General features: G+C 44.7%; 12 protein-coding genes and 1 long non-coding RNA gene across 22 annotated transcripts in view; 7 read left to right on the forward strand and 6 right to left on the reverse strand.

Moving 5' to 3' along the window:
• The first annotated feature begins 10,364 nt into the window (after positions 1 to 10,364).
• On the forward strand, positions 10,365 to 22,278 carry LOC133116846 (short stature homeobox protein-like). Its single transcript, XM_061226840.1, has 6 exons — positions 10,365 to 10,716; positions 12,573 to 12,781; positions 16,037 to 16,094; positions 16,417 to 16,505; positions 20,017 to 20,229; positions 20,561 to 22,278. Exons 1-6 carry the CDS (start codon positions 10,470 to 10,472, stop codon positions 20,663 to 20,665), a joined length of 921 nt encoding a protein of 306 aa, XP_061082824.1. The 5' UTR covers positions 10,365 to 10,469; the 3' UTR covers positions 20,666 to 22,278.
• Positions 22,279 to 24,431: 2,153 nt separating this feature from the next.
• On the reverse strand, positions 24,432 to 119,175 carry LOC133116183 (uncharacterized). The gene is made up of 3 exons (XR_009705842.1): positions 119,041 to 119,175; positions 115,700 to 115,811; positions 24,432 to 24,598 (listed from the first exon to the last, which is right to left on the reverse strand). It is a non-coding gene; the product is annotated as an uncharacterized LOC133116183 (long non-coding RNA).
• Positions 119,176 to 132,024: 12,849 nt separating this feature from the next.
• crlf2 (cytokine receptor like factor 2) lies at positions 132,025 to 140,436 on the reverse strand. Its single transcript, XM_061226859.1, has 6 exons — positions 140,316 to 140,436; positions 136,657 to 136,802; positions 135,627 to 135,783; positions 134,474 to 134,564; positions 133,238 to 133,316; positions 132,025 to 132,864 (listed from the first exon to the last, which is right to left on the reverse strand). Exons 1-6 carry the CDS (start codon positions 140,413 to 140,415, stop codon positions 132,025 to 132,027), a joined length of 1,413 nt encoding a protein of 470 aa, XP_061082843.1. The 5' UTR covers positions 140,416 to 140,436.
• Positions 140,437 to 154,808: 14,372 nt separating this feature from the next.
• Positions 154,809 to 163,586, reverse strand: LOC133117120 (interleukin-5 receptor subunit alpha-like). 4 transcript variants are annotated; one of them, XM_061227256.1, is made up of 11 exons: positions 163,344 to 163,586; positions 161,460 to 161,542; positions 161,174 to 161,265; positions 160,645 to 160,741; positions 160,206 to 160,326; positions 159,951 to 160,111; positions 159,711 to 159,844; positions 158,273 to 158,408; positions 156,959 to 157,073; positions 156,128 to 156,206; positions 154,809 to 155,315 (listed from the first exon to the last, which is right to left on the reverse strand). In XM_061227256.1, the coding sequence occupies exons 2-11, from the start codon at positions 161,533 to 161,535 to the stop codon at positions 155,259 to 155,261; spliced, it is 1,068 nt and encodes a 355-aa protein (XP_061083240.1). In that variant the 5' UTR covers positions 161,536 to 161,542; positions 163,344 to 163,586; the 3' UTR covers positions 154,809 to 155,258. The 4 variants fall into 4 exon arrangements, with proteins under 4 accessions (XP_061083240.1, XP_061083239.1, XP_061083242.1 ...); XM_061227255.1 differs by having other exon boundaries at positions 163,216 to 163,350; XM_061227258.1 differs by lacking the exons at positions 159,951 to 160,111; positions 160,206 to 160,326 and having other exon boundaries at positions 163,216 to 163,350.
• Positions 163,587 to 168,852: 5,266 nt separating this feature from the next.
• On the forward strand, positions 168,853 to 182,174 carry senp2 (SUMO specific peptidase 2). The gene is made up of 18 exons (XM_061226356.1): positions 168,853 to 169,175; positions 169,541 to 169,596; positions 169,992 to 170,107; positions 170,244 to 170,325; positions 170,589 to 170,655; positions 170,750 to 170,921; positions 171,128 to 171,234; positions 172,943 to 173,028; positions 173,268 to 173,325; positions 173,454 to 173,529; positions 176,931 to 177,038; positions 177,555 to 177,740; positions 178,519 to 178,650; positions 179,060 to 179,263; positions 179,549 to 179,628; positions 179,772 to 179,856; positions 179,957 to 180,052; positions 180,862 to 182,174. The coding sequence occupies exons 1-18, from the start codon at positions 169,009 to 169,011 to the stop codon at positions 180,922 to 180,924; spliced, it is 1,941 nt and encodes a 646-aa protein (XP_061082340.1). The 5' UTR covers positions 168,853 to 169,008; the 3' UTR covers positions 180,925 to 182,174.
• A 554-nt stretch (positions 182,175 to 182,728) lies between these two features.
• Positions 182,729 to 192,805, forward strand: LOC133116631 (transformer-2 protein homolog alpha-like). Its single transcript, XM_061226425.1, has 8 exons — positions 182,729 to 182,924; positions 186,941 to 187,086; positions 188,020 to 188,185; positions 189,027 to 189,215; positions 189,796 to 189,911; positions 190,428 to 190,589; positions 192,019 to 192,092; positions 192,717 to 192,805. Exons 1-8 carry the CDS (start codon positions 182,892 to 182,894, stop codon positions 192,725 to 192,727), a joined length of 897 nt encoding a protein of 298 aa, XP_061082409.1. The 5' UTR covers positions 182,729 to 182,891; the 3' UTR covers positions 192,728 to 192,805.
• A 4,014-nt stretch (positions 192,806 to 196,819) lies between these two features.
• Positions 196,820 to 210,818, forward strand: LOC133117107 (zinc finger protein 654-like). The gene is made up of 9 exons (XM_061227235.1): positions 196,820 to 196,970; positions 199,051 to 199,196; positions 199,930 to 200,011; positions 200,932 to 201,067; positions 203,615 to 203,817; positions 204,350 to 204,486; positions 205,159 to 205,300; positions 205,952 to 210,035; positions 210,255 to 210,818. Exons 1-9 carry the CDS (start codon positions 196,845 to 196,847, stop codon positions 210,263 to 210,265), a joined length of 5,067 nt encoding a protein of 1,688 aa, XP_061083219.1. The 5' UTR covers positions 196,820 to 196,844; the 3' UTR covers positions 210,266 to 210,818.
• A 2,651-nt stretch (positions 210,819 to 213,469) lies between these two features.
• zgc:152951 (uncharacterized protein LOC569013 homolog) lies at positions 213,470 to 230,281 on the reverse strand. Of its 3 annotated transcripts, none has more exons than XM_061225917.1 (11): positions 230,125 to 230,281; positions 228,426 to 228,673; positions 227,972 to 228,092; positions 226,421 to 226,573; positions 225,410 to 225,580; positions 221,666 to 221,739; positions 220,639 to 220,836; positions 220,193 to 220,330; positions 219,852 to 219,941; positions 219,341 to 219,484; positions 213,470 to 217,781 (listed from the first exon to the last, which is right to left on the reverse strand). In XM_061225917.1, exons 1-11 carry the CDS (start codon positions 230,141 to 230,143, stop codon positions 217,653 to 217,655), a joined length of 1,485 nt encoding a protein of 494 aa, XP_061081901.1. In that variant the 5' UTR covers positions 230,144 to 230,281; the 3' UTR covers positions 213,470 to 217,652. The 3 variants fall into 3 exon arrangements, with proteins under 3 accessions (XP_061081901.1, XP_061081902.1, XP_061081903.1); XM_061225918.1 differs by lacking the exon at positions 230,125 to 230,281 and adding an exon at positions 229,108 to 229,271; XM_061225919.1 differs by lacking the exons at positions 225,410 to 225,580; positions 226,421 to 226,573.
• A 2,349-nt stretch (positions 230,282 to 232,630) lies between these two features.
• c17h3orf38 (chromosome 17 C3orf38 homolog) lies at positions 232,631 to 234,812 on the forward strand. The gene is made up of 3 exons (XM_061225920.1): positions 232,631 to 233,004; positions 233,091 to 233,269; positions 233,838 to 234,812. The coding sequence occupies exons 1-3, from the start codon at positions 232,878 to 232,880 to the stop codon at positions 234,405 to 234,407; spliced, it is 876 nt and encodes a 291-aa protein (XP_061081904.1). The 5' UTR covers positions 232,631 to 232,877; the 3' UTR covers positions 234,408 to 234,812.
• A 1,969-nt stretch (positions 234,813 to 236,781) lies between these two features.
• Positions 236,782 to 242,501, forward strand: LOC133116646 (AP-1 complex subunit sigma-2-like). Of its 2 annotated transcripts, none has more exons than XM_061226464.1 (5): positions 236,782 to 236,904; positions 239,155 to 239,334; positions 240,005 to 240,113; positions 240,439 to 240,579; positions 241,670 to 242,501. In XM_061226464.1, the coding sequence occupies exons 2-5, from the start codon at positions 239,156 to 239,158 to the stop codon at positions 241,703 to 241,705; spliced, it is 465 nt and encodes a 154-aa protein (XP_061082448.1). In that variant the 5' UTR covers positions 236,782 to 236,904; position 239,155; the 3' UTR covers positions 241,706 to 242,501. The 2 variants fall into 2 exon arrangements, with proteins under 2 accessions (XP_061082448.1, XP_061082449.1); XM_061226465.1 differs by having other exon boundaries at positions 240,442 to 240,579.
• Positions 242,502 to 247,604: 5,103 nt separating this feature from the next.
• zrsr2 (zinc finger (CCCH type), RNA-binding motif and serine/arginine rich 2) lies at positions 247,605 to 254,876 on the reverse strand. Of its 2 annotated transcripts, XM_061226430.1 has the most exons (11): positions 254,076 to 254,876; positions 253,773 to 253,852; positions 253,357 to 253,444; positions 253,020 to 253,128; positions 252,484 to 252,570; positions 251,540 to 251,578; positions 250,972 to 251,087; positions 249,855 to 250,068; positions 249,672 to 249,727; positions 249,265 to 249,374; positions 247,605 to 249,010 (listed from the first exon to the last, which is right to left on the reverse strand). In XM_061226430.1, the coding sequence occupies exons 1-11, from the start codon at positions 254,129 to 254,131 to the stop codon at positions 247,665 to 247,667; spliced, it is 2,301 nt and encodes a 766-aa protein (XP_061082414.1). In that variant the 5' UTR covers positions 254,132 to 254,876; the 3' UTR covers positions 247,605 to 247,664. The 2 variants fall into 2 exon arrangements, with proteins under 2 accessions (XP_061082414.1, XP_061082415.1); XM_061226431.1 differs by lacking the exons at positions 253,357 to 253,444; positions 253,773 to 253,852; positions 254,076 to 254,876 and having other exon boundaries at positions 251,540 to 251,634; positions 251,870 to 252,570; positions 253,020 to 253,081.
• Positions 254,877 to 255,315: 439 nt separating this feature from the next.
• On the forward strand, positions 255,316 to 283,703 carry phka2 (phosphorylase kinase, alpha 2 (liver)). Of its 3 annotated transcripts, XM_061226134.1 has the most exons (33): positions 255,316 to 255,493; positions 255,877 to 255,970; positions 256,828 to 256,986; positions 257,095 to 257,142; positions 259,241 to 259,409; positions 260,006 to 260,088; positions 260,705 to 260,785; positions 261,577 to 261,675; positions 262,222 to 262,368; positions 263,117 to 263,170; positions 263,873 to 263,995; positions 265,237 to 265,332; positions 265,416 to 265,523; positions 265,756 to 265,834; positions 266,636 to 266,770; positions 266,853 to 266,962; positions 267,136 to 267,280; positions 267,560 to 267,638; positions 268,341 to 268,495; positions 269,441 to 269,611; positions 270,418 to 270,533; positions 270,907 to 271,040; positions 271,952 to 272,108; positions 272,653 to 272,732; positions 274,880 to 274,958; positions 275,482 to 275,611; positions 276,847 to 276,948; positions 277,334 to 277,452; positions 277,849 to 277,872; positions 278,970 to 279,023; positions 280,238 to 280,465; positions 281,621 to 281,821; positions 282,302 to 283,703. In XM_061226134.1, the coding sequence occupies exons 2-33, from the start codon at positions 255,893 to 255,895 to the stop codon at positions 282,473 to 282,475; spliced, it is 3,717 nt and encodes a 1,238-aa protein (XP_061082118.1). In that variant the 5' UTR covers positions 255,316 to 255,493; positions 255,877 to 255,892; the 3' UTR covers positions 282,476 to 283,703. The 3 variants fall into 3 exon arrangements, with proteins under 3 accessions (XP_061082118.1, XP_061082120.1, XP_061082119.1); XM_061226136.1 differs by lacking the exon at positions 278,970 to 279,023; XM_061226135.1 differs by lacking the exon at positions 277,849 to 277,872.
• Positions 283,704 to 286,083: 2,380 nt separating this feature from the next.
• ppef1 (protein phosphatase, EF-hand calcium binding domain 1) overlaps positions 286,084 to 288,358 on the reverse strand; it is a 17,310-nt gene continuing 15,035 nt past the window's right edge. The window contains exons 14-18 of the mRNA XM_061226846.1: positions 288,338 to 288,358; positions 287,505 to 287,611; positions 286,895 to 287,058; positions 286,613 to 286,697; positions 286,084 to 286,351 (exon numbers count right to left, since the gene is read on the reverse strand). The exon at positions 288,338 to 288,358 is cut by the window's right edge and continues 122 nt beyond it. Of these exons, the coding sequence (XP_061082830.1) occupies positions 286,155 to 286,351; positions 286,613 to 286,697; positions 286,895 to 287,058; positions 287,505 to 287,611; positions 288,338 to 288,358 (574 nt within the window). The 3' untranslated portion in view covers positions 286,084 to 286,154. The remainder of the gene's footprint in view (positions 286,352 to 286,612; positions 286,698 to 286,894; positions 287,059 to 287,504; positions 287,612 to 288,337) is intronic.

Genomic DNA, 288,358 nt, shown 5'->3' on the forward strand with positions numbered 1-288,358 from the left:
ATTCTCCCATGTGCAGACTTCTAATTCATTACTGCGATCCCTATTGGCCGAGCTTACGCATGCGTGTCACGTGACTATATTACTGAACGCAGAAATCCGCAATGAGCCTGACGGAAAGGGTGTGGTAATGAAGGACTGGACTGCCATCGCTAAGCATTACATTCACTATTAGTCTCATCTGACAATACTTTGGGTATTTTTACATTGAGTACTCACCTACAGATTGAGCTTATGAATTGAGCAGATATGAAATTTAAGTCACTATTGCTTATGGCCTCAAACACCAAAGTTGAATTTCTTTACCTGGAATGGATCCATTTGGCATGAGAGCCACTGAAATTCACACAATAAGCATGACCAGCGAATCGCACGCTGTGGCAGCCGGTTTGAGAGCAGAGCGACAGACAGCGTATCCCGACATCGTCTGGTCCTCTGCAGTTTTAGTTTTTTTTAAATATTGGTATTTTGGTAAGAGACAGGATGGGGGTGGGGGTGGTGGAAGGCTCCCGGCGCAGGATGCCCACTGACAGGGCAGAGCAGGCGTGTTACCGGCTCAGAGCAACAAAGAAAACGGCAGGAGAGACTTCGCAAACTGTTCCACGTTTAGGGTTTTAATGACGTGGAAACGTGTGTATTTCAAACCGATCTCAAACGCAAAAGACGAAGCAAAGCTCCCGCCGCGTCTCCGGAAGGCCAGGCCCACTTTGTGTCCTCGGCTGGGACACGCCCCCCGCGCGCTGGCACATCCCATCCAGGAACACACAGGACCTGGCCTACAAGACACCAGAACAGAGATAAGCAACATAATGCAGAATAAGGCTGAGAGGCCCAAGTGGCTGTAACAGGGCGTCTCCGGGAACAGACGGGGGGGACGTGGGAGAAGTGAGGAGGATGTTAACCCCACCTGGGACAGGCCTCTCCAGCAGCTGCACCCCCGGGCACTCTCTAATTGTTCCTTGAGTGACGAGGCGACTCGGCGCACACACACAGAGAGAGAGAGAGAGATCGCTGGCTCTGACCTCTGACCCCCGGGCAGGAGACAGGGCTGTCCCTCGCTGCGGCTGACTGGTCCTACAGAACACACCTCTGAGGTTTAAACAGGAGGTATCGCTGCGCTGGAGTGGTACATGACCTCAGCCCGTTTATGACAGAACCACCCTGACTAAAAGTTTCACAGCTGGGCATTTAAGGCAACCGGACCGGTTTACCCTGTTTCTGTCAATCTGTGAAGATTTCTGAGATGATTAAACGTGCGCTTATCGCAGGTGCTTACTCAGGTGTGTACATAAACACATGCATGCATATGCATATACACACACACACACACACACACACACACATATATATATATATATATATGAACATACGCATATGCACATATGTGCACACAAGGACACAAAACACATATGCACACACACGCAAAAACACATATGCACACGCGCACACATAAGCACACATATGCGCACACACACACACACACACACACACACACACACACAAGCACAAACATACATCCACACATGATAAATACACACACACACACACCCTTTCGGCACAGACAGGTTGTTCAGGAGGCAGGTCCTGACCGGTGTCCTGCAGCAGGGCGTATCCTCCAGGCCCGGGGGTGGGGGGGTGGGGGGGACACAGGACACAGTGTGGCAGATGGAGCAGACAGGAGAGCCTGCCTTAAAATTCACCCACAGATGGTCGCGCACCCCTCCCCACCCCTCCCCACCCCCCTACCCCCTCCCCACTGCCCACTGCCCTGACCGCGGCCCCGAAACGGCCCGAGGAGACGGTCACCTCCTCTTGCAAAGCCCCCCCCACCCCCCCCACGCACCATCCCCAGCGCCTCTTAATTAGCTGCGCCACTCCGCATCCCGCCGCTAATTAATCTTAACGAGCGCGTTGCGATTCGGCCACTTCTCCTTCTTAAGACCAGCGCATAAATCACACCCCGGCTGCACACGGCCGGAGCGGGGAAGGGAGAGGCCTGCACCCGTGTGTGTGTTTTTAAACGCCGGTTTAATTGCACGATTGAGCCGGTAAAAGGGGCCGGCCGGCCGCGCCTCATGTCAAATGGCTCTGCGGTCTCGGGGTGACACAGGAGACCTCCGGTCCTGTAACCGGACCGCAGATAGCACTCACTCAGACGGACACTTAAGCAGAGCGCCCCGGTTCCCCCCGGTCTCCCCGGGCGTCGTTAGCATATTGCGGGGAGACCTCGTCCCGGGATAAACCCGATACATCACAGCATTAGCTAAATTAATTTATGCTGAAAGCGACAACCGACAGTTTCTATTCTCTCCGGGCTTTCGCCTACCAGATATCACGGCATCTTAAAGCTGTTTTAATCATGATTTATATTGCACTATGCTAACATTTACAGTGTGGGGGAAAAAAAAAAGCCTCTTTACAGCCAATAGGATTCACGACATGAATCTTTTTTTTTTTTTCTCCTGTCAATTGTATGTGAATATAAATGGTATGTGTCAAACTGCACTTAATCATACACCTTTTTTATTTTTCTCATGCTTCTATCCAAAGTGACTTACAGTTGATTAGACCAAGCGGGGGGACAATCCCCTCTGGAGCAATGTAGGGTTAAGGGCCTTGCTCAAGGGCCCAATAGCAGCACTCTTATTGCAGCTACTCCAGGGCTTGAACCACCATCTCCCGGGTCCCTGTCATGTACCTTAGCCACTATGCTACAGGCTAGCCTAGATGTGATTGCTTAGTAATATTATTACAAATAAGATAATTAGTCCAGCTGAACGCCAAAGTCCATCACATTTAGTAAAAGTATTTCACACGTTTAATGCATTTTGTTTCCTGTACCTTAATTGACATGCCGTTTGTTTGATAATTACCAGGAAGAGGTGGACTGTATCGCTACAAGGAAAGCCCTAACCTCAGTGAACAGGCAGACTGAAAGCTTCAGAGGGGGGGAACGGCAGCCAGCGGAGAAGATAACCCGCGCACTTATCTGTGAAAGATGAAGTGCCGTGCGTTATAAATGATTCCAAAGTGTATTGATTTGCACTTAATGCCGCGCGTATCCACCGCAGGCCCGCGACTCCCGTATCGTCAGGAGAACTCCGCGCCAAATTCCTCCAGCCACATGTCCACCTCCAGTCGGCATGGAAACCCGAGCACGAAGACAGAAGCTTATTTTTAAAATCATGGAAGCTGACGTTGAGCGCGACCCCGTGATGGCAGACCTTTGATACAGCGCAACATTTACAGTTCTGAAGCAGAGGCTCATGGGTTTAAATCCCCCGGGTGGAGAGGGGGGGGGGGGGGGGGGATACAGGCCTCTAACTCAATCATTAAATTACTTATGTTGTGGACAGAGAGCAATCAATCAGTGAGAAGGTGCACGAATGCAGGATAGTGTACCAGTTGTGCTGGTCTTTACTTATGACCACATCTGCTTCACTCCAGAGACGGCAACTAGAAACTAATTGAGACCGTTTTTTAGTAGAGTTGTGGAATTAACCTTTTGCTTTGCAATAGCCTCTCTTCCTACACGGTACCTATCTGACATATTTAACGGTACAATAGGTAATTTTGGGACTTCAAACGGTCAAGAGAGGAATTGCAGACGTTGAATTGCCATTGGCTGTAGCAATTAGCACCAATTCTCAACCAATGAGCTTGATTTATTGTACAGCCATATCATGTTTTGGCACAGAGTGCCGGCCCGTCAACTGCATATTTTGAAACCCGAATTTAAGGACTATAAACACAGGCAGAGGGTGAGTCAACATGTAAGTGAGTCTATTTCAATGATAGGAAGGGATTTACAATGGTCTTGTAACAATGTTTTACACACATGAAACTTTAACGCACATGAAAAAATTGTTGCTGGAGAACCTCTTCCCCTCCTGATTTTTAATGAGATATCCAAACTGGAACCCTGAAACTGGGGCTGAGAATTGCAGTCGTACACGCGGACTTTATTAAGTTCAGCATCAACCAGGGAGGGGGGTTCCACTGAGAGGAGGGACACTGGGACGACTGCCCAAAACTCTGGGTGAGGGTTAGGGTACGATCACATCGAGTGCTAAAAATGTGCAGTCTTCAAAACTGTGTTTATACCTACAGGAGTCCTTTAAAACGCTGTTTAAAATGCTGCTGTTTACAAATTGCCCATGCAAAAATGCTGGTTGTGTGTGTGTGTATGCACCTGTGTGTGTGTGTGTGTGCTTGTACACACATGTGTGTGTGTGTGTGTGTGTGCTTGTACACACACGTGTGTGTGTGTGTGTGTGTGTGTGCTTGTACACACGTGTGTGTGTGTGTGTGTGTGTGTGTGTGTGTGTGTGTGTGTGTGTGACGAGTACACTTGTGTGGATCTGAGACTCGTGTTGTCTTTCCCTTTACAAATCGTCGCTGGATTACAGCGTTTCTGCAGAAAATCCACCCGGCGTTTCAGGATATCATGCTGATTTCATGCCTCCTTTGAGTCGGAAGTCCTTCTAGCCTGAGGGGCTCGTGGCAGATGGGAAAAAAGAAAGAGGGAAAGCAAACTGCCCCCCCCATCCCCCTCCTCCACCCCCCCCCCCCCCACCTCCACTACAGCCTCCCGACTCCACAAGGTTTTTCAAGTCTACTGAGGTTCCAGAGAATGTGTTCTCTTGCCATGTACAATTTTATTGAATGAAAATGTTTTGTTTGGTGACTTGCCTTTAAGCCAGGAAAGCCCTGACTGAGATGGCTATCGGCTTACAGTGCAGTACTAACTCAGTACATTGCTGGCTGTGGCTAATGGCCACGGCACAGGTATCAGACAGGATAAACACAGAGGGTGGAGGGGAACGGTATCCCCTGAGAAAGTTTACATTTCCTTCAGCGTGTCTGACACGAACCTGCCTTTAAAATGGCCGCCCTCTCGGTCAGTTGAGGTGATGAAAAGATCAATGCTACGGTGACGCTCTTTGCATCATTCTAGAAAAGTAACAGGCCAATAAAATTATTAGAACACATTCATATAAAGCGCCCCAAACACAGCAGAAATGTCTGGGATATTTGGCTCTTCGCGGGAAATTTGACACAGTAAAGTTAGTAATATATCGCTGATTGTCATTAAAGAGAGCCGACTTTATGTACTTGGAGTTTTCTTCTTGTTTTTGGCAGGTACTGGGGTAAGCTCTGTGCTGACTTTATTTCTGGCTCATTTTTACAGATTCATTTTTACAACAGACATTTATAAAGAAAACAGAATTTGATTCTGTACCATGGAAAATTAATCGTTCATTTTTAGTCCTTCAATGGTGCCAAACACTACAGTCTCTACAAAAGAAAACTGCATTTAAAGAAATTCAGAGGCCAGCAAAATTATGTGCAGTCACTTCTGATGAACAGTCAACACTTATAAAAGGATACTGACAGTTGAAAATAAACTAAACCAAAATAGCTTTTGGAAAAATATTTAATGAAAATGTATATGGACAGAAAACAGGAGCATGGCATTCAACACCTCAGCAAATTGTGGTAATTATATAGCTTAATATAAGTGGAACATTATATTGCCTTACATTGTATTGCATAAATAAATAAATAAATAAATAAATCAGGAATCAGGAATCAGGAAAATGTGCCCCAGCAACAAATTTTTTTCAAATATGTATCCTTGCAGCACAGACCAAATATAACGGAAAAATACGCATTTTAAATCTGCCCACATACTGTACAGTAAATCTCTGAAAGTGATCTGCTTTAAAATTATATTCAAATGTGTTATATTCACCTAGCCGTGGTTGCTAATATACGCGTTTCGACATTCGATATATTTACTCGACCACACGTCAAGATATATTTCCTTTGAGAATGGAAAATTGAATCAAAGTCAAGTAATCTTCAATTCCCACGCACATTATTGAGCGTCAGACTTGTTCGAATAACGTGGCAAATATTAACGGATTTAAATATACATTTCGAATCAGCCAGCCCAGTCCGTCAGGGATTAATCTGCGCGAGTAAGCCAATTCAAATGTAGCTCTGGTATTTTTCGGTTATACTGCGAGAGTCGAGTTTCTCCGTCACTTTACTAACAAGCTCCCTTCTGGGCTGCACTAAGTGCTACTGCGCAATGATCTCGCAATCATCTCTGCGGCAACGGAAAGTTCCTCAGTGATGGTGTGCATTCTGCGAGATATATCACCCGTTTCCCAATGAAGATCCCAAGACCACACACACACACACTCAAAAAGCCTGTATAACACAAAATACAGCTTGCTGACCAACAATTTGGCAAAAAGTAGATCTATCATGAAAGCAAGATAGACGTTGCCTAATTACCATATGCCTAAATGTATAATAATAGGACTCGAACTATGTATTCAGAGCAAAGGGCAGTCTATAAGCAAATTGAAATCATTCTGTAAAATAAGTGACAGTGATCCACGTATTGGCATAAATTAATTCCGTGTTAAACACAATGGACGTTATCGAAATGCAGCCTACATACAGTACCGTGGGTATAATTTCAGATGGGCATGGTCCGATGTCTAAACTACTCACGGTAGAGTGGCTTTGCAGTCTGTCAGACCTGTTAAGAACGAATACCTGCTTCGGGTTTAAAAAAATAAATAAAAATAAATCTCTAAATATTGTCAGGAGAGCGTTTATATGTATTTATCGTCGAAATCTGTTAATGGCAGCTCGCCATTTGAGTAGGCCTGGTATCTCCATGGATATGGATTCCTTAAATTGTTCTTAAATAGCATCCTATACATTATTCGATGTGGCTATAATCTGTCAATAGATTAACAATAATGTTGAAGTGTTGTTTCATAACGCTTCACTTTTTGCTGTGACTGAATAAGGCCCATCGTGACAGACTGCGTTGGTGTTATTCCTCGACACATACACAATACACTACGCTATCTTTATCTTTCGTTACTGACAGTTTTGCTTTTCTGAAATTATGGTGCAAAATGAAATATCCATATTGCACGGCTCACAGAATAGAATCCGTAGAGGTGTATCTGAACAGCCATCCCCTGAAACACCTCATCTTATTTGCGTAGCTTGTACAATCATATTTACAGTACACTCTCGTAACATTTAATTTTTACCGAAAATAAACAAACCTGAATAAATCGATATTAACTCAATAGCCTGCCGTGTGCTGAGAACTGATAGTTCCTGGAGGAAAAATAAAAAATAACACAATTACTTTGATGCTTTGTTTAGGGAATACGGGAGGAGTATATGGCCCTGTAGGCCTGTATGTGTGCGTGGCTCTCCTGTATACCCAGGGGACAATCCAGGACACCACACTACGCACATTATAACCTTTGGATCTCAATCCTCAGTCCCTGCTGCACGGAAATATGAATGTCCTTCAAGATAAATATAATGAAATATTGATAATCAATGTAGGCTGTATAAACATATGTATAGACAGATCTATGTAACATATAGGCCTATGTTTATTTATAATTGTCGCATGCATCCATCTCACTCCCACACACACACACACACACACACACACAATGCTGTTATTTTCCTACACTGGAAAAATGAATGCATCAATGTTGAGTTGGAACGGGAATGTCACACTGTTTTAAACTGAGAAATAATACGTTTACATGTAAGTGAGCTGAGTGACTGCCAAAATCTCATCGGCGGACCCGTTAATTTTGAAGCGAGGTGTGGTCAAACACGTTTGGTTAAGGAACTTACCACCAATCATGTCAGCTGCGGAGCTTTCAACAGAGGCATGTGACTCCCTGTTTCAAAAGCCATCATGCTGCGATCCTGATTTAAAATACTTGTCTGTGGAGAGTCGAAGCACACCGAGCTAACAGTGTGGGAGGGAGGGTTTTTTGTCGCAGCTGAACACGCCGGAGCAAGCGCAAATATGCCTCCTGCGCCTTTAAGGAGGTTTCGCCACGAGGAAGCGGTGACTGTTGCGCGGCTGTGTAAGATCTTCCACTGATGGTCGATTTGCGCTGGAGTATTCCTACACCCTCGAGGATGTTGTTAGATTGGGAACCACATGTAGATAATCTCCGTCAATCGGCCTGCATTCAGTAATGTTCAAACACTTATTAGGGGCACTTTGAAGTATTGGGAGTTATTAAAAGTGCATCCGAATCAAGAAGCTGCACGAGCTAACGCGAACCAGCGGGGAGAGGCCTGCACTTTTACGTTAGTACAATTTGTATCAAACGTTTTTGCTCGTGGTTTTTACATAATGAAAGTATATATTATCTATGTAAAATATTTAAAATAACATTTAAAAAAAAAATGTTATTACTGGTAATACGTTTGCATAGCATCGGTTGAATTACAATTCTAAGACAAAGCAGATTTTCAGACATAGCAGGAATATTTATTGAACAAATTTACATATATTTAATATTTATTTTTTGGTCGTATGGCACCATAGAAGCGTCTATTTGGCATAGTCACCTGTAACAACTAGGCTACACCTGTAGCCTAGGATTATTATCTGATAGGCTATATTTTGAATTCCTATTTATAAAGATATTCTACTGGCTGTCAGATATTGTGTTTAATTGTCATGCCTAAATTATTAAGACCTCACAACGAGGCAGAAAGCAAGCTATTTTTCATTCAAGGGAAATGCATCAGGAACCGGGGTTATCGTTGGAGCTTTAACTGCAACTCGTAGCCAATAGGTCTAGTACACAATGCAGCACACCATAACAGGTCAGGAAAGAAAATAATATGTCAAAAAATCTCGAGTGGAATATTTCATGCAGTGATCAGGGAATCCATTTAACAAAAGATAACTGGGACAGGCTCGACATAAATTCCAACCTTCTTCCAACTCAGGGATGCAAACTGTTTTTATTTAAGCAGAACGACGTCCCAGTTCAATTCACATCGTGCAACAAATATGTCGCCTTGCAAAATTAATATCTTAATATTTCGTTTTGGGCCAAATGCAGAGACACAAAAGTCTGGCCTTGGTGTTTTTTTTTTTTTTTTTTTTGTTGACAGAAAACAGTGAATGAATTTCACTCAAGCATCATTCTGAGGTCCATTATTCGAAACGCAAAAATCTCCTACAGTTTTGGGTGCTTTTTAATTTACACAGTCAGTAACTCACTCACTCAGTAACATTCTAAATCTGATGATTTCTGTTCATGCCTACACTTTCGTTTATTAAAATAGTTATTTTATTTTATGTCATGAAATGTGCGTAAAATAGGCGTTGTATGAAAAGATTGTTACAATTTACAGAAATGCCAGAATTCACACCATAACCCTCTGTTCAACCGAATGGTCAAACGGCGTAGCCTACATCAGAACATATTTTACCATCTGCGCGTAATTCTGGAAAAATATATACATGCAGATTAAAGAGTTTGTATTCTTAAATTAGAACTAATTTCTTAAAAGCAAAATAGCAACACGAAATTATACGCTCAGCTTGTAATTTATTCAGTAGTTTACTTACAATATATTATCATGAGAAGTCGCATTGACTGTTTTCGAAATATAGTTAGTTTAGCTGCGCGCATACACTGGATACAGGAATGTGATCAAACACCATGCTACAAAAATAAAATTTGATTGGTTTTAAGAGGCCCATACCTTAAAAACTGCAGTACAAGTCAAAGTTGACATGATCCAAGCCTTAAAAATAGACAAGCAGGCCAAATAACCATAAATAGGTCGGGTTAAATATTTTGAAACATGTCACCCATGTTGTGTTTTTTAATCGACTGTTGCTGAAACTAGGTTAGCGCCAATCCCGTGTCTCTCCTGGAAAATGGGAATTAATTAACTACACGGACAATGTGGCTAATAAGAGGGAAATGTCAATACGAGGGCGAACAATCTTTTTTCACCACTGAAAATATATTTGAGGAGCGGCAGTCAATAAATCAATTTCTTACATTACATTAATTAGATGCGTATTGTCACCTTCGCAGGTATCATCCCTGCACTGGTGGGCTACAGGTTTTGACAAGTGAGTGACACCACTTGCTTGAGGAAAGTATGTACGTAGGCCTACTCCAAGAAACGCCACGTTTTTAAATCATATACACAAGGATATAAATAAGCACTTCCGATTCTTCGCCGTCTATATAGCATTTCTTAATTTAGCTGATTGAATTATCTGCGAAATGAAAAATGTGTACATATATTGCGTGCGCTTCGTCTTACGCCGCTAGGTATATGCTATATTAATGAATTATAATTAAATTATCCGGCTCTGTCGCTGCATTGATTTCAGGAAAAAAGCCGCTGAAAGTTGGATTCAGACGGTAGAGCCGTCAGTAATTGCTCGAGACACGGAGATGGGGGCTGGGCTGAGGTAGCCATGTATAAATAGTGTGATCTCAAAAACACAGACACAACAGCAGGAGTGATCTAACCTTCTACACCCCCGATATCACTGCTTTCGTGAAAGAACAGAGAGGATCGACACCGTTAGCAAATTTAAAGTGGATTTCTGTGATCAGGACCACTCGAGGAGAGACATGGAAGAACTTACGGCGTTCGTTTCCAAATCATTCGACCAGAAAACGAAGGAGAGCAGCAAAGAGAGTATAACGTACAGGGAAGTTTTGGAGAGCGGCTTAGCGCGAGCCAGGGAGCTGGGAAACTCCGAGACAAACCTTCAGGACATTACTGAAACGAGCAACCATTGTCCGGTACATCTATTCAAAGAACACGAGCTGGATAAAGACAAACTGAAGGAGTTTAACGTTTCAAGGGCCTCCGAAGGTAAGTTCATTTCTGCTAGCAGTTAACGTTATCCTGTGTCCTTGTCATGGCTTATTCGAAATGCTCTGGCGGAAAAAAACAAAAAAACAAAAACCCCGTAAACAATTGAATTAAACAATTGTAGCCTACTTCCTGTATTTCTTCAACCGCCATCGAATTCACGAGTAAATACATTCCGTTGCAATACCCTTTCACGAAACGATAATCTCGTCAAAATGATAACGAATTCTCAGCTGCAATGTTATGGGGCAAATATTATGGTATTTTCAGACATGCGTATTGTACAGTTTTCCCAAACATTCAAATACTAGAGATCTGTGTTACTGAGTGAAAGATGTCATAATTACATTGTCGGAAACGTTCGTTCTATTCAATATTTCGCAGCCGCTTACAATAGGCTATTGTATTATTGTATTGTATTGTATTAATGAAGTACAATAGCTTGATATCTGAAGTAGCCAACAGGGTAACTTAAGTATTAAGTGGTAATACAGCGTTTACAAACAATAGGCCGCAATTAAAAACTCCGACAAATGTAATATAAACACAATGCAAGCGAATCATTAATATCCGATTATGCATTTTTTTTAGGAAATACCTGTAGCATTTACTTCTTTCTGGATTTCGATAAAATTATGCATTTGTTACCAAAGGAAATACTGCCAAAACACGAAACGTTTTATAACTGATTGCTTGTATTGGACAATTCAAAAGGCTTTAGATATTAAACAGAAAACTTGGTCAATGGCATAGGGTATTGGACAATAATCCATAGATTTCAATGATATTAGTGGCGTGTTTATGTGACATTCGGCCACATAGCTATTATTATTATTATTATTATTATTATTATTATTATTATTATTATTATCATCATCATTATTATTATGATATTCGCATGTTTAAATTAACCATAGCTATATTCGCAGAAGGAGATGTATTCTCGGTATGTTGTAGGCTACGACAAAGGATGAAATATATAACAATATCTACAGGAGACAACTTCATGCCGAATTGTGGCCAGGGAAAATGTCACACTCCTAGTCATATGTGGGTGAACACTGTCCTTTGAAACGTCGGTTTTTTTCAGAATATGATTATATTATATGAGAATATGAGATATGTATTTTTGAGAACATTGCTTACTCCAGGTTTAAAGGTAGGCAACAAGTGAAATGGCATCATTCTGCTTTGCATTAATGGTTATTCCGTCTTGAATAATACCCTACCAATATCTCATTCTCCTTCACTGACATTCTCATTTCTAAATATATTGATCATGTGTCATGTGGTATTGGAATACTGTGGTACTGAGTGCAAGTACAATATTTTATTCGGATAAAAAGTGACGAATGTATGTCAATATGCATTTCGTTTCAGTGTATTGGGCCTTTGCGAAAGTGCGCAGAATGCGCTTGAAATGTCCTGAAAATTGAATTGTTTGAATTGTAGCCTACATCAGGCATTACTGTGACCGGTTTATCGCTTGTTTCGGAATCACTTTTAAATGGCTATTAATACATTTGTATCAAACAAATCGTTACATATTATAAGCTGTGAAAATCAATGTAGGTCTTCCCCTTTCGGGACCTTGACGTTGGTAGGCCTTGTCCTGGACAGATAAGTCGACAAGTAGTCCCATTAGTGGAAAAGTGTACTACAACTGTAGCAAATCGTGGCATACATGCGTTTTCCCGAACCAACAAAAGCGTTTGCCCAAAAGAAAGTCAAAATCATAGTTACGCGTGCCTTGTAATGTAGGCCTACTCCCATTTCATTTGAGAGCGGGCCTTCTCGTCTTGTAAGGTAGCGAATGCAGTGGAGTTTTTTTAAATAAACGTGGTCTACTCACGCAGGGATATACGAGTGCAAGGAGAAAAAAGAAGACGTTAAATCCGAGGACGAAGACGCGCAAAGCAAACTGAAACAGAGACGGAGTAGGACAAATTTTACTCTGGAGCAGTTGAATGAACTGGAAAGACTGTTTGACGAGACGCATTATCCGGATGCCTTCATGAGAGAGGAGCTAAGCCAGCGGCTAGGGCTGTCGGAGGCAAGGGTCCAGGTAAGCCTCTCATTTCCCAAATGCAAGATTTGCAAGCACTGATTTCGGGGTCAAAGTGTGACACCGTACACTACATAATTTAACCAATCTTTGAAGCGAAAAACATAAACAAGCGATTTAGTATACTGTCACACGCTTAAAACCCGTGTGTTTTTTTTTTACACTAGCACCCATGTTTTTTCACCGAAACAATGTTTAATGCGTTCCACAGCTCATCATACATGTTTGAAACAGCGGGCTTTATTTACAAGTTCAATGTTATTGCATTGGGTTGTAATCTGCCTCGTTTTGACGTTTGTTTAATGAAGTAACGCCAAGTGTGTGCAGAAAAGGGAATGCCAAAGGGAGCATACCCATGTTAATGGGTACTAATTTTAACAAAATGTCAGGCGGAACCCTAAGCTGTGCACACACACACATAGGCTACACCACGCGCAGAAAAGCAACTGACTACACTGTTAAATTGCTGACGGTAACTTACAACGGAAACAATTCTAAAAGAACAAATAATATAATTAAATATTCTGTAAATAAATCACTTAAAATAATATCTTACATATGACTGTCGCTCTTCAAACCTACCTACACTGTATGTGCACTGCATGAATTGTGTGTTTGTGTGTGTGTGTGTGTGTGTGTGTGAGAGAGAGTGAGAGAGAGAATAACCGTAAACCGTAAACTCACCTGGTATGTTTTCAAATCTGATATTGTACCGAATTGATTGCGTTAAGCACACCTGATATATAAATCCTCGTTTACGCTGCTAAGTAATGTGTCCATCTTTTATCACATTTAATTTGTTTACGCATTTAGGAACGCGTGTATTGCCAAAAGAGGTTAACAGCAGGTGGGGTTTGGCCTGATATCACTTCCTATATCGAAAATAAGAATTAGGCAACTTGTTCATATGTTCCATTTTCAAAAATAAAATGCGGAACAACGAAATGCAACATGTGTATCATATTGTAATTACACACAGGGCATACAGATAAATTACTCACCAATTTAACGTTCCCAAAGTTAATTGTGCTATATGGAGGGTTCCTGTTTTTTTGTGTAAAACATCAAGCGAACAAGCACATTATAACTTCTATAAAATGTCATAACCGAAAGACATTACTATTTTTCCTCATTAACATTTTTTAATTGTTAGGCATATGAGATGACGTGATTAAATAGCTAATAAAGAAAAAGAACAAATATGCTATATAGCAATTCATTAATTCGTACACATTTTTTTCAATATTACACGCGCATACATATTCTTACTAAAGCAGACTCGTGTGTTGCGGGAAAACGCGTGGCACACGGTGGTGGACAGAAAAAAACGTTCTTAAAAGTTAGCTTTTTATATTTTATTGCAGGTAAATTCACGTGAAATGTGTTGCGGAATATAAGTCTACAGCAGCACACATTTTAAACGGCTGAAGACAATAAAGTAGTGCAGCAGGGGCGACAGTCTGGTGTCACTCGTCCCGTCCCGTCCCGTCCCGTTTCATCAGACGCAGCGTTTGTAATATGTGCCAGTGACACGGTTCCCAAATTGCGTTTAAAAATAGGTTTAATTCCGCCCTAATATTTCTTAAGAACGTGGCATCACTCTCAAGTTAAAATTCTTGGAATCTACTTTCACAGACAGAGATGCGAGTGAATAGCGTGTTACATCGAGCGATGGGAAAATTGTAAACTTCATGGCGGAAAATGTATTTCCCATCTGAAATAACTCACTTTACGTCCATAGGAAGCTTGAAAGGGTTTGCCACACACGTGTAACACTGCGATTTTTCACGCGTCAGTTGCAAGAGTATATATATATATTTTTTTTCAATTTAAACCAAAAATCCATTGTAAGTACATTTTATGTCGCCCGGTAGATGGCTGATATTGACCTATATTTTCGTGTACAGCAACTCCGCACCGACCAGCTGTCAGGCATCTAATTGAAAGTTATGAGACCTTAGTGAGAAGCAGGCAGTAATTCAATTACAACTAATATCGTTGGGTTTCTGGTGCACAGCTAAATTAAATGTCATTATTCACTGTCTCTAATAAAAATCAAAAGGAAATCACATTAGTGTATTTGTGAAGCGCATCATTGAGTGGTCCTTAATGAAGAAATAACTGTCTAAAGCAGTGTAGTTGAGTTTGCTTAGCATATTTGTGGATAATTGGTATTGGTTCTGAGCTGTAAAACATTTGATTTATTAGGGTTTTAAGCCAGATATGTTAAAAAATAAAGAGATGCTTGTATACGTGTGTTATAATATATAATACAATATAATACTTACACTATTACTACTAAAATAATAATAATAATAATATATTATTTTTTTAAATAATTTTATTTTCTTCATTGTTAATACAACTGGAAATACTGGAAATGTGTGTTTAGACTCCAATATGTTGTTTTAATTGATTTTGTATCAAATATTATCTCCATAGTTTCGTCACTCGCCACACCTCTCAAAGCCAAACAAATTTAAAATAGATTTGGCGGACCGCAACCTAATTATATGACTGTTTGTGCTGTTTGTGTTCTGTAATTATGTGGAGCAGTCTGGACGATCAAATAATCAACCGTTCCGTACTAAACTGCCAATTCTGCATATTTTATTGACAAACGCATTATACGCATTATCAGTGACCGGCCCCGTTATAAAATTCAAACAGTGTCAAATGGTTTCGGCAGCTTGTTTAATTAAACAATGGCCTTTGAAGTTCTTCTTGTCAGTAATTATGCTTTTGCAATTGACCAGCATTAAAGGTCCTGGAACTACGATACTGCAATTTTATAAAGATTGGGGATAGTTTATATTCATTATCACGGTCAAACAGTGACGCATCAAGAGCCAGTTGTACGGCAACCTATATATTAAAAGAAGATCGAACTGATGTAAAATACAATTTTAGGTTTAGTGTTGGTAGGCCTTAAGATTATAATTTCCTACGTTGCGCTAGAGATGCGTGATAGATAGAAATACAACCATCCCACCACCACAAATAATGATAATAATAATAATAATAATAATAATAATAATAATGATAATGTCAAAATTTTATTCACAAATTAACTGTGCATCTTTTCATCTGTTGTGAAGGACAGCTTTTCTTCAATCGTATTAGGCATTATTTGTTGATGGTATTTGTGTTAGACGCGCTTTCTTGCTGAAATGCGGCGGGGGCCACATTCATGTCATGTCCACTCAGTTCCACTACACTTTTTAAAAAAAATGGTTCTTTCATTTTTTTTTTTAGGTTTGGTTTCAGAACAGAAGAGCTAAATGTCGAAAACAAGAAAATCAAATGCATAAAGGTAGGCTCATTAGACTTTTAATCTGCATTCATTTAAAGTGATCAAGCAATGTGACAAGCCCGGTGGCACACCAGAATGTCTTTCCTGAGACTTTTGAATTTTGAGAACTGATACAATGAAAAGTGTTAAGCTACGAAGTACTACTTCTTGAGCGTGTGAAGCACGGACGTTGTCATAAAGAACAGTCCAGGCTGTGCAATGAGTTCTGCTGTAATCGTAGAGCGTGTAGTGGGGTAAAATATCAGCAGTCGATAAGACGGTTGTACATTCTGTACGAGCTACAGCTCACAGTGTTGATTGTGATTTTCGTGTCTTGTCCTAGGTGTGATTCTGGGGACGGCGAGTCACTTGGACGCATGTAGAGTCGCTCCGTATGTGAACATGGGCGCCCTCAGAATGCCCTTTCAACAGGTACGTCCTCACAGCATGCAAATACCTCTGTGTACGTATGTGCACATCAGTTGTTTCTGAAATATAAGGGTGACCGCAGTAGAATAAACATGTGATACACAAAGCGCTATGTAGGCTACAATTCAACAATGCTGACGGTCTCACGGCAGGTAGTGGTGTCGTTTACTGACACGACTTCAGATGCAAAACCAAAATAACAGCAGTGACCTCAGGAACTGCACGTGACGCTCTGTTCACCTGGGGTACGAGTGGATTCGGGTCGTCTTTCAAAGCTGGATGTGAACGTACTCGAGAATAACTGTGCTAAACATACAAAAGTACTACAACTCGTGTCAGGTTCTGCAATAATCTGGGTCGTTTGTGAGTGCCGATTAATGCCGGACGAAGTTGGAGCAATTAGCGACCACTTAACAAACGTGTACCAAGAGAGAAAAGCTGTTACATTACAGAAATATATAAACAACATGAATACATTTAAAATGGCATTTTTTTTTGCGCACGCCGTTGTGGGAACGGTGAAAGGTGTGGTCTGTGAACGGGGCTTCCACCCCAGGCTTACCTTTGACCTCAGCGGCTCGTGTACGGGCCAGTGACACCAGAGAGACAGGCCAGACGTCAGATCTGGAGTCTGTGTCGGAGGCACCGGTGAGAGAGTGTCTGCGTCAGCCCCGTTCCCTAATTAAGCGGGCAGAGCGGGGAGCGCGGGGGGGATGAAAGGGATCACGAAAGGCGAGAAACGGAACGGTGACGGGCCCCCGGCAGGGGCGAGGCGTCAGGACCGGCCCGCTACGCCCCGTTACCGCCGGGGAGAGAGGGGGGGCCGCGAGGGCGTGGCGGAACGCGCCGCTGTCCGCCACCTGTTGCCCTGACGACGGACGAGTCCCGGCGCCCGTCGACTCGGAGCGGGTCCAGCGACCCGGGGGCTCAAACTCTGGAACGCGTAACCAGAAGCCTGCGCGTTTCAGTCCCCAGGACGCCCGCAGATTATGTACTCCAGAACAACGTGCTGAATTTCTTAGGTAAATACGCTGACATAAATGGATAGCAAGCGGTAATGTGAGCCATCCTGGACACCAGCAGCCTCAGCTCAGCCAATACCCCGTCGCAGTGCCTTTAACGCACGGGCGTTCTCCAGTGCGCGTGGATTCTGCCCTCGGAGTAACTCAAATCCATTTACAAGGAGATGTGTTAACTGTGAGTGTCACACAAACACAATATGAGACAGAAGTTTCCCAAAATATAACTATGTACAGAGGGCCATGCCTTTCCAAAGATTAAGTGCCTTGAATTGAAATTCTGGTGAAGTTTAAAAAAAAATCTTGATAAAATCTTTTCCAGATCGAAAAAAAATTGTGGCTACATTTCTTGTAGTCTATAACCACTTCTTAGCTTTTACATTTCCATGGTTGCATGTACAAACCATAAACACAGTCATTTACTTAGTTACTACCCATTTTAATCATTGTGTTAAAAATGCTAAGTATACATATGGAATCGATAGATAAGAAACTGTAGCATTTTGTAAAGTAGTGTTAAAAGTTCTGAGTTAAAATGCAGTGCACTTCTTTTTCTGTAGCCAAGGGACTATTTTACCGGCTCTTTAGAAAATAATTGCCAGGAATGTGCTTCCTGAAGTACTGAACTTTTAAAACCCCCATCACAAAAAGCTGTTTCTTCATTCCAAAATAATTCCGGAGAAATATGTCCATCTTTACAAATCAGAACTTTCCATTGTGTATAGATATCTATCATTTTCACATTTCACATCATCTGGTTGGAACATAACAACATTTGTATGGAATCTTCCTGGAGGATAAAATATATCGGCCCAGGTGCTGAACTGACACACACACACACTGATTTCACACCGTGGAGTTTTTAATGTATCTGCCCATGTACTGAACTGACACACACACTGATTTCACACCGTCAAGTTTAATATATCAGCCCATGTACTGAACTGACAAACACACTGATTTCAGACTGCCGTGTTTTAAATATATCTGTCCATGTACTGAACTGACACACACTGATTTCAGACTGTAGAGTTTTAAATGTATCTGCCCATGTACTGAACTGACAAACACACTGATTTCAGACTGTCGAGTTTTAAATATATCTGCCCATGTACTGAACTGACACACACACTGATTTCACACCGTCATGTTTAATATATCTGTTCATATGCTGAACTGACACACACTGATTTCAGACTGTCGAGTTTTAAATGTATCTGCCCATGTTCTGAACTGACACACACACTGATTTCACACCAAGGGTTTTAAATGCATCTGCCCATGTTCTGAACTGACACACACACTGATTTCACACCAGGGGTTTTAAATGCATCTGCCCATGTACTGAACTGACACACACACTGATTTCACACCAGGGGTTTTAAATGCATCTGCCCATGTACTGAACTGACACACACACTGATTTCACACCAAGGGTTTTAAATGTATCTGCCCATGTACTGAACTGATACACACACTGATTTCACACCGTCAAGTTTAATATATCTGTCCATGTACTGAACTGACACACACTGATTTCAGACTGTCGAGTTTTAAATATATCTGCCCATGTACTGAACTGACACACACACTGATTTCACACCGTCAATTTTAATATATCTGTTCATGTGCTGAACTGACACACACTGATTTCAGACTGTCGAGTTTTAAATGTATCTGCCCATGTTCTGAACTGACACACTGATTTCAGACGGTGGAGTTTTAATGTTTTTAGCATACTGTGCAGTCTCATATCTGAACGGGAACCTGAGAGAAGCAGGCGTAAAAAACACTGTCAGTTTTAGCCGTTTTCAGATAAGATATGATTGTGAAAAGCTTATCTTCCGTTTGGCAGCATTACACTCCAAATCGTGACTGCCTGCACTCTCCACACACACACACACACACACACACACACACACACACACACACACACACACACACACACACACACACACACACAAACATTCAATTCAAATGCAGTGAGCTTTGTGCTAAACTGAGTTGCTGATTGAGGCAATTGGTCAGTATTTAACATTTTTCAAAGATACTCTTGGATGTGATATGTGATATTATATTTTTATTTCAAGGCCATTAGCCTTGAAATAAATCTACAATACAATAAGTAGTTAACTCTTGCCGGTTTTCTGTCAGTCCCCCCCTTCTTCCCTCCCCCCCCTCTCTCTCTCTCTCTCTCTATTTGTTCTTGGTTGTATTTTTGTTGGGGGTTTTTTTTTTAGCTGTAGTTTGTTTTGCGTTAACAGTGAGTGTCTCTGCCGTTCCCGCCACTAGCCTTGAAATAAAATCATAATAAAACGAGTAGCTAACTCCCGCCGGATTAGTCATTGGAGTGCGGGCCGCGGGCCTCACAGATACCGGTCCCTACACTCAGCGGGCACTCTGTAAGCGCAGGAAGGGGCGTGTGTAACGTGCAGGGCGGCCGCTCCGCGGTGGGACCGAGTGTGAATAACCTCCGTCTTGCGTTGGCTCCCCAGGTCCAGGCCCAGCTGCAGCTGGAGGGCGTGGCCCACTCCCACCCGCACCTGCACCCCCACCTGGCGGCGCACGCGCCCTACCTGATGTTCCCGCCGCCGCCGTTCGGCCTGCCCATCGCCTCGCTGGCCGACTCCGCCTCGGCCGCCGCCGCGGTGGCCGCCGCCGCCAAGAGCAACAGCAAGAACTCCAGCATCGCCGACCTCAGACTTAAGGCAAGGAAACACGCAGAGGCACTGGGCCTCTGACCTCTGACCTCTGACCCCACGGACTCTCACACAGGACTGAGCCTGCGAGAACGGCAGAGACACTCACAGTTTTAACGCAAAACAAGCTACAACTTAAAAAAAAAAAAAAAAAAAAAAAAAAAACAACAACACAACCGAGAACAAATATAGAGCAACCGGGAGAGAGAGAGAGGGGGAAAGAGAAGGAGGGGGAGGGTTGGTTGGGGGGACTGACACAAAACCAGCTGCCAAAACAACCACTCATAGGGACGGTAATTAAACACCAATGAAATCACCTTTTTTACTTTTCGCCCAACAGGCAGGAGTACTTGGAGGCCTGTGGTTCAGTCCGTTCCAGGCCCAGATCACAGCCCCTGGACTGTACAAACCCTGTCCGGATGTCTGTCTGAAAACCTGCCTTTAACACCAGAAGACTTTAAAAAAAAAAAAAAAAAAGAAAAAAAAAAAACGAAAAGAGAAATGGGCAAAACGAACTCAGACGTCAGGAAAAAAAAAAACAAACAAAAAAAAACACTAGTGTTTCTGCGGACCCTGAGACGTTTGGATACCCAGCCTGGCGAAAGGCGGCCATCTTGGCCTCATACCACTGTGCTTCTGCCTCTCCCCGCTGCATGCGTTCGTCAGGAAGGGGAAAAAAAAAAAAAAACAACTCCTTTTTCTGGGGCTGGTCTCCGTCCGTTTTGACTGACACACATATGACTATGTTAATCACTGCCATGAAAAGATTCCACTATATTCAACTTCCGCAAAGAGACTGTTGTTTTTCCATTTCCATCTTCCGACTGATGGAGGCTGTGTGCGTGCGCATAGGACGCAGTAAAAGCCGAGGGGTTTTTTTTTGTTTTTTTTTGTTTTTTCAGCATACCTGTGTGGGAAGGGGTTTTGCGTGGCTGTGTCTCCGATGGGTGTGTGTGTGTCTGCAGGCTCGTTGCCATCTCTCCCGTGTCGTGCTCACCTGGTTTTTTATTTTAATTGTGCCGTGCCCAGGGCACGGAGGTGAAAATAGCCTTTGCACTTCAGGTCTTGTATCAAGTTGTTTACAAAACTCATGCTACAAGCAGATACTACTTTGAAACGAGAGGGTAGATGATAAGAGAAGAGAGAAGAGGGGTCTGATGTCACCAAAAAGGCATTTACGTCACATGACAAGGGTCTAAAGGTATTAATTCAGCATCAGTCAAACTGAAATGCCATTGTGTGCAGTTAAGTGCAATACTGTAAATATATACGAGTCAAAATAGCGGGAAATTGTTAATGGGGGGGGGAAAAACAGTGATTTTCCATCGCTTTTATCCGATCTCTTTGCCAAACAGAATTTTTTGAAAGATGTAGTAAATGGTATGAATTCATCTGCAGTTTCATGCCATAACTCCCAGGGTTGGAAGGTCCTTAGTTTAGCACACGCGCAGAAACGATGATAACTTGTTGAGGTAGATGAGAGCGCTTTTATTCGATGCTGTTCATTGACAATGGATGGACTAGGATCTGAAAGAGTTCTTTGACATCTGGTCTAAAGTATTGACACAAACGCAACAACGTTTTTAGCCACCAGAAGCCAACAAGTCTCACATCTGATATTTGATCCCAGATGGTACTGCTGTTTTTATATGCCAAAAGAAATACATAATGTGATTACCAATAAAACTTTTTTTCCCATATCCTAAGAATACACTAAAGCTCGCAAATCACTTCATATCACTACCCAATAAACACAATTTTTCTTCAGTTGCATTCGTAGAAACTCCATATATTAAAAAAATATATATTTTAAAAACATTAACATCGAATTAGTTATTGTTGGGAAACATGTTGTCAATACTTTTGAACTCAAAATGATCCTAGTAAGGTCTACCTCTAACAATATATTATTCATTGCAAATCCTTTTTTTTTTTTTTCTTTTCTGGATCACACACCACCCTGACAAGTGTTAAGCAATGTTTCCATGTTAAATAATTTCATGGTTGCTTTTATTTATTATTTCGTTTGAAAGATTATAAATGAAAGATTATGTCTAATTGCGTGTGTACATTTTACATGGCTTTGCATTTATTTTTATATATTTTTAAAAAATTTCATTTTGCAACAGAACGGTTGGATGGTTCAATTTGTTTTCCATAAAATGTAGCGTGTCTGAGTTTACAAACATTTCAGGGATGGTTAAAAAAAAAAGAAAAAGAAAAAAAGAATGAAACCAGTCACATTTTACTTTATACTCCATGGTTCATAGCTCACCGTGAAGTCACAGAATCTCCCTGTGACTTATGCAAGCATGCTTTCACCACCAGTCACCGTGCAGTTCTGTTCCCATGTCCTTTCTGTTCAGTCACACCATATGAATGTACATGTTGTACAATTAAACTATTAATAAAGCTATAAATATTTGTAATGCAGTTTTACAATATTTCATAACATATAAAAAAAAAAAAAAAAAGATAATTACTTTTGCACAAAGTTTTCTTTTCCTGGAGCAACATATTCAAATAATTGGTTTAGACAAATCTATTGGTTTTATTATGCTAGGCACGGTGGGCATAATTGAGTATGTACTGATGATAGAGTCTCTAAAATCTTTTTTCTTTTTTTTTTCTAGTTAAAGAGAAATCACCACGTGAGACCCAATAACTATTTTATGTCAATATGTAAATATATGAGGAGTATTAGAATGAGTAAACGTTTTGTTGGAACATTATGACAGTTTTCTGGCTGTCCCACCAGCCGGACAGTATCAGTGTTTTAAACTCAGTCTTTCCCCCTATCTGCGTCTCCTGGCAGCCATCAGAACGCATCAGAACCCCTCCATCTCCTGGCAGCCATGAGAATCGAGCCACTATGGAGTCCAGATGTGCAGACACTGTTCCTCCAGGCAAACCAATAGCACAAAGAGAAATGAGAACAAGGACCAGGAAAACTGCAAAAATTCAAATGGAAAAAGCCTTTTGAACCGTTCTGAAAATAACCAGGGGTAAAATTTTTGCCTAGTGTATCAAACTGTGATACAAAAAAAACAACTTTCCCCACTACAAGTCCGTTAAGGCCTGTGTTCACCTTTGCATGCGTACCCTTGAAAAGCTGCTTGGATAATTAGCACACAGATTAAAGTTATTTTGCACATTTAAAAAAAGAAAAACGTGGACTTTTAATATATATTAGCTGCCTGGAGAATACTTCATTCCAGATGTGTGTGCACAAGGTAATTACGGCACACAATGCATCACTCTTTTTTGTGTGCGTCTGAACTGCAGACAGAAATCAGCACAAATGGCATTCTGGTGCGCCAGAACACCCCACCGCCCCTCGAAAAACAGGGCCGGTGTTTAATTTGCACCCCTGCGCCCATACATCAAGCCTGAGTGATACAGGTCCAGGCCGATGGCTTCATATTCATTCTGTGACCCTTATAGCGGGCCCTGCAGAGCCGGCCGCAGACTAACTACATCCTCTCACCGACACTAATAATGTGCAATACACAGCAGCCATCAATCAAAACCAAAACCGAGAAAAAAAAAAAAAACCCTACACCCAGCTGCTGGTTCCGGCGTGCAAAGACGGTTACGTCGGGCCGTAAGAAACAAATAACGAAAGCTGTCTCCTGAGGGAGGAGCTGAGCGGGCCTGGTTAAAGACGGAGGTGTACACGGCAGCCCCGTGTCTCAGTAAACAGGGTATTTAGCCTCTGGCGCCGGGATGGATGTGCATAAATTTGAACAATGGGGTTTCTTCCTTCGTCACAACGAGCTGGGCATTCTGCGAGCGGAGAGCTGGACGAACGCGACGGGTCTCAGCTTACTCTCAAACGTGCGATTTCCTCGCCGAGGTTAAGGCAAGGCCAACGACTATAATCTACCACTGTAATGCAACACCAGCCATTCTTAGGATGGGCCACAGTCTTGAGTTTACCGACCGCTATATATTTATATTTATATATCTAAAAAAAAACTATTAGATATTTTTCTAAACCAGGGCTGGGTATTCTAATTATACGTTTAGTTTTTTACAAAATAAAGTAATATTTAAAGATGCTTATAATTTTTGAGTAAATACAAGCATGATATTCATACGTAAAGCATCTAAGGAATGATTTAAATCGGTAAACAGCGTGTGTAAGAGGAGGGTTTTCCATCTTGTTTGTCGTTAACGGTGAGATGAATTCCTTTACAAAAAACAGTCAGTTTGGATGTTACCACACAGTGTTTAAAAAAGATAATAAGTGATTATGAGTATCATTTCTGTGGTCAGGTCTGTGTCACAAGCAGGACTGGAGGACTGCGGGAGTCTCATCCTCCTCAGGCACCGGTGCGGTGTGTGTGGGAGGAAGCCGTCTGCAGCCCAGACTGGTCTGTGGAGTGAGAAGGAGAACGCTAATATTTCGGCGGAGAGCGCTCTCCGGAAACTGACAGAGGGCTTGCAGTGACGAGTGCAAAAATACACAAGTTAAAATAGGGGCACAAAAAAAAAAAAAAAAAAAGAAAAGATAACGTTTTTTTTAAAATAGGAACTGAATAGAACCAAATGAAATGTTAGTGCTTTCATAGGGCTTCTACAAATGCCGTTTTACGAGCGGATATCGCGTGCATCCTCACGGACTTTCCTCACGGACCTCCTGCGTCAAATCTGGTCTTTTCTACGGCGGTTCTGTCCCGCACGGAACGAAGGTGCAAAATAGAAGCATGAAAATACGCAGCAAAAAGATAATATATGCGGTAAACTATAGCAGCAATTCAGACACACACACACACACACACACACACACACACACACACACACAGAATCATGTCGGCACAAAGAGTGCATGCATATTCATGCCTGCTCTCACACACACACACACACACACACAGACACACACACACGCAGGTCTTTGAGCGTGGTGTATGTGTAAAAATAATAATTTTATGTGGGATAAGACAAAGATTGTTTGACAGAGAGCAGAACTGACTCTCGCAGAGAGCCGCAGGATCACAGCGTTTAGAAACGAAGCACTGCTCTCTCTCTGCGGAGGTTAAATACACACGGGCCACGTGAAAACAGGTCCCGTGACGACTTCACACTCCATTTTCCTAACCCCGTGTGTTTGTGTATCCTCGGTCTTGGGCTACCATGTAATTACTGTGGCGTACACAGTCGGAGAACACACCCAACATCTCAAGGTTGCACCCAGAGAAAATGCATTTTTTGAGCTTGAAAATATGTTTTTTGGGGGGGAAAGGCAAGTTGCTCTTACTGTATAAGCAGTCGATCGTTACACAGTACAAGCAAAGCCTTTGTTCCATTTTAAAGCAGTTTTATAGCAAGCCTTTTCATAAGAAGTCTGATTTTGTTTCTGGGAAAAAAAAAAAAAATCTTTAAACACCATCTACCATCACCATCTCCAGAAAGCAAGTTTGCAGGTTTTGGCAACGATATAAAATGTCATTTAGGGCCCTTGCATGGGGCAGGGGTGGACACAGTGGGGTCTATTGTCTCCAGAAAAAGGCAGCTTCAGCAGCAACCATCCCACTGGAACTTCAGGGAAAATAACAGACTGAAAGTGTTGAAGTCACTGTGACCACCGGCAGATCAAAGGCAGTCTCTCTGACTGGAGTTTATTTTGATTTGGCTTAGGTTTGCTTTGTTGGCTAATACCTTCAAATGTGCGCAGAGTCAACCACAGTGCAAAACTATATTAAAACTAACACTCTAATACATCAGAAACATTTTTCACCTCACGGCACGAAAACTTTCCAAGATCTTCCGACGCCACAGACTCTTCTGATAAAGATAATGACATCAGCGGAACGGGATGGGAAGGTCTCCACGGCCTGTCGCCCGCTCAACACTGCCTTTACAGGGAGAGAGTCAGACGCGTGAATTCACCGCCTTCACCGAACACTCTCAGAAACAACCCTGACACAACAGCGGCGGTACATTTCTGTTCTTTAAGGAACGCATTTGTTCCCAAATGTACCCTGAAAGGTGCAATTACAGTTCCTTTGGGTAGAAATAAGTACCTTTTACAAGCAGAAAAAAGGTACAAATTAATTATTAACCCAATGGCAAAGGTGATACTTTTCTGGCACTTTTCATACACCTTTTTTTTTTTTCCCCACTGAGAGCGAATATAGAAATCTGTATTGTGATCATGCAACATTCTTGCTTATTGGCGTTTCAATACTTGTCACAATTTTAACAGCAATTTGTAAACCAATTACATATTTTTCATTCTTCTCCTAATTTCCCAACTGTTATCAAAAAGGGGGGGGGGGGCATCTCTGCCAGTCCTCCAAATAATTGTGAGAAATCACCCAAACAATGCAGCGATCATTTCATAAAGCCAATATAATGCTGCATATCAGAGCGTGGAAAACGTGGAGGGTGCTACCTATTTGCTTCTGCTAAAATAACACACAAGGGCATCATGCAGGCAATAACGCACAAGCGCACCAATAAGGTCATTGCGAGTGTCCAAGTATGTAGACAAAGACTCGAAACTCCAAGTTCCCTCATGAACATTCCTCCTCATTCTCATCCAAGGCCTACAGAGCCGCAGTGACAGACCACGGAGCGTAAAGACAGAACAGAGTGGGGAAGGGCTGGGAGGTAAAGTGTAGGTCCTCTCTCACTCTCAGCGTGCCGTTTGTTCTGTGGCCTGACTCCCACTGATCCGAGAGGTCAGACCCACAGAGTTCAGGGGACAGGGACTTTGTTCCTGATTTCCCATGAGCCAACAGAACATCCTCTCCGGCTGTAACCGGTGACGCTCATCATATTTACGTTGATGTGTTTTTTTTTTTAACTTGAAATAATATCTGAACGCCAGTGTTAACCCTTAACCTCCCGTGTACAGTGCACGTAAATGTGAGCAATAAATCTGAGCACCAATGTTTGGTGTCTTGGGGGCATATTTGCACAACAAGCCCGCGATAACACGGGCGTACGTCCATCGGTCGATTTATTTGCCTGACGAGAGCCATACCATCCGCAGGAGCTGCGATCACCCTGAGACGCCACGGGTCAGATCAAAGAAAAATGAAACGCATCATCAGCCGAAAGAGCCAGTGAAGGGGCCATGAACTGCAGAACCGCGGCGGGCGTTTGGCCGGGCTGATGCTGAGGCAAGCAGGTCTCTCCTCCTGTGGATGTGACCGCGCTCTGAAGCACTGAAACAAGCAGGCTGGCTGTGGGCGTTACTGCGATTGCACGTACATCTCACACCATTTCACACCACATTTGTTTTCGATTCGAATACTTTTCTGTGCACTATTGATCTTGCCTGGTGCAATGGGGGCAGCCTATAGCCTAGTGGCGAAGGTACATGACTGGGACCCGGAAGGTCGGTGGTTCAAGCCCCGGTGTAGCCACGATAAGATCCGCACAGCTGTTGGGCCCTTGAGCAAGGCCCTTAACCCCACATTGCCGCCATGGGAATGTCCCCTATGATCAGCCTAATCAACTGTAAGTCGCTTTGGATAAATACATCAGCTCGCCATGCAGTCGTCATGGTGATGCCATGTCACCACGCCCTGGATCTGAGACGGCCCCTCCCACTTCACACAGATCTGCTTCCAGGTCACGACCTTCGATTCCGAGTGATTGCATTGCATGAATGGGAGCATCCCATACTGGAGCCCTGCATACAGAAATAACCAGTGCTTTATTACAGCGCAGAATAACACAGACAATACACAACTCTTGACGGTCTGTTAGTTTATGTTGATGATATACAGTACTGTGCAGAAGTCTTAGGCACCCGAAACTTTATTATATATATGTTAATTTTTTTGTGTGTGTTATTTCATCATTTTACAGACATTTTTGTATTTAATTAAAAAAGTAATATTACTGTAAGCAATTTACTACTTTTTACATAAAAACTTGATCAAGGCTGTCTGAGATCAGAAGCAAGGAGCCGCCCAAATTCTGCAGAAGAACTGTGGCAAGTCCTCCAACATGCTTGGAACAACCTCCCTGCTGATTGTCTTATAGAACTGCAGGACAGCGTTGGCTATCTCAGAGAAGCGATGCAGTTTTAACACCAAAGCGTGGTCACAAAAAATATTGATTTGATTCAGTTTTTAACCGTTCTGGCAAAATTCCTGAAATGTAATGTAAAATGTATAGTACGTTTATTTAGGACCATTCATTGAATTATTTTTGAAAGAATCTTATCTGTACATGCATTCAGCACATCCAGAGAAGCCTGTACAGTTTATATGTTCACATGCAAAGCACTTCTACATGTGGATATTTCAGTGAGGCACCTCAGGTTCAGCAGCTGACTCAAGGGGGCGGCCTGTAGCGTAGTGGTTAAGGTAAATGACTGGGAGACACAAGGTCGGTGGTTCTAATCCCGGTGTAGCCACAATACGATCCGCACAGCCGTTGGGCCCTTGAGCAAGGCCCTTAACCCTGCATTGCTCCAGGGGAGGATCGCCTCCTGCTTAGTCAAATCAACTGTACATCGCTCTAGATAAGAAAATGCCATTAATGTAATGATGTAATGTAATGTAGAAGGGTACAGCCGCAGCGGCCCTCCTGGGAGTCAAACACACCCTGAACTACAAGCCCATGTCCCTCTGCACTGTGCCACACAGCTGCCACATACACTCTTCCAGCGCTTCCAAGTTTTCCCGTTTTATGGAAAATGGGAATACCGGAACTTCTCCCCTCCGCCCCCATTTTCTTTTCCATCTTCGCTGTAGGCTACAGTTCGTTTGGAAACTAGCATTGCAAAACACAGCGGAAAATATAAAGATAAATAAAATAAAATCAAGAGCTAAATTGTACATCATCTTTTTTTCAAGCATGTATTCCACTGAAATGTATTTTATTAGACTTACATTTTTAACGGACAATCCGACCACTGAATCACCACTCTGGACTGGCAGCTGAGCGTGGGCACTCCAGGGCTTTCTGTGCGTGCGTTGTGCCACACTGCCCCCTCCTCTATTGTCCAATAGAGACGAGGACCAGCGCCGTGGGGTGTTTACTGCACGTTGCTGATATTCACCCAGCTCAGGGAGGTCACGCTGTCAGTCTCCAGAGCTAGCCTCCACGTGGGAAACGACCGGAGACAAGAGATGACAGATTTCACTTCACCGCTAACGTTCAGTAATTTACAATCAGTCTCGGATAAGTGAACTGGCTGCTTTGCCATAGCACGGTGGAGTACAGAACGCTGCCCGTGAACGTTTCACGAAAACGTGTTTGTCTACGCGTGCAGCTCGTCATCTGACTCTTTAATGTGAAACTCTCCCCTTGGTGATTAAAAGATCACTTCAGAGGTGCGCAGTGTTAAATGAAACTCAAATCGTTTTATAAAAATATGCACACACCCAAACACACACACACATATATATACTGACACAGAAAAACTGACACACGTGATTCACATGATTATCTCGGCTGGGGAGAGAGTTATGGAGAAAGTTGCAGGAATCACATTTAATGTGTGTGTTTCTCAGGGGCAAAGTGAAGGAAATCACAAGTTTCTACACACACATGCACATATACACACACACACACGCACACACACACACACACACTATACATACACACACGCATACACACACAAACACAAATATATCTGTACTGTATAACAGAGCATCTGCATCTGTCAAATGCCTTGACTTGTAAAATTATAATTACTGATACAACTTGATAGGCAAAGAAGATCATTAAGAGTCAAGAGCAGAACGACACTTGTCGTGTATCTCTGTCTACACAAATGATTGGCTTATCAGAAGCTACACACTACGAACGCACATGTGTACTGGCTACTTCCTGTTTCGTAATCGAAGTGATTTGTCACAAAATCAAAAAAAAAAAGGTACAGCTGTTGCTTTTCTTTGTGATTCCACTGCTCCAGATGTAAAAATAATTTTACCCCACATTATTTGACAAATGAGCATATTACGGTATGTAGAAAAATGTAACCTGACCTATAATGAAACAAATTCCCTTACACTACAATATAACAACCAAGTGATTAAAATAACAATCCCGGTGCATCTCCACAGCCGAGCTATTAAAATGATTCCCAGCCATCTCATTATGAATACAGTGTGGTCGCTGGTTCCCGCCACTTCAAAACACTCATTTCAGCAGACTGGACACGGTGTGTTTATGCAGGCCTACTGAGACTAAACACGCTAATTCTGCTCAAAATAGAAGCGCATTCTTTACATAACAAATACATTTAAAAGCTCATACCTAAACTTTTGGCAGAACTTAAACTTCCGTCTGCCACATACGCGTTGGGAAATAAATACATCCATATCCAGGAGGTGGTTATTTAGTCTAAACAAACCCTGTGTATTTTTCCCAGACAGTGATTGACAATTTATTTATCATCTCACCACACAAAATGCATGGGGGCTGTGCTGTTGTTTGCATTCATTTGCATTAAATATAAATAAGAAATGCATAGATTATATTCTCTGGTGTACAATAATAGAAGACAGACGTGGAACAGAAATCAGTAGACCAATGTCTGTTATAAGAGATGAGGAATGCAGATGTTGCGTGTTTTTCTGCCAGTTTTGTTGGAATGTGACTGAACATGGAATGAGATGGATGTGGTTGAGGCTGTCAGCACGTTTTCGAGGTGCTGACAGAGATGGGGTTTGGGTTTGGACACTCAGTGGGTGCAAGTTATATGCCTGCATACTATCCCATTAAAGTGCTGTCCAATGACTGTCCAGCATTTGTGCAGACGGCCAATCACTGCCTCACAGTCAATTCTGCAACCAATGACTACGCCACCATTTTGAAATGTAACATCAATCAACCTGACTAATTTGTGCAGTCATACATATAAGTAATTTCACATTCTTTAATTTGGCGGAAGCAAAGTTAATGTGGGTGTGAAATCTTTGAAAATGCAGTAGGACTTTGGAAAGATCTCTCAGCGAGTTACCCAATAACAACATGTCACTCAGTGGCATAATTCGATGTCTCAAGAAGAGCAGAAGGCTCTCGTCAGTTAAGCTTGCTCATTACTTATTTCATATTATGTCTCATGCACACGTGACTGCCGTCTGCAACCATGCAAACCCCTCAACAGGCACTCCAAGTCCTGTTGAGGGGTTTCTCTCTCTCTCTCTCTCTCTCTGTCATTACACAAACCAAATATCAGTGCCAATAATATGGCAAACTAACTACCGTAGTCTTAAAGTAGCACCATGCCTCAAGAAACCTGACCTGTCAAACATAGCAGCTACATACCATACCATACTAATACCATCCACTTCTAACACTTCTATATCTTCTGCAGAGTCAAAGCTCACGAGCAGTGAGGAAGGAGTCCAGACCTGATAACTGCAAACCATGATAGATTGATTTTATTCACATTTAAGCTCCAGGTGTGATTGCAGGGACTGGGAGATTAATCCACTTACTATACGTTTACTTTTCCGAAGCTTCACTTCATGATATGAAATGTGGGGGCCACATTGGCTCAGGCGGTAAGAGCAGTCGGAGGGTTGCTGGTTCGATCCCGCCCTGGGTGTGTCGAAGCGTCCCGGAGCAAGACACCTAACCCCCAATTGCTCCTCAGGAGCTGGTTGGTGCCTTGCATGGCAGCCAATCGTCGTTGGTGTGTGAGTGTGAGTGTGTGTGTGTGTGAATGGGTGAATGAGAACATCAATTGTACAGCGCTTTGGATAAAGGCGCTATATAAATCCCAACCATTTACCATTTACCGAATACTTTTCCGAAGCCGAGGACAGTGAAGCCCAATCGGACCTGAACTTGCGCGCCAACGTTCTTATGAAAACTCCACGGTCTACAGGTCAATAGTGGAGTTAATCACAGCCAATAAAGACGACTCTCCCCTCATGCCCACGTCCTGCTCCACAGGATGTCCCCGCCAAGCCTTCAGCCATTGGCTAACAACATCAAACTGCGAGGACATCAAACGACACCTCTCCCCGATCTCTGGTGTCTACAGACGCTCACCGCGGGGGGGGGGGGGGGTGTAAGCTCCCCCCCGATCCCTCGTCTCCTCCGTAGGGTTACCGACGTTCGGGGGGAAGAGGGGGTCACAAACGCAGGGCAATCAGACAGAGCGCGAATGCTAATGAGCAACAACCCGACATGCCCGTTAATTACAGCACAGGGCTGCGAGCCGTGGCGGAGCAATTCAGGAAAAATAATCTCAAGGTAAGACGCGCGTATAAGCACAAATGCACATGACCTCCTGGGTTTATTTGTGCACACATACTCAGTGTATCAAAATGCTAATTTCATATAAAAAGGAAAATCTTCCTCCTCATGAAACCAAAAAAGAAAAAAAAAAGGATGTGATTGCCTGGGCACTGTAAATACATCATGCTGTGCACACTCACTGTATTTGGACTCATTTCTGAATGCAAATTGCACCAAAGACTAATAATCTACATTCAGAAAAAGCCAAAAGATGTATTTTTAAAGGGATTTCAGCAGGGATACCGGGTTAAGTGCTAACAGCTCAGGTCTAAATAAGGCCTTGAGTAGCGCGCAATTAAAACTTCTTACTGGGGGCAAGAGGTCACAATTAAGCAAAAATATTCGACATGTTCCTGGGGGTACCGGGGTCCCCAGTAATACAACGCTCCATTTGCATAAACTGTGGCTGGTGTGGTTCAGTGTGCAGAAACACTCCAATCGTTTTTCAGAGCATATTGTACTTTTCTGCCTGGATTTTCATTCATGTGGCTATTGAATATGATACGTAAAACACAATTTCTATGTAACCGATATCGGGCAGCTTGTAGCTTGTAGCTGAAGGTCACGTCACAACTAAACATCTTTGAATTTGGGGGGGAAATGGTCTGTGCCTTACATGTGGCTGAAAATGTCTGAACCAATTAAATTCTTGAAGACCATTAACAAAGTCGGCACGGTTCTGATTTTCACATCACCAGACTAATTAAAGCCGCATACTAAGGAACAGGGTTTTTATTTGGAATTAAGCAGGAAGAGATTTATCAAACCAAGTGCAGACTAAATCTGCAGACTGAACAGCAGCATCAAAAAAGGCAAGATAAAAAACAACAGATGCAATGGAATAATATGGAAGATATTTGGCCAAAATGCCGAAAATTCTTCATCAGTGTAAGTAAATTGACTAAATATCAATAATAGCAATTTTTACCAGTGAAAACTCTCAACGCAGACATTCCTTGAAATTGAATAAGAAGTGGTCAGTAATTTCCCCAATGTTGGGCCTATGTATTTATGAAGGAGTTACTGGGATAGGATTTTGCGCCTCTGAAGTATTTAAAAAGTTTTAAGATACAAGCATCTTGGGTGGCAAAAACAAGCTGCAGGAAAAAGGTTCATTTTATTTTATTTTTTTAATGTCCCTTGTAGTGTAGGCTTCAGCATAGTTGAATACGGTTCTTGAAGTTAAGAACAGAGACTCCCCTACAGGAGTCAACAATGAATTGCTAGGTCTGGGGAGAATATACAGTTTTATGTAAATTATGCCATTCCAAAACAGGAGCTGACATGACACATTCGCGATGGAGACTCGCTTCCAATTCGCTTACGACTGGCAACCAACTAAAGGGCCGCAGGTTTAATTAGTTGAAACGTTGTATTTACGGAAAACCACTCACGCGATGAACACGGTCTCCAAAGGATTAATACCGAATCCTCCTGTCACGACGATGGGTCAAACAACTCAGGAGACATCTTCCATTCACTCCCTTTCCCACAATGCACCAGGACAGGAAAACGATCACGATCGAGACACAGAGCTACAAAGTGTCACAGCCCAAACTGGCCTTCAGCAGAAAACAAACAAACTGTACAAAACAGACATTTTCACAGGCTGAACTGACCCTTAGCAGAGAACAAACAGTACAAAACAGACATTTTTACTGGCCCGACTCACCCTCACCAGAGAACAAACTATCATTACAGAATAATACAAGACTGACTGATTGTCTATGCAGAAGCGATACAGACTAACAAAAGAACCTTCGACTTTAACCCTCGTCTGAATCTGGAGGAGGCAGAGTCAGACTTATTGAGCATTCCTTGAGCTAATTATTCCACCATCTCAGGGATGAGAGGTTATTAGTCTATAAAGTGCCTGAGGGAACGTAACCTACCCTGATCATCTCCCATCTCTCAATTTCCCCTCTCCTTTAAGTTTTCTGACTGTTAATCAATATTTATGCATTTCACAAGTATTTCACACGTCCACAGCACACAAAGGCAGTTCGCAGAGCTCTTAGGTTGACGTGATCACCCCGAAAGCAGCCATGATTACAATTTTGGAATATTTTGGGAAAATACCGAGGGAACGGTCGGTTAATTAGGTTAGCCTCTTTCAGCTTCTTTCTTCCTGGGGCCCCACCATCGATTCTGTTTTCAGGTTTATTATTCAATTGTCAAAGTGCACAGAAAACACGAAAGCTTTGGGGTGAAATATCCAACATTTCTTTATTTAGCAGACGCTTTAGCAGACGCTTTTATTCCGAAGTGACTTACAGTTGATTAGACTAAGCGAACACCCCCGGAGCAATGTGCAGTTTATGGCCTTGCTCAAGGGCACAGCCACAGAGATCTTATTTGTTGCTACACTGGGGTTTGAACAACCAACCTTCTGCGACCCAGTCAAGCCACTAGGCTACAGGCAGAATTCTGAACTCGATAGCTTAAAAAAATTATAACATTAAAAAGACAGTAATGTTATAATAGTTGTCACCTAATTAACAAAATGAAAAGAAAGAAAACAAGTATTACACAAAGGCATGTTCCATTTCCTTATCCTGTGTTTATACAAAGAATGTCTTTTGAAGACATAACATTAATGTTAAAGGGTCCAATCCATGAAATAATATGGTTCTTGAAACAGGTGTGGATCAGGAGTAACTCAAAGTGGGAAAACGATGATTCAAAATAAATAAAAACCGTCCTTCGGAATGTAGATTTAATTTACTTCACTGATATGCGTATACACTGCAGCCATTTAAACTTAGGCCCAGCTCAATATCCATTAGCACCAAATTGCTGTTTCTAACGTGGCTGGCTAACAGAGGAAATAAACAGACATTTTGCAGTCAGGATGTGTTGAGGTGATTGCGAGCTGGAAATGCAGTACATGGATTGAAAGAATATTGATGCACAGAATCCCACAGGGCTGAGATAAATAGCTAACCCTAGGTACATAATAAACATGTTTTCTTAGTGCAGTTTGTTCAATTTAGTGACTCCCTCTTTTAAGAGATTGCATGTTAAGCCAATAACTGTCATTTGCACATAATCTGTTACAAGAGGAACAAGGTTATGAGAGCCATCTTCCTTGGTAAGTTATTTTACCGTCTGTCCCCCAGGGCTGGCCCTTCCATATTGACGAACACATTAAGAAGAGATGATTTGACTGTAGTAATGGCTGTATTAAATGAAGCCATGAAAAATGAATTCAATTCCCATTTCAATAGCCCGGATAGTGCCAGATTACTGGAAAAACGGAGGCAGAGAATATTCCGTTTGGGAATCGAGTTATGCGCACGTGCTGGAAGTGAAATTTTCATTATCTGAAATGGCCCTGTTGATCATGCCCAATGCTAATGTGAAAGCTAGTGAACGGACCAAACATTTGTACATTTGTAAGTTTTGAAAATGCTGAAATCCTGTAAATACAGTAGTTTTACAGGTCAAATATGATTTGTTATTTGTCAAGAAATGACACATCAAAAAATTGCATTGATGAATTCAAACAATGCTACAATACCAGGGCTAACATTCAGACTAAGGCTTTAAGTCCACGCTGTAATTTACTATGAAAAACAGGGATCCTGAATGCAAAACAAATGCCAGTGCATACACTTCGCAACTGAACACTGTCTGCATTGCCTTGACAAGAAAACACCCATCCACCCACCCACCCACCCACCCATCCATCCATCCATCCATCCATCCATCCATCCATCCATCCATCCATCCATCCATTTTCTTAAACTGCTTATTTCAGGGGTCAGAGGGGGGCTGGAGCTTGTAGGGGGGGAGGGGGGGGATCCCAGTATGCAGTGGGAGAGATGGGGACATACACCCTGGACAGGTCGCCAATCCACTGCAGGACTTCCACACCACTCATACACTCATACCTGCAGGATATTTAGAGTCTCCAATTAGCCCACTGCATGTTCGTGGACTGTGGGAGGAAACCGGAGTAACCCAGCAGAAACACACTCGGACACGGGGAGAACATGCTAAGCCCACACAGAAATTCCCTGGCTGGGATTGGAACTTGGTACCTCCTTGCTGTGAGGGTAGTGTGGTTAGCTCAGCCTGGTCACTAGTAAACATGGTGAAGTGCAGTGAAAGTGAAGGCTGGTAGCAGGTTACCTCGACAACACTCCCTGATGACGTAACCCTCGAATTCAAAAGAACGTCCTTGCCCTCGGCTAGAGGCGAGTTCATCTTCAGCTGACTGGTTACGCGTTTGTCCGGCAAAATATTTGGACGAGTGAGAGGCCGGGGGTCAAAATACCCACCATGGACTCACGCAATTTCTCTGTTGTTACAGAGGCAACAGTGTTATTCACTGCCCCACTGTGGCAAGGTAACTATTCTTTCTAATAATCGTGTGTTACATTTGCATACCCGTATCACATTCGCACAACAGATCCATTAACAGAATGTTTCATTCCATTTCATTGTCTCCTTTCCATGCATTACTTATAAAAATAAAGTTCTATATTATACTGTAGTTCACTACCAAATTCCTATACCTTTACATACATGTAGTGCAGCCTGTGGTGTCGTGGTTAAGCTACATAACAGGGACCCGCAAGGTCGATGGTTCTAATCCCGATGTAGCCACAATAAAATCCGCACAGCCGTTGACCCCTTGAGCAAGGCCCTTAACCCTGCATTGCTCCAGGGGAGGATTGTCTCCTGCTTAGTCTAATCAACTGTACGTCGCTCTGGATAAGAGCGTCTGCCAAAATGCCAATAATGCAATGTAATACACCAAATATGGAATGTATTACATAATACATTCCTAAATTAATTACAGGCTACTATCTTTTCTCTGTTCGTAGGTAACTGAGGCCTTATGAGAACAATGCAGATAGTTATGACCGTAAGGCTGATTTTATTGAATCAGGTCATTGACTGCATTTTATGACATCAAGGCATAAAAAATTCTGAGAATGGTAATGGTAATATTGGTATTGAAAGAGAATGGACTGAGATCTTGTTTGTTTTAATTGATTTCATCAAACAGGTTAATAAGCTAAGACATACACTCTGAATGGAAACGTTTGAACCTAATGACAGCAAACTTAAAAATCAATGCTCAATCTCATCTCATCAATCTCCTGCTTAAAAGCAAAATGTTTCCATCTTAAACATTCTTGGCAGACTAATATTAAAGGAGCAGGAAGAGCCTTCATCATGAATGATTGGCAATGATTTACAGAAAACATGAAAGTTTTTTTTCCAAGGGAGAATGTTCTGTTCCAAGGGCATCAGGAAGTTTGAGAAATGGCGATTGAACTTGCTGCATGGCGCTTTTCCTTTGACCCCCCCCCGCTTAATAAAAACACAACCCCATACATCTGCTCACCCGCACTATTCTCAGTCCATAGGATGACAATCTTTAAGGTCTATAGCAAGGCTAGTAATTGTTTATTGTTTGGCCGATGGACATTTTCTACATCGTCACCAACATTCGATTACCGCTAGACTTCGATTGTGAACGCTGTGCTCAAAAAAAAGTAAAAACACATAGTCATTTGCGAGCCGAAGACGTGGAAGCTAGTCGATGACACTTAGCTGAAGACGATTGCAGAGGAGAACGTCTCATAATAAGGTTGCCATGACAACTGAGTCAGCGATGGGGTCAAAGTTCAATACAATTTGTGTCTCGGAGACGGGCACAACAATGACAGCGATGACATCAACTAAAATAAACTAAAAGTTATTGCGACCGACCATCAAATTTAATAATCGTCGGTGGCGAAGATCATACACTGCCTTGCTATAAACTGCCTTTAACACTCGGTATACAATTATGGAAGAAACCTTGCACAAACCAGCATAGGGACAAAAAACAAAGCAAATCAATTTCAACACATTTCAATACGCGTCCAGGTATGGAACAGACAACGTTTGGAAAAGATCTGAGGAACGGCATGCAATGGCTGCTTAATCTTTCATGAACCACGTTTGAAATTAGTGATCGCCTTAAAGAATGTCTTGGAGGGAAGAGAAAGAACAGAGGATAAAAATCACAACCAAAATGCACTGTTTGCTACAAGGCCTGGCCCTTTTTTGAAATTGTTTGTGTGGGAATAGATCCCTGTGGCCAGATAATAGCAAGGGTTTGCAGGTCCCTCTGGAGCGAGGCTTTGTGAAGCTTCCCTTGCTTGCGATAGCCCCTGTGATATTGCCTAACAGGCTTGAGAACAGAGGGGTAATTTTCTGGATGGATGGTGCTATGAAAGCGGGCAATTATCAGGCAGTCAGCAAGGTCTCTCAGGGTTATGGTTCTAGTCAGATTATTTGCTTTATATAGTTTAAGAAGCATAAGCTTTAAAGTTAAACAGCCCGAGGGTTTTTTCATTCCTCTGTATGTTGCAGGCAACTTTTTTGGGGATAATTTAATTGGCTACCATTGTTGGTGAATGTTTGCAGGCAAACACAAACACACACACACACACACACACACACACACACGTACACATACACAAAACCCCACACACACACACACACACACACACACACAAAACCACACACCCAAGCAGATACACAAGCCCTGCTCAAGGTATGTCCAATTTTACAAATGCTTTTATCTTGAATTAAGCAACATCATTTGCCTGGCATCATTTTCACAGACGTACAGGAGTAATCGTCGTGTGCTTTGACCTCCCCCCCGGAGTGGCAGCTGCCACCAAGACGGAAAACGCCAAACAGAGGCTGAAAGGATGGAGCTGTAACTTGACACAGAGCCTAATGACTAAGCACTGAAGGGCAAAGCACTCTGGGATTGGAGATGGTTTCAGACATACTGATAGGGGAGGACGAAGGCCCAGGCTTGAGCAGAGACCTCAGAAAGCACGGTCGCACAGACCAGGGACCAGAACCTCCAGTCCTCTCTTCATCACCCGAGTCCCTGCAGCACAGAGCACCTGCTTTCATTTAGCCCGCCGGCAAAATCAATTGCCCCGGTTTATGAAAAGCTTATGATTTACAGAAAACCTGTTCCTGTTGGAGGGAATAAAAACGGTGACTGAATTTCAGCGGAATAGAAATGTTCTGAAATTGATCATAAAAAAAATAAAAAAAAATACAATTTCATCCGGTTTTCCACCTCATCCACATAAAACAGCGAAACATTTTTTTTTTTTAAATCCACTCTGGGACATCGTGTACGAATACAATACTGGGGCGAAATTTCATTTCGAAATAATTCTCCAGCGCTCACATAATGCACCGCCGTACATTGATTCATTTAAAAGCACGATGTTAAAATAACGCAGATGCGCATGTGCAGGTGTTTAACAGCGCCAGGAACACGGCCCACGGCAGGCTGCAGGCCAGGGGGTTTGTGGGACAGCGAGACGGGGCAGGACGGAGCGGGCGTTCCCATGGGAACACGCACTCTCATTTCCTCCTCACCACCTGGGCTTCTGTTCATGAGCCAGAAGAATTTTTCCATAATCTTCTTGATGGGATGCTCTCTCGTTCCGACGTTCCTCAGGAATGTTTTTCGGGCAGGTATAACCTGGCCTTAACCTGCGTCTGATTTTTGATGCGCTTTGTTTCGTACATCGACGAGCCGAAGCACATAAACAAAGCCAGGAGATCATTGTCATTAGTGAACATAATTACTTACTTATTGTTCATATAAATGTTCAAGCAGGGGTCCTTCGGGCAAAAGCTGGCTTTTTGTCATAGCGCGTGGATGATAATGAAAATAAATTAGAAAATATTGGTTGTAATACTTCATAAAACAGGAAAATACAATGTTATTAACACTGATATTTGTTTTCCATCAGTGTTTTTGAATATTGGAAATGAATATTAAAAGGCTGTAGACATGGAACATGCTCTATACATATATAAAATGCTCTATCCATTTCTTAATATATATATATAAAGATAAATGCATAAAATCAGATTTAAAATGCGTAGCTAATAAGGAGCAATGCACCTTTCATTTGTTTTCACAGATTCTAGAAACGATTTCTAAAATATCCATCAGTATATCCATTATTCATATAAATTCTGCCTCCAGAATCCGCCTGTCGTGTCAGGACTTCAGCCACAGGAGGCCCATTGAGCCGACTAAAATGTATATAAGCCGTTTGGTGATTGACGGCGTGCGCCATTCCCGTTTTGGTAAAAACACGCCGTTACACACGTGCTTGGGTGAGCATGGCGTAAGTAATGCAGGCTAATGAAAGCCCAGTTTCTCACACCCCGCTGTGTAGCCGTTTAGCCACAGCCCATTTCTCATAAATCAATTTTTAAACGAATTCCATCGTGTAGCAGAGCACCAGCTACCCATATAACCAGCGCACTGCCGCGTGGCTTACAGCGTTAACAAACCTGCAAGCCTGTGGGGATAATTGTGTCAAATGTCTCATGCGTAAGTACAGTTTTCCCTGGAACGCAATAAGAAAAAAACCAAACTGTGTGTGCACGGTAAATGAGCCACAGCGAAAAAAACAATCTTCCCCCGGCGCGCTGTGTGAAAAGTACGCGCCACAGAAATAAGCAAATCAATTTCCCCCGAAAAGCAAAAAAAATAATAAAAGAAATAACAAGACACCAAGGCGGGAAAAAAAAAAAAAAAAAAAAAAAAACATTTAGCCATGCGGCTTGTGACGGACATTTTGTAAGTACGCAAGCAAACAGCCTTCCCAGTGTACTCCTGCACACTTTGTTCTGCACACTGATCTTGTCCCCCGCACTACATAATTACAGCTTGTTAGCGCAGCGGAGGAGACTAATACATGCTAACACAGAAAGCCCCTCTCGCACTCATCCCTGCCCGTCACGGGACATCACAGCGCCGAGGCAGACAGGAACACAGGAGAAACTACAAGAGGGAAAGTGATAATTACTCCACCACCTTCTGCGTGTCCATCAAACCCCGGTGTCTAATGAATGAAATGCAGAGGTGTGTTTTCCCCCACAACGACCCCAACATTGTGTAATGTAAATTTTCTCTCACTTTTTTTTTCATCATCCAACACACCATGTTAAAAAAAACAAAAAAAACAACAACATACTGTTAAGATATCACGCAGGGATATTGTATTCAACAAAGGGAACGTCGAACGAGCCGTTGTATGTGAGGATGTCAAAGCAAATGGAGTTAAAATGCAATTTTTAATGTAAACTGTAATGCATTTTAAGACAAAAAATGTTTACACCCACATCCCACGGATACAGGCACACAAACACCACCCTGTCTTCATTTGCCCACATGTGTAGAGAGAGGTAGAGAGAGAAAGAAAGAAAGAGAGAGAGAGAGAGATCATCTACACAAATGCATTCGTATACACATGGACACACACACAGACACAATAACATTTTCTTTCTGAATTTGAAATTATGGGTGATATTCAGATTGCTGACAGCAGATCTGAGTGCGCTCCCGCGGAAGAGAGAGCCGAAGGCCTCACGTGTCTTTGATAGTCTACTTATGGTAATAATGAGGGCTCATGATAAATTCATGAAGTGTACCTACTATTGCAGATGATGATTGTTAGTAATTGTTCTGCAGGCACTCAAGCAAGAAAAGAGTTAAAAAAAATAAAAAATAAAAAATAAAAAATACAGCCGAAATTGTACACACGTTTTGACGTTTTTTTTGGGTTTTTTTCAACGTCTTAACACTAATTACTTACGGACAGTTAAGTGCATCAAAATGACTTTCATGTGTTCCTGCATACGCAGACAGAGATTGGAATCTTACCTTTCTCAACAGCTGTTTGGCAAGGGAACGCAGAACCGCTCGCTGTTACTAATTACAGAGCGCCATTTCCTGGCAATTACACCTGCGAGATTAGACCCTTTTCATTTTCATACGCGCTTAAGCGAGAGGGTACTTATGGCTGGTACCGTTATCAACCTTCGAAATGAAGAATGTGACCCCTCGAAGGAAACAAGCCAACTTTACTGTTTCCGTTTGCACCACCAGATTCTTACCCTTAATTTTGTGCTCGTACAGTCTAAAGCGCTCAGATTCTCCCCTGATTAGGGCAGCCATCAGCCAAATAAAATAAACAAATAAATAAATAAATAACCTATCAGTCAGGGACGGTCTACAAAAGGAAACGCGAGCCCCACTTCCGCAGAAGAAGAGCGTCTCAAACGCGGGCTGACAGTTATGTGTTCGGACTTTCCCTGTGATACTGTTATTGTGCGTTGGCGAGACCGGAGTCTGTCTCCGGTTAGATCAGTGAGGAGCCCCCCCGTCTCAAACAAATTATTGGTAGCACTCATCAGGACTGAGATGATGAAGAAGAAGATTCGAAATGGCGCTGAGGAGCCCGGCCCAGGCTGTCAGGATTTTCGGGGATGTTTTGATTTCTCCTGAAAACCGGGCTCAGTTCATATTAACCTATACAGCTTAACAATTTCTGCCTTTTTTTTTTTTTTTTTTTTTAAGAAGCAGTCGGCTACTTAGAGAAGAAATGGACCCACATGCTGAGGCAGTGCAGAGACTACGGCCTCCGTTCCAGACTCTAATGCTTTAATTTGATGCGTAACTCGCACCAGATGAGCTACTCAGCACCACAGCCGATGTACCACTACGACAATAAAGTATTAATTGACTCTGTAAATGCAGAGTTAAATAGTCAAACCAGATGTACAACTCCCCGCACTGTATGCCGTTCCAAATGCGGAATAAGTTGAGTGGGAATGAAGTTTACTTTCTGCGTGTCTTTGTTCATGCCAGTATTCCTTACGAGTGAGCGTGTCTAATAAGATAAAATTAAGCCAGAGTAAGGGTATGTACGGTTTTCTGTATTTACACGAAACGGCAACCTTATCGAGAGAGGAGGTGCATTAAATTGCAGGATTTTCACTGAATTAGGACAGTGAGGTGCATAAGTATTTGGACAGTGACACACTTTTAAAGGGCAATATAATTTATACACGATTCATGAATCGAGGAATTACAGCACCCCCCCCCCCCCCCTTCAGAGTCACAGTCCGAATACTTACGGACCTCGCTGTACATGTATGGAAATGGCGTGAAACTTTCTTTTCTTTTTTCTGGATAGTCCTCCAAAACAGTCGCTGAATCTCTGCCGTCTCCTCCAGTTGGAGGGCTGGCATGGTAAATGGTAAATGGTAAACGGTAAATGGTAAATGGTAAACGGTTGGCATTTATATAGCGCCTTCATCCAAAGCGCAAGTACAACTGATGCTTCTCACTCACCCATTCATACATACACTCTGTAGGTCTGCCGCGCCAGGCACCAACCAGTTCGTCAGGAGCATTTGGGGGTTAGGTGTCTTGCTCAGGGACACTTCGACACACCCAGGGCGGCAACCCTCCGACTGGTCTTACCGCCTGAGCCAATGTCGCCCCCAATGGTGACGATCTGACGACCACCAGCCCCCCCTGGCCCTCCGCGCTTAGGGGACGCACTCGACCCACCGCCGCCGATCTGCCGAACTGCCCTCCCTCACACCTGTCAGCCATTTCCCCACCCCGGTCCGGGGGCCAGCAGAGCTCCTCCGACAGAGAGCCGCACTTCAAAGATCCCCATCGCCTCCAATGGTCCTCCCAGCCACTGTCAGCTATAGACACACAGGGTGGGGTGGGGAGGGTGGGGGGGAAACGCACGGAGTCCATTTTGGATGATTGGTCTTGAAACAGAAAGTGTTCCTTCAAACCCGGGCGGCGTAATGTAAGACTATACTCTCAGTATTTGCCTTATGTCAAGCGCGGTGATTTTGCAGAAACCGTTAATAATCGTCTAAGTGCTCCAGACTGCCAGAGCTGTCCGTCAGTTGCTTTTCCCTCTCCGCCTCTTATTTCTTTACGCTAAATAATATTTTCACTGAAACGGCAGTCGAAAAACTGACTTAATTGCTGGAGATGTCACTCCCGGTGCCTTCCGAACTATTTTAGTGCCGAAAAATATGTGCATTAGACAGACTGCTGCTCTCGCTACAGAAGAAAAGTTTGCTAAGAACAATATTATGGTTCACCTTCATCAAAAAAATTATTGTCAGAAGAGCGCATTGTTCTTGTAAATTTTGTTAGGTTTTTTTATCGAGACACGGTATTTTGTGCCTGTTTATTGGGCCGTATCGCAGCTAGGCTATTTTACTCCATCTGCCTCACTTCGCTTATTCTGTCATAAACCGCCTACTGTCAGCGCGGTGCTGTCATTTCTACGCAAGGATATTGTGGCACATATAAAATAAAAAAAACAAACAAACAAACAAACAACAAAGTCAACAAAAAGACAGCCGCACTTCAAAACGATGACAGCGTTTGAGCCAGCCAATGACTGAATGGCGTGCAGCAAGTGACGTGGAAACGCTCGGAGAGTCGAGAGGAAAAATAGTATTTCTCTGAGATCTGCTTCCGACAAAACAAAAGCGATGGTGCGGTAGGTGTCGGTACCATGAGGGTAGATCTGCCAATTTCTGCAGGACTGCTCCGCGAAAAGGTCACGTAATGTTATGAGGAAATACATGAAACACTGGGAATTGCCATCACGGCAAGGATTATCGTGAGTGTAACAACATGAGACCGCATAATGACAGGAATAGACCATCCGACCCATTCAGGCCCGTGGTTCACGTACATTGTGGAGAGTGTGGGCTGGACTTGAATACCCCTGAGATCTCCATCTACTTCATGACCAGGCAAGCGGTTCCAGGCTTCAACATCTGTGCGAAAAAAAACACTTACTGATCTCATTCCGCACATAATCTTTCCTTCAGAACTTAGCGTTTTCAAACAATTTCACCCTCCGTTTCCTCAAATATGCATCTATTGTAAAATGAGAATATATAATCAAAAGAATTATGTCCAAACTTTGGACATCTGAAGGCAGTAATAACTTAACTCTTGCAGCTTTGTCACCCTAGATTCCTTCACGAATCACAAAAGCCGGTCTTTAAATCAGAGATGACCTCCTCTGATATTATTTATTCAAGAGCGCGGAGATAAAAAGCTTTCAAGAAACTGAGTACATGCCGCAGTACTGCGTTAAGTGTAAAGAAAAATCTTTTATTTTCTCAGAAAAACCGAACATGGTCATGTCCACACAGAAATTGATTTACTCACTTCAAACGGGCCTGTCAACTAGCTCTTGAAATAAACAGTAAAAGACCAACGCCAACACTGCAAATAAACCTACTTTTCTTTTCCAAATTTCTTGGAGCCGTATAATATGTTCCTAATAATGTAAAAACCTGTGTTAAATTGCAACAGCAGGGTAGACCGCTACGCTGTTTTCCGAGATACGGCGCGGCATCGCCAATGGAGTTCTCTCTTTCCTTCCCAAAGGGAATATTAATGTACCTGGGAGAAGCCATTTTAAAACCATGTAATTGGGGCAGGTTGTAGAATCAGTGGGTTTGCTGGAACAGAAAAACTGCAGTCGTGCTGCTCTCTGCTTGCAGCCGAAGAGCTGAGGCTGGAGGAAACCCTTCAGCGGCTTGCAGGCCAGGGCAGGGATAGACGTGAGCGCAGAGAACAGGGGCGGGCGTGTGGGGGGGGGGGGGGTAGTGAAGCGAAGCGAGACTTGATTTAATTTCTCCGCCGGAGAGAGACATCACTCCTCCCCCGCGTTACAGATGGGCGTCCCCCTCGCCCGTCCCGCTGAGCGCCGGGCGCATGCATCACCTCCATCCCCGCCGTTATCATCAGGGCCCTGTCCGCTGCCGCAGACGTGTCGGCGTGATCCCGGTGCGATTGCTGCAGGTGCCCCGCCGCCTCCCGCCTCGTCCCGGCGCCCGACGCGTAATAAACGCGCTCGCGCTCCCGCACAATGGATGGTCAGCTCTGCCGATACGTCTGAGCGAAGAGGAACGCCAGGCGAAGAGCCTCTTTATCGTCCCCCCTCCACCCTTACCCCCCCCCCCTCAGCACCCCACCACCACCACCTCAGAGAGGATTTCATCGGGTACACGTAGCACATCAAATCATGTGCAGGGTCAAAGGTCACGAGGAAGAATGATGTACGAAGGAAAGGTTGCACGTTCGGGTGTTGTTTAAGAATGGAATTGTGAACGGCGTGCATATCAGATGTTGTTCGAGAGTGCAATTGTAAATAGTGCGTATATCAGATGTTGTTCAAGAGTGCAATTGGAAATAGTGTGCATATCAGATGTTGTTCAAGAGTGCAATTGTAAATAGTGTGTATATCAGATGTTGTTCAAGAGTGCAATTGTAAATAGTGTGCATATCAGATGTTGTTTAAGAGTGCGATTATTAAGAGTGCTAATATAGTCATTCTTAGAAAAACATGAAGTCAAAAGCACATCTATTCACTCGCAGTCGCTAAGTATGTGCATACCTTAGTCCGCAAACCTGGATAATATCTCTATAAGCAGCTCACAGGGATTACAGTACACAATTACACCATGTTAACCTTTTGCACTTTTTTAAATTTCACAGTTACTATCATGCCTTTCACAATCTCACTAATCATTGGCAGCAATTTGTCGTGTAATTTTTGAGGTGGACTTTTTTTATTTATTTATTTTTAACGGTCATAGTACCACAGCATGGGCAATATGAATGGTTCCCCCCTGAATGAATAGCTTCTTTCAGTTCTCTGGAGGAGGAGAAAATGCATTTGTTTTCTTTAATGGGTGTCAAATTTGCTTTCCCAATCAACAAAAGGGTGACTGTTATTACTGTACATGTGGGTAAGCGCTTATATCAGTATGAACTCTCTTACTGCTGTGATTTACTGCCTCTCCCCCATAAACAGGGTACAGGAGGTTAATACCAGCGTTTTAAAGCTGATGGGCAGGGCTTGTGTGCCCAAAAAAAAAAAAAAACACATTAGAGGAACTTGACAAATGTATAAATAACTTTGTTCTTTCCAATTAACGTGTCAAATGCTGCTTGTTTAATGTACTGCTTGTCTAAGGCCGTTTGAGAGAATGTTGTGGTTAAAATGTGACACGTCATTCTCAGGTCATTCCTCAGTGATTTGTTATTGCTGTCGCGACCAGAGACCTAAACGAGCCAATTCACCCAGTCATCGTACAACCCACAAAACCGTACTTTCCCAGAACGAGTATATGGTTCCTCTTAAACTAATGTACTTCAGTCAAAGTCTACAATATACTCGTAATACAAACACCATGAAGTGTGTGAAATATTAACCCATACTTTTGAGGTGGGCATATGTATTTTAAACTTTCATATCAATATCAATATCAATTATGGGTCTTTTTTACTTTTGTAAGTTGCTTCGGAAAAGAGCTGCCGTTTAGTGATTGTAATCTCATGTGTTCTATTTAACGTAAGTCCTATTACGTTAAAAGCAAATCTTTATGTGAAATAATGAATGCCACATCCTTAATGAGATAAATTTACTTTAGTGAAGACAGTTAACTTGTATTTTCCTGTGGAAGGAATTGCTTTATTTTTGTAAAAAAAAAAAAAGAAAGAAAATCTTTCCAAATGGACACATGAATATACTGGCAGGGTTTAGTCACAGGTAAGATTTGCATGTGTCATTAATTAGGAATGAATACTTAATTGCTTTAGAGAGGTCACAAAAAAAAAAAAAAAAAAAAAAAAAAAAAGCCAAAGGTACAAGATTCATCACACAGAAACCAATATCGTCCTGTGAAGGACGAGTGGGCTTTTAATACAATTCCACTGATAGAGAGCTCCTCATCTCAACACCAGCAGCAATTAGCCACAATATCGTGCTCATAACGCTGAGCCTCCTATCTCTTAATATCCATGAGCATTAAGACTTCCACTCAATATTGTGCCGGCGTAATTCATTAGATCTCCTGCAATTACCCCCGTTGGCAGGCTAACAGATAACACCAAGCCTGCCCACGTCTCCCGCCTCTCGCCTCTCGCCGGGCCTGCATCCATTTTGTGAAGACGGGGGCAAGCGGAATACCAAAACCGCTAACTTTAGCGAACTCTCTCCGCTCTCGTTAATTAGCGGCCATGATGAAGAAGCGTCCTCCTCCTTCCCTCCCGATGCTACAAAAAAAAAATCTCACATTATCCTGCTGGTTTTTTTTTTGTTTTTTTTTAGGTAGGGTGGGGGGGGGGGGGCAGATCACCTCCCAGGGACAGGGGGACAGATGGGATTGATGCTCCTAATAGGCAGCTGTACGCGTGGGGGCCTTCAGCCCGGCCCCCCCCCCCCCACCCCCAGTATTGGATTTCTCGCAAGCCGATATCAGCACAGACACGCGGAGGTACAGGGCCCAGCATCTGAAGGCAGGGATTAAATCAATACGGCCCCCCTCTTAACGAGGCTCCGATTACGGCAGCAAGAGAGAGGGGCCCATCTGGCCTGCTCTCCAGAGCTTTCCCCTGGTCTCATGTAGATCTCGCCCGCTAATGTCATTTTTATTCGGTTAACACTAATAAACTGCAGCAAACACGGAGAATCCTGTACCAGAAAGACATAACTCGATTTTTTTTTTTTTTTTTCCTCCCCCTCCTCTCTCCGCAGACTCGGAAACATCTGTCCCTCTCTGAAGGGGCAACGCGGCGGAAGGGCCCGGAGCGGGTTTAAGGGCCGACCCGACGCTGAGGAGGGCCGACGGGCCGAGTGTGCGCAGCGCGGTCGACAACCGCGAACGGCAACTAACGACAAACGCCAAACTGTGACTAACGGCAAACTGTGACAAACGCCAACTAACGCCAAACGCCAAACTGTGACAAACGCCAAACTGTGACAAACGACAAACTGTGACAAACGACAAACTGTGACAAACGCCAAACTGTGACAAACGACAAACTGTGACAAACGACAAACTGTGACTAACGACAAAATGCGACAAACGACAAACTGTGACAAACGACAAACTGTGACTAACAACAAACTGCGACAAAGGACAAACTGTGACAAACGCCAAACTGTGACAAACGCCAAACTGTGACAAACGCCAAACTGTGACAAACGACAAACTGTGACAAACGACAAACTGTGACTAACGACAAACTGCGACAAACGACAAACTGTGACTAACGACAAACTGTGACAAACGCCAAACTGTGACAAACGCCAAACTGTGACAAACGACAAACTGTGACTAACGACAAACTGCGACAAACGACAAACTGTGACTAACGACAAACTGTGACAAACGCCAAACTGTGACAAACGCCAAACTGTGACAAACGCCAAACTGTGACTAACGACAAATGCAAAACGCCGACTAACGACAAACAGCAACTAACTTGAGAGCCTCGATTGCACTTCAGACGATACTCAGGGATTCGTGTAACGGGTGAGAAATCGCCTGAGTCCGAGGTGGGAGTTGAACCTCGGCCTCTCACCCGTCCAAATATTTGTTGAAGAAACGCATTACCAGTCAGCTAAAGACGAACTCGCCTCTAGCCAAGGGCAACAACGTTCTTTTGAATTTGAGGGTTACGTCATCAGGAGGTGTTGTCGAGGTAACCTGTTACAAGCCTTCGCTTTCACTGCACTTCACCATGTTTACTAGTGAACTAGCTGAGCTAACCACGCTACATTTGCAGGGAGTTTGAAGAAAAGGTTGTAAGGGAGGGTTGGAGAGTGTTGTAGCTGAAGACAGATCTTTGTCTGGATCTTTTTTAGTGAGGACTACAAAAAGGAATTAAAGGAAGTCACACAACAAAAAAGAATAACATTTTCTTACATTAGGTATTATGATATTGAAAGAGACGCTGTGTGGTACATTGCAATAGAGCAGTTCTAATTCAACAAGGAAGTCATAGTTTTATTACTTATATTTATTTATTTAACATTTCTACTTGTTTTGCAGCATGCAGTCATTTACCGAGAAATTTATTTTAAAAAATGGCCGTTTGGTGACCTATATCAACAGCCATGGTATTAATCAGACATAGCGGTAACACTTCCAATAGTAGTACGTCGATTACCATTTCTTATGCAGTTACGAGTTTATTGCCAATTCACTCAGAGTGTTATTATGAAACATTATGTAACAGGGTTTGAATTGTTATTTTATGAGCTATTGGTCTTAATTTTTATTGTCTTCGTTTTGTTTTTCCAACACTTGATTGGGTAGCTCCATTTGGCCCAGACGCATATTATGTTGGGATGAATGTTCTTATCCTGGCTGTATGAAACAGAGTGATGACCAGATGAAATATGAAACGGATTAGTGTTAATTTCCTGTTTGACAGCAGCAGGGTAATTTGTTCACAGAAGCAGAGTGAATCTCCTTGCTTTATCTAGTACACCATATGAGTTCACATCTACATCCCTCTGTAGCTTGGACACATTCAACTTTAACCTCCAGAATAATTGGAAAAACGCATGTCCAATATATTATATAACATGTATTATGTGAACCCAATCCAACCAATATTGAGAAATGAAGCACCCCTGTATAATTTTATATTTTTTCCACAGTGTGCTAAAATGATGACACATTACATTTATTTACAAAATGAAATGTATTTCACAAAAATGTATTAGAATGAATACATGTGAAAAGTATTGACAGAATATGGGGGAGTGTTTGTGAAGTGTAACTGTTGGATGTAATGTGAAGGTTGTTGGCCCAGGTCCCAGAGAGGACTCTGCAGCTGGATGGATACTCCTGTACGCAGTGTAGAACGCAGAAACTGTGTGAGGGATTCTGGGGGAGAGCGTCTGCGGAAATACCTACGATGTGATATTTTTACACGCAAAGTATAGCTCTTGGAAAGCACAATGCAAAAAAAAAAAACTGCAGCATAAACAAATTTTACAAATTTACAAACGACTAATTTAATAATAATTTTAAAAAAAGATGAATTGTGTTTACATATTCCATCCAGTTATGTACCTAGTCATCATGGCTGATGTGTATGGGGCCATTTAATTCCCAATGGAAGGTGTTTCCACCCAATGAAATTATGAAAATATTTGGCGAAAAAAAAATGACACGCTTGCTTAACCTACTTTAGCATGTTGCTCATTGCTTGCATTGCGTTGACAGAACAGATGCCTTTGACTCTAATTTTTCTGCAACACCATAACTTCACATCTTCTTCACTTCCATTTCCTGTTACAGTACCTTTCCATATCCAGCCTTTGCTGGAAACCACAACAATTAAATATGATGTCGCCTCTTTATTCGAAAAAACGAAGGGGAGAAAAGTCCAAAATAAGTCCAAACTTATACTTAGCCGAGCATCGACGTTAGCGTTTGACACACAGCACGTCGAGAAAACCGCATCTTCTCACAGCGGAGGGAAGCGGAGTCTGATGAAGGCTGCCTGTGAACCCGACTTATTAAGCCTACAAAGGGCCTTTTTTTTTTTTTTTTACATGTCTCACAAAGAAATAACCCTTACCATCTAAACAAACAAACAAACAACTGGCAGCAAAAAGGAAAAGAGGAAAAAAAAAAAAAAAAATTAAACAGCATAACTTAACAAAAAGTGTGAAAGCTCGGCGAGTTGTCTGATTGGCAACGGGGGCCGGCGCTCTTTAAAGCAGAGCACGGGGGGGGGGGGGGGGGGGGACGTGTCTGTTTTTCGGGGGGCTGATTAAAGTGTGATGGCTCGGTGTCCGATCCGCTTTATTTCAGGGGAGCACTTGACAGCGCGGCGCGTTTCTACCCGGTGCCTCTACACCGTGTTAGGTGATTTACAACTGACTCCCCCGGTTTACGCGGTGCCATATTTTCGTTTCTACCCTGCTGAGTGCCAGGTTTAGAACTCTTGAAGAAATATTACGCTTTGCTGACAAAATACAGTGACAGCCATCCCCGGCGCTAAAAAGCATGCCACGGTGTTTAACAGTAAGAAAGCAACGAGGCAAGTCAGGGTTGGAGGCATCTGTAGAGGCCCAGTAGTATTTGATCTAAACCAGCACTGATTGAGCGGAATGATGCTCATAGCTGGGTAAGAATCTACTTTCAATTAAAAAAAAAAAGAAAAGGAACAGGCAGGGGGAAGGAAAGGTCTGTAAAACAGACGGTAAAATTTATTGAACAACTTTTACGGGGGTCTAGTCGAGAGAAACATGTGGCTCGAATGAAAGGTTTCGTTTCGACGGGTTCACCTGGGGAAGAGCAGGCAGGACTAGAGCGTTGGACTACTTTCATTTACCCTCGATTTTAGAATTGACTGAGGTGAGTTTCCACGTCAAGGCACAATCCGATAAACAAGCTTTGCTGAAATTAATTTAAAGAAAACAGAATCCTCTGTGAAAGTAGCTACAGTAACATTAAATACAATACCTGCTACATGATTCAAAGCTGCAACACCACCAATTCTCATATACATAGACAAACATCTAAGCACATTCACACATCTACGCTTTTCCTTTGACGCAAATACAACCTCATGCTAAACAAAAACTTGAAAGAAAATATATGAAGCAAATGAGCGCAAAGCTACTTAACGGCTGAATGGAACGGCCATTACTGTGTAGAGTAATTACCCTCTAGGTAAATGAACGACTGGTTGTTTTTCGTCTGGTTTTCAGGTCGCAAAACAAACAAAAGTTGATTTGAATTTGCCACTACAAAAGCTCCCCCTTACATCTAAGGCCGACTATAAATACAGACTGTCACTGCAACCTAATCAAATTAGGGGAGATATTTTGGTTTGCCTGTCAGTCGTTGAGTTCTCCGCGCTTCGAATCCCCAGAGATCCCCTCGTCTCAGCTCAGGAGCTGCCGGGTTGATTTTCTTTATAACAAACCCAGATGAATTAGGCATAAATGGCTCTCACGTGATTTCAATACGTCCCGAAAGACAGGACCAGTCTTTCAGCACATTAAGCTTTTGTTGTGTGAAAACAGGAAGCGTAAAAAAAATAAAATAATAAAACATGAGGATAGCAATAGTAGGCTAGGGTAATGATGCTAGAGGAAATATTAGTCCTTAAAGGTACAATAGGTAAGAATATTGTTGTTAGACCATTGTAAATCCCTTCCTATCGTTGAAAAAGACTCACTGACATGTTGACTCACCCTCTGCCTGTGTTTATAGTCCTTAACTGTTTCAAAATATACAGTTGACACACTGTCACTCTGTAGCATAACATTGTACAGCTGTACAAGAATTCAAGCTCATTGGTTGAAAATTGGTTCTAACTGCCACAGCCAATGGCATGGTGGGGGTTGCAACGTCAGCGCGTTCCCAGAGAAGGGGGAGGGATGAACAGTGCGATGGTTTGAGGGTGTTTGTCGCTGCAATTCCTCTCTTGACCGTTAAAAGTGTACTGTTTCACTGGATGTAAGAGCTGAGGTCATCAATGAGTGCCCTGATTCTGTTAGGCAGGAACTGAAGGTGATATGATATGTGAGGAAGGGGGGTTCAATGTTTTTGCAAATGTACAAAAAATGTACAGTTATATAAATCAAGAATGGAGAAGCCCATTTACTATCTGATCCATATTATTCTATGAACAATTATGTTACTTTTGCAAGTAGTATGATCTTTATGCTGAGAGTAATATACAGTGAGGTACGCAAGTATTTGGACAGTGGTACAATTTCTGTTCTTTTGGCTCTGTACTCCAGCACATTGGCTTTTAAATGAAGCAATGAATATGAGTTTACAAGACAAGTGCAGACTTATCACCTTTAATTTGACGGTATTTTTACGACCATATTGGGTGACCTGTGTCTGAATTACATCCATGTTTATACTTAGTTCCCACATTGTAGGGGACCAAAAGCAGCTGCTTTTGATGCATTGTATTTGTCAGTCACTTCACAAGTGCAGGTATAAGAACATTTTTAGTATCTAGTCTTGATTCTCGGCTTTTGATTGCCTTCGGATTCAGTGATTATTACGTACTACATAGAAAACTGTAGCCTGACCACCCTATTTCTGCAGCAAACTAGCGATCTGCATCTTGTATTTTGCCCTCCGTAGATCTGTTTGTGAAGTCTTCTGCTAGTCACCGACACGTCCACAACTTCCTCCTGAAGAGCGTTTCTAATCTTTCAAGCAGGTGTCTGACGGTTTCTCTTATTACGGCAAGAATTCTTTGGTCATCAACTTTGGAGGTCTTCCTAGGCCAACCAGCCCCTTTGCCATTACAGAGTTCACCAGTGCTCTATTTTGGTCAGCCTATTGTGTTTGGCCTATGTCTCTGACTGTTTTTTTGTCTTCTTTCCTCGTCTCATAGCAACTTCCTTTACTGTCGGTCCTCATGTTGACAATTGCCAACGATTGAATCCAAAGGCAATCAAAAGCCTAGAATGAAAACTAGATGCTGAAAACTTTCTTATACCTGCACTAAGGAAGCAATTGAATATACATGAGAAATTCAGAAAACAGCTGATAAGCAACCTGTCCAATTACTTTTGTTCCCCACAAAGGGGGGGGGGGTCGGGGGGCAATGTATATGAATGAATATGAATATAAAGTGTTATATGTAAAAGTAAAATGTTATAGTCATAGTCATAGTTTCATTTCAAATCATTCAAATATGTGCTGGAGTCCAGAGCTGAAAAGAACAGCAATTGTAATACAGTAAATGTTCTTTATTCTCTTTATTTTTATCCAATGATTAGTGATTGTATTGTCCTCAAATAAGGTACGTATTCTAATGGACTTCATGTATTATGTCTTGAATGGATTCACAAGCAACAATGTGCAAGAATGTCTGGGGGCAAGGCCACAGCTCCCGGGTGCAGTCAGTGCGAGTATTACTGTACATCTGCCCCCTCCTTCTCCCCCACGCTTACAAACAACCACCTGAAAAGGGCTGAGCCCCCAGCGAGTGACAAGAACACCCCAAGAGGGCCACGAGGCCAAGAGCCCCCCATTCAGGGGAGATCCCCCCCCCCCTCCCCCCTGCCCCCCCTCCCAGTCAGCCTCTTAGCCTGACCAATCGCCCACCCCCGACGCAAGCAGCACAATAACAGGCCCCCCGTTTCCCTCTCCCCGGCCCCGGTGATTTTTCATCGCCCTTGTAGGGCCATTTTATTCATTGTTTCCCTGATGTAGTGATGGATGTTGTGCGCTCTTAATCTCTGTGAATGATAACCAGCGGAGTGTGAAGTCCCCGCGTCTCTGACACGGGCGGGGGGGGAACGAGCAGGGGGGGGGGGGGGCACGGTCAGGGCGGCCGCAGACTGCTCCTTCTCCCACAGGCTGATTTACATTTCAATCTCAGCCTCATGAATGCAAAGTTTTCCGGGGTGAAAATTAATAACGCGGCGGAAACTGGGGGTTTGGGGGGGGGGGGGGGGGGGGGGGGGAAGAGAGCCGGGGAGGCAGGACAGGGGGAGCTGCACCGGGGCTGTTCACCCCCTTTTGTGCGACCAAAAGCACCCCTTCATTTTATCTCCTCCATCCCCCCCCCTTTTTTTTTTTTTTTTTTCCAGGTCTCCAATGAATGGCATTACAGACAATGCCAGATCTGGAGCGACACAAATTTATTTCGGGTTGGGCCCCGCCCGCCCGCCCGCCCCAGCCACCACCGCACCGTGTTCCAGCAGAACCAGAGGGCGATTTGTCTGGGGACAATTTAGTTTCCATAAAGGATTTAAATGGTTTCTGTGGAGATAGTGGGGAGAAATTTAATTTGTTTCTCATTTACTATAGCAGGTATGAAAAGGAGGAAAAATTGGATGGCTGATGGGCTAAAAATTGGTGCTGTCCCTCCCGAGTACCCCCCAAAGGGTTGAGGCCCTGCATCTTATAGATTGAGTGCGAACCCCCCCCAGCCGCCCCCCCACCCCCCCCCCAGAGCCACAGCAGGCTCACACAGCCCGCCTGTCCCCCCTCTGCAGCCCGCTGAGAGCGGTAACCTTAAACCAACTTAAAAATAACCTTCGGGGAGCCTGCCGGCCACTCCGCGAAACCACGTTTCCCATCGATCGGCCTGTCGGCGTGATTTATGACTTCATTTTACGGTAATTGAGAATTAGGGAGAAGATTAGCGCGGCTCAACACTTCGGCCCGATATGTGCACTGAGCGCTGTAATCCGTCACGTCGGGGAACGCCGGCCTCTCCCTCCCTTTACAATGGCGGGTTCCCTTCTAATTGAATTTCGGCCCCGACGCGGAAATTAATTTGACACGGGGCGAAATTTGAATACGGACGTCGCCCCCCCCCCCACCCCCCGCCCCCCTGAACCCCCCCCCACCCCACCTTTCCCGGCGCGGTGTTTCTGCGTGCGTGGGAGAGAGAGAGAGAGAGAGAGAGAGAGAGAGAGAGGAGAGCGGGGCAGACCACAGCGCGGTATCGATCCGAATCGCTCCGACCCGAAGACCAGCTGAAGTACGGAATCTCCAAATCTTATTTACGCCCGTATTAAGGCGGCTCATCCGCGGCAATCCGCAGCCAGATAAAGAATATTACCTTTCATTTTGTTTGACTGCGTGCGAGATGAAGTTTTGAGGTGGGGGTGGGGTGGTGGGGGTGGGGGGGGTGCTTTCGCGATTGAATTACCGCTCGACTGGGGCGGCCCGTTGTCGCAGTAACTTGTCGCCTAAGCGGCGAAATAAAAGCCTGCTGTCGCGTCGCTCATCGTCCGGGCAACGCGGCTCTCTCCCGCGCGGCGGGATTCACACGCCGATACCGTGTCGTCTGATATCGCACCGCGCGGCGACACAGCGCCCTCGACGCGGCCGCGGCCGTGTCCGACAGGCTTTCCGCCCCTGCTTTCGCTTCGGCGTCGCGTTCCGGCACATCTTGGGTCAAAGTTACTACTTTGGCGTTGCGACTATAGCATATTTACGCGTTAGAAACGGGAGACTTTTTTAACGCAGTCAGTGCTGAAAGAAACACGACGTGTGTTTTCCTCAACGAGACGAGGACGTGTATTAAAAACAGAAATGTGCCGTTTCTGTACTCATCAGTTTCGGGAGTGTATTAACATCTCCCAGAGAAAATGGAAATGTTCTGATAATGTGATTTCTTAAAAGCATTTTCATTGGCGGGTGGCTGATGATGCAATTTGACAGTGCGTGCCAATGTGTGCTGCCTTTTTGTAAATTCAGCATCCCAAATATTGCTAAATGAGTGCACACAACCGGCTGAACACTGAAGCCCAGTGTTTGTGTGTGTGTGTGTGTGTGTGTCCCATCTTTAGGACATGAGTTTGAACAGGGGATTCTGGACCAGTGTAAGACAGGCATTCATCAGTTTAATGAACTTTGGGCTCTAACCTAATCCCTGTAATTCCTGTGTGAGTCAATTAGCATCAGTGGGTGTGTGCAGGGGCATCATTCAGACATTAGGCCCAGTTCTTTCTAAGTGAACACAGTTTTCACATGCTGTTTAGTCCGTGGTTTGAGACACACAATATGTGCACTTAAAGCATTTCAACCTGCCTTCATTCTCTAATTTAAAATCCAAGAATCTGGATGTCCTGCTTGTAATAGTTATTTTTCGATAATCTATACTTTTCACTTACGTTTATTACACTGATAGTTGAAAATACTTAGTTTGGATAGCCTATGGCGTAACCATCCACCTAGTGGAAATATTTATTCGATTTTTTCTTGAAAAACGTATTTCATATATTTCTCCCATCACAGACATTGCACATTATAAAATTGTAATGTAGGACTGAGATTTACATACTACTGTAATTGAAAGTTTGTTTAAATATATTAAATACAGTGCAGTACGGACCTAACCATTCCTATTTAGTTTATTTTCATTGAATCCAGCACATGGACTCTCGTTATTGTTAAATAACTCTTTGCGTAGCGGTGGCTGCTGGCAGCCACACCAGGCAGAGGCATCATAACGACGGACGCCACGGCGTGAAAACAGGCTGTTAAGAGAGGCGTCAGTGAGGAGTCAACGAGAGCACTTACGGCAGACCAATCGGAGCGGCCCGACCCACACGGGAGATAAAATACTCTAATGTAATCGCAGGTGATGGAGGTGCATGTTCTCCGGGAGACGAGATGACTGCCGCCGTCGTCGTGTAACGGAGATTCCCCCCTCCCTTCCTGCCCCCCCCTCTCTCATTCCCCATGCAGAGCCAGGTCTGCACTGGGGTGGGGGGGTGGAGGGGCAGGGGGGGAGGCGTAGCAGAGGATGGGAGGGGGGGTGGGGTGCTGGAGGGGTAACCGAAGGGCTGACGGAGACAGGCTGACAGCCTGGAAGGACCCGTCGATAGGTCCATCACGGCGGTAATTTGGAGCGCGCTTAACACACGTCAGTCCGGGCAGCCAGGGCCTGCATCCGCCTGGTTGCGGGATCAGAGTAAATAACAGTCCGGCCGGGTGTCACCGGTGACCCCGACGACCCCGGAGCTGACGCCAGCTCGGCTCTAACCCCCCCCCCCCCCCCCGTGCAGAGAGGAGAGGAGAGGGCGGGAGGACACGCACAAGGGCCTGGCCAACACGCTTAAACAAGCACATCATTACTGCCACGCACGTCATGACTGCCACACGCTTAATCAAGCACGTCATTACTGCCACGCACGTCATGACTGCCACACGCTTAAACAAGCACGTCATTACTGCCACATGCTTAAGCAAGCACGTCATTACTGCCACGCACGCCATTGCTGCCCCACACTTAAACAAGCACGTCATTGCTGCCACACGCTTAAACAAGCACGTCATTACGGCCACACGCTTGAACAAGCACGTCATTACTGCCACACGCTTAAGCAAGCACGTCATTACTGCCACGCACGTCATTGCTGCCCCACACTTAAACAAGCACGTCATTGCTGCCACACGCTTAAACAAGCACGTCATTACTGCCACACGCTTAAACAAGCACGTCATTACTGCCACACGCGTCACTACTGCCACACACTTAAACAAGCACGTCATTGCTGCCACATGCTTAAACAAGCACGTCATTACTGCCACACGCTTAAACAAGCACGTCATTACTGTCACACGCGTCATTACTGCCACACGCTTAAACAAGCACGTCATTACTGCCACACACTTAAACAAGCACGTCATTACTGCCACACTCGTCATAACTGCCACACGCTTAAACAAGCATGTCATTACTGCCACACTCGTCATTACTGCCACACGCTTAAACAAGCACGTCATTACTGCCACACGCTTAAACAAGCATGTCATTACTGCCACGCACGTCATTACTGCCAGACTCTTAAGCAAGCACGTCATTACTGCCACACACTTAAAAAAGTGTGTCATTACTGCCACACGCTGGGCACACCACCACTTCCACTACAGGGAACTGCCAGCACTGCAAGCGCCCCCTGCAAATGACTTTCTCAGCAATTATGAATAATGCTTAATTACTAATCATGCTTTTCCATTACAACAGTAAAACAGCACCACAATGCAACATATAAAAATACATCAGCCGCATTTATGCCTTTTGTAACAGTGATAAAACTTTATTTTATTTTATTTATTTTTTTAAGCTGTTGTTCCACTAATGGACGGCGTTAGCATGGCGCACCTGCGAACGGCTCCGCTCCAGAGGCGCGCTGGATTTATCCGCGCCTCCTCTGTCTTGCTGGGGGAAAAAAACGCTCCAAGTTCCAATTCTATCAGCCTGTCGCAGATGGAAACAAATGATCCCTGCGCTTTGAAAAAAGGGGTAAAACACCACAGGGCAGGTATCTGAGCCTCCCCCCGGTGCAGCAGACGAGACGGAGGGGGGGGGGGATGGGACCCGTAAGATGTACAACACCTAAGGCTACCTGGTTCCTCTGCCAGTCACCCGCCTGAACGAAACCCTCAGATACGCATCGCGCTAAAGCTTTAGGTGTCACTTTACATTTCCTAACAATGCCGGGAGTTAAAACTCTGTACGGCTCCGCCGTCGTGTTTAAATTACAGCCGCTTAGAGCCCTGTCGCTTCCTCTAAGCCGCGCCTCACCTCCGCAAACCGTTCACATCCAGGAGGGCTCACGGCTGAACCTCCAGCCACAGACCCAGACCCGGAGTATTATACGATTCTGACATTTCTAACTCGAATAAAAAAGTAGTATGTTGTTGATAGGACTTTGATATACTTTGTGTCTGCCATTTTGGCCTTCCCTGCATTTCAGTCTCGTTGCGTTTGATGTAAATGTGTTAATAATAGAGTAATACATATGTTGTTTAGAGGACAATTTGATCGGATCTTTGATATTGTACACTCACAGAGTACTTTTAGGTTTGATGTGAAAGTGTTGACGCTCAACATCTAAACACGAATCAGAACAAAAACAGAACCTTGGTCACAAAATGAAATGTATCCTGTTTGTGACTTTGGTAAATGTTTTTTTTGTTTTTTTTTTGTCTTTATATTCAGCACTAATGCCAGGAATGTCTAATGTCAGGAATACGACCGCGCTCCTTTTTTAAAATGCCTCCCCGTCGCAGCACAAAGCCAACCGTTGCACAAAACAATCCTTAGGACTTCCTCCGATCTGCAGCATTTCTTTGCTTATTGAATAGCATTGCATGTAATAACCGAAATGGTATATACCCTGAGAACACTGACCCAATTGGTTTACCGGAATATGAGGCCTGTACACACAATGGCACTTGCACTGGCGACCGGAGAGCAAAGAAAGAGCGATTGCCGCCACAATGCTATTAAAGGTGTCCAGCACCAGACATTACCCCGCAGATTGCTTGGAGAAAGAGTGAGGCATGAGGTCTGTGGTGAAATAGAGTTTACCATCGCAGGCGGCCGCTGTGCCTTCCGGCACCGTGGCCCTCCGCACGCAGAGAGGCCCCCGCTCGGCGAACGTTCAAGAGACCGCATGCGGTAAAGCATCGAGGCTCTAACAAAACGCACATAAAGGTTTTGTGAGGAGAACGTAACGACGGCTCAGTCAGCAGAAGTGCATCACGAGGGCACAGGCGTGAGCTTTCGTTCGCATGCCTTCGCAACCCGATACATCATCGTCACCACTGGATAGAATTTCCCTAAATTCTACAGTTTATTCTCAAATTCAGGAAGCATCAAGAAAACACAACAGAATGACTCGTGTGTTGTGTCCCACGGATATGAGAGACATAATATGCTCTAAATATGCAACTAAATGCTCAGAAATCAGACCTGCACATTCAACACACAGCTGAATGTGAACCGGGACCAAATACAAGATACAGAAGATTAAAAAAAACTTGCACTTACGATGACTATTGTTTTTGGTTATAACTGCTCTACGTGCGTGTTTTGCTATTTATGGATTTGATGCTTTTCACTGGTTGAGTAACTTATGCATTTGTAAGTCACATTGGATTAAAAGCCTCTGCTAAATGACTAAAATGTAAAAATGTAAGATGAGATAAGGATATGGTTATCCCACACTGAAAAGATCAATTTTTTTTCCATTTAAATATCAGATGAAAATAAGTTTCAGAGCCTTTGGCATCTGAAACAGACGGATTAAAGCCTCATACAGCAAGGCTGGGTTTAAGTGGGCCTCTGTTTGAGGAACTTCCAGTACGGACTCGCAAGTCGCTTCGGATTAAAAGCGTCTGCTAAATGACAAAAATGTAAAAATGTAAATGTAATGATTTCTGCTACGTTCGCTTCTCCCCCCAGTCGTGTGATAGGTTTGTCATCAAGGAGACACAGCTCCCCTCTCCTGATTGGTGATGAGAACGGGTGCCCTGGGTGACATATTGCATTATGACATCCATTTATAAGGGAAAAAACGGCACATAAAGCATTATAATAGCAGGAGCTTGGCCCCCTTAATGCCATTAATAGCTTGTCACACTTGAGGGGTTGCTATTATGGTTGGAACAAAATGTTTTATGAACCTTAACATTACGGCAATGAGCTCATAAGGAAATGCTGTAACAGGCGGTATAATGGACTATGATTGAAGCGAAACACACGCGCGGTCTCTTAAAGACGGTCTAGTAAGCATTGCTTTCATTAGAAAAAAAATGTTCTTTATGAACATTTTTACCTACTCCTAATTTACCGGGAGGGTAAACCGAAAGATATATATATATTTATGCGAACGAGTATAAACATTGTGATTAGAATGTCACACGCTGTTGTGGACATTGTAAGGCGACGTTTTGCCGTCGCCCCGGACGGTCGGTGTCGGCGCCTGTCGGTTTGGGGACACGGCCAGTCACGGAGAGCAGCGATTACGGGGCGACCCCTTAATCAGCAGAGCCTTCTGGGAGAGGAGGAGGAGGAGGCCGGGGTTACCACGGCAACCCAACCCCCCCCCCCCCACCCCCCCCACCACCACACACTTTGATGACGGCACGCCGGATTACGCTCAGGTCATGCTCCTTGGCACGGTCGCCGCTGGCAAGGTCAGAGGTCGACCCTGACTGAGAGGTACATCGACACGTGTATTAAAAAAAAAAAAGAATTTACCTGTAGTTATTTGTACAAAGTCTGCCTTTTTGGTGCTGCTGTAAAAATGAATTAGGCCATAGTTCTGATTTTATTTTATAAAAACATTTCTGTGGTTAAAAAAAAAAAAAAACACTTACAAAGAGGATAGCGACTCTTAAGTGACCTGATTTATCTGCACATTAGGTGTAACACACTTCGACGGCGCTATTTGACATTTTCCCCCAAACTATTGAACTCTCTTACAATCCCCTTGTCTCTAATTCAATTCCAGCAAATTAGATGGACTGGATTTTTTGTTGTTTTTTTTCCTTTGCATACCCTAACTGTATTACACTGATATCATTTGGTCCTGCTTTCCTGCTTAAGTGCACGCAGCTCCCTAATAAAAGGTGTCAGTTAAAATGAAAATGCAGCTCATGTAATTAAATTTAATTGGATCTTGTCACTTTAAATCCTTGTCGTATTTTGATCCTTGTTGAGTGTTGGGCCTTGTTGTAAAGCATGCAGTTCGCCTGCTGTTATATCGTAAGCTGCACCCCCTCAACCTCGCGGCGGCTAAATTAAACTGAAAACTGGATCGAGCAGCTTGGCTTTAACCCGTGAGAGGAGCAATAGAGCCAGCCTAATTTCAGCGTGGGGCTGTGTTATTTGTAATTCTGCGGTCAAAGCTTTGAATGTGTTTTTCTTGTGCAGCACAGAGGAGAAATGTCTTGTTGGAGTTCATTAGGCCTTGTGCTTGGATCGGCCTCATCACCACGCCCGTACATGCCCCCAAATGATCCGGCACACTTCATTAAAAATCACCAACATCATAAATATGGATGCGCGGAACTAAATCGCTGCTTTGATAATTAAAAACTCCGAAAACCCATTTCTGTTTAGTTCTTGTATTACTGATGTACTGAATTAATTGATATGTGTAACTCTGGTTTTTCCACAGGAAGCCCATGGTTATGCATGAGGGGATGAGGGGAGGAGAGGGATAGAGACAGAGAAGGAGAGCGAGAGAGGGATGGAGAGAAGGAGAGAAAAAGAGGGGGATGGAGAGAGAAAGAGAGGAGAGAGAGATGGAGAGAGAAAGCTGGATGAGAGATGGAGCGAGAAAGAGAGGGATGGAGAGAGAAAGAGGGATGGAGAGAGAAAGAGAGAGAAGGGGAGAGACCGGGGTGGCTGTTTATTAGGGTGTGGCGGGGAGGTCAATGGAATGGAATGTCTTCACTACTATTACTGGGGATCCATTTTATACATGGACATTTACTGTCGAACCCTAAAAAATTTTTTGGTTAAAAGTTCATGACATTGCTCCCATTTAAATTTCACAGCGCACAGCTAATGACACATTCCAAAATCATAGCAAAAAAAATAGAGAGAAAAAAAAAAAAAAAAAAAAGGGGTGACATTTTAGTCTTATTTCCATTCTCATCTTTTGACCTTCCATAAATGTGGCGATTCCAGGAATGAAATCACAGCCGACTGGAGAGGGGACTGCCCTCGGCCTAATCTTTAAAAATCCGTGAAAGTGTTCAGATAAATAAAAAGGCTAAGCTGTGTGGTCAGGCGGCTGGCGGCTGCAGGTGTGCGGGAGGGGGGAATTGAACATGCAGCGGCTTCCTTTCGGCAGCGGGGACAGAAATCTTTATTCACCGAATCCCCCTCGCTGCTAAAGCAGATTCACTTTCAATCCATTAAAGCGCCCGCCTCTACCCCCCCCCCCCCCCCGCCCTCCCCTCATCACGCCGCCGCCCTAATTTGACAATGACAAAGAGGCGCTCGCAGATTTTAAATTTCATAATTTTAATCTGTCAAGCCTGACATTTAATTAGTGGCCCGCTAACCCGCGTCTCCCCTCCCTCTGAAGGGCAGGACCGCTCCGCGGAGCGCTGCAATCTCGCCCGGGAAGAGTGGATTAATAAATATGTACATTACCGTCTGCTGCAAAGACAATACACAGAAAAAGGGGGCTATTAGTTGTTAATCTAGACGGATGAGGTTAATAATATTTTTAAAGTGCGGCTCTATTAAGCGCTGACTGATTAAGACCTGGAAGTGGGTTGTTTCGCGGGGCTGTTGATTGGGAGCGCGGCTGGCTTTTGTTCCCGTTTCCTGCCACGCGACGGGAGCGGCGTGTTTTCCTCTTATCAGGAGCGGCGGAGGGAGGGCTGACGAGGCCCTGGGAGACGCTGACGGGCTCGCTGCGCGGTCACTCGCCTCGCGGCGCCGGCGTTCAACATCCACAGGGCCTCAGCGCGAGCCTCGCCTTTCAGCCCCGCGCTAACGACGGTAATCGCTCTGCGCTAACCAAGACAATCGCTCTGCGCTAACGGCGATAATCGCTCTGCGCTAACCAAGGTAATCACTCTGCGCTAACGGTGATAATCGCTCTGCACTAACCAAGACAATCGCTCTGCGCTAACCAAGACAATCGCTCTGCGCTAACCAAGATTATCGCTCTGCACTAACCAAGACAATCGCTCTGCGCTAACCAAGGTAATCGCTCTGCGCTAACAACGATAATCGCTCTGCGCTAACCAAGATTATCGCTCTGCACTAACCAAGACAATCGCTCTGCGCTAACGACGGTAATCGCTCTGCACTAGCGACGGTAATCGCTCTGCGCTAACCAAGGTAATCACTCTGCGCTAAGCAAGACAATCGCTCTGCGCTAACCAAGACAATCGCTCTGCGCTAAGCAAGACAATCGCTCTGCGCTAACCAAGATTATCGCTCTGCACTAACCAAGACAATCGCTCTGCGCTAACCAAGACAATCGCTCTGCGCTAAGCAAGACAATCGCTCTGCGCTAACCAAGACAATCGCTCTGTGCTAACCAAGATAATCGCTCTGCACTAACCAAGACAATCGCTCTGCGCTAACCAAGGTAATCGCTCTGCGCTAACCAAGGTAATCGCTCTGTGCTAACCAAGGTAATCGCTCTGCGCTAACCAAGGTAATCGCTCTGCACTAACCAAGACAATCGCTCTGCGCTAAGCAAGACAATCGCTCTGCGCTAACCAAGACAATCGCTCTGCGCTAACGACGGTAATCGCTCTGCACTAGCGACGGTAATCGCTCTGCGCTAACCAAGGTAATCACTCTGCGCTAACGGTGATAATCGCTCTGCACTAACCAAGACAATCGCTCTGCGCTAAGCAAGACAATCGCTCTGCGCTAAGCAAGACAATCGCTCTGCGCTAACCAAGACAATCGCTCTGCGCTAACCAAGACAATCGCTCTGCGCTAAGCAAGACAATCGCTCTGCGCTAACCAAGATTATCGCTCTGCACTAACCAAGACAATCGCTCTGCGCTAACCAAGGTAATCGCTCTGCGCTAACCAAGGTAATCGCTCTGCGCTAACCAAGGTAATCGCTCTGCGCTAACCAAGGTAATCGCTCTGCGCTAACCAAGGTAATCGCTCTGCGCTAACCTAGGTAATCACTCTGCGCTAACCAAGACAATCGCTCTGCGCTAACCAAGGTAATCACTCTGCGCTAACGGTGATAATCGCTCTGCACTAACCAAGACAATCGCTCTGCGCTAAGCAAGACAATCGCTCTGCGCTAAGCAAGACAATCGCTCTGCGCTAACCAAGACAATCGCTCTGCGCTAACCAAGACAATCGCTCTGCGCTAAGCAAGACAATCGCTCTGCGCTAACCAAGATTATCGCTCTGCACTAACCAAGACAATCGCTCTGCGCTAACCAAGGTAATCGCTCTGCGCTAACCAAGGTAATCGCTCTGCGCTAACCAAGGTAATCGCTCTGCGCTAACCAAGGTAATCGCTCTGCGCTAACCAAGATTATCGCTCTGCACTAACCAAGACAATCGCTCTGCGCTAACCAAGGTAATCGCTCTGCACTAACCAAGACAATCGCTCTGCGCTAAGCAAGACAATCGCTCTGCGCTAACCAAGGTAATCGCTCTGCACTAACCAAGGTAATCGCTCTGCGCTAACCAAGACAATCGCTCTGCGCTAACCAAGACAATCGCTCTGCGCTAACCAAGACAATCGCTCTGCGCTAACCTAGGTAATCACTCTGCGCTAACGGCGATAATCGCTCTGCGCTAACGGCGATAATCGCTCTGCACTAGCGACGGTAATCGCTCTGCACTAGCGACGGTAATCGCTCTGCGCTAACCAAGGTAATCACTCTGCGCTAACGGTGATAATCGCTCTGCGCTAACCAAGACAATCGCTCTGCGCTAACGACGGTAATCGCTCTGCACTAGCGACGGTAATCGCTCTGCGCTAACCAAGGTAATCACTCTGCGCTAACGGTGATAATCGCTCTGCACTAACCAAGACAATCGCTCTGCGCTAAGCAAGACAATCGCTCTGCGCTAAGCAAGACAATCGCTCTGCGCTAACCAAGACAATCGCTCTGCGCTAATCAAAATTATCGCTCTGCACTAACCAAGGTAATCGCTCTGCGCTAAGCAAGACAATCGCTCTGCGCTAACCAAGATTATCGCTCTGCACTAACCAAGACAATCGCTCTGCGCTAACCTAGGTAATCGCTCTGCGCTAACAACGATAATCGCTCTGCGCTAACCAAGATTATCGCTCTGCCCTAACAACAATAATCACTCTGCGCTAACGACAATAATCACTCTGTGCTAACGAGAATAATCGCTCTGTGCTAACGACAATAATTGGTCTGCGCCAACCAAGACAATCGCTCTGCGCTAACCAAGACAATCGCTCTATGCTAACCAAGACAATCGCTCTGTGCTAACAACAATAACCGCTCTGTGCTAACGACAATAATCGCTCTGCGCCAACCAAGATAATCGTTCCACGGTCTGACCTTTTTTCTGTCTTCTCGCTGTCTTTATTTCGATTAAATTCGCCAACGTGTTTCACCGCTGTAGAACAAGAAATAGAACGGGGGGGGGGACCTGATCTGAGCTAGTGATGAGCATAGGTACAGGTGCTCTTAATACTAATACTAGAATACAATACTGATATTAGTATTACTAGTAGAAAATACAGGAAATATCCATTATCCATCCAAAAATGCAAAAGGTGCATCAGCATGGATCCCAAATTTATATTTCTGCATTTTTCAAGACGACGTTTTCAGCTTACCTTCCACCACCTTACTGCCCCCCACTCCACTATCCCCCCCGCCCCCTCCCCCACCCCCTCCCCCACCTCTCTCATACCGGCTCTGAAGCTCCCCTATTCTCCGAGAGGTGCTATCGATCGGGGGGAATCGATAGGTAATGAGGAGAGATTGGAGGGGAAATGGCCGTGGATCACACGCGCTCTGCGGGTGTCGGGCACCGTGAGAGGCCTGACAAGGAGGCTCGGGGGGGGGGGGATAGGCTCGCGGCGGGGGGGGAGGCTCGCGGCGGGGGGGAGGCTGGGCGCGCGTGGCCCCCGGGGGCGTTCGGCGTGAACGCCGGGGCCCTCGTCCAGCGCAGGCCGGGGGGAGACTCAGCGCTACCCGCCCTTGCGGCGCCCGTAATGGAGACGGGCCGCTCTTCTTCTTCCTCTGTGGTGCGCGCCGGAGCCGCGCGGCTGGCGTGTCAGCAGCGGTGTGCTGCGAGTGAGGTCATCGCCACGCCGACCGGGACCACAGCTGCACGGCGCTGTGACAGCACGCCGTCTCAGCCCGTCGGTGACGTTTCTGTCATATTTAGCGAAAACGGTCATAGAAATATGAGGTTGTCTCTCAATCTTAGACTAAAGTACTTATTTTGCGACAAATATTGTTAAAAATATTCATTTTCATGCGGGACAAAACAAAAAAATAAGCGCTTGTCACATGCACAGATAAGTAGGCCCATAGCTGAGGGGACTTTGAGTGTCTGCAATCTCTAATAGTAAGGATTTCCAGCGGATTACAACTTTATTCACAGTAATGATATCCAATTACCCTCCACATGCAGAGCACAAACCAACCCCCCCCAACTCTGCCATGGAAGTGTAGAATTCACACCTGGGGGAAGGTTCCCAGGGCAGAAGAGACACCTACATTCACACAAACTGGAATAATGCCTGTATTCCACCGGAGGTTTTTCCCGCAGGAGCACCACAAAAAAAAAAAAAAAAGACTTGGTCTTTTTCCATTTGGAGTAGTTTCTTTTGGAACGTTTTTTTACAGAACTTTCTTGAGTCAGTGTTCCAGAACTCCAATTACCAGTTCCACACCAATTACCAGTCATGAATAGAATGTTCAGTTAAGAACATTCTAATTACATAATTTGTGATCTCACGCCTTATTGAAAGGGCTAAAAGACAAACACAGCAATCCTTTAGCAAAGCGGCCTCACTCAAGCCTTTGCAGGCAGGAGTAGCAACACCAGGGACATGCGTTAGCGTGGGCCAGTCTGGGCACTGCCCCACAGGCAGGATATAGGCCACTAATGGCAGAAATAAGACTCTTCATTGATCCATTGCATGCACAGCAGCCTCTCTGTACATGACTGTATCGTTTGGATATAAAAACAAATAAGAAAACTGTGCTAATGCACACAATATTTGTTAAATGTGAAGAGCAATATGAATAAATATGTCTGGTGCTTAGCAGGCATCCTTTGAGACACCATTCATTTTTTTACCTGGTTGAGCATGATGCCACAATATGCCATCTCTTCACCAGCAACAAAGCAACTGATTTCAAGCAATACATCCCAATAAAATGTATAAAACCACAATCACAGGCAAGTCTCCCTGTATAACTGTTAAATGGTAAATGTTAAAGCCAAAAGTTAAATGTTAAATGGTAGATGTTAAAGCCTACAGTTAAATGTGAAATGGTACATGTTAAAGCCTACAGTTAAATGTTAAATGGTCCATGTTAAAGCCTACAGTTAAATGTTAAATAGTACGTGTTAAAGCCTACAGTTAAATGTGAAATGGTACATGTTAAAGCCTACAGTTAAATGTTAAATGGTACGTGTTAAAGCGCTATCCCAGTGCGATGGATTGGACTCCCCGGACTGGTCTGACTCATTGGAACACAATGGAAGAAGAAGAATCGGGCCAAAAAGGGGGTTCTTCAGCAGAGCAGATTTTCAGACTGAGTGGGATCTGGATGTGGAGTTGACCGAAGGCCCATTTGGACGGGGATGAAAGCTGGAGAGTGGGTCATAAACAGAGACGACGCTCCAGTGAAGCACCACCTGCCTAGCTGATATATATCACACGATGGCCTAATTGATAATTGATAACTAGCAGCCTGCAGCGGTGAAGGAATTCCCCGCTTTCCGTCTGAAAACTAGATCGCGTTCGATTAGCATGCCGGAGCGTCGCACTCAAATTAATATCTCATGTGTGGAAGGGACTTTTGCAGTGACGTATGTATCTGTACTGAAGGCGTGTGTGTGTGTGTGTGTGTGTGTGTGTGTGTGTGGTGTTCCTGTGTGTGTACCTTTCTGTGTGTGTGGGTGTGTTCCTGTATATGTGTGTGTTCCTGTATGCGTGTGTGTGGGTGTGTGCTTTCCTTTGTGTGTGTGTGCATGTTCCTGTGCGTGAGTGTGTTCCTGCATTCTGTCTGTGCGCCTGTGTGTGTGTGTGTGTGTGTGTGTGTGTGTGTGTGCGCATGAAAGTGTTGGACCTAGCCCCTGCACTTATCTGAAACACACACACACACGTGATTCCTGCCTGCTTCTCCATCACCCCCTCCCAGGCTCAGGCAAAAGGACAGAGTTAATCAGGTGAATAATGTGCCCCCCATCACTCATTACTGACCCTGTTATCTATCCGTTAATTAACATTATTAAAATGTGTAACGGACAGCCCCCCCCCCCCCCCCCTGTTCGTTTCAACCCTGGCCTCCCTCCTCAGTTCCTGGCTCTTGCACATGAAAAGCCCGGCACATCAAACGGCCCGGTTTGAATTTTGGGGGATTTGCAGGTGTAGATCACGCTGCGTCTGGGATCGGACTCCTCGCAGGAGCGGTAACTCTCTCCCTCTCTCCGCCCCACTGTGACACTTGGCGCGCGCGCGGGGTTCAAGCGCGAACCCCTCATTAGACGTGGAGGGCCAGAGCTGCAGGCCCTAATTAGGCACCGATCTGAAACTTTCATCCCCAACCCCCAAAATCACAGAGCGGCCTCGCCGAAGACTCCACACGGCCGTTCCCCAAAATCACAAAATTGAGATGCAAGTGAAAAGGGGTTCAGGGCCTGTGGTATTCTCACCCGGCCGCTCGGGCGGCTAAGCACCGCTTTAATCCGTTCTTACTCTGTGGTGCAGGAGAGAAGTCGCGCAAAATGGCAGAAGAAGAAGAGACAGGAAGGGTCACGATACACCATACAGTGACACCGAAGAGATCACCTGAAGTGACTGTTAAAATCAATGTGATATATTTAAACTTGGCTTGTTTCTGCACAAAGACACATAATGATGAGTCAATGGACTGTTATACAGTATATTGTTGGTAAGGTGCCATATAAAAGACTTGATCATATTTGCTCACGAGAGGACAAAAATCATATAAATAATTCCCATTAGTGCCCCTGAAAATAGATAAGGCTTCGAGAAGGGAATGCGTTGGCATTAATCATACAGTGTTGTGAACAAAAACACTGGTTTATTTTCAGTTACTGTATTTTGCTATCATATTATTCCATTGCAGAAGTTATCTTCCAGCTCCTGTAATTACTGTTACCATTATGATTAAATGTAGAAAAAAAAAACAAAAACAGAATAAATATTCATATAAAAATGTGTTTGGTATTTTACTGTTCTGATGATTTGCCTTCCGTTTCCCCTTTAAATCTGATTTATTAATTTTAGTAACACTCCCAGGAATATGAACTCACCCACCAATGTGTGCAACATATTAAAATAATTATATTCCCGTTCATAATATTCAAACTTATATATAAATAATATGAGAGAAAGTTTTTAATTGTGGCTTTTGAACAACAAATATATTGAAAATGCATAATACATTTGTTCTCAACTCTTGACATTTATATTCTTAGCCTCCATAATCTAATGTTTATTATGCATTTTCCAATGTCCAAATAATGTATTTTACTCATGCATTAATATTGTCTAATTTGTATACAATTTGCTTAATGTGTCCATGGAAGCAGGGAACATTACTCATTTGTATTCATTATTTTCCAATAAAGAGAAATATGTTTCTAAAAAGAGTAATGGATCAATAAATTAAAAACTTGAAAATCCTCGTGGAAAATATTACTCCATTTTAACTTCACTTTTTGGTGGTTTTTTTTGCCATTTAAATTGCGAATACTTGCAGAAACGGTTATGTGCTCATTTAATTTGAACATGGTTCTGATGTTTTTAAGTTGTTTTCCTTTGACAGCATTCCTGTGCAAAATGATCTTACATACACCCTTTGCAAACAATGTAAAATAAAATAAAAACTGAAAGATGCATGCAATGTGTCAAAATAAGATATTTCAGAAATTGTGATGTGTGTGATGAAGAAACAAATTAAACTATGAACTGAATCATATTGCAAGGTTTCACAACGTCATATTCAAGGTTTAAAAATTATGCCTAAACGTAAAAAATTGTACCGTCAGCTCACAAAATAACCTCTTTGAACACAATCTGCAAAAGCGCTCTACACTAAGTACACACACCCCCACACACACACACACACAGACACACACACAGCACACCCTCTCTCACACACAGACACACACACACACACACAGACACACACACATCACACACTAACACACACACACACACACCCACACCCACACACACACACACACACACAGACACACACACAGCACACCCTCTCTCACACACACACACACACACACACACACACGCAGTGGCCCGTGTAGTCTCTGCAGGCGTGGATGCTGTCGCCACGTTCACGAAGGGGAGGTACACCTCTATTTGGGTGTGGAGACACACGCCCCCCCCTCGCCCACCCCCACTCCCCTGATTAAATCTCCCGCTCCCCATAGGATCATTAGGATCCTAATTCAGCCTGAATTTCAGGAACTTGTTTGCTTGCTTACCTGTCATGCAGCATCAGCTTGTCATATTAGTGGTGATGGTTCCCTGAACCTAATCTACTTTAAACAATTTCTTTGGGTAGGGGCCTATAAATCATTTCATAATGGCCTTGACACACACCAGCTTAGGTAAGTAAACAAATCAAGTTTGCTTTATGTTAGGCAGCAATGAACTTGGCTTTATCAACTTCATATCGATTCACAGGCACCACAAGGTCAGAATCCCTCCTGCTTAGGCGCTCCATTAATCTAAGTACAGGCCGGAATTAAGCAATTAAAAAAAACTCTTAAACTGCGGAACTCGCGACCAGACCGTCGTCAAACGTGGGCCGGGAATCAAAAGGCAGGTTCCTCCGGAGGACGTGCGGTGCTTCCAGGGAGGGAAAAAAACCCCCCACAACATACTTAATCCCTTTTCATTTCATTTTAAACTGAAACTCAGGACGCGTGAAATTACGCTTTTCAAGCTTAAATTAATTACATTTCACGGAAGGCAGAAAAGGACATAAACAAGTGTCCACAGTAATTCCTACAAGTCAGAAGAAACATAAAGTACATTAAACTGCTCTTTAATGTACTTTCACTGTTATTAATGAAACTATAATAGAAATCAGTTCATGACACAGACAACGTAATTCGACTGTGCCAGTTGTGTCGCTGCGCGGAACGCTTTCTCGAAAGCTAAATTGACGAATCCCCGATTTTTAACACAAACATAAATGGAAAACACGGACCCCAAAACCCCAAAAACATGCTTTTGGGGCGAGCGCCCCTCGCACAGATGCCAGCCACATGTCAGCGGGTTTGTGACGGGTAACAAAGGACGGGCTTGTGTTCGGCGGGACGAGTTTGAGTCGGGAATCGGGAGGCGAGCCGCGGGAACACGCCGCACCTCCGCACTGAGTGATGAAGCGCAGCCGCGCACAGACAGGCCCAATTTGTGAGGAGGCGAGGGGGGGGGGGGGGGGGATCCAAACCGCGGCCATATGGACGTTGACGGGGAGAGAGTGATATACGGCCGTCAGAACTTCAGAAAGAGCCCAGCCGGGTCCCTCAGTTTCCCCGTCCAGAGCTGCCGGGACGCCCCGCGACGCGTTAGACAGCGTCGTCGTCCCCGACAACGAGCCTCCGCCGCCTGCCTTCTCTCGTGCACACTTTCTGCAGGCCCCCCGTCCGCAAATGCACACTATTCAGCTGAATGTTCTTGCAATACGTTCCTAAGAATTGTACAAATGCACACTATTCAGCTGAATTTTCTTACAATTCTTCGCATGCATTTCTAAAAATGTTAAAATTGGAGGATTACTCATTCTATTTAAAAAGAAATTAGAAATGTATCAGTCTGGCTGTCCTTTAAGAAAACACCCAACAGTAAAAAGAGCAAGAGTATAGTTATGGTCAGCATTAGCCTATTCCTCAACGAGTATCGTCAGACTTGAACATAGCGTACTTTTAATGTAATCAGGTGTTTATACACTGTATGCAACAGTCGAATGAATTTGCTTTGCATATTTATGTCGCTATTTCAGTGCGAGTACAGAATATATCAGGCTGTAAGTGAACTATTAACCCCTGCCACCCAGTGTCAGAGGTGGCCCTGCTTCTCACACACATATATCTCCCTAATGCGAGCAATTTCCTGGGGATTTGAGCGCCCGCAGAGGGGACTGGGCCTAAGTGGATGACACTTGCGGGGGAATTCTAATGTTCTGCATTCAGGCGCAGGATTAACGCATCATCAGCAGCAGACGGGACCTGGCCTGATGCTGGAGAAAGCGCTCTATCGGGAATGATTGACCCTGACCCTTTACGCGTGGTCAAGCATGCGCTCGATTCGGATAGTCCGAACACGCTGCGTTTAAAAAACTTTTCAGAAAACATATCGTATAGGATCGACGTGATCCGTTCTTTTTATTTTTTTATGTGAACAGCATGCAGGCGGGTAATTACGCGGAGAAGCGCCCAAAAAAAGTGAAGTGGGAGAGCTGTGAATGCGCAAACTACCTCCCTTGCACCAGCAGTGTCAATGAGGTGTCAGAGAAACCAAATAAAACCCACATTACCATTTTGTAGATTTGTTCTCCCTCCCTTATCCCTCCCTCCCTCCCTCCCCCCCCCCCTAGTGCAAAACACTCCCGCTCGCCGCCAAAACTTCCGCCAGCCAAATCACTTCTGGCACCTTCCGAGGGTAATCTTCTCAATTACGCCGCCCGTGTCGCGGCGTCTGTGCCGCGCTCTTGGAAGCGTGTTTTCGGGTGACAATGGGAGGTAAACAAGGGCTGGGGACGGGGGGGGGGGGGGGGGGACACACACGCACTCTCTCCCGCGGGATGGGGAGGAAGCCTCATCCAAAAGGCACTCTTCTTAATTCCTTCACTCCCGTTCTGAAATGGCTTTACCTTTTGCGGCTGGGGTGAAGTGTGACTGACAGCAATTACAGCTCTCTTACCCGACAGCAGAGCTCGGCAGGCGGGAGGGGCCGGCTCCGGGCGGAGAGCATCCCTCCCCAAACGCGGAAAAAAAAAAAAAAAAGGAAAAAAAAAAAAAGAGAGAGAAACATTTACCTTCCCAAAATTGATTCGTGATCATTTTTATACCGGTAGCACTTCTGCATGTAAATTGAATATTCACTCCTTTTTAAAAGTTTATGCATTTCCGACATGAAATAATAAACAGTGATTTGCAGAGAGGAAAAAAAAGAAAAAAAGAAAAAAAAAAAGTCTGTCATTATCGCAAATTACAGCCTTAACGTGTACTTTCGAAAAGCATCCGGAGACGCTGGTATTTTCTGTTTTACCGTGAAATGATCCGCGTCACCGACAGTGAGAGAACACGCCTTTACGTTGACTTAATTACAATCCAATCAGACGGGGCACCCTGGAATAAGCGAGTGTGTCTCGGAGGTAAATATCTCCATTGGGCTGAGGAGTGTTCGACATGAAGCCCAGGCCTGTCAGGCAGAATGAACAACACGGACAGGATGCACTGATTTTATTGCACTATATGCAGACAGACCCAGCCAATTTCCTGCCCCCCCCCCCGACCACCCCCACCCACCCCCACCCTCTCCCACCCCATATTTTATTTCTGAACATTTTATGGGATGATTACTTTGGCATTTTTATCGGTAGGAGGATATTAAGACCGAGCCCAGGGAGACACTTAACAGAAATCACTGGCTTACTGACAGTCGCATCCTTGAAAATGGGGAAGGAAATTTCCTAAAAGTGCCTAAGAGGGCTGCAAGACAGATTTCTCATCCAATGAAACGGCCGCCGCGCAAAACCCGCGGCTCCTGTCCCCACTTCAGAGCGGAGCGGCCAATGCCGGGACGGCGGGCAGGAGGAGGAACACAATCACGGCCGGACACAGATTAGTCTCTGTCCAGAGGCATTCTCCTCTCCGCGCGGCTGACAGCGGAGGCCTGACCTAACTTGTGCGGAAAGTGACTCTAATTGTCATTTCAGAAGACAAGAAACTGCAGCCATTCCAGGGATGCTCTTGAAACTTAGTCAGGTACTCTATCATATTGACAGTGCCGTAAGTGGCCAGCTTATTGAAATAGACCGTCAGGGACAGATGGACTTATTTTAAATTGGCCGCGGATGTTGCAGGGCTCTTAAGTTGCATGCAGAAAGGAAAAAGGCTTTCATAGACAAGACACAAATGCAATTAACTGTCAGGTGAGCTCGGAGAGCCTTGTGTCACTTAACTTCCGTACTATCTGGAATATTTAAATTATTGTAATCCTCGGTAACATAATTACAGTTCCTGTATAATGTCATTCTAATTGCATCAATGTAATTATTTACTGGAAACTATCAAGAGTTTTGCTCAGTGTTTTCTGTCTTACGTTTGTATTCATCACAAGACAGATTGTGTTTGGAAAGAGGCCACGTCAAAGACTTTCATTAACTCTGAATCAGCACTGATGCAAGGGAACATTTGGGGAGAGTAAATCTATATTTTATGATTTCATTACACTGAAAATGGAAAGGTATGTGATATCCCAACTTAAGAGGTCTCCTTAAGTGTCCTCCATCCTCTCTCCTCCTAATATACAAATGGTAAATGTATATTTACCTTAAACAGCGTCCTGACCAGCAGACTCACCATCACCGCCATCTTAAACACCGTCCTGACCAGCACACTCACCATCACCGCCATCTTAAACACCATCCTGACCAGCAGACCCACCATCACCGCCATCTTAAACACCATCCTGACCAGCACACTCACCATCACCGCCATCTTAAACACCATCCTGACCAGCAGACCCACCATCACCGCCATCTTAAACACCATCCTGACGAGCAGACCCACCATCACCGCCATCTTAAACACCATCCTGACCAGCAGGCTCACCATCACCACCATCTTAAACACCATCCTGACCAGCAGACTCACCATCACCACCATCTTAAACACCATCCTGACCAGCAGACTCACCATCACCACCATCTTAAACACCATCCTGACCAGCAGACTCACCATCACCACCATCTTAAACACCATCCTGACCAGCAGACTCACCATCACCGCCATCTTAAACACCATCCTGACCAGCAGACTCACCATCACCACCATCTTAAACACCATCCTGACCAGCAGACACACCATCACCGCCATCTTAGACACCATCCTGACCAGCAGACTCACCATCACCGCCATCTTAAACACCATCCTGACCAGCAGACTCACCATCACCGCCATCTTAAACACCATCCTGACCAGCAGACTCACCATCACCACCATCTTAAACACCATCCTGACCAGCAGACTCACTATCACCGCCATCTTAAAAACCGCCATCTTAAACACCATCCTGACCAGCAGACTCACCATCACCGCCATCTTAAACACCATCCTGACGAGCAGACTCACCATCACCGCCATCTTAAACACCATCCTGACCAGCAGACTCACCATCACCGCCATCTTAAACACCGTCCTGACCAGCAGACTCACCATCACCACTGTTGACTTTAGCAACCGTCCCCAGTTACTTGTGCTTAAATCTCATTTCCTTCTGCCCCTCCGGGAGACTCGGAATACCGTGTTCCTGGGAAAACAGCGGATGAAGGGAGCGAGGAAAGTCAGTGTCACCGTTCCGATATTCGGATCTAAAGGCAGCGACTCGAGCCGGAGTAGGAGTGCAGTAATAGAGTTACAATAAGCCTTATTCGCATGCTGAGTGGATTTGAGAGGATGACAGGCAAGACAAAATCTTACTACAGTATATACTATAGCATATTTCATCGGTGCATGGCTCAGTTTGGATATTATTCTTATCGTATCAATTTATCCACATCAATACGCAGAACATGACGAAGACGCTCACACGCGGTAGATTGATTTGGGCACTGCATGGGGGGGGGGGGGGGGGGGGGTCTACCGAACCTCAAGTCACAGACTCGCAGATAAGGGCTTTAATTGGAGCAGAGCGAGAGCACAAACACGCGTCTGTGCGTTTGAGACGCACGCGCGGCCCGGCCTCCCGCCAACCGGGCCCCCGATTACCGTGAGCGGCCCCAGCCGGAGCGGCTCGCCCCGGGGGGAGACGGCCGCACGAGCTTCTGATTAACGCGTGTGCAAACACCCCCTTCTTCACCAGGTCACACGAAAGTCATTACTACTATTATTATTATTTTTACTACAAAGAACAGGGAGGGGAAGGCTCATAACACGCCGGACACCTTCGACATCACGATCTCACATCCACATGTGCACGATGCAAATACATCACATACAGCAAAGGCAGAAGTAGGCTTATGTTAGAACAATTCTAGATAAACAGGTACTACAACTGTATGAAGGGTACGTTCTTGTCGCTTGTCGTTTTGGCTTTCGTTATTTTGCTGCAGCTCTTGTTGTTCTTCTTCTTCGGTTATTAGTATGCTGTTGCCCAATCACTATGTATCATCTTGTATTATTTCATCTTCTCTGCTATTAGATGTACCGTGTGTTGAGACTTGTGAAATTCACTTCAAATGAATGACGACTTGAATATATGATGGGGTTTCTAGACAGTATCTTGGTAACAGGCGGAGAGTGACTCTGTGCAGACATGTATCTCCAGTGTGTATGAGGACGTGGGCCACCAACTGCCGACCAACTGTTGTCCGTATTGTCAATTTAAGCCGATCAAAAAGGGGGGTTTGAATGGCTTGCTTTATTTTTCTTGGAGGGGGAAGGGGGAGATTCTTCAGCTGCCCCCAGAGGTGAAAATGCAGTTCTTTTTAAATTCCTTCTTTGAATCCATTCTGTATGCACCTGTAGGGCTTTAAACGCTTGTTGGAGGAAAAAAAAAAGAAAAGTTCAGCTGTCCTATTGAATTGTTTGAACATTCATGAAACTAAAGCAGGAGTGGAAACCACTTCCAGACATCTCCAAAGCGATGCGGGTTTAAAGACATAAGGAGCCGCTACCTTTCTGTCAGGTGCTTCAGCTTTGCCTACAGGCTAAATTGAATCACTCTGGTCTCAGATGAGTTGGGGGAATGTTTATTTTACAGCTGACATTGTTAAGCCCGTTTGAAATAAGCTTATATTCTTCCGCACAAATTACCGTCTAAAAAAGATTTTTGGGTTGTTGTTTTTTTTGTTTGTTTGTTTTTTGTGAGTGAATTGTCCTGACTGCAGTTTACCGATGACAGCCTTCACATACATTTTATTCCCAAAATAAAGAATAAAAAAAATAATAATCTGCAACAGCAATGGAACAAAGTGTGATGGGTTTCATTTGATATTCCGAGGTCACGTGGGACATTTTTGCGAGCAGGACTGTGAAAGACTGTAATGGTGCAGTGTGCTTTGCCAATCCCCGCTGGACTAAAGGATACACGGTTTGTGTTGTTTCTGGCGGTAATGTGTACACAGCCTGCCTGCCCAGGCCTGCCCCCGAGCCCCTGTTCTTCCACTGCGCGTAATGTCACGCCGTATATGAAATAAAACCAGCCCATTACACGGCCAGCTTGACAGCACTCGCTCGTAAAGCAACGAATTCCAAATCCCCTTATAAGACGTACGCGCGGGGCAACGCTGAGAGTCATTTTCCACATTACAGAGAAGTTGAACAATCTCGCGAAAGGCAGCGCTGTAAGTTCACGAGCGGAAAAGAAGATGGGATCAATAAAAGTTAAAGCACGTCTGCGAGCCAGGGAGGAGAACGGGATTCTGGCAGGCTGTCTTCGTACGAGGCTCGTCCCTGCTGAAAAAGTGCTCCGATCGCTGAGATCTGGCAGAGCTACACCGCCAGACTGCTCTGTACAACATCCCTACATACACAGGCCGGGGATGTTTACTTACATCTCCATTAGACTCATTCAATCAGGGATTCCTCCCATGCCAAACAGGCAACAACTGCTGCAGCAACATCGACAGCAACAACAACATCATCATCATCATCATCAACACAAACAACAACATCAACATCATCAACATCATCATCATCATCATCATCATCATCATCATCATCAACATCATCATCATCATCATCATCAACACAAACAACAACAACATCATCATCATCATCAACAACAACAACAACATCATCATCATCATCATCAACATCAATAACATCAATAACATCCATAACATCAACAGCAACAACAAGCGAGTCAAATAATTATTTGTCAGCTGCAGAAACTTACGTCAGGGTGAAATCTCCTCAGATTCATTTTTTTTTAAAATCATCGGCAATTAAGTTTTGTTTTAATAACATCCACAATTAAGGTTCCCGTCTGCATAATTCATGACACCCCGGCGCTGATGTCAAAAATCAAATGCAACAAATTAAAAATAACAAGTTTGAGACGGTGTGATTCAATTAAAAGCTGGAGAAACGCTGGGCGATGCATAATTGAGGGGCGGCCTGGTAAGACACGTGTCAGGCTTGTCTGCAGCAGTGTCTCGATTGGATTTCGGCTGTCAGGAGCGCTTAAATCAGCTCTATAAAAATTGCAGGTTACATTGATTTCCCCATTTTTATTTGGGCACACACATTATGGGCCAGAGGAAAAAGAAACAAATTGTTAATGTTTAAAAAAGTATTTTAGGTTTGTGTGTGTGTGTGTGTGTGTGTGTATGTGTGTGTCATGTGTGATGTGTGCGTATGTGATGTGTGCGTGTGCATGTGGCATGTGCATGTGTGTGTCGTGTGTATGTGTGTCTGCGGCATGTGTGCGGTGTGTGTGTGTGTGTCTGCGGCATGTGTGCGGTGTGTGTGTGTGTGTGTGTCTGTGATATGTGCGTGTGTCTGTGGCGTGTGCATGTGTGTGTTGTGTGTATGTGTATGTCTGTGGCGTGCGCGGCGTGTGTGTGTGTGAGAGAGTGTGCACGTATGTGTGTGCATGCGCAGAGGAACAGGCTAATAATTCACTCGCTATAGTATTACGTCCATACAGATCACAGCTGTTACTATTATAGTCCAGAGGTTTAAGATACAAAAGTACTAATTTGTAACACCGACGCAGTCGTGATCTTGAGGCATTTCCTCTCCCAGTGAAACACGGGGGAGAGGCTGAGACCCAAGGCCCACGTGGTGACCCGCAGCTGCAGGCCCACACGGAACATAAATTAGCGGCTCGGACCCGTTCGACGGCCACATCTGCGTTTCCGGAGCCTTAAAGAGTGCCGCGTACGCCAGCGCACCGCGAATCCGGACCGCGGTCGTCATAGCGACCGCAGCCTGAGCGTTATAACACCTGCGCGCCCCTCCAGGTATAGCAGCCGGCACACAGGCCGAGGGTCCGTGCGCACGCGTGTGCGTGTGCGTGTGGTGTTCGTCCCGTTTTTAATCCCTCGGTCAGGCACAGCATAGGCACCGCAGCTGGACGTAAGTAATGAGACGCAGCCGGTCTGGTGCGCTGCCACGCAGCTGCGCGGAGAGCGAACGGCAACGCTAAACAACAACAAACACGCCAAGAGGCAAGTGCGGACGGAACGGGAGAGGAGAGAGGGGAGAGGAGCGAGGGCAGTTTTGATGAGAAGGAGAGCCGACTCCGCACCGCTAAAGCTTTGGCGAGGGAACAGAGGAGACGGCAGTGCTCTCGGCAGGGGGAAGGCTCTCGTCTGTAAAAACCTGGCTGTAGTCTACAGGGGGGGAAAGGACCACCGAACGCATGTTGGTCTTGGGAAAGTTTCAAAAACACTGCCCCTGCATTCACCCCCTTTTATGGGTACGAGGCGTACAGTGAAGTCTGGAGTGGCCCACATCATTTTGGGTCACCAGGATCTATTTGGTTACCCTGCCAAAAAAAGCAAAAAAAACTGCTCAAGCTAGGTTTTGAAACAGCTGGTAGCTGGTGCGACCGGTTCAGACACGCTCCCGGCTTGACATGGTTTGACCAGCTCAAGCTATGTTTTGAAATAGCTGGTAGTTGGTTGACCAGCGACCAGCACTAGCTGGTTGACCAGCCCATACCCAGGTAGACCAGCTTATGACCAGCTTGACCAGCTCAATGTCCAAGAGGGTCAAGCTAGATTCTACAGCAGGTTAGTCTAGCACTGGACCTCAGAGGACGCCTTACAGGGCAGTTCTTTGTGGCTGGCTCACTTTCTCCATCTCAAAAGCAACATGGGTGTTTTCTGACCCACACATACAGACACAGACACAGACACAGACACAGACACAGACACAGACACAGACACAGACACAGACACAGACACAGACACAGACACAGACACAGACAGACACAGACACAGACACAGACACAGACACAGACACAGACACAGACAAACACAGACAAACACAGACAAACACAGACAGACACAAACAGACACAGACAGACACAGACACAGACAGACACAGACACAGACACAGACACAGACACAGACAGACACAGACAAACACAGACAGACACAGACAGACACAGACAGACACAGACAGACAGACACACACACACACATGCAAAAGCATGGACCTTGTGCACGTTGCAATACATATAAGGGCCCTTATACTGTACCTGCATCCTTACAGCCAGATGAATGAATGGCACATTGACAGGGCCTCTGCAACGCTGGCAGCCCCAGATGGCCGCGGCCTCATTTTAATATCACTGCGCGTGCATATAAAAAGACAGACTGCGCAATCTTGTATGAAGTGCAAACTGTGTTATGAAACACTCGGAGAGCAATAGTTATTGCCGGATTTATATGAGAACGGAAGAGAGCCAAGTAAGTTCCCTCACGCATCTCAAAATGAGAATACTTCTTAATGGTCGAAGTCCCTTTTACTCAACAGTAATGACCCTGTTCTGTTGCAGTATTAAACATCGCTCAAAGTGAGCATATGAATATATTGGCAATGCTACTTTAATAATGCGTCACCTCGTGTTGTTTTCTGTACAACCCGTAAATTTCAACAAGTAAAAATATTACCCCCGCCCCCTCCCAAAAAATGGACTGCATCTGTTGCTTCTACCACCCCCACCCCCCCCCACCTTACATTCCTCATTTCATTATTTATCCACAGACTGTTTTGAGCTTGCTGAATTGGCGCGGCGCTATCAGAGGGGAACATGTGTGTTAGCGAAGCACCAAAACAGAGCCACACTTAGCCTGCAGAGGGGAGGGGTTCTTTCCCTGACGGAGGCGGTAATTACAAACGACTGAGGAGCAATCGCTCCCAGAAGCATCGTCACAATTCCTCCACCAAGTGGCTAATTGCAGCCAGACACGGTAACCCCAGTGTGGCCTGTGTCCTTGCTGTAACCCTGGGCCCTCTCTCTCCCCGGCTCTCCGGCAACATATGGGAGAATTTTCCAAACTGATTGCTCCAATCTGATTAAAGGGGGGGGGGGGGGGGGGGGGGAGTTCTGTAGCTGCAATTCACTGGTGTTCCCGCGGACCGACTAGCAGCTGCGTGGCAAACGCCCCCCCCCCATTAAAGCCGCTTTTACGCCCCGCTCTAATTCCAGCACGTCCGCGAGACCCCGCTAAGATCGCTCCGATCGGGCGGGGCTGGGCCAAGGCACACTGCCCGGCCCAAACGGCAGCAGATGGGCCGAGCCGCCTGAGAGCCCAGCCCAGCCCACACTCGCTCCCACGCCCGCGCCCGCGCCCGCGCCCACGCCCGCGCCCACGCCCACGCCCGCTCCCCAGTAGAGCAGTGTTTATGATAAACACAGACTTAAAGCTGCGGGGCTCGGAGAAGTTTCCACTAGTTGTGTGCGCGTGTTTTTCTTTTTCTTTTTTTCCTGTGCATTAACGACGTTGCTGAAGTTGGGCTTCGGCTGCAGTTGGCCTGAGGTGGCGGTTCACGCGGAGGGGGGGGGGGGGGGAGTAAACCTGTTTATCTCTCCCAAGATGCTCAGCGCATGGGGGGGATAAAGAGCCATGGGGGGGGGTAAGCCCCAGTGCTGTCCTGGCTCTTATACACTTCCTCATCCTCAGTATCACAGAAGAAGAAAAGGAATGCAATACCCTCCTAATTGTGTTTGTTTTCTAAAATTCTCATTAAGGCCTGGGACACTCAAGAGTGACTCAGCTGGGGGCGGGGCTGCCAAAAGCACCTCAATAACAGAGCCTGCTTTAGTGAAGAGCCAACCAGCACAATGGCATATGAGGGAGGGTGGAGTTCCACTTTACATACGGTAAAACTTGAAGTACCACCTGAAATACACATACATATATACACTTATTAGGTAGACCTGTACACCAGCCTGTTAATGCAAATATTTAATCAGCCAATCATGCGGCAGCGACTAAAAGCACGCAGCTCAGACAGAAGAAGAAATGTGATCTCAGTGAATTTGACGTGGAATGATTGTTTGCGCGTGACAGGGTGGTTTAAGTATCACCAAAACTGCTGATTCTTTGCAGAGAATGGTGAGAAAAACAAACAAAACATCCAGTGAGCTGTTCTGTGGGCAGAAACGCACTGTTAATGAGAGAGGTCAAAGGAGAAGGGCCAGACTGGTCGAAGCTGACAGGAAGGTGACAGTAACGCAAATAACTACACATTGAGTAGTTCACTGAGTTTAAATACACACACACACACACACACACACACACACACACATTTTTTTCCTCCAGCTTCCCAAAAGATACCAATCTCCTTTTCAGTGCAAGAACTATATTTGGGTTCTTTAATCACCAACAGTTTGATTTAATTCTGGCCTTTATTTAATTCACACAAGATCTTGTTGATTTTCCCACGCTGAAGAACTTAGCAGTAATTCCCAGACACCTCCTTGTCTGATTTTGACAAGTCCTAATATACGGAAAGTCCTAATAAGTGAAAAGCCGAAACAGATTTCATCAGTGCAAAGTATATTTTCGATTCTATCAATGGAAACACATATTAAGGTTTACTTCCAGTACCTGCAGTGTTCAGTTATTGGCGTGCAGCTCACAGTGGTACTAATGATAAGGTCAACAATGTTAGTTCTTACTTTACATTACATTATTGGCATTTTGGCAGATGCTCTTAGCCAGAGCGACATACAGTTGACTAGACTAAGCAGGAGACAATCCACCCCTGGAGTAATGCCGGGTTAAGGGCCTTGCTCAAGGTACGGATCTTATTGTGGCTACACCGGGATTAGAACCACCGACCTTGCGCATCCCAGTCCTTTACCTTAACCACTACGCTACAGGCCGCCCTACTTATCCACAAGGGTGACTTCTGCAACTGAAGCAGCCCAGCTAACACAACATTTTCTCACATTGTTACTGGAATGTTTTACCAAACATTGCTAAAACATTGACACGACACAGCAGCAACATTGCGAGAACCTTTCACGTCAGCTGGGATGAAGTAGGCCAGGACAATATGGATAACTGACTTCGTACAGGCCAGCGGAGGATGGGCATCCCTCTATAGCCGGGTTCCTCTCCAGATTTCCGCACCACTGTTGGAAGGTTTTTCCTCCTACTAGGGAGCCGTTTACCTCCTGATATTTGGGGGCTCAGGGCCGGTATTTCCCAATCTGTCACAGACGGTTTACACTTTAACACGCAGACGCATTCGCAGTTACAACAGCGGCCCGAGTGCAGCGCCACAGCGGTCTGACGCGCTCAAAGTTCGTCCGTCAATCCGACAGTTTGCCTTTCCGTGGAAACGGGGGGTCAGCGGCGCTTCCGTGGCAATGTCAAGCGCAGAGGACGGCGAGGCCAGGGCGCCCGCAGACGGATCTGACACACGAACGGGGGAGGAGAGAGACTCGAGGGGTGTCGATATGCCCGCGGATCAACACCGCGCGCCCCCCCGTTCAAAAGGTATTGTCAGGCCCGGAGATGTGTTTTGATGGTGCAATAAGGCCGGGTGAAGGTCACACTCGCACGCCGGGCTGTCATTCGGCTGTCGGATCGCATTACGGAGGGGATCCTCCCAGGAGCTGCCGAGACCGTCCCGTGACGGATGAGTGACAGCCCATCCTCTTCATGCCAGGTTCCGTGATTGACAGCTTCTTAATTTCCTCTGTTTTCCATGGCATCTGAAAAAGATCGTCTCCTCTTTTTTTTTCTGTGAAAGCGCCAAAACTTTATTATTATGATTTTTTTTTTTTTTTTTAAACGGTCATTCTTGTGAGCCGAAGGCTGACGATGGTAAGAAGGCAGGAGAGCTGAAACTTCCTCTCGATTAGGAAGTGGCAGACACCTGAACTGTGTTTACATCCAAACAATGACTTGTTTTGTTTTCATGACCGTGCATGATATAATTCCAAATGAACTTCAAGTCGTAGAATCAAGATCACTGTTCATAATTGACAAGGCAAGACTCCAAATAGCTTTCAGTCAGACGCAATATTCTGCTTTAGTGTTCCTTCATTTTACACACTTTTTAAACAAACCATACAATCAGGAGCAAAGGGGAATATATGATGTTCTAGTGGGGAAAGGCTGCTTGAAGAGAAACCAGAATGTATGTGGGTACAGCGGTGTGCTCCCGTGCATGTGCTGTTCAAAGAGGAGGCATCTCGGGGGACAGGAGTGAAACCACTTCATAAACAACTCTGTGCTAACGGGGCTTGCTAACCACGGCTCGCTAACCGTGGTTTACAAACCGTGGCTTGCTAATGGGGCCTGCTAACGGGGCTCGCTAACCGCGGCTCGCTAAACGTGGCTTGCTAACAGTGGCTCACGGAGCGTGGCTCGCTAACCGTGGCTTGCTAACCGCTGCTCGCTAACCGCGGCTCGCTAACCGCAGCTCGCTAACCGTGGCTCGCTAACCGTGGCTCGCTAACCATGGCTCGCTAAACATGGCTTGCTAACCGCGGCTCGCTAAACATGGCTTGCTAACCGCGGCTCGCTAAACATGGCTTGCTAATGGAGCTTGCTTACAGGGCCGGCTAATGGGGCTCGCTAAACGCAGCTCGCTAAAAGGGCCTGCTAACGGGGCTTGCTAACCGCGGCTCGCTACCAGGGCCGGCTAACGGGGCTTGCTAACCGCGACTCGCTAAAAGGGCCTGCTAACGGGGCCTGCTAACCGCATCTCGCTAACCGCGGCTCGCTAACAGGCGCTCGCTCACGGGGCCGGCTAACCGCGGCTTGCTCGCGGAAAAATCGCTTAGCTGAGTCTGCTCCGTGGCTGCTGATCCTCCTCCATTCTGTCATGAGAATCAGCCGCGCCATTTATAATTCATACACGGCACACGATCACAACACTGAAAGCACTTTCCCTGCTAAAAACATTCTGCATTTCTGCCCCTCACTTTTCGTGACATTTTGCAACACGTGTATATACATTTCTGAAAGTTATTCTTCAAAAGTACCGTTCCGGTATATTGGTGCAACTGTCCCATCTTTGACCAGCAAGTGGAAATTTATAATCATTACAATTACATTACAGTTTTCCGTGACTTACACTGTGAAATGAGAGTAAACGCACGCACGCACACTCACACGCTCACACACACACACACACACACACAGATTTTGTGTATGGAGATTTAGCTGTATGAGGATTAAATTACAGCAGTGGTTGATGTTATAAAACAAAACAGTATTTGGTATTTACATTAGTAAGCCTGGGAGCTGGCCTATTCCGTGTTAACCACAAACCACAGACTTCAGGGCCGATACACTGCTACTGAGAGCACCGTCCGTTTGGGCAAATTGATTCAGCTGGAACTATTCTCCGCAGCCTGCCTTTTAACCATTAGCTCCTCGCCATGCACAGTGGTGCCGGCTTAATGGGACTCTCGCGCTGTATTTTAATTTAACCAAACAAAAATAATATTCCTGTAGCGCGAGTGAGACAGATTGACACATTAAGCGGTATCAAAATTGGTATTACTGTCATTATCGCGTGCCTTATGAATAATTACACGGGCATTAGACCTGCGGAGGGGCTGATTTGTGCACCCTCCATCCCCCTGTCTCTTACGGGGAGAGCTGGGGAGGCATGTGCCAAACCTGCCTCTTTGGCCTTTCTCCCTAAGGGCCTTTGTGAATTGTGAATTGCACAACCCAAGCCCCCCACCTCCCCCTTCCCATCCGCAACCCGTACAGACAGCCACACAATGCAGAGGTCTCTATTGGCAGGTGGCCCCATGGAGATAATAGCAATTTGTACCCAGATGAGTTGAGCTCACTTTCCCTCGGAGCCTGCCCGGGTCCTGGGGGGGCCGGGGGCCGGGGGTGGGGGGTGGGGATCCCCGTGTCAGCAGGGCCTGGGAGGCCAGCCTGCTAATCGTCTCTTCATTCACAGTGAGGATAGATTACAATGGCCCCACTCTGAGGTAAGGAAAACACCTATCACAACACAGAGGCCATTAGTGGGCAGATGTCTCTGCTATGCCTGGGCCACAGAGCTCCATTCCTGCCTGCCCAACACCTCCCACACACGCACACACACACACACACACACACACACACACACACACACACACACACACACACACACACACACACACACATACACACACACACACATACAGACACACAGACACACAGACACACAGACACACAGACACACAGACACACACACACACACACACACACACACATACACACATACACACACACATACACAAACACACAGACACACAGACACACAGACACACAGACACACAGACACACACACACACACACACACACACACACACACACACACACACCTCCTCTTCTCCACCCTCCACCCCTTGCACACACTCTCACTCTCTCCCTCTCTCTCTCTCTCTCTCTCTCAGGCTGCCGGTACGATACACAAACAGCAGCGAGACACGCTGAGGACTGAAATTACACGCAATGTTGATGAAAGGCAATTAAGACAATTACACCTAATGAGGCCAATCCTTTTCTTTCACCAAAAAAGTCAACAGACTAATTATCGAATTTAAGAATGTTCCTTTCTGTTTTTAGCCTGCCGCCCCCCTCCCCCCCGGCCCCCCCGCCCCCGTGACCGCCCCCCACCCCGGCAGAAGGCAAACATTTGGCTGTTTTCGGCGGAGACGCGGGAAGCGTGAAGCATTTAGAAAGTGATGGGGGGATTAATCATGTGTGAAGGTAAACCCGCTCTGCTTCCCGCAGGAAGGCCTGGCCTGACCACTGGACAGAGGCCTCCACTGAGAAACGCCACCGCACCGGAGCAGAGGCTGCTGGGAAGGCTTGCACACACCCCGGCAATTCCCAATAACCCAAAAGGGAGGGGTTGCAGGGAAATTCCACCTGACATGCAAAAACGAAAACAGAAGGTAGAAATTTCGGACCGTTTCTTACTGCGAAACAGGTGACCATACGCAGGTCGTAGCCAATGCCTCGAAGCAGAAAAATGTGATATACGTTGTGATATGACTGTGCTTTTAACTACTACTGAGAGGTTAATCTATACAGCTCTATTAACGTAATTAATAGAATCAATTCATGTTAACAACTACATTAGTTATTGCCAATTGATATTGGAATGAAAAAGTCAGTTGATGTATTTGTTAATGGTTAAGGAATTATAAGTTCACCATATGGCTTGCTAATATAATGCAACAACTACGTTACATTATATTATAGTATAAATATAATGTAACAAATACGTTAGTTGTTAACAAATGCATTAATTAATGAAAAGTTAATGTGATGCTTAATTAATGTATTTTTCCATCAATAACCCATATTAACAACTACATTAGTTAATGCCAAATCATGAACCGTATTATATATACACATATATATATATATATATATATATATATATATATATATATATATTGTGTCCCCTTTCTTTTGTAGTGGTACGGTTATATTTAGCTTTTAACATATTCTTCCACATGTTAAAAGCATGAAATCCATAAGTAGCAAAACATGCAGTCATGGATCGGTGGACTCAAAAGCTGTACAGTCCTTTTTTTTTACCAACCGAATCAGTCCGTTTCTGCAGTCCCGGGAGTTGAACCCGGAAAGCTGACAGGTGCCAGAACATGCCGGAACACATTTGAGCACTTGGAGGGCAGAAGCGCAGTTCATGCCGCTGATTTCACACCAGCGGTGTGCCTGAACGGCCAGGTCAGTGCCGCGCTGTGCTTTGAGACGGAGGGGCGGTCAGACAGACCTCTCCCTTGCCTGCGCTGGGCTACAGCTGCACCTGCTGGTGACAAACCGGCACACTCAGCGGCTCACGGACTCACCGTTCACCTGCGCTCAGCACAGAGCACAGACGCAGTCAATTATGCCGTTACCTGTCTATCTTTAGCCCCTTGTGTTTTACACTTTAATCAAGGACTTTTGAATTTGTATTTGTCTCAGTGCTGTAGTTCCTCAAGTTGTAGTTGTCTTGGCATGGCAGGTCGACTAGGCCTCTCTACCGTATGTACTGGACTTACACTCAGTCATCCCTTTATTAGGTAGACCAGTACACCAGCTTGCTAATACAAATGTTTAAATCAGCCAATCACGCGGCAGCAACTAAACGCATAAAAGCATGCGGATGCTGTCAAGAGGTCCAGCCATTTTTTCAGACCAAATGTCAGAATGGGGAAGAAATGTGGAAATGTGAAACACAAAGCTAGGTCTGCAATGAACACTGTGTACTATAACTGAATATTCTAATGTTCTTAATTAAACAGTCTTGTGATGTGACAATCACAACTGGTAATTGAAAGAAATAGATTTCTAGACTAACTAACTAAATAAAAAAATATTCCAAAAAGCCTTGAAATACACTTAAGCCCTTCAAAAAGAAAAATTGTGACAGTGCTCGGTTTGTTATAATCCCGTGTATGCAAGGAAAGCGCTGCTCTCGACCACGCCCTACTCTCTCAACAAACCGTTTGAAAGATTTCTCGCAGCGGCACTATAGACGCACATTCCCTGGACGACCACTTTCCCTCTCGGCTTCAGCCGGTGCGGGGTAGCGTTTCCAGCAGCCCTCCACAGTGAGTGAGGTTTGGAAAAAGGGCAAAGGGTTAAAGACAAACTCTTTTCGCACTCCCCAAAGTGACCCCTTAATTGAGAGGAGGGCAGTGATTTCACAGGTGCGGGGGGGGTATCTCCATGACGACCTCGCTGTTGAGGCATCACTTTGTGCAGGCGAAAAAAAAAAAGAAAGAAAAAAAAGAAAGAAAAAAAAAACGGAATTGAATTGTAATTGTTCCCGGGTCTCCCGAATGACTCGACAAACAGAATGTTATTATTCCAAGTTTGGCCCCGGCCGATCCTCTTTTTCACACTTTTTTCCCCCCCTTGTTCGTAATGAGAGGCGGTCACGTGACGTGTCAGTCCGCCGGTTTTGACGGTAATGCTAACTGTCGGCGGCTTTCGTACCGGTCGGAGTGAACTTCGCGGTTTGAAAAGCTGTCCGTCACCCCTGACAGGGCCAGCGGTAATGGGAGCCGACCGGTGCTCGTCAGCCAGGTGACACCCAAAGCAGGGCTGTCACGGAGCGGGTGGAGAGCTTTATGTAAAATGAAGCCTTCCATTTATTTTTCCGTGACCTTCCCAAGTTCATTCTTCACTATCTTGGACTAGATTAATTCTAATGTTGTTTCCACACCGGCCTGGTCTATCGGTATATCCTTTTTTTTTGGGCCCTCTTCAAAAAAAAAAAGCTCACCAGAAAAAGGAAAAAGGGTGAATTTTCAGGTTCTGTGCATACATTTATGCTCATTTCAGACAAAACAATATTGGAAATGTTTCTCCCATGACTACGGAACAGAGAGATAGTGAGAGAGGAGAGAGTGAGGGAAAGGGAAGAGAGCAACATAGACAGAGAAGATGGTCAAAATATTCTGTGCATACATTTGTGTTCAGTTCAGACAAAACAATATTGCAAATGCTTCTCCTGTTACTACAGAATGAAGAGAGAGAATGAGAGGACAGAGAGATAGAGAAAGAGAAAAAGAGAGAGAGAGAAGAGCTCCTGAAAAAATGTTTGAGTGTAAACTAAATGAAATAAACTACTATTATTCATTTGAAAAAATCAATGAATTTTCTGGTTCTATGCACACATTCATGTGCAGTTCAGACAAAACAACACTGCGAATGTTTCTCCTGTGACTAGGGGAGAGGGAGAGAGGGAGGGAGGGAGGGAGGGAGAGAGGGAGAGAGAGAGAGAGAGAGAGAGAGAGAGAGAGAGAGAGAGAGAGAAGCGTTCCTGCCACTGTGCATCCAGGGGGCAAACAGACGTGAGCTTCTTGCATCAGGCGCGGTATTGATCAGTAGGGTCCGAAGAGACTTCAGCTGGCCTTCCCAGGGCCACTGCTGGACCCGAGGAGCTCGGCGATTGGCCAACAAGGCCGAGTCTTTCCCGCAGAGTCCAATGAGCCGCTTCTTTCACACGGTTTCTTTTTTCCCCTCCACAGTTTGGAAGCTTCAGTTGTGCGGCTCAAAGTTCAACACTTTGCCGCTCACATCTACCCATGGTGCACTGCAGCTGAGGAACATGCCCTCAACTGAAGCACCTGCCCGCCCGCGATTCAGTGCAGCGACCATTCTGCCCACTACGGCCACACAGCACTGCAGGAGAGCGCTAGCGCGGATCATAGGAGATGTGTGACAGCTGGTAGTCTGTGGGGAACCTGGTGCAAGCAGCGATAGCCTGAAGTAAACCAAGACAAAATGGCGGACCTGAAACCCACCACATAATTTCAGAACATACCATTATGATTACATAACCCAGGCTTGAAGACACACTACCTCCAGCCACCCAGCACTGCAGGAGAGAGCTAGCGTGGATCATAGGAGATCTGTGAAGATGTGATAGTACCTATGGGGCCCAGAACTCGTGTCAGCACCACCAAATAAGAAGCTCAAAGGTCCTTCTAAATGTTCTCACATTTCTAAATACAAGTTCATTTGAATACGCTACATTTCAAATGCATCCATAAAGAATGTGAAATATGTTGAAATGCTTAATATGCATTTCATCCTGCAATTACTGACCAAAATGCATGAAAGTGGGGGAAAAAAATTTGAAAAGTGAATGATGAAATCATAAAAATTAAATAATGTTGTCAGAATAATTTGAAGTACAGAACACACTCTGCGCTGTTTCTTAATTAGAAATAATTGGAATGAAAAACAAAAAACACAAAAAATGACAAGATGTCATCTGTGAAGGCAATTTGAGGCTGGATTTACCCCGCTTAATTTTTAATTTGATTTACTGCATGTCAAAATGTGATGCAAGCTCGTTTTAAGTACCGGTCTGCTTAGCTTCAAACCATTGCCAATGAGTTGTAACTCTCTAAAAGGAACAAATGGTATTTCATGCTGCAGTTCTGAATGACAGTCGTGTACTTAGGTCTGGAGAAACCATGGTCATTTTTTTCATTTGTCAAAAAAGTCAGTATAATTTGTGTGAATGAAGTTTTATGCCTCCCTGGTGGGACGTTAATCATCGCCAGCATTTATTCTGCTCTGCCCTTTCATTAATATTTTTCTTGAGTCAAACTAAAACACAGCGCTGATTTATTATGAAAGAATTAAGTTAAACGAAAGCCCTAGGTAACGCACAGGCCCACATACATATCGGCACGAAGCTCGTCTGCTAAGACTCCGTTCAGTCTTTGTTTTATGTCAAAACGTGCAGCCGATAAATACGATTTTCTGACATGACATCATGTACGAGACATTTTAAGATATTTCAACTTGGAATATGCCATTTTAATTTATTACACATTATCAAAGCAAACCCAGTGCAAGTAAATCAGGTTTAACCGCTTCCTGCATTTTTAAGGCACTGAGGATTGATTGCCCTTGGATGCAGCCTGACTTGTACGTCAGCCATGTATTACTGAACCGACGTGTGGCGGAAATCTCCAGCTGAGCATCTTACTCGGGTTTTGTTTTCAAATCGCAATAACAATACATAAATCTCAATAACAAATATATCCACCATGCTTCAGCAATGGCAGGACTGTAATCATCGAGTGAGCAGGAGGCACCTACAGAGGATTCTTAGTTTACCACCAAAACAACGCTTTGCCTGGACTGCAGTGGTTAGATCCCATCATCAGTACTGGGGTGAGTTATGGTAATTTTTTTGGTTTTTCATTTGATGAAATATTAGAAGATCAGAGTTACAAAATGGAGTATCAGGTATCACTTCAGACTGAGCAATCCGTTTTGGAGATATGGCTTCTTAAATTATGTGTATCAGACAGAAGTGGCCTTAATAAATTGTTGAGAAATACTTTTCTGTGCTCAATTGATCTTGCCTGGTGCAACTGAGCCAACCAAGAGGACCAGAAGGTGGCATTTGCACTTTCTGAGAGCATTCCATATGTTCCAATCCAGACAAGCTCAGGAAACCATAGAAAAGTATTTGAATCCAAAACAATTTGACCCAGGTCTGGCACCATGTATGCACTCAAAGACAATAACAAGTACTGACTTAGCACACTGTGAAGGCACTAGACTTTTACTTGATCGAAAATCATAAGCTTTAACTTACGAAGGGAATATGCTGTGCAACCACCCGTCCAAATTTCGAGTTTAGGGCCAATCCGCCAATTAAGCTGGTGAATCTGACCAGAGCACAGGCTCTGGTGAATCATTTAAAATGGCAAGAGATACAGTACAACCTAGCAAGACCTAATACTAACGCTAATACTAACTTCATCTGGGTGATATTAAGGGGGGGGGGGAGGATAGATTTGAGCAAAAGCATCAAACGTCGCTGATATATTTAACAGGAAGCCATCTCCGGCGGTACGTTGTAAGTTATTCCGCTTTATAAATGCGAGTGGGAAAACAATTGTTCCTGGCTGATTTTTCCAGCCGCCCCGGTAATGAAGCCCATGTGTACGGAGATCCCCGCAGAGGACCGCGCTCAACACGGCAGCCCCCGCTCAGCTTGATTAAAGCCCTGCCCCCAGCCTGGTCTTCATTACCACGGGCAGAAAACAAACCCCGAAGTGAGACGGGTCAACACCTGTACGTTTCAATTCTCCGCGTCCGCCCCGCCTGCGTAATGTTCGTGCGTGTTAAGAAAAACGACGGCCGTGAATTATACTCCCCGTCGCCCGACTGAAATCGCAGCATGTTCCCGAACGTACTCACGTCGCCCGACATTGACCCGACCCATACGGTCGTTCTTTAAAGGTACGCTAGGTATGATTTTTGTGTTAAAACATTGTTAGACGACCATTGTAAATACCTTCTGATCGTTGAAAAGAGGCTCACTGACATGTTGACTCACCCTCTGCCTGTGTTTATAGTCGGGTTTAAAAATATGCAGTTGACGGGCCGGCACATTGTACCAAAATATTGTATAGCTGTACAATACTTCAAGCTCATTGGTTGAAAATTGGTTCCAACTGCCACAGCCAATGGCGTTTCAATGTCAGCGCGTTCACAGAGACGGGGTGGGATGAACAGTGTTGTGGCTTGAGCGTGTTTGTTGCTGCAATTCCTCTCGACTGTTATGACTGTTAGAAGTCCGAAATTACCCATTGTACCTTTAAATGTAAATATATTGTGAAATTATTAAGTATAAACCTAAAGACACAGGGACCGGTGACGGTTGCCCGACGGAGTATAAACCAGCTTTTGCGGCTAGAAACGTCATTTGCTGTGTGATGTTGTTGCCGTGGGTAGTATGGGACGTGGTCAGAGGAGGGGCAAAGTTGAGGTTCGGGGAACAGACGTCCTTCAGGGCAGGCTACAAAGATGAATAACCGCATCAGCACAGAACACCCGTCTACACACAAATCTGCAACCGTTTGATGAGAGCGCAGAGTATAATTTCAGCAGGACCTCTAAAATGTTAAATGTATTTCTGCAGAGATATCTGCAGTCAAGGGTGCAGTACTTCAGATCCCTAAATGCTTTGCCTTTAATCACAAAGAATGGAATAAGGAAATTAACTTCAGAATTTCCCTTTGTTTACAAGCCGTAAACAAAAACAAACGGGCAAATACTAAGCTTATTCGTTTATTAAAACAGATCCTTCTTCAATATTTTCATCTTAGCATTTTATAAGACCTTTCACAGTAATTAAATTAGTTACAGTACAGCTAACTGTGCAATCAGAGAACATAAGCAAACCTTTTCATTTTGACAGGGTATACATCCTCTGAAAGAAGCCACAATTACAAAGATTCTACATCGTCTATAAATGTCTATTGTTTTTGAAGGTTCTGAAAAATGCAATATACGGGTTTAAAAAGCAAGTCAAGCTGAATTTAACTCAGATATTTGCAGTGGGTTTGTGTCACAGTGGATGGGGCTTCATAGACCAGGGGATTCACAGGAGAACCCAATTGATTCATAGTTGCATCACATTGATGAGGCAGCAATTCTGACATTACATTAGCATTCTGATGAGCATGTCATGGTGATTTCCGGAATTACGATAAAAATATCCTAGGACATGATTTTTTTTAAATCAACAAACCTACTTTTAGAACACAAGTTATAACAACGCTGCGTTAAATGTGAAGGCTTCGTGGTACACTGTGAAAATGTATTCACACATTTTTTTTTTCCACCATCATTTAATTATTCTAAGTAACAGGGCAATGCAGGATGGCCTGTGAGTATGCATGAGTGAAAGTCATCGGCATAAAAACTTATGGCCAGTTTGCAGGGAATTGACTGTCCTTTATGTGGGTGACTCACCCCTCCCCCCCGTGTTAACAGTGTCCTGACGGAGCTTGGGACTCATTCGCTGCTTCAAAGCAATCATGAGTAGATTACGGCCATCCCATTCAGAACCGCCAAGTACCGCATGGCCGGGTCAGCCAGGACAATCCAGTGTTCACTGCAACAGCTCGGTCCGGGTCAGACAGGACAATCCAGTGTTCAATACAACAGCTAGGTCCAGATCAGCCAGGAAAATCCAGTGTTCAATACAACAGCTAGGTCCGGATCAGCCAGGACAATCCAGTGTTCAATACAACAGCTAGGTCCAGATCAGCCAGGAAAATCCAGTGTTCAATACAACAGCTAGGTCCGGATCAGCCAGGACAATCCAGTGTTCGATACTGAACAATCCAGTGTTCACTACAACAGCTCGGTCCGGGTCAGACAGGACAGTCCAGTGTTCAATACAACAGCTAGGTCCGAATCAGTCAGAACAATCCAGTGTTCACTACAACAGCTCGGTCCGAATCAGCCAGACAATCCAGTGTTCAATACAACAGCTATGTCCGGATCAGCCAGAACAATCCAGTGTTAACTACAACAGCTAGGTCCGAATCAGCCAGACAATCCAGTGTTCACTACAACAGCTTGGCCCGAATCAGCCAGACAATCCAGTGTTCAATACAACAGCTAGGTCCGAAACACCCAGGACAATCCAGTGTTCACTACAACAGCTCGGTCTGTGCGACGTTTGGGCTTTCTGTGAAACCAGGTTCTGTGTCAGTTGTGCATCTACACTTTCTGCTTAGCTCTACATATCTGAAAATAAACATGATATTTTTTCTCTTATTTAACTGACAAACAGCATTATCCAAAATTCTGGTGAATGTCTCAAAGGCAGCAAGAAGAGCATTTGTATAAAAAAAATCAAGCACCACATCAGTGATAAAAAAAAGTTTCAAATATAAGCAAACCAAAATAACCCTCCTACCACACAAATAGTACAGTACATACACGTACAGTGGCTTCAAAGAGTTTTAGATTTTTAACACATTTGCTAAAATTTCTGCTAATGTTTCACTTTGTCATTATGGGTCACTGAGTGTAGATTGATGGGCAAAAATGTTTTATCCATTTAAAATTAAATCTACAACACAATAAATTGTGCAAAACAGTGAAGCGGTCTGAATACTTTCTTTAGTCAATGTATATCTGTACCCAATGGTCTGTGATCACTGGGAGCAAGATTAGATGACATTAAAGTATTAAATATCATCAGTATTTATTAGGGGAAGGGGGACCAAGGTGACGATTCTAAACCAAGTTTGTTAGACAGCACTGAAGGTGAGGTTACATGTTATTTGGCTGACGCTGTTATCCAAAGCAACTTACAGCTGATTAGACTAAACAGGAGACAATCCTCCCCTGGAGCAACGTGGGGTTAAGGGCCCAACAGCTGAGCGGATCTTATTGTGGCTACACCGGGGATCGAACCACCAAAACCTTGCGGGTCTCAGACATGCACCTTACGGTACGCTACAGGCTACATCAAAAAAGAAATTCAGGTTCGACCGCTGGGTTCCACCCGACGGAAGGCGACAGGACAGCGTGTGTGAACTGGAACGAAGAACTACAATCGGACAGCAGGCCGATACTCCATTACTACTGTACCCTTCAGCAAGTTACTGCACTTCACCGGACTCACTTCAGTTATCCAGCTGTGCGAACGCACGGTATGTAAGAATGTGATCCGTGCAAGTCACTCCAGATGAAGGCATCTGCTGAACGGCCGAGTTAAATTTAAGTGAAAATAATGTATCGTGACTGGCAGGAGGGCTCCGTGCCAAGAACTCTTAGAGACGCAGGCGGCGATGCCTTGAACTTGATGCGAGCAGTGGTCAGCGGCCAACAGAGGCGCTTGAAAAGCTAAACAAGAAATGCGAGTGGAAGCCAAGTTTAGCGGCAATGTTCTGATCTGCTGGTTAGACCTTTTTGAAGAGTCCGCGAAGGTTTTCTCTAAATTTTAAGGCCGTGTTCTAGAACTCCATTGCTTTCAGTTACTGGTAAGTTTTTACATCAGCGTTTTAATGTTCATAGTCTAATCACATATTTGTGATCTCACACTTTAGTGTTACAGGTAGGGATTATCAACCAACAAGAAGCTGCAGTGATCCAGGAGAACCAGGGCAGACATTTTCCCTGTTTTGGGAGAGAACCTGCAGAACCTGACGATCAGCGTTCCTAATGCAATAGTTTGTGCGACGCAAAAAGCTTTGGTCGCTGAGGGTATCACACAGGTTCAAAAGGGTCGGTGGACAGGGAAGAGTCTGGGTAGAAACTTCCAGAGTTGGGCGCCAAGGCAAGAGTTTGACCGTTAGCAAAAGCATCTGCGTCTTGATAGTTTTCCCACTCAGGTAGAGCTTTAATGGTGGCAGTCATCAAGCTCTTTTGAGTTGTCGACGAGACTCAGTTGGCATCCGTCAGTTAGATGTTTATATTTCTCTTGCGTCCGTCAGCAATGTCCGTGCCCCCCGCCCGACCCGGGTGACGTATACGAAACACCCCAAACCTCAAACACAGATTTAAACAGTTCGGCAAATTATCTCTGGGGTGTTTCTGTAGGCTCCTCATTATGGAAGAAGAAGAAGAAGAAAAAAAAAAGAAAAAAAACAACAAGCAAGTTGGTGACCAATTTCCATACATTATCCCGGCGTTCCCGCTGACTGCACTCCAGGCCCGGGGAAGCACCTGCACTCCCGGGCCCTCGGCCCCACTGCTTTCATCCTTCTCGGCTGCAAAAACGCTCCGGTTTGAAAACAGGTGTTTTTCTTCAAAAGGAGGTTTTTTTTTTTCTCCCCCCCTCCCCCTGCAGTGTCGAGCAGACCCAGCGAGGGCCCACTGGAGCAGGAGAGGCCACATGACCCGGTGAACCCTGCCCACGACCCCGCCGGAGAGAGGAGTGGTACCAGGTGTTCCAGCCCATCGCCACGCACCCACCACGGCTCCCCGATACAGTCGCTCCGCCGGCCAAGAACCTTCTGAACAAATTGAGCAAGTGGGCCCTTTTTTTTTTTCGAAAGAAACGTCTGTTCTGTCGACGGAGGGGTTAGAGTTAATTCGACCGGGCATCTATACTTCCCTGGGAAAAAAAAAAGAAAAAGAAAAGTGGGTGTGGGGGGGGGGGGGGGGGAGCGGGGGGTAACATCTGCATCCAGTGCCAGGGACTCATTTGTTGCAATTTTGGATCTCATTTCCATTTGCAAGAGAGATAACTGCCGGCATATGGGAGCGATAGATAGAAGGGGTCAGAGTAGTTACTTTCACTTATACAGTAATCCCAGTTGGCAAAGGAAGAAACAGAGACGTGACTTTGGAAAGAATTTCGTTCACTTCAGTAATCCTTCTACCAGCCTGGAGAACGAAGGCCAATTATTACTATTATCATTGATTGGCTCTGATGACCTACAGTTAAAAAGACTTTGCCTCCGCAATTTAACGGTCCGAAGCACAGCGTCTGCACGAGAGTATGGCCCTCAACCGGACCCAACGTTTAGCATTTGAAAGTGCGCTTTTAAAATAAATAATTCTGAGGCCCTAAAATTGCCGATAAGATAACTGAGAGGTTGTCAATTTAAGAGAATTAAAAACAAATATGAAATTGCGCTTAAAAAAAAAAAATTCTGAGGCCCGAAAATTGCCGATAAGATAACTGAGCTGTTGTCAATTTAAGAGAATTCAAAAACAAATATGAAATTGCACTTTTAAAATAAACCATTCTGAGGCCCTAGAATTGCCGATAAGATAACTGAGCTGTTGTCAATTTAAGAGACAAAACAAAAAATGGTAAAGTATAATAACTAAAATCAGAGAAATTAGCGTGATACATGGTGGTATTTGATCCACTGAGACAGAGCCACCACGAGTATATAGCTTGCCAGACAAGTCCGATACGTCACAATAAACACGGAAGGACATATTGTTGAGCCGAGCAGATCGTAGACCGACCCCAATTGTCCGTCAATCGTAAAGCGCTTCGGATAAAAGTGCTATATATAAATGCAGTCATTTTACATTACGTTATAGCAATTTAGCAGACGCTCTTATCCAGAGCGACAAAGTACAAATCATAACCAGGTACAGGTGGGCTGAAAATCCTCAAGGGAAGTACGGTTTCCAAGTGCTGCAACGGAGTTTTACCTACAGAGCACGGAGCACTTATAAAGAACCCTAAAAATAGCTGATATGCCCACCACACGACCTTCTCATCAAAACTAAGTGAGACATACAGTACCTCCGGAACCAGCGATTCAGAAGTGGATTTCCTATTAACTGCTTACAATTTTGTTCTACTTTGTAAATCGTTACATCACAAATTAGGGAACAACTTGCACATTTCTAACTGGTGCAGATGATGTCTTGTTTCCCTGTCTGCAATTAGGCCCCGTTAAGAATATCTAGCACACACTCTGCACTCTTCCGCAGATCCGCTAATAGGAGCGTGAAAAACCTCCGGCTTGCAACTCCAACTTGCATCAAGGCCACTAGAGAGCAATTAAGTTTTTTCCCTAACTAGTTAGCAGAAAGACCAGAGGAGTTTTCTTAATAATGTGAGGACTTTTGAGAGCAATCTAATTGCGAGTCTTTTTGTGTAGTTATATATGATTAGAAACCATTAAGAAAACTTTAAGAGATATTTCAGAATAAGAAGTGTTTGATGCATCTCAGTGGGTCAGGTTCTTTAGGACTAATCATGTCAAGACTGCCTAACAGCTCCCTTGATTTGGTTGGCTGCTAAAAATAAAATAAAATAAAAAAAGGCCTTCAAAACTTTAACTGCAGCTTTGAACATAAATTGTATTCTGTCACATGGGCCAGAGTTATGAATAATTTATTTGAATGATAATTCCCACAAGAAAACAACAAAACTACAATTCTGTATCACACGGATTCTACACATTTGAGCTGAAGGTGTCCTCCTGTCCAAACAAAGTTTACCATCTTTGGCAGGTCTTGTGCGCTTCGTTTACACGCTGACGGCTGAATCAGGCAAGCCACAAAATTCTAACTTTATAATCTAACAAATCAATCCCCATCTCTTTCCAAGTCGTTGGAATAACAGAACAAGCAAAATTACAGGTACCATTTTCATTTAATGCTAAATGCATATTAATGCTGTATGCAATATATTCAACAAATATGCAAATATTGTCTTATTGCGATCTATGTTTCAAAACAACTTTGTGAAAATCACATTTCTGGTCAGGTGCAGGTGTCAGGTGCTTTTTCTAGATCTAGACACAATATTTGGGCACCAACAGCATGAAGAGAAATGAGAATAAGGCTTTGTTCCTGCGATCAAGAGCATGAACAAGGACACATCCTGACCTTTCAATTTGGCATTCGGCAGACCAAATCTAAATCCTCCCAAGAAAACCAAGACCTGGGTACAGGATTCTTGACAGTATGACAGTCTTGGAATCCTTCAAAATGTATTCTCAATTTTGACTTGCATGAAACAGCCACTAAAAAGTAAGAAAAATAAATAAATAAAAGTAGAAAATAAATAATAATCCAATTTATTTGTGAGTCACAATAAACCATTAAGGATACACGTAGTCCAGTGTAGTCCTTAGTGTGTGGTGGTCACAAATAGATAGATCATTACATTTATAAAGCGCTTTACAGTGATGAGGGGGAAACTCACCTCAACCACCACCAATGTGTGGCACCCACCTGGGTGACGCAACGGCAGCCATTTTGTGGCAGAATGCTCACCACACACCAGCCCCTGTTGTGGGTCGCAGTAGAAGTGCTCCAAATCCTCTCCCAATGTGCTCACGTGGTGCTCATTTTCCCTCCATATTGGAGGTCACGGTCTCATTTCCTGTGGCCAGCTTATGAAATGAGCTTGAAGGGCCCCTATGCCTCGAGGGACCGTCAGGGCCGCTGCGTGGAGTGCCCATTGTTGTCACCCAGAGAAGGTGGTCACACTGTACCCTTGTAATGGGGCCTCTGTGTACAGATCTCATAACGGGGATGTGTGTTCAGGAGATACGGAGGTCTCCTTCGTCCTTCAATAACAAGCCAATAGTTAAGCAGTTGCAGTGATGAATCGATGGGAAATTAATCTAATGTCACTAATCAGATTCTTTGTGCACAAGATTGACACATGGGATTTGCGTGGGACTGGATAACTGAACACACACACACATACAGGCATTCATATACACACACACACGCAAGTATACACACACACACACACACACACACATACAGGCATTCATATACACACACGCAAGCATACCCACACACACGCACATACCACACACATACACACACGCACACGCACACGCGCACACAGACAGACAGACAGACACACACAACACGCACGCGCGCACACACACACACACACACACACACACACACACACACACACACACACACACACACACACACACGCGCGGTCTGTATTCAGATATGCTGTGTTAGCATTATTATTATGCTGCATGCGGCTCCGCGGACGGAGTGAAAGTTGATGACTGGTAGCCCGGACAGTTTGTGAAAAGGGGCCCTCTGCCTGGAGACTCACGGGAAACACCCAATTAGCAGCAGTTTCCCTGGGGCATTGACCAAGTAACGTTCATTAGGCCTGAGATGGCCTCCAGGGGAGCCGAGGAGTTTCAATTTGGGCAAATCCCCGAATACCCCGTGACTCAGTAATATCTACTGGACATTAAGGCGGCGATGGGCCCCATGGTGACCTGGCATGGGGCACGGGGGTGAACGGGACAATGGCGTGTGGGGAGGGGTTCTCGTTTCCCCCCCTCACGCGCGCCGTTGGTTAAACAGCTCGTAACACCCCGTTTAAGCATATGCGGCCGGGGCCCTGTCGTTACGCTGGCTCCAGCGACGGACAGGGGAAGATTGATGCGGCCGGGTCAGGGAGAACGTAGATGAGGTGGACCCAGTTTCAAACGGTTAATAGGCATCAGCTGCTCTCCGCTGCCGACACAAAAGCCCGCTGCCGAATCGTCGGCTGATAATGCGTTACGCCGGGGATAAACGCCAGTGATGAACCTCGTCGCTGCACTCGAGAAGCGAGGGGGGTAGAAAAATTATAAATAAAGTCTGCTCCTCCGCTCCCAACAGTCTCCGCATTTTTCTATTTTTCTTTCCTTTGTTTTTTTTTGCCGCAGATGAAACCTAATTCCTACGTGAGACCCAAAGTCAGGCATGACTTCAGACAAGGCAGCAGCAATTATGCCAGCATAATCAGATATCATTGCTAGAAGTCGTGATTTATGGTCTGTTTTCACATTAAACATGTTATGTGTACAATGACACCAGCAGGATTTATTGCCAAATACCTGCGTGGTTACAATAAAACAAGTGTTCCATTTTTTCCTTCAAAGCTCTCGGGCTGCCGCGGGGAAGGAAAGGCAATTAAAGAACAATAACAGCATTTTAAAAGAAGAGAAAAAAAACGTTAAAGGTACTTAGGCTGGTATTTCTGTTTCTCAAATTTATGTTTGGGCCTTGGTTGCTCCAAATATCTAATTTTGGCTCAACTTCTGCCGGTAATTATCTATCAAAAGGTTCACAGTTTTTTTTATGGAGTTCCATTTTACAAAGCATAAATGTGTTTAATAGCTTGCTAAGTCAAGACAGGCTCGACAAGATGCAAATAATATTTTCCCGACAATGTTGAGAAAGATAAAACATGTATTTTGGAAACACAAAAGCCTTCTCTCACTTAGATTACAGGATTATTTAAGTGTATTATCATTCAGAACATTAAACACTGCAAATCAATGGGCGAATAACGCATTGCATTTTGTTGCTGGTTTCAAGTGGATTTAAGGATAATTCTGCTTGCAATGAAAGTACATTTCAGGACACACTGCTAGTTATTCTGCACAAAATGTTGATATACTTGCATACCACTTAAGTGCAAGGTACCAACCACCGCTGAATAATGTTATGAGCGATATTCGCAATGTGGATTATAACGAAATGATGGTTCCACTAAACTTTAGTGGAAAATCTGTGTTTTTTTTTTTTTTTTTGTTGAGTAACATATTTCTCAAAATATGATATTCATATAAACTACCGTTTCAAACGAAACAGAAACTAGACTAAGAAGGTGATCTTCAGCGTCGGCATCGCCACCGGCCTTGCGTACATTAAAACACACGCAGGTATCCTGCTCCCTCCTCAGAGACAGGCCGTATTCAACAGGTAACATAGCAACCACGGGCGACAGGACGTGTCACTTGCGCGGAGCGGAGAAACGGAAATGTGCAGGAGGCAGGAATACATCCTGGACAGGCTGCCAGTCCACAGCAGGGCCCGCATGTCATTCACTCACACACACACACACACACACACACACACACACACAATCATGCCTATGCGAGTGGGTAGAGCACGCAGCACTCCACACAGAAATGACAAATAATGGTTGGTGTTAATAATAATATACACAGCATATCAGGATCGGTGGGGAGTGCTGGCCCAACGCTGGACACACAAGGCATGGATATATTACTCACCAATGATGTGGCAGCTTAAAAACCATCTACTTTACCTCAGCTGCACTGGTATAAATCCACTTTTAGGACTGAATAGTTGTCGAACAATAGCATTTGCTGTACAAAATGCGGATACCACAAAAGTGAAAGCTATCAATCACTGTTAATTGTAATAATTTATTGAGCATAATGTTCTTACAGATTTATTTCATGTTTCATGGCGATAAATCTTTTTTTGAGTCAGCAGGTGGGGAGACCTTTTGAACCATATGTGTTCAATCAGCTAGCGTTTTTATAAGAGCCTATTAATTCATCATCGCGCCTGTGAGCTAATCGAAACTGCCCGTCTGAAAAGAGCGATATCGAGTGCTTGGACCAGTTAATTTCCACACAACAGGCAGGTACGGTATTTGGAGTGGCAGGTTCGTCAGCTGCAATAAGGGTATCGGGTATTATCCCCCCTCTCGGACTGGATTTATTTTTAGTTAACTAATCCCGTAATGTGGACTCCTCTGTGCGCAGGCGAACAGAGGCAGGCCGAACAGCGCCTCGCCTCCGCGTCTCCCGTGTCTCTGGAGAAGTCACACGGCTGCTAAGTGTCACCTGACTCCTTAAGTTTCTGAAGAACCGGGCTGGGGGGGGTGGGGGGGGGGGGGGGGTGGGGGTTCTGAGAGCAACAACAGGCCAAACATTCACTGCAGCCGGAGAAGTAGACTAATGGGGAAATTATTTATGAACTATTTGCAGTGCACCTGAAAATACCTCCAAGCGAAATTAGGTTTGGCAACCCGAACTGCTTTGAAGTCAATGGAGTGGCAATAAAAATTAGGCCTTCATTAAAGAACAGGGCCTTTCAAACAGAATTGGCTTGGCGCAGCAGCGGGTCAGACGCAGCTATGCGAACGGCCCCACTCCCGAAAAAAAACGGGAGGGCACACATGGAAGCAATTTGGACGATTTCTCTGCTGTTTTCGCCGCCCCCCCCCCCCCCCCCCCATTTTCAGTTCTCCCCTCTCCCTCTCTGCAGCACCCCCCCTTTTATGTCGCATTTAGAAAATTAACACTAACCGACAAATTACTTTGTAAATAAAGGAGTAAAACGTTAGAATGTTGAAACGCAGGCGTGCCCGGGGCCTGGGCTCGTCGGGAAACAAAGGGGCCCTTGATAGCCGTTTAGATATGCCAGCTCAGAGCAGGCCTTTATTTTATCAAGTGCACATAATTTTTCAATTGGATTTAATGCAAGGCGTTCGTTTCCCCAGCGAACGGCACTTGCGCACGATGTCCCCAATTCGCTGGGAAATCGGCGGGGAGAATAAGAGGCCTTTCAGGGATCCGAGGGTCATTTATAGAGTACTTTAAGTTTTGGCCGCGGGCAAATGGATCTCATTCACAAAAAAAAAGAAAAAAAACGAGGCAGAGACTGTAATTAAGTACTGTAATCTTCAGAAACCAGACGCACCAAACTCTGAGGGACTGTAATCTGGAGAGATGTAAGCTAATTACTAAATCACTTACATTTGTAAATCGTATTATTTTAAAAGAAATTACTGTAGTGATTAAATTACCGATATTTATCTCCTAATAGCGCTGATTAACCAGCGATGATAATCTGTCATTCTGAAAGCTGATATTAACAGCATCAATCACACAGAACAATAAACAACTAATATGAAAGAAAACTTTTGTCTCTTTGAAGGCCAGATGTAAGGCTTTAGTGTGGAATGCCCAATATTCTGGGCTGTTTGAGTTGCAATGCTAATGATGGGAATTGAAAACTGTTGACTTTTTTTAATGAAGTTGTTTTGCCCCATTAACCCTTTTCCAGGAGCAAAAGGCCAAATGTAAAGAGAACAAATGTTTTTGCCTGAGAACGCGGCTGAAAACAGCTAAATTTTTTATATTAGAAAATCTGGTTCTACATACAGTAAGTGCAGTACGTCAATATAAATACTAAGGACATAGCAATAAACAGAATTATAGGGTTCCAAGCACACAATAAAAACATAGACAGGGAAAACATTATGCAACACAGACAAGACACAGCAAATGGTAAACATGTTGTCCGAACTGCGTGATGTCTGGCATTGGTAGTAGCTACGAAGCTAAGCTTTTAATGGTTAAACGGTAAACTAACTTGAAGTATCTGGCTAAAAATCACACACTGTTCCAAAAAAAGTGGCATTTGAATTGACGATTGCCACGTAGCAGATCGCAGAACCTAGCAAAGTCATCTCGCAATATATTGGGAGCTACGATCCAATCACAATCCAAGGAACATCTCATCTGCCTACCTAGGCTACTTCACAGCTGACATTAATGTAAATATATAACCCCCCCCCCATGACAATGCCACCTCTCCTTCCTGTTCTACCCATTCTCTATAAAGATTATAATCATAAATGGCTACTTCAGAATCATTCATGCTTTTTTTAAAGCCAGGTTTCAGTCAAAACTAGAACATCAGGGGTCACCTGTGAAATCAAAATGCTCAAATGATCTACATTTATGTGATATCTTCCCTGGGCATAGTAGCAGACCTGCTGAATGTGTTTTCTCTAGGACTCGCGGTTTTATTGGAGAGAGAAAAAAATAACTCCAGCAAAAACAGTATGGTTCCAGCAATACATGCTGGGAACCCTAAAAAGACACAGCCTGTAAATCAATCAAGTGGAAAAGTAAGACACACAAAGAAAACCATCCCTGAAACTACACAGTTACCTAAAATAATATTCCCTGTGTCAATATTTCAATAGAATTAAAAGGTTTTTACTCCATTTACTTTCGAGTAGGAAAAGACTGACCCAGCCAGGCAAACCCCATGAATATAACATTTCAGCAATGGAAAATTATATTATTCACAAACACCTTTTGTATTTACCTATTATTTACAAAAATTACATATTTACATTCCAAAGCCTCATCGATTTCTCTGTGAAATACAGTGCTCAGCTAAGTGCTTTGAAGAACATTAGAAACCATGCAAAGTCGTAAACCTATTCCCCATGTTGGCACTAATACTACAGAAGTGGTGTAAATTATGCATCAGAACTATGTATGTGTATTGACTTGAATAGAGTTACTTCTTGCGAGCCAGCTTTTGTACCTGGGCTGGAGTCACAGGGGAGGGGGGGGGGGGGGGGGGGGGGGGCGTTGCTGGCACACATCTTTATCAGATAGTACTGTACTGTACACCAATCAGAAACAGAGTGTTTTTACAAGCGGCAATAGAGACTGCTAGTTTTTGAACACCTTCACAGAGTAAGCTTTCTCCTCATAGTCCCATTAGAGTAACGTAGAGGTGGTACAGTCATTCTGCCAAACTGTCCATCCAATCCATCCGTCCACTATCTAACCCGTGTATTGCTGCATTCCTGGTCAGAATCATGGGGAGAAAAACTCATCAGTTGCTTTGGCGTATGTTTTGGATCATTGTTCCTAGTAGCATGTTGCACGCATTGTACAATCGGCATTGATGCATTTTCTTGGATCTGAGCAGACAAGACGTTTCTGTATACTTTGGCAATTCATCCTGCTACTGCCATCAGCAGTGACATCATCAACTAACACAAGTGCGCCAGCACATGTGGCAGCCATACATACCCAAACTACAACACCCCAACCACCATGTTTCACAGGCGCGGGTGGTTCTTCGGTTCTTAGATAGTTCTTGTAGCCTCCAAACGTGGCTCCTTTCCATCACCCGGGTACATGTTCATGTTGCTTCATCTGTCAACTTTGTCCCATTCTGTTATTGAGGCTTGCTAGGGGTCTGAATCTTGTGGCAAACCCTCGGAGGCTATGCTGGTGTAGTCTTCTCTTGACGGTCGTCTTTCACACATCTGCCTACATCCTGGAGAGTGTTCTTAATCTGTTGAACGGGTACAAAGGGATTTTCTTCACAATTCAAGAATTATTCTCTCATCATCTTCCGTGTGTCTACCAAGTCACTTGCCATTTCTTCCAAATAATGTACCGAACAGTTGATTTTGACACACCTAATTTTTTGACTTATGACTGATTGATTTATTCAGATTTTTCAGGCTAATGATGCCCTGCCTTAGTGCATTGACACTTCTTGGCACAACAACAACAGCCTCCAAATGCAGATGGCACTCAAGAAGTAACTCTAGACTATATGCTAGTGTAGCGTGGTTAGCTCAGCTAGTTCGCTAGTAAGCATGGTGAAGTGCAGGTTACCACGACAACACTCCCTGATGACGTAACCCTCAATTCAAAAGGACGTTGTTGCCCTCGGCTAGAGGCGAGTTCGCCTTTAGCCGACCGGTAACGCGGATATTTGGACGAGTGAGAGGCGGGGTTCAAATCCCACCTCGGACTCAGGCGATGTCTCACCCGTTCCACTCGCTTTTTTACGCATGAACTCGGGATGAAACCGAACACACAGTCCAAGAAACTATTTCAGCAGCCGAACGTCCAATTACTTTTGGCGTCGCAGCAGGGGTGAAGTGCTCGCCCGGGCCGCCGACGCGCAGCCGGTCCGCGCTGCTGCAGACGCCCGCCGACGACACACGGGCCTGGCTTTCCCGTTGCCGTGGAGAGCGGGCTGTCCCAACGCCGCGTTGTCCGGGCAACCCAGTGTCGCGCGCGGAAGTCATCTTGCAGTATATAGGGAGCTACAATCCAATCACAATCCAAGGAACATCTCACCTGCCTACCTAGGCTACTTCACAGCTGACATTAATGTAAATATATAACACCCCCCCCCCATGACAATGCCACCTCTCTTTCCTGTTCTATCCATTCTCTATAAAGATTGTAATCATAATCATTAATGGCTACTTCAGAATCATTCTGAGGCCTGAGCACGCACGGTTAGCCGCCGCCGCCACACTGAGACAGCGCCGCCCGGCGGTCCGAAAAACACCGAAACACGGAGCACCCGAGCGTTGCTGCCACTCACCGTCCAGGCCCGAGTCCCTCTAACGGGGGGGCCGAGTCCCTCTAACGGGGGGGGGGGGGGGGGGGGCCTCGAGTCCTCTAACGGGGGGGGGGGGCCTCCAGTCCCCCTAACGGGGGGGGGGGGGCCTCCAGTCCCTCTAACAGGGGGGCGCGCAGGGGGGGGGGATTTAGAGCGCTTCTCGGTGAAAGAAGGGCCGTCTGCCCGCGCCGTGCGGCTGTCCACAGGGGGCAGAGCGGCTCTTGGAAGTTCCGCGGAGCGACGACAGGCCGCCGCAAGCCGGGCCCGGCTGTGCTCAGACGTGCCTCTCCGTTTTTTCGACTCATCAGACAGATGTCGGGCGTTGAGGCGCGCGGCTTATCGCGGGTTTCACAGCTTCGCGTTTGCCTGCCGTCTTGAAGCACTTGATGGCTTCATACGGCGTGCGCCTGGCACGAACGGCTTAAATATAACAAGATGGGGGGGTTTTTTTCTTTTCTTTTTTTTACGTGTCCCCAGAAAAGAAATATCGGTGCTTTAGTACCGCCGCAGTTTATTAAACGAACATCCAGAGCCCAGTTATAGAAGGAGTGCTGGCAGAAAGAGAGAGGGAGGGAAGAATTAGGATTGGGGGGGGGGGGGGGGGGGGACCTGCTTGGAGTATCCAGTTGAGAGGCGAATGTTAAACAGTGGATGACATTAAGATAACAAGGGAAGAAAAATCTGCAGCTGTTGGAAAATGTTTTGCCGTTTTGCCATTTTTGCGAGATCCCAAAGCATGGAAAAAACGGCTTAGATGCTAAGGGGAAGCCAGTGGGATGACAGCAGATCACATAAAGGAGGGAAAAAAATCGCATTTGCGGCCAAGGACGTTCACAGGACTGCGAGTGCCCCAGGAGTGGCAGAAAGGTTGTCACTCCTGTGAAAGAGGTTACGATAAACTGGTATCACATTGGCAAGAAATCACACACGTTCACGTTCACCCTATTTAGCATTGCAAGCTTTTAAAGAGGGCACTGTTGGACCATGGCACATTTACTAAAACAAACAGCCGCCAAATGACAGCAATCAGCGGTATTCACCTAACCCGCACTTGCGCACCTGAAAAGTTCCAACAGTTCGCAGAGCATTTCAACATTTTAGCATCCAGTTGGCCGAAGTTCAGGACAAAGGCAGTTTCTTTTTGGGCTGCTGGACGAATGCTGTCATTAATGACTCATATTGCCCTGCCTCGTGAAGTGTGGAATTTGATCCGGGTTAACCAAAGCCCTGCTCACACACCCTGATCTCAGATCAGTGTGCTCTGTGGGCAGACTCTGCCCCACTGTATGGAGGGCAAGGAAGTAGATTCCATCCATCCATCCATCCATTATCTGAACCCGCTTATCCTGATCAGGGTCGCAGGGGGGCTGGAGCCTATCCCAGCATACATTGGGCGAAAGGCAGGAATACACCCTGGACAGGTCGCCAGTCTATCTCAGGGCACACACACCATTCACTCACACACTCATACCTACGGGCAATTTAGACTCTCCAATCAGCCTAACGTGCATGTCTTTGGACTGTGGGAGGAAACCGGAGTAGGAAGTAGATTCCCCCCCATCGAATATTGTATTGGGTACAGTGGCCCTATCCCCACCCGTCCCGTTTGTGGAAATACATCCATCCCTGCTTTCCGCACAATCCTCACCAGTACTAACCTCACACCATGTCATTTTACATTGTGAGGCTAGTACTGGTAATGACCCACTATCGCTTTCTGCACATCCACTGCTTATGTTTACCAGCTTTGAAAACACTTAGCCAGCTACAGCGACAAAGAAAGCCAGCTAAATGCATGAAATGTAAGGTAATAGTCAGGCAAAAGGCTAGATCATGCAATCACGAGACACTTGTCTCGAAAAACATCCATGGGCATAACCGTTTTAATGTGTTAAGTCATACACATTGTGCTGGGCAAATTAGTCTCAGAGTATGTGTTCGAAAATAAGATTCTGACTTGAGCTTCTAGTTAAGAGATTGGAGGCCCTGAATTGCAGCAGTCCAAATGTGAACATCAATCAATAAGATGTAGCACCACTGAAGAAATCCCCTTCTGGAAAAGGACTCCGAGACCCAAACATTTAGAGACAAAGGGATTATCAAAACATTTATTTAGTCGCCATATTGAACACATCGCCCTCATGACTTATTGAAGCAGCTGCTCGTTAGAGGGCTCGTTTTGGAAGGGTTGCGATGAGGCTTTGGTGGACGTTTGCATGTACATACTCCGAGCCCCAAAGCGAGTATGCCTTCGCCTGAAAGCCTCTGTCCCTGCTTCCAAAAAGGATTCTTAAACACGCTCAATTCCTTTGTGTAAAGGCTTTGTATTTTAATGCCTTAGTTTTACCAACATAAAACCCTCCCTCCCCCCCCCACCACTTCTTTCTGTCCAAGTATCTTTCCACTGTGACACCGAGGGACCAATTGAGTGTGAAATCTATTTACACTGCTCCGGAGAGCACGCGCAACAGAATGCACACATTGCCTGGAGTGAGAAATTCACCAGGGTGTAAAAAAAAATTAATAAATAAATAAAAAAAGATGAGGAAGAAAAAAAAAAAAAGAGAGCCTAACTGCGAAGAAACTTACTGCACTTAAATGTCCACACACACACACACACACATAACTGTGGTTGTTGAAGAAGAAGAGAAGAAGAAAAAAGAAAAAAAGAAAGAAAAAAACACAAACTGAAATATAAGAGCCAGTTTGGCTTGATTGAGGGTCTGGGGCTTTCTGACGAAACACGGTGACACACGGGGTGGTTATAAGTTGCGTTTTGGCTCTGGGCTTTCTCCACACACACAAAAAAAAATCAATTCTAAAGACGCAGATCACGCTCCCAAGAAAGGCATCTGTGCTTCATTTTCCCTTTGCAGAAGCAGTGCGGCTGATTTCATGCTGAGCTAAAGAGGAATTAATGCTTACGCATCTTCATAGTATCATTCACCCAATGTGGGAAAACTGCACTGCAGCTTACAGTATATCCAAAACGCTCTCCACTGCCCAAACCTTTTTAGAATACAGGCATTTGTATCTATTAATAATGTCATTTATTGCACAACTTGGAGCAATTTACTTACCTTGACAGTTCTATGTTCTAACCAAAAAAAAGAAGGAAAAAAAAGCACATTTTACCATCATATTTGATATATTTGAAATATTTAAATTCATATAGAAAGGTCTGCTAAATTCAATACCTGATTGGAGGACTAAGATTTAAAGCCTTCATTGTCATTGCACAATCTTTTGCTTTCATAGTAATCACCATTTAACATACGACCACATTATTCAGACAAGACAAAATCAAATGTTAACAACAGGAATTGAAATAAAAACCTTCCTCAGAAGGTTTAAACACTTAAAACATTACATTATATTCCATGTTATTTAGCTCACACTTTTATCCAGAGCAACTTACAGTTGATTAGACTAAGCAGGATACAAATCCCCCCCTGGAGCAAAGTGGGGTTAAGGGTCTTGCTCAATGGCCCAACGGCTGTGCTTATGGTCTAATGGCAGCTACACCGGGAATCGAACCACTGACCTTGCGGGTCCCAATCATTTACCATAACCACTATGCTACAGGCCGCCCAAATGGACCCTGGTACCCTACCCGGAGAGTAGCTGACAATGAGCATATTAGTCATATTTGAGCTGTGGCAACGTCATACATCAATGGGCTCCTCCCAATAAAGACAGAAATGACCGGTTCAATCGTTGGTCAGTGACCCCCCCCAACTCCTTTCTCTGGGATTCACAATTTAGCAAATGTTCTGCTTTGCTACACTTTTGATCAGCAACAGGCCCGGCATACCCCTATCCCCATACCCCATCTTCCTCATCACACCATTAACTGGCAGAGAACAATTAGGCCCGATAACAATAACGGGCCCTGCTCGCATTTCGCCAAAATATGTTGAGCGATTGAAGTGTCACAGTTAAAATATTGTTATTTCCCATCATCTATCCACTGCCACAGCAGATCTTTTCCTGTGGACGACGGGTATTTTAATGCGAATATAACAACATTGGAGGGGAAAAACCGCGACCTATTCCATCAAAATGGCGGCTTGCGTTCAGCCCGCAGGTCATTACAGAGCAGCGGTGGTGCGGATGACAACCTGGCACTTTGTGTGCCGTTTAATAGGGAGCGCTTTTCAAACATTTTAACAAGCCTCGTGTGCCTTTTAAAGGCTGCTCAATAGCACTGTCCGCCTGCTTCCATAGCGTCCGATGACCCGTGCGGACCAAGTATTTAATACGGTGCTACTATGCAAAATACAGCACAAATTGTTCTCCTGACTGCACCCCCCCCCCCACCTTGAACTGAACACAAAATCACCTGTTACCTCACATCTTTCGAGATACCCCTGGAGTATACACATATTCCTGGACTAGCACACTGATTCGACACATTAAATAATTTACAATAACTCAATTCGTGTCACCGGTAATTTTTGAAATGGCAAACATTTACAACAGGGCTTCCCGGACCCACCCTGATCGGTTCTATTGATTAGCAGCTCAAGGAGATTATTAGCTTCGTTAGGGCTGGATTGAAAACCGACCGGGTGGTTTATGTCCAGGAACATGGCTGGGAACCAACAATTTACAATCAACAATTTATATATTAACAAAAACAACACTTTGGACATCTGAATTATAAAGCATAACAAAAAAGAAGAACAGACATTCATAGTATCCCATTGGTAATGATTATACTTATTATTTTGGAAAGGGGATCTGCTTTTATCATCTTTAAATTAGGAGGCAAAAGGGGGCCAGTTAAGTTCTTTTTTAGTGGGCCAAATCCAAGAGATCAAAAGGGAAGAAGAGTCCAGTAATACAGAAACCAAAATCACAAAAAATGTCACAACGCTAAGATCAAATGATAAATTGGAAAAAATTGGAACGAGGGGGAAAAAAACAATCAAATATTAAAATGGGTCTCACTTTTTCACCCTGACATCAAGGGTACGCCAAGTAATGACCAAACTGGGATTTCATCATTTCTTCTGCTTAGTGTAAAAGCAATAAAATACAATAAAAGACACGTCAATTTTCTCTGTATGCTAGAATAACAAAGCTGGTCATTATATCTTAGAACAGATTTTTTTTATTTTGTGTGTGTGTGTGTGTGTGTGTGTGTGTGTGTGTCTGTGCATTAAGGGAAATACAGTTGTTATTGTAATGGTAGTGATAAGACACATTGTGCGTATTTGCTTTCTTCAGTCTACATTTGTATTGATGAACACGAGAATAACCAAATAGCGCTCCGGTTATCTTTGAAGACAAATTCAAAGCAGAGGCCCAGAAACAGAACATTGGAAGTCATTAAGGAGACAGCGTGTAATGAAACCATGAGATCCAAATTAGCTCCTTTTCCTTACTGCTCCACAAAATATTTCATAAATTCTTCTTCGTTTTTTTTTTCCCACAAACTGTGACCAGCACCTCTCAGATTCCCCTCAGAACACATGTCTCTTTTAAAATGTACAGACTTATTAATAATCTTTGAATAGAATATTTTATAAAGAAGATCAGTCTTCACCTTTTTTTTTTTTTTTTTTTTTTGGTATTTTAATCTTGGCTTTGTTGTTGAAAGTCATCCGAGGTTTCCAATGTGTGGGTGGCTAGCGAGTGGGGGTACCTCCTCTTCCACAATGAAAGCACTCACCTTATTAGGAGAGTTGAGACCATTGCTCTGGATCACTGTAGCCCACCCCAGGTCCCCCACACCCATGGCCTGATGGTGTTAAGATGGCTCCCAACCAGCATGTGATTGACACCTGGAGCAACAGCAAATCAAGTCCCCATTAAAACAGCTGGAACTAAACCTGAGCCAGTTCTGACAGCACGGCTCAAGCAGAAGGCAATATAATACATATCACTTTTTCGCCAACATAATATTTTTTTTGTTGTTGTTAAAGTTTTAATAAGCATAAAATGTAGTAGAAAAATCTGGAAGAGTGTACTAGGTTACGTAGTTTGTAGCGTTAAACTGTTGGGGTTTTAACTTTGCCTATAAGTCTCATTTATTTTTTTACATACAATACACCCATCACTACAGACTTCTCATTGTTCATCTTTAAGACGAGCAATAGACCAATGTATGAATAGAAAAATCAAACGCATGTTAAGTTCGGCAGCAATTTAAACACTACACTGAACCCCTGAGATAGTAACAACAATACCATCAAGGTGCCAATCCGTTCGGCCATCTTAAGGACGTGATACATTTAACCATCGCCGGTCAACTGGAGATACAATCCTTTAACCTGCCACATGTCTTTTGGCATGAATTCAGAAAAGAATTTGAACAATAAGCGTAACATCGTGCGCACAGCACAAGGTTGGCAAAACATTCGACATTCCAAAATCAGCCATTTCTCAAAACTGGTAGAGATTCTGCATCGGTAACCTACTACCACACACTACAAGTTAAGCGATTATTAAATTTGATGCATGTGCAAAATGCCCTACTTCTCTGATAGTACACACTGCCATTAACGAATGATTAATAAATACCTGTTTGTTTGTTTTTTTTACCTGCCAAGGATTAAGCTGAACCTAGAAGTGGATTACCAGAGCTTTTAATTGCGTGACTCAGCAGCAGACAAATTTTTAAGCAATGAACAAGTTGGGACAAATATTTTTCTTCATTATCAATGAGCATCAAACCCCATTTTTAATGCGTGGGGCCACATACTGGTGATTTCTATTGTTGCAATGAATAGACAAACCATTGAGCCTCATTACAGCACCCAGCATTCAACAGAGCACTCGACTTCCAGAGTCCTCCACAGCACAGGATATTAAGACCGTGTTGCCCTCAATGACAAGCTATCAGCCGGAGAGAACATTGTTTCAGGACTTTAACTCCTGGTAAGTGTCCTACACTGACGCTCAGACTCCTGTTACTAGTGGGCTTCCTGCCAGGGAAACAGACAGCTTCAGCTCATTCAGGGTACTCAATCCATGTTTGAATCTCCCAAAATACACTAAGGTTTCCAGCACAACTCATCCTCAGCTCCCGAAGCCAGCTCGCCCACCGTGAAACATTTTATGCTACAAATCAGTGTTAAACACTGGACAAGGGCGAGGTAAGCTCCTACATCCACCATTACTGTGGATTCTCCCATTGCGGTGGCTCCAATGGTTGGAAGGCGTTTCTTGGTTATGAAAAAAAAATGTTGGCTATGAAAAAGCATTTTGTCGTTTCTGTTGTCACCTCAAATTCAGCAGAGGAAACAGCCAACAAACGGCTGGACAAGCACAACAACTTAAAGGACAAGCACCACATAATGACATAACGCAAAGATATGACCAATAATTTTTTGTTATTGAGGTTTTTATAGAGGCGCTTACCCTTTAACTTACAGTCAGAACATGATTCATCAAGCATGACAATAATTTTTCATGTATTGCTACCTGTTGGATTTAAAAGTTGGAAACGGCACCATGACAATAACGTCTTAACTGTTGTGGTTATGCAAGTTCGCCTGTACACCGTAATATCATGACAGTTTCATAGTTATCCTCAAAATCGTTCGTTTTCAGGGAGTTTACTTTCATATGTGTTCAAACCATTAAATAGCCATTTAGTAGGCCTACGTTGCATTTGGGGAACGACTCCACGTAGCCTATTATGTGTACATACTACTTCGCAGGCAGCTTATATTTTTATCTGTTCATAAAAATCTATGTTACAGAGCTAGCTAGATTGCTAAACCCGTCGCGAATAGTTCTGTAGTTCTTCATGCTGCTGCCTTCTAGACTTCACTGAGGGAAGGAAAGTAGGCCTACCTTGGACAGAATCTCACGGCACACCTCCACTCTCAAAAACGAGTAACTACAGGCTACATTGATATAAAATACTTAGTTAGCCTACATTTAGTTTTGGCTTTTGCGAATGGAATTCAGTGTTCCCCAACATGATTTTAGGAAACTGGTGAGGTGACTTTTAATTGTACAGGGGGGTAGCTACACATCACAGTCGTGATATACTTTGCCCACGACATGCAGGAAATGATAGCTAACGTCAGCCTAGTTGTTTGGCAGACCACTGTAACCACTTCGTTCATATCAACACAGCTAAATTTAGCGACTTACCTCAGGAAATTGGCTACTGTATCAAACTTGGACAGCGGCAAACAATTCGTTACACAGTGCCGCAATATCACTCCCTCGCGTAATCGACAATAGCCACGATAGGCTTCACATCCGGGATACAGGCAGTTTTACCGGCGAGTTGCAGTGCGCGAGCGTTCAAAATAGACTACAGTCAGTGTGGACGTCTCGCGCAAATCTTGTTTATAGCTCCATATAATAAGGACCGGTGCACGGGGCGCTATATGCTTATTATGACAGTAAAACATATTTTGGCTTCATTCTGAAGCTGGTGCGGAACAAATGAAAAGGGCGGGCACAACGGAGTTCGTTCATGGGAGACACTGGGATTTGTTCAAGTTTGTTTTTAATTCATGTGAACTGGAAAAAAACAAAACAAAAAAAACCCCACCTTTTTCACACGGCACACCGGTTGGGAAACGATGGAGAAGGACTAGGGCAGTGGTCCCCAACCCTGGTCCTGGAGAGCTACTGGGTCTGCTGGTTTTCGCTGTTACTCTGCACTTAATCAATAAGAGCAGATGATTACACAGCTAACTCACCTCACCTGGTTACCTGGGTCTCAACACGGTGTTGATTTTAAGGTGAAAAAACTATCAGACCCAGTAGCTCTCCACGACCAGAGTTGGAGACCACTGGACTAGGGGGTATCCAATCTTATCCGGAAAGGGCTTTGTTTTAGTCCAGCGCTACGACACTCGATTCTACTTATTACGGGCTTGATTGAAGACCATGATTAGTTAATTAGTTGAATCAGGTGTAGCCTACTTCTGCAAGGCTAAAACAAAACCTGTGCCCACACTTTTCGGATAGATTTGGACACCCCTGGGCTAGATAGATAGAGCAACACGTCAGGCAATGCAAGCATTTCGCCACCCGCAAGCCTACACGTTCTTCGCGGTGGTCAGAGCGGCCCTGGAGAGTGGAGGCATCCGTCCCAGGGCGACGCGGGGAGCAGGTGAAACGGCAGCGGCGCCCCGCCGCAAACGGTGGACGCGACGACTGCAAAAGGTGGAGAAAAGACGGAATTAATTTGACAATAAATAAGTGACAGCCGTTTCTACCCCCTTTATGCTGTTTTCTTTCTCTCTCTCTCCAGATCCCTCGCTAATTGCACCGCGGACAGATTTAAGCACATTGGGGAATTGCTCAGAAGCTTTGGCAAAGATTAACGGCCCTCTCTGCTTTGTTGCTGATTTATTTGCATGATAATTAGTTGACGACAGTATATGTTTTAATTTATTTATTCTTTCTCTTTTAGAAAATAAGGAAAGAGGTTGAGGGAGAGGAACGCCGCCGCATGCATTAATTACAGTGATTAAAGCGTTAATTGAACTTTGCCTTGATATGATTATTAAATTAATAACAAAATTGACAGATGAGTCTTTGGGTATTCTTTTTATTTATTTATTTATTTTTATTTATTTATTTTACTGGATTCAAAGCAAAAATCGAAGCTAGCGTACATTCATTGAGATTCAGTCAGATGTATTGTTTCAGAGCACAAATCGGAGCAGCAGTAGTATCGAAAGTTACTGGTAGTCTACACGTGTTTTATTTCGCAAAGGAACAGGACACGGCAATGAGTGAGTGCTTCCTGACACAAATGGCCTTTGTACCCTTTTATGAAATATGTAGACGTCAAAGAAAAACTCTTCTTTTTTTAATGAATAAATAATTTATAAAACATTGCATACGACAAATCAGTGCTTACACAATCAAAATCCTTCCGATGTAGTCTATAAAGGATGCCGTGCGTTCTTAACATGTGCCCAGTTGTGCCGCAAGATTAAGTTCAGTCTGTATACTCACCTGTGCATGATGGCACAATTAATGAATACACATCGTCATTAATGAGCCCGTTAACTAACTGTGATTACCAAAGCTCACAATCTCATTGTCAGAAAGTAGCCTTTTTTTTCCTTTTTCTTTTTTTACGCTTTAACTGCATAATGGAGTATTTCCAAGAAGTCACTGGGAAGGCTGATTCTTTGGTAGCTCAAGTTGCACAAGGCACCAACCAGTCAGGAGCAGTTATGATTGACTGAATACCATGTTGTAAAGGACACTCCACTATTAAAACGGTACATCTATTATACACAATTGCAAAATAAGCTAATGATGCATTTTGTAAAAACACATTGCGTATTTTCACCTGTACTTAAATCAGTTTCATATTGTACCATATGTAATACCATAACGGTTTTGCCTGTCAAGTTGGTGAGGCCAGATCCCGACACTCCTTAAAGGACCCAGGGCTGGAGTGGGGGGTGCCTCTCCATCCCCAACCCCCAACCCCCAACCCCCAACCCCCAACACACACATTCAGTACCCGCTTTAGAATGAAAACCAGCTTCTTATTGTTGACGTTTGCGATGTTCATTCCACGCACACTCGCACACCTCCCTCCGACCCACCGCCCGCGCGGAACAAAGGGACCGGTCCGCTTCCGCGATAGAAGCCAACGGTCTGTAAGAGGGGTTTTGAGATGAGTGCGAAAAGCATACAATTTGCCTAGAGAGCGCCCGGGGTTCTGGCCCGCCTGTGCTCGCGCCGGAACGGGGCTGTCAACTGGCATCCTGCGGTAATTGCTTCCCATGGCAGGACCCCACTAGCCGGGCGAAAAAACAACACTGTTGTCTGTCTCATCAACCTGGGGAAGCGCGTTCCTGCCCCGCCAGGGCTTCTCCGTCAGCATCGCTGTTTTACCGAAAGGGGTCATGGCGAATCCGAGCCCAGAGCCCGGGCCTGATTGGCGCCCGTTGGCCAGAGAGATGAGGGCCAGAGAGATGAGGGCTGGGGGAGCCCCCCTCCATTGTAGACACTGGTACAATCGAATGCCCTCATATACAATATTTTTAAATTGATCGTTTTTTTTTTTTTTGATGGCATAGGCCAGTAGAGCCATACTTTTTTTCTATTATTATTATTATTATTATTATTATTATTATTATTATTATTATTATTAGCAACAACAGCATCACTAATCTAATTTATGTTGTTGTGCTGTTGTTGTCATCAGGTACGGGCGGTTTACAGTACGCGTGTTTCAGTGAAGGTGTGCCCATGACAGCTATTGATTAATGCAGCGTTGTGGGGCAAATCAGACCGACCTATAGACGCCGCAGCAGGAACTCTGTTCCAGCGCACAGATCAAAATATATTTTAAAATATATGAGCGGGACTGTTGGGTTTTCATTATCGCTCACTGTATTTCTCCAGACACGGTGCAGTTGGTCTTGCAGACCACAGCCAGGATCTTGCATTAAAAAAGAGCATATACAATGCATAGAAGAGGAGCAATTACTCTGAAAGTGAATTCCTCGGTGTCAAGCACTCTGTAGGATTTGCCAACACGTTTACCGACACGGTTCTCTGATACCGGCAAGCGTACCTCGCAAATGTCACTTCAACAGCACAGGGATGTGTGGCACTTCTGGACAATGACAGTGACATCCTATTATCTTTCCTGGCGAGATGGGAGGTTTCGCTGTCAGTAACGCATGTCTTTACATGTGTATCCATCATTGATTGGTGAAATGGCTTGAATCGCATTATGCTCACGCGAAAGCCTTCTGAAGTTTTAAAATTTTGACATGAGGGTCTCCAGTGAAAAGTGCAACTGAGAGACTTCACAGAATGTTCTAGCAGCCGAAGGGCCAACGCACACAGCGATATTTGTATATTTATCAGAAAAGCATAGGCAATTTCAACTGCTTTTATTTTATTATGAAGTGCAAAATAAACATGAGATTTCTCATGTGAACGCATTTATAATTCCTTGTGGCAGGAGGAATATTATGTGTTGGCATCTGAGTTTTTGGTTTTCACATTCTATTATTTTATTAATTGTAATATATAAATTCCAATGCGCTATAATAAATTGTAATTTAACCCTTGGAAGAGTAGATTTTTGTTATGGTTTTTCAAAATTCTAAGTCAGTGCTCTTGAGCTAAATTTCTTTCAATTCAGTTAAGAAAGAAGATTCAAATCACATATTTGTGATCGGACACCATACAGGTAAATAACGTAATATATTTATTCTTAATTTTATTATTTTTTTAATTGCAGAAGACCCAAGTAGCAAACTAAGCACAGGAGAAGGATGAGTCTGTCCAGTGAATCCATAATGTAAAGACAAATCTTAACTGTTTGAGTAGACATTACACAGTACTGTATGTCTCAGTCCTTACCACAATATCCTAAACCTTATGATCCACAAAGACACAAGGCTGAATTAAACCAAAAATCTAAATCTAAATCTAAAGTTTATTTCTCACAGTTGACTCAATCGGACTGGATACGTGGCAACATTTGCATTTTATTTCACTCATTCCGACTGAATTGTGCAGTGTAGGAGTTCATGTCATGTGCTTGCTGCAGTTATGGAAGTACTAAGCTTTTGTAAGAACATAATAAAATAAAATGTTTTGCTAGCATTATCCCCCTTTAAGAGGGGTTCATAAATACTCCTCATTCTTACTCAGATAATGCGTAAGAAGACTATATGACTAATCACATTTACAGCTTTTGATCAAGTGGTGTGTTGTAAGGCACATCTGAAATTGCCCGCCTCGACTTCAACTTTTTGCATCAGAAAACAGCCACAAGGTGAGATGTGACCACATGCAATTTCCTCCATTCACGATTGCCGGCAGAGCTGCTTTTTTTCATTGTTTGTGCAATCCTCTGTTTCTAATAACCGGTCAGGAACACGGCTGGGAAGACACCGGGCTGTAAACGAAGCCAGGTCTTCCCCAGGTGGGGAGGTAGCTAATGTCACATAAATCGGACAGACACGCGCAGCACTCTGCCCAGCTTGCCTTCACCTTGCGCTTTGGTTTTGTGTGGTTTTGTGTGGTTTGCAGGAGGGGGCAGCAGTCCTGTGGCCTTCAGAGTGCACAAGGTGAATACCTGGACACAACCCCAGGCAGCATGCAGGCCCAGCTGATGCCAGGAACACTCGAAGCATTCGTTTAGAGCCACAACTATCTCTGGAGTGCGCAATTCGGGAATAAAAAAAAATATATATTTTTTGCTGCAAGACATTTTAATTATACAGTATTGTTATTTGCGTGTCTGCTGATTTGTTCCCCCGGTGTGCATTCTCTTACGCCAACCCCCACACCCCATACACACACACCATACACACACACCCCACACACACCATACACACACACACACACACACACACCATACATACACACACACACACACACACACACACCATACACACACCACACACGCGCGCGCACACACACCCCACACACACACACACACCCCACACACACACTCACACCCCACACACACACACACACACACTCCACACACACACACACACACACACACACCCCACACACACACACTCCACACACACACACACACACACCCTCGTCCGCGATCGGTTCTGGCCCCCTGCCTACTTCACAATTAACCCCCAAACATTCTTGTCTAGCCCACCAAAACCCTACAGCCAGCTCCACCACCATCCACAGCCCATCTCCCACTAACCCTGCGCCCGGCTCATCTGAGCTCCTAGAGCTGCCAAACTCAGAGCTGACAACGGCGCAAACAGCCAGGGATATGGGGGTTTGAATACATTTCCCCACATTCTTTAGGGACTGAGAACGAGAAAAAAAAAAACCTACTGTCATTTTCAATGCTGATGAGATGCAACGTTTTCAGAACCACAGGAGCTAATTAGGTCATACTGGCACTCTGAGGAACGGCGGCGTCCAGTCGGGAGGTCATTTCACCTGCACGCTGACTGCATTGAAACAGAAAAGATTACAGGCGGGGAGACTCGTGTAATCGCGGGCGCGCGGTCGTCACGCAAAAAAAAACCGCAGGCGCGATTGTGTCACCCCGGTGCGGCCGACACGTCTCCCGACGCGATCCCCGCTGCTGAATTCACACGCGCGGGGAATGAAAGGCGCCGGTTTGCGGTTTCGCCTGGACACCCTGGGGGTGTCGTTTCAGCAGCAAATGCACAGCCTCGCGACGCCAAAGACTGCATAATAGGGGCTAACTAAAGGATTATCCGCGACTGCCCACCTCCCTGTCTGAAATCACACAGAGCATTATCTGTGGGCTTTCCTTTCAACGTGCCCATGTGGATTCTGACAATAATTGACGGAACCCCTTACACTGCTACCCTTCCGCTGCGCCAAACCCCCCCCCCCCCCCCCCGCCAACCACCCCGTTCCCCCATTATTATTCTCACATGTTTTCATTAGGGAGATAAGAGAAGATCAGGTGTGCCATAGGATACAGCGTTTGCACGTTTACGCCGTTCGAACAAGCCCGTGCCTCGGACCTTTCACGACAAAAGCCCGGGCTTAATCATGTCATTACCCAGAAAGCCTTGCAGCAGGTATCCCACGAGACCCGTGGGCACTGGCTGCCATTTGAACACACTTAGCACCCGGCCGCCGCTTTGTACCACTGAGTCCGGATCAGTGATTACTGAGCTCGGCGCAGACTAATTGAAGGTAGCCGAGCTGTTTAGGGAATTCCAAGGTCAAAGGTATCGCTATTGCCTCGGAAAAAGAGAAGAGAAAAAATGGCTGTGTTAGCCACCCTTGCAGCATTCAACCAACAGGCCTCATTATCCTTGGCACGTCTGTCAGTCCACAAAAACCCATACATCTCGGCCCGGCCAATCACATTTTAAAATGGATTTGTCATGCCATTTTTTTCTTCCTGACAGTGGATGGAAATCATTGTTAGGGGTGGTGGGGGGGTGGGGGGATGCTTATGAACTCCAGTAAAGAATTTAAAAAGGACTGTCTATCGAATCCTGACAAGGTCCCCCTGTAAACAAAACACTGGCAGTGCTTACAACCCCAGTGATCTTATGCAGTGTGCTCTGATATAAATTGAAATTGGACTTGAACACACCTTGCACCAATACCTTTGCTGAATCCTTAAGTATCTTGTGCAAACTGTGTGTTTGTTGGGAGCTGGATGAGTGCCTCATTATCTCAACACCAGTGGTACACACTGGGTATAGCATAATCAAAGCCTGGGGATACGTATTAATTATCCTTTTGAATAGTGATGAAATTTTAAAAAGCTCTCCTTAAGGCGCACATCATCGGCAGATGAAACAAAGCTCCGCGCTGCTTGCGCACCGCGCCGCGCCGCGCCGCGCCGCACATGTGTTTTTACATCTGTTCGGGATATTTCAATTTGATGCTCAACAAGCCGGCTCCGAGATTAAAGGATAATATGTGTCATCCGCACAAACGTTATCTCTGGCGCGAATGATGTCCCAGCGTTTCTCCTGAAAAACAGTCGCCGTCACTGCCACAGACGCCGGATTCGCGCGCGTCTCTGCCAGGCGTCTGCAGTCGGGGGCTCGGGCTCAGGCGTCTCACATGTTCGAGTTGTCGAGGAAGACTTCGTCTTGTAGAGATTTGCTTTTTAGAAATATTTATGAGCCGGTTTTCTTTTTAAGAAAGCGTTGTCTTTAATGAACATGTTTAAAAATTGTTTCGGCATCTATAATTTATGAGGTAAGACTTCGACTGTGAAACAGGGCTAGTTTGTAAATGTGAATACTTAATAATAATGGAAAAAACTGCATCCTGCATTGTTGGTGCACTGGTATAATGTGACACTTCTGGAGCAAACTGACGCGCTGCGAGGAACGGCGGGCGCGCGCGCGAACGCGCGTGTGGCGTTGCTGGGGCAGCAGGAGTGGCCCTGTCAATCAAAGGAAGTGCACTCTGCTTTGCGCGTGATTTCAGATCGTGTCGGTTTGGCTATCAACCCAAGTCCTACCCGTCTGAAGCCATTACCCGCATATTATCTATTCAGAAGTCATTTATCTAAAACAACCATCAGACCGCAACCATGTTCACAGACTGATATGTATAAATTATATATCGCGTTTTTGCATACATTTTTAAATAATTGGTGGCACAAGCAATGAACTGAACTGAATTTCTGTTTCTCTGACTCAGTACACAAGAGGCAAGCTAGTTTTCATATGAACGCATTTGGTTTTATTTTTAATTAATCGTACGCGATGAAACAATGGATTTTGTATGTACAATTATGCTTATTAGGGTACAATATAATTTAAAGACAATCATACATTACAAACCAAAAGCGGATTATTGCACATAAATAGCACATATAGAAGTTATATGAAAATGTTTAGATTTACAAATGCATTGCTGAGTTTAGGTCAATTTAAATCACTGCAAAATCACACTGATCTATGTACATGCATGGAGATGTCCCCAACCAGAAGCCCTATTGAGAGGAGATGTAATCTGTGAGCTAAAAACATATAACAGTCGGCATTTCACACTGACGCTCGAGTCTCTTTGACCGCCCCAGTCACGAAGAGGGAAAGCAGAAAGGATCCTTCCTAGTTCTGGATGCGAGATGTGAGAAGTCCAACACGATCGTCATTCGACAGACTAACCTTCTTTTCCGTTTTTGGTTTGTGTAATTTCTCATGCTGTGACCAGAGGCAGAACAGGACTACAGATGAGGGTTTAGATGCTCTCTAACTGTTAAAAATGACACCTCCGCCCCACAGGTGAGGTCAAAAGCAATAAGCACTAATGAGTAACAGACAGTCCCAGGAAAAAAGCAGGTTTAGAATGCCTCTAACCTTATAATTCCCAAACAGAACTTTATTCAGTGTGCATCGACAAGGACATTAACGCAGAATAAAACAGCTGTCAGGCGATCGCCTTCACACAGTGTCTTTCACCAGTTCTCTGCTCCGTGTACACGCGCCGCGAATTTGCGAGCGATTCTTCCATTTGTCAAGTTGTTGGCAAACCTGTCACCCTCTCGCGATGAAGAGCAAGTTATTTATTTATTTTAGTTCAACATAATTATAGGCATTACTGTTGTACTCTACTGTGACATGCTTCTTCTTTTTTTTAATAATCAATGCCAAAGTGCTTGGAGTTAAGACGTGTCTGTGGGAAAAGAGAAACTTTTCTCTTTTTAATCTTTTAATAACATTAAACAGTGCGGTTTTTTTTCTTTTCTGGAAATGCCAGGCAGGAGATGAGAAAGGGATATTTGCCTGGAACAGCCAGGAATACATTTTCTGGGGAAGCTTTTGTCAGCACTTGTTTAAATTTCCATGAATTCCGGTCCTCAGGAATTTCAGCACGACAGCATCTGTGGAGGGGGGGGGGGGGGGGGGGGGGGGAAGCGTATGCCCAACTGAGTGCCGGGGTCTTATTGACGGAATTTGTTTCCATTCCCGGCTATTTGACAAAGTGACTAAATAAATGTTTTTCATTTCTCCTGAACGCCAAAGCAAAAGCTTCAGAGAAATTGTACCGATGCAGTTGCATTCTTTCTTAACCTTTAAATAATTGAACAGCTAGAACGGTCTCGGTAGGGTTTATATTGAGTTTTCCCACATACACTATTCCCACCGCACCGTTCTAACACACCAATGAGAAAACAAGTTGACAAAGCTTATGGGCCTAACAGCTTTGAGATATAGACAAAAAAAAAAAAAAAAAAAAAAAAACACCAAAAAAAACCCATAAAACAATATCGTCTTGTACACATACTGTGGTCAACTTCCTTCCTCCGGCAGGTTTGCCAAAAGTCACACTTGTCAACTCCTGTACAGAGCCTGAGGGCCAGAACGGGGGCAGCAGCGGAGTATTCAAAAAGCAGCAGATTGGAATAAAATACTAAAAATAAAGAGTTTATCCCCTGAAGTGTCTGCTTCAGGGACAGTTTATGTGCGAGAGAAAAGGACTCTTTGACACTGTCAACTTCTGTCACGGCGCGGCGAGGAGCGAGCGGGAGACGCTGGCGACGCCGTCGCTCCGGTTGTGTGTTCTGCGCGCCGCGCAAGAGCGCGAAAATAAACTTGTTCTTTGTGCCGAAATGTCTCCGGGCCTTTATGATAATGAAATCCTGTGCCAGGTCTTCCCAATCCCCCCCACCCCCAGCCCCACGCTACACGGGTTTGATAAATAAAACATGCCCGCCCCAAACCCGCAGAGGTTAATCTGGGATGTGCGAGAGCACCGCGGGCACACGGAGCCCCGTCCTCAAGCTTTAAGAGCAAAACGAGCTGTGATCCGTGTACAAAACTAACTGCTTAAGAAAACAATTCACCTGAGACCGAGAACCATCCCCGTTCTCCCTGCGCAAAAAAAAAAAATCACGGCGTATAATTAAAAGTGTAAAGATGTAATTGTTGGATTGTTCATTATCGTTAAGGAGCTTGAAAAGAAACATGACTGTAAGCCATATTTAGTGTAGTTCATTTATTAATTAAGCAAGCTGTTTGTTGTTGCTGGTATGGGAGCGAGCAGAGGTGTGATATTTCTCAATGAGAATGAGAGAAAGGGATGCTGGGAAGAGGCCTCTCTTCCATTGGAAGTAGAGACGGAGGGATGGAGCTTTCACACGGCGAGAGCAACAGGTTGTGTGTACAGAGTGTGTACAGGTTGTGTGTACAGAGTGTGTACAGGTTGTGTGGACAGAGTGTGTACAGGTTGTGTGGACAGAGTGTGTACAGGTTGTGTGTACAGAGTGTGTACAGGTTGTGTGGACAGAGTGTGTACAGGTTGTGTGTACAGAGTGTGTACAGGTTGTGTGTACAGAGTGTGTACAGGTTGTGTGGACAGAGTGTGTACAGGTTGTGTGGACAGAGTGTGTACAGGTTGTGTGGACAGAGTGTAGTCAGGTTGTGTGGACAGAGTGTGTACAGGTTGTGTGGACAGAGTGTGTACAGGTTGTGTGGTCAGAGTGTAGTCAGGTTGTGTGGACAGAGTGTAGTCAGGTTGTGAGGACAGAGTGTAGTCAGGTTGTGTGTACAGAGTGTAGTCAGGTTGTGTGGACAGAGTGTAGTCAGGTTGTGAGGACAGAGTGTGAACAGGTCGTCTGGACAGAGTGTAGTCAGGTTGTGTGGACAGTGTGAACAGGTCGTCTGGACAGAGTGTGTACAGGTTGTGTGTACAGAGTGTGTACAGGTTGTGTGGACAGAATGTGTACAGGTTGTTTGGACAGAGTGTAGTCAGGTTGTGTGGACAGAGTGTGGACAGTGTGTTACACGTACACCACACTATATTTTACAAGTGCATTGCACATACAAACAGTTTGTGCATAATACTTTCCTTCACCAGGTAATTATTACTCCTCCATAAGCACTACATAGTCATTCATAAATGCTTATAAATGCACCACTCAGTGCAGCGAGAGAAATTACCATAACATACCGAGTGACACAACAGTATTTGCATCGCACCTTTCATGCTAATTCAATGTGCTTAACATCAGACAGAATAAATGGCATAAGAAGAAGAAAAATCAAAAAGTTTAAATAAAATCGTAGAAAAGATGCAAAATGTTTCCCAATGTTTAATTTACATATTTCATATGACAGATCCGGTACGTTTTTAGGTAGAACTTGTTGGGGCAACAACAAGTTATGAATGTCTATGTCAGCAAGTTATGAATGTCTATGTCATGTTTAAGAAGGAGTAATAAAGCTTTTATGAAGGTGAGTAGATGGCATGAGGGACAGATAGAGACAGTATCGTTTTTATTCTCTAAATAAAAATGAGACATTACTGAAAACAGTACTTTGAATGATTTGTTCCAGCTTCAGTACTAACCTGATGGAAAGACAATCCCAGATAAGAATATAGATGTATCAGCATCAGAACATTACCATACAGTGCATTTATATTGTGTAGTTTCCCCAACCACCCCACTGGAAAATGACCCTCCTTTTTTTCTGAAATTTTCCACTCTACAAGTTCAGGTACTCTCGCGCACACAGACATAGACACGTATGCACGTACACACACACGCGCGCGCACACACACTCTGCCGCTGTCTCACAGAACCACTTCCTGCTGCAGGCCGTGGGTTTGCGCTTCAAAGGAAGTTCACTCCGTGGAGCGATTGGATGGAAAAGATATGAAACATTGATTAAAAAAGGGAGAGAAAAAAAACAGCCAGCATTTTTATTTTCAGCAAAGTAGTCTTGAAAGGTTCAAAGACCAAATTGGACAAAGTAAGTAAACAAGGATTGTAAGCAAAGGCGAAACTAAAATTATGTACCAAATATAACTTATAACTTATCCACCACGAGAAACAGCCTGAACAGTTCTCGGATTAAATATATATGTTCAGTAAGTAAGTTGCATGTTCTATTTGTGATAGTAACTTATGTTTAAGTATGGTTGCTTACTTAACTGAAGTTATAAAAATGTATAAACGCAGTCTGTGAACTGCCTGTGCTTTCAGGTTAGCTTGACAAAATTCCTCAGATAGAGAGCACATGTGTGCGTACGCAAATGCACACACACACACGCACACACACACACACGCATAATTGCATGGCACAGTGCTTAATACATGGGCCTCTGGCCTTAAGAAAGCCGATTCTTAACTCTTCCCTGTTGCCCAGCGACCCTGTAATAAATCACAGCACCTTTGAACAGACGGAAATGGTTAGTCCGAATGAAGAACTTGCTAATGACGCGGACACATCTGTGCGTATCTGGCCAGAGAGACAAAGATTAAAGGATTGGTTCACTTTATCAATCCGGAGTACGGCAGCGTTTCATCGATAGTTCAGTTAAAAAGAATTTCAGACAAGACTTAGCATTGATGACTGCAGATATCATTCATCCTGAACTTATATATACTGTACACACACACACACACACACACACACACACACACACACATACATGATCACATGCACGCACATACACACACATAAGCGATCACACGCACGCACGTTTCTCGTGCATTCTGATATTTTCGCTTTTGTTTCCATTCATCCATCATTAGTGTGTGTACAGTCAAGAGTCATCTCCTTCAATTTACCATCACAATCCAGGGGAAGGATTTGTCAGGCCAAAATTTCACTTGCATAATGCATATGCGCATTAATCTTTTAAATCAGCCTTCAAATTAACCTACATCTTCCTTTGAAAAAAAAAAAGGAAGTTTGATGCTGAGTGGAGAATATTTAGAGCTGGATTTGAGAAGATTTGAGGCCAAACTAATAATCAGGATAACCACAGTGCCCTCTCTTGGTCAATATGGGTATTGCACCCTAAACAGTAATTGTGCCAGGGAATATCAACACTCAAAATAAAACAGGTGTAGAGTGAAGAGAGAGAGAGTGAGAGAGAGAGAGAGAGAACACCTGTCACTGTTTTGCCAAACGACTGACTTGCTCACATTATACAAATAGAATTCTGCAGTTGCTTCTCGTGAACATGGTATGTGCTCAGCAAAGAACTTAAAAACACCATCAGAATGATACAAATCTCTTTTTAACCAATTTACTCATCAATGGTAACATTTTAAGGTTCATTTAGCTAACACAAAGGAAGAAGATAAGAATTAATCAAAAGTTAGTAGCATACCAGGTGATTATAAATACCACTTCACGAAAGCCTGATTTATACTTCTGCGGCGAGTCTACCCGGAAGCTTCCCAGAAATGTAACGACGCATCCGCTTGGTAGCGTTGGGTTACGCATTTCCGGCTGCTCCGCCATTGCTCAGTTTCAGTTGCCTGTGCCGTGTCCGAAACCGAAATCAGTCCACTTGATGCCTCCTTGCCTGATCAGTCAGGCAGAAAGATGGCAGAGTGAAAGTAAAGTGATTACGTGATGCGTAATTCCGAGCAATTCAGCTGGCTAGATCACGGAGGCTTGGACATTGCATACGTTATTTCAGTGTGTTAAGCGATTAAATGTTTCTTATGAAGTATAACTAAAACAAAATGTCGAGCTCGTTGTGTCTCTCGTGTCTGGTCTCCTCACCAGTATACGGATCTCCTCACCAGTATACGGGTCTTCTCACCAGTATACGGGTCTTCTCACCAGTATACGGGTCTTCTCAGCAGTATACGTAGCCGCTGTGCGCGGGAGAATATGAAGGGCCGGTGGGTCCCCTCACAGCTGAGTCTGGGGTCAGTGCGGCTGGTTCTGGGGTCAGTGCGGCTGGTTCTGGGGTCAGTGTGGCTGGTTCTGGGGTCAGTGCGGCTGGTTCTGGGGTCAGTGCGGCTGGTTCTGGGGTCAGTGCAGCTGGTTCTGGGGTCAGTGCAGCTGGTTCTGGGGTCAGTGCAGCTGGTTCTGGGGTCAGTGCGGCTGGTTCTGGGGTCAGTGCGGCTGGTTCTGGGGTCAGTGCGGCTGGTTCTGGGGTCAGTGCAGCTGGTTCTGGGGTCAGTGCAGCTGGTTCTGGGGTCAGTGCGGCTGGTTCTGGGGTCAGTGCGGCTGGTTCTGGGGTCAGTGCAGCTGGTTCTGGGGTCAGTGTGGTTGAGTCTGGGGTCAGTGTGGTTGAGTCTGGGGTCAGTGCGACTGGTTCTGGGGTCAGTGCAGCTGGTTCTGGGGTCAGTGCAGCTGGTTCTGGGGTCAGTGCAGCTGGTTCTGGGGTCAGTGTGGCTGGTTCTGGGGTCAGTGTGGCTGAGTCTGGGGTCAGTGTGGTTGAGTCTGGGGTCAGTGCGACTGGTTCTGGGGTCAGTGCAGCTGGTTCTGGGGTCAGTGTGGCTGGTTCTGGGGTCAGTGTGGCTGGTTCTGGGGTCAGTGTGGCTGAGTCTGGGGTCAGTGTGACGGTTTCTGTGGGACCTGCATCAGCAGACTGTTTGCTCTGCTCCTCCTCCACCTCCTTTTCCGGCTGGACAATCTCGATCTTGAAGGTCTCACATTCAGCGTTGTGGTCTTTGAACGTCTGCTCCAGCTGCAACAGAGGTCATTTGTTTGGGCATTCTGGATGATGACAAGTTCGTTCAAAATAACAAAAGTACTAATGAACATTGGAGATTATAGGATTATGGTGCAGAAATCTTACTGGCTGGGCGCTGTATTTAATAAGCATCTGTTTATTAAATACAGCGCCCAGCCAGTTGATAAATCTTCAGCCCTAAAAATAGCTACAGTCCTACAGATATGAATTTACTGACAGGACTGGACTAATCGTCTAAACAGTCGACTATTGGGAGTATGAGAGCACTGAGAGTATTGTGTGTGTGATGGGTGTATATGTGTATGTGTGTCCATATGTATGCATACTATTTGTGTGTATTGGCTTTGACTAATTTAACAAGCTTTACCTGAGACTGGTCAATCTTCAGGAGATCATCATAAATGTGCTTTGGATCAGGAACCTTTGAAAGGATCAGTCTCCGTATTCTGCAACGCGATTAAACCTTACGTCACATTTCACCATCCCATCATCCTCCACACACACACACGGCAATTCAATTCTGAACTACATTTGCATTACATTGTTGGCATTTGGCAGACACGCTTATCCAGAGCGACGTACAGTTGATTAGACTAAGCAGGAGACAATCCTCCCCTGGAGCAATGCAGGGTTAAGGGCCTCCCTCAAGGGTTCAACGGCTGTGTGGATCTTATTGTGGCTACACCAGGGATCGAACCACTGACCTTGTGTGTCCCAGTCATTTACCCTAACCCCTATGCTACAGGCCGCCAGAACTACAAAAAAAAACACCATTATTTCTGCACGTTCACGCCTGTTTTCCGTTCTGGTTCCTCAGTGGTGGAATGACCTGCCTACCACTGTCAGAACAGCAGAATCCCTCCCCCTATTTCGACGCAGACTCAAAACCCACCTTTTCAAACTCTACCTTAGTCCTCCCTCCTGATTTCCCCTGCCCCTCCTCTCTGATATCCCTATCCTTGTCTAACCCCCCCCCCCCAAAAAAAAAGAAAAAAAAAAAACTTCTGATGACATCTATGTTTAGAACAGCATTTCCTGTGTATTTTGCTAGTTTCTGGATGTGATGCTCTGACTTATGGTAGAACCTATGCACTTGTAAGTCGCTTTGGATTAAAAGCGTCTGCCAAATGACTAAAATGTAAATGTAAATGTAAAATGTACATTTCTTAAAGACAGGCCGTGATAAGCTTTGCAGTTTTAAAGCCAAGTTGTGTCACTTGCGGCTTTTTTTGCCTTGTGCAGTCAAAATCATTTCAAGGGTTATGTTGTACGTAGAACAATAAACAATGATGCTATGATGTTAAGTATTTTCAGTTCATATTTTTTAATTAAGTTTATTTTTATTCTGAAAGCAACAAAGTTATATTATGGCCACAAAAAGAGTTTTAACCAATCAGCAGTGGGTTCATTCAGTGGGCCACCAATAGAAATTAGCTTTAGTGACACATTACGTCAAAAGGAAATGTTATTATTTTCCTCTTTATATATATATATATATATATATATATATATATATATATATATATATCAGAAAAAACTTCTGTATATTGTGGTTGTAATGTTACACATGACTCATATTCAGCTATAACTTGAAAACACGTACGGTTTTTGTGCCATGAGCAGACCCAGGAGGAATATCGCCGGGATCAAACTGATTAATAAATGCAGGTTCGGCTTAGCTTTGAAGCAGCTAGCTGTTGAAAAAAAAAAAAAGGAAATTATTATTTTAAAAATGTTCTATACCTTGCACCACAGTGAAGTAGTATTATATTATTACTTATTGCAGTCTGTACATTGTAAATGGAATTGGGCATTGATAGATCATACCTCTATACTGTAAGAATATATTAACAAACCAACATACTTATCATAATTATGTATGGATATCATAGTTGAATATCATAGTTCCAGAACTTTACTGTGGGACTGTAAATGACCAAATTGAAACTGAATTATAATCATACATTCAAATTTTAAAATTATGTAGGTTGCCTGTGTTATTTTTTTGCATACTCTTTTACTTCGACCTGATTTCTTGAAATAGCCACTTTAGTACTTCACTTTGCATTTAGCCTGTGAACATCCCTACTGTGAAGGTAATAATTATCTAATCTTTCATCACTTGTTTTTCACCTGTCTATCTTTAGCTCCTTGTATTTTATACCTTAATTTCAGATTTTTGGTACTGTAGTTCCTGAAGTTGTAAGTGTCTTGGTATGGTGGTTACAGACTTGGCCTGCAGTGTCTACCTTGTGTACAGGACTCATGTTCATGGCCTTACAACCAATCATAAATTAATCGTACCTTATCTGACGTGTTCGGTTGTTCGTTGCATGACCTTGATGTATGTGTTTTGTGTGTCACTTTGGATAAAATGGTAAATGGTTGGCATTTGAATGGCGCCTTTATCCAAAGCGCTGTACAATCGATGCTTCTCATTCACACATTCACACGCACTCACACACCAATGGCAATTGGCAGCCATGCTAGGCACCAACTAGCTCGTCAGGAGAAATTCGGACGTTAGGCGTCTTGCTCAGGGACACTTAGACACACCCAGGGCGGGGGATCGAACCGGCAACCCTCCGACTGCCAGACCAGTGCTCTTAATGCCTGAGCCACTGTCGCCCCACTATATATAAACGTAATGTAACGTAACGTAATGAAGGCTTGTTGTATCGTATGGAAATGAATGTGGCTTGTGAACGGAGGTGTTTAGATGCTGGAGGGGAGAAGGGGGGGGGGGGGGGCAGCACCCGAAACGGTTTCCTCCGTCCAGTGCTTCTCCGGGCTCCAGGGGCTCCAGGATCGGTACAGACAGGCGTACCTCATCCTCGCCCTGAACGTGTAGTTTCTCCCGCAGCCCCTCCCCAGATCCCCGAGGACGAAGCTGAAGGAATGCAGGACGAAATTCTGAGACACGAGGAGGAGAAGAAGAAGAGAGACACGCGTGAGAGTCAAAAAAAAAAACCACCACATACAAATCCTTCCCTACGTCCGACGGTACACTTGTAGTCATATCTTTGTCTTTATGATTATAAGCGTATCCATCTCTCCTGCCTCTGGTTGCTCACCGTGAGCAATGTGTTCCTGTGAGTCACTTTCACAAAGCGTGTCTGCTAAATTATGACATTGTAAATTACATTGAAAGCGAAGCCTAACGGGGGGAAGCTATGCACACTGGAATAATGTAAAATACAGCCGTACAATCCCACCGTTTCAACTTATGTACAATATTATAAGGCTGATAATGAAGGCTGAGGCTGGCGAAGACTGAATAGGTTAGCGCTCTCCATTACATTACATTAATGGCATTTGGCAGACGCTCTTATCCAGAACGACGTACAACAAAGCGCAAAGTGCACACCCATAACCAGGGATAAGTATGCTGAAAGACCTTAGAGGGTCTAGAAGTACAATTTCTACCTGTACAACAAAGATAAGGACCAGGGCCTATTTGATCCTCAGATTTATTTATTTATTTAAAATATTAAAACCGCAACATGGGAAAAACTGCTCACCTAGTCAAACAAAACTAGCAAAGGTATCATCCTAATACACACACAGAAAACACAGGTAAAGACAACAGTTAATGTTTACAGGGAGGTAGGGAGGGACGGGGAGAGGTGCAGCTTGAAGAGGTGCGTCTTCAGTCTGCACTTGAAGATGGCAAGAGATTCTTCTGTTCTGACCTCCACCACATTGCCAGTCTTGACTGTCCTAAATGACTGAATAGGACGAGGATAGAGAAACCGTGCTAAGATTCAGACTGAATGGGAAGCCTACCAGCCAGTCCGAACCGCACTGGCTCCTGTATTGCAGGTTGGTGTCGTAACACGTGTGTGTAATTTTCTTGTTCGGCCTGTTCCACGTCACGTTGATGCCGTCCGATCCTTGCCGTACCTTCAGCTTAATAAGAGCCGGGTTTATTCCTGCGGGAGCACATTCACACACGTCGCAGTTCAGCGCTGCAAAAGGATTACGTTTGCGTTTACATTTTAGTCACTTTGCAGACGCTTTTAATCCGAAGCGTTCTTCAACGAGTTAAAAACATCAAATCCGTAAATGGAAAATCACACATGAAGAGTTGTTCTAACCGAAAAACAATAGTCATCATAAGTGCAATTTATTTTTTGTTTTTATATAGGGTGTACAAGAGGGATATTGGGGGGGGGGGGGTAAATCAGGAGGGAGGACTAAGGTATAGTTAATTTAACTTTTAATTAAATGACTGAACTGGATTAATTCAAGTTTAATTAATATTTTTGCACAGTGACCTCCACTGGCTGTTTGATAAACGGCAGGGAGGGACAAACTGCAGGAACTGATGGTACCTCCTTATCGAAATGAGTGGCAGGTGGAACCCTTTTGACCTATTTTTGTGTGAGAACTGGATAACTTCTCTGTTGTTTGTTGCTTTTCAGTTCTAGGACCAGGGTCACTGCACTCAAAATCAGCTGCCACACCTCTTTTTTTCCCTTTTTTTTTTTACATTATACAGGATATGACGTTCATTTCCTGATAAATGAGGGGTCTCTGTATAGAGGACCGTCTCAGTTAGTTCCTGAACTAACGTGGTTCCCACCAACCAAATAACCAGGCAACAAACAACAATATCGTACCATCAGCCAAACGGGGGCGAATGGGAGTCACAGGGGTGTCAACTGGGCACCTTCCTTCACTGCTGTTTCGCTGAGTTTCGGCCCAAGACACCTCCAGGCTCAACCAGCTACCAGCTCAGACAAGCTACCAGTGCTAACTGGCTGACCAGCTCATGCCCAGCTAGGCCAGCTTCGTGACCAGTTTGACCAGCTCAGTTTTCAAGCTGGTCAGGGTGTCATAGCTGGATTTTACACCAGGGTCCCACATTAATGGAAAAACAGGGTAGTGATGGGTAAATGAAGTGTATGTGAATATGAATGGGTGGTTGAACAGAAACATGGAGGAAGTGGCTCTTCTGAAGCTCCGGTCCTCAACAAAGCGTAAATTCCAGAGGAAGCTCCTAAAATAGAAACACAGACAGAACTGTTTCTTTTCTTCTTTTTTTTTTTTCTGAAGGTGAGCGGTGCTGTGGCCTCACGGCAGGAACAGAGCCCCGTCGCGCACTGGAGGAGGACGCCTTTATCGCGCACGCTGATCAGTTGCTCTGATCTGCTCTTCCTCTCTCTCTACCTGCCCCGGACCACAGACCCCGAAAGTCCCGGCGTGTGAGCGGTGACAGGCATCACGATTCGCACGGTTCGCCTCCGGGGGGGAAGGAGGCGCAGACACGCTCAGCGCACCGCAGCAGCGCCGAGATAGAAATCTGATCCAAGCAGATCGCAGGAATGGAAAAGCTACTTTTGTGCGCTTTGCTGAGAGCAAAAAACCTTCGCTCGAAGCTTTTTTGGTGACATAACATCAGGCTTCGAGATCACTTCGACGGCGCGGCTGATAACCAAACCAATGAAAAGTCAATGTCTGAATAGCAGAGAGAGTGTAAATAGCATGATCTCAGGCAACGCTGACTAATATCCTCCATATTATAACGCCCTGTCTGGGTTTCTGTGGTACCAAATGAGTAATTATTCATTACTTCCAATTAATTCAGCATACACTGTTCTCTGATGTGGCATCTGGAAAGGGTCGCACAGGACCGTACATACATTACATTACATTACAAGGTATTTAGCAGACGCTCTTATCCAGACCGATGTACAACAAAGTGCAGGTCATTGGTTTGGTTATCAGCCACACCGTTGAAGTGATTTAGAAGCCTGATGTTATGTCACTGAAAAGTGTTGAGTGAAAGTTTTGCTCTCAGCAAAGCGCACAAAAGTAGCTTTTCCATTCCTGCGATCTGCTTGCTTTCTATCTCCACGCTTTGGTGGTGCACTGAGCGTTTCTGCGCCTCCTTCCCCCCGGAGTCAAACGTGCAAAACATCATGACGAATGTCACCGCTCACACTCCGGGACTTTCGGGGTCTGTGGTCGAGCGCCGCTCACCTTGAGAGCCTGTAGTGACAAAGAAAAAAAAAAACAGTTCTGTGTTTCAGGGACAAGTTTGAAGAGGACCCTAGAGGACAGCAGCACGGTTCCGAGTCCAAGTGTGACCATACAGATACAATTGGAACCCTTGAAGAATACATCAACTTATGAACTAGCATACCACGGTTGGCAGCTAGAATCCCAAGACAATATCTAATACAACACAGCACAACAATGCAAACTCCACACACAGAGGCCCCAGCCGACAGGGATTCGAACCCAGGACCTCCTTGCTGTGAGGCGGCAGTGCTACCCACTGCACCATCCGTGCCGCCTCCAGTTTCAAAATCAATCATCAATATGGGGACTTATATTCCGTCAACAATTTCATTATGATTGGGTTTTCCCCCATTTTTACACCACAATTAACGGCTAATCAGTACAGTGCCCAATCACTTTTCACCTCCTTCCTGATTTCCTCTGTTATTGCATATTTGGCACACTAAATGGTTTCAGATCTTTAGGCTAAATATTTTACAAAAAGAACCTGAATAGACACAAATCAAATTAGAGTAAACACAAAAATCACATTGGAATAAACACAAAACACATTGGAATAAACACAAAACACATTGGAATAAACACAAAACTCATTGCCAAACTGGAAGACCAGAACAATGCTGAAAAAGTAGAAATGGTTTGACTAAATAAAATAAAAACTGAGCCTGATATAGATAACTACCACAGTCAATACAACTGACAGCATACAGATTAATTTTAAGTTTTTCCTTCAAAATTAGAGGCACATCCTAAATTGTTCAATGTGAATACTACAGTATGACTAGTTCTTCAGTTGTGAAATCAAATAAGCTCCTCTAAATAAATACGAAATTCCCACAAATTGTGCCTCTTGAAAAGTATTATGATTCTGATTCTTATAATGATGATGATGATGATTATTATTATTATTATTTTATTATTATTATTATTGTTGTAGCATTATTATTCGCATAATTTAAATATATATATATTATCGCACATTTAAAAAAATCCCCAAATCATCTATGGATGAATTTGGCAAGAGTGAAAACATTTTCACTGCAGAAATTAAACAATCTCAAAACTTGTATTCCACATTAGTATCAGGTCAAGTTCTAATTATATAGAAGTCACCACAATTATACTTGAAACCTGGTCAATATAAAATATAATATAAAATATAAAATATAAATAAATTACAAATACTTCTAAAACTCAGTGTCACTTTGAAAAGGTTTAGTACTGCTTCACTGACAACGTGCAGTGTTCCACAACAGATGGCAATAACACAGGCAAAGAACCTAAAGCTTGGGAGTCGTGCACTAAGTTATTAGCAAATCATTGTGTCCATTTTAGCTCTTTTAACAAGCGTCAAAACGAAGGAACCTCTCGGAACCAGTGGCGAATTTCAGGCGTCTGTGCACAGCGTACTGTCTTACCTTCGAACCGCGTCGCCTTCGTGAATTTACCGTTCATCTGCAGAGACGTCAGGAGAAGCACCACACTCAACTGAGTGCACCAGGCCATGGTGCTCGCCATTCGTCTGTGTGACCCTGTCGCCCGCACGCACAGAGCTATTATGTAAAACCCTGGCCGTGTGACGCAGCTTTCCTATCTGTCATTTCCTGTCCTATCGCTGTCGGTGTGGAGCCTCCTGTCTGCAGAGGGGAAGCCACACACTCACACACACACACACGCGCCCGCACACTCTCACACACACTCACACACACTTACACACACTCACACACACACACACGCGCCCTCACACTCTCACACACACTCACACACACTCACACACACACACACACGCCCGCACACTCTCACACACACTCACACACACACGCGCCCGCACACTCTCACACACACTCACACACACACACACACACACACACACACTCACACACACACGCGCCCGCACACTCTCACACACACTCACACACACTTACACACACAGACACACACTCAGACACTTACACACACACACACCCTCACCTGCACACACACACACTCACACACACACGCACACACTCACACACACACACACACACACACACACACACACACACACTCACACACACACACACACCTCAACTGAGACGTTTTACATTCGCTTGACGGCAAGATGCCATTTCTATTACAGTGGCACAGCAGATTTGACTGGGACTGTGATAATGTATTACATTTCCTTGCTTTTGTCAATTTCAAGGTTAGAGATTTAAGTTTCCCTTTAAATAGACTGAAGAAACTGAAAGAAAGAACTGAAAGAAAACCTTTTTCTTTTTTTAAAAACCCAACAACAGTGAAAAGTGTGAGTGTCAGCTTTTGGTTGAAAATTGAGACCACCTACCTCTTTCCCATCAACTAATGTACATATTTCTGGTATATATCAAATGCCAGTTGCAGGGTAATCCCCAATTTGGCTCCTTGAAGTATATTATTAGATAAGGTTGTAGGAGTAGGGCAAGCAAGCTGTCAATCTTAACTAGTACAACAGTATGTGCATAGTTTCCTAATTTAGCCACCTTGATATGAAAAAAAAAACTGGCTACTTACAGTAGCTTACCATGCTGCTTAGCTTCTGCTGTGAAACAGAGGTAATTGTCCATTGGACTAAGACAGGGGTCGGCAACCCTGGTCCTGGAGAGCCGCAGGGTGTGCTGGCTTTCGTTGTTGCTTGGCATTAATTGATCAATGAAAGCCGTTGATTACACGGTTAACTCACCTCACCTGGTTTCTTGGGTCTGAGTCGCTTGCTTATTTTAAGGTGGAGACGAAAGCCAGCACACCCTGCGGCTCTCCAGGACCAGGGTTGCCGACCCCCGGACTAAGAGAAAGGTAATCCTATTTGAATCCCCTTTATAACAATTATGGCATTGTTTAAATTTAAATGGTGAATGGACTGCATTCATATAGTGCTTTTATCCAAAGAGCTTCACAATGAATGCATCTCATTCACCCACACACACACACATACACACACTCTCATACACACACACACACACACACACACACACACTCACACTCACACACACACACACACACTCACACACACTCACACACGCACACACACACACACACACACACACACACCAACAGCGACAGGTTGCCCTGCAAGGTACCAAGCAGCTCATCAGGAGAAATTGGGGGTTAGGTGTCTGGCTCAGGGACACTTCGACATACAGAAAAGACACTTTTAAATTATCATAATTATGAATTATTATAATTTACTACGTGGATGCCTAAAATAACCATAATATCTATTTTTTTTATTCCTGAGAACCATTAGCAGGTTTGATTGGCATCACATTATTTTTTTCACCACTCCCTGCTCTCTCATCGCAGGTTAGTAACCTCGAGGGCCTTACCTGATTAAATAAAGGTAAATAAGTAAATACATCAATGAAAGGCTCTTTAAAATTGGGTATGCAATGCATAACCATGGTAGACATAGACATAACCATTGGCATAGGGTAGACATAATCACTGTGAAACAGTACTGCGCTCAGAATCTTAATTAATTCCCAAAGCTTAATAGCCTTTATAACTACAGTTCAGGACTGAACAATCAAATTAAAATAATAACACTTTTCCTGTTGTGCAAATTACACAATGTGTCTCACAAAGTTTCTCAGAATGCCAGCAGAGCAGTGTCTTGAGAGATAAGAGGCATTGCATTTTCTCTATCATGTTATCCATCACTGATTTCTCTGAAACAAGACCCAGCTCATGATAACAATACCTGGAATCACCCAGCCTGAGAAGTAATCTGTCAGTATTTCAAAATGATTCTTTTCCATTGAAAGATTATAATCTCAACCTCCCCAAGTTTTGCCGTCCCTGACCCAAACAGTATTTTAGCACAGCATTTAATTAACATAAAACAAAATCTTTTTTGGAAAAGATTTTCACGGCAGCATTTTGTCATCCAAGACTTGTATATATGATTTAATATATAGAGTATATAATTTTTACATTTATTGAATATCATGAAAAAAAAAAATAATAACTTTCTCCTTGGCAATACTTTCTCCTCAGAGGTTAAAATAACATTGAATAGAATTTACAATTGATCACAAAAAAAAAGAAAATAGAAAAATATGCATTACACAAAGCAGTAACATGCGGTGCTATCATAATGAAACCATTATAATTTGGTGCAAATAAAATAGCACAACAAAATAAAGCAATACAAAGTGGTAGCCTCCGATTATTTGGAAAATAAGTTGAGGCACATTGCACTGGTTTAAATCAGATAACAGAAAAGTACCGGCTTGTGCATCCGGTGAATTACATAGCAAGGTAATTAATGTTCTCCTGCAATTATGTCCAGTGCATGGAAATATAAATCTTTTACTTTCCTGAAACACCATCTTCGTTAACAGAATGAAATATGGCTTGAAGTGCCTTTCCTAATGTTACCGTTTCTTAACCCTCCTATTATGTTTAGAGAGTTTATGACTGCTTTTATGTTTGGGGTGGTAAATAAACACAAAATTATTGCAAAAGATAAACGTTTTGTGTGTTGCCTTTTCATTGTCTCCCAAACTGTGAGCCTTTTATCCATAAATATGACAAATCTGTGAGAAACATCTCATTTGAGAGCCTGTGGGACAGGAATTAAAGTTTGGCATAAGAATATGAGAAAGTGCCACCACAATCATCCGGAGAGAAATTTGAGATAAAAATAAAAATGGTTGTATATTTTCTGACATTTTGTACAGTTACAGAAGGCCAAACATCGTGAGCTAACTTGGTGTTCAGAACACGGCGAGTCTAAGTTAACCTGTTCTTTGTTTGTTGTTCTCCCACATTGAAGTTCCGACTATATGAATGTATAGTATTTTACGATCATAGTACTATTGGTTTGAAAATTACATTTGACAGCCCTACTATATTAGCAATCACAAAAAAAAACGATATTTTATGGGAAATGTTTGCATTTGCTGAAAGCCTCAAAGTCTCAATTAACACTTCATGGGTCTTGAAAGAATCAATGAAAAGAAATACTACAGAATCAAGTGTGTTTTATTTGGCTGAGATTGTCCCATCTCTGCCCTTCTGTCCATCTGTGTCTCTGTTTCCGGTTTTCTGTCTGAGTCTCTGGCGTTTTCGCCTGTTGTTTCCCTCTGTGACCACTGTAGTCTTTTCAGTTTCATTCCCGCACATTCATTTGTTTCACCTGCGTTCCATTTGTGTCGCCGCCTCCCCACTCCTTATATGGACTTCCTTCCTGTCATCTCTGCCATGTCTCTCACCTGTTTCTCCTTGTCTGGCAATCGGTATTGTATTCAAACTTGTCTGTTTCAGTTTCTCCCAGTTCTCCCCTTAAATTCCTTTACCCCAGTTCTAGCTTAATTTTGGACTTTTAACGGTCGAGAGGAATTGCAGCAACAAACACGCTCAAACCACAACAGTGTTTATTCCTCCCCCTTCTCTGTAAATGTGCTGATGTTGCAAGCCAATATATTCAAGATATGCATTTACATAAATGCATATAGCCAGTTTAAGTGCAACTTTCATCACAAGCACATGAGCAACATCAATAACAATAACTATTTCATGGGGTACAATATGAATTTGTATGTACCTTATTTTTGCCAACAGTTCATGCAAACATCACAGAGAAAGGCCCCACCCAGCTGGGACTTGAACCAAGGACCTTCTTGCAATGAGGCAACGATGCAATATCAATAGTTCAGGAAATATTCAGACCAATCAGCAGATACTTGTCGTCGCTACCCTTTTTGCAGTTTAACCAAAAGCCCACAAGATGGCAGCAGAGGAACCCCACTCGGTTTTTCAGCTCAGTTTTCAACACGCATCACTGACAAGAAGGCTCAAATAAATTCCATAGAATTACTCTATATTTACACAACTATATTTAATGATGGCCTGCTTACACACGGTAGAACGGTACTTGACCAGTTGTAAAGTGAGGCAATCATTGAGTATTCAGAAGGTTTTTGAATCCTCTGTCATAATCCTTCCCGGGGAAAATACATTCAGGTCCATAAATATTGGGACATCGACATCTTTTTGGGTCTATACACCACCACAATGGATTTGAAATGAAACAAACAAGATGTGCTTTAACTGCAGACTTTCAGCTTTAATTTGAGGGCATTTACATCCAAATCAGGTGAACGGTGTAGGAATTACAACAGTTTGTATATGTGCCTCCCACTTTTTAAGGGACCAAAAGTAATGGGACAAACTAACAATCATAAATCAAACTTTCACTTTTTAATACTTGGTTGCAAATCCTTTGCAGTCAATTACAGCCTGAAGTCTGGAACGCATAGACATCACCAGACGCTGGGTTTCATCCCTGGTGATGCTCTGCCAGGCCTCTACTGCAACTGTCTTCAGTTCCTGCTTGTTCTTGGGGCATTTTCCCTTCAGTTTTGTCTTCAGCACGTGAAATGCATGTTCAATCGGATTCAGGTCAGGTGATTGACCGGGCCATTGCATAACATTCCACTTCTTTGCCTTAAAAAACTCTTTGGTTGCTTTCGCAGTATGCTTCGGGTCATTGTCCATCTGCACTGCGAAGCGCCATCCAATAAGTTCTGAAGCATTTGGCTGAATATGAGCAGATAATATTGCCCGAAACACTTCAGAATTCATCCTGTTGTTTTTGTCAGCAGTCACATCATCAATAAATACAAGGGAACCAGTTCCATTGGCAGCCATACATGCCCACGCCATGACACTACCATCACCATGCTTCACTGATGAGGTGGTATGAGCAGTTCCTTTCCTTCTCCATACTCTTCTCTTCCCATCATTCTGGTACAAGTTGATCTGTCCATAGCATGTTGTTCCAGAACTGTAAAGGCTTTTTTAGATGTTGTTTGGCAAACTCTAATCTGGTCTTCCTGTTTTTGCGGCTCACCAATGGTTTACATCTTGTGGTGAACCCTCTGTATTCACTCTGGTGAAGTCTTCTCTTGATTGTTGACACACATACACCTACCTCCTGGAGAGTGTTCTTGATCTGGCCAACTGTTGTGAAGGGGTTTTTCTTCACCAGGGAAAGAATTCTTCTGTCATCCACCACAGTTGTTTTCCGTGGTCTTCCGGGTCTTTTGGTGTTGTTGAGCTCACCGGTGCGTTCTTTCTTTTTAAGAATGTTCCAAACAGTTGATTTGGCCACACCTCATGTTTTTGCTATCTCTCTGATGGGTTTGTTATGATTTTTAAGCCTAATGATGGCTTGCTTCACTGATAGTGACAGCTCTTTGGATTTCATATTGAGAGTTGACGGCAACAGATTCCAAATGCAAATAGCACACTTGAAATGAACTCTAGACCTTTTATCTGCTCCTTGTAAATGAGATAATGAGGGAATAACACACCTGGCCATGGAACAGCTGAGCAGCCAATTGTCCCATTACTTTTGGTCCCTTAAAAAGTGGGAGGCACATATAGAAACTGTTGTAATTCCTAAACTGTTCACCTGATTTGGATGTAAATACCCTCAAATTAAAGCTGAAAGTCTGCAGTTAAAGCATATCTTGTTCGTGTTCAAAGCCTTGTATGTGAGTAGGAGGATCTTGAAATCAATGCGCTGTTGAACTGGTAACCAGTGTAGCTGAGTGAGGATGGGTGTGATGTGGTCATGAGATTTTGTGCGGGTGAGGATTCGGCCAGCAGAATTTTGTATAATTTGAAGTTTGTTGGTGAGTTTGGTGGGGAGTCCTGAGAGGATGCTATTGCAGTAATCCAGCCGGAAGGTGACAAAGGCATGGATTAGAGTTTCAGCACTGGTGTGGGAGAGTGAGGGGCGGAGTCGGGAGATATTGTGGAGGTGAAAAAAGGCAGTCCTTGAGATGTTTTTCATGTGGGGACCAAAGGATAAAGTATTGTCCAGGATGATGCCAAGGCTTTTAACTTGTGTTGACAGGGGGACAGGGAAACCATCAATGGTTGTCAGGAAGCTGGGTGTTTTGGACAATGTGGATTTTGAACCAATGAGCATGATTTCAGTTTTATTGCCATTGAGTTGAAGGAGGTTTGTAGTCATCCAGGTTTTGATGTCATGAAGACAGCTGAGGAGGGACGGGGTGGAGGGGGGGGGGCAAGGGGACAGAGGGCCTGGTTGAGAAGTTGATATGATGATAACGCATGATACGGCCAAGGGGGAGGAGGTAAATGATGAACAATGAACAATAATCGACCAAGCACTGACCCCTGAGGGACACCATGGGTAACTGCAGCTGACCTGGACCTATGGTGTTTTAGCTTGACAAACTGTCGTCTCCCCGTCAGGTAGGATGCTAGCCAGGCTAGCACAGTACCGGTGACCCCCAGGGTTGCTAGGCGCTCCTGAAGGAGTGGGTGGGAGATGGTGTCAAAAGCAGCGCTGAGGTCGAGGAGAATGAGGATGGTGAGAAGCCCAGAGTCTGCAGCACGGAGGAGGTCGTTTGTGATCTTCACAAGGGGCAGTCTCCGTACTATGTTTTGGTCGGAAGCCAGATTGGAAGGGTTCAAGGAGGTTATTTGAATCCATTAAGAAGAAAGAGAGCGCCGGTGTACGTTTGGGATCACTGCCTTGCTGTGGGATGAAGCACCGGCCAACGGGTTTGGAGCCAGTTTCATTGAACTGAAGCCGATGTCTCTGGACATTTCAGAATTCATTCTGCTGCTTCTATCAGTAGTTACATTATCAATGAAGGCAAGTGGGCCAGCACCTGTTGCAGCCATATGTGCCCAAACTATAACACGCCCACCATGTTTCACAGACGTGGGGGGGGGGGGGGGGGATGTGTGAAGAGTGTTTCTGATCTGCCTGACGGGTGTTTGGGTTTTCGTTTCTTCTCAATAATGCAACTACTGAGCTCACCAGTGCCGCTTCATCTTCATCTAGTTTCAAACTGTATATTTTGGTGAGGATCTAAGGGTCAGCAAACATCAGGAAGTATGACTCACAGTTGCTAAGAAAGTTACTAAGGAAGTGAAGACATAGTGCACTAGGGCGTAAAGCAACCGTGTAAAGCATCTCAAATTAACTACTCAGGCTGAGCTTCTTTCAGTAATCTGTAAATTGCCATGGAAAGGAAGGATGCAGCACTGACTATGCATGTCTTAGGATCTGGAGAAAAGCAAATGGTGTGCATGGTACAGGACTGCAAAAGTGCCATGTGTGCTCTCGAACTTCATACATTCACACTCATGCAGACTTTTTTTTCTTGGGTGTGATATTCATGGGTGTGATATCTAAGCAGTGTACAGTGCAGTGGGTTGATTCAACCATGCCTTTAACACAACAGGGGATTTCTTTAAGATGTGCACCCAGGCGTTAAATGCTGTGTGTATGCCAGTAAACGTAAGCCATAATGCTGCCAAAGAGTGAACACCATAGAGTTGTCCAGAGGGAGACATGATACCCCCATGTCCTGAACTGCTTCATACTGCCGGAATGCCTTTGAAATGCACTGGCTGTTGTAGAGACAAATTATTAAATGGTAAATGGTTGGAATTTATATAGCGCCTTTATCCAAAGTGCTGTACAATTGATGCTTCTCATTCACCCATTCACACACACCATGACGATTGGCTGCCATACAAGGCACCAACCAGCTCATCTCAAGCATTTGGGGGTTAGGCGTCTTGCTCAGGGACACTTCGACACACCCAGGGTGGGATCGAACCTGCAACCCTCTGACTGCCAGACGACTGCTTTTACCTCCTGAGCCAATGTCACCCAGTACACCAGTCTTATTACAACGTTTATTGTGTGCTTGAAGGAAGTAAAATATTTGATCACATATAGAAGCATCAAAAATGACATTCTGAAAAATTAAGTACTGACTGGGGAGAGGAGAGAGAAACCAGGTTTTACTGAGACAAACGGATACGCCAAACAGCTGCGAAACATGCTATGCCCCACAGGCCTGCTCACATCTATTCATCTATTTTTTTTTAGCATTCTCAGTGCATTTTTAAACATTACCACATGATTTAAATGCAACCACACTATTTTTAACCATTGAGCATTGAGTTCATGAGAAATACCGGGCCACCCAACAAACCTACATTCATTTTATAGTTGCAAAAACATCCAATGCCTTGAGCCAAGTGTTTAATGAAGTAAATAAAAGTGTAACTAACTAGCCAGAAGGGATAAATAACACAGAAAATCGACATTCCACCTGAAGCTTTCCTGATTTTACTAAGTCGTAAAATGCCTAAATTAAATTCCACTGATTATAACAGCTTTCACCCAGTGGGACTGCTACTGTATTTAAAGTGTATAATACTGTATTCTAAAATTTCCCTCGAGATGAATAAAGTATCTATCTATCTATCTATCTATAAGCCACATTCACTATTTACTTGAAGCAATTTTAAAAGATATTTGCACGTACAACGCAATGGATGTATTGTTATCCACAGAAAATCTATTTTCTAAGTTATCTATTTTTAATTTCAAAGCCATCGGCTTCATTCCATTCTATTAAACATATATTTATTGCACACACTTTTCACTGAATATACAGTACTGTGCAAAAGTCTTAGGCACATGTAAAATAAAGTTTAAAAAAAAGCGAAGATGCCTTAAAAAAATAATTAAATTATACGTTTTTAAATATTACAAAATGTACCATAAAGAGAACAGGTAAAAATCATTGAACTGAGGCCGATGTCTCCGTGCACTTCAGAATTCATTCTGCTGCTTCTATCAGTAGTTACATTATCAATGAAGGCAAGTGGGCCAGCACCTGTTACAGCCATATATGCCCAAACTATAACACCCCCACCATGTTTCACAGATGTGGTGGGGGGGGGGGGGTGCTTTGGTTCTTGGGAAATTTCCCTTTTTCCTCTACACTTTGCTCTTGCCATCACCCATACAACCCAATCCTGGTCTCTTCTGTCCACAAGACATTTTTCCAGAATTCTGCGGGGCACTTCTAGGTACCTCATAGCCAACTGTTACCTGACCATCCTGGTTTGCAAGTAACTAGTGGTTTGCATCTTGCAGTGTCGCCTCTATAGATCCGCTTGCGAAGTCATTGGTTCTGACAGTACCCACTGACATATCCATGCCTGCCTCCTGAAGAGTGTTTCTGATCTGCCTGACAGGTGTTTGGGTTTTCTTTTTTCTCAATAATGCAACTACTGAGCTCACCAGTGCCGCTTCATCTAGTTTCAAACTGTATATTTTGGTGAGGATCTAAGGGTCAGCAAACAGCAAACATGAGGAAGTATGACTCACAGTTGCTAAGAAAGTTACTAAGGAAGTGAAGACATAGTGCACTTGGGCGTGAAGCAATTGTGTAAAGCATCTCAAATTAACTACTCAAGCTGAGCTTCTTTCGGTAATCTGTAAATTGCCATGGAAAGGAAGGATGCAGCACTGACTATGCCTGTCTTAGGATCTGGAGAAAAGCAAATGGTGTGCATGGTACAGGACTGCAAAAGTGCCATGTGTGCTCTCGAACTTCATACATTCACACTCACACACTTTATTTTCTTGGGTGTGATATTCATGGGTGTGATATCTAAGCAGTGTACAGTGCAGTGGGTTGATTCAACCATGCCTTTAACACAACAGGGGATTTCTTTAAGATGTGCACCCAGGCGTGAAATGCTGTGTGTATGCCAGTAAACGTAAGCCATAATGCTGCCAAAGAGTGAACACCATAGAATTGTCCAGAGGGAGACATGATACCCCCATGTCCTGAACTGCTTCATACTGCCGGAATGCCTTTGAAATGCACTGGCTGTTGTAGAGACAAATTATTAAATGGTAAATGGTTGGCATTTATATAGCGCCTTTATCCAAAGTGCTGTACAATTGATGCTTCTCATTCACCCATTCACACACACCATGACGATTGGCTGCCATACAAGGCACCAACCAGCTCGTCTCAAGCATTTGGGGGTTAGGCGTCTTGCTCAGGGACACTTCGACACACCCAGGGTGGGATCGAACCTGCAACCCTCTGACTGCCAGACGACTGCTTTTACCTCCTGAGCCAATGTCACCCAGTACACCATTCTTATTACAACGTTTATTGTGTACTTGAAGGAAATAAAATATTTGATCACATATAGAAGCATCAAAAATGACATTCTGAAAAATTAAGTACTGACTGGAGAGAGGAGAGAGAAACCAGGTTTTACTGAGACAAAAGCATACGCCGAACAGCTGCGAAACACGCTATGCCCCACAGGCCTGCTCACATCTATTCACCTATTTCTTTGCATTCTTAGTGCATTTTTAAACATTACCGCATGATTTAAATGCAACCACACTATTTTTAACCATTGAGCATTGAGCATTGAGTTCATGAGAAATACCGGCCCACCCAACAAACCTACATTCATTTTATAGTTGCAAAAACATCCAATGCCTTGAGCCAAGTGTTTAATGAAGTAAATAAAAGTGTAACTAACTAGCCAGAAGGGATAAATAACACAGAAAATCGACATTCCACCTGAAGCTTTCCTTATTTTACTAAGTCGTAAAATGCCTAAATTAAATTCCACTGATTATAACAGCTTTCACCCAGTGGGACTGCTACTGTATTTAAAGTGTATAATACTGTATTCTAAAATTTCCCTCGAGATGAATAAAGTATCTATCTATCTATCTATCTATAAGTCACATTCACTATTTACTTGAAGCAATTTTAAAAGATATTTGCACGTACAACGCAATGGATTTATTGTTATCCACAGAAGATCTATTTTCTAAGTTATCTATTTTTAATTTCAAAGCCATCGGCTTCATTCCATTCTATTAAACATATATTTATTGCACACACTTTTCACTGATTATACAGTACTGTGCAAAAGTCTTAGGCACATGTAAAATAAAGTTTAAAAAAAAGCGAAGATGCCTTAAAAAAATAATTAAATTATACGTTTTAAATATTACAAAATGTACCATAAAGAGAACAGGTAAAAATCATTGAACTGAGGCCGATGTCTCCGTGCACTTCAGAATTCATTCTGCTGCTTCTATCAGTAGTTACATTATCAATGAAGGCAAGTGGGCCAGCACCTGTTGCAGCCATATATGCCCAAACTATAACACGCCCACCATGTTTCACAGACGTGGTGAGGGGGGGGGGTGCTTTGGTTCTTGGGAAATTTCCCTTTTTCCTCTACACTTTGCTCTTGCCATCACTCATACAACCCAATCCTGGTCTCTTCTGTCCACAAGACATTTTTCCAGAATTCTGCGGGGCACTTCTAGGTACCTCATAGCCAACTGTAACCTGACCATCCTGGTTTGCAAGTAACTAGTGGTTTGCATCTTGCAGTGTCGCCTCTATAGATCCGCTTGCGAAGTCATTGGTTCTGACAGTACCCACTGACATATCCATGCCTGCCTCCTGAAGAGTGTTTCTGATCTGCCTGACAGGTGTTTGGGTTTTCTTTTTTCTCAATAATGCAACTACTGAGCTCACCAGTGCCGCTTCATCTAGTTTCAAACTGTATATTTTGGTGAGGATCTAAGGGTCAGCAAACATGAGGAAGTATGACTCACAGTTGCTAAGAAAGTTACTAAGGAAGTGAAGACATAGTGCACTAGGGAGTGAAGCAATTGTGTAAAGCATCTCAAATTAACTACTCAAGCTGAGCTTCTTTCGGTAATCTGTAAATTGCCATGGAAAGGAAGGATGCAGCACTGACTATGCCTGTCTTAGGATCTGGAGAAAAGCAAATGGTGTGCATGGTACAGGACTGCAAAAGTGCCATGTGTGCTCTCGAACTTCATACATTCACACTCACACACTTTTTTTTCTTGGGTGTGATATTCATGGGTGTGATATCTAAGCAGAGTACAGTGCAGTGGGTTGATTCAACCATGCCTTTAACACAACAGGGGATTTCTTTAAGATGTGCACCCAGGCGTTAAATGCTGTGTGTATGCCAGTAAACGTAAGCCATAATGCTGCCAAAGAGTGAACACCATAGAATTGTCCAGAGGGAGACATGATACCCCCATGTCCTGAACTGCTTCATACTGCCGGAATGCCTTTGAAATGCACTGGCTGTTGTAGAGACAAATTATTAAATGGTAAATGGTTGGCATTTATATAGCGCCTTTATCCAGGGTGTCTCGGTGGCGCAGCCTGTAGAGCACTGACCGCATGCTCATTGCGAGCTGCGACGTCGGCGGTTTGAATCCGACCGTCCGACATTTGTCACATGTCTTCCCCTCTCTCTCGCTCCCATTCTTCCTGTCTCTCTATACTATATACTGTCCAATAAAGCTGAAAAAGGCCTAAAAAATATTTTAAATAAAAAATATAGCGCCTTTATCCAAAGTGCTGTACAATTGATGCTTCTCATTCACCCATTCACACACACCAAAGGCGATTGGCTGCCATACAAGGCACCAACCAGCTTGTCTCAAGCATTTAGGGGTTAGGCGTCTTGCTCAGGGACACTTCGACACACCCAGGGTGGGATCGAACCTGCAACCCTCTGACTGCCAGACGACTGCTTTTACCTCCTGAGCCAATGTCACCCAGTACACCATTCTTATTACAACGTTTATTGTGTACTTGAAGGAAATAAAATATTTGATCACATATAGAAGCATCAAAAATGACATTCTGAAAAATTAAGTACTGACTGGGGAGAGGAGAGAGAAACCAGGTTTTACTGAGACAAACGCATACGCCGAACAGCTGCGAAACACGCTATGCCCCACAGGCCTGCTCACATCTATTCATCTATTTTTTTTAGAATTCTTAGTGCATTTTTAAACATTACCACATGATTTAAATGCAACCACACTATTTTTAACCATTGAGCATTGAGTTCATGAGAAATACCGGCCCACCCAACAAACCTACATTCATTTTATAGCTGCAAAAACATCCAATGTCTTGAGCCAAGTGTTTAATGAAGTAAATAAAAGTGTAACTAACTAGCCAGAAGGGATAAATAACACAGGAAATCGACATTCCACCTGAAGCTTTCCTTATTTTATTTTTTTCCTTACTTTCCTTTATTTTTAAGTCGTAAAATGCCTAAATTAAATTCCACTGATTATAGCAGCTTTCACCCAGTGGGACTGCTACTGTATTTAAAGTGTATAATACTGTTTTCTAAAATTTCCCTCGGGATGAATAAAGTATCTATCTATCTATCTATAAGCCACATTCACTATTTACTTGAAGCAATTTCAAAAGATATTTGCACGTACAACGCAATGGATGTATTGTTATCCACAGAATATCCACAAGTTATCTGTTTTTAATTTCAAAGCCATCGGCTTCATTCCATTCTATTAAACATATATTTATTGCACACACTTTTCACTGAATATACAGTACTGTGCAAAAGTCTTAGGCACATGTAAAATAAAGTCTAAAAAAAGCAAAGGTGCCTTAAATGATACGTTTTTAAATATCACAAAATGTACTATACTATAGACTTTGGCTGTCTCAGTTTCCTCTGGCTCTCCAGCTAATCCCAGAAGACAGCCCCGAGTTTTTATCAGAAAAGTGGTCTTTTACTTACCATGATACTTTACTTTATTTAATGCAATGCAAAGAAGAATGCTTCCAAATCTCAAATATGCTCTTTTCTACTTACACACTGATGCAGAAAACAATACACATCTAAGACCAAATTTATATTTATCTTGGGTGCCTAAGACGTTTGCACAGTACTGTATATTTTCAAATATATTTTTCACAATTGCAATACAATTTCCCACTTTGTTCACTCATTAAATGCACACATACATTCCATACACACACTTAAACAGTGGTTGCACAATTACAGTTTCACCAACAAATTCAGTTCACCAGCAGCTTCGCTTTGGTCTGCTTGAAGATGAAATGAATCTGTCATTTGCAAGGGATTAAGCAGGACCAGTGATAGCAATATGTTCATAAAATAAAGACCTCTCAAAATGAGAAGAAGGGGTAAGAAGTGGACAAGGTAAATACATGACATTTTCACACAGTTAAAAAGTGTTTATTTTTTATTTTTATATTCACAACAAAGTCTTAATGCCACATGTACTAATTTCACACTGCACAGAAATATTGCACAGGACGACTGAAATGTAATTTGTTATGTCAGTAACTCTTCCAGTAAATCGCCCTTCCTGATAACAGGCACCTCCCCATTTTGGTTTCCAAAGAATGGAAAAATTTCCCTGTAAGAGCAAGCTGAGGGGAACTGACTCAACTTGTCTGCCCGTTAGTCAGAGCAAAGAGGCACGTCAATTCCTGTGAAAGTTCCTGTAGGTACAGCACGTGACTGAGAAAAGCTAGCTTGAGAGCAAGGCAGGAAAATACTGAAGTCTGAATTCAATATACAGTTGCTTTGGACAGAAAAGCCTGAAAAATAAAGAGCACACTTCTATGTGTGATCCACATCAACCCCGAGATCTTTGAACATTAATCATTTCCAACAATCAGTACTTCAGTTGTTTCTTCAATATATTTAGGAAAAACCTAAAAGAGAAAAACAACAATTAATTACTGCGGCATTTAATAGTGGATTCACAAGGCAACATCCTCCCCCCTCTCCGAACCTCCACCTCACGCTCACGACTACTGTCTGTTCTGGCTCCATGGTGGTGAAACGAACGCCCCGTTGAGGTCAGAACTGTAGAATCTCTCCCCACCTTCAAGCGCAAACTGAAGACGCACCTCTTCAAGCAGCACCTCTCCCCATCCCTCCCTACCTCCTTGTGAACCTTAATTGTTGTCTTTGTGATTTACGTTGCGTTTCGGTATTTTTTAGTTGGCTAGGTAAGCAGTATTTGGAAAGTTAAGTTTGGTCACTTTTGCTTTGTTGTTTGTTTATTTGTTGTTTAAAAAATAATAATAATAATAATAATAAAAAATAGGCCCTGGTCCTTATCTTTGTTGTACGGGTAGCAATTGAAACTGTACTTCCCTCTAGGGTCTTTCAGCGCACTTATCCCTGGTTATGGGTATGCACTTTGTTGTATGTTGCTCTGGATAAGAGCATCTGCCAAATGCCAATAATGTCATGTAAACATCAAACAGGAAAAGTGAGAAAAACCAATTGCTCACATGAAATAAAACCAAGAACTGTCCTCATTTGGGTGTGTAGTCTGCCAGAAACCAGCATTGCATAACTTTTTGGTTAATCTCTTGCAGCAATCAGCACCAATACCAATACCAATAAGTATGCTGCATATACTTTTTTTCCCCTCAATTAGGATAATATAATATTTGAGTGAAATGGTGGTTCTCTGATTTGCGCACTGCATGGGACCGATCACAGCTCTCTTTACCTGGATACAGTTGTCTTTTTCCAGTAGTTCTTTTACCTTCATCGAAGGGCTCGGAACAGGAAAGAGCTTTTCCATTCGACTGCAAGTTCGATCACAGGAAGGAAGTGAAGTTTAATATTAACAGTAAACTTACAGTCATTGGTGTTTTGATTTGCTACTTGTAAGTTACTCATTTGCTATTTGAATTCTCCACTTAATAATGCTCTGTCTGTTGTTGCTCATAAGGGCATTTATACAAATGAAGCGGCGGATGATTGACAACAATTGATTACTAGGTACAGTACGTGGCTAGAGGCGTGCTTCTACGGCTGAGGTCATACTAACAAGGTCAAAGACTGTCAAACCTTAAAATACAATTCGTGTGAAGGTGGAGAAATAAAGTAGGGCACTGTATTGATACTGCGAAGGCAAACATGTTATACTAGCACGCTTTAGAGGAAGGACACCCAAAGCCCAACACTACCGCTAAAACAAAATCTACAAAATGTATTCTTCTGACTGCAAATATTATAGAGCCCTGCTGTTCTATGGAGTAAGCACGGTCGAGTGTAACTAGCCATCTCCTGTTGACGGATTACCTGGTGAAGAATGATTTTATACGACGATCCAAGAAGTACAATTTTGCAAATGACCCTTTTGTGAAAAGGTTAACGGACTTTGCGTACTATAATGAAGCCAGCCCTCTTGTTATGTGTGAAAGCACTTCCAGAAATGTTTACGTTAGATGACTTCTGAAGACACGCCTTTGGTCTTGTGTGTTTTATTCGATGCGTGACTGCATTTGGGCCGCTGTGCATACATGCTCTGTGCTCGAGTGAGGTGCCCACACACCTGTGACATCGACACGCCAGCAGGATGGCCAGGAGAAACATGGGAATGCCCAGCGCAATGGCTGCAACCACCAGGGGGTTTAACTCATCAAGATACCTCTCAGACGCAGGCACCTCTGACAAAGGGGGAGAACATTATTTTTACATTATATTACATTACATTAATGGCATTTGGCAGACGCTCTTATCCAGATCGACGTACAGTTGATTAAACTAAGCAGGAGACAATCCTCCCCTGGAGCAATGCAGGGTTAAGGGCCTTGCTCAAGGGCCCAATGGCTGTGCAGATCTTATTGTGGCCAGTCATGTAGCTTAACCACTATGCTACAGGCTGCCCCATTTCACGCTGGACGTGCATTAAAGGTACAATGGGTAATTTTGTAACTTCTCACGGTCAAGAGAGGAATTGCAGCGACAAACACCCTCAAACCACAACATTTGAATTTCAAGGAATACGAAAAAAATAAACTATCTTCCTCTTGAGCACAAAGGATCCATTTCTTCCTCTTTTGAAATGCCAAGTTCCATTTCTTTCATCATATCATCACTCAGACCAGGGCTAGGCTGTTCTGGGCTGGGAGTGCTCCAACCAAACCCGTATCTACATAACTGGATTTATTTTAATTGACCCGGAGACCACTCAGCATTTCACAGAATATTCAGCCTCAGACTTTTAATCCTCCATCAGACTCTTGTGATCAAGCAGAAGGTGGAACAAAAACCAGAAATGTCACTGGCACACCAGGACCAGGGTTGCCTAACCCTGACTCAAACTGAGAAACCAGGCACTGTGGCAAGACACAACAGTTTGGAAAAACTACAGGGTTGGGACAGTAAAATATTATTGTATATGCAATGTCAATGATGCAAAATGATGCAGAACATGCATCATGTCAACAAAATTTTTTTCCTAATGCACGAATCTTGACAAGTGTTTTTTAAAACGTCTCACACTGGTGCATTAGTAGTGATTTTTCTTTCTTTTTCATCCAAGTAAATTGACAACACAATAACGTGTGCAAAACGTGAAGGGGTATGAATACTTTCTGAGCCCACTGTGTGTTGGACAGTCAGCACTACATTGAGTAGACACGACACATTGAGCACACGGTACTTAGGAGGCTGTTTCAAGCACTTCAAGCGATACCCTAGAAACATGTATGGCATCTGGTGGATTTTACGTGCACCACATTTAGAGAGAGTTTATCCGACTTTATCCGACATGACCAAAATTGAGGGGGTGGGACAGCCAGGCCGACCAAATGTATGACTCATTTCATGACTGTCGAATGCGATAAAACGTAAAACAACGTACCGACAGCGGCACTCCAGTCACTCCAGATGTGATTTTGCACACAATGCACGGTCGTGGTGACTCTCATTTCCACAAAATTGCTCTTTCTTAGGTCCACACTGCGCTCAGCCTTTGTCACCCCTTCGAGGTCCGTTACCTTAAAAAGACGGTTGAGTTAATTGTACTTTTTGCTACTTTATTGCACAGAGACATTTACAAGACATAAGCATACAAATTGAGACGTAACAGGGCTGTACGTACAGTTGGCTCAAAACTTATTGGCACCCCTGATTGGCAATGCACAAGAAATCGTCTTTGGCTTTTTTTTTTTTTGTCTTCCTGGAAAACTGACCCACCACCGTTTTTCACCGCGCGTATGACGCACATCTCGTTTTATGCGAATATACCGATGCTGGTTAAGGTACATGGCTGGGACCTGCAAGGTTGGTGGTTCGATCCCCGGTGTAGCCATAATAAGATCCGCACAGCCGTTGGGCCCTTGAGCAAGGCCCTTAACCCTGCATTGCTCCAGGGGAGGATTGTCTCCTGCTCTGGATAAGAGCGTCTGCCAAATGCCAATAATGTAATGCAATGTAATGTATCTGACCAAAATGTTCAATTTCGTCTCATCTGACCACATCACCTTCGTTCACTTGTATTTCATGACCAAGCAAGACCAAAATGGAATGCACCAAAAGCATCAGCTTGTTTGGCACTGGAACAGAGACGCATAAAAGGAGATGTGCATCATACCCAAGGATTAAATATGGTGGTGGGTCAGTGCTGTTTTAATTCCACAGGACCAGGGCCACTGGTAAAAATGTTATAATGGATTCCACCAAGTATCAGGCAACTGACAATCTGGTTGCCTCTTCCACCAAGGCTGAGACTTGGTTCTAGGTGAACTTTCCAGCAAGCCAATGACCCAAATCATACCTCAAACCCCAGAACAGAAAATGGCTCTGTGACAACAACATCTACGTTCTGCAGTGGCCATCTCAGGCCACAATCCAATGGAAAACCGGTGAGCTGAACTGAAGAGGGCAGTTGATAAGCCAAACCCATGAATGCGAAGGATCTTGAAGGGATCTGCATCGACAAATGGTCCAAAATCCCTCCAAATGTGTTCCTTAGTCTTATAAAGCATTAGAATCCATGCCAGAGGTAAGTACTAAGTACCAGAACCAGCTACTCATTATGGAACCTTGCTTTTGGTGAAATCTATTTTTTATTAAATTAATGTTTGATTTTGGTTGGTTCCATTGAAACATAAATAGTCTTTTTCACATGTTCAGCATTTTGGGTTTAGCTCAGTTATCATATTATTTATTTTTTGAAGTATTTTTTGGGCATTGACAGTCAATATTTGCTAATATTTTCAGAGCCCATTGTACACAGCAGAACTATAAGGAACTGTAAACTCAAAGAATATGATATATATACACACATACAAAATTACCTCATCATCCTTGTTAATCCTTAACTGATATAGAAAGCAGTCGTTCCGAATTGTTGGGTCTGGCTTGTCCCATTTAATATGTAGCTTTCCTTCAATGACTGAGGCTGATATGTTCTGAGGAGGACGGAGTTTTACTGAAAAATATAACAAACAATAAATTGTGAACTTGCCAAAAAAGCACAGACAGATCTGTTCTGTCCAATAGTGCAAAGGCGTTTGCCCGGAGATAGGGATTCTTACCTAAATCAGACGGTTGGAAAGCCCAATAATGAATGTACCAGAAGTTCTCGGAGGAAACATTGATGCTTAGTTGAACATGGTGATCTGTTTTGTTTTGTAGATAAACAATGGCTCCGCCATCTTTTTGGTCAAAAAGGATCTTACCTTTTCCGTCATCTCGACTAAAGAAAAAAGAATGTGCAAACTGATTTGTGGGCTAATGTTACACGGTTTGAAAACAACTTTGCTGAAGAAAGAAATTATGTGAGTGCTTACGATAGAACGGACAGAGTGGTGCGGTATCCCGGGCGGGTGTTCACCGCATTCCACGAGCAGTTCAACTCGGTCGTCAAAAAACAAGTGATGTTCTCCAAACGAAATCCACCTATTTCTGCGACTGAACAAAATGGGCGTCCTTCTTGAAAAGGAACAATCACACTCCTATTCGTGTGGAGGCTTAAGTGGGCCCGGCATTGCTCCGACTGGATCGGACTCAATCAAAACGATCAATCGACACCGAAGACCTAGGCCCCAAAAAAGCCTGAGCTGTCTCTTAATCAATCAATTAGGGTCTCATGAAAACAAATATAACAGTAACAAAATGACTGTGTTGTATGGCATAATTGAACATTTAACTTAATATGAAAGTAATAAACTAAACCTAATTTTTAAAAAATATTCCTGATATATGAATATAATCAAAAATGGAATATACCTTTAGGAACTTCAAAGTCAGAAACCTCATCGCTTCTCATTGCAAATTGAGTCATGAGTCCTGTTGTTTTGTTCTTCAAGAATATGCTGACGCAATTCTAAAAGAGAACACATTTTTAAAATAGGAAATTATTTCTTAAATACCAGTTAATATATATACTAGGCTAACATGGTCTACGTTCAAGAACAAGAATGTCGTGGCAATGGCGTGAATTTTCACCACCAACAGATATACATATCATACACAGGAAGGAGTCCTGTGATATGAACAGAAAACAACTGATATCAGAAAAACATAAATTATTAAAAATAATTATTTGCTTAATCTAATGGTCATCCACCTCACCCCTTACTTGAAATGGCCACTATGAGCCCACATTACTTTTCATACCCTTTCTTACACGTGTGTTGAGCTAGCAGTTGAAATAATTGAACTGTAGTGCATAAAATCTCAGCAGAAGCCAATTTTAAGTCAGGTAAAATAAACACAATCACATTCTAGATCTGGTGTACTTTCATATTTTCCTTACCTCCACGAAGTCACTATTAGTACAATTTTTTTTATCCTGCAAATTCCCAATGTCTTCGGTATTGCTGAACGTTGTGACTGGCTGAAGTGTCCCTATAAATGAACAACTACCTTTCAGAGTACAATATTGAACATACTAAAACACCTTACTATAAGTCTACTGATAGTTTGGTGTACAAACTCCTTGAAGAAGGTACCAAGGAATAAGTACCAAGGCTCTGTAATAATTGTCATAATTGAGATGATTTGCATATATCTTTTTAAAAGCCGACTGATTGGAAACATACCATTAACAAAATACTTTGTGTCTGAAGCCCTCAGCAGACCGGGTAGAATCAGCCCAAGAAGAAGAGAGGACTTCATTCTGAACCTTGGACACAGAGGACATGGATATGATTTGTGGAGATATTAAAGGTACAATTGGTGCGAATTGTGTGTTAAAACATTGTTACTAGACCATTGTAAATCCCTTCCTATCATTGAAAAGGGTTCACTGACAGGTTGACTCACCCTCAGCCTCAGTGTTAATTGTCCTTAAATTCGCGTTTCAAAATATACAGCTGACAGCCTGACACTCTGTACCAAATATTGGGATAACTGTACAAAAATTCAAGCTCATTGGTTGAAAATTGGTTCTCACAGCCAATGCCGTTTCAACGTCAGCGTGTTCACAGAGGGATAAACAGTGTTGTGGTGTTCGTTGCTGCTATTCCTCTCTTGGCTGTTAGAAGTCCCAAATGACCTGTTGTAGCTTTAAGCAATAAACAACAACAAGGTCCCCAAACTCGGCCCCTGTGTATGCTGGTTTTCGTTCCAACCACACTTGCAATCCAAGACTTTTAAAAAGCTGTTCTTTTCTCTAAAATCTGGTGGTTTTCATGTTTAGAGGGATCATTTACCCTCTTACACCACATTTTGTCAGATAGCTGTTCATATCAATAAATAATAAAATTCCAATGTTCCTACTTGGCTATACTGCAAACAATGCATACATTTATCAGAAAAGAAATTGCATAGAAAATGGTTAATTATTTTAACTGATCAAATGAAACACCAAAGTGGATCAATAGGCTCCTAATTGATGAAAGTGTTGACAACTGGCCGCTAAAGGCAACCATTTAGAATATCATAAAGAATTCAAAGGTAAAACAGGTGATAACAAGGCGAACCTGCACTGCACTGATATGTTTAAGGGCACAAATCGAATTAAATGCATGTTCAACGACTGAATTATGAGCCTATTAGTTAAGTCCTTTATTTGTCACCTCTTCGGATGTAATTGTTTGCAAGATAATGCAATAAGCACAATATTAACATGGTAATTGTATCGTTACCAATACATTGCAAAGCCATTTCTGGCATAAAGTGGTCGATAAATAATCAATTTTAAGATGAAAAGCACATAATTGGAACAATTATGGAAAGTTGGAACAAAACCCAGCATACAAAGGGGTACTCCAGGATCGAGTTGGGGAACCACAACTTCAACAAATAACAAATAACTCATAAGTCTACCTCATTTCCCTTTTCCTGGAAATACTGCTGAATGTTTCATTTTCTGTTAAGCTTGAAACTGTGAATTCTAGAATTACCAGAATTCTACATTCATTTCAAGACGGGTGTCATTTTGGAGTATAGTATCAGTATAGCACAGTATTTCTGTGACACATAATTTCTGGACACCATTGATATGCCTGCGTCACCCAACAAAGTAAATGAGCTGTCACTTCGCCGAAACAAGGAGACTCACCTGAGCCCATTAATTAATCGGGATCAAATTAAACTATGAACTGATTTTTCTTACAGTAATGAGTTTATGTACTATACATTCACTGAAAGTGATGGTGAAAATAGCATAAGATATTAAATAGCACGAACAACCGCAAAACTACATACATTAAAATAAACTTAACATTCCCATCTCAAAGTAAACAGTAAACAGTTCTGGCTATCATTCGTCACAGGACAAAACCAAGCTACTGAAAAGGTGTTTAAACTGACAGTCAGAAAATAATCTGTTAATATCGTTCCGCGAGAACGTACCTTTTTCCGTGGACTACGTGAGGAGACGCGTTACGTTAACGTTCTGATGCCGTTACGAGAACGGCTGTGAATTTAAACGAACTGAAAACAAGTGCTGGATGAAGTGGTCTACCGGAATGGGGACTTACCAGCGCTTGATGACTGGATTACGGTCATGCGACCGGAAACTGACACACCAAGTGTTCGTTCTGATAAGATTTCTATCAGTTACTCAAAGCGTGTTTGTCTAATTTAATTAAAAATATGTAGCCTGTGTTTAAAACCGAAGGCAGTGGAGACGAATGAACGGCTGGCTCAGTGATAATGATAAAAAATAATTTCGGAATCCCCCCAGAAGGAAGCCAGAGGAAGTAGCTTTTCTGTGATATATACGGGAGACCAGAGCACACACCAGAGCACACACACGCGCAGTTGCATTTGCCCAATAATGATTGTTTTAATTTATGTATGGTACTCATGGATGACTGGCAGGACGATTCGAAAACTGCTGAAAAAACAGCTCAAGCTAGGTTTTGAAACAGCTGGTAGTGGTTGACCTGTTACACCAGCTCTGTACTAAACATGGTTTGACCGGCTCAATTAGGGTTGCCACCCGTCCTGGATTCTCCGGGACTGTCCCGGATTTTTGTTGTCTGTCCTGGAAAAAAGAATGAAACGAAATGTCCCGGAATCTAAGTATTTTCGAATGTTGCTTATCGTATCCAGTGTTCGTTCATTCCTTCAGGCTCACGCACCCTCGATTGACAGTCCGGCTTACTCAGTTTGCCAGCTTCGTATGTGTCCAAGATTTTTACAGGACTGAGGTGGCAACCCTAGGCTGAACAGCTGATAGCCGGTATTTCAAGCTGGTCATAGCTGGATTTTACACCATCTTTGTTTTAGCACCACACAAGTAATGTTTTTTCTCCAAAATGTCACAGACCCCAAATATACGTCATTTAAATCGTGATCATGTGGGTTATAAGAATAGTTTTTACACATCTCACTAGCAAGCAGAAACTGTAAGCCATGCAGGAGTACAACTAGCACAGCCGGGGCACATTGAAACGCTGTGCCTATTATAAATGCATCAGCCACAATAACTTTTAATGTAATGTTGCATATTCCATATATATACCATGCACTTACTCTGTCCTACATAGTACTCACCCTCATCTGTTTCATTCACCACATATTAATTATGTCATATGCGGTCAGTTAGACAAAACATTGATCATTTCTACAGGACAATTGTCAGATGAAAACTTTAATACGGTAAGAAATGTTGGATTCACCAGCCTTTGACTTGTATTAATGGTCCCGTATTGTAAAAAACTACATGTCCCTTGCTACGTGGATCAGAAAGGAGTTGAAGGTGTTATAAAAACACTATGAAAGTATCAAAATGCACAGTCCCCAAATAAATCCACACAATCCGTATGAAGAAAATGTGAGGCATTGAAGCTCATGAGAGGTGCTGGAGAATGGACATCCTAGTCGGTCTCCCAACCGACCAGCCTCCAGCTGGTCCAGAATGCTGCAGCCCGCCTGATCACCAGTCAGCCCAGGTCGGCTCATGTCACCCCACTCCTCCTTGGCCTCCACTGGCTTCCTATTGCCGCATGCATCCGATTCAAGGCCCTAGTGTTGGCATTTCAGGCTGCTAAGGGGACTGCCCCACCTTACATACAATCCTTAATCACTCCCTACTCCCCAGCTAGACCACTCCGGTCTGCCAGCTCTGGCGGTCGAGCTGCACGTTCACGCCTGTTTTCCGCTCTGGTGCCTCAGTGGTGGAATGACTTGCCTACCACTGTCAGGACAGCAGAATCCCTCCCCCTATTTCGACGCAGACTAAAAACACAACTTTTCAAACTGTACCTTAGTCCTCCCTCCTGATTTCTCCCGCCCCCCTTTCTGATATCCCTATCCCTCTTGTCTAACCCCGCCCCCAAAAAAAAGAAAAAAATTGCACTTATGATGACTATATGTTTAGATCAACACTTCATGTGTATTTTACTAGCTATGGATGTGATGCTTTAACCTGTGGAAGAACCTATGCACTTATAAGTCGCTTTGGATTAAAAGCGTCGGCTAAATGACAAAAATGTAATTTAAAAAAAAGTAAACGTAAATGGACATGTAAAACTGGATAACCATCGTTTTTGGTACTGAAAACAACACAAACATCTTCTTATAGATCTCAGGACCTAAATTAAAACACTGCAAAGATGTACAATATGGGACTTGAAAACAAAGCTTTTTTCCAGAATTCTGGATACTTTTGCAACGTGTCCCAAACTTGCTGTTGTCAGGAACTGTAAATAACAGGAATGTCCTAGAACTCGACTGATGGTCTATCGTAATAGCAAAGACATGTCTCTTCGGGATTACAAATATTTGCAATAGTGTGTGTACATTTTTTAATTAAGCGAAGACCTAAAAGTTTGAGGTCGTTCCTGGTCTTCCCTACGTTTCTTAATATGATAATTATGACCATGGAGGATCACAGTTTTGAGTTCCCGCATGTGTGACAAGGTCTGAAGACCATTACAGCCCTGCTGTAAAATACAGCTATGCCAGCTTGACCATCTTGAAAATTGAGCTGGTCAAGCTGGTTATAAGCTGGTCTAGCTGCGTATGAGCTGTGCTCAACCAGGGTCTTTGAGAGGGGGAATGCTCATCAGGCATTCCATTGGGCGTCCAGCTGGGCCAGCTCCCATGTGAACTGAGATCTTTAACTTCTCTTTATAACTTTTCTCATAAGGTTCTTGGGTGTTTACAAAATCAACCATTCATCAAACCAAACCATTGCAGATAAATCCAAGATCACTTGTTTATTGACCTTTAGCTTTGACATCTCTTATCAGGAAATGTTTTTATAGACTGGAAAACGGTCAATTTGGCATTCATATAGCGCCTTTATCCAAAGCGCTGTACAATTGATGCTTCTCATACACCCAGTCATACCTACACTCACACACCAACGGCGATTGTCTGCCATGCAAGGTGCCGACCAGCTCGTCAGGAGCATTTGGGGGTTAGGTGTCTTGCTCAGGGACACTTCGACACAGCCCAGGCGGGGGATCGAACCGGCAAACCCTCCAACTGCCAGACGACTGCTCTTTCTGCCTGAGCCATGTCGCCAGTAACACCACATCTCCTCATGCAAATAAAAATGTTTACTAACATTTCAAATCTCTTCTAATTTCCTTGTAATCCGCACGACTGTTCAAGAAAAGGGCTTGAACAGCCTAACGTTTCAAGCACCCCACTTCTCCAAGAGTCTCCCGGTATTTGTCACCTGCTGATTACCCGCGAGTGGTCAAAAATCGCGGATCAGCAATCTGCACCACGGGGCGAAAGTTTAGGAATTCGCATCATCCTGTCGCGAATTGACGGAGCCCGATTTCCCTTCCCTCGGTGACACTTATAAAGCGACGGCCTTTAGAAGTAGCCTTTCGGACTAATAGCGACAGATTAGTAGGGAAGCAGTATGGGCATTGATCCCCCAGGGCGTAATTTGATGGGGAAGCCCCGCCGGTCGCCGACTGTGCAGGGGGGACCACCCCCCCCTGTCGGTCTCCCAGAAATAATCATTTTCAAAGGTGGGCTGTCTGACGTTCATGGGCTATATCAAACCCGCCACTGACCGATGTCGTGCCAGTTGTTATTTTCATTCATTCATTTTGATTTACCACCTTCTTACTCTGTAACCCCAAATCTGATAACCTGTTTTATTTCACAGGCATCACAGTGGCCGGACTCAATCCCGAGTCATTTTCCATTTCGTTGGGTAACCCTGATAAAACATTGAATATAAATATAAATGAATGTAATATAATAAATATAATATGAATATAAATTGAATAAAAAGTTGAATATAATTATTATATTACTTCAATTTACTGAAAAAAATAAAAATAAAAATCAGTAGCTAGATGCCTTTTATTGCATGTATCAGTACTGAGTCTTGGTGACCAAATACCTGTAGACAGTGCAGCCCACGGAGCCAAAAAATGATACTTTTCCCCGTAATAATAATAAAGGGCCAAATTTGCCCCAGGACCGCAATCTCAACAGTTAGCTACCAAAGAAACATGTTTTTTATGGCATGAAGTGATAGTTACATTGTCCAAGGCCATTTTCTTTGAAACCCAAGATGCAAGTTGTTATATTTAACAAGAAAATCAGAAAACATATATATCATTATATATAGTGTCGTGTCTAGGAAACGACAGAGTCCAAATCTTCAATTTGTCAAAAAACATCTTCGCGAGGGAAAAGACGACACCACGGCAGCAAGTTCTTCAGGAAAATCAGACTTTATTAGCAGCAGCGCATAAACCCCGACTGTCATTTTTACACCCATTTTATACACAGTTACTCCACCTACAACTCCTCCTCAAACCTCATTCTGGTAAATAACCCACACTGTTCTTATCATAACTCCTTATTTGCCCACTCTGTACAAAGTTCAGGGCATTCTGCCAACTACAAACAAAGTTCAGGACTCCCCCTGTCCTCACTTCACCCCGCACCTGCTCTTGGCAAACTACCAGACCTCATAAAGTTCTGGATGCCCCCCCTCTAACACACACGTCATCCATACACGTCACTCTGTATCTTTCGCTTTTATAAGACAAACTAAGTAGCAGTAATCTTTGAAAATATTACTAAACATATAAACATACTAAACATTTGATTTAATATTCACTTCTAATATTATTTTCTAATATACAGACATACTAAACATTTGATTAATAATTTTTTTCTAAGGGAGTAAATGTACGTAGCATTCTTTGCTCTCATTTCAACAGTTTTCACTGTGGTTTCTTGCATTTTCATAAGCTCAGCTATAATTAATGTTCTAGGTCAAATAGATACACTTCTGGCACAAAACATCGAGAGTCCCGGAGAAATCAGCTGTACAGTCATATCTTGCTCTGCCCGTGTCCTTGACAGTTCGGTCTACGCAGTTCAAGACGGGACCCCCCCCCCCCCCCCGCCGCCAGCTGGCTGCTGTGTACTTCTAGCACAATTTAGCAGTTCATCAGTTTGAAACTATACAGGGTACATATCACACTTTAATACAGATATATTGATAAACCTTTAGCACACATCGTTGAGAGTTTTGGAGGAACCAGCCTGCTCACTAAGGTGGAGTCTGATTTTGACTTGTGATTGTTTATCATGCTTTTAGGAGGGAGATCTTTTGTTCTGTGAATTTTCCCCTACAATAGAACCCACAGATATCCTTCCATGACCTGTGACTATAGTCACAATGCCAGAACAAACGGGACAGTTGCCATTTGTCAATTACAAAAAGTGCAGTGTATATCTTTAAAATGTCTATATTTTCTGAAAAAGTGCTTGGTTGGGTAGCATTTATGAATGTTCTTATAAGAGGCCTCTTACCTTATTGATTTTTATTATTGATTACCTTATTTTAAGCAGGTAGCGGCGGTACTTCATCCCAGGATCTGCGAAGCCTAACTAACCATTCCAGTAACCATGGAGTAAGCATTGTTTATGGAATGCAATTTGGTAGGGATGTTTTCTAGAATGAAAAAAGTATGACAAATAAACTTCCAGAAGCGGGTCGAAAACGAATAGAAAATGAGTTCAGGGGGAAGATTCCTTACTGCTGCACAAAGGGAAGTGGCACATGACGTAACTTCCTAAACCCACAGTAACGTTAGCTTGTTTGGTTCTCGACTAGCTCATTATTTCGTACATGCGTGTCTATTTAATAATTTAACAGACCTGGCCCTGACGAACCAACCGGTGCCCATTTTATCCTGGTGGTCTGGGATGTATGAATGGATAGTTGACAGCATATCGTCGTTTTTCGGACATCATACTGAGCAAAGGTGTACGAGTTGGCCTAGGAACAATAACCTGCAGTTGCCAACAGTAGGGACTCTTAACGGGCAGTCACAAGAGAACCTCTCCAGACCGGCTAAACGGAATTACCAAAGGTCGGTGCGTGTGTCCAGTTTTACTTGCTGAAGTGAACAGTACCTGGATCGCTAACGTTAGTTACCCAGGATATATGAAACCCGTAATCCGCCGACGTGAATTTAACTTACCTGCGTAGTTGGGGTAGATATGGAGGTAAACGCCTTACATATGTAATATTACGAAAAGTTAGCTACAGGTAACGGTTATAGTCTTATGACGAGGTTTCCTCCGCATGTTTAGCTAGGCAACTAAATCTTGTATCTACCTAACCGTAGCAGCCAGAAAACTACTTGGGTGTAAATTGCGTAACGTTAGTGTTGTTTGCCAGCACTTCTCTATGCTACATTGACCTTATTGATGTTGCCCCCTTCTTGTTTTTTAGTATCCACTCACCCGATGGTAGAACTGAACACTTGGAGGTCAAAAGGCCCAAAAGAGGTGACTATTATGATATTTAACTACAAGACCTGTTACTACTTGTGCCTTATTGGAGAGTGAGCAACTCTTTGTTAAACAAAGTTACTTGTACAAACCGTAGGGATAGAATTGTCACTGACCTAACGAAGTGGCGTGTTCTTAAACTCTATCCATTAGATATGGTAAATGGTAATTGGTTGGCATTTATATAGCGCCTTTATCCAAAGCACTGTACAATTGGTGCTTTTCATTCACCCATTCATACACACACACACATACACACACACACACGCACCAACTGTGATTGGCTGCCATGCGAGGCACTGGAATCGAACCAGCAACCCTCTGACTGCCAGACCTATGGACTGTAATAATCTGTGGACAGCCTCACTCAATAACTGTGTTTAATTGTCCAGATGTAGTGGTCAGCGTTGTCAGGAAAACGGTGGCAGGAGTTGCTGGTCTGCTTCGTTTGCAAAACCCATTTGCGAACGCTCATTCTAAGGAGAAAACGGCTTGTGTTCCTAATGAGGTGGGTTACTTAATCACTGTGATTTTTTAGGTTCTTCATTTCCAATGTAATTTTAAGATGCTAATTTGGCCTGAGGTCTATATCCTGATTTTGTGTGAAACTTTGACGAAACGTGCCGAATGATTGCCTTTTTCAGGTCAGCTTGGAGGAGGTGGGAGTCGATGAGATCTCAAACAACACTTTTAACTCCTTGATCAGTAATATGGAAGTAAAGAGGGGTAAGAGTGATTCCTCACTTTAGAAGTCTTACCAATCAGACACTTTTCGCTATTTGCTTTTCGCATATTCTTTAAGAGGTTTAGGACGTTTAACGTTGCTGCACTCTCGATCAGATTCTGATCTGGCAGCTTGTATCACGCAAGATGCACCATTTTTCCAGAGGGTGCTGGTCAAATATTGAAAATGTGTTCTATTTGAAAATGAATGCACAGAATGTTCTGTAAGGAACCATTTGTGGAAGTATGGTCTTGTGTTTGTGCAGAAAAACCCATGGAGAGGGCGTTGCTGCATTTTCATCAAAGCTCTCAGCCTTCAACCAGGAAGCACAAGTAAGTCCAGCTTCGCCCGTTAGTCATTATTTTGCTGAAACTAAGCCGAGTTCAGGGTGAAAGCTACGTCTTTATCCTCTCGTCCCCCTCACAGTGGAACGGCGCTCTACCCAGGAAATTCGGAGAAGACCAGACTTAGGCACCAGCGGCAGTCCCTGCAGCTCCTCCCCCGGCCTGATCCACGAGGGACCGCCACGTCCGACACGGAGCCCCCTCTCCTGGCCTTGCCACCCCAGAGTCATAAACCTCAGCTCGCGGTGGAGGAGGTAGACCGCTATGCACTGCGATATAGGAGAGGAGGGATTTATTATCGTCTACATTAGTGTCGTCCTTGTGGATAGTCCGTCCTCGTTTGTGAAATGACTGTGAATTATTAAAAAAATTCTTGCGCAAAAACAAAGTGAGGTCAGCATATGCTGTCTGTTCCGTGATGTAATCTAATCGTTGTCTCTAAATTTCCCTCTCCCCCAAGGCTTTGAAAGAAAGTGACCGGGAGCACTACAAGCTCCTGGTGGAGATGGTCTCGGAGAAGTACACCAACAACAAGCCGCTGCCTTGTGGTCGTGTGAAGCCATTCATGTGAGTTCTGAGATATGGGCCTGCTCTAAGCCTCACTGTTCACTGCAGACATTTACATTTTACATTTTAGTCATTTGGCAGACGCTTTTAATCCAAAGCGACTTACAAGTGCATAGGTTCTACCATAAGTCAAAGCATCACATCCAGAACTAGCAAAATACACATGAAATGCTGTTCTAAACATAGTTGTCATCATAAGTGCATTTTTTTAATTTTTTTATTTTTTATTTTTTTTTTGTGGGGGGGTTAGACAAGGATAGGGATATCAGAAAGGAGGGGCAGGGGAAATCAGGAGGGAGGACTAAGGTAGAGTTTGAAAAGGTGGGTTTTGAGTCTGCGTCGAAATAGGGGGAGGGATTCTGCTGTTCTGACAGTGGTAGGCAAGTCATTCCACCACTGAGGAACCAGAATGGAAAAAAGGCGTGAACGTGCAGCTCGACCGCCAGGTGCACGTAGAGAGGGGACCATAAGGCGACCAGTGCTGGCAGACCGGAGTGGTCTAGCTGGGGAGTAGGGAGTGATCAGGGATTGTATGTAAGGTGGGGCAGTCCCCTTAGCAGCCTGAAATGCCAACACTAGGGCCTTGAAACGGATGCGTGCGGCAATAGGAAGCCAGTGGAGGCCAATGAGAAGCGGGGTGACATGAGCCGACCTGGGCTGACTGGTGATCAGGCGGGCTGCAGCATTCTGGACCAGCTGGAGGGGCTTGATGGCACACGCTGGGAGACCGGCTAGGAGGGAGTTGCAGTAATCCAGGCGGGAAATGACGAGCGCCTGGACTAGGAGCTGGGTGGCTTTCTCAGTCAGGAGACTTCCCACCGTGACATTACGTTACATTATTATATAGTCATTTCGCAGACGCTCTTATCCAGAGCGACGTACAATTAAATGCAAATCATAACCGGGGACAAGTGTGCTGAAGACCCGAGAGGGAAGTACATTACATGACATTATTGGCATACGCTGTTATCCAGAGCGACGTACAGTTGATTAGACTAAGCAGGAGACAATCCTCCCCAGGAGCAATGCAGGGTTAAGGGCCTTGCTCAAGGGCCCAACGGCTGTGCGGATCTTATTGTGGCTACGCCGGGATTAGAACCACCAACCTTTAACCAGCTCGTCAGGAGCATTTGGGGATTAGGTGTCTTGCTCAGGGACACTTCGACACAGCCCGGGCGGGGGATCGAACCGGCAACCCTCTGACTGCCAGACGACTGCTCTTACTGCCTGAGCCAATGAGACGACTGCTCTTACTGCCTGAGCCAATGAGACGACTGCTCTTACTGCCTGAGCCAATGAGAGGACTGCTCTTACTGCCTGAGCCAATGAGACGACTGCTCTTACTGCCTGAGCCAATGAGACGACTGCTCTTACTGCCTGAGCCAATGAGACGACTGCTCTTACTGCCTGAGCCATGTCGCCCTGCCTGAGCCAGATGCCTGAGACATCTTGTCATTTCCCAGACTGCTCAGGGACTTCTTCTGTTGGTTACGCAGTTGTGCCCTCGTAGCAACCACAGCATGTGATACAATAGCAAAACTATTTTTATTCAGTTTATGTCAGGTGCAATGCTGAAATAAGACCACTACATGTATTTGCACTCATAGGATTGGTAGGAAATGAAAAGCCATTGTCTTAGTTTTATTTTATTAATTTTTTGGCGTGAAGGATTCTTTTTATTGTCAACTCATTAAAAACGTTTTTACAGAACGCCTCTCCCATTGGACATGCACAAATCGGCCATCTTCAGCAAGACTTGTAACACAAGCACGTCCAGGCCTGGGCCAATGAAAGGTAAAGACATTGGAGGTGTTTTGGACCAATAGGAAGGCCACTCAGATATGACCCCCCCCCCCCCCCCATTGTGGTTCATATCTCATGAGGGTCTACTGTACCTGCGAGACGCATTTGCTTCTTTTATGTGTAAGCTTATAGACCAAAATAATCTTTTCTAACATTCAGTTATTCATACATTCATGAAAAATCCATTCCACTACATGGTACCCCTAGTGACTGTTTGTTTTCGTCCTTAGCGAACTTGAGTGCGTCGGTTTGGAGGGATGGCTCCTCGGCGAGGCAAACTAAAGACAGGTATTTTCTGTTTGCGAAGCCTGAGGATGTATTTGAGTATTTTGATCAATTTAAATTTGCTAAAATTATTTTAGTGGCAATATATTCTTATTATATAATATATTATATAATATATCCTCTATTTCTAGATGGTGTGATTGTCTGGTCGGGTGCAAAAGTTCAGAGAATGGGAGAGTGGACGGCAGGACGGCCATGAAAGAAAAAGTAAGGACATTGTCTATCTACGGGTGTCCATCTAGGCTGTCCGAGAGCCTGATGATTGATTTTGTTTTTGCTGCCTGCCCTCATTCCACTGTGTAGTATTCCCCTTGTCCTCCCTAGTTCCCTCCATGTGTTTCCTTCCCATCCCTGTCCTCTCTCCTCTCCCCAGGTCCCAGTCAGGTAGGAGGTTCGCCTCCCGCCAACATGGGCAGAATATCTCTAACCTCATCTTCCCTCCCAGATCCCCTGGTATTGATCTCTGTGTGGCTGGTGGCCTCTGGAACTGCCAGTCCGCCGTCCAGAAAGCAGACTTCATATCTGCCTATGCCTCCCACCTCAACCTTGACTTTCTTGCTTTAACTGAAACGTGGCTCTCACCTGAGAACACGGCCACCCCGGCTGCCCTTTCCTCTGCCTTCTCTTTTTCCCACACACCCAGAACCTCTGGCAGAGGAGGTGGCACAGGTCTCCTAATCTCATCCTCATGGAGATCTAGTGTCTTCTCCTCATCCCTCTCCTTCTCCTCTTTTGAATTTCATGCGGTTTCTGTTACTCTGCCGTGCAAACTGTTTATCATTGTTGTTTATCGCCCCCCGGGTCCTCTGGGGAACTTTTTGGATGAGATGGACATCCTCCTCAGCTCCTCACCTGTCAATGACACCCCCCTGATCCTCCTGGGTGACTTCAACCTCAACTCAGAGTCCACCCAGTCTACCTTTCTCTTCCTCCTCTCTTCTTTTGACCTTACCCTCACTCTTTCCCCTCCCACCCACAAAGCAGGCAACCTTCTTGACCTCATCTTCACAAGGAGCTGCACAACAACCAACCTCTCTGTAACACCACTCCATATATCTGACCACTCCTTCATCTCCTTCTCTCTTCCACTCTCCTCTAACACCCATCCATCTCTCCCACCATCCACTGTCACCTGTCGACGGAACCTACCCCACCTGTCTTCCTCCACCCTCTCATCTACAATCCTCTCCTCCCTACCATCTGCGGAGTCTTTCTCTCGACTCTCTACCGATGATGCGGCTACAACTCTCATGTCCTCCCTCTCATCTTCCTTTGACTCTCTGTGTCCCCTCACCACCAAACTAGCTTGGGCCTCCCCCCCCAGTCCCTGGCTTTCTGATGCTCTACGAGCTGTCCGAACCGAACTGCGGGCGGCGGAGAGAAAATGGAAAAGGTCCTGTCTCCCCAGTGATATGGCTTCCTTCCATGCCCTCTTATCATCTTTCCATTCCTCTGTCTCTCTAGCTAAATCTTCCTTCTTTCACTCGAAAATTAACGCGGTAGCAGTAGCACTGCTCTAATCCCCGCAAACTGTTTTCAACTTTCTCCTCTCTTCTGGCCCCCCCTCCCCCCCCACCCCCCTCATCACTCACACCTGATGACTTTGTCTCCTTCTTTGAAAAGAAGGTCGATGCTATTCGCAATTCCTTCTCCCAACCCTCCACCCCTGCTGACCCTCCTACCCTCCCCAACTCCCTAACCTCCTTTTCTCCTCTCTCTGACGCCGACACGCTGAAACTCCTTACTTCCACCGCCCAACCACCTGTCCTCTTGACCCCATCCCCTCTCCCCTCCTACAATCTATATCTGAGGACATTCTCCCTTTTCTCTCCTCTCTAATCAACACCTCCCTCTCTTCCGGCACCATGCCCTCTTCCCTGAAGAGGGCCAGAGTCACTCCCCTCCTCAAAAAACCTACTCTCGATCCCTCTGCCCTGAACAACTACCGGCCTGTCTCTCTTCTTCCCTTTCTTGCTAAAACCCTGGAACGGGCGGTCTGCTCCCAACTGTCCACTTATCTTCTCCACAACAATCTCCATGACCCCAACCAGTCTGGCTTCAAGAGTGGCCACTCCACTGAAACCGCCCTGCTCGCGGTCACTGAGGCACTCCACTCTGCTAAAGCAAAATCCCTCTCCTCTGTCCTCATCTTCCTCGACCTGTCGGCCGCCTTCGATACAGTCAACCATGAGATTCTGCTCTCATCGCTGTCTGGGATGGGTGTCACAGGTTCTGCACTCGCTTGGTTTTCCTCCTACCTCTCTGGTCGCTCCTACCAGGTGACTTGGAGGGGCGCACTCTCCGACCCTCAACCCCTACGAACTGGAGTCCCGCAGGGCTCGGTTCTTGGGCCTCTCCTCTTCTCGCTATACACCATGTCTCTTGGTTCTGTTATCTCTTCCCACGGCTTCTCTTATCACTCCTACGCTGATGACACCCAACTCTTCATTTCCTTCCCCCCTGACACCCAAATCACCACACAGATCTCTGCCTGCTTGGCTGATATCTCTGCATGGATGACTTCCCATCACCTGAAGCTCAACCTTGCCAAAACTGAGCTTCTCTACATCCCTGCTAAGTCCTCTCCGTCAATCGACCTCTCACTGACTGTGGAGGACTTTGTAGTTTCCTCCTCCCGTACGGCAAAGAATCTTGGGGTGACTCTTGATAACTGCCTCTCCCTGGCTCCACAAGTATCCTCCACTGCCAGAACCTGCAGGTTCTTTCTGTTTAATATACGCCGCATCCGTCATCTCCTGACGGAGAAAGCCACCCAGCTCCTAGTCCAGGCGCTCGTCATTTCCCGCCTGGATTACTGCAACTCCCTCCTAGCCGGTCTCCCAGCGTGCGCCATCAAGCCCCTCCAGCTGGTCCAGAATGCTGCAGCCCGCTTGATCACCAGTCAGCCCAGGTCGGCTCATGTCACCCCGCTTCTCATTGGCCTCCACTGGCTTCCTATTGCCGCACGCATCCGATTCAAGGCCCTAGTGTTGGCATTTCAGGCTGCTAAGGGGACTGCCCCACATTACATACAATCCCTGATCACTCCCTACTCCCCAGCTAGACCACTCCGGTCTGCCAGCTCTGGTCGCCTTACGATTCCCTCTCTACGGGCACCTGGCGGTCGAGCTGCACGTTCACGCCTGTTTTCCGTTCTGGTTCCTCAGTGGTGGAATGACTTGCCTACCACTGTCAGGACAGCAGAATCCCTCCCCCTATTTCGACGCAGACTCAAAACACACCTCTTCAAACTCTACCTTAGTCCCCCCTCCTGATTTACCCCGCCCCCCCCTTCTGATACCCCTATCCCTGTCTAACCCCCCCCAAAAAAAAAAAAAAAAAAAAATTGCACTTATGATGACGACTATATGTTTAGAACAGCAGTCCAGGTGTATTTTTCTAGTTCTGGATGTGATGCTTTGACTTGTGGTAGAACCTATGCACTTGTAAGTCGCTTTGGATTAAAAGCGTCTGCCAAATGACTAAAATGTAAAATGTAAAATGTAAACATCAAAGACGTCATCATAACATTTTCCCACACATTGAATAATTAGCTTACAGTGTATGCTATTGGGGTATTGTATCAGGGGTTTTTTGTACTTTTTCAGTGGCCTGTTTGCTCGCTGACCGAAGACGCGCGGGTCAGGCACAGAGACAGGCCGCCAAACTCTGCGTCATTGCATTTGGCTGCGCAGACACACAAACCTGCAGCACGGGTGAGCCGCTCGGAGCCTGCTCCCATCTGCCATCCCTACCACTAACAATATATAAAATATATATATATATATATATATATATATACACATACATATATACACAGTACTGTGCAGAAGTCTTAGGCACCCGAGACTTTGTTATATATTTTTATTTCTTTTGGGGGGGGTTAGTATAAAAGATCACATTTGAGATTTCCAAATATTCATTTTCCAACAGAGACGTTTTTGTGTTTTTTAAAAGTAACATATTACTGTAAGCAATTCACTACTTTTTACATAAAGTCTGAGATCAGAAGCAAGGAGCCACCCAAAGTCTGCAGAAGAACTGTGGCAAGTTCTCCAACATGCTTGGAACAAACCTCCCTGCTGATTGTCTTAGCCAACGCTGTCCTGCAGTTCTGTATCTCAGAGAAGTGATGCAGGTTTAACACCGATAGGGTGGTCACAAAAAAAATATTGGTCTTTTACAATGGTCTTGTAAAAATGCTTTAACACAAATATCCCCCCCCCCCCCAGCTGCCATCTCAGACCGCGCCGTTCCCTCCTCATCAGACGCAGTCCGCTGACCTGGACCTCTCCTCCGACATCGCGGCCCGTTTGAATCTGGGGGACCACGCGGCGGTCCCCTCCCTCTTCGCAGTGCACCCCAGGAAAGCGGCGGCCGACGGCGGTGTCCGGCAGGAGTTCCCCGTGCTGACAAAGGTGATCCGCGGAGCCCTCTCTGCCAGTATTGGCGGAGCCCCATACCCTTCATGTTTGATGGTTTCCAGTGCTACTTGACTGAAAAAAAATCGCTGTTAAAAATGACTTTTCCTTGCCCTAGATATATTCATGATTCTTTTACAGATTTCTTTGATATTCTGATTTCAGCAGTTGTCAACTCTCTAGTTCCTAGTTTTCTCTCAGGCAGATGCTTATCTAAAAATAACTGGTAGTCTGTGGGATCTGGCTGGTGCTTGGCAACGTGTCCCCGATTTAATTTTGGTAATGGCAATTTCTAGTCTGAGTTTGGCTGCAGTATATTAGCAGCTTATACATATGAAATGGAACTATCAATGCCACTTAACTTCATGTCTGCCTTTGTTACATTACATTACATTAGACTGATGGCATTTGGCAGACGCTCTTATCCAGAGTGATGTACAGTTGATTGGACTAAGCAGGAGACAATTCTCCCCTGGAGCAATGCAGGGTTAAGGGCCTTGCTCAAGGGCCCAACGGCTGTGCGGATCTTATTGTGGCTACACCGGGATTAGAACCACCGACCTTTAACAAGGGCCCATGTACCTTAACTACTACTCTACAGGCCGCCCCTGTATTTCACTGGGGGTGGAACCTTGGACTGCTCCATCTTGGAAGCAGGAGGTCTTGTGGGAGAAGAGCTGTGGGTTTTTGGCATTTCTGAAGAGAAACGGGCCCCGGACTGCCGGGGATTGAGAGGCGTTCCGTTGAAAGGCTGTGTCCCCCTCCCCCCGTCCAGGAGATGCTGCAGGAGGTGAGCCAGGCGCTGGGTCAGAAGGATCCGAACCTGGTTCTGAGCAGCGCGTTCAAGCTGCGGATCACCCAGAGGGACCTGGCCACGCTGCGGGACAGCAGCTGGCTGAACGACGAGGTACCGCTGCTCCTGCTGCTCCTGCTGCTCCTGCTGCTCCTGCTGCCACTGCTCTCCTGCTGCTGCTCCTGCTGCTGCTTCACTTCCTCTGCCTTTCCTGTTTTACATAGTTAAAGATTTCCATTGCTTTAACATTAGATTTGCGTTAGATTTCCATTGCTTTAACTTTAGATTTACTTTAGATGTACATTGCTTTAACATTAGATTTACTTTAGATTTACGTTGCTTTGACTTTAGATTTACGTACTTTAGATTTGGATAGGGGGCGTTTTTGGCACTTAAGACCACACAAACGCTGTCCTATGGATATCACGGATCTAAAATTAAAAGGGTGGAAAGGGGTACAATATGGGACCTTTAATGCGTTAATTTCATCAGCCGTGTCTTGTGTTCACTCTCCTGTTTCCAGGTGATAAATTTTTACCTGAACTTGGTGATGTCCCGCAGCGAGCAGGGTGGGGGCAGGAAGGTGTACGCCTTCAGCACCTTCTTCTTCCCCAAACTGCGAGGGGGGGGTCACGCCGCTGTCCGCCGCTGGACCAAGGCGGTGGACCTCTTCCTCTACGACCTCATCCTGGCGCCTCTGCACCTCGGAGTGCACTGGTCTCTTGCAGTGAGTAGAGCTGGAATGAAACGAGAAGGATGGGAACCGAGTTCTGTATGAATGCAAATGTATTGGGATAGTTATAGATGGTGCTGAATTGGTAGATTTTCCTCGAGTAGTAATTCAAATTTCTATTTCGAATTGTTTATTTAGTCAATGGCTAAATGGCAGAGAACTTAATATGGCATAACATAACTGGTGTAATTTGGAAATATTAGTGCAGTTTCAAAACTTTGACATACCAATGACTTTTAATGAATGAAATGATACACAGATTTTGTCTCTGATCCCAAGGTGATTGACCTCAAAGCAAAGTCTGTGAAGTATTATGACTCTATGGGCCAAAGGCACGACCACATCTGCAGCCTTTTACTGTAAGTACAAAGACCATCAGCCGCTTCAGAGTTGACTGTAAATGGTAAATGGTTGGCATGTATATACAGCACCTTTATCCAAAGCACTTTACAATTGCTGCTTTTGTTTTTGGTTAACTCTTAACTCTGTGCCTTCCTCCCAGACGTTATCTGAAAGATGAATACATGGCCAAAAAGGGCAAAGGCCTGGAAGTCTCCAAGTGGGTAGTATCCAGCCTAAAGTCCAGCGTAAGTGCACGCCCTCCCTGGGGGTGGAAATGGACGGAGGTTTGATTTCACTGTGGCGGTATCTCGTGATGCTCAGCGGTCCTTCTCGTCGTGTGTGCAGGAGATCCCTCAGCAGAACAACGGCAGCGACTGCGGAGTGTTCACCTGTAAATACGCCGACTACATCGCCCGCGGACAGCCTCTCACTTTCACACAGGTACCGCTACCTCACGGTCAGGCCGTGGGCTGCCTAATGTCCTTATCGAGTTTGGAGTGGGGTTATCGGCGGCGTTGGTTTGCCGCTGATCATCCCCCGGTCCACGTCAGATCCGAGCGCATGTTTACTGGGCGCTTGCATGTAGGGTGGAGGAGGAAGAAGACCATGCACTGTATGTAGGCATAACAACAAACAGCCATTGCGCCCGTCTGTCAAAGCACCTCTGGGACAGTGCGGCACGTGTGTCTTCAGCTACCACGACCACATAACTGCTGAACAGCGTGTAGCACTTTTTTTTTTTTTTTTTTACGATTGTAGTAAGGCTTTGCTGTGAGAAATAAGCTCACTTGGCATGTTCACTCCTGGTTGGGTTGTGAACATGGTTTGCTGCAAATGAAGGTGAGATTTAAATGGTCTGGGTTTATTTGTGGGGTTTTTTCTTAGGGCTGTCCAAAGTTAAATTTTTTAAATTTTTTCTTTATTTTATTTTTATTTTTTTAGTTTCAAAGAGAAACTGCCATTTTCAAAATGTCACTAGCTGAATTATTGTGATGATTGTTTAACGTGATTTGATGCGAAGGCTATCGACCGACCGACCGACCTCTTGTTGGAAACCTTGTGAGAGAATGAGTGGAGACCCGTTGTAAATGGTGGCGCTAGTTTCTGATGGTTAGGTCCAGTACAAGGTCCTGTTGACATGTGGCATGTCTTGTTGTGCTGGTATATTAATTCTGTATTCTGTTTGCCTATCATTTCAAAGAGTGGTGGTCTACAGACTTAGATTTTTCCATTTTTTCCCCCCCCCTCAGTCCAACATGCCATACTTCCGGAACAAAATGATCTGGGAGATCCTAAACCAGCGGCTGTTGTAGGAGGGTACATCAGCACATCGGTGTTTTCCCCTGGCGGTGATCAGCGACGCCATGACCCAAAACACAGAGAGACGGCGCGACCAAAACACAGAGACGGCAAGACAAAGCTGCCCCATGTATTGCCCCCAATCGCACAATACGTGTTTTCCTCAACACGTGGGAAATGATAAGCTATTGTTAATTTATTTAAAACTAGATTTGTTAAAGCTGCTTTCATGCATTGTTTTGTTTTTGTTGAAAACATTAAATCTTCATTTGAGTGTTCAGAGAAGGGTCATTTGCCTGGAAATAAGACGCCGGTATACTTATTGTCAGCTTTGGCTTTTGTGCACTACATTAAATGGATAAGTGCATTAATTTATTTGTTAAAACTCCACAAAGATATGAAATACAATTGTTATTCTATTGCTTCATTTTATGACCTTGTGGTACTTCATTAATGTATTCCCAAATCCTTGAATTAGGAAATTTGGTCTTATTTTTGTTGAGTGTGACCGAGTGCCTATGCACAGACATGGGTTTATGTGCCTTAACTGAACAGATGATGAACATGCAAGATTGAGGGTGGGGGGGGGGGGGGGCTGGCGGTTTAATTATTTTATCATTTATGACATACTTCTGTGATGTAGGCACTGATCTTTGCCCAATTAGTCATGTTTCCATTTTGATTTCGGATGAATTGAATCATACGTTTTCTGTGCAGCTGCTGCCTGTATGAACTCGTGAGAAATGCTCTTTCGTGATCTGCCATTTCTTTCCACCATGTTTGTGAAGGGCTGCCCCTGTCTTTCTTCTGGTGTGAATGTTTTTTTTTGTTTTTGTTTGAGGCATTTCCTGAACTGGATCTGGATGGTGTTTAGCTTCTAGCATTGTATGATAAAAAGAAAGCTTAACGTGACAAAGTTAGATGTTAGGAGAGTTATTTTCCATGCTAGGTGATTCCTCAGAATTCAGCATCAATAGGGCCAAGCTTTTTTTTTTAAAACGTTTTATTCTTAAATATTACATATTTATTTGAAAGTGATGAAATTATTTTTCTTTTGCACAAATCTGTTTATACTCCGAGTGTATTTTCTATTTGGACTTCCATTAAAATCTCTGAGCACGGCGAACTCTGAATGTAATTACGGTGATGCACAATATCAGTGTAAAACAAAGAATGTGTATCTGTCTAGGCGTCATATTTGTATGCATTTATCCATACATTTCTGTTGTATTTTTGCAAGTAATAAAAGAAAGCCAATCGAGTAGTCTTTCGTGTGTTTACATTTACATTATAGTCAGTTGGCAGACGCTTTGAATTCAAAGCGATTTACAAGTGCATAGATTCTTCCGCAAGTTAAAGCATTACATCCATAACTAGTAAAATGCACATGAAGGGCTTTTCTATATTTTTGCAATATATTTTATGACCAGACATTCAATCTATGCGGGAAAAGAATGCAGTAGAATCCAATAGAAGTTAACCTACATGATATTACTTTATTGTAAACTGATATATATGAAATGATGACTTGTTTTTAGAGATATATTGAACACATTTTTTTAATATGCGGAACGTATTAACTCAAATAATAGGGCCTATCAACTCCTCAACATGTCAAGTCCTCTGAATAAAATGATGGGTTGCATGAGGGGTTATCTATTACATAAACCTGTTTAATTTGGGGGGGGACGAGGAGAGTGAAAAAAGTCAAAATCACATCAAGGGTTCAAGGGGTTAATTACTAGTTTTTATTCACACACAAATTTGCCCAACTTCTCACGATATTTACCGTCTGTGTTCTGGTTTGGAAATACCGCCCCCACACTTGGCGCGTTTTCATTCATTACAGTTCGTCACTTCCGCTGGCAGGAGGCTTCATCCGTGTGGAAGAGAAAGAAGCGTCGAGAGTCAGGAGACAGCTTACGAACGGGCAGTCTTGCCGTAATATAAATTGATTGAAAAGAATCTCAATCAGGAAGATATGAGTGACAACGAGAAGGATTTCGTTGAGCGGGTGCGTAAAATGAGTTCTTATCTAAGGTTTCATGTGTGTTAAACTGTAAGTTAGCTAGCTAGACGGTATCATTGCTTCTTTTCATTTACAAACGTTCTCTCGTCGCCATTTCTGTCTTCAGCCTAACGTAGATCACAGGGGCCTAGCTAGATAATCGTCTTCTCCGATTGTAACGTTACTTTTATTTCGGTCTTGGTCAGTCGTAGAATCTTGACCATGGTTTCGCTACGTTATCGCATTCCGTTTATCTAGCTAGCTAGTTAACATTGCTGCCCCACGGTCTGGATGCGGCCTGTTTGCCGCTAACCGCGTAGCCTAGCCATAGCAACTGAAAGCCAGTTAGCGAGCTAACTTGGTTCACGGTAAAGCTATCTAGTTTCGCAATTTAAGGTCTTAACATTTTGGGAAAATATTAGTTTACACAAACATTTTTATTTTACACTTGGATGCCTAATATTTTATACTCGATGTTCTCTCAACGTAACGCTGGCTGACTGTTCATAATGAACAATAGCTAGCTAGCGATTACGTGCATGCAGTAAATTGATACCTAGTCGCATGCAGCCGTAATCGGATGTTTATATTGAAGTGCCTTTTCTCGATTGTTGGCCCGACAAGCCGTGGTTTCTCGTCTTAAACGGCCCTGTGGTACAATTCGGACATGCATAGCAGTTGTCTACATATAATACATGAGAAATGGTGGATTAGGAATGAAACCGCAAAGCCGGATCTTTGCACATAACTTGCCGCTTCAACAAGGCCGAACATGCGTTAGTGTGCAATGGTGGATTGCTGACGTTAAGATGGGAACTTCGGTCAGTTAATTTTTACGTACGAGATTATTACCGTTAAATTAAAAAAATAAAAGTAAATTAAACGCCATTTACTTTGTAAATCGCCCCCGAGTCTTACGCATACAAACCTGCATCTCAATAGGAGAAAGGTAAGTTGGCATTGTTTTCTTAATTTAATTTAGCTTCAAGGTATTTCGGATGTGTAACGACAATAATTGCAACTTTCGTGTTAACCAAATGTTATAACCCTGATCTCTTGCATAGCATGCTGGGTAAAACCAAAATGACGAGCGAGTCCGCTTTGGACCTTTAAGCGTTTGCTGACTATCCAAGTAGACCCCATGATCGTGGAAAGTGAACACATTGTTTTCCTTCAGAGTTTGCGTCGTTCTAGTGTTTAATGTACAGTTTGGGAATACCCGTTACCAGGTCAGTTAGTTGTGGAGAACTTAAGACTGGCGCACAAGCATCTGCCTTGCAACCGGCTATTGCATGTTTACTTGCAGAGGGCGCCCCCTGTGTTTGGCAAGGTGCAGACCAAGGAACTTGGAAGTCTAACTTCAAAAGAATGGCTCTTATTGCAGTTTAAATAACAGTGCTTCATCAGGACATTTACAAACTTGGCCAAAAAAAAAACTGCACCGGAGAAAAGTGTCCCCTTGCTTTTAAAGCTTTGTAGACATTAAGGATACTGTAAAGATTATTGTAGGAATTGCTATTGTTGCTTTGTGGGACGGGAATCGCCTCCTGACTGGATTTCTCCCTCGAGTGATTCATCGCGACATTGAGGGCAAGTGACTTAGAAGGATTTCCGCCAGGGTACAGCGTAATTTTTCTCATTAACCCCGTGGCCAGTTATACCACTACCAATATAGTAATCCTTCCGCATTCTCCACTGAAGATAACGTTCCTCCTCTGGCTGGAAATGGAAGAGTTAGTTCCTACTTTTAAGAAGCAACGGTCTATTCGGTATAGTTCGCGCTAGCATGTGTGTGGTTTTAGAGCAGACGTTCTGAATTCCAGATGCACGATGCTTCCATTGTGCGTGGAAGCTACTGGTAAAATGTATACGTGCCGCAGACGGAGAGAGCTGTTAATGTTAATTTGAGCCACTAAAGCGCCATTTAGCATCTGTTCAATTTTGAATTCAATGCGGTGCCAAGTTGCTTTCTATTAAATGGGTCATGTCGTGAGCTTTCTTGCTGCTGATTGTACTCGCTTGGAAGGAAAAAGATAAACTGCGGGCACCTGAACATTCTGTCCCACTGATAAAATGTCCCAGCTTCCTGCAAGAAGCCTAACTCGCAGTCTTTAAAATGGCTTTCTCTCCCCTATGAAGTTCATGTCTGAATAGTCAATAAATAATACCTTTTAGTTGTAAAATGAACATTGCACAACAAAAAAAATTAAGAGCAACGTGTTAAACTCAATATGTGCAAGGAACCAGGAGAGGAAAGTATCATTACTCCACACAGAAGAAAAATCAAACTCTTGTAGGCTTTCCTAAACAGGTAGGTTTTTCGACTGATGTGTAAATTCTTTAGGATGCACATGCGTCAGAACACGAGCGGCCCGTTTTAAGTCACTTTTAAGCCTAATCTTAAACTGTTTACTCCAGTGTCATTTTTGTAGCTTATAACTAGGAATTCGGTTTTTCTGTCAGCTCTGTTTTCGGTCGACTCAAATCTGCGAGTGTTTATTCAGTGTTCAGTGCTGCAGGGGGTAAGTGGGTCATGGCTGCTATTTTATGACTGTAGTTTTATAAATACATTCATCCTTTTCTTTTTTTTGTTAAGGTTAAGGTTGGAAGAAGAGAAATGCTGAAGAAGTCAAATATGAAGTTTTTTAATGAGAATAATTTGAAGTGTCAAGCTGAATTAACAATGCATGCTAATTATGAGGAGGAACAGGAAGTCCCCACGTGTAGTGTATTGGCAGTTTGGGGAATGGGGGAAGAGGAAAGAAGTAAGAAATTTGAAACTGAAGAAAGAAGAAAAGGAATGTTTTTGAAGTTGTGAAGTTAAGATGAGAAGTGTTCGGGGATAAGATCACTGCGCTAAGTAATTACTACTAGTTTACATCCCAGTATGATTTCTCTATTGTAAACGTGCATGCACTATTCTGATTTAAACACCCATATACAGGGTTAGCCTTATTTGTTTATGTTGAAATTAAATAAGCGAATTATACCCATTGATCTGTATCACCACAGAAAAATGATCTAAATTGGTAGTTTTATAGGCTATATACACTCAGTGAACAATTATTCGGTATTTTTTTGACTTGGGTCTTCTGCTGCTGTAGCCTATCCTCTTAGAGGTTTGGTGCGGTTTGTGTTCAGAGATGCTCATCTGCATACCACTGTTGTAATGTGTGGTTATTTGCATTGCTGCCAGCTTTCACCAGTCTGCCTCTCCTCTAAGCTCTCCCATTAACACATTTGCCTGCAGAATTGCTGCTCGCTGGATGTTTTTTGCACCATTCTCTGCAAACTAGAGACTGTTGTGTGTGTAAAATCCCAGGAGATCAGCAGTTTGTGAAATGCATAAACCATCCTCTCTGCCATCAACAATTATTCTATGGTCAAAGTCACTTGGGTCACATTTCTTCCCCATTCTGACATTTGGTCTGAACAACAGCTGAACCTCTTGACCATGTCTGCATGCTTTTATGCGTTTAAATGGTAAATGGCAGGCATTTATATAGCGCCTTTATCCAAAGCGCTGTACCATTGATGCTTCTCCATTCACCCATTCATACACACACTCGCACACCGATGGCGATTGGCTGCCATGCAAGGCCCCGAGCAGCTCGTCAGGATCATTTGGTGGTTGGGTGTCTTGCTCAGGGACACTTCGACACCGCCCAGGCGGGGGATCGAACCAGACGACTGCTCTTACTGTCTGAGCCATGTCGCCCCCCTGTGGCAGCTTTTAGTTGCTGCCACATGATTGGCTGATTTAAATATTTGCATTAACAAGGTGGTGTACAGGTCTACCTAATAAAGTGCTCACTGAGTGTATGTTGGCTGCTTCTACAACCAACATTTTACAGATCATCTTTAGCTGAATTATTGTGTAAACTACATATTTGTTGACGTGATACAAAAGCCAGTGCTGCAGGATCAATGCATTAGCCTACACAAAGCATTATGGGATTTGTAGTCTTCAGTGGTCTGGCGCATTGCTGCTCGAGTGCTGACCTGTGGTGTGGTTGGTTTAGGAGTCCCGCTCGGCCTCCAGGAGCGTGAGCGCGCGGGGGTCGGCTAAGTCTGGCAGCCGCTCCCCGGCCCAGTCCCCCGCCCCGTCCAAGGAGGGGTCCCGGCACTCCCGCTCCAAGTCTCGGTCCCGTTCCAGGTCCAAGTCTAGGTAAGGATCGCTTTCGTTTAAAAAAAAATAAAAAAGAAGAAAAAAAATACGTGTTTGTGCCAATGCTACAAGTTGATGTTTGTACACTCGGGCTGGTTGTTTTGAGTGATTCTTTGCTCATTGAATATTGAATAGAATTAACCTTTTCAGCCCCAAGCCAAATGTGCAGTCGCTCCACCCAAAACCCAAGGTTGAGAGAGTTCAGTAGGGTCTTCATAGGGGGCTCTTCATAGTAGAGCAGTCATTTTGTTTGGCTGAAAAGGTGTGAGGTTTAGAGTGCCATATGGCAAGCTTGATACTGAAAGGGTCATGAACTTTTTTTTTTTTGTAGGCGAGTGCCTGCAAATTGCATGGATATAAATAGTTTGTTTTTATTTTGTTGTGTTGTAAAGACTAAACTCTTGTTCCCATGCAACGAATCATGACTCCAGAGTTTCAGCTGTTTTAAATAACAGCCCGGACCTGCATTGCCTCCAACGGGCTCTGAAATCGCAGGGCTCAGAATGTGCTCCCAAATGTGGAAACTGGTAGTTGATTCGTCATAATGGGTTGTGTTTCAAGAGTCCAGCCTGTGTTGGTTACGTAGCCACGATAAGATCCGTGCATCCGTTGGGCCCTACATTAATGGCGTTTGGCAGACGCTCTTATCCAGAGGGGGGTGTACTGTTGATTAGACTAAGCAGGAGACAATCCTCCCCTGGAGCAATGCAGGGTTAAGGGCCTTGCTCAAGGGCCCAACGGCTGTGCGGATCTTATTGTGGCCACACCGGGATTAGGGCCCCCGACCTTGCGTGTCCCAGTCATGTACCTCAACCACTACGCTACAGGCCGCCTTAACCCCCCCGCACTGCTCCGGCGGAGAGTCGTGTCTGTGTCTCCCGCTCGGTCTAATCAACTGTAAGTCGCTGTGGATAAAGGGTTTGTGCTCCACAGGTCCCGCTCCCACCGGAGCTCCCGGCGGCACTATTCCCGCTCGCGCTCCCGCTCCCACCGCCGGCGTTCCCGGAGCCGCTCCTACAGCGGGGAATACCGCCGGAGACGCAGCCGGAGCCACTCCCACTCGCCCATGTCCAACCGCCGGCGCCACGTCGGGAACCGGGTAGGAGCGCCGCCCGAAACGCCTCCTCTCCCCGCGGTCCGATTTTTACACTGTACCATTTCCTGCTTCAGTGTTTCTCGGGATGGTCACCTCAACACCTCAATCGTACTGAATGATCAAGGGAAGGGGAGGGGAGGGGAGGGGAGGGGAGGGGAGGGGGGGGTTAGGAAGCCCGTACTGAATGATCAAGGGGGTTTAGTGTCTGCTTTGCTGACAGTGACCATTTGGTTTCCGTGATCACATCACGTTCATACAAAATAATGTGTATTCGTCTGCCTGTCACCCAATCAGGGACAGGTTACCTGCATTTTACTTCAGGACGTTTGGGGCATGAAAGCTCATTCTTTTCTAACATGATTTTGTAATTGCCCTGCCTTGCTTTTTACCCTTTTTGTACCCACAAGGCAGTAAGTGTGACTGCTCAACGTTTATTTATTTATTTGAGACAGTTTGTGTAAATGCTGGTTGCACAGACTCATTAAACATACAATAGGTAATTTCAGACTTTGTGGGCCAGAGAGGAATGGCGGCAAACCACAATACTGTGTGAACACGCTGATGTTGGAATGCTGTTGTCTGGCAATTAGAACCAATTTTCAACCAATGAGCTTGAATTATTGTACAGCTATACAATGTTTTGGTACTGGCCCGTCAACTGCATATTTTGAAACCCGAATTTAAGGACTATAAACGCAGGCAGAGGGGTGAGTCAACACATCCGTGAGCCTTTCTCAACGCTAGGAAGGGATTTCCAATGGACTTATAACAATGTTTTTTAACGCGCATCTCTACCTATTGCGCCTTTTTTAATGCCTGCGCTTTCCTCCTCCCCGCTCCGTAGGCCAACCCGGACCCCAACTGCTGCCTGGGCGTGTTCGGGCTGAGCCTGTACACCACGGAGAGGGACCTGCGGGAGGTGTTCTCCAAGTACGGGCCGCTGAGCGACGTCAGCATCGTGTACGACCAGCAGTCCCGCCGCTCCCGCGGCTTCTCCTTCGTCTACTTCGAGAACCGCGAGGACGCCAAGGAGGTGAGCCGCTGCGCCCGCCCACGTCGGCTTTTCGGAAGGGTTGTCTGTTCGATTCCCGCTGGCTCAGGTGGTAAGAGCAGTCAGAGGGTTGTCTGTTCGATTCCCGCTGGCTCAGGTGGTAAGAACAGTCGTCTGGTGGTCGGAGGGTTGCCGGTTTGATTCCCGCTGGCTGTAAGAGCGGTTGTCTGGCAGTCGGACGGAGGGTTGCCGGTTCGATTCACGCTGGCTCAGGCAGTAAGAGCGGTCGGAGGGTTGCCGGTTCGATTCCCGCCCTGGGTGCATTGACGTATCCCTGAGCTAGACACCTAAAGCACTATATGCTCCTGATGAGCTGGCTGGCACCTTGCATGGCAGCCAATCACCGTTTGTGTGTGAGTGTATGAATGGGTGAATGAGAATATTAACCTTTATTTGACCAGTAAGCCATATTGAGATTAAAACCTCTTTTATGAATGAGACCTAGCCACGATGGGGATCAAATTGCAGCATAAACAGGATCATTTACCATTTATATTTTTGTTCATTACATGCGTGCAGGTGTTCCAATTTGTGGTTTGAGTTTATTTGTTTTGTTTTAAAGGCTAAGGAGCGTGCCAACGGAATGGAGTTGGACGGTCGGAGGATCAGAGTGGACTTCTCGATCACGAAGAGGCCACACACCCCCACGCCAGGCATCTACATGGGACGGCCGACCTAGTGGGTGCTTTTAACCTCCTCAGACGCCCGTTTGGAGCCATGACCCGAGTTGCCTTTCGCTCAAGTTTGCCGTGCTTGCCGTATTTGGCGTCCCGATTATTGTTTAAGCCAGGAATCCTCAGGTGACGGTCCTTGTACGTAGGCTGAGAAACCGATGGCTTTCCATCCTCCCTTTGCCTGGGAGTCGGGCCAATCGGTGGTACCAATTCAGTTAATCACCCGGGAGAAAAGTAAACCCGGGCTGGATTTTTATGATCCCTGATGCAAGCCCTTAACTTTGGGGGGGGGGAAAAGTACATGGCGCAAAACTGAGTGTAATAAATTAATCCTTCGGGAAGAATTAGTATTATGTGCGTTGGGCTTTCGGGCGCGTGGTGTTGTTGTGCTGTCGGAACTGTTTAAAAAGGATAGCTTGTGATGGACAGTAAAGTCGGTCAAGTTGCCGGTGTCCTGATGGGGGTGCGGGTTAACGGGAGCGCGGGCGCCTAACCCTGAAGGGTCTCCCTTCTTCCGCAGTGGCGGCGGCGGAGGAGGAGGTGGGGGAGGAGGTGGCGGAGGAGGTGGCAGCAGCGGAGGAGGACCCAGCGCTAGCCGCCGCTACTCCCGGGATTACTACGACCGCGGGTACGACCGCGGGTACGATCGCTACGACGACCGCGACTACTACAGATCTTACCGGTAAGCAGTGCTTGAAGTGGGGAAAAAAACAAGTGCCAGTACTCCTTATTCACGTGTTGGAAAGTGTATCGGCCGGTAGCCGCAAACCCTTGCCGGTTCCCGTTTGAAGCAACGAGGATTCAGATCAGTGGTCAGAGCACAGTGTGAGTGTGCCGGTACTCCGCAGAGTAAAATGTAGAACTTCCGGTACTGCGTACCGGTGAGTACCGGCCCACTTCAAGCACTGCCGGTAACCCCAGGAACCTCGTCTGTTTATTAGGGCCCGATTGGCCGTTGCCCTGGAAAAAAAATTTTTTCCGCGATTTTCTTTTAATACTGTTCCTCAGAAATAATTCTCCCTTAATAATAACCAGGCAAAACAAGGTATATCCGTGTGAGAGGATTTATTTCTGCTGAATGTGTCCAGTGCTTGCGCAGTCCCTAGTCAAACGTGTTTTGCTAATGAGATGGAGAATTCATGTAATTTGTTGTATAATTAATGTGCAAGTACTGTATGTAGTAAAATCTAACACGGTATATGGACTCACAATATTTTCTAACTTCTCGTCCTTGAAGTTTAGTGCCTGGTGGGAGGTCTGAATTTATTGCAGCACATATTTTTAGTCATAATAAAGATTTTCTCTACTGTTCAGTGACTAATGTTTTCATGGTATTTTGGTCTTGGGCAAATTGTTGTAATATGTGCAAGATGTTCCTGCAGTATATCATGAATAGAATTTATAAAGTGCAGTTTTTTTAGGGACCTTGATTTGCTGTAATCATTGTACTTGCTGGCATGTGAATCCGAGATTGTATCCTGCCACGTGATGTTTTGCTTCCTATTTTTAGACTTATTATTCAGGCTGTTTTTAAAATGAAAGTTGGTGTTTTACTAGTTTCGTGTCTTGGCAGATACTTTTTGTGATTTTTATTTTTATCTTTGGACTGGTTAATTGAACTGCTTGTGCTCTTGTAGCCTAGTGGTTAAGGTTCACAGCTGGGGACCCACAGGGTCGGTGGTTTAATCCCCGGTGTAGCCACGATAAGGTCCACACAGCTGTTGCTGGAACTATGTCCCGCTTAGCCTAATCAACCAAGTTGCTTTGGATAGCCGAGGCCACTAAATGACATGTAATGTAATGTAGTAATAATAATAATAATAATAATATACCTTTTATTGAACCCCTGCATTTCACCCATCCTAGTTACCTAGGAGCAGTGGGCAGCCACAGTGCAGCGCCCGGGGAGCAATGTGGGGTTAAGGGCCTTGCTCAAGGGCCCAACGGCTGTGCGGATCATTTTTATTGTGGCTCGACCGGGATTCGAACCACCGACGTTGTGGCTCCCAGTCATGTACCTTAACCACTACGCTACAAGCCTCCCCCATTACATTATGTAATGTCATGTCATTGTAATGTCATTGTAATGTAATGTAATGCTCTTCCTCCAGACGCAGATCCCCCTCTCCGTATTACAGCCGCGGGGCCTACAGATCCAGGTCTCGATCGCGCTCCTACTCTCCCCGTAAGTACTGCTCATGAGCTGCTGTGGGCTTCATGATCCGGGTCGGCCTTGATTCTGACACCCTCTTCAACTGAAATGTCCAATACGCTGTTTCTGTCGTATCCCGAGATCAGTTTAAAGGTAAAATTAGGTCATTTTCATTAGGGCTCTTAATGGTCGAGAGGAATTGCAGTAACAAACACCCTCAAACCACGACACTGGTTTATCCCACCCCCTTTCTCTGAACGCGCCGATGTTGACATGCTCCTGGCTGTGGCAGCTTCAACCAATTTTCAACCAATGAGCTTGAATTATTGTACAGCTATGCGATGTTTTAGTAGAGTATATTTTTAAACTCGAATTTAAGGACTATAAACACAGGCAGAGGGGATGTGTCAGCATGTCAGTGAGCCCTTTTCAATGATAGGAAGGGATTTACAATGGTCTTGTAACAATGTTTTAACGCAAATCTTTTAATATCAGTGTAGGCTTTGATTACGTGACCACCCTCTTCAATTGAAATGACTCAGCCCAATGCACTATTCCTGTTGTGTCCAGAGATCGGTTTAAATAGAAAGGATGTTTCTCACTTCAGTTTAATTTGGTTTAGTGGTTGATGGTTAATCACTTGTATGTGTTCTGCAGGTCATTACTGAAGAGTTCAACGTTTGGAAGTTCCTTCACTGAAGACGTCTGCGATTGGTTGGAGGGGGTGGCGGGGGGGCGGTGCCTGGGTTGCTTTTGTGTATTTGGGTGGGGGTGGGGGGGTGGGAATGGTCTGGGTAAGGATGGATTTTGTTTTAGTTAAGTTTGTGTACCTGACATAAATGGCCTTTTTGCCCCAGTTGTAGATGTGCTGTGCTTATCCAACTGACTACATTATGTGCTGTATTTTTGCCACTTTTTTTTTTTTTTTTGAAAATTTGTAAATGTAAGTACCATGAGGTCGAGTCTCTGTTTGCCTGGTAAGACTGCAGGGCTCTAGTCCACGTCAGTGTGATTTTAAGTCGGCAGTATTCAATAAACTGCTTATTTACACGATTTGTCATCTCGTTTTTCCGCTCCTGTATTTGCATTCTGCCATTTTTTTGCATTTCTGACATCGGTACTTGAATTGCGTAATGGGCGCCTGCTGCAAGAACTGCTCTTCTGCAGGAATGGGGGTTTTATTCAGACTCGTTTTATTGACGACGAGTATGCAACCTGGAGTTTTGGGGGGGACGGGGCCGTTGGGGATGAATTGAGCTCCGTTCTGTAAATCTGCGAGTTCAGGCCAGTAGAAATGTTGACGCCTTTTCTGTGTCGAACTCTCCCTAAGCAAGACGCCTAATAAAGCCTGTTCTGTTATGGGTTGGGGTAGGGGTCGGAAACCCTGGTCCTGGAGAGCTGCACGGTGTGACTGTTTTTTGTTTTCGCCTTAATACCAGCAACCGATTCCGACCCAAGAAACCAGGTGAGGCGAGTTATCTGTAATCGGCTGTTTTAATTGATCAATTAAGTGCTGAGTAACAACAAAAGCCGGCACACCCTGCAGCTCTCCAGGACCAGGGTTTCCGGCCCCTGGGTTGGGGTGTGTGTTCACGTCGAGGAGGGTCAGTTCTGGCGGAGTTTGTCCTTCAGGCTGGAAGGCTTAGACGGGGAACCTCGCTTCCTTCAATGAACCCTCACGTTTGGCAACTGCATATCTGGTATATGGACTGCATTTATACAGCGCTTTTATCCGAAGCATTTTACAATTTCATTCACGCCACACACACCAACCAAAACCAACCCGTCAGGAACAGTGGGGGGGTGTAACTGCTTCTTGTATGCGACAATAAACACAATATGACCGTATTTTCATGGCACGCATCCCCTAAAAAATGGTTGCATCTAGATATCTTGGGTCCACTCCTGGAGGGCTGGTTTTGTTCCAACCAAATTTTTTTTTCCATCCATCCATTATCTGAACCCGCTTATCCTGATCAGGGTCGCAGGGGGGCTGGAGCCTATCCCAGCATACATTGGGCGAAAGGCAGGAATACACCCTGGACAGGTCGACAGTCCATCGCAGGGCACACGCACAATACACTCATACACTCATGCCTACGGGCAATTTAGACTCTCCAATCGGCCTAACCTGCATGTCTTTGGACTGTGGGAGGAAACCCACGCAGACACGGGGAGAACATGCAAACTCCGCACAGAGAGGCCCTGGCCGACGGGGATTCGAACCCAGGACCTCCTTGCTGTGAGGCGGCAGTGCTACCCACTGCACCATCCGTGCCCCCAATTTTTTTTTTCTCTTGCCAAATTTTTTTTTTTGTTGACCACTCTGGAAATGGTGTTGGTTGAGCAGAGTAAAATCTTGACGATACACACGAGCAGTAGCTGCTACAACTGGTCCATATACAAATGTCTGATCAAGACATTATTTAGCTAATTCAATAGCTAATTCAATAATTCAGAGCAGTTAAGTTGGCACACAATCCTGAAGCGTGTCGGCCCTTGCTGCGCACCCACGGAGTAGAGCCGTGAAGGTGCCATACTTGCACCTCCGCCTGTTCTGTAAACCCCTATTTCGGCGAGGTTAATTTCCCCGCACGACGTCTGAGATCATTACTACGCCGGGGCGTCTGTCATTTCATGTACCGACTCGGATGGTATTGGAATCCTTGTTGTTTCTCCCCGATATTGCGCAGGTGGGAGTGGGGAGTCCCCAGGTGTGTGCATCCCGAGCGGCCCTGTGATTACTCTTGCGTAAATATGGCTGTTAATACAGTGGCTAATTTGAGCAGTTTGAATGATTGCGATCTCTTCATTGATTTATTTTCATTTTATATTTATTTATTTGATGACATTAAATGACAATAGGATGTTAGCAGGTATTATAATTGGTACCGTGTTTTTTTTTTTTTATGCCACACGTGCCAGTGAAGTCTTGTTGGAAGACTTCCATGATATCCAGCAGAATGTCGGAACAAGTTTGTATCGCTGTGCTTTAGGATGATAATAGTTGTAAAAACGACCGTGCTGTACCCGATAGCCGTCAAAATGTCTGTGCGATGAGACATATATACAGCTCACTGGTTTCAAAACAAGGTTTCAATTCCGACGGAATGAAATTGATCGGAGTACCACCGCGTCCAATGAAAAACGATACGTAATTTGCTCCGTAATTTTCCCTGAGGTGGCGCGTAAAAAACGCAGACATGGTCGTTTAGGATGAGATTAATATCAATGGGTACGTCTATGTTGCGTAAAATTATCTAACGTCCCCTGGAGACACTAATCCCGTCCGAATAGGGCTAATGACGACCAAATCCTCCGTTTCCAGAGACCGGCATTGCTTTGATCTGTAGCGCCACCTACAGGCAAGGTGTGTCGTAAACATATAATGGATACCCAAGTAAATGGAAAATGGGCCTGCACTTTTCAGCAAATGTCGACAATGGATCCATTAATCGCATTCACACGCTAAAGAAAAATTGCAACTTTTCTACAATATCCATGGGGCTTCTAGCTCCACCTATAGGCTACTTGTTTAGTCGCATGTAATAAATCTAAAGTAGCGGATTTTCTCAGCCGCTGTCATGGAGGACCCCTGTGTATGTTGGTTTTCGTTCCAACTGCAGTTGCATTTCCTGTTCATTTTAATTAAATAGCATTATAGTATTTTTTTTCTTTATTTGATACTTTTCATGTTTAGAGCCTTCATTTTGTCTCTATGAGCTATGCATGCCATGAAGAATAAAATATGTGCACTACGCTTATTGTGCTATATTGCAAACCATTTCATAAAAAGGCATCAAGTATTTTAACTGTCTTTAACTAAACTTTAACTAAATTAAAGACAGATAGGTATATAACTTTATTGATCCAAAGACGGAAATTGAATTGTCTCTGGTTAATCAATTCAACACTGCTCAATGGTAGATATATTTCCTCCAATTTTCACATGCATCTTCGCACTGTGCTCCAGCAATTAACAAAACAACTGACTGGCTGAACATAGTGCGCATGTGTGTGTTTCTGTATTTTTGTGCATAAAAAGGATAAATAAAAGGGTTAAAGTGATAAAGATATTCTTCAGGTTAGGTTCTGCCAGTAGAATGAGGGGGCATAGATGGGATTAAACGAAAAGCGAATTCCACATAGACATTTGGAAGTATTTATGTGTGGAATGGCTTGCCAGGTCATGTGGTAGAGGCAGAAACCATTGGGGTTTTCGAGACCAGGCTTGATATGGTGCTTCATGCTATTTTATTAGGTAGTAGGTACCCTTTAGTGGTCAGCAAATGGCAAGCTGAATGGCCTGTTATGTTATGTGTGATTCTGTGAGGGACAATGGGGCTTTTGTTTGTAATGCGAGTGCATTGACCTGGACACATCCTTCAAATACATACACGGGTCATTTTAGGAAAAGTAAGATCAAAAGAAAAGTCAACCGTCGATTTCTGCCTTTTTAACATCTGGAGATGTTTTCGGCTCGTTAAATGAATATATAACCGAGTGTCAATGGGGTTTTCTTAATCAAGGCTATTGTAATAATTAGAAACTTTGGCCAAATTACATGTCCAATCAGATCATCCAGACGGAAACATATGATGCCAGTATGAGAACTGAGATGAGAACGAAGCTTAACGCAGTCCAATCAGCGAGCACTACACACGGAAAAGCGGCGAGATTGATACGAATGCTGCCCAATCACAGTGCACACAGTGGGCTGAACAGGAAGTCTATCTTTCAGGGGCTATGTGGTCGTTGTTGTACGCGCAGGGTAAGGCGAGCAGTATGGCGGAAGAAGAGGGAGACCTGGAATCAGAAAGGTTTAAAAAACAATTAGGGAGTTTATTGAACTGCCGCACTAGCGACGAATATGGAACACAAAGCAAGGACTACTGTGCTAGATTTTGTGAGGTAAGCGAAATAATCAAAACACGACCATGACGGGCCATTCAGATCCGTCGCTGGTTAGCGCTAGCTTATTCCCCTCCCCCAGTACGAGTAGCAACGGTTAGCTTAGCATTCAAGGTAATGTTTACTTTCTTTTCTTAGTTTATCCAGTTTAACTGCGGTAGCTAGCTAATTTAGTAGCAAGCCGTATATCGCCACAACGTGTCTGTTAACTAGCTGTCCTAATGCACTCCCATATATTTCAGTTTGCTCGCAAGCCAAATGTTACGTTTGGTCTGATTGTGTTTCACTGAAAACACGATGCAGCTAGCTAACTTGCTAACGTTAACTACTGAAACGACACCCAGTTGCATTTCCTAAATGTTAGGTAAGTAAGTTACCATTTTAGCCATTCGAATTTCTCATTTGCCCTCGACATTTGTCGACTAAACGGGTTTCCTGTCTTGTTAAAGTAATATTAACATTAGCTCGCTAATAATTTATTTGGCTCCGTTTTCCAATGACAGCGTCACAAGTGAGAGACGAAATGCCGTTACAAACATCTAGGCTGCTGACGTTTGCACATACATTTTAATTTGCGTCCTGCAACTTTCAATTTTTTTTGCACAAATTAAACAGTCTTGGTAATTAGTATTTTATTTTTCCAAACAACTTCTCACGTATGCTGGAAATGGCTGTCTAGATAGTCAGTAAAGTATCAAAAGAAACAAAGTTTAAACAGAAGGCGGCTAACTTGCTGAGTATGATTGATTAACGGTTGCTTGAATGACTGACTGATTACGCGTTTGTATTAACTTATGAATCAGTTATTGGTATTACTAGCCTACTGTTATACTAGGTACCTTAAAAATGCATTCACAAGCTAACGTAGGCTTTGGCCTACACGTTATGTAGACCGATTTTCAGCGATGCGCATTTCCAAAATTATGATGAAATTGGAAGTGAGGTGTAAAATACTACGTCAGTATTGTAGCTCCTTCACGCAACTTGTCGGGTTGATCATGTTTATGAGTAAAATCCGAATTTATTGGTGTCTTAGTCCCTAGTTTATTTGATCACCATAGCGATTGTCATTGGACTGAATGACGAATAAAAAATAAATAAAAATAGTTAAATATTGTCATAGCTGCTCCCACCACCATGCTTTGCAAACTATAGTCAACACAAAACAAGTCCCTTTAAATAAGGGTAAACTACAATATTGAATTAGTCAAACGTTCCCATTAGGGATTCCATGAGTTATATATGAACACAAAGTATATTTAACATCTGTCATGGAGCTCATATTTGGCAAGAAGTATGTACGCCATTTTGGGAGTTAAGAGTACTAGTGATTTGGGACACCTGGTTATTTCTGGTCATATGACATTCTTATGTTTCCTCACATCTTGCAACTGTGCAGATTATTAATATATCAGAATATTTATTTGATCTTGTAGATAAATATGGGCAGGTCTTCCTTCTCCGAGCTGAAATATAGGCCAATTATATTGATGATATGAAGAACTGCCCCGTGAGAAAGCACCAATGTCTGTGTGTGTGTTTTAACTCATTTTCAGCGCAGTGTAACACACAAATTTAGCTTTTGTGTGGACAGTCGCTTGTAATTATTTTAGAAGGTTTTACCTTTTCAATTAAAAGTTGTACCTGCCTCTATGTTCTATAATTTGACCAGAAGTAAGTTATAGGCAAGTCACACTTTGAGGAAAATGTGATGCATTTTTTTGGATATGTTGCCAATTGATTGAGTTATTTTGCAAGCTTAGACATCAAGCAGAGTACGTTAATTTTGGGCGGACAAATCGTTGGCACATGCCCATTGTAAATCATACTCTCGCCTGGCATGCGGGTATGGAGTGAAAATGCAGGGACTGATCTCCATTCTACATTTGGTGGGACCGTGGGAAATGTCGCATTGCAAAGTGCCTTTTGCCAAAGCTAGATTGTGTGTGGTGTGTGGTGGTAGGTGGTAGGGTGGCGGCGGGGGGGGGGGGGCGGGGAGCAGATCCAAAAGCGCGTGTGAACTGTGTAACACAAAGACAGGCAGGCGGGTAACGGGCTGCTTCTCTCTCCCCCTCTGCAGCTGGTGGAGGAGCAGACGGGGCGATGGCAGGTGCCCTTACCTCAGCTCCAGGTGCTGCGGACAGCTCTCTGCTGCTTCGCCCGCGACACGGCCAGCTTCCCGTCCGACTGCGAACACGTCCGCTATGCCCTGAGCAGCCTGGCCCTGTATGTGCCCCTCTCAGCCGTGTTTATTTACTTATTTATGTACCAGGGACAGTGCACATTCATCAACATTTTCCACATTAATGTAAATGTGCCAGAGTTAGCTAATGAGCTAATTTTCATCTGTTGATGTATGCTCTTGCTACGATTGAAGTGTTTCAGTGTTTCTGTTTCATGACATATATTAGGCCACGGGGATAGGTCTGACGACTGTTGAATTATGAATTATGAATTAATTGACAATTCCTTCAGAATTGTCACTTGCTTGTACCGTGAGGTGCCTCACAAAAGCCTTGCTTGTATCAACATTGTCAGCCTCTTGTCTAATTCAGTTTGCCTTTCACTCGTAAAGTGGTTATGTGCTTTAGTTGTGTCCAGATTATTGCTCAGCTTCATAATGGCAGTGTTTGTGAAATGGATGTTTCAGGCACCCTAAAGTGAATGACGAAAACTGCAGTTTCAGAAACTTTAACCAAGGGGGCAGTACATGTGGCAACGTATGAACACGGGGGCCTATTGCTCAGCTGTGATTAATGATTAAGAGGAACATTCTGTGGACTGGGATCTAAATTCCAGCTGATTTAAAATCCAGTCAAGTTTGTCGTCTTGCCCAATAATAAATCAATTGGAGTTGAAATGCTGGGGAAAAATGTTCACAGTGGTAATGATGTATCTTTTGTTTTCCCCCCATGTGAAATGAAACCAGATGTTAACACAAAAAAAAATGTTTTTACAGGAGTTTCTTTGAGCTGCTGCTGTTTTTCGGGAAGGATGAATTCCTCGAGAGTCCTCTCAAAGAGATCCTTGAATCTTTTCAGGTGAGAAACGAGATGAGTGCCGTTCTTCAGCCGTCCTCATATTTACATTGCGTACATTACAGCCGCATCCGATTCAAGAGGCTTTATTTGTCTCTTGAATCTAATGCAGTGCAAGTGCTCATACAAGTAAGTACAGGTTGTGCAATAAGAATGTGGGTAATGCTAAATTTATATGGGTAATCGCTGGTAAATGGTTGGCATTTCTACAGCGCCTTTATCCAAAGCGCTGTACACACTCGCACACGCCACCAACGGTGATTGGCTGCCATGCAAGGCATCAACCAGGTGTCTTGCTCTTCGTGACACTTCGACACACCCAGGGCGTGATCGAACCGGCGACCCCTCCGACTGCCAGGCGACCACTCTTGCTTAGTAAATAAGTAGTATTATTTTTACATTTTAATGATGAACTTAGTTTTTATTTGTTACTCGTATGTGCGCATGGGTATCTTTTTACCTGTTTGTACATGCCAATTTCTGTGAATCACTTTGTGCTGACTGTCAGAAAAGGTGCTATACAAATCTATGGGACTTGGCTTGGCTTTGCATGGTGGTGAAATATCAATATTGCTATTAATTATAATTATAATTTGTTATGTAGTTGCCGCTATGTTATGTAGTTAATTACTAAGCAGGGCAAAATCCCCTCTGGAGCATTGTCAGGTTAAGACCCTTACTCAAGGGCCCAACCGCTGTGCAGATCTTATTGTGGCTACACCAGGACCACCAACGGTCCGGGGCCTAGTCATGTACCTTAGCCGCTAGGCTACGGGCTAGCGGCTCCTGTGTCCTGAATATTGAGAGGCTGGTGTCGTTGGATCGGTGATCTTGTGTCCGAGGCGCGTGTAAATAAATGATGGTGCCGTCGTGGCGACGCGTTCCCTGACCCACGGCCGCCCGTTTCTCCCCCCCCCCTGCAGGAATGTCAAACCCGGCTGCTGAGGCACAAGAACGTGTACCTGCTGCTGCTGAGGCAGGTGGTCAAAGACGGCGGCCCCTGGGAGCACCCGGTCCTGCAGGCCATCCTGGGACAGACGGCACCGCCGCGGGAAGAAGGTACGCCATCGCTGATCGCTACGCGCCGGAGACGGTACCGCTGATCGTTACGCGCCGGAGACGATATCGCTGATCGTTACGCGCCGGAGACGATATCGCTGATCGTTACGCGCCGGAGACGGTACCGCTGATCCTTACGCACCGGAGACGATATCGCTGATTCTTACGAACCGGAGACGATATCGCTGATTCTTACGAACCGGAGACGATATCGCTGATGGTTACACACGGGAGACGATATCGCTGATCCTTGCGCACCGGAGACGATATCGCTGATCCTTACGCACCGGAGACGATATCGCTGATCCTTACGCACCGGAGATGATATCGCATCGCTTTGTTTATCGGAGGGGACCTCCCACGGCGATTTGCATTTGTTCCCCATGCTGGATGTGACCTGCATTCGCACTGTATTTGCTTATTAGGCCTAGTTGCAGTAAATCGGTGATTCTATGGAGAGATCGCAATTATTATTGTGTCATAGTTATTTTGAAATCTGGCAGGCTGCACAGTGCCCTGTTTGCCTGTGAGCCTACAGTGCCACTAGTGTCAATAGTTTTCATGCATTTTATCTGTTGATACTCAGATTTAATATGGCGTCATATGCCCGGTGTAGCCACAATAAGATCCGTGCAGCTGTTGGGCCCTTGAGCAAAGCCCTTAACCCCACATTGCTCCAGGGGGGAATTGTCCCCTACTTACTCTAATCAACTAAGTCGCTTTGGATAAAAGCGTCAGCTAAATAGCAAGTAATGTAAAATGATCCAAGTTGATTGCTTTAAGTTATGTGTTATTTAGGGTCTTTGTGTACTCTTGCAAAGATTCAGTAAAATGGAACAAATTTTATCGTTTTTTTTCTGATCCCAAACACACCTGCAAGCCATTTTCCTTAAATAAAACGGATTGCAACAGTTCTCAAAACCAGATTCAGTATTCAGTGCAATCAAACTGGATTAATGTTGAGCTCCACTGGAAGTAAAACAGACCTCCCTTTTCAAACTAAAAGGCCATAAACTGCCCTTGTATTGAATGATTCATATTCACTGATGTTTATGTAGAGTAGTATTATTTTGACTATGTTCTTGGGCTGTGTTTATAGTTTGAGAAGTTTTATAGTTGATAGTAAATTAATGTTTATGAGTTGATGGGTTCTGTCCGTTTTGTTATGAGAGATCGTGGCCTTTTTGTGTTTTTTGTGCCTTTTTGAGGCTTGAGTATATTTGGGTAGGTTTGCCTCTGAGGGCGACTGATGAAATTCTCCATGACGTATTTAAAAGATGTATTTTTGCAATCGATATTGATGTTGCCTGACCAAAGTGATCAGATCACCCGGCTTGCTGTGTACATTACGTTGGTCATGCTTCACCATTAATGATTCATAAAATAAAGTCATGGGTCAGAATCTACATGACTGGAACCTAAAATTGTAATCCTCAGAAACAATAATTGGGTTCGTATTCATATTCCTTGCATGGTTAGTTTCAGTTAAAGTTTCATTGTTACTGGATTCGGTTTTATATCGGTGGTTTGGTATACAAGTAGTAGTAAATGCTTAGTGTACTTGAATAACAGTGTATTTCTATTACAGTTTACAGGGTTTTTGTTTGTAGAGAATGTATGAGCAAGAGAACCGACTTGGTTTGTTGGGGGTGGGTGGGGTTGATGTTGGTCATTGGGGGACTGGTGAAGGGTGGGTGTCCTGTGGGGTGGGATGCGTGTTTATTGCTTCCATTAATCAAGAAAATGAATGAAATCACTTCACCAAAATCCAGAGATATGGCGCCCCCAGGGATCAGGATTTGAACCGAGAATGACAGTTCTTCATGTTGAGCTCCTGTGCTTGCTGGTGTTTTCCCTACAGTGGAGCGGTATTTGAGCTCGTTGGTGTTTTCCCCCCCGCAGTGGAGCGGTATTTGAGCTCGGAGGTTCCGGTCTTTTTCGAGCTGAGGGTGCATTACCTGCTGTTCAGCTCCTGTGCTATTTGGTGTTTTCCCCTCAGTGGAGCGGTATTTGAGCTCATTGGTGTTTTCCCCCTCAGTGGAGCGGTATTTGAGCTCGTTGGTGTTTCCCCCCCGCAGTGGAGCGGTATTTGAGCTCGTTGGTGTTTCCCCCCTCAGTGGAGCGGTATTTGAGCTTGTTGGTGTTTTCCCCCCCGCAGTGGAGCGGTATTTGAGCTCGGAGGTTCCGGTCTTTTTCGAGCTGAGGGTGCATTACCTGCTGTTCAGCTCCTGTGCTATTCGGTGTTTTCCCCACAGTGGAGCGGTATTTGAGCTCGTTGGTGTTTTCCCCCCCGCAGTGGAGCGGTATTTGAGCTCGGAGGTTCCGGTCTTTTTCGAGCTGAGGGTGCGTTACCTGCTGTTCAGCTCCTGTGCTATTTGGTGTTTTCCCCACAGTGGAGCGGTATTTGAGCTTGCTGGTGTTTTCCCCCTCAGTGGAGCGGTATTTGAGCTCATTGGTGTTTTCCCCACAGTGGAGCGGTATTTGAGCTTGCTGGTGTTTTCCCCCTCAGTGGAGCGGTATTTGAGCTCATTGGTGTTTTCCCCACAGTGGAGCGGTATTTGAGCTCGGAGGTTCCGGTCTTTTTCGAGCTGAGGGTGCGTTACCTGCTGGCCTGCGAGCGCATCCAGGAGGCCGTGGCTCTGGCCAAGGGCTGCATGGAGCATCCGGACACGGGGAGGCGCCTCTACTTCCACCAGGCCTATCTGACCTGCCTGCTTAAGGCATCGCTCTACGATCACCTGCAGAAGGAGGTAAGACTAAAGGGCTCGCCTGTTAAGGAAAAGGCTTTGACTTTGTCGTTGTAAGCTTTGCACTGTAGACCCTAGCAACTGAAATTGACGTCTCCCCCCCCCCCTTCCCCCTGCCTCTGGTACCTCAGTCATGTAGATTTATGGGGGAGACTGATTCAGTCTAAAAATTACATTTGACGTTGAACATTTCATTTGTTTACTATTTTTATTGAACAAAAATATATTCTGCTACCTTATGCAAGTTTATTTTTGACTTCAAAATGATATCTCAACCATGTTTGGAGTCGGTATACTTCTGAAGATATAGAAAACTTATGTAAGGCTACAGGCTTCCAGTAATGTAACTGGTCAAAAAATCCTTAGTCCTTAAAGGGCTACAATCAATATATCTGAATTAGATTGGCCTCCTGATATGTACAAAAATGACCTTGCAGACCGTAAAAATTCCTTCATTTTGATCGTAAAATGGGTTTTCGCTTAGTACGCACACACGCAAAACCTGCCTAATTGGCTGCATCTGCTCTCATCCCAGATAGCCGAGATCGATGGGAAGGACGCCGTGGAGATCATATGCAACAGCGAGAACGAGGAGCGGGACGACTTGCTCTTAGCTCTGAGCCGGGCCTTCCTCACGCAGCAGCTGCAGAACGGAGACATGTACTACATTTGGTGAGAAGCTTTCCGTCTCGAACGAAATCCTAACTTCCTCGGCATTTCACGCCGACAGGGAACGGAGTGGCAGCGGGGGGAGCTTCGGGAAGGTGTCCTTGACCCAGAACGTCTCCACGTCTTGGGAGAATAAATAAAAAAAATGATACACAGTGCAAATTAATCAGTTTCCACATCAATGTAAGTTAGCGAATTAGCTAATTTTCATCTGTTGCCCCCAGCCTGCATGTCTTTGGATAAGCTACACTTTGGATGATTTTATTAACTTAATTTCTGATGTGGTTATCCTCTAAACTGTATGGTCTGTAACTAAGCATTTAGCAAAGGTCTGTTGTGTAATATACCCAGGCAATGCTCAGTGAGTCCTTTCTGTCTTGAAAATGCACTTTCAGTGTGTCGTGTGAGTGTGCACACTAAATTCAGTCAATTTATGGCAATAGTTTATGAAAGGAAAAATGTGAAAATTCCAAGCACTGGATAGGTAATGTGAAGTAGAAATAACCCAGTTATTTGCCAGATTATGTTGAACTTCATCAGTAGCACGGTGCTGTCCAATACATTATGTGGAGCCTTTAATTTTATTCATCGTTGGGTAACATTAAAGTAATCTAAAGCGGTTTGTGGTGTTCCCGGACAGGAAATGGTCTTGACGGTACTTGGTGTCTTCCACAGGGACCTCATTTTTATATGGAGCAAAATTCACCTCAGGGCAAACCCCTCCAAGCAAGACTTCCTGGAGGAATGCCATCAGCTGATGCTGTCTGCGACGAATGTAAAGTCCATCTTCCCCTTCATCAAGGTCATCCGAGCTGAAGTACGTTCCGCTTCCTTTCGGCTGATTTTGTTGATCGATTATCTTAGCAGGACCGTGGTTGTCTTGTCCAGTACCGTGCTTGTCCAGACTTATTTGCACGCAAAAGAATGAAAGGCTTTGTGCGATTATGGGACAGTGACAAATAAGGGATTCTAGTTTTCTAAAATTGTATTTTCAGCAAATGTCATTTATATTTTTTTATTTAGAAATGTATGATGAAAACAGTCAACTGTCATATGGGATAATGGATGAATATTCAAGATATAATTATAATAACCAGTACATATTCAAGGTGAGACAAGAAATCTGTTATCTCGCCTGGCTAAAATCTTCACCTGGCAGGACAGTCTTTATGAATAATGACCATCTGATTAGTCTTACAACAATAGAGCTCAATAAAATAGAATAACTATAGGTCATCAAATGGACACGTTATGCGTCATGAATCTTTGTTACTTCCACAGTTTAAAAAGCAAAAGCCGATGACATACGATTTGGGTTTTTGACTAATTTGCATCCTGATTTAGTTTGTTTCATTCAGTAAAATGTCCTTCCCCTTAACCCTATGTCGCTGAAATGTCTTGCAGATGTATGTTGTACATGTACATTGTATTGACCTGGTCTGTTTTTTTTTGTTGGTTTTTTTTTCAGTTGGGGAATGAAGGCTTGCAGTTCTGCGTGGAGTTGTGCGGCCGTGCCCTTCAGATGGACCTGCACCAGGACCCAGTTAGCAAGTTGCTGATCTACAAGACCCTTGCCTTCCTGCTGCCCAATGACCTGGAAGTTTGTCGAGCCTGTGCTCTTCTGGTTTTCTTTCTGGAACGAACCGTGGAGTCCTACAAGACGATGTACCTCCTCTACACCCACCCCGATCAGGAGTACCATGCGGACCACAGCTTGATCAAGAACCACATCCGCTTTGAGATTCTTCAAATCCTCAAGAAGGGACTGTTTTTCGACCCAGAATTTTGGAATCTAATCACTCTGAGGACTAACTGCCTGAAACTTATGAGTGAGAAAGTAATGCAAAGCGCCCTAAAGGAAATCACGGAGGAGGACAAATGGATACCAAATGACTGTGTGAAAGAGCCGTCCAAAATCATCTTAGACACCCCGGTGTACCGCACAGACCGAGTGAGGAGTCGGCCTGAGAAAAGGTTCAATAAGCCTGTAATGAAACGCATTGTGGTACCTCCTGATGTGGTCGAGGTGTCGCTCGTTAAGAAAAGGGGCCGGAAGCCAGGGTCACGGGTTATCAAAGTGACCGACGACTCTCAGTTGAGACGGTCCTTCAGGCAGCTGGACATGGCTCAGGAAAACTCCAGCAGACAAATCCACCAAAAACACGACAACAGGCAGCAGAGACTACTGGCCCGACAGGGGGAGAAGAAAACCCTGAAACGTCGTGGCAGGAAGCCCCGTTGGCTCTTGCAAGAGGTGGCCAAGCAGGCGGAGAACGGACCGGGACAGCCTGGGTGGACAAGACAACTTCCTACAAATGCGGAGGTGGAAATGAAGCTGCGTGACCGCAGCCCGGTGCAAACGGTCAACGACTCTGAGAAAGCGCAAGAAGTCTCCGTGGAGCAAACTAGCTGTGACATCGAGCTTACCCCTCCGTCCCCGGTGGAAGAGACTGCAGATGATGAAACGGTCCTTCTTCAAGAAGAGGGAATGCCCCTACTGGCTGCAGCCCTCCCTGACGACCCACTGCTGAGTCCTGTCCCGTTGACGATGCTGGAAGTCAGCATCCCTGACAATGAAGTGATGGACATGTCCGCACTGGAGGTGGAAATGCAACCACCGGCAGATGTTGCTGCTTTTCAGGAGCCCAGTCTTGAGGACCAAGTCAGCGTGGAAGTAGTGTCCACAGTGGGACCCTTCACTGAATGTGGTGACCGAGAAGAGGACTCTGTCGACAACCCGTCAGGTGACTCGTGGTGTGCGCCGCCACCGGTGGCAAGGAGTGAAGTTTTCCCGGAATCTGCCGTCGAGGTTGACAATGTTGTCATACAACAGTTGCATAATTATTCAAGAAATCCAGAGGAAGAAAATGTCCACGTTCCTGATGCAGTGCCAGAAGAGTTGCCCACAGCGCCACAAGGGCATCCTTCAGAAAGCACTGAGCCTGAGCAGATGCTTTCAGGACAAGTCTGCGAGCTTCTGCCAGTCGAAGTATCCCCCCTCTTACAGACTCCAGCTGGAGCGGCTTCAAGCAGTGAGGCTGATGAAGCGTCAGACAGCATGCCTGCGGCTGTTGAGGCTGTTGAGGAGGTATCTGAAGCGGTTTGGCATCAAGAAGTTATTCAAGCCGAACCGAGCTGTGCGGTTGTGGAGACCTCAGTTTCGGACAACGTGATCAGTGTTCCGGATGATGAGACCACCATTCCCAATGCCCCTTGCAGTGCTCCCCAACACACAATCAGTGCTCTTGACGAAGCTGTCATTGCTTGTACAGGAACTGACACCATTGAAAACTTGGTTAATGCATTTAGTTCTGATGACATCACTGCTGACCCCAGCAATGAAACTGTCCCTACAGTTGTAATAGACCCCAGCACTGAAACTGTCCCCGACAACAGAACTGTCCCCAAAGGTGTACCTGACCCCAGTGTTGAAACTTTCCCCAATGACAAAACTGTCCCCAAAGGTGTAACTGTCCCCAGCACTGAAACTGTCCCCGACAACAAAACTGTCCCCAAAGGTGTACCTGACCCCAGTGTTGAAACTTTCCCCAATGACAAAACTGTCCCCAAAGGTGTAACTCTCCCTAGTGACGAAACTGTCCCCAAAGGTGTAACTCTCCCTACCGACGAAACTGTCCCCAACAATAAAACTGTCCCCAAAGGTGTAACTCTCCCTCGCGATGAAACTGTCCTCAAAAGTCTAACTGTTCCCAGTGATGACACCGTCCCCAGTGGTGTAACTGAAACCATCGCCAATGATGATACTGTCCCCAGCAATTCCGTTAACAATGTCATCAATGAAACAGTGTCACGGACTGACGCTGCTCCTGATTCTGGGCTGGACTCAGGGCTCCCCATGGAATTGTCGCAAACTGAAATCATAGAGCCAGAAAAGGTTTCCTCAGAACCGAAACCAGAACCTGTATCTGGACTCGTGCTCGATTCCCTGCAGAGCAAGGTTCTCGAATATCGTTGCCAGCTCTGCAACAAGGAATTCAAAGGCGGAAACATAAGGCGGCACGGCATTGCTCACCTTCAGAGGGACAAGCTTAAGTGTATGTTTTGCGGGAAACTGTTTAACCGTCCCGTCTCTGCGAAGAAACATTTAGGGGCGCATATTCTGAAGTTGAGTTTGGACGCGGACACGAGTAGCGGCTTGGCTCCTGAAAACGGCACTCCCGTGACCCTGGAATGTGTGAGACGGTCTTTATCGAGAAGTGCCAAGCACAAAGTGAGGCCGAAGAAGAGAGCTCAAAAAACCGTTCCTTCAAAAAAAAGGAAATGCACCCCGAAGTTGAAAGTCTTGCAGAAACTGGAGGAGGTAAGGGAGTCCAATTCTGTCAAGGACAAAAAACCTGTACAGAAAACCAATGGATCCATTGTGGAAGGAGAGCTTAAGTGTGAGAAAGAGGAGTACTCATGTCCTGCAGATGGTTGCACAAAGAAGTTTGTCAGGAGAGGGATGTCCATGATCAAACATGCACTAGCGTCCCATCCCGGCGACATAAAAGTCCAGGAGTTTGCCTTCAACTGGAGAAAGGGAAAGTGTGAGTTTTGCCAAAGAATCTTTTGGAGTTTTCTTCATTATCAAGACCATAGAAAAAGGCACGACCATCCCCTGAGATACAGCTGCCTCCACGTTGACTGCGACGACAGGTTCAAAACCAAGTCGGAACTAAGGGCTCACTTGAAGAGCCACCGACCACTTAAAGCCCGGTGCTCCTTCGCCGGCTGTTCTCAAACCTTCTGTCGGCTGTCCCAGCTGCAAGACCACGAATGGCGGCATTACCCGGCTCCCGACGCGGAGGACGACTCGTTGCGGGCGATGCAGATGCGCCGAAAGGTCGGCAGGGCAGCCGGCGGGAAACGGGCAGCCGGCGGGAAACGAAAAGCCGCCCCGGATGACTCCGTGAAAGTACAGGACACGTCCGCGAAGCCGCAGGCCGCAGTTGTGCTGAGTAGCGGCAGTAGCGGCGGCAAAGCGGTGACCGACGCGGTAGAAGTTGAAGCCGGAGACGAGGTTGCGTGCGAAACGGGCGCGGTTCACAGGCCTGTGGGACCTGAAGGTATCGGACCTCCGCAGGGCAGGGGCTCGGACGCGCGGATCGTGAACGGGCACAGGGAGAACGTGACCGTCTCGCACGCCCAGGCGGACGCCGTCCCCGCGCCCCGGGAGAGCGACAAGGAGGCCGCCGCGGCGGAAATCGACAACGTCGACGGAAAGGCCGAGGAAAGCGCGGCGAGTCCCTCGCAGAAGGGCGTCAAAAGACCGGAGGTGGAGTCGTCCGGCTACGGGGCGACCTCGGGGCGGCCCTTCGTTCGGCCGCCGCCCTCGGCGTACCTGGACGAGTGCTACATCAGCATGCCAAAGCGCAGGAAGTCGTCGCCGGACGACCCCCGCTCCTCCAAGGAGCCGAGCGGCTCCAGCGTGGAGGCCCCGAGGCGACGCTGCTCCAAGTGCTTCTCCTCGTTCGGATGCGAGGAGGCCCTGCAGAGCCACCTCTCCCTCAACAAGTGCACGTCTCTCTTTGGCTTCGACTCGGACGAAGAAAGTAAGTCGGGCCCGACGTGAATCGCCGTCACCCTTTTGCAATGTTTGTGCGTAGGTTGAGGATTTGTGGCGCTGGCTCCGCGGTGATTTCGATAGCTTGCGTTTGTTATAATCCATTGTTACAACCGTATTACTATCAAAGTGTTTGTGAGTGTGAAAAAAAAAAAATGATGTATGGAGCGTATCTGATGTATCTTTTCTTTACCCCTATAATTTACAGGTGCCTGGTAAAAACAAAAGAAAAAAGATGGAGCCAAGCCTCCAGGAGAGGACAGGGTGCAAGTGGCCGGCCTTCCCCTAAGGGGTTAAACCAACTTCCATATGGCCCTGATGGATAGGCCTTTCTCTCGCAGCCCCTCGGCCAGCAGAGCAAGCAAATGTGCGGACTTGAGTTCCTACTACGGCTCAGCCGTGGCAATAGAGGGACTGAAACGCAACAACCATACCCGCATCACCAGAGAGCCACTTTGGGGCCTCCCACTGAGCTCTTAAGCAATGGAACTCGCGCCATGGGGAACTCTTTGTGTGTGGAGTCATTCTCTGGTAAAAACACTATGGCAATTTGGCAATTTTAATTTGCCCTACAGTCAGGACACATTCCCAGTTTTAAGAAGTGCCTGGACCATAATGTTCAACTTCCTGCAATATTTATTGTGAGTGGTTCAGGAGCTTGGCCGTATGGACAAATTTTTTTTTCTTTGTCTTACTACTTTAGAGGCCGAGAGGACTCGGCCTGTTGTATAAAGACGGCCTTTGGAGATTCAATAAAGACTTCATCTTACGACACCATTGAGCCCAGAGTTTGTTCCGCGGTTGCGGGGTCTACCCGTCGCAGTGCTGGCCCGCCGCTGATTGGTCGAGCTGCCGGTTGCATTCCTTCGCCTCAAGCGATTCCGCCGTTTGTCTCCAGCTGGTGATTTTCCATTGTGTAACGTGACTGTCGTCTCACCGAGGTCAACGAAAGGGAAGCCGGTTTGTCTGATTCACTGTATCGCACTGTGCCTGTTGGGGGGGGGGGGGTGGGGGGGCAGCGCTGCGTTGCCATGGAAACGAAGTTCCCAGTGCTCTCCAGGTCCCTGTGACAAGAGATTGTTTAAACCGAGCGGGTTTAAAGTAGTGGATGGTTGGGCAGAAATTTAGTTTAACCCCCGTGTTTATGGACGATATTCCACACCACTCAGGTATGGGCTTAACCAGTTAACGACGTGAAGTTTAAAACCAATAAGTCAAATTGGGGGGTGTAAACGTTTTTATCAGAGCTCTATTAAATGCTGTGGAGTTTTTTTTTTGTTTTGTTTTTTTTTTCTTCAAAAGTACATTTTGTAAAAAAAAATATTAAAAAAGTTAAAAAATAATCATGTCCCAAAGTTGGCGCATAATGCATAATAACTGTTCAGTGCATGGACAGTGCATTCTTATTTATTCACATTGTTTTTATCTTAGTTCTGTATATGTATAGAGTTTGGATGGTTTATGGTTCAATAGAAAAAAAGCAGGTTTATATAACAAATTGGTTTCAAATAAAACACTAATTTGAAAAAGAGGACTCCAAAATGAATTCTGTCTGGTTCTCTTGCCATAAATGCTTTTCCAGGTAGCACACCAAATTGAAAAACTTAGTGCTGTGAAAAAGTATTAGCCGCCTTCCTGATTTCCTCTATTATTGCATATTTGTCACGCTGAATGATTTCAGATCTTAAGACAAAATGTGCTATTAGACGAAGAGAACCTGAGTGAACACAAAGCTGAATGATAATTACATACTGTTCTTTATTCAATCTGAAGAGTTCCCCTGATCTTCCACAGCGATTTGAAAGACTGATGTGAAATCCTATTTGGTTGCAGCAGTTTAAATGCCCCAGTGAAACTACATTTTCTCTGGGGAATTTGATAACATTTTTCCTTAAAGAAATAGTTTTTTTTTTAAATGTCTTCTGTGTTTACTCAGCTTCCTTTTGTCTAACATTACATTTTGTCTAAAGATCTGAAAAATTCAGTGTGACAAATATACAGTAATAGAGGAAATCAGTAAGGGGGCAAATACCACACAATCTGCCACTGCTGCTGTAAAAGGGGGTGGGGTTTGGAAAGAATGTGAAAAGCCACAGTGCATAACTATCCCATCCTTGTGTGTTTTGCTAAAAGTACACACGGAGGGGGGAGGGGGGAGGGGGGGGGGAATTCATCCAAAAATGTGTCTTCAGTGATTCAGACATAACCGAAAGGAGATCAGTCAACGAATCTGGCTTCAAATTTTGGCGGTTGACCGTTTTTATTTTCCTGTAGAACGTCGTCCCATGTGTCTCTCGGCCCTGTATCATAGCCTAGTCACCGACTGTCATCGCAATAGGCTAGAAATAGATTACCCATTCAGCCTGACCATCAACCGCCTTTCTTTTGGTTATACATTTTGTGCTTCCTTGCTGAAACGTGATCGAGCACACACGGGGACACTTGATTAAATTCTTCGTTTAAACCGTGGGCATTGTGTTAATCTCGGTCTTCAGTTGGTTTATGAAATGGGTCACGCGTGCCGATGTGGATTTCTGTCACTGTACATAGAATTCTGTATTTATTTTTCTTACATAATCCATACAAAGATAATCATCTACTGTATTTTTAGAGCAAATATGAATGCCATTTGTTAAGACGATTTAAAATAAATAAATAAATAAACCAAAGGAAGTTGAGTACTAAAATTGTTATCAAAAGGAAGCCAAAATGTCTGACCGTGAATTTTGGCCTGCAGTGAAGAACGATGTCATGCCCCTATGCATTCTGGGACATGTTGTGATAAGGGGTTTACCGTAGGTTTTATTTTGTATTGATTTGTAGTTCTTATAAGATTTATTTGTTGCCTGCTCCAACATCCAGGCTAATTAAAGTGCATAACCTTCAGTATGGTAAAATCTGCAGTTTTTGTACTGTATCTTAAGCTGTTAAATTTGTAAATGATACTGGATGCTTATTCACAAGTGCATTAATATTTAATATTTTGCTTGGAAGATTGAGGATAATGGATACAATGTTTTTTTTTTGTTTTTTTTTGTTGGAGCAGGAATCTCTGCATATTTTGGCTAATTGTAGCAGGTTTATTTGAGATTGCTTTATTAAAAGTGCTACTATTTTCACATGCAATCATGTCTATTTCTGAAGCCATAATTGAACCAGTTTGCCCTTGGCACATCATATAGAAACTCCCAGGAAGGTGTGTTTGTCTGGAAAAACTTTATAATCCTGGACTGGCAAATCTATTTTCTAGAAATGACCCAGAGTAAAATTGTGGATTTCTTCTGCAAAGAACCCTGCACAGACACTGAGCCTTTTAACCAAGCAAGGCTTAGACTAAGGCTTTTTGCATAGGCTGAATGTTAATATAAGAGTGGATCAACTGTACAAGCATGTGTGGGGGGAAAAAGAAGAGGAAAAACACTGTTGTCATTCATCTGTATTTATTTCAAATATTCATTGCATATTTTACATTTGGAGAATTCTCGAAGTATTGCTTTAGAGTAATAAGATGTACAAATGTATCCTTGAACCCATGCAAAAGCATGATTACAGCTGAAAAATCCATTTTGTTTTTTTACAAGGTTTTGAATCACATTTTTTGTTTATTTTATATTGTTCTTTTCCTGATAAGTTGGATGAAAGAGGTAAACAGTAGGTGCGGTATTGCAGTTCTTCTGGAGGAGTGAATTACTCGAGTTTGATTTGCATGTTTAATTTTAATCAGAAAGCTAAAACAAAAAAAAAGCACCACATCGCGTTATCTGGGAGGCGATACAGTCCGGTCGTAAGCCCTGGAAGTAGGAGGGGGTTTATGGCGGGTCTGTGGCGCACGTCGGGCGAGGTCAAGGCCCAGCCAAGCTGCACGGTTTCCTGTCCAAAGCTGGGAAGGCTGAGGTATGCTCTGTCGCGGGGCGGGGGGGGGGAGGAATCGAAGGCACTGTCTGAGGGAACGGGGGGGGGGGGGTAAACGTCCTGGTCAGGGTTCGGGTTTGAGCCGGAGCCCCGGGCGCGCGGAACATGCAAACGGGTGGATACCGCAATAAAGCATGCGTCAGGATCCCAGCGGCTCGGCTCCCAGAAAGGACAATTCTTCTGGGGCGGTGGTTGTGGTAAGTGGCTGGGGGGTGTTTCTCTGCATGTAAAAGTCCTTTCATAACAAAATATGTCAGGAATCTTGGGAGTATTGACTCGTTGGACAGAGTCCAAGGTCACAGGAGTTGTCGGAAATCTTTTGAGTATTGACGCATTGGACTGAGTGGTAACGGGAGTTTTTGGCAATGTTTTACCGCAGCACGACTCCAATCCAAATCCTGCTGGTCACAGTGTCTGCAGCCATGCACTACACCACCTGATTCGACAAATAATTTATTTTACCTCCTTGGTTCAGGATGTGAGTTTATTGGTAAAATCAGGTGGAGATAAGCAGCCCACGTTACATACACAGCCTTCCCATGAAGACGCTTTAACCGCTAATAACAAATCTTCCTGTTTTTGAACGTAAATAATCCCAATTAATAATTTGGTGATGACAAATTACGTGGTTTATGGAGCTCCCATGACTACTATAAATGTATTATTAATGTATGACAATTAAGAGATTTCTTTCTCCTGCTTGATGCTAGCTTTTCCGAAATATACATTTTTTACAGTCGTAGGCTCTCCCTTCCCGACACAGCGTCCAGCATCCAGTCAGGAGAGCTAAGTCGGAGCAATGCTTGGAAAATCGGAAAACCGCTGTCTCCATCCAAAATTCCCAAGGTAAGCCTTTGAAATCACTGCTAATGCAGGTACACCACAGCATAGCTAATTGACCAGAACAGGTACCTGTGAATGCGTGATGCTATAGCCAATTAGACGTCTGTATTGGGCTCCCTGCCCTAATCCGATCTGCCAGCATTGGCACTGGATCTGAACCACAGCTGTCCATACAAATAAGCTGCACGTCGCACTCGAGGGAGACGATATCTACCATCTATTACACTGTCTATCATATAGACCACAGGTGGGCAATTCCAGTCCTGGAGGGCCGGTTGGTATGTAGATTTTTGTTTCTTCCAATTACTCCATGAGCCAATTGGCCGTATACACCAACACTAGTTCACTCAGATTAGATCACCGTAAAACCATATCATACAGGGACACAGCCAATTAAGTCATTAAGGCCAGCCGTCGGCATAAAAAACCAGAAACAGATACGGCCCTCGTTGCCCACCTCTGATATAGACGCATTCATTCATAAAAATTATTTTCGATTCTGCCCTATTTGGAAGACTGCCCTTTTGCCTCGTCAGTGTAGTTAACACACACAAAAATGTGCTGGACTGCACCAAGCTCACTACGAGTGGTCTGGCTCAAACCGGTTACTAACTGCCGAGTCGCAACTGACCTGGTTATGTGTTGAAGGACAGCGGACATACGGAAATGCAGCACGTTTCAGCCGGATAGCTGGAACAAGGGACAAAACCTGGGCTATTTGTAGTGACTTTTCATGACTTTTCAGTACTATAGTTGAAAATGAGTGGTGTAGAATTGAATGAAATTTAGTTGGCTGTCAATTAAAAATGTTTTTTTTTTTTTTTTTTTAAACCCTCTGCCATACTACATGCTCGTATTCAACCTTCTGTGTCAAGACGAAACCCATGAACATAAAATAAAAATGAGACGATATGTTCTGAATTGACACTGCATGTAAATATAGTGACAATCCTATACAAGCGTTTTCCATATGTACACGAAATAGACATTACAGCTTTCAGCTTTGTCCTTCATTACATTTTTTCTGTGGCCAGTAAATTCAGTCCTGCTCATTTCACCAGTGAAATACAAAGTTGAGGGTAAATTGCAGCACAAGTGTTAATTTAACATACATACATAGCGACCGCATTGATAACCTTTTTTTTTTTTTTTTTTTTTGCACATAGAAATTAACTTTGTATTATTTTAGTTTTCGCTTCCGTATTTCGGCCACCCCCAGAACAGATAGTCCAATTCCACCACAAGTGTGCATGAATTCAGGAGGGTGCACACTACCTACTGCCTACTATATACTGCAGGGTATGCCTGGCACCAGACTCAGCATGAGAGGCAGCATATCCTGCGGGACTCCCCTGAAATCCGGTGCATTGCAGCACTCAGAACAAGTCCCTCGGTTGGATAAAACTCATATAGGACATTCCCCCGTAAACTGGGTATATATCGTTTGAACAGGGGATGATGATGATGACCCCTTTGTCCTTCCAAGCACATCATTTCATTATTTCTGCGGGATTTCCAACTTCTAATAATATATCGTCAACAAGTTTTAGCACAAAAATATCAACGTGCTCATTACACAATCCAAAAAATTTGTGGAGAAAGAAATGGAGCCAGCTACTTGAAAGGAGTTATGGGCTATAACTCTGCCATAACTGCCTTTGTTTGGACAGGATGTTGCTTAGTAACAGAGGGGAGGGGTACACACGGAGTGGAGGGGTACACACGGAGTGGACACACAGGGGTACTGTGTGTACTGGGGACCTGGGGTCGGCCTGGCTCTGGATCCTGCAGCCCACTGAAATCTGGGAAAAGACTAGGGACCTCGTTTGGCTTTAGTTTCATTCTGAAGTTGAGCGTGTGCTCAGATCCACAGTCCTGCACACGTTTGCAGATGCCCGCAGCCCCGGATCGAATCCGGACAGTCAGCCCCGGATCGAATCCGGACCGTGCCCAGCTGTGCTTGGACATTCCAGATTGTAACCCGTACATTTTTATTTTATTTTCCACAGTCATCCTATAAAGGTACGCACGTGTGTAAGCCCCATGGCCCCGTTAAGCCCCCTGATTTGCCCTACGTATCGGGCCACTGATGGGCCACTGGCGGGGACGTATTTGGACAGTCCACTATGTCGCAGAGAGAATGTTCGGCCAAAAACACACCATGCACCTGCCCAGCTACGAGATTCCAGAACTATGTGCCTTTATGTCAAATTTCAAATATCTGCTTTCACAGACATAAATTTGGTGATGATTGTAATGATCAGGCAACATATTATGAACCTATCATTTCACACCTCATTGTCTTACTCATTGATATGGTCACTGCATAAGGCCTACCATATTATCTTGTCATGGTTGCTATTATTATTATTATTATTATTATTATTTATAAAGCAGTTTTATTGGCTTTCTGTTGCACTCAAGGTCACTTTACATAGAGAGGGGAAAAAAAAAAAAATGTATAGGACAAAATGTGTTCTTTGACCGCACTCTGTAACTGTAATAGCTGATGGATGAGCCTGTCTGGAATGCAGCTAATTAGACTGATGATTGTGTGATATTGAGCCTTGCGTTTGCCGATTAATCGTTGCCTATTGAAGTTAACTGAACACTAACTGTAAAGATCTCTGAATACCTGCTATGTACACACCCGGTGTCTTACTCGATCGAGCACAAAGAAAGAAACCTCTCGGACTTGCGGTACAACCTTTCGGACACCAATTGTGCATATGCACGGTCTGAGTTTGCATAGGGCTACGTGCTTTTACACATCAGTTTAAAATTTCAGAAATCACAAGGTTGCCGTGGGTCGTGTGCATGAAGGGCTGGGAGACGACGCCCTCAGGCAGCCTCAGTCCTTGCTGTTGGTGGCCCAGTCGTACGGTACGTAGCTCACTTTGAACCTGCCGCACTTCAGGAGCTCCTGTAAATCCTTCTTTTTAGGAGAGTCGCTCATGTGGTTTGAAATCCAGTTCAGCAGCTGCAGGATGAGCACAGAACGGAAAGAAATTCATCCCCTCTGCCATGTGAAACACTGAAAATAGCTTCGGGGTATCCAGTTAACATTCGCGGTGATTTTCCAAATGGAAATAAACTGAACTTTGTCGTGACTTAAAACACTGACAAAAGTCTAACTTGCTACTAGGATATATCAGCCATTCTTGCATCATCCTGAACAGGTTCTAATCACAAAATGCTACACTCACAGACTAAGAAACTTTCAAACCTCTTAGTTTTCCATTCTACAAGTACAGAATGGGTTTAAAGAGTGCCGGTGTATCGTAATATAAACATACAGAACGTAGATGCTAAATGGTTGGCATTTATATCGCGCCTTTATCCAAAGCGCTGTACAATTGATGCTTCTCATTCACCCCTTCATACACACACCGACGGCGATTGGCTGCCATGCAAGGCACCGACCAGCTCGTCAGGAGCATTTAGGGGTTAGGTGTCTTGCTCAGGGACACTTCAACACAGGGCAGGGGATCGAACCAGCAACCCCTCCGACTGCCAGACGACTTCTCTTACTGCCTGAGCCATGTCGCCCCACGTGTAAGGTAAATGATTCATTGTACTTAACTGTGGTGAAATTATGGATATGAAAATGCTAGTTGTTAGTAACTGCACCTTTCAATGTCACAAAAGTAACAAAGTAATAAAAACAAGAGGAACTAAAACATTTTAAGGCTTATTAGCTTTTGCGTCTTAAGTCTATCATTAAAGTAAGCTCTAAAAGTCTTAAGATTTCCATTTTATTTTCTTTTGAGTGTATGGTTTACAAAGTGCCACTAAGAGTTGGGTTTTGCATACTTTGCATACTGTAACCAGCATCATAAAAATGCTGTGCACAAGTTTCGAATGAAAAAATAATGCATTGCCCAGTGACCTGTCAGCAGTCTACAGTCACTTAATCCTCTTACGCTTGAGCGCTGTTTATAAAGCTCATGGTACTCTTGCACTTTACAAAGGCTTCTATACACAAACGTTCATGTTCGGGAACCGCACACCTCCGTTCGAGGCTGCATTTCACGTAGGGTGGGTCGCTGGCCCGTTGCAGAACGCACACACACACACGCCTCAATGGAAACTTTACTCATTAACTATTCACCGCCTATTTTTGGACTGTGTGCAAAATGAGTAAGTGGGGTGGGGGGGAGGAATGATTACAGAAAACAGTGACTGTTTAATAAAAATTAAACTTCGTTTCACGCAAGACGGCAGGAGGCAGAAGGTCACTGCAAAAGTACTCAAAGCAGTCATCTTTTCAGCCAAACACCCACAGATACTGTAATACAGCAGCTGTTGAAGTGCACTGGCGTATACAGGAAGACTGGTCATGAAACGTGCTCGTTCAATATGCAGTGAGCAGCAGGGAAGGACCACAGTGCGCAGAATGCGATTCGGGTCCTCGAACACTGCCTCGCACGGTGCCGTCGCGATCGCGGCACGATAGAGTCGGACCGACCCGTTAAGATTGCGGAACACCGTGGGGACTGGAGGGGGGTGGCGGTGCGGTCGTGCCTACTGGAGGGTTACCTTCTCGTCTGTGTCACCGAAGTCCCCTTTGTACCATTTGAAGATCTGGCTGAGCTTGACCTCGCTTTTGTCCACGTCCACCCTGCAGCTGTCCTCGTTCTCCAGGAAGGCCTCGGCCGCGGTGTGCAGCTGGCTGTCGATTTCCTGCGGGCGTCAGCCAACACGCCTGTGAGCCCACGCCGAATGGAGCGCGTGCGCTTTACCAACTTTAGGTTTGCTTTTCATTAACATCATCATGGTGCGGCCTGTAGTGTAGTGGTTAAGGTAAAAGACTGGGACACGCAAGGTCGGTGGTTCTAATCCCGGTGTAGCCACAATAAGATCCACACAGCCGTTGGGCCCTTGAGCAAGGCCCTTAACTCTGCATTGGTCCAGGTGAGGAACGTCTCAATCAGTCTAAATCAGCTGTATGTCGCTCTGGATGAGAGCGTCTGCCAATAATGTAATGTAATCATTATTATTATTATTAATACATTACATTTAAACATATGAATAATAATATGACATTTACCTTCGGCGTGTACGTTTTTATTGGAGGGCATCCTTTTGCTCCGCAGTTCAAGGCAAAGTGGATGAGGGGTTCAGCTTGTGGCAGCGCCACCTGGTGGACATTCAAAGACAAAACCACGGTGACCCCTCCATCCTGGATGCTAAAACCAAACCTTACTTGCTTCCTACTGAGCAACAAGTGAAGAGTGAAAGGATTGCTGACATTAGTTAGGACCAAACATACCGTATGCTGAAATATACAGCTTATTTATGTACGCGAGTGTGTATGTGTGTACGTGTAGGTGTGAATGAGTGTGAGTGTGTGAGCTCTGATTCCAGTGTCCGTTATCTGTGTGGCGGTACCTGTAGTCGGGGGTCACCCTTCGAGAAGGGCTTCAGGAGTTGCCCGATACCCTTTTTGTTGCCCCGAAGCACCCCGTTCTCGATGTCCTGCAAGGTGAACACCTCCCCGCCAATGAGGTAGCTGACGTAGTTAAAGAACTGGAAAACAATCAACGATGTCTTCACAAAACAACATGCCATTCGTAACATTTTTTATTTTGTAATCAACATGGAATTGATAACCATCACCAGTGTGGTAGCACTTATAACTCAATAAGGATGTGGGCTCCAATCTAACTCCAGTCACGATTTTAATGGCTTGACTTTTGACATGAGCATTTTTGACTTGGACCTGCGCTTGGGTTTAAAGTACTTAAACTTGTCATTAAACTCTGTTAAAAATGGGCTTAAAACTCACAATTGTATAAATTTGCCATTCCCAGCTTCTCGATTCCCGGCTCTCTTACCCGGTACCTCTGCCAGGTGTTCTTTGGGGGCCCCATCCGCAGGTTGCCGTGGATGACCAGGGCGTTGTAGATGTTGATGAAGAAGGCAAGCTTCTCCTCGCGGGTCAGAACCTGCAGATCCACCCGCTGCAGCTGTACGGCCAGCTCACAGTACTCTTCAAAGGACGGGCTCTTGGCCATGGCCTTGTAGTCCACGCACTAAACAACACACAACATCGCCCTGTAGTCCACGCACTAAACAACACACAACATCGCCCTGTAGTCCACGCACTAAACAACACACAACATCGCCCTGTAGTCCACGCACTAAACAACACACAAAATCGCCTTGTAGTCCACGCACTAAACAACACACAACATCGCCCTGTAGTCCACGCACTAAACACACAACATCGCCCTGTAGTCCACGCACTAAACACACAACATCGCCCTGTAGTCCACGCACTAAACAACACACAACATCGCCCTGTAGTCCACGCACTAAACACACAACATCGCCCTGTAGTCCACGCACTAAACACACAACATCGCTCTGTAGTCCACGCACTAAACAACACACAACATCGCCCTGTAGTCCACGCACTAAACACACAACATCGCCCTGTAGTCCACGCACTAAACACACAACATCTCCCTGTAGTCCACGCACTAAACAACACACAACACACTGCTCAAATCCACCCACAAAACACACAACACACTGCAATCCACACTCTGAACAACAAACATCGCCCTGTAATCCACACACAACACACTGCAATCCACGCACTGAACAACACACAACACACTGCTTGAAGGACGGCCCTGTAATCCACACACTGAACAACACACAACACACTGCTCAAAGTGTGTTTTTGCAGTGAACATTTATTAACTACACAAGCTAAGAGGAAATTAAGGAGGAGTGGAGTAACGGGGTTTGGGAATATGGCACTCCTGTGCGCGTACACATGTTAAGACTGGAATGAAATGCCATGTATAAACATGACAGGTGTGGTGTGGCGTTTCGCCGGCTCGATCACCGTACCTTGCCGTCCGGCGAGAGGTAGTTTGAGAACAGCTCCAGCATCGTGTTCCTGAGAATCTCGGACAGCACGGCAGCTGTGCAGAGGAGAAACGAGAGTTCACCAACGCTCCCGACCCCGGAAAGCAGAGCAGTGAAACGGCTGAGTCACATTTGTGTCGAAAAAGGTTAGCGTCTCGTCGCGGTTTGCCAGTTGCCCGTATTCAGAATAAGGAACATGGCCGACTGGCTTCCTTTCTAGGCAGCGCAGTAGTTCTCTTTTTGATCGATGGCGCAAAGCAGTGGTTTGCAATTGTTGCAGTGGTTGTTTTATTTTTTGTCGTTTTTTGTGTGCATCTTGTGAGCAACGGTAATGAACACCACTTCCAGAAACCAGAGTAGGGGTCTGTTGTGACACGGGGTCCATTGTTTTTTCCCCCATCAGAAACAAGCTAGCCTGCTGTAAAGCACACTGCACACCCCCATACATGTCCTCTTTCATCTCGGATTTCAACAGACCAGTTTCGTGTCAATTTTGTGCTCAGAAAACACCACGTAACAATCGACCCCGTGTCACAACAGACCTCCCCCATCTCTCTGCTTTGTGAGGGTTCAGGGGTGTACAACGATGCCCTAAACCAGAGGTCTCCAACCCTGGTCCTGGAGAGCTACTGGGGCTGCTGGTTTCCGCTGTTACTCTGCACTTAATCAATTAGAGCAGATGATTACACAGCTAACTCGCCTCACCTGGTTACCTGGGTCTCAACAGGGTGCTGATTTTAAGGTGAAAACAAAAACCAGCAGATCCAGTAGCTCTCCAGGACCAGGGTTGGTGACCTCTGCCCTAAACCATAACTGAATACCCACACATGTGTATTCCCCATCATGCTCTACAGCATCAGTTCTGATCGGCTAATTAATGCCTTATTGTAATCGTCGGCCCATCCTTGCATCATTCTTTCAGAACGCCACACCCTAACACGAGTGCCCGCCAAAACGCATGCAGCCAGGCACCACTTTGAGAGAAGCCTCAAGCCCAGATGCACTCTGTGAGGGCAAGTTCAAATTAAGTTGGATAACTGCTAGTTACGGGGGGATAAGTTACCTGAAATACGGTTTTATCACGTTTTAGGCAGAATGATGTGATCGGTCAGAGGTTTATTTGGCATTAGTGCACCCCGTCAGTGAAACATTACCGCAACATCAAAGCACGTCCCTCGAATTTTGGCACTCATTTCAAGGTTCAAAGTAGGTTCAAAGTAGTGTACTCTCCGGGTTATCAGAGGGGCAAGCGGTAGCTACTGTGCAATCCAAACACTACAGCTAGGCCAGAGGCCAAGCCTGAATAGGGAAAACATATGTGGGTATTCATGGGTTTCGACAAACAAAACGAGCTCCCTGTGCTGTACTTTATACTGTCCGCCATACTGTCGCAGACAGGTCCCAGGACCCTACGCTTTCCTCAGTTGGCATGACCCTCTCGGGGATATTTCGGGGCAGAGTGTTCATTAGGGGAAAGTGAAGTCTTCTGTTGTTGTCGAAGGTATCGTGGTAACGGGGAGAGAGGACGCCTCAACTGTGCACTCGTGGTGACACATCCCAGGGCAGTGGGAGAGAGTGTTAGAGCCAAGAAGCAACGGCACACCAAGAGCTCATACACCCAGCCTGAAAATGAGTCAGTTTGAATTATCCCAGGTCATTTCACATTACACAATCAAAAGCAAAAAAAAAAAAAGAAGAAGATTAGTTTAGCACCTGGCAGTTCTTTGATCCCTGAGAGACACACTGTTCAAATGTTCATTTTAGATCTCGTAATTAGGAACTTTGAACAATTTAAAATGGGAATGTCTGTGTATAAGACACTGGTCATATAACCATTCACCCAGATGAATGTTACAGAGCTAGACCTGAATTGCACCTCTCAAGCAGCAAAGTTCATTGAAGATAAACATAAACCCCTCACCCTCACCCTCACCCCCACCCCCACCCCCACCTGCAAGCATAGTGTACCAAATTCCCATAATGCACTGCAAATACAGAGATAAACAGACACAGATAAGAGAAGCCAGAAACCGGCAGGAAATGAATACACAGCCACAGACTGTACACACACACACACACGCACAAACGCACGTACACACTCAGCACACTGCCAGCTATTCAGTTTTTGCTGCAGTAGCAGTCTCGATCTCCCCTGCATTGTGTGCCATGATATCTGCACATTGACCAGAGGAGCAATAATCTATTTTTTCCCCAAATTTGGAATGTCCAATTATATTTGTCTGGGGTTCCTCTCCTGACATTGACTACGTTTACATGCACAATGATATTCTGATATTATTACAAAATGAAAAAGATACAGGTAATGGAAACAGTATAATGCCCTATTCTGAATAAAGCACATTACGATCAAGACGTGACCAATATTATTTTGGTTCTTGGAGCACTATTTAAGCAGGTATACAGCTTATTCGAAAGAGCCATCTCATTCGGAGTTTACGCAACAATTTGCAACACAAAAGGCCCGTTGGGTGTTGTTCACAACCAGTGTTTTTCAAAGTGCCACGGCTCTTAGGACTGACAGATTTTACAACTGTTTTTAGTAATATATTCAAGCTTAAATCAGAATCTTTGTTTCAGGACAGCATTTTCTAATTAGGCCTAATATACAATGTCCTCAGGATTGTTCTGTATACAATAGTGAAGCACGTGCATAATGCTGATGTTGATAACCAATCCCGTGTCATCCTGTAGGAATGAGATGGGACCTCACAGATGAGATGGACGTGTGTGTCAAGGCCGAGGATATTTAACCCAGGCCATACCACCAGTGTGTTCAAGGTTTCTGCACTGCAGAATTGTTTTGTTTCACAGTGATTTTCCCGCTGGGCCAATGTGACATTCAGTAAACCTTTTCTCTAGTCAGTGTTTGTTGAGTTCCTGCACCGTCCCGACTTTGATTCCACTGAGAGAAGCTGGGTCCTAACATATAAATAGCAGAGGTGTGTGTTTCAAGCACCATGGCGATCACGAATGCAACTCTATTTTCAATGCCTGCAGCAGGCTACATGCCGAGGGTGGCTATCGATCAAAATCTTCTTCACATCACAAAAAGAAACCATCCAACACATTGTGTGCATGTAAACGTAGTCAATGCTGCATCTAATTATCCACCCCCTGCCCTGACCCGCTCCATCTGGATGTGACACACAAATGAAAACACACTTGCCCACAGTCTTGTTTCCTGCAATGTGACCCCACTTCACTTCCACTGGGAGGGGCAGGAATTTCAACGGGGGCTGGAAAGTCTAGAAAGGGCAGAGGTCTTTTGGACCTAGGGCACCGTAGGCAGTGAAAACCTCCTCAGAACGATTAACCTCGTCTGCAGGTTTCTTTTAAATCGTGGACAGTGTTTGGATGTACAAATCACTGATAAATGGACAATGTCAAGGCTACCCTTGTCGTGAGTACTGCATTTGACTGTAGTGGAGTTTTAGAATCTCATCAGTGGGAAGTGATCTTGATTTTTTCCAGCAGGAGTGGACGAAGGGAACGGGCAATATGCTCCATTCCAACGGGACTGACGTTTTCACATCTACAGGAAGTGCTCTGTACCAGGTGTGCTTTAGTCATCACCTGCTCATCATTTTCTTCAGAGACGGCTCTGGGGGATTTTGGGGGCCTCTAAACCGGATTGAACTGGTACTGATCGTAGACGGGGGGGGGGGGGTATTTTGATGGAAATCACAGATTTTGTTCTCTACGTACCATTCTGGGGCTGGCAAGCCGCCATCTCTCGTGCGTTGAGTGCTGAGTGGGGGTCATGCTCCACCAATCTGAACAGTGCGTTACCCTCTTCAAACTCCCCTTTCCTCTGGACAGAGTTAAAAAACTTTCTGTCCATCAACATTTTGCACATCTCAAGAGCCCGATTCCTGTCTACAGGGTGCAAGTGAAAAGGGAATCACAGGAATTAAGACCTCAGTCAGGTTTGTTTCGGTCTCACAGGATCACACAGACAACAAATCAAGAGAACATGTTCAAAACAAAAATCTATACAGTCACATTGCACATCTATGTCTTTCTCACAGATTTATGCATAGCACAATGAGATCAGACACTATGCCTAGACTTCAATAAAGATATTTTAACATGAATGGAAAATTTCCGAAATTCTGAAAATGCATTAAGGTTTAGTATGCCATATGCACTGCATATTTCTATAATCACTGCATCAGTGCAGGAAGGCCATGTGAACCGTGACCTGGAGTAAAGCTTGTTACAGGGACTAAGCACATTATCTTCAGATTATGTGTTTTTGTTTCTTTTTGCACAGCCTCCTATTTAAGGCACTGGTAATTGAGCTAATACTGTTTTAAGACCACAATGAAAATAGAATTTCATAAAATGTGATAAAGTAAAAATGGCAATGGCTAGACTTCAGTGTTCAATATTCAATGCAAGAAAGGCAAACTATTTGTGTATTTTATGGCTAAACTTAGCACTTAATGCAAGGAGACAGATACAGTCCACCCCGAAATCACATACATAAAAAGGTTCTACCGGTGACTGCCTACAACAGAGCAAATTAAATAATAAAACCAGGAACATTTACTGAAACGTTACAATAAAGATGCCAGATGAATCGGTCACTTCCAGTTCAATGAACACCAGTGGTGACAGTGCGTACTGCTCAACATGGCTTCCATTGTTAAGGTTAAGAAGCGCTCAATGCTGGCCAGTTTCCCGGCCTGTTAAAAGAGTGTGAGGATGACTTACCCTTTCCCTCGTTCTCCTCCAGCCAGCCCAGCAGCTGTGCTCCAGTGAAGCTGTTTTTGTACACTTTCAGGCCCTTCCTGTGGCTGCCGATCGCCCCACTCTGCTTGAACTGAGCCACCACATCTGCTAACTCATCCCTCTCACACTTAAATTCTGTTGGGGGGGGGGCAGACAAGGCTGGTGTTTTGCAAGGTGTGGTCAGTGCGCAGGAACAAAAAAAAGCTTTAGTTAGGGCGGCGGTGTATCCTAACGGTTTGGGAATCGGGGGTTGCAGGTTCGATCCCAGGACACTGCCGCTTGAACCCGAATTGTACCCGAATTCCCTCCGCGAACATCCGGCGCCATGAATGGATACTGTGCAAAAGGCCGTGCAAGTCGCAAGAGCATCTGCTAAATGCCGGTTGTGTAATGTGCAGAGGCACAGTGGGAGTCTCCAGACTTCTCGGACTTATCCCCACTTTGCACATAACCCATAGCACACGTAACATTCAGCGACAAGCTTCAGAGAGTATTCCCCACCCTACCGAGTGTTTTGCCACCATTTCATTTCAGAAACTGCCGATGTCACAGTGTTGTTTAAGGAACAACACAACCACTGACAATGGCATTCCAGAGCACTCTCTCACACCAAGACCACAACGTTTTGTTACATATTTTAAACTATGTTTTCTAAATCTACTTTACCTGACTGTGTCCTGCAGTAAGTTGGGATGCTCAGTTTCTTATCAGAAGCTGAATTTACCGACTGAGCAAATCAACAACAACAAAGCAAAACAGTCCTTGCAATAACAGCCATTGTACAACGACGAAGACTGGAGCTCAACATCACAAATGACAATGGAGACTGGTGTCTTAACACTCCGGCAGTCGTCCAGTGTAACTGCATTGAGCTTGGTCTTTTTTGGTTGCAAATTTGAGACTGCGTTCCTTTTCGTGTTTTTTTGTTTACCTCAGTGACCAACACATACTTTTTTTTCATAGAAACAACAAAATAATCCTGAAATATGGGATATAAAAAGTCTTGGACATAGTGTATCGTTGCTATACTGATAACAGGATTTCAGGTTTCAGTATTGGGACTACCACAGCAAACGGCAAACCAGCTGGTTTGACAAGAAGACAAGACATTCATCACGTCCCTCTCCGTCTCTCCAAACCCCACCCCCCACCTCTCTCCGCACACAGTCCAGGGGAAGCCTTGTCTAATTCATACACACTGTCAAACACTATCAAACCCAACACAGGCAGACAACCATTCCATAGAGTCTACACATTTTCCTCAGAATAAAAGCAAAGTGTTTTCTCTACTTTGGTACTGAAATGGTACATTCATTACAGAGAGCACACAGTCCTGTTTCTGGGGTAAACATTTTTTTGCAGATGGGTAGTTGGCAAACGTACTGTCCTGTGGGCTTTTAATGATATTCCCCCTGAGGAAATGGCTTCATACAATGTACATCTTAAAGTGTGAAATGAGGGGGGAAAGAAGTTTCCCGTACTCGCTCAAGGAAGAAACGACTTTAGCGAACGGTTTACTGTGACTTCACACACCTCCATCCTGGTTCTCTGCTTCCTCTGCGTTCTCTGCCCCCTCTTCTGGCAGAGGGGGGGCGTCGGGGGGCACTCCCTCCTGTCTCACCAGGCGCACCAGGTACTCCAACTTCTCTGGAGCCTGACCAGACCGAACAGAATTTCAGACACGAATGACCGTTTTATTGTCATCTCTGACGAGCAAGTGAACGGCTTCAATGAGAAATCGAATGGGCGGTACTATTACACCGGGTGCTGCCAAACTCGTCAATCAATCTATCCTCTCAGAATGCGTTTTCATTTTCTATTTTTATTTTAAACCCCTGGCGTCATGGTTGAACAGACGACCTAGAATGGCGTATAAGGGTTTACATTTGAGCCATCAACCCAGGTTTAATCGTCCGAGACGGCATTCCTTTATGGAAATGCATTAGTTAATGAGTTTATTAGTTAATGATAAAATCGGAGTACTCACCATTGCTTGGAGGTCATCGTTTCCCCCCACGTGGATGTTGTTGAAGAATATCTGAGGCACGGTGCTACGGCCCGTCAACTGCTTCACCTGAGGCCGCAGCGCACCGTGCTGGTTCAGATCCACTTCATGCAACAACAGCCCCAGTTCCAGGAGGCGAGCTTTCGCCTGTTTACAGTGCGGGCAGCCCGGCACGGAGTATATCGTCACCCTCCCGCTTTGGCTTTTCTCGGTTCCTTCCATTGGAGACCCTGAGAAAAGTGTCGATTGTCAAAAGGATGAACAAATGTTTTTTTCCTAATTGAAACAAACTTGGATGTGAATGCCTAAATTGCGAGGAAATGCGTCTTTAAGGTGCGTCTATTAGTTACCAGGAAGTGCTATCGTATAGATTTTCTTGGTTGGTTTCCAGTACGGAACAGGGAACAGGAAACTTTTACACATTACGTACTTACCTTAGAATATGTGGAATGTTGGTACCGATGTAAAATATCAGAATCTCAGAGCTGGGAGTGTAACATTAAATTTAGATTAAAACTGTGAATTCACTGTAGAGACCAGTCGCTAGCATAACAAACTAATGTAACAAACTGTGCTCGGTCGTTTACCCAATTCTGTGTTGCAAAATACGAATAGCCTATTAACGGACACTGGAAAATCGAACTCCGCAAAGACATGAACTTACTGTTTGTAGACAGTCGAGTATTGACAAAACCCTGGTGTAAAATCCAGCTTGAAATACCAGCTACCACCGTTTTCAAAACATAGTTTTTTTTCAGCAGGGAAGAAATTCGCAGATCAGCCTAAACTATTTAGACACCCTACAATAAAATACAGCGTCAGCGGACCAGGCATATAGCCAATTGTGAACACGGAAGAGGGCGACCAGAAATGTTGTAGGCTCTCCATTGGCTTTGACGTGACCGTTGACGGCACATGTGCACATAATTTACCTTGGCGCTTGACAGGTAACGAGCTGGCTGGTTAGCTATATGATATCGTCAAACGGTCATTTCTATAGCTAAATCCTATGCAGGCGGATCCCAACATATCAGTACGGATAAACGGTTACGCTGCAGTGCAGTTTGTTGTGTTAACCATTTTATCGAATGCTCTTAAAAGCCATGGCTAAGCCGCATGTGAATGTTATTACATAGCGATTTGATTAGCTTCCCTTCAGGTTGACCTGCATACATAGGCACAGAACCATCTGGCTGGCTGGATATAACGTTAGTTTGCTAGGCTACTCGGCAAGATATCAGAATGGGGAAAAATACATCAGTCGCCTACATCACACTTATTGTAAATGTGCGTTCGACCTTGATAGCCTATGCGCTATAATTGGCTAATAATAACAACAAGAACATTAATACGAAGAAGGGTAAAACAATACAGAAAGACAACTGGTGCATTAAGGTAAGGATTTAATAGGCTATAATTATGGTCGAACATATAAACACATATTCGATTATGGTCAAGCTGTCTCCCTGTCCCCACTGCGCGTCATTTGCTTTACATTTGCCGTGTGACTCACCAACAGCTTTATCTAGCTGAGCTAATGACACACATTTTAACCTTTTAGTGTTCATCATGAAACCAGTTATGCCTAATCATCCGTTGATACGTACGGCAAAGAAAATCGCTAGCACAAATTAGACCTACGCTATACAAAAGGCCGAAATAACACTGTATTATGTCTTACCTGTGTTGAGGCTCCGCATCGCAAAGTTGTTGGCATATTAACGCAGTGTGAACTGCTAGCTAGCGATATTTCCCATTTTATGGGGATAAAGGACTCGCGTAAGGGTTCACGAGAATCAGTCTTCCGCGTCCAATTGCCACATTCAGGAGAATAAATTGTCGAAGGCGTCGCTTGCGCATTTGTCTAGCTGGGGGAAATATAATACGGCGAGCAACCACTCATTTCCACCCTGGCTCCGGCGTTTGGTAAGCCGAGTGCCGACTGAAGACAACACGGATCTGCGTGCAGTATAGGCTATCACTGGAGTTTGTCTTGGGACATAATTACAACGCGATTAAACTTCTACGATAGTTTTGATGATTTTTAATAAGTTCATCAGACACAACAAAATTTCTTGGAATCTTATTTGAATTATTATTTTGGGGAGTGTGTACATCATCCATGCATAGCCTATAAACATTTATTTTGCAGCAGTATTATTTATCCTGGACATCCTGATAAAGAATAAGACATCTGCCTATACACTTCCATAAAGTCACTGAAAGTTATCCAAATAATCTGCACCTTTCTAATAATCCACATCTCTTTTGAAACAATATAATTTATCCTGGACATCCTGATATAGTTACAGAAAGTTAGCCCAACAGCCCAAGTGTTACCTCTTTGGAGCAATATTGTGTTGTGTGGAGATTCGAGCAAGTCTGGTTGAAGGAATGTAAGGATTAAGCATTCAGGCTTCAAATTTAAACAGGATACCACTACCCTAAAGTGGACCTTGAGTCTAACAGGAGGGTGGTGCAGAAAACAAGAGGGTGACTTGCCAACCAAAATAAATCTAAATGACATGGTTCACAGTTCACACTATTCACTGAATCCACCGTATTTAGGCCTACGTTACCTAGCTCATTATTAAATAATTGCTAAAATAAACCCTCCAGAAACTATGCCCTAATAAAGACCCAACGTAATATTTATATTGTTTGTGAATTAATTGGTCGTGTAAATAATATGTAAGCCTTTCACTCTGCCCATTAGCCTTTATCAGCCAATCACTTAAAGGTGAGTGGAGTTTCTCAGTTTCTATCCTTATTGCTACAGAATTGTTCCTCGTGAACACCGGTGAACTGTGCCTGAGGTCGCTTGTCTTGTGCTAAGTAGGATCTGCACAGGTCCGTAAACCTTTCCGACATCCTGTCCTGCTAATCACTTTTACCCGATGGATGCCGATCAGTTTCGCTAAAGATCAGTGGATATAAGAATGTCTCCTGAATCCCTCTGGATCCATCGATCCCATCCTTCGCTCACTGTCAATGACTTGACCTTCCTTTGGTTAGATTAGTGAATCTATAAAAATATAGTGATGTGTACTTGGAATTCGATTTTGCTGAGTGAATGACAATATTTTTCTTTAAATAGATTAGTGACAGGTACCCGTGGGCTATTTAAATCACATGGCGGAACGTTTGTAATTTAATAAAGCTTTCTACACGGAGGTGTGTACAGTGATTCCGCGCAGCTCCGTCATTTGGTTACAATTTTTACTTAAGGCTGTATGCAAATGAGCCGGTAGTGAACTGACAGTGTATAGCAATGCATACCTGGGCCAGACTTGACATGCAGTAACAATTCCTGGGAACACGATTTCAGAGAATTAAATGTATAATCTTACAGATATTGGTCTAATTTTAATGTATAGGCTACCCCTTTTATCTGCAATGTCTTGTCTTTATAGTTCTTTGTAATTGCCCAAATGTAAAACAATTTGAGCTACATTTTATGTATGAAAGGTGCTATATCAATAAACCGTATTATTATTATTAGTCACGGGAATCGTGTATTGTCTGGTTTACTTTGTTTTGTGCCTGTGTGCTGTGCCTGTTTTTTCGTTTTCTCCCTCAGGTGAAGCTTCCCGGTCATCAATCACCTTGCTGTCACTCCTCCCGTGGCTTCGTCTCCCGCCTCCCTTTCGCCAATCCATAGCTTCCCCGTCTCACCTTTTTTGAATGTGTCCACTACGCATCCACTAAATATCTATTCAAAGCAATGTAAATAACAATAATAGCGCGCATTTCAAGCCAGAAATTAATTCTGTAGGTCAGGATTGTCTGGGCTTCCTCACCATCCCACCTCCCTCCCTAGCTCCTCCCGAATTGTGCCACCTGCAAGTAAATTGTATTGGAGAAGGAGGGAGAAAATTATAACTCCATACAGAAAGATCCCTGGTCGGGATTCAAACCCTTGGCGTTGTGAGGTGACGGTCTTTATCCATTCCACCACCATGCTGCCACATAGCGCATTCTAGAAATCTCTATATACAAAACTCATGAAACTATGGGAGGAAACGATGGCCATTCAATCTTGATGTAATCAAGGTACCTCACCCAATTGCTCAGAGTCGGGTAATAAATTTAACGCCACCAATTCAACCTCCACATAGGAATAGATGGAAATGTTTAGACTGATAAAAGTTTATATTGCTATGCATTTATTTCCTCAAATTTTGCTGATGCTTAAATTAATACAAATCACAATAACCCCATTAAATGTAGTTTGAAGCCATTGACAGATTTGACGGCACAGTTACAAGGTTACCTCGAAGCTTTTATTTTGACAAGGAAGTTTAGACCGGAAGTTATGTTCAGGAAGTTTAATTGTTGCTTGCGTCACGGAGCACAGAAGGAAATGGCAATGGTTTCGGGGAAAGTGTGTGGATAAGTTTCGTTATTTTTCTGATTATTTACTCACATTGAAAAATGTCTGGTCTATCCAGAACGGAACAAGAGGGTTGCAGGAAAATGCTAGGCCGTCTGCAAGCTGCCGATTTAATTTCACTCTGTGATACAGTCACAAACAGGTTGATTGTGGTGGAAAGCGCAAGAGGTGAGACCGAACCCATGGCAACTGCGATTGTTTTATATATACATTTTTTCGTATGCGTAACTGCTGTTTTATATGTCTGTATTCAGAGGCAATGGACGCTATCCTCACATACAGTCAGAGTGCTGAAGAATTGCTGAAGCGAAGGAAGGTGCAGCGTGATGTTATATTTAAATACCTGGCCAGTGAGAACGTTGTCGTGCCTCCCAACGCCGAGAAGAATCAGCTTGTTAGGACAACCCTTCAGTTTTGGGGTTCAAATGTGATGGTAATTATATTGTATTATTTACACTTCTTCTATACGGAATGACCTCGTTAGAACGATTCATCATCAGCACCCCAGTCCGAACGTTAGGGTTGAAAATGAACTTGATTTACAGTATACTGGACACCCATTTTGAGTAGGGCAAAATGTTCTAACCTCTTTCTACTAATATTGACAAATCTTGTTAGTTGTAATGACACTAACATAATTCTTTGGAAATAGAAATAACATTTTAGACTTGGAAAATATATTTCAGTTTTGGGGTACTAATTCTCATATGAATAGCAATTATAATCAAATGTGTCAGTTTTTCTTAATGTAATCAAATTCATTTGAGCAAATGGCAAACTGACAGCCGTTATGAAGAAACTTACGGAAAGTTTTATTGAAAACAAATAAAGATTTGTTAATCCTATTCTCAATTTTTGAAGTTTAGTAAATAAAGGGGCTTTACATATCTTCATGCACAAAAGATTGACAAAACAAGTCGGTATAAGGAGGGATTGGATGACAGGTAGAAATCGGTATTAATTTACAAAAACAATAAAAGGCATCTATTCTTTTTTTTTAGGCCTCAACGACAGGGGACAACAAAAAGGATGTTCCGAGTGCCACAGAGGTGATCAGTGCGTGCGACGTCTACGCCCTCGGAAAGCAGTTCGGCCAGTGGTTCTACCAGCTGCTGAACACCCAGAACCCCACGCTGGGTCAAGCGCCGCAAGACTGGGGTCCCCAGCATTTCTGGGAGGACGCCCAGCTAACGTTTTCCTACAGCCGCGGCGTGCCGCAAACGGACCGGTTTCGGGGGGCCGAGCTCGTCAGCCAGCGTTTCCTGGCCCTCGTACGGGAGGAGAGGATCTTTTTCTGCCCCAACCTGGAGCCCCACGGGCTCATGTGCGACGCCTCGCCCCACGGGCCGGTGATGGTGGCGGTGGCCGGGACCGTCCACCGCGAGCGGGCCTGTCTGGGCATCTTCGAGCAGGCGTTCGGCCTCGTACGCTCCCCGCTGGACGCCAACAGCTGGAAGATCAAGACCAGCCACTTGAAAATTAGACGGCAGAGTGAAGTCGCTGGAGAGGAGGAGATGACCTCGCCGGCAGTGACGTACAACTCAGAGGAACTCCTGGCGCTGTGCGAATGAGCATTCTAATGCGCCTTTTGTAGTTTCATGTGGGTGGATCTACAAACGGGGGCAAACGGGGTGAAACGTGGGCACCTTGCGCAAATGGTTTTATGTTTATTCTCCTGGAATGGTGCTACGGAGGACATTTTTCTTTTTGGAAAACTTTTATATTTAAGAATGCATCATAAACCTCTTATTTCCTGATTTTACTTGGGGTTGATTTTATGCTTAGCGCAGTTCAAAAACTATGTAAAAAATGATTTTGCACCCTGTATATGCAATCACCGTGGCCTTGATGACATTTCTTGATGGCATACCGCAGGTGGGGACCTCAAGCGTAGTGTGTCTTGCTAAATTCACAATAGACTATTAATTCCCATATTGCAAAAGTGCGATGTGTCATTAAAGTCTGAATTTTGCATATAGGTGTGTATTATTTGTTTACATTTACATTTTAGTCATTTGGCAGAAGCTTTTAATCCAAGGCGACTTACAAGTGCATATGTTCTTCCACAAGTTAAAGCATCACATCCATAACTAGTAAAATACACATGAAGGGCTGTTCTAAACAGAAATACCGTCATCAGAAGTGCAATTATTTTTTTATTTTTTTGGGGGCCGACGAGGGATATCGGAAAGGGGGGGGAAATTAGGAGGGAGGACTAAGGTATAGTTTGAAAAGGTGTATTTTTAATCTGTTTCGAAATAGGGGGAGGGACTCTGCTGTCCTGACAGTGGTAGGCAAGTCATTCCACCACTGAGGAACCAGAACGGAAAACAGGTGTGAACGTGCAGCTCGACCGCCAGCTGCTCGTAGTGAGGGAACCATAAGGCGACCAGAGCTAGCAGTGGTCTTGCTGGGGAGTAGGGAGTGATTAAGGATTGTATGTAAGGTGGGGCAGTCCCCTTAGCAGCCTGAAATGTCAACACTAGGGACTTGAAGCAAATGTGTGCGGCAATAGGAAGCCAGTGGAGGCCAAAGAGGAGTAGGGTGACATTTGCAATCATTTGTGTAAATGCAAAGCAACAGGCTTTTGTTATCCTAAAGTTGTATTTATTAATCCGCTGAGTAATAATAAATTACTCCTTCCACAGTTTGAGCTATCAACTGGAAAATGTCCGATATTCCCATTAATTTCCAAGATATTTTCCAGGGAGAAAAATCGCATAGGAATTAATGGAGGAATTTCTATAGTGGTGACAGAATAATTTGTTGTTTAAACTGCCATTACTCTCACTTTTTACACTACATACATATATTATACATCAAAATGGTCATATACACTCACTCACAAATACCACTTTATTAGGTACACCTGTACACCAGCTTGTAAATTGAAATATTTAAACACCATAGTATTGGCAATAGTAGCAATAGATTTGCCGCAATCACACTCCGCATTTTCCTGAGGAAATGCACATCGCTAGTTGTTATTGTTATTATTTTTATTATTATTATTATTATTTGATACTCTTTCATTAATTCTGAATCGCAGGGAACCGCATGTTCTTTATGAGTTCTTGAAAATTTAGAAAATATTACGGCAGTGCAGTGTTTAGTGCCTGTTAAAATATTGTCTTTATGTCTCTGTCAGATCCGCGTAGCTAGTCTGACTTTCCAGTAGGGGTGGCCCAAATGCCATTTTTCACTTTCTTTGTCAGGACATTTTAGTCCTGTAATGTAATTCACGTTAGATTATGACCAGCAGGGGGTGCTATTTGATCTATATTTATATGTATACGATAAAACGTATGATGGTTATTATCTTTTATTTGCTTAAATTATCAACAGACCTCATCCTATATACCCACCTGAGGGTAATAAAATATTTTCTCATGTGACTTCGCTTCCGCTCGCCCTCGTGCTTGCAGTAAGCAGAACGGTTGAGTTCTGCAGGTACAATTGCTTGCTCTCTTAGTTTAGTTACTTGGGTCGCCACGTGCTGATTGGAGTCTAAATTGCCCATAGTGTGTGAGTGAATGGTGTGTGTGCCCTGCGATGGACTGGCGACCTGTCCAGGGTGTATTCCTGCCTTTTGCCCAATGTATGCTGGGATAGGCTCCAGCCCCCCCTGCGACCCTGTTCAGGATAAGCGGGTTAGGATACTGAATGAATGAATGGATGTTGTCAAAAGATATAGCTATAGTTATTTCGGTCTCATACCCTATTCCCGCTGTGTTATGACTGCCCCCGAGAAGAGGCGTGGCTATGGTGGTGACGCGTTGCCGGTCCGGTCTATCGAAACTGAAGAGTATAAATTCTGTTGGTTTTGCTATTGGCCAACTGGGTCATTATTCAGCCCGTTGTGGGCGGGGGTAACGGAATTCTTCAACCAATCAGAGCTCTATATATATCCTTATCCAATAAAACCTGTTTGCACAATCCTTTTGGGGGAAAACTCCGAAAAGAACACTGGAGGATATTTTAGCCAACTGGATACGCTTTTGCACAGTAAATTTGAACTTACTTTTTGAATTTACATGATTTGGTCATAGGAAACCCAAACAGGTTAAGGTAAGTAGGCTATTATAAAGCTTCGGAGTGAAAATTCATTTTCTTTTTAATATTGCTTAAGCGAAAACATGATCCTATCCGTTACTCATTGCATAGCAACAATAGTTAAACTTGGCAAACTTGCTAGCAAAGTTAACCAGTTAGCTTTGTAGGCTATTTAAGAGGTGAGCTTTTAAACAAACATTTTTGGGTTCTACTTGATTTATTTCTATAGCTACCTCATTCAGTACTACAACTGCATCAATTGTAATTGCCTAAAATATAACTTGGGCCTATGTCAACAAAGTTATAGGTTCGTTTTACTATTATCTTTCTTGAATATCATATGGTTTTGTCCAGCTGACCCCCGTGTCCTTTGGGACTTAAAACGCAGACATAGCTCAGGGTTTGAAGCAGGCTACAGTATCACCGTTGAAGAAGACTAAAAAATGTCTCAACTTGTGACCGGACACCGACAAAGAACTAAACATAAAATACCCCGTTGAGCATTAACTAGGCTATATACTACAATAGCAAGCGGATCTGCAAACACTAAAATAATTTACACCCAGTGAAGAACTAGGAAATAGTGCGAGAGACAGGGGTGGAGGAGCCGATGTGCAATCTGAAGAAGAGTGGCTGTGACCTTTGATGGTAGAAAAAGACAATATGCATCGGATGATCCTCACTGCTGTTCTAACCGCCTTGTGGCGCTCATACCACCCCAGAGGGAGCTGAACAGTCGACAGTCGCATTCGGAGTGGGTGGGTGAGTTGGGGGCTGAATTGTATTGCATTTGACTACATTTATTTAACAAACACTTTTATCCAAAGCGACGTAAATTATAATTTGTCCTTACGGAGGGTCGTTGGCACAACTAATAACACGGGTCAGATAAGGTAGCCTACAGTTTTCATAAAGTATCAGTTATCCATAGCCAGGAACATCATGTCTATTCACACGGTGAATATTGAATACGTCTGTAAAGTTATGTTAGACTAAGTCATAAGCTAGAAATTATTAACATTAAGATTAAGATACAAGTGCAACATGAAAGTGGTACTAGATTGGGGGGAAAACCCTGCAGGGGACTAGTGATCTGATTGATTGAACGGTATGCAGGTGTGGTCAAGAGGTTCAGCTGTTGTTCAGACCAAATGTCAGAATGGGGAAGAAATGTGATCTAAGTGACTTCGGAGCGATTGTTGGTGCCAGACAGGGTGGTTTGAGTATCCTAAAAACTGTGATTTTCACTCACAAACAGCAAAAAAAATTGTGCGAAAAACAAAAAACATCCAGTGAGCAGCAGTCCTGCGGGAAACAACGCCTTGTTAGAGAGAGGTCAGAGAAGGGCCAGACTAGTCAAAACTGATAGGAAGGTGACAGTAACCCAAATAACCATGCATTACAACAGTGATATAATTTCCTAATTTTCACGGAGGATGTTTCTTTCTGTGATGGTGCAGTGGGTAGCGGGTTGCATGTTCTCCCCGTGTTTGCGTGGGTTTCCTCCGGGTACTCTGGTTTCCTCCCACAGTGCAAAGACATTCAGGTTAGGCTGATTGGAGAGTCTAAATTGGCCATAGGTATGAGTGTGTGAGTGAATGGTGTGTGCGCCCTGCGATGGACTGGCGACCTGTCCAGGGTGTATTCCTGCCTTTCGCCCAATGTATGCTGGGATAGGCTCCAGCCCCCCTGCGACCCTGTTCAGGATAAGCGGGTTAGGATACTGAATGAATGAATGTTTCTTTCCATGCAGTTGAGAACAGAAAATGAAACTAACGCTCTGTTATAATGAGTTACTTGTTTTACGGTTACTGCAATAAAATGGAAACGTCAACATCTATATTATACTACTGTATTTACCGTATTTTACTATTGAAATATAACCATTGTTTGGAGGCATTACACTACCTACTTTTGTAGGCAGTTCTCAACTGCTTCAGCAGCTTGTAATCATTGAGTTCATGCCATAAAACAATAAGTTTTTCTAAAGGTTTTTAAAAACATATTCATAAAAAGACTACTATAAGTTATACTACTAACTTATAGTAGTCTTTTTATGAATACGTTTTTAAAAACCTTTAGAATATAGTTATCATAATAATATTTCATAAAGGATGTACATAGTGATTTATTGCTTGGTTTTAGTGTCATGATTTCTGTGTCAAATACTGACAGGAAGAAACAGGAATTCTGTTTCATATGATGTAATAAGATGGAAAGGAGTTCTGCCAAACCTGACTCCTGTCTCTCTGACTCCATTCCCAGAATGCAGTTCATGCTCCTGTTCAGTCGACAGGGGAAACTGAGACTGCAGAAATGGTACGTCCCGCTGTCGGACAAAGAGAAGAAGAAGGTCACCCGTGAGCTGATCCAGACGGTTCTGGCCCGCAAACCCAAGATGTGCAGCGTTCTGGAGTGGAGGGACCTGAAGATCATCTACAAGAGGTCAGTGCCATTCCCTCCCCAGTGAATATTCTTTCTGCAGGACGGTCAGGGAAACGGCCGCTACGTGGTCAGTGGAAATCTGGCTACATCTGATTGAAAAGTTGAAAAGGCAATAGCCAGGCTATATCTGGGTAAAACCTGTGCTCTTGTGGGGTTAACTCAACCTATATTTCCACCCCTATATGTCTGGATTACTGCATGCTGCCTCTGTCTGCTTTATGAACAACATGGACTGATAAATGAATGTGATCCATTTATCAGTCCGAAACCAACATTTTCTCAGGAGCAGAACAAAAAAAAAAAATTTTGAACCTTAACTGTAATTTCCAAAAATGATCATATTATTTATCATTCAGTTTCCTTTAACACAAAAATCTTACCTACTGTACCTTTAATTGTGAAACAAAGAATAGATGTTTAATACCGGCTTAATATTAGTGTGTTTATTGTGTTAATATTTAGTGTTGTTTTGATAGTGCCTTTATGATACTTGATGATTGTGCATGAAGTGCAATTATATTAACAGTGTTAATGTGATAAACCTTGTTCATATTCACTGTTCTAGAGCAAAAGTGTGCTTATATTGATACAGTTGGTGATAAAGCATGTTTATGCTCACATTATCTTGGTTATGCGTGTCTGTATTGAGAAACGCCTTATCTCAACCCAGATACGCCAGCTTGTATTTCTGCTGTGCCATCGAAGCGCAGGACAATGAACTCATTACTCTGGAGATCATCCACAGATACGTGGAGCTGCTGGATAAGTACTTTGGCAGTGTAAGTCATCCTCTCCTTCCCTGTATTCTGCCACCAGGAATATGTTGGCCTATGAGGTCAATAATAATAATAGGCAAAATTAATAGAAAGTTTTAAGTTTTAATGATGATGACGGTGTTCTCTAACATGTCATTGGAAGATTATAAAGTGTCACACATTTCCATGTGTAGGTTGAAATGTATTTTTTCTGTGTGAAATGAATGCTGGATAAGTGGATGGCTGGACCATTAGCTTGGCTCATGGTGGTATTTCTCTTCAGCACCTCCCGGTAATCCCCTGTAGACTGAGCCCTGTCTGTGTCGGCGTGGTCCTGCCGATTTCTTAGCAGGTGTGCGAGCTGGATATTATCTTTAACTTCGAGAAGGCGTACTTCATCCTGGACGAGTTTCTGCTCGGCGGCGAGGCGCAGGAAACCTCAAAGAAGAACGTCCTGAAGGCCATCGAGCAGGCCGACCTGCTGCAAGAGGTACAGCCCTGACGTCACGTCTCGCAGACTGTCCTCCAGAGAGACCTGCGCAACTTCAGCGTTTAAAAAAAATATATATGCGACATTGGCTCAGGCGGTAAGAGCAGTCGGAGGGTTGCCGGTTCAGTCCGACCCTGGGTGTGTCAGCAAGACGCCTAACCTCCAAATGCTCCTGATGAGCTGGTCGGTACCTTGCATGGCAGCCAATCGCCGTTGGTGTGTGTGTGTGTGTGTGTGTGAATGGGTGAATGAGAAGCATCAATTGTACAGCGCTTTGGATAAAGGTTCTATATAAATGCCAACCATTTACCATTTTGTCAATTTATTTATGCAGACCGTGTCCTAGCTACACTGCCACCCTAGTTGGTTGACGTCTTTGAAAAATGATGCCTCCAAAGCTGTCCCGTCTGGACTTTTTAAACTAGAAAACTTTATGATTTTATAATCGAGAACTCGCACTTTCATAGTGCAGAACCCAAGCAATGCTCTGTCCCCTGAAAAGTGCACCCCCGTTATTTCCACATGCAGTCCACTGAACAAACAATGGTGGTTCATCCAGTTTAACTCTATGAGCCTGTGGAATATTCTTTAGCTCCAGCTGTGTGTAATGCCAAGCTAATCACCAGATGAAGGACTTTGCATTCCAGCCACAGTACTGCAGTTTAATATATGTTGTAATTTGTCCTTTACTCTAACCTATTTAGTCGTTTGTTATTGACAATAGAGGTATGACAGGGAAGGTATGAGACGCAAAACATGAAGACTATAAGATGAAAGTAATCCTTTAAAATGAGTAGATTTTGTCTGTGTTCTGAGTAGAAGTCTGTGTTCTGAAGGCCTACTCTGGCAGGTCTGCTGTGTTATTTTCAGAAAGGAAAATGATGGCTTGGGGTTGTACTGATTGAATCTGCAGCAGTGGCACAGACCTGCACTGATTGGCGTTCCGAATTCAATATAAAAAATATTCAGCAATATTTATTATAAAAGTTGATAAATGGATCATTAAACATAGTGCCTTAACTGTAAGGATTTGATGGTGTGAAAAGACGGCTGTGTTTGCACTGACCTGAGCCCCTGTTCTCTTCCGCAGCCTCGACACGAGTACTTTAATGTGCCCGTGTACTGAACGACTGCTGCCACTACCCTGCTCAACAAGTGGAGCTCCGCCCTTCCTGTCAGCAGAGCCCCGCCCTTCCTGTGAGCAAAGCCCCGCCCCCTTCCTGTGAGCAGAGCCCCGCCCTCTGGCCCCACCCTTCCTGTGAGCAGAGCCCCGCCCCCTTCCTGTGAGCAGAGCCCCACCCTCTCGCTCCACCCATCATGTATGTAAAGCCTATCCCCTCATCCTATCGCATGTGGCCTCTCTGGTTTCGACACACCGCCCACTCACCTGTCTGCTTGGCCTTCGGTGATGGGCTCCATCTGCACTGTGATTTCATTATGTTTTACATTGTTATTCAATATAGGTTTGTATTATAGCACATGCAAATGGGCAATGGGGTGTTGGAGGTTGTGTTTTTATGTGCAAAACTGTGAAAATGCTAAAATTATTTCACAGAAAATGTCTTGATATACACTTGAGGTCCACAATTGTTCAAGTATAACGGCATACATAGTCACTCAATTTTAGAGGACCAAAAGTAATTGGACAGTTGGCTCTTCAGCTGCTTCTGATTAGACTGGTGTATTCAATATCTTCCTTGGTACAGGTATAAGGAAGCTTTCAGTATCTGGTCCTGATTCTAGGCTTTTCATTGCCTTTGGAGTCTGTTATTGCCGTTTGTCAGCATGAGTTCTACTGATGGAAGTCAGTCAGAATTAGAAACGATAGACGACATTGCTCAGGAGGTAAGAGCAGTCATCTGGCAGTCGGAGGGTTGCCAGTTCGATCCTGCCCTGGGTGTCCTTGAGCAAGATGCTCAACCCCCAAATGCTCTTGACGAGCTCCTTGCATGGCAGCCAACCGCCGTTGGTGTGTGAGTGTGTGTATGAATGGGTGCATGAGAAGCATTGTTTGTACAGCACTTTGGATAAAGGCGCTATATGAATGACAAACATCTACCGTTTACATACCCTCAGATTAAATGTGATAGTCTGCATTTTACCCTTCATTTCATTTCAAATGCAATGTGCTGGAGTACAGAGCCATGAGAACAGAAGTACCACTGTCCAAATACTTAGGGACATAATTGTTACCTCATTGTCCACCCCAGTTAGTTATTCATCATTTAGTTTGGTACTTATGCAAGAATAGAAGTTATGCTTGCATTTGAAAAAATAAATATAAATAGCCACTGGGTCAAGCTGTTAATTTTTCTAAACTGAACAGAACCAGGGTATTCCATTTTTTGCTGTTGTTATTCTGTTCTTAAACTTTACTCATCTAAAGTGACACTAAACATTCTAAAAGGCTGCACACTATGAATCTACAGGATTCTGTTCATGGTTTCATGTGTTGGGGAATTTAAAACAATACAACATTCAATAAATATATAGGTACACATTAGGTACACTTTGAAGCACTCTTTTCTAGCGGTTTGTGTTATTAATTTCAGTAGTTTTGGTTATTCTGTTTTTGTTTTACATCCATCCTACATTTGTTCCTGATTGCGCACAATATTTGAGGGATCACTTTGTATAAAAAAGCTGATTTAGATTTGTATGTTACAGTAAAACTTAGATATTGGATTTGATATACTAAAAGAAAATGTATTAATTATTGCCTTTGTGTTAGGGTTATTCTAGTATGTACAGTACTGTGAAGATCACATTCAGAGCATTAATTGTACACTGGATTTTTTAAATCACTACAATTGTCTTGAGCACTTTGACCATAGACTCTTTGTGTAGATTTGTTTAATGAAATATGAAGTGTTGAATAAATGGTAAACTTATCTTGTGTTTGCTTCCTTGTTTAAATGTTTTCTAATTCCATTCCCCTCAGATTTCTCTTACCTCTGCTGTCTACATGTGTGCGCATGTAACAGTGTGCATGCAGTATGTATCTTTGTGTTTATATTCTCAAAGGTGCTAAATGAACTCCGTACTAATTTTATTATATGAGGCCAATCATCTGCATAGACAGGATATGCAGACATCCAGTTCAAAAGCTGCCAAGATGGTTGCGCCTCTGCACCTTCTAGATTTGATAGAATGTTGGGGTGGATGGCAGTTTGTGGATTTGTGGATTCAAAATTTGGGAATAAAGAAAGTTTTTTTTTTTTCCAACAAAGTAGGCAAATTCTTGCGTTGTCTTCCTTTATCCGAGCTTAGAAAATGTACTGGAGTGAATTATATTAAAACATGAAAGCATATTTTCCTGCACATAATCTCACCCTCGCTGCTAAGGATTATTACACAGGGGATTTGCTTTGGGTCCTTGAACGATTCTTTAATGTCTGATCCTGAGGGCGATCGCCTGGACAGTGAATTTCACATTGTAAAGGAGGCTTAACGGGACAAGAACTCATTAGCATGGTATGTGACAGGACCCTCCACTCTAGTGCTTAATAAATAAAAACACCTGTGAGTTTATGTTGGTGACCTCTTGGTATGAAGGGAGCAACATTTTACACATTCTGACCTTTTCTCTATATTGTCATAGTTACAGTTGCTGTTCTTTGGTTAACATGTTCTCTTTCCCAGAGTCCGCTCTATAATCGCAGAAATATGGCAGAGTAATCTTAGGCACAGCTGGGTACAAATACTGGTGTTGCTGAGCAACGATTTAATTAATATTTTGCGATATTGTGTTTGTGTTTGTAGCCAACTTTCTCTCATTACAATTCCTCTGCATGTGAAATGTCCAAAATCTATTTCCCAGGACCTTTATTACTGGTTTGAAATTGAAACTTTGTATTACTTGTATGATTGTAAATCAGGCAAATATCGTGTAGGCTATACCATTACATCATACTATATTAATTATATTATCTGTGCAGATGTAGGCATATGCTGTTGAAATGCTTTATTGTGCTAATTACATGTATTTGGTAATGATGACAAATTATAAAGCACATTAGAAATGCCGCTCTGGGTCTGCTAAAAACCACCGACTCCGGAGCTTTGCAGTCACACTGATTCTACGGGTAAATTGCACAGGTGGCACAGGTAGAATGCAGGCGCGTGACCACTCAAAGGAAACACGGAACCCCTCACAGCCAATCATGTGCGTCTTCGCTGGGCTACTGGCCACAGTCCGCACCTGCACGGTCTGGAGTCATTAATATCATACCACGAGAATCTCCGTTACGTTCAAACCCTGTCAACTAGCGGGACGAATCTCCTGGAAACCTAACTTTCTTTCCAGTTCCCCTTGGAGTGAACAAATATAAAATTTGCACTATCAAACTAATTTCCTCCATAGCCAGTCGGCCTACTCCCTTGTAAACAATGTATTTGTTATGTATTTTGTAGGGTATCTATCCTGTTTGGACGACGGTGCAGTTAGAGCAATTCCGATGGCAGGCTGGAAATGTCGCGTCTATCTGCTTTTGTTCACGGCTCAAACAAAAAAACTGTACGGGCCCTGATTCAGTAAAATAAACTTTTCGTGGGCCTATGCTTGAATTCACCCTGTCTTGATGTTCCAGAAAGTAACATTATGTAGGCTCTAGTTTCTATCGACCCCATCAATTACATTTCCTTCCGAAAAACGAGCAGAGACACCTTCTGAAGGTAGGCCCTGCTTTTATTATGAACTCTGCTTTAGAAAGGTGTGTTAATTGCCTTTATTGCATGAATCGTTTTGGAGTGTCTCTACTTATGCATATCGCGTGCTCGTGATCATATTCAGCGACGCTGCAAATATTAACAGAGTAGGCCCGGGGTATTCAACGTCGGTCCGGGGGGACAACTGTGTATGGTGGTCTTCATTCCAACTACAATTGTAATCCCAAAAATGTAACAAGTTTGTATTTTTCTTGATTGGGTGCTTTTCATGTTTAGAGGGATTATTTATCCTCTTAAGCAACTGTCAGAAATAGCAATGGATGCCTATAAAAGTCCAACGTTTATGTTGTGCTTTATTGCAAACAACTCTTGCTCTGTCATTGAATTCTACCAAATACTTACTTTTAGTTCACCAATTAGGAGCCTATTGATTGACTGCAGTCTTTAACTTGATCTATTTTTAGGTAGTTTGCAATATACCGCAATAAGCACAATGTGAACATGGAACTTGTATTCTTCACGGCATGCATGGCTATTTTTAGCATAATGTGGCTTAAAAGGGTAAATAATCCCTCTAAAAATGAAAAGCACCTGATTAGCAGAAATAACAGCGTGTTACAATTCAGGGATTGCAATTGTGATTGGAATGAAAACCAGCATACACAGGGGTCATCCAGGACCGAAGTTGAATACCCCTGGTGCAGGCTACCACACCTTGCATTGGATGTTGTTTATTTTATCATTACATTATGGTGCCCACTCCATTGTTTTTTGACTGACTATAACTTGAGGTTAGTGGGCCTATACCTGCCACAGGTTCGCACAGCATCAGTAGGCTTATTGATAGCACATTCACACCTAATATGATGTGTGTGTGTGAGAGATCAATAGGCCTACTGATGTTGCATATATAGTATCTGTTGTTGACTCGAGTAAATGTTCCATCAATAGGCATAAAATAGAAACATGTAAGTTCTGTGCTTTGTGCTCCTTGTGTGCTGGTAACATGTGAGATATCATACCTGCGCTGACTTCCAGCCAGAATCAGGCCTTGCTATCTGGGTATTCTGAAGTATCCTGGACGCATGACTTCAGTGACTGTGAATGCGTCATTCGAGCTGTGGCGATCGGTTGTGCAGGTTGAACGTGGCGCGTGACTTCATATGACATGTCATTCAGCCAAGTGCTTTGTGTGTGCATAGCATACTACCATTTTCAACGTGTTTAATATTGCCGGCGTTCAGTCTGTGTTGTGTGCGTTTCTGAAACCCAACATCAGGCTGCTGACATCCGTTCAGCCTGTGTGGCACTCTAGCGCACCACATAAAGGGGTTTCTGTCCCGTTTTAATCCTGGTGCCAAAGATGGGCAAGTGTAGTTACCGAAGAAATCGCATGACAATTATGGCACTGTAGGGAAGAATACATTTCCTGCTTCAGTGTTCTTGGATGGCCACCTAACCCCTCAATTGTACTGAATGATCAAGGGGGGGGGGGGGTTAGGAAGCCCAAACTGAATGTTCAAGCAGGCTGTCAGTATGGGCTGCTTTGCTGACAATGACTGCTTGGTTTCCTTGATCACATCACATGCATACAAAATAATCTGCATTTGATCAAGGGGGTTTACTGTCTGCTTTGCTGACAATGACCATTTGGTTTCCGTGATCACATCACATGCATACAAAATAATGTGTATTCATCTGCCTGTCACCCAATCAGGGACAGGTTACCTGCATTTTACTTCAGGAGGTTTGGGGCAGAAAAGCTCATTCTTTTCTAACATGATTTTGTAATTGCTGCCTTGCTTTTACCCGGTATGCTTCATACTGTAATTAAAGACTATTTTTGCTATACTAATACATTGCTGTTAACCTGAATATCGGACTACAAGTTTTACTTCACAAAGGACCAAATTCCTACAGGCACTATACCAGGGGTCACCAACCTTTTTGAAACTGAGAGCTACTTCATGGGTACTGAGTCATACTAAGGGCTACCAGTTTGTTTTGTCACGCACGCAATACTGACCTTTGAACTAGAGTAGGTCAGAGTTCACCTAAACTTATCTAAACTTCATGTATAATAAACATTTTTAAGATATTGTCATATTGTGTGATTTAAAAAAAATAGCAACAGAATAAAATTACATTTTAGATGCAGCTCACTAGTGAGTTGTGCTATTTTTAGAACAGGCCTGCGGGCGACTCATGTGGTCCTTGGAATGAAATGTAAACCCTTGAAAATGTAGATTTAATTAAAACTTGAGTGCAGTTGTGGCAAATAGATGGGAGGCATTCATGAGTCAACACTGGTATATTGGTGTATTAATAAACACACAGAAGCTCTTCAATACGAAACGTATTATGAAAATAAGCTTTATTTACACATGCTATTAATCTATGAACTGGAGTCGTCCTGTTTAACTGGAGATTGCGTTATGGTTGCGGTTGAAGGAGGAGGTGCTCTGCTCCTCTGCCTCCAGCGGGTCAGTGTGGCCTCCTGCCTGCTGCGCCTCCTTGGGGAGGTGCTGGAGGAGGTGCGGCTCCCCTGGGGAGGGTTCTCCTGGGTTCTCCTCGTTCTGAGGGGAGAGGGACTGGCTTGCGGGCTCTCTGGCATTCTCCTCACCCAGGGGGGAGAGGGGCTGGCCTATGGCCTCTCTGGGGTTCTCCTCACCCAGGGGGGAGAGGGGCTGGCCTATGACCTCTCTGGGGTTCTCCTCGTTCGGAGGGGAGAGGGGCTGGCCTACGGCCTCTCTGGGGTTCTCCTCGTTCGGAGGGGAGAGGGACTGGCTTGCAGCCACCCTGGGGTCCTCCTCGTTCGGAGGGGAGAGGGGCCGGCTTGCGGCCTCTCCCTCAGACAGGCTCGACCCCGCGGGCGAGACGCTCCTGTTCTCCCTCTTCTTCTTCTTGCTCTTCTTCTTCTTGCCGCTCTTTTTGGAGCGTTTGTGGCGGCGCGGAGCAGGACTGCCCTCCGAGGGCTTCCTGCCCCGTTTGTCCACCGGCTTTGGGCTGCCGGTGCCGCTCCTCCGCCTCTTCGCTCCTTCCGGACCCTTCCGGCCGGGCGACCCGTTCGCTGCGTCCCCGTCCTCACTCGGGGAGGGGGAGCGACGCTCCTGGCCTGACCTCCGCCCTCGGACACCGCCTCTCTCCGACTGCTGCGGGTCCCTGCTGTGACTCAACCTCCCGCGACTGTGACTCCGCCCCTCCCTGCTTTGACTCCGCCTCTCCTTACTGCGACTTCTCCTATCCTTACTGCGACTCCTCCCCCTGCTGTGACTCCGCCTCTCCTCTCTGCAGCTCCTCCCTTCCCTGCTTTGACTCCGCCTCTCCTCTCTGCGGCTCTTCCTCTCCCTGCTTTGACTCCTCCTCCTCTCCCTGCTTTGACTCCTCCTCCTCTCCCTGCTTTGACTCCTCCTCCTCTCCCTGCTTTGACTCCTCCGCCTCTCCCTGCTTTGACTCCTCCTCCTCTCCCTGCTTTGACTCCTCCTCCTCTCCCTGCTTCGGCTGCGGCTCCTCCTCCCTCTGTAACGGCCTCGCCACCTGCCGCCCCCGCTCCTGTCGGGACTGCGGTCGTAGCGTCTGCTGGACCAGGGTCTCCGCTCTGAGAAGCGCTCTGAGAAACGCTCGGAGCGCGACCCGGTGAAGGCGCCGTTGGGAGACGTGTGCAGATCCCGGTCTGCCTCCCAGAATTCCCGGGTGGGGTTCCTGTACACGTGCAGGAAGTTGCAGTGCTTCCCTTTGGGGCACTTGTTCCTGTCGAACAGCCCTGACAAACAGAAACGGGGATGAAAAGATTAATATCATAAAATACATTTGAGGAAAAAAAGGCATCAATATTGTCCTCACGTTTAGGCTAAACGTTTTTTCGGGTGATTGTTTAACTTGCCAAATATGTGATCTTTCCCTAAATCTGTTAACCATTTCCTGGTTATAAAAAACTAAACAAATGATTAAAAAATGACAGCGTACTGTCACTGTAGCAGACCTGCCTGTTGAAAGAGACATTCACATATGGCTTACCACATATGGCTGTCTTCCATCTTGTGACGGGCGAGAACTCGCACTGCAACTGCTTTCCTGCGTAATATCGGCCATTAAACTTGACAAAGGCCTCCCGACACTGATCCTCCCTGGAGAGAGAGAGAGAAATAGAGAAAAAGAGGGAGGGAGAAGGGGAGAGAGGCAGGGAGAGAGAAAGCAATTATAAAATGAAGTGGCTTGAAATAAATAAGCTGCATAAATCAAGTTGTCTTCTCAGACATCGTCAGGGTAGGCCATGGGTGCCTTTGGGTGTCAGATAGTATTTTTGCTAAAAGTAGATGTTCGACATCTTGCTGTGAGTCAAGCCATTGCAGCAGACGGCCGTGCTTAGAACAAGCACAGACATACAGTACAGAACAAACAGGGCGTTTTTATTATGCACTTACGTCTCGAACTGGACGTACACATTCCCCCTCAGGTGAGGCTCAAAGTTGCAGCTCACCTGTAGACACACGGGAATAGTTGGAATAATTTGATATATGGGAATAGTTTAACAAATCAACTTAGCAGTAATGTGTATGATCGGTAATGCAACATTGGCAGCCATTCCGCCCTCTTGGAACAGTCACCTTGAACTGCACCACCTTCCCGACGTTCCTGAACTCGGGAAGCACGTCCTGGTAGAAGTCCAGGAAGTGCTGGTGCACGTCGTCCTCACTGTACTCCAGGCTGGCGTCCGTGTCGTAGTCGTCCCGGTGCACCTGCTCCATGCTGAAGGTCACGAACATGCCCTTCACCATCAGCGTGGTGCTGGCGGTGGGGCGCACGTGAACGCGGGAACACCTGAGCCCACAGAGGGGAGGAGGGGGTAGGGCTCAGCACAGTCACAACAACAACAACAACAACCACCACAACCACAGCTACAACCACAACCACCACCACAACCACAGCTATAACCACAACCACCACCACAACCACCACCACCACCACCACCGCCACAACCACAGCTACAACCACAACAACAACTACAACCACCACCACCACAGCTACAACCACAACAACAACCACAACCACCACAACAACCACAGCAACAACAACCACAACCACCACCACAACAACCACAGCAGCAACAACCACAACAACAACCACAGCAACCACAACAACGCAAAGCTAGCAGTCACAAGTTACCCAGGGTCAGAAAGATGCTACCAGTCCGTTTACTGGTTAGGTTATCGTCTACAGCTTGTTTTTATTAGTTTGGTCCCCAGACCCAAATGTTTTCTTTTTATTTGACCCTTATTTGACAGTCCCACGCCCAATATGAAGAGGCAATATGAACTGAATCCCAAGGGTCTTGGTTTTGGCTAAAATTTAGTCCGGTTTTTAACTGGGGCTCAAAACAATAGTACAGCAGTTATTTTGATCGGTTGAAAAGCTGTAAGTTTGAGAGTGCCATACGGCACTCTTGGTACTGAAAGGGTGAAGCAGCATCACAGCAGAAGCTTGACAACTTATAGTCAACACCGCCAATCAACAGCCAATCAGGGGTGTGTGACATCTCTGACTGGTTCATGGATAACTGCCAAATCTTCAGAATTGCACTGCAGGGCCTGCCTCAAGACAGTGATGAAACGGCTTCTCGTTGGTCAATAGCTGGATTGATGGGCACTGGCCTTCAAAGTAAAAAAAAAAGAAAAAAAGTGTCGCTCAAAAAATGGACATCCAGACCAGTTTCCAGCCCCTTACCTGTCTCCAAACCGGCAGGATCCCGTTTTGAGGAAGAAAGGGCAGTTCGCCCTGTCCTTCTCTGTCCCATAATCCACTGGGGCCTCAGGGTTCTTCCATGGACCTGTACTCTGAAGCTGTCCACAGAGAAAGGGTGGGAAGACCACGCACACGTCAGAAATGTCCTCAGCGCACGTGACACGGCATATAGATACGGACTCACTGCACAGCCTGCCTCACAGGCTTTCATATTAATGTGCATATTCCTATGCAAGGAATTATGACAAATCCAAGCATTATGACATAAATCAAGGATGCTTAAATTAAGTTATCTGTATCAATAAACAGTTAATTATGTAAAATTGGCTGTTTTCCTCTGTACTAATCAAATGTGTAATTCCAAATCAGATTCACAAAGTCCGCATTTATCTCGTGTGGTTTTTCTCTAAACTGAGGTTGAATTGTATTATAGCAATGCCGTTCTACGAGTGTGTCCTGCTTTAAACGCACCTGAGTAGATAAGCGTACCTGGCTGACCCCGTTTACACAAGCACAGCTATGTAAATAGACACACCTGGTTTAGACATACCTGGCTTTCAGCTTGGTCCAGCATTTTCTGTACCGCTTCCTAGAAGTGGTGCAAACACAGGACTGTTGAGAAACCTGCAGTGGGCTAGCAGATATCTGTTACTGCGCGTTAAGAACCCAAAGAAGACCAGTACAGTACAGAACAGGACATGAATCCACATGTTTGTCAAATACAATATAATTAATGACCAGATATGCACATTTCAAATAAATGACATTTTAAAATCAGTTACTGAAAAGAAATTCCTACTCAGGACATTTTGTTGCTGGGTTTTTCCTTATCAGCGTTGCCCCAGCAACCCCCAAAAAAGAAGGCAAGAGAAAAAGATACATGGTCTCCTCCTGGCAGCAGGAACCTGCAGGACAGTCTTTCTGTCTTTGTGTGCGTGCGTCTCAGTTAAGGAACAGCATGGGTGGACAAACTGCGTGCATACCAATCATATGCTCTACTGACAATTAACGCAAAACCCACAGACATCACTGCGTTTCAGCCAACGGGACGAGAACAAACACTGTAGCTTGGGCATCAGGTGAACAATGGCTCAAAGGCCAAAAGGCCTGGTGCCCACCCTACCTCTGTGCATGGCCTCGCTCACCCATCAACCCCATCAATTAAAAACCAAACTCTACATCAAAGTTGATTTTGACATTACTCTGACGGCCGTTATGAATACACTACAGACTTCAACTTTTGGCCAAAGGTCTTCAGCTTAAAATAAAATACAGTTATGGTTTCAAGGTACCAAGAACCTTGGAAGCACAGACATTGCGTGCATTTCTGAAATTAAAAGCAGGTTGTGGCTGGTCTGAATTCTGGGCCATGCGTATGAATCAGGCGGTGTTTTTAAGCACTGGGGCTGAATTTCTCCGGCTTCAGGGCTGGGATTTAAGTGGAAAGAGGATATGTGTTGCTGGGTTTCACTAAGCCCCTATTGCACAGATCACCTCTCTGTCCATCTTCTCCTGCTGCTTCCGATCCCGCTCTTCCTTCTCTTTCCGCTGCTGTTCCTCCCATTCCTCCTTTATCCGCCTCTGCGTGGAAAAAGGAAACCGCTTAAGAGGTTAAACATTAATGTGAGGGTCAAAGGTCACCGAGGTTTGCTGACAAAAACCATGATCAACAGACCTCCGAATAAATCCAGGCTGCCCAAACCCTGTTCCTGGTGATCTACCATCCTGTAGGTTTTTCACTGCAACCCCGGAGAGCGCACATATCATTCAGAGATCTTGTTGTTCAAATTAGGGTTGAAAAGAAAACCGACATCCTGTAGATCTCCAGTTTTTTTTTTTTTTTAAAGCACTTTACTGAATGCAATTTGTGCTACATAAGATATTCCTATATAGCTACACTGATATTTAATTACAGCCTGGGAATGTCTACTTCAGCCTGGGAATAATGCCTATTACGGAGTGGGAATACTGGCCGTTTCTCTTGCTCATATTTGGTTAGGTTTGATCAGCTGAACAGCGCAATCCTGTACCTCCTCATCCTCCCGTCTCTTTCGCGCCGCGTCCTCCCTCTCCGTTCTCAGCCGGAACTCCTCCTGAGCGAGCGCCTCTCTCTGCAGCCACTCCTGGTGCAGTCTCTGTCTGAATCACACGAAACACGACCACAGTAATAAGTCGCGTGATGGCGACAGCAGGCATACAATAAAACCGTTGGTACCATTCATCAGGGTTAAAAAAAAAAAAAAAAGATATTAGATGAAAGTCCATTCCGCCCACAATTTCAAATGAAAATGCAAACGCGGCTTTTGGGAATTACAGATAGATACACATAAATTAGTGCATTTTGCAACATCAATACAATCCCCTTACCTTTCCACTTCAGCCTTCCTCTCCTCCTCTTCGTCGTCATCGTCATTATCATTATCCGGTACGTCTCTTGGCTCATCCTCTAGTAATTCTAATAATATTTATATTGGGAAAAAAATTGTGACATACTTCATTTAAGACCCCATGAGGTCTACGATTGGGTTTTAATACATCAGCTGGTGTGCTGCGTAGCCATTTAGCTTGTGTAACCTAAACTAATCAAGTTGCAGGTTTAACCACGGCAAAAGTGTATGCATTCTTGTTAAGTTCCAAAGATATTACCGGTGGAGATGTAGGTTTTAGGTTTAAAATCTTGTAGACTAGTCGCGAGTTGTGATGCCCAGTGTAATGTAATGTCGCATGCATATTTCACTAAAATTTCACACGTTGATAGCTAAACGTAAGCTCGCCAAACCTACCCGAATCTCTGAGTTTTGCGAGGGCTTGACGTTTTCTTTTCCTTTTTTCTTTCTTAAAGGAGGCACGACGTTGCTTTTGACTGAAAAATAAACAACACGTTTTCACGAGACCCTACCAACAGCAACAGATGTTAGCTTGCTAAATGATTAGCTAATGCTAGGCAACGACAGTGAGTTTACGAGGTTAAAATGTTGACTAAACGACTATTGACAAGAACCACCTTTACAAAGCAGGAAAAATGAAATAAAATTAGTATATTGTTTCATTCTCGATGTAAAACATGATTCAATAGCTTATTTTACCCGCGTTGTTCACGTTTCTGCATTGCATTTCCTCCAAACACGACTGTGTTCGCCATTTTTGTATTCTTCCTCTATGGTATTTTAACGACGAATATAAACTGCAACGGCAGCCACCTACTGTACAGGAGGGTGAACTGTGAGATTGCGGTATCGTTAACACTGCTATGGAATTGAATGTTTCTGCGTGCAGTTTTCCATAGTCATGACTTGTCATGTGACTTCACCTGTTTTCCACCCCCCTTAATGTACTAACGTTATGGTAGCCATGGGTAGCTTCTCTTCCAGGTGCGGAGTGACTTGTTATGGGCATATTTTCATCAGTAGGAATGCCAAAGAATTGTGCAGTCAGGAGAGTTGAGTTTCTTTCTTATAGCAAGAGTTGAATAGTGCATTCATCCTCCCTAAGTATTAACAGATTTGATTGTGATTGATCATTTGTTTTGGATTTAATAATTGTTATACTCTACATTATTTTGCACATCTGTGTCAAACATCCTGGTTCAGGAATTTGAATGTAATGCTTTAATTATTTTTGTGAATAAGAACTTTTGTGGCTTTTAGGTTCAGAATTTCACATTTTCAGGATGAAACAGATAAACCGGATTTACAGTGAGTTATTCAAAGCTAAGTAATCCTTAACTTAGTTTTCAAGTGGTGATCTCACTATACTTTTGACAATTCTGCTCTTGTCAGGAGTAATCTCAAACTGTTCAATGTCCCAAATGTGAATCCTACTCAGTTATTGTAGCCCTGCAGTCACAGTCACTTGGACTGTTCACCCTTGTTGTAACAGGAAGATGAAGTACCCAGCCAAACATAGTGTGCTCACTTTCTGTTACAACCACTCGCCCATTTTTCCCCACAGAGACTGGCCCCTCCTTTCGAACCGGAATCCACAGCACTTTTGTGCACACTGACGTTTGTTTCGCTATTATATATAGCCTACTTGAGTGGCATACCACTGTTAATATTTATCAGCTAGACACGGCCCAGGTGTTGAGTCGGTTCAGAATACCAGAATGCCTGGCTGCTGAACTAGAACATTTCATAACACAATAGTTTCTGTTCTCTGCACGTACTGAATACAAAACGGCAAAGAAGAATTTACAGACTGATAACTGTAATTAAGTGCCATTCTAGCCTACAGCATTGTACGGTACAATCTCACAGCATGACATTGATTATTTTCGTAAATGTAAACAAATTTGAAACGAAGAGGGACCCGAAGACAAGTGTCTCATATCATAATATCAACAACGATTTAAAATACTGTACAGCGATCCAATGTAAACCTTTGGAAGCACGATGACGTCTTCACCCATAGTCCTTTGCGAATATCTGAGCATCCTAGAAAAATAGTGGAATCGGGGCATCCGAGGGTACAGAAACTGTGGTTTTATTGGGAGCACGCAGATTGGGTGAGTTGACGTATTGCGTGAATAGCATGACCTTTAGACATTAGACAGTCGCTACATGATAGTATTGTTTCCGGGACGTCAGCGTTCGGGTTTTTATACCAGTAATGTTAGTCTGTCTCTATATCCCAGATCCGAGATTTAATCAGTGCCGCATCTAGCCTACTGATTATCAAATGCAACTTACTGTAGCTCGCTGGAGACGAAACGCTCTAGCACAACGTCGCTGGTTGGATTGTGCAACGCGTATACTTACCAAAGCAAAGGAATGTTCTACCATATTAACTGTGTGATGTTCTTATTCGTCGAGCTAGTTAAACGTTAACGATGCTATAACGTTTTTAGAAAAAGGAAAAGGGTTCACCTGTTTCTGACTGTTGTATCAGTTACCCTCATGGGACGATGCGGAGTCGCAGCAATTCTGGAGTGCGCCTGGATTCGTACGCACGGCTGGTGCACCATACTATATTGTGTCATCAGGTACGTTTCTATTAATTGCATTTGAAAACAATACCGGTCTCCCATAATGTTGACTATTTTTGTTACTTTTATCGCTCGCAATAAGTAGCGATAAATATAATGTCATAGCCTGTTTACCCCCTTCCCAGAAAACAAGAATGTATGCTGTAATCTTTAATTATTTGTAATATTATAGCGCAATCTGAATAAAGAGATGGACTGTCACAACACTGATGGTTGTGTGTGGCTTTACAACGATTTTAAAAGTGAGGAATTATGGTATGTTTTATATGTAATTAATATATGGGTGCCGTGGCGGTGCAGTGAATAGCACTGTCGCCTTATAGCAAGAAAGTACCGAGTGGAGACTATATTGGCCGTAGATGTGAATGAATGATTTGTGGGTCCTGCGATTTGGCGACCTGTGGCGGGTGTATTTCTCCCTCTCGCCCATTGCATGCTGGGATAGGATCGAGCCCCCCTGCAACCCTGACTAGGAATAAGCGGTTTAAGAAAGTGGATGAATGGATGGATCGATGGAAATTCATATATGCTGCTGAAAAATAATCAGTCAGCCACCCAATGTTATTTTGTATTCGTGTACTGCATGTTATGACACAGTGCCTCGCGGTGGGCATTTTCAAGAGGGAACTGAAAAGGATTGAATCAGTTTCAATTAATTGTGCTGTATTTGCTTTTAAGAGGTGTGGGAATGATGAACATTTTTTCCCTGCGCATTCTGTGTTCTCTTTCTGCTTGTATTCGGAAGGGCTGCCCACTGCGAATTTGCGGAAGAACATAACTGTAAATGGCCGTGTGGCAAAAAAGTAGGATTGCTTTCATGGGTTTATTCATGTTCCGTCCGCGTCGATGAAAAGAACCCGGTGACGGGACTGCTCCCGGCGAGCGAGCACAAGAAGGACGCCTGGGTGCGGGACAATGTCTACAGCATCCTGGCCGTGTGGGGCCTGGGCATGGCCTACCGCAAGAACGCCGACCGCGACGAGGACAAGGCCAAGGCCTACGAGCTGGAGCAGGTGACCCAACCAGACCGCCCAGAGTGACAGCTGTTTGCCCCCCCCCCCCCTCCCTGCTGGATTCGGACCCCCCCCCCCACTAATACCCGCGCGTTTGTGATTCTGCAGAGCGTGGTGAAGCTGATGCAGGGTCTGCTGCAGAGCATGATGAGACAGGTGAGCACGCTGGGCTGCGTTCCTGCCCTAATCCTCTGGTATTATTAGACCGCCTTAAGTACTGTGGGCTGAGCACTAATCCCAGCTGGGGAGAGCCTGCATTCTGTGGGCTGAGACAGTGCACTGCATTCTGTGGGGGGGTGAGACTGCACTGCATTCTGTGGGCTGAGACAGTGCACTGCATTCTGTGGGCTGAGAGTTCACAGCATTCTGTGGGCTGAAACAGTGCACTGCATTCTGTGGGGGGTGAGACTGCACTGCATTCTGTGGGCTGAGACAGTGCACTGCATTCTGTGGGCTGAGAGTTCACAGCATTCTGTGGGCTGAAACAGTGCACTGCATTCTGTGGGGGGTGAGACTGCACTGCATTCTGTGGGCTGAGACAGTGCACTGCATTCTGTGGGCTGAGAGTTCACAGCATTCTGTGGGCTGAAACAGTGCACTGCATTCTGTGGGGGGTGAGACTGCACTGCATTCTGTGGGCTGAGACAGTGCACTGCATTCTGTGGGCTGAGAGTTCACAGCATTCTGTGGGCTGAAACAGTGCACTGCATTCTGTGGGGGGTGAGACTGCACTGCATTCTGTGGGCTGAAACAGTGCACTGCATTCTGTGGGCTGAGACAGTGCACTGCATTCTGTGGGCTGAGACAGTGCACTGCATTCTGCGGGCTGAGACAGTGCACTGCATTATTCCACTGCAAATCAATCCAGTGACCCACTCATTTAGGAGGGCCTTTTGAGGCATTAGTGTTTGTGTTTGTATTTGTATTGCATTTGGTTTTATTTAAGGTAATGGTGTTCGTTCTTGAATAACTAAGGATTTTGACGATTTAGATCAATTTTGTTGCATATTGATAACGGTCCACAATAGCTTAAAAAGTGTGAATCTATTAACATTCAGATAATCTGGATACATTTGGTTTTGCGCCTCTGGATTAAATTTGTGAGGACATAATATTTGTAACGGAGGAACATTCACCAGGGAACATTTCCCATGCGATTCTGAGAAATGCCTGATTTGTCCTCTTCAATTGTGAATGAATGCCATTTAATCTCCATTTTGGGACTTTGGCTGGTCACGTCCCCCTCTTGAGGAATGTTCTTGTATTGAAGTCTCACCAAATAATCTTCAGTGAGAATAACCAGCTCTGTATTTTGCACACTTTCTATTACCACTAGAGGGCAAGTAGACATGAAGGCCGACAATGAAACATGATAATAAAAAATAAAATTATTATTAAGGAGTAATAAAATTCAGATTTATTTTCAAGTACATTATTGGCCAGTTTCACAGAAACATACAAAACATAGCCCTAGACTAAATTCAATTTCGAATGGAGATTAGCCGTACAAAACTAATTTTAGTCCCTAGATCTAAATGGTAAATGGCAGGCATTTATATAGCACCTTTATCCAAAGTGCTGTACAATTGATGCTTCTCCATTCACCCATTCATACACACACTCACACACCAACGGTAATTGGCTGCCATGCAAGGCCCCGACCAGCTCGTCAGGAGCATTTGGGGGTTAGGTGTCTTGCTCAGGGACACTTCGACACAGCCCGGGCGGGGGATCGAACCGGCAACCCTCCGACTGCTGGACGACTGCTCTTACTGCCTGAGCCATGTCGCCTCCAGATCTGCGTCTGTGTCTGTGAAGCCGGCCCTATGTATGTTTTGGAAATATTACCTCTGAGTCCTGCATTCTGTGATGCGTTCATGTAAATTGTTGGACTATTTCCTGGCAGTTTAAAACGAATTTGACCCCAACGTGTGCGGGTGATTTGAGATTGTCCTGTCCACACTGGTTATCACGGCTGTGTCTCGCGACGCTGGTTGAGAATATGAGTGTTGCTGCAGGCAGCCTGTAGCGAAGTGGTTAAGGTAAGTGACTGGGATGCGCAAGGTCCGGGGTTCTGATCCCGGTGTAGCCACAATAAGGTCCGCACAGCCATTGGGCCCTTGAGCAAGGCCCTGAACCCTGCATTGCTCCAGGGGAGGATTGTCTCCTGCTTAGTGTAATCAACTGTACTTCGCTCTGGATAAGAGCGTCTGCCAAATGCCAATAATGTAATATGTAATGTAATGTACTGCAGGTTGCCAAGGTGGAGAAGTTTAAGCACACCCAGAGCACCAAGGACTGCCTGCACGCCAAGTACCACACCCCAACCGGGGCCACCGTGGTGGGGGATGACCAGTGGGGGCACCTCCAGGTGGACGCCACCTCGCTCTACCTGCTTTTCCTGGCAGAGATGACCGCCTCGGGTAAGCAGGGTCAGGAGACGTGCTGCCAATTTTGGAGAATTAGTCTCCACCTCTGGCTGCTTTTTGAGGAACGCTAGGGCACCTATGGCTCAGAAGGACTCCCCCCCCCCCCCCCCCCCCCCCCCCACTGTGTATTTTAATATTTGCCGACTTTTTGTAAAAAATTTGGAGGTGGGTGCATCAGTTTGTTACAGTTGCACACCGAGGACTGGGTCCTGCCAAAGCTGAGTTTGGCCGGCTCTCGTGGAGCGGCATAATTGGCTCGCCACTCTGAGGGAGGGACTCGGCAGGGGCTAGTAGGATTGCCGCATACAACAGTGCCCCAGAATCAAGGTCACAGGCTATGAGACTAATTGGATTAGGTAGGGTACAATTGGCTACCAAAGTGAGAGAAAAAAATAATTTTAAATGTTGGAGGTGGTTTTGGGGAATTTCAATGGGCGGGGGTTTTGGCAACACTGATCAGGAGCACTTGTAGCGCAGGGCACGGCAGCCATCTTGCAACACCTGCTCAGTTTCCAGATGTGTTCCCTTCTTTGGGTTTCCATGACGCCGGCGTTGACTCTGCATCGTCTCTGTTCCCGTCTGCTCTTTAGGTCTGCGGATCATCTCTAATCTGGACGAGGTGGCGTTCATCCAGAACCTGGTGTTCTACATCGAGGCCGCGTACAAAGTGGCTGTGAGTGTCGAGGCACTCCGAGGCGGTCGGCGTGCTCCCCCGCGCATATTAAGCGATCGCTGCATTTGTGATTCTAATGATTCAGTGCTCTCTAAGGACCCCCGCAGGCTGTACTGACGGCATTGTAACAGCCCCAACATTTACAGTCCGCCAATATTTACACTGTCCTGACGTGCCCTTGCAAATTTAAAATACAAAATTCACCCCCCCCCCCCCCCAAGAACAAGATATATGCAGTATATTGACAGAGATTACTGGCACAATAAAAATAAGCAACAACATGTGGAACGCTGATTGCTGCGATTACTTAGATTTTAGTCCTGTGGAATGGTTTTTCATCTCTGTTTTGATATACAGAAGCTAGTTAATAATTAATAGAGACGTTTTTTAAAATGCTTTTACGTTTTTTGTCATCGGAAAGAAAGTAATTCTTCATGAGATAAATTAATTATTAATGTTGCGGTGTGGAACAATGTAACCCTACCCGTTAGAATATTTTTTGTACCTTCATACAGAGAATCATTTTCAACTGAGGCAATCTTGGTGGGAGCATCATCTTGTTATGTAACTGTTTGCAATGAATGATTACATTAATTCGCTCTGCGCACTTGTGTAGGATTACGGAATGTGGGAAAGAGGTGACAAAACGAACCAGGGGATTCCGGAACTCAACGGAAGCTCTGTGGGAATGGCCAAGGTATGTGAGCAGGGAACGTAAGCTCCCCCTAATCCCCGTCTAACCCAAACCCCCACCTGCACCACCCTCGTGCCTCAATCACCCCTCTCCACGCACACCCCCCCTTCTGCACCCCTCACCCTGAAATCTACCCCCTACCATCACAGCCACATTCTCATTCCTATTCCCATCACATTCCCATCACATTCCCAACACATAACATTCCAGCTTAACGCTAGCAGCGACCGCTACCGCCTGTCACTGTTGCATTTCCCAGTTGAGGCAAAGCGTTGGAGACGCGGTTCTGCTGTTGAAGTAATTCACAGTAGCTGCTGAGTCATCCATCCCAGAGCCGTTCTCTGTGCCAATTTATGAAACGCTGGCAACACTTGTACCGACGAATGCCTGATGGGTAATATTTTCTTGGCAGCTTCAATGTTTGCTCAGACCTCACCGTTTCATAGCCTCTCTTTAAGAGGGACCCACGTACGATGTCACAACTGTGGTTCTGCCTGGGGCAGCCTGTAGTATAGTGGCTAAGGTGCGTGACTGGGACCCGGAAGGTTGGTAGTTCATTCGCCGGTGTAGCCACGATAAGATCCGCACAGCCGTTGGGCCCTTGAGTGCGACCCGCATATCTCCAGGGGGGATTGTCCCCTGCTTAGTCTACTCAACTATAAGTCGCTTTGGAGAAAAGCATCAGCTAAATAACAAGTTATTATTACCATTATTATTACCACTATTATTATTATTATTATTATTATTATTATTCAAATGGCCATGATACTCAGGGGTCCCTGCTGTCTCCACAGGCTGCGCTGGAGTCTATCGACGAGCTGAACCTGTTCGGGTGTCACGGGGGCCCAAAGTCGGTCATCCACGTCCTGCCCGACGAGGTGGAGCACTGCCAGGTGAACTCTGCGGAACATTCCAGCCCCGTGTCCTGCGCTGCACTCCGCTGCGGAAGGGAACTCCTTGGGGAACGCATTCCCTGGTGCAACATCCAGCTGTGGCCAGCTTGAAATACCAGCTACCGGCTGTTTTCGAAACAAAGCTTGAGCTGGTCAAACCGTGTTGTGTATGGAGCTGGTCTAACTGTTCAGTGAGCTACCAGCTTTTTTCAAAACCTAGCTTGAGCTGTTTTTTTTCAGCAGGGTTAGCTTTTGATATGAGGGATGTGCATCCAAGAGATGACGAAACTGAACTGAATACATGAGGGTCTAGGGCAGGGGTCGGCAACCCTGGTCCTGGAGAGCCGCAGGGTGTGCTGGCTTTCGTCTCCACCTTAAAATAAGCAAGCGACTCAGACCCAAGAAACCAGGTGAGGTGAGCCGCAGCACACCCTGCGGCTCTCCAGGACCAGGGTTGCCGACCCCTGGTCTAGGGAGACAAGACATTTTGGGAAAACATTTTTTTAATCTTAATCTTTTTTTTTTTCTTTTTTTTTTTCTCATCAGTCGATCCTGTGCTCCATGCTGCCCAGAGCGTCCAACTCGAAGGAGATTGACGCCGGGCTGCTGTCAGTCATCTCTTTCCCCGCCTTCGCCGTGGAGGACGCCGACCTGGTCAACATCACCAAGAGCGAGATCATCGCCAAGCTACAGGTCAGCTGACCTTGCTGAGAATGGGATTATCATCGGGTTACAGGTCAGCTGACTTCGCTTAGAATGGGATTATCATCAGGTTACAGGTCAATTGACCTTCACCGCTGAGAATGGGGTTATCACCAGGTTACAGGTCAGATGACCTCACTGAGAATGGGGTTATCACCAGGTTACAGGTCAAATGACCTCACTGAGAATGGGATTATCACCAGGTTACAGGTCAAATGAACTCACTGAGAATGGGATTATCACCAGGTTACAGGTCAGATGACCTCACTGAGAATGGGATTATCACCAGGTTACAGGTCAAATGACCTCACTGAGAATGGGATTATCACCAGGTTACAGGTCAAATGACCTCACTGAGAATGGGATTATCACCAGGTTACAGGTCAAATGACCTCACTGAGAATGGGATTATCACCAGGTTACAGGTCAAATGACCTCACTGAGAATGGGGTTATCACCAGGTTACGGGTCAGATGACCTCGCTGAGAATGGGATTATCACCAGGTTACAGGTCAGATGACCGTCACTGCTGAGAATGGGGTTTTCACCAGGTTACAGGTCGGGTTGGGTTTTTAGTTAGTCATCAGCAAGCCGTGGGCAAGGTGGTCAGAATCACCACCAGTGTGAGGCAGCAGGCTCACCCTTCAGTGCAGAGATTCAGTGTCTATGAAGTCTTTATTTTTCCACTTCCATCTAACGCCTGAGGTTGAATGTCACACGTTATTTGTTCTCTTTTCAGGGCCGGTATGGCTGCTGTCGGTTCATTAGGGATGGATACAAAACTCCAAAAGAGGTACAGCTGTCTGTCTGAAGTGCCCTGGTCTCTGACTCAATCATTTCTGTACAGGTTTACAACCTGGAAAGATGCCTGTTCCACATTTTGGAACATCTTGCACCAGAAATTAATTCAAAATAATTGTCAATAATTGCAATAATGACCAATTCCTCAAGCATTTAAATGGTAATTTCAAATTGTTCTGCATAGTTGAGCTTGTATGTTTATGTTGCATGTTTATGTCACCAGCATCAGTTTAGAGTAGATGCATTGCTGATGGACGTTATGATCTTGTTATTATATGGAAGGGCAGATAACACACACTTAGAATGTATACATGACCAGATCTGCATTGCATGTGCACAAAACTGATTCCAAAGAAGTTAAAAAATTGGCTGCAACAAATACATTTGTACATATGACAATGCTGTCCCTGAATGAATGCTACAGTAAATGAACCAAGAAAGTAAATTAAAACGAATCAGCAAAATTTTTACAGAATCATTTAAGGATAGAACACAGTTACTGCTGTCGTGCTGCTCATGTTGACACTCTGCATGAACTGCTCCCACACACAGATGTGATGTGATGTGCTGAGAAGTCTCTCTCCCATCCTGTCGTTATGAATCATTGAGGATATTTGTCATAAACTGCCCCTCTGTGTCAGTGTCGACCGGTCCGTGTCAGAGCCGGGTGACTCCGCGCTGTGTGTGTTTCCAGGACCCCAGCCGTCTGCACTACGACCCTGCTGAGCTCAAGCTGTTTGAGAACATCGAGTGCGAGTGGCCCGTGTTCTGGACCTACCTCATCTTAGACGGCATTTTCAGCGGAGACCGGGTTCAGGTTCCTTTCCGGACTGTCGATTTCATTAATATTCAATGTTTTAAAAATATATATTTTGGGTTGTCTCGGTGGTGCAGCCTGTAGAGCACTGACCGCATGCTCATTGCGAGCCGCGACGTCAGCGGTTCGAATCCGACCGTCTGACATTTGTCGCATGTCTTTCCCTCTCTCGCTCCCATTCTTCCTGTCTCTCTATACCAGGGGTCGGCAACCCTGGTCCTGGAGAGCCGCAGGGTGTGCTGGCTTTCGTTGTTGCTTGGCATTAATTGATCAATGAAAGCCGTTGATTACACAATTAACTCACCTCACCTGGTTTCTTGGGTCTGAGTCGCTTGCTTATTTTAAGGTGGAGACGAAAGCCAGCACACCCTGCGGCTCTCCAGGACCAGGGTTGCCGACCCCTGCTCTATACTATACTGTCCAATAAAGCTGAAAAAGGCCGAAAAAAAATATCTTAAAAAAAATATATTTTAACAAATCATAATAATATTAAACTATTATTTATACAGAAACTTTCACTCGATGGGTTTGCAGCCTAAAGTGCATACAGAGAGAGAAGACTAATATAAATGCAATAAATAGGAATGACTGTTGTATAATAAAACTAAAAATAGATAAGAAACAAATATAGCTGATAAAATGGTGTGAATTCTCCTACAATTGAAACTAGAACTCATGAAACACTTATCATTTTTAAAGCCTAAATCATGGTATTGGATTCAGTTCAGTTACAAGTATTATTTATTGTTAGTTGTTATGACTGCCAATATAGACACAAAATATTAGTAGCCTTTTATCAAGAAACACATTTTATTGAGCGAGTAAATTGCAATTATTTATGATACATATGATATTGACACTGTGTTAGCATTGATGTGTGAATATCTCCGCAGTGTGTTCAGTAAATCACTCCCCATTAAATGGTTGGCATTTATATAGCTCCTTTATCCAAAGCGCTGTACAATTGATGCTTCTCACTCACCCATTCATACACACATTCACACATTCACACACCAACAGCGATTGGCTGCCATGCTAGGCACCGACCAGCTCGTCAGGAGCATTTGGGGGTTAGGTGTCTTGCTCAGGGACACTTCGACACAGCCCGGGCGGGGGATCAAACCGGCAATCCTCCGACTGCCAGACGACTGCTCTTACTGCCTGAGCCATGTCGCCATACACTGTGGTACCGCAGTACCTGTGGTGTTGTTTAAGCCTGTCTAACGCGAGGCTGTTGGCAGGTGGAGGAGTACAGAGAGGCCCTGGATGGGATCCTGATCCGGGTGAGGAATGGCATTCGCCTGGTTCCAGAGCTCTACGCTGTTCCAGCAGAAAAGGTACGAGTCGCAGACGCACACGTTCACCCACAGAGAGACTGTTCCAGTGCCCTCCCAGAGCCCCTAAGTGGATTATGTTCCAGGTGGAAGAGGAGTACCAGAACCCCCACACCGTGGACAGAGTGGCCCTGGGCCAGCTGCCTCATATGTGGGGTCAGTCTCTCTACATCCTGGGCAGTCTCCTGGCGGAGGTAGGAAACCCTCTGTGTTTGTGATGATGATGACGGTGATTGACTTTGATAATAATTCTACTCCTTTTTTTTAAATTATGTTAACTTTCCAGATAAGATATTCCTGTATGGTGTAGTCATATTCATGTAACATTCTCTTCTGACCAAAAGCCGATGACCTCTGACCTGAGGCCTATTCGTGGTTGGCTATTTTGTTTGTGTGCTAGCAATTTGTGTGCTGTGCTATTTTAAGGGGTTCCTGGCCCCTGGAGAGATTGACCCCCTCAACAGAAGAATGTCTACGTGCTCTAGACCTGATGTAGTTGTGCAAGGTGTGTGTTCCAGAAAAGCAAGATACTGCATTCTTTTGTAGCTCAATTGAAGTTATATACTGTATAAGTAATCATCATTTTTAGACAATTGTCTTTGAAATGAAAATGAATTAAATGAAAGCAAACAAATGAAATGTGTGTGTGCGTGCCTGTGTGTGTGTGTGCGTGACTGTGTGTGTGTTTGTGTGTGTGCCCATGTGTGCGTGTGTGCCTGTGTGTGTGCCCGTGTGTGTGCCTGTGTGCACGTGTGTGTGCACGTGTGGGTATGTGTGTGTGTGTGTGTGTGTGTGTGTGTCTGTATGTGTGTGTGCCTGTGTGCCTGTGTGTGTGCACGTGTGGGTATGTGTGTGTGTGTGTGTGTGTGCCTGTGTGTGCGCGTGTGGGTATGTGTGTGGGTATGTGTGTGTGTGTGTGTGTGTGTGTGTGTGTGTGCGTGTGCCCGTGTGCGTGTGCCCGTGTGCGTGTGCCCGTGTGTGTGTGTGTGTGTGTGCGTGTGCCCGTGTGTGTGTGCCCGTGTGTGTGTGTGTGTGTGTGTGTGCGTGTGCCCGTGTGTGTGTGTGTGTATGTGTGTGTGTGTGTGTGTGTGCCCGTGTGTGTGCCCGTGTGTGTGCCCGTGTGTGTGCCCGTGTGTGTGTGTATGCGTGTGTGTGTGTGTGTGTGTGCGTGTGTGTGTGTGTGTGTGTGTGTGTATGTGTGTGTGTGTGTGTGTGTGCCCGTGTGTGTGCCCGTGTGTGTGTGTGTGTATGCGTGTGTGCGTGTGTGTGTGTATGTGTGTGTGTTTGTGCTCGGGCCTGCCTGCAGTGTGTGTCGTGGCAGAGTCGGAGCAGATCCAGGAGCTGTTGAGAGAGAGCGGGGTGGAGGTGCAGACCGTGGCGGAGGTTCTGCCCATCCGGGTCATGCCGGCCCGGATCCTCAGTCACGTCTACGTCAAACTGGGTACGCTCCTCTCCCGGCACATCCCCCCCCGGGCCTTCCTTTCCGGAAAACAAGCATCCCATGCTGACTCCTCTCCCCACAGGGTACAGCAGGAAGCTGAATTTAAGCGGCCGGCCCTACAGACACATCGGAGTCCTGGGGACGTCAAAGTTTTACCAGATCAGAAATCACACCTACACCTTCACTCCGCAGGTAACAGGACAATGAGCTGTGTTTGTGTGCTGCCCTTTGCACAGAACAAATAGCACAGAGCACTTAAACTAATAATAAACAAATTCATTTTATTATTGCCGCGCATTGTCTTCAGCATAGTTGTTTTGGCGGGTCGCTTGGCCTGATTTGCCTGATTTGTGTTCTGCGTTTAGTTTCTTGACCAGCACCACTTCTACCTGGCTCTGGACAACCAGATGATCGTGGAGATGCTGAGGACGGAGCTGGCCTACCTCAGCTCCTGCTGGAGGATGACCGGGCGCCCGGTCATCACCTTCCCCATCACCCACAGCATGCTGGGTAAGCAGCTCATGCCCCCCACGGCATGCTGGGTAAGCGGCACGGATCACGGACTCTCTCACAAGAGATGGCACTCAGGCATACTAAGATGGTGTTTGATAATATATGTAGAATTGGAGCATGGCAATTGTATTGTCTGTGTATTAGCATATTTACTCCACCTCCCCTCAACGCCCGACCAGGCGATCTGTCGGGAACGTACAGTGATAGACACGATGTGTCCTCCAATCAGCAGTGCCGTAGGGAATGTACAGTGATCCACGCTGTGTTCTCTTCTAGTGGAAGACGAGGACAGCATCGAGCCATGCATTCTAACCACCCTGAGGAAGCTGCAGGATGGATATTTTGGGGGAGCCAGGTCACATAAATAAACTCATTAATAAACATAAAACGATGATGTGTTGTGTGTAGGGTGATATGTTGTGTCGGGTGAGATGTAATGCGAGATTTTGTATGCAGGGTGAGATGTAGTGTGAGATTTAGTATGCAATTTAGTATGCAGGGTGAGATGTAGTATGCAGGGTGAGATGTAGTGTGAGATGTAGTATGCTGGGTGAGATGTAGTGTACGATGTAGTGTGCTGGGTGAGTTGTAGTACGCAGGGTGAGATATAGTGTGTAGTGTGAGATGTAATATGCTGGGTGTGATGTAGCATGCAGGGTGAGATGTAGTATGTAGGATGCTGGGTGAGATGTAGTATGCAGGGTGAAATGTATGCTGGGTGAGATGTAGTGTGAGATGTAGTATGATGGGTGAGATGTAGTGTGAGATGTAGTATGTAGGGTGAGATATAGTGTGTAGTGTGAGATGTAGTATGCTGGGTGAGTTGTATGCAGGGTGAGATATAGTATGTAGTGTGAGTTGTAGTATGCTGGGTGAGATGTAGTGTGAGATGTAGTATGCTGGGTGAGATATAGTGTGTAGTGTGGGATGTAGTATGCAGGGTGAGATGCAGTATGCAGGGTGAGATATAGTGTGTAGTGTGAGATGCAGTATGCAGAGTGAGATGTAGTATGTAGTATGCAGGGTGAGATGTAGTATGCTTTTGTCCACACTGCAGGGTCCAGCTGGCTCCTCTCTCCAGTTTCCTCAGCACCTCCTTCCACACACAGCTCAGCTTCCTGGACTCAGACTCCGAGGAGTCTCTGTTCGAGGAGGAGGATGAGTGTGAGTCTGATCCAGAGGATTATGAAGAAGGGTGTTACTCCCTCTCAGGTAATTCTGCTGACCCCCACACACAGCCAACAAATACTGAACCAGAGTTGAGAATATACCTGTAGGTCGCTTAGCAGTTACAGGCTTCAGGTGTCACTGGTGGGTAATCTTACACCTGTGGTGGGGATACTGATATCATAATGACAGCAGTCCTGGTATGCAGTGGACAACCACATACAGTACTGTGCAAAAGTCTTAGGCACCTGTATACCATTCTGTCCAGATAAGATTCTTTCAAAAATAATTCAATGAAAGGTCATAGATAAACATACTATATATTTAACATTACATTTTAGTAATTTGGTAGGATAGTTAAAAACTGAATCAAATCAATGTTTTTTCTGACCACCCTTCGGCGTTAAAACTGCATCACTTCTTTGAGATATAGAACTGCAGTACAGCGTTGGCTAAGACAATCAGCAGATAGGTTGTTCCAAGTATGTTGGAGAACTTGCCACAGTTCTTCTGCAGACTTTGGTTGGCTCCTTGCTTCTGATCTCAGACACCCTTGATCAAGTTTTTATGTAAAAAGTAGTACATTTCTTACAGTAATATGTTATTTTTTAAATTAAATACAATAATGTCTCTGGAAAATTAAATCTTTTGTGAAAATGAATATTTATAAATCTCAAATGTGTTCTTTTATACTGACACACACAAAAAAATAAACATAAATATAATAAAGTCTAGGGAGACTTCTGCACAGTACTGTGTAAATACCAGGCACCATCGCCGCCTTATCGCTGGAGAATTCTGGATGACAAAATGGCCGACAACAGAACGGTTGGTACAGTCCAAAGAACCGCAGAAAGTCCCGATAATTTTTCCGCAGCACTAGTCTGGACTGTGTTGTCGTGTAAAGACGTTGGGAACAGTTAGGACAGTGGCAGGTGATCCTTCCAGCAGAGGAAAGTGTCAGCAGCCCTGCCTCTCGCACCCCCACAGGTGGCTCTAAGGATCCCTTCGACCAGTACCTCACCCATCTCGTCCAGAGCACAGCCAGCCGAAGCAATCTCCCTCCCATCCAGTGGGGGCAGCACCACATATTCAGTGCGGAACACACCACCCGCGACATCCTGTCCCTCATGGCACAGGTGCAAGGAGTCAGCATGCCCAGTAAGTCACTGCGGGGTCAAACGGCTCTTTACAATCCCTTATTTTTCTCCTCTTTTTTTTCCGGGGGAAATTGAGAGAATGTGAATTCTGAAAAAAGGAATGTCCGCGTTCCTTCAAACGTCAGTTCGATGCCACATCAGTTACAGACGTGTGGCAGTTGGGGAGAGGTGGATCCACAGGTCCACAGGTCGATCAACGTCAGGCTTTCCAAATAAATACTTCCTCAAAGGATGCGTTTTCTTTCTCAAAGGGAAGATTGGGATCACTTCTAAAGCTGATCTAACTGGTCAACCGGCTGCCAGCTGTTTCAAAATGTAGCTTGAGCTGGTCAAACCATGTTGAGTATCGAGCTGGTTTAACTGGTCAATCAGCTGCCAGCTGTTTCAGGACCCAACTCGAACTGGTCAAACCATATTGAGTATGGAGCTGGTCTAACTGGTCAACCAGCTACCGGCTGTTTCAAAACCTAGCTTTTTTTCCGCAGGGTTGCACTAGATAGGGGGGTTCCTCTATGGAGCCACTGTTGGAAACAGTGCGCGTAGGACTGAAAAAACTGTGCACTGTTTATGTTTGTTATGTGTTAACTACTGTTGTATGACTCACAGCTCTGTGTTGGAAAGATTACAGGCAGGGAGCAGATATATTTGTGGTAACAGAGGGCTGATAATGTTCTGGGAAATCTCTCCCCGGGGTTATAAGCTATTAATGTTTGGTATGCCTGCACGTACATTCACACGCACACTTGTATGCACACAAACGCGATTACGAATGTTCTTTGTCACAGGGACTATTGGGTGTGTTTTCAGAGCCGTCCATGTATTTACCTGTGACTCCCGTCGTAAACAAACACCGCAAGTCCCTTAATCTGCTGGAGGTTCCCCAGCCCCACCGCCATGGCGCACATGGGACCCAACACAACAAGGTACTGTCAGGAGACGGGTAAAGGTGTGAGCACCTGTGTGCCAACACCTAGTGGAGGGTGTGTGTGTGTGTGTGTGTGTGTGTGTGTGTGAGTCTATGATAATCTGTTTGCATAGTCTTACATCAAATGTGTGTGTGTGGGTTAGTTGGGCTGTTCTTTTGGATGGGTGCAAAGGTCAGGTCTGAAATCCGTTGCTCCATTGCTGACTGACTTTCTATTTTAAAAATAAGTATATGTGTGAAGGTATTTGTTTTGGTTATTTACATTGTGGGTGTTTAATTGTGTGTGTGCGTATGTGTGCGTGTGCGTGCGCGTGTGCGTGCGCGTGCGTATGTGTGCGTGCGTGTGTGTGTGTTTGCGTGTTTTCCTCCAGTCCTCCACTGCTGACCTGCAGTTGCCGCGGGATGCTCAGGGGAACACAGACTTCCAGCTGCTGGTGAAACAGCTGAAGGAGTGCCCCTCCCTGCAGGACCAGGCCGACATCCTGTACGTCCTCTACATCATGAAGTGAGTACTCCCGCAGGACGCACGGCATTCTGGGATACGCCGCTGACGGGTGTGTTCCCACAGAGCGGGGCTCATCCAGGTCCCCCTCATCTCAGTGCGCAGCAGCAATTGCTGTGGTCTGTTTTTGCTGCTCTGGTTTGGAAACGAAAAAAAGAAAAAACCCGGAGAGAAAACGACATTTGGGAATAACAAAGATTTTTCCCATGGAAAAGTAACATCATCTCCGTTTCCCTATGATGGTCTGTGGTAGTGGGATTGACATTACATTACTGGGTTTAGCAGACTCCCCTATCTATGGAACAAAGGCCTTTGCATTGTATAGCATCCATTTGTACAGTGCGGTCTGTAAGTATTTGGACAGTGACACTGTATGCTGAAGCGATTCAGATTCAGTCTCAACAGATACTGAACCTGTCCTACCTGTGAATCTGTCCTATCTGTGAGTCTGTTCTACCTGTGAGTCTGTCCTGTGAACCTGTCATACCTGTGAGTCTGTCCTGTGAGTCTGTCATACCTGTGAATCTGTCCTACCTGTGAGTCTGTCATACCTGTGAATCTGTCCTCTCTGTGAGTCTGTCATACCTGTGAATCTGTCCTCTCTGTGAGTCTGTCCTACCTGTGAATCTGTCCTACCTGTGAGTCTGTCCTACCTGTGAGTCTGTCCTGTGAACCTGTCATACCTGTGAGTCTGTCCTGTGAGTCTGTCATACCTGTGAATCTGTCCTACCTGTGAGTCTGTCCTACCTGTGAACCTGTCCTGTGAGTCTGTCATACCTGTGAATCTGTCCTCCCTGTGAGTCTGTCCTACCTGTGAACCTGTCCTCCCTGTGAGTCTGTCCTACCTGTGAACCTGTCCTACCTGTGAGTCTGTCCTGTCGTATAACGGCGCTGTTCTGTGTGCCGTGCTGCAGGGGGGCTGACTGGCAGGTGGACGTGTGCGGCCAGGGCGGGGTGACCGTGCGCTCCCTGCTGGAGGAACTCTACATCCGGGCCGGGAAGAACCGGGAGTGGGGTCTGATCCGCTACATCTCCGGGGTGCTGCACAAGAGGGTGGAGGTGCTGGCTGAGGTGAGCGGTGTCCGTCTCAGGAGCGGAGAGCACTGGGACAGGACAGCAGGGCCCTCCGCGTGGGGCACAGTGTTTACGGTCCCCAGGTGTTCTCAGGGCTCTGATGGAAACGTGCTGTTCAGTGAACTGATAATGGATCCATCTGTTCAGAAGTCATTAGCAGCCATCTTAGAGCGGGTAGAGACTAATCTCAGTTCATCATCATTTATTAATTATTCATTTTATGTGATGAACATTTATCAATTGCTACTGCTGTGTATTGACACAATGCCCCACTAATATAGTAATGCCTCACCAGGTAGAGCAAGATATGTTCATTTGTGATTCTTGCCAGTTGTCTTGTCAGCAAGAGAGTCAAATATCCATATCAATAAATGAACAAAAATCTGTATTCCCTATAGAGAATATGTTTTACTGTGGGGGGAAGTGCAGGGGTAACACACTTGCGCAGTGTTAAAGAGGGACAGTGTTACAGAGTGCCACAGCTTGGGTGGTGCTGTGTTCAGTAATAATCTAACGGCGCAGTCGTGTTTGTCGTTTGCAGGCCTGCACGGACCTCATCTCCCACCACAAGCAGCTGACGGTGGGACTGCCACCAGAGCCCAGGGAAAAGGTCATCACCACGTGAGGACATGTTAATGCAGCCCACCATCACCCTGATAAACCCCTTACTCACCCTGATAAACCCCTCACTCACCCTGATAAACCTCTCACTCACCCTGATAAACCTCTCACTCACCCTGATAAACCTCTCACTCACCCTGATAAACCCCTCACTCACCCTGATAAGCCCCTACCCTCACCCCGATAAACCCCTCACACAACCTGATAAACCCCTACCATCACCCTGATAAACCCCTACCATCACCCTGATAAACCCCTTCCATCACGCTGATAAACCCCTACCATCACCCTGATAAACCCCTACCCTCACCCTGATAAACCCCTACCATCACCCTGATAAACCCCTACCATCACCCTGATAAACCCCTCACTCACCCTGATAAACCCCTACCCTCACCCTGATAAACCCCTACCCTCACCCTGATAAACCCCTACCCTCACCCTGATAAACCCCTACCCTCACCCTGATAAACCCCTACCCTCACCCTGATAAACCCCTACCATCACCCTGATAAACCCCTCACTCACCCTGATAAACCCCTACCCTCACCCTGATAAACCCCTACCCTCACCCTGATAAACCCCTACCCTCACCCTGATAAACCCCTACCCTCACCCTGATAAACCCCTACCATCACCCTGATAAACCCCTACCCTCACCCTGATAAACCCCTACCATCACCCTGATAAACCCCTACCCTCACCCTGATAAACCCCTACCCTCACCCTGATAAAACCCTACCATCACCCTGATAAACCCCTACCCTCACCCTGATAAACCCCTACCCTCACCCTGATAAACCCCTACCCTCACCCTGATAAACCCCTACCCTCACCCTGATAAAACCCTACCATCACCCTGATAAAACCCTACCATCACCCTGATAAACCCCTACCCTCACCCTGATAAACCCCTACCCTCACCCTGATAAACCCCTACCCTCACCCTGATAAACCCCTACCCTCACCCTGATAAAACCCCTACCATCACCCTGATAAACCCCTACCCTCACCCTGATAAACCCCTACCCTCACCCTGATAAACCCCTACCCTCACCCTGATAAACCCCTACCCTCACCCTGATAAACCCCTACCATCACCCTGATAAACCCCTACCCTCACCCTGATAAAACCCCTACCATCACCCTGATAAACCCCTACCCTCACCCTGATAAACCCCTACCCTCACCCTGATAAACCCCTACCCTCACCCTGATAAACCCCTACCCTCACCCTGATAAACCCCTACCCTCACCCTGATAAACCCCTACCCTCACCCTGATAAACCCCTACCCTCACCCTGATAAACCCCTACCCTCACCCTGATAAACCCCTACCCTCACCCTGATAAACCCCTACCCTCACCCTGATAAACCCCTACCTTCACCCTGATAAACCCCTACCATCACCCTGATAAACCCCTCACTCACCCTGATAAACCCCTACCATCACCCTGATAAACCCCCCACCATCACCCTGATAAACCCCTACCCTCACCCTGATAAACCCCTACCTTCACCCTGATAAACCCCTACCATCACCCTGATAAACCCCTCACTCACCCTGATAAACCCCTCACTCACCCTGATAAACCCCTCACTCACCCTGATAAACCCCCTACCATCACCTTGAGCTGGGACAGGCTGCTGTGATTGCAGCATTCATTCTATGCTATAGGCTTATCCAGGGTGATCGAATGACATGCATGCAGAGTTGGCTGCTGGCAAAAATACTCTCTGCAGTTATTTGGGGCCACGGCCACAATACAACAACACAATACAAGCTTAAGGGGCAGCCTGTAGCTTTGTAGCTAAGGTACATGACGGGAAAAGGTTGGCGGTTCAAGCCCCGGTGTAACCACGATAAGATCCGCTTAGCCGTTGGGCCCTTGAGCAAGGCCCTTAACCCTGCATTGCTCCGGGGGAGGATTGTCCCCTGCTTAGTCTGTAAATCACTTTGGATAAAATCATCAGCTTAATAACAAATTATTATTATTATTATTATTATATTAAATGGTGGGTATGATTTATGTCAGAGCCCCAACCGCCCTATGGCTGGCTGCATACAGATTTAGGCCAACCTTGTGGAATTAAAATCATTCCTTAGAAGTAACTCCCTCTCTAATCCTAATGAAACTTTTTTTCAGCCCTTTACCTCCAGAGGATCTCAGCAGCCTGATCTACGAGGCCAGCGGACAAGACATCAGCATTGCTGTTCTCACACAGGTTATACGCTGCTCCACATCTTCCAAAAATAATGTACACATGTTCCCCCAACCTTCGAATATCTTATTTTTAGCTTGCCGTGGGGATTAAGGAATGATTCCATAGAATAGTTATTAAGAGATTAACTTTATTTTTCCCAGGGGAAACTTCAGGACTGCATTTTTTGAATTAGTGCACATGTGTCGTTCTTGTTCTTGAACTTTAGTCTGCAGGGCAAGGTTCAGTGATGCTGCACTTCTCACAGAGCGATGTTCACAGAGATTCTAGTCACACGCTGTGAAGTTGAAAAGATGGGATGTATTTGAGTCGGCTATGTTGTCTCATGCCCTGCTAAGTGGGCTGTTTCAGACACTTAAACCCAGCGTGTATGGTAGGTAGGACGCGGGGGGACTGCGTATAACCTGTGTAGGGCAGGTGGCGTGTATGGAAACCGCGCGGACACGCAGGCCCCCCCGCGTCTCCTCGGGGAGCGGAGGTCTCGGCGGGCAGGCGGGTGAACGTGCCCTTTGCGTGTTTCCCCCAGGAGATCATGCTGTACCTGGCCATGTACGTGCGTTCGCAGCCCGCGCTGTTCGGCGACATGCTCCGCCTGAGAATCGGCCTCATCATGCAGGTGATGGCCACCGAGCTGGCCCGCAGCCTGCACTGCTCCGGTACGCGCCCGACTACGTTTCCCACGTCCACGTGTAGCCTGGTTAAGCTCGGCTAGTTCGCCAGTAAGCATGGTGAAGTGCAGGGAAAGCGAAGGCTGGTGGCAGGTTATCGCGACAACAACACTCCCCGATGACGTAACCCTCAAATTTACAAAAAAAAAAAAGAACGTTGTTGCCCTTGGCTAGAGGCGAGTTCATCTTTAGCTGACTGGTAGCGCGTTCGTTCAACAAATATTTGGACGAGTGAGAGGCTGGGGTTCAAATCCCACCTCAGACTCAGGCAATTTCTCACCTGTTACATTGGTGCCGTGACTCGGATCTGGGTGGGAGTAAAAAATAAAAATATAAAAATGGTTGCTGCGGAGTATCACATGGAGGGGAAGTCAAAGGGGGGTGAGTGTAACATGGTTGGCTCAGCTAGTTCGCTGGTAAGCATGGTGAAGTGCAGGGAAAGCGAAGGCTGGTAGCAGGTTATCGCGACAACACTCCCTAATGATGTAACCCTCATATTCAAAAGAACGTTGTTGCCCTTGGCTAGAGGCGAGTTCGTCTTTAGCTGACTGGTAACGCGTTCGTTCAACAAATATTTGGACGAGTGAGAGGCCGGGGTTCAAATCCCACCTCGGACTCAGGCAATTTCTCACCTGTTACACACGCTCGCTTGCTTTATTGCAGGGGTGTCCAATCTTATCCTTAAAGGGCCGGCGTGGGTGCAGGTTTTTGTTTTAGCCCAGCAGTAACACACCTGATTATACTAATGATCTAATCGTGGTCTTTAATCGAGCCCTTGATGAGTAGAATCAGCTGTCTTAGTCCTGTGCTAAAACAACAACCTGCACACACACCGGCCCTTTCTGGATAAGATTGGACACCCCTGCTTTATTATTGCATTGGGGTGCCCTTTCGCACTAGCTCTGGACTACATTTCCCATGAGCCCCCGTTTAAAACATGCAAGTTAGTTCCTGCTTGCTGAAGATTGACCCTGCTATCCCAGCAAGCTCAGGCAGGGGAGACAGAGAACAGACCAGGCTTGGCTTGGAAGACTTCATAACATTTAGATGGGAATTTTACTTTTAAAACCATGTAATGTCATAGTGTAAATGTACCTAAAACAGATATAGATTTAGATTTTTTAATCTAAATTTAGCCATAAATTATATATGCATTCTGCAAAATGGAAGTGAGTGGCATTGGAAAAACAAGATGGCGGTAAGTGTGTTGCTGCCCGCTGCAGGAGAAGAGGCCTCGGAGAGCTTGATGAGCCTCAGCCCGTCCTGCATGAAGAGCCTGCTGCACCACATCCTGAGCGGGAAGGAGTTCGGAGTGGAGCGCAGCGGTCAGTTTGCGCCTCCTCCTCTTGTGGGCCACAGGTGTGAAACTCCAGTCCTGGAGGGCCGCAGCGTCCGTTGGTCTTCAGGTTGTTCTCGGAACCTGCGATTCATTTAAGTCACCGATTGGCTAAAGGATCGACACGCCTTGTTCTCGAGGCCTTAATTGACGGCTGATTGAAAGGGAACCACAAAAACCAGCAGACACTGCGGCCCCTTGGGAATTCAGTTTGACACCCGTGTTGTAGACGGATCAGTTATTCAAAGGCATCACCGTGCCTTAAAATAAGAATTTACAAGACGTTTTTTCTTGCAGTAGGAATAGTCACGATCATTTGCATTACATTGTTCTGCGTCGCATCGTTAAACGCGTGTTTGCTCTCCGATTGGAAGTTCGGCCCAGTGAGTCCAGCACCATCAGCCCCGGGATCTCTATCCAGGAGCTGGGTCACACCGGTGCCACCAAGACCGAGCGCTCCGGGATCCGCCAACTCAAGAGCGAAATGAAGCAGGCAAGTAGAGTCCGGCCCACACACCCCCCAGGTTTCTACTGGTATGGAGGCACATTTTTAATGTTATAAATGCATGTTTTTATAATGTTATAACTGCATGTTCTAATAATGTTATAACTGCATGCTTTTATAATGTTATAAAACTTTATTATTATTATTATTATTATAACATGATTTTAAGATGTTATAACTGTATAATTTGTTATTATTGCAGGATTATACAGTTTTAACTGCACGTTGTTTTGATGTGCGTGTATTGTTTTTGGGCCCTGTGTTCCTGGCCTGCCCCGTGCTGCCCTGCCCTGCTCTGGGGCTCTGTGTTTACCCTCTCGCTCGGTGGATTCCTGCTGTAAATGTGTGCGACTCACCATACTGTGTCTCCTCTCCTCTCCGCAGTTTGATGAGTCCAGGCCTATCAGTGTGGGTTAAGTTCCTTTGCATTATCTTCTCTCATCACGCAGGAAACGCTAACTCCATTAACGCTGCCTGTTCTCCATTCCAGATAATAACCTCATTTTGTCACGCGAAACACGGGCTGTGTCTCTTATGGAAGGCTGCTGCCTCACTGCCCGGTTTGACACTGTCCTTTCGAACGCAGCGTTTTCAGAGGTGCCTGAACGCAAATCGGAACTGAGACGGGCTTCGAACGTGGCTAGTATATCACAAGTTTGAAATCGAAATATAATGGAACTACGTAAACTACGTAGTTAGCTATAATTGAACAAAGATTCATGAAAAAAAACAAAAAACACACACAACCGTGGTGTAAAATCAAGCTATAATCAGCTTGAAATGACCAGCTACCAGCTGTCAAACCATGTTAAGTCTGGAGCTGGTCTGAACTAGTCAACCAGCTTACCCAGCTGTTTCAAAACCCAGTTTGAGCTGTTTTTTTTTCAGCAGAGACCAAGAGTGACCAATCTATTAAATTCTCTGAACAACGTCCAAATTTTAACTCCCAAAGAACTGAATATCACTAACGTTTGTTAATGAACTCACCCCACCGGCTGTCTTCCATTTTGACAGTTCCTTTTTGAGATATTTGCACAGAATTATGGGATATCCTACCCGGCGAAGGATACGTCCGACGCTGCTTTCCGAAGCGTCAGAATGAAGGCACCTTCATTCACCTACGAAGCTACAGGCTGCGGGCACCATTTTACGCTTCGAATGAGACGTGTGTCAACGCCTGCCTGCCTTCGAATGAGACGTGTGTCAATGCCTTCCTGCCTTCGAATGCCGCCCTGCCCTTCGAGACACACCCGCGTCCCCCTTATACCCACAGAACGTCTGGCGTCACCCTTTGGCCTCTCGACTGCACCGCACCAGTGGTAGATACCACAGCGGCTCCGTTCTTTGTGACTTCCGCTGCTCCGGCTTGCCATCGCCTGTTGGTTTGAGTTTTGCTGTCCCAGTACGGGCCCTTCGGGGGCAGCACCGTCCCCGAAATCACCTGCATGCCGCCGAATGGAGTCTGTCAGCATCTCAGAATCACGGCCTCCATTTTGTTTTTGTAGATTTGTGTCAGTGGGCTTTCCTCCAGTAGCACCGGCCCCTCTCCCCGCTCCACGGTAAACACTCTTTACGTACCCTCTGCAGTATGTGTGTCTCCACTGCAGTTACACCGTCTTACACATGCTACCAAGTGCACACTACACTAACCGTGCCCTACCCCACACTAGAGTAAACTATACATGCTACCAAGCACACTACACTAACCGCCCCCTACCGCACACTACAGTAAACTACACATGCTACCAAGCACACTACACCACTGCACACCACAGTAAATTACACATGCTACCAAGCGCACACTACACTGGCTGCACACTACAGTAAACTACACATGCTCCCAAGTGCACACTGAGGGCCCAAATTGGGTGCAAAAAAATTAAAGGAAAACTACAAAAATAACAAAAGATCTGAAATTCCTTTTCCTCGCTCACTCCATTGTTCATTAGCATGCCATGCGTCATTACTGCACACAGGCTGACGTGCGCTTCATTAGTCTGGGTTCACGGGGCACCCCGCAAACATCGCCCATGCACATCCCACCGCGCCCCGTCTCATTCCCGCTCCGGCGGCTTGTCTGTGCGCTTCTTTTTCAGCGGTTATGGATGATGTGGTGATGAAATACTTTATATGGCGTTTCTCTTCGGTAAGAGTGCGGAAAGATAACGGGGAAACGAGCAGCTGGTGATATTAAGTGCTGCGGAGGAGGAGAGCGTGTGGTCGTCGCCGACATGATTGGACATTCAAAATTTGGGAGAAAACGGCAGGGAGAATAAAACATATTTTGTTAGACAAGAACCTACTTTTAAATCTAGTGAATCTCAGCATTAAATCTTCTTGCTAGACTATACAGTCGGCACCGTAATTCATTGGGCAGTGTCACATTTTGGTTCTGTTGTCTTGCACTTTGAGTGTGACAGGATACAATCACAATGAGGTTGACGGTCAGCTGTAATGTGAGGGTATTTTGATCCATTTCGGATGAACCCAATTTTCTGGCATCAAAAAATATTGGGCAGTTTAACATAATGTCGAATAAAGTAATGATTTTTTATATTTATTGACATATCCTTTGCTCGCTGTGCATCCGTTCGGTCGAGTCAGAATGCGTGATGTCATAAATGCAGAGAGTTCTAGAACCGTCAAAGGGGACCCGTCCCTTTGTTGCCTGCGATGGCTTGACTTGTGTGCGGCTCGTGTTTTAAGTGGGTTTTTTTCTTTACGGAAGTGCACTTCGTTAAAAACCGTTCCCCCCCCGGCCCCCCCCCTGCAGAGGTGTAGCAGCCCCTCCACCCCCAGTGGCACGCTGTCCCCCACGGGGCCCGGGGCCCCCGCCCTGCTCTGGGAGGAGCGGCAGGGCCAGTGGCTGCGTCGCAGGAGGCTGGACGGGGCCATCAACCGCGTGCCCATGGGCTTCTACCAGAAGGTGTGGAAGATCCTGCAGAAGTGCCACGGCCTGTCCATCGCCGGCTACGTGCTCCCGGCCTCCACCACCCGAGAGGTGAATACGCTGCGTTACATGGTATTTAGCTGACGCTTTTATTCAAAGCGACTTACAGTTGATTTGACTAAGCAGGGGGACAAGCCCCCGTGGTGCAATGCGGGGTTAAGGGCCTTGCTCAAGGGCCCAACAGGTCTTGCACAGCTGTGCGGATCTTACTGTGGCTACACTGGGGATCGAACCACCGACCGTGCGGGTCTCAGTCATGTACCTTGTACCATGTACCATGTACAGCCTGTAGGGGGCAGCCTGTAGCGTAGTGGTTGAGGTACATGACTGGGACCCGCAAGGTCGGTGGTTCGATCCCCAGTGTAGCCACAGTAAGATACGCACAGCCATTGGGCCCTTGAGCAAGGCCCTTTAACCCTGCATTGCTCCAGGGGAGGATTGTCTCCTGCTTAGTCTAATCAACTGTACGTCGCTCTGGATAAGATTTAATCATGCCATTAATCATAATAATAATAATAATTACATGATTCGTGCCTGTGTTAGATAATGTCCGAACCACACTTGCATGCAAAACACGAAAATCGGCAGCCTCGTCATTTCGCCGTTCTGGGACCAATATACATGAAAAATATTTTGGTAAGGCAGACGTGCTATTCCAATTAATCCTGAAAATCTCATAAAAATCAGTTTGGTAGTTTTTATAGAAAAGTGTGAAAAATTTGAAAATATTAGCATTTTCACAAGAGTTTTTTTTTTTTCTATTGTGATAATATCTGCACAGCTGCCGGGTCCTTGAGCAAGGCTCTTAAGCCCACATTGTTCCCTGGGCACCATACGGACGCTGCCCACTGCTCCTAAGTACCTAGGATGGGTCAAATACAGTATAAAAGTATATCTTCTGGTCAAACAACAGTATGTTCTTAGCTGAACATGATGAGGCTGATGCAACAGTCAATACTGGTAATTGAACGCCTAGAAACTTCTAGAAACACTGACTTCGAATTTTTAAAAACATTAAAAAAAACTCTTTAAAGGGTTAAAGGAGAAAGAGGGGATTGGGGGGAGGGGCTTGGGCACTTGTGTGGAACTGACATAGCCAGCTGGGGTACTCTAGTTTATAATTGGGAGATCTGGATGGGGCGTGTAATTAGCAGTCAGTAAGGGCAACATGCATTAGCCGTGGCCTGCATTGTGTCTCTGCACTAGATGACGGAGGGCGAGTTTAAGTTCGCCGTGCAGGTGGAGTCCATTCTGAACCACGTGCCCCAGCCGGAGTACCGTCAGCTGCTGGTGGAGGCCATCATGGTGCTGACGCTGGTGGCGGACGTCGAGGTCAGCAGCATCGGCGGGGTCCTGCACGTGGACCGCATCGTTCACACGGCCAACGACCTCTTCCGACAGGACCAGGTGCGCTTCCCTTCAACCTGAGGATAGCCGTCCGTGATTGGTCCAAATGTGTCTGAATTAGATCACTGCTTGTGTGCATGCAGAAAGAGAGGCGAGACATATTAAAATTCTGCCGCGGCAGAACTTCGGATGGGTGATGCCCAAGCATTCCACACACCAGTACATGGCAGTGAGGAAGCAGATGTGATTTTCACCAAAGTGAGGAAGCAGATGTGTGATTATCACCGAAGATTGCTGATTGAAATCGAGTTGAAAGACTGCTGTCAGTGAAAATGCATGCCGCTCTTAAATCTCATATAAAGTGATTGGCAAATCCAGAAATAGCAAGGGCCACTGTACAAATAAGCTTTCAACAGGGCAAACGTTCGCCAAACCTTTTGCAGCATATTAAAACGTTTTTCCCCATTAGGGTAATCGGACATTTATGCCGCGATGCGTGCGTACGCGGCGCTGAACGTGGTGGTCTGTGTGTTGTTCCAGAAAGCCCAGGGGGCCCACGAGTTCTTCCTGGAACAGGACGCGGCCACGGGAATCTGCAACTTCTTCTACGACAGCGCCCCCAGCGGAAGCTACGGCACCATGACGTACCTCTCCAAAGCTGTGCTCATTTACGTGCAGGACTTCCTGCCCAACACAGGCTGTCTGACACAGTGAAACGCGCTGTGTCACTGTTCCAGGCCCTGCCCTGGGCTGTCTGACAGCCTGTACCAGTGCTCTGACCTCCACTCAAAGCTGTGCTGCTCGGTCCATCCCCCTGATAATCCACACCGTATTTAACTGGGTGATCAGTCCACGTAGGAGGCTGATAATTACATTATTATGTCTCCAGGTTTTGGAGATTAAGATTGCAGTTGTTATGCTCACCATCAAGACTCTTCACTGTGGAGACCACAGCTATATCAAAGCTCTTGGAAAAAAAAAGTACAAATGAGAGCTATTCGATTGTGTCCCGTTATGAAATGTGAAAGTTTCTATGGAGGACTTTGACTTCTTACTCAGCAGAAAGGGAATTAGGAATTTGATTTTAGGTTTTTAAAGGTTTTAAAGGGATGAATGACGTGTGTTGCATACTGTAAGGTATTTCAGGTTGGGTTCTGTTGGCAGGGCAGGGGGCACAGGTGGAAAAAGCAGGTGTATTTTGCCCTGATCTTAGGATTTATTTTTTCATGGAATAGTTTGCCAGGTTATCTAGTATAAGCATGAAGCCTTGGGATTAATACAGTTCTGGATTCTCATGACACTTTTCAAAATGGGCTGACTAGCCTGTTCTCATTCCTGTTTTCCATACGGACCATAACTGCTTCATACAAATAACAGCTGTATAGTATAAACTGTGCATTTCTATTAGCAGTTAGAGGCTGGGATTCCCTAGTCAAGACCATGAAGAATGTAATCACATCAAATACTGACCAATTACTCTTTATCACAAGCGAAATGAAAAGTTGTGAGGCTGTATTTTGTTAGATGTGAATGCATGGACTGTATTTTCATAGGGGTGCTCCCTACTTAAGTTATGTTTGTGTCAATCGTGTGAATACATCCACACGCAAGATATTTCAAATATTGTAAATGACATATGGAATTGATTATTGCATTTTATTGGTGTTTTATGTGTATTTATAGAGAATGCATTCTCTGCAGTGTGAATTTTATTTTGTAGAGTAATCATAGTTTAATATAATTGCACGTAAGTGTTGTTAATATTACATTTCAAAAAGGGCAAATTGTATAGTTTTTGTCGACAGTAATATTGTATGCTGGTCAGCTCATCAGCTGTCCGTATAGTCCATGGCCCATGTACTATGGCTTGTAATATTTCACATTTGTGTGGGTGTCCATTTATTAAGACAAATTTAATATTATGAATAAGTTATTGATGCCACTTGTCTTGCTTCATATTTCATTTATTTTAAATGTGTTAAAGTCTCCCAGCCATTATACATGCAGGGAGAAAAGTCACTGGAATGAGATGAGGTGATGACCTACAAGCTTTCCTCATCAGCAGTGTCAATTTCCAATCAAATGAAACATGAGCCCTAAGTCTAAGCCAGGCGGTTTATGTACTCATATTGTTGCATACTGTGGTTTCTTGTCGATTTGTGTGTTTTATCATTGCTTGTCTTTATTAGTGTAGATATTCTACTATTTCATCGAAGTTGCGAGCTGAGAATTATATGGTTCTATCTGCATTCTGAGTGGTTTTGAGATGGTGAGCTTCAAAGATTCCAGAGTGAATGGGCTCCAAGCAGATGCAGCCAGGTGTGCAGGACTGTGTCCAGTTCTGGCCACCATATTGAAGCCAGAGTAGAAGTAGAGAATGTAAGCACAACTGCTTCCAGCTTTCCAGTGAAATAAATATTTAGAAATGCCACTTTAAAATGAGCCCAGGCAGTAATGAAACGCAGCAGCATCTGCCAATTTGGTATTCTCTAATCTCCCAGATGTGTACAGGTGAAAATTCTGCTAGTGGCTGTTTTTGCTTGTCATCTATACTTAAACTTGAAGGGAAATGGAAAAACAAAACCTGTACTTCATTTTTTTTTAAAAGATACCTTTACATTGCCTTGGCATGAACAATTTTGTGCTTTGATTGTTTTACACTTTTAATCATGATATATGAATATCCTTCATATTTCAAGGACTAGCTCTCTAAAACAAGTCAAATGTCAGTGGTGAGAATAATCTTTTGTGCGCACACTAGACAATGGCTAAGTTGGCTAAGCACAGTTGAGAAATTTGGTTTAGCTAAATGCAGTTAACACAGACTTTCATGTTTCTAACAGAAATTGTAAATACAGTATGTCATAGAAAGCCAGGTTCCCTGGTGGTCTGAACTCCATGCTAACAGTCAGGTAATCTAAAAGAGTGCGTTAAGATATGTGTGATGTTCTAACAGTGCAATAGTATTTATAGTAACTCTTATTCATTCTTTACAATTATCTGAGTGACTCAGTCTTTACAAGAGTGGCTTTCACTTATCAAGACCTATACACCAGCAAGACCCCGCCGTTCTGCCACTTCGTGCCGTCTGGCGTCTCCCCCTCACCACACCTGCACTTCCCGCTCACGACTGCTGTCTGTCCTGGTCCCACGGTGGTGGAATGACCTCCCGGTGGATGTCGGAACGGCAGAGTCTCTGACCTCTTTCAAGCGCAGACTGGAAGACTCATCTCTTCAGGCTACACCTTTCCCTCCCTAACTCACCACCATGATTAGCCTTATATATGCCGTAGACTGTATTGGCACTTGTATAGTTGTATAGATATTGTTTTTTGTATTAGCTATTGTATTGTTGTACTTAGGATATTCTAGCTGCCAACTGTGGTATGCTAGTTTGGAAGTTGATGTATTCTTCAAGGGTTCCGATTATATCTGTATGGTCACACTAAGACTCGGAACTGTACTGTCCTCTCAGGTCCTCTTCGCACTTGTACTTGATCTGCACTTTGTTGTACGTCGCTCTGGATAAGAGCGTCTGCTAAATGCCATGTAATGTAATGTAATGTAATGCTTTGAGTAACTCAGTCTTAATGAGAGTGGCTTTGTGTAGCTCAATCTTTGAGAGGGGACTCTAGTGACTTAGTCTTTAAGAAATTGGCTTTAGGGATTCAGTATTTTTCAGTTGGGCTTTGATTGACTCGTCTTTATGAGATTGGCTTTGAGAAACACCCGTTTTTATGAGAGGGGATTTGAGTGACTCAGTCTTCATGAGAGGGGATTTGAGTGACTCAGTCTTCATGAGAGGGGGATTTGAGTAACTCAGTCTTCATGAGAGGGGGATTTGAGTAACTCAGTCTTTATGAGAGGGGGATTTGAGTAACTCAGTCTTTATGAGAGGGGGATTTGAGTAACTCAGTCTTTATGAGACGGGATTGGAGTAACTCAGTCTTTATGAGAGGGGATTGGAGTGACTCAGTCTTTATGAGAGGGGATTGGAGTGAATCAGTCTTTATGAGAGGGAATTGGAGTGACTCAGTCTTTATTAGAGGGCATTGGAGTGACTTGGTCTTTATGAGAAGGGATTGGAGTGACTCGGTCTTTATGAGAGGGGATTGGAGTGACTCAGTCTTTATGAGGGGATTGGAGCGACTCAGTCTTTATGAGAGGGGATTTGAGTGACTCGGTCTTTATGAGAGGGGATTGGAGTGACTCAGTCTTATTGAGAGGGGATTGGAGTGACTCAGTCTTTACGAGAGGGGATTGGAGTGACTCAGTCTTATTGAGAGGGGATTGGAGTGACTCAGTCTTTATGAGAGGGGGATTGGAGCGACTCAGTCTTTATGAGAGGGGGATTGGAGCGACTCGGTCTTTATGAGAGGGGGATTGGAGTGACTCAGTCCTTCTCCTCGGTCGCTCCCAGCCGATGCACCACCCTGAAGGCCTCCAGGAACTCGTTGAAGTCGATGCTGCCGTCCTTGTTGAAGTCGATGCTGCGGGCCAGGTCGTCGATGACGCTGTCCTCCGCCGCCACTCTCAGGTGTGTGCTGAAGAGCTTCCAGGTGTGACGGAACTCCTCGATGGAGATGAGCCCTGGGGGGTGGGGGGTAGAGGCGGACAGTGGACCAGGGAACAATTCGATGACTATACGGGGAGAGCGCTGTTGGGCCCTTGAGCAAGGCCCTTCACCCCACATTGCATATTGGCCCCTCAGTCCACTTGTAGTAGAAACGTTGCCAGGTGTCTTACCCAAGTACTAAGCCTGGACCAGCTGCCCTTCAGCCATCATGCAGAAAATAATATCATCATATCTGGCAACTGGGAAAGAGAGAAATTGTATTTGGCATTACTCACCTGAATGGTCTTTGTCAATGATGTTGAAAATGGTCTCGAGGTCAGTGCGATACCGGTACAACGTTTCTGCAAGGTTTGGGGTGACCTACGACGAGCCAGGTGAGAGAGAGCAATAAATGGCACTGCCAAGGAGTCAACGCGGCTCGTAATCTGATTTAATTCCAGGAGCAAACATCTAAAAACGTGTGTGGAGTCACAGTGGAGAAGGCGTGCCGCTCGATTTTTGATGACGAAGCTAAATCTTAACGGAACCGGCCTGTACCGTACTGGCTGTGTGCTGACCTGGGGGGCCGTCTTGCTCGGGTAGATGTTGTCGAAGCAGGACAGGTACTCCACATCGCCGTCCTGGGACAGGCGAGCCAGCCGGGGCCGGAGGGTCCTCCAGGGAAGGTCCAGCCTCAGCACGGACTCCACAGCCTGGGCCCAGTCACTGGGGGAGATGGCCCCTGGGGGGGGGGGGGGGGGAAGAACTCTCCGGTAAAAACTCTGCCGTACATTCGGGTGAAGGGATTTCAGGGAAAGGTATTCTGCTTGGAATGCCCTACTGGAAAAAAAACTGCTCAAGCTAGGTTTTGAAACAGCTGGTAGCTGGTTGACCAGTTCAGACCAGCTACATACTCAACATGGTTTGACCAGCTTAAGCTAGGTTTTGAAACAGCTGGTAGCTGGTTGACCAGTTCAGACCAGCTCCATACTCAACATGGTTTGACCAGCTTAAGCTAGGTTTTGAAACAGCTGGTAGCTGGTTGACCAGTTCAGACCAGCTCCATACTCAACATGGTTTGACCAGGTTAAGCTGTGTTGTGAAAGAGCTGGTAGCTGGTAATTTCAGGCTGGTCTTAGCTGGGTTTTACAGCAGGGTATCTTGGGTTGGAGGGAGGTGATCTCACACCTGTGCTGTGTTTGTCGTACTGCTGAAAGGTGGCCACGAGCTCGGAGCGATGGGCAAACAGCTTCTCCTGCAGGGCCTTCAGGGCTGAGTCCTCTGCTGCACTTACCCTGTGGACACACACACACACACACATGCACCCACGCACGCATGCATACACACATACACACACACACATACGCCCCCACATACACACACACACACACACACACACACGCCCCCACATACACACACACACACGCCCCCACATACACACACACACGCACGCATGCATACACACACATACACACACACACACACACCCGCACATACACACACACGCACATAGACACACACACGCATACACGCACATACACACATACACACACACACACACACACCCGCACATACACACACACGCATGCACGCATACACGCACATACACAAACGCACGCATGCATACACACACATACACACACGCAAGCATGCATACACGCACATACACACACACACACACACACGGACATACACACACACACGCACACACACACACACACGCCCGCACATACACACACACACACATACATACATACGCACACATATGCATGCACATAGGCACATGCATACAGACATGCACACACACCATATCATATATCGCAGATCCCTGTGGAAACCGTATGAAAGAGTCCTCTTATTCTCAGACTTTTTCTTCTCACCAAATATAATATAGAGCACAGTTCTACAAATCAAACATTTCAGCACTGTTTCCCAAGAGCAGGGAAAGGGAAAATCCAAAGACGGAGATAAAGACAGGCTGTCTAACGCCCATGACTGCAGTGATTCCCGGATCCACACACCTCTGGTGGAGAGTGAGCTTC

This window comes from Conger conger, chromosome 17, assembly GCF_963514075.1.
Source record: "Conger conger chromosome 17, fConCon1.1, whole genome shotgun sequence".
Taxonomy (NCBI): domain Eukaryota; kingdom Metazoa; phylum Chordata; class Actinopteri; order Anguilliformes; family Congridae; genus Conger; species Conger conger.

What these genes read in the sequence shown, in the direction of transcription:
- LOC133116846 (XM_061226840.1), top strand. Translation starts at nt 10,470, where the DNA reads ATGGAAGAACTTACGGCGTTCGTTTCCAAATCATTCGACCAGAAAACG. An exon ending in CGTTTCAAGGGCCTCCGAAG is followed by an intron (nt 10,717 to 12,572) that starts GTAAGTTCATTT and finishes CTACTCACGCAG; the next exon opens with GGATATACGAGTGCAAGGAG. An exon ending in AGAAAATCAAATGCATAAAG is followed by an intron (nt 16,095 to 16,416) that starts GTAGGCTCATTA and finishes GTCTTGTCCTAG; the next exon opens with GTGTGATTCTGGGGACGGCG.
- crlf2 (XM_061226859.1), bottom strand. Translation starts at nt 140,415, where the DNA reads ATGGCGAGCACCATGGCCTGGTGCACTCAGTTGAGTGTGGTGCTTCTC. An exon ending in AGTGCGGTTCGGACTGGCTG is followed by an intron (nt 135,784 to 136,656) that starts GTAGGCTTCCCA and finishes CTCGTGTCTCAG; the next exon opens with AATTTCGTCCTGCATTCCTT. An exon ending in CTGCTCATGGCACAAAAACC is followed by an intron (nt 133,317 to 134,473) that starts GTACGTGTTTTC and finishes ATCGCGTTGCAG; the next exon opens with AATACGGAGACTGATCCTTT.
- LOC133117120 (XM_061227256.1), bottom strand. Translation starts at nt 161,535, where the DNA reads ATGAAGTCCTCTCTTCTTCTTGGGCTGATTCTACCCGGTCTGCTGAGG. An exon ending in TTTCCAACCGTCTGATTTAG is followed by an intron (nt 159,845 to 159,950) that starts GTAAGAATCCCT and finishes TATATTTTTCAG; the next exon opens with TAAAACTCCGTCCTCCTCAG. An exon ending in AAAAAGACAACTGTATCCAG is followed by an intron (nt 155,316 to 156,127) that starts GTAAAGAGAGCT and finishes TTTCTCTTTTAG; the next exon opens with GTTTTTCCTAAATATATTGA.
- senp2 (XM_061226356.1), top strand. Translation starts at nt 169,009, where the DNA reads ATGTATGAATGGATAGTTGACAGCATATCGTCGTTTTTCGGACATCAT. An exon ending in TAATATGGAAGTAAAGAGGG is followed by an intron (nt 170,326 to 170,588) that starts GTAAGAGTGATT and finishes GTGTTTGTGCAG; the next exon opens with AAAAACCCATGGAGAGGGCG. An exon ending in CCTTCAACCAGGAAGCACAA is followed by an intron (nt 170,656 to 170,749) that starts GTAAGTCCAGCT and finishes TCCCCCTCACAG; the next exon opens with TGGAACGGCGCTCTACCCAG.
- LOC133116631 (XM_061226425.1), top strand. Translation starts at nt 182,892, where the DNA reads ATGAGTGACAACGAGAAGGATTTCGTTGAGCGG. An exon ending in AGAAGGATTTCGTTGAGCGG is followed by an intron (nt 182,925 to 186,940) that starts GTGCGTAAAATG and finishes TGGTTGGTTTAG; the next exon opens with GAGTCCCGCTCGGCCTCCAG. An exon ending in ACCGCGAGGACGCCAAGGAG is followed by an intron (nt 189,216 to 189,795) that starts GTGAGCCGCTGC and finishes TTTGTTTTAAAG; the next exon opens with GCTAAGGAGCGTGCCAACGG.
- LOC133117107 (XM_061227235.1), top strand. Translation starts at nt 196,845, where the DNA reads ATGGCGGAAGAAGAGGGAGACCTGGAATCAGAAAGGTTTAAAAAACAA. An exon ending in AGATCCTTGAATCTTTTCAG is followed by an intron (nt 200,012 to 200,931) that starts GTGAGAAACGAG and finishes CCCCCCCTGCAG; the next exon opens with GAATGTCAAACCCGGCTGCT. An exon ending in TCAAGGTCATCCGAGCTGAA is followed by an intron (nt 205,301 to 205,951) that starts GTACGTTCCGCT and finishes TTTTTTTTTCAG; the next exon opens with TTGGGGAATGAAGGCTTGCA.
- zgc:152951 (XM_061225917.1), bottom strand. An exon ending in GGCTTGCCAGCCCCAGAATG is followed by an intron (nt 221,740 to 225,409) that starts GTACGTAGAGAA and finishes TCCTCTGCACAG; the next exon opens with CTGCCGTGCTGTCCGAGATT. An exon ending in TAAAAACGTACACGCCGAAG is followed by an intron (nt 219,485 to 219,851) that starts GTAAATGTCATA and finishes TGACGCCCGCAG; the next exon opens with GAAATCGACAGCCAGCTGCA.
- c17h3orf38 (XM_061225920.1), top strand. Translation starts at nt 232,878, where the DNA reads ATGTCTGGTCTATCCAGAACGGAACAAGAGGGTTGCAGGAAAATGCTA. An exon ending in TGTGGTGGAAAGCGCAAGAG is followed by an intron (nt 233,005 to 233,090) that starts GTGAGACCGAAC and finishes GTCTGTATTCAG; the next exon opens with AGGCAATGGACGCTATCCTC. An exon ending in TTTGGGGTTCAAATGTGATG is followed by an intron (nt 233,270 to 233,837) that starts GTAATTATATTG and finishes CTTTTTTTTTAG; the next exon opens with GCCTCAACGACAGGGGACAA.
- LOC133116646 (XM_061226464.1), top strand. Translation starts at nt 239,156, where the DNA reads ATGCAGTTCATGCTCCTGTTCAGTCGACAGGGGAAACTGAGACTGCAG. An exon ending in CTGAAGATCATCTACAAGAG is followed by an intron (nt 239,335 to 240,004) that starts GTCAGTGCCATT and finishes ATCTCAACCCAG; the next exon opens with ATACGCCAGCTTGTATTTCT. An exon ending in AGGCCGACCTGCTGCAAGAG is followed by an intron (nt 240,580 to 241,669) that starts GTACAGCCCTGA and finishes TCTCTTCCGCAG; the next exon opens with CCTCGACACGAGTACTTTAA.
- zrsr2 (XM_061226430.1), bottom strand. Translation starts at nt 254,131, where the DNA reads ATGGCGAACACAGTCGTGTTTGGAGGAAATGCAATGCAGAAACGTGAA. An exon ending in AGGAAGGCTGAAGTGGAAAG is followed by an intron (nt 253,129 to 253,356) that starts GTAAGGGGATTG and finishes CGTGTGATTCAG; the next exon opens with ACAGAGACTGCACCAGGAGT. An exon ending in TCCTGCCGGTTTGGAGACAG is followed by an intron (nt 250,069 to 250,971) that starts GTAAGGGGCTGG and finishes CTGTGGGCTCAG; the next exon opens with GTGTTCCCGCGTTCACGTGC.
- phka2 (XM_061226134.1), top strand. Translation starts at nt 255,893, where the DNA reads ATGCGGAGTCGCAGCAATTCTGGAGTGCGCCTGGATTCGTACGCACGG. An exon ending in AGGCCTACGAGCTGGAGCAG is followed by an intron (nt 256,987 to 257,094) that starts GTGACCCAACCA and finishes GTGATTCTGCAG; the next exon opens with AGCGTGGTGAAGCTGATGCA. An exon ending in GGGTGGAGGTGCTGGCTGAG is followed by an intron (nt 272,109 to 272,652) that starts GTGAGCGGTGTC and finishes TGTCGTTTGCAG; the next exon opens with GCCTGCACGGACCTCATCTC.